This window comes from Falco rusticolus, chromosome 4 (assembly GCF_015220075.1).
Source record: "Falco rusticolus isolate bFalRus1 chromosome 4, bFalRus1.pri, whole genome shotgun sequence".
Taxonomy (NCBI): Eukaryota; Metazoa; Chordata; class Aves; order Falconiformes; family Falconidae; genus Falco; species Falco rusticolus.
Genome location: NC_051190.1, coordinates 103,289,959 through 103,578,316, shown reverse-complemented (window position 1 = coordinate 103,578,316; position 288,358 = coordinate 103,289,959). Strand labels below are relative to the sequence as shown.

General features: G+C 38.4%; 2 protein-coding genes across 11 annotated transcripts; both read right to left on the bottom strand.

Moving 5' to 3' along the window:
• Positions 1 to 72,745: 72,745 nt before the first annotated feature.
• Positions 72,746 to 188,604, bottom strand: NEK10 (NIMA related kinase 10). Of its 6 annotated transcripts, XM_037383056.1 has the most exons (36): positions 188,491 to 188,604; positions 182,758 to 182,869; positions 182,371 to 182,431; positions 181,148 to 181,278; positions 180,540 to 180,638; positions 177,706 to 177,790; positions 176,898 to 176,939; positions 174,714 to 174,792; positions 174,299 to 174,366; positions 172,298 to 172,377; positions 171,049 to 171,135; positions 169,338 to 169,562; positions 168,749 to 168,888; positions 167,058 to 167,119; positions 164,849 to 164,926; positions 161,878 to 161,942; positions 160,373 to 160,475; positions 160,138 to 160,266; positions 159,458 to 159,595; positions 158,062 to 158,107; positions 157,310 to 157,431; positions 157,016 to 157,118; positions 147,602 to 147,677; positions 126,114 to 126,243; positions 125,439 to 125,509; positions 119,905 to 120,118; positions 109,585 to 109,768; positions 109,410 to 109,496; positions 101,933 to 101,981; positions 99,324 to 99,361; positions 93,986 to 94,086; positions 90,850 to 90,960; positions 88,228 to 88,330; positions 86,775 to 86,827; positions 86,635 to 86,690; positions 72,746 to 74,770 (listed from the first exon to the last, which is right to left on the bottom strand). In XM_037383056.1, exons 2-36 carry the CDS (start codon positions 182,829 to 182,831, stop codon positions 74,713 to 74,715), a joined length of 3,348 nt encoding a protein of 1,115 aa, XP_037238953.1. In that variant the 5' UTR covers positions 182,832 to 182,869; positions 188,491 to 188,604; the 3' UTR covers positions 72,746 to 74,712. The 6 variants fall into 6 exon arrangements, 5 of the variants coding, with proteins under 5 accessions (XP_037238953.1, XP_037238951.1, XP_037238952.1 ...); XM_037383052.1 differs by lacking the exons at positions 99,324 to 99,361; positions 101,933 to 101,981 and having other exon boundaries at positions 72,748 to 74,770; XM_037383054.1 differs by lacking the exons at positions 90,850 to 90,960; positions 99,324 to 99,361; positions 101,933 to 101,981 and having other exon boundaries at positions 72,747 to 74,770.
• Positions 188,605 to 188,755: 151 nt separating this feature from the next.
• Positions 188,756 to 286,393, bottom strand: SLC4A7 (solute carrier family 4 member 7). 5 transcript variants are annotated; one of them, XM_037383047.1, is made up of 26 exons: positions 286,214 to 286,393; positions 250,667 to 250,748; positions 236,609 to 236,752; positions 234,242 to 234,377; positions 233,081 to 233,241; positions 230,760 to 230,948; positions 222,023 to 222,138; positions 221,168 to 221,227; positions 220,417 to 220,574; positions 218,618 to 218,705; positions 216,950 to 217,096; positions 215,580 to 215,683; positions 213,862 to 214,036; positions 211,386 to 211,519; positions 210,585 to 210,830; positions 206,566 to 206,671; positions 204,504 to 204,665; positions 203,493 to 203,606; positions 202,860 to 203,021; positions 202,357 to 202,608; positions 200,115 to 200,183; positions 199,512 to 199,685; positions 199,031 to 199,162; positions 198,183 to 198,280; positions 196,294 to 196,401; positions 188,756 to 193,219 (listed from the first exon to the last, which is right to left on the bottom strand). In XM_037383047.1, the coding sequence occupies exons 1-26, from the start codon at positions 286,259 to 286,261 to the stop codon at positions 193,138 to 193,140; spliced, it is 3,447 nt and encodes a 1,148-aa protein (XP_037238944.1). In that variant the 5' UTR covers positions 286,262 to 286,393; the 3' UTR covers positions 188,756 to 193,137. The 5 variants fall into 5 exon arrangements, with proteins under 5 accessions (XP_037238944.1, XP_037238948.1, XP_037238945.1 ...); XM_037383051.1 differs by lacking the exons at positions 221,168 to 221,227; positions 286,214 to 286,393 and adding exons at positions 227,576 to 227,944; positions 260,080 to 260,283; XM_037383048.1 differs by lacking the exon at positions 286,214 to 286,393 and adding an exon at positions 260,080 to 260,281.
• Between the last annotated feature and the right edge of the window lie 1,965 nt (positions 286,394 to 288,358).

Genomic DNA, 288,358 nt, shown 5'->3' with positions numbered 1-288,358 from the left:
TATTAAATATTTTTTAATGCCATATTTTCTGAAGAGGCAGGAGTCCTATTGTCACACCTGACTCTCACAGGTGCTAAGACAATCAGCACCAGAGGGCTGTGTGTCAGGGCAGGAACCTGCTGGCTGGAAGCCAGTGAACCACTGATGTCATGTTCCAGGTGTTTTAAAGTGGCAGAGTAGGAAGTTCAGGCCTCTGGAGAATTGGTACAACCAACGGCCCTGATGTGCAGTAAATCAGGGAAAATAGCTTGCAATTAACCAGGACTGTTGCAGGGCTTGTCAATATATTCTATTTTACTGCTTATCCGAAAGGCCCAAAACATCTGGGCCAGATTCAGATGTAAGTCCTAATCAATTTAAGTTAGAGTTTTAAAGTTACAGAATTGAGTAAAAAATAAATCCTATTACAAAGGGAAAAACAATCACAAAACCTGACCAAAAGGGACAAATCCTCCTTTACCTCTCCTGACTGCCAGCTTCACAGCCAGAAAACCCCCATCCAGTGAAACAGTCATTGATTAGACAGTAATCTGCTCTACTGTCTTGCATCCATCATTTTCACCAGATAAATAAATAAAATCTTTTACCTTTATGTCATCACATCCAAGAACTGGGACCTCATCTAAAACCCCCTGAAGTCAGTACAGACTGTCATTGACTTTAGCTGGCATTTGAACAGACTCAGAATGTAAATCTACAGCCTGCTAGCAAACTAAATAAAGATCTGGGCTCGGTTCAAGTTGGACATAGATAAATTTAACAGTATTGACATCAGTAAAGTTATACAAGTCTGCAAGCAGACTAGCCTTCATTCTGTTTGTTGCTGTTCAGCCGACTTCAGTAATTCACTGCATGAGGTAACACAACAAAATGGCACTTGATAATGATGTTAAGTACCAGTGGAGGAACGAGGCAGAAGATTAAATAGAAATAAAGGTTTCCAAGGGCTAACAATACTGTTTTACAAATGGGAAAGACTGCTTTGCACTGTTTATGCCATATGCAGGGTTTCAAAAATCAATCACTCTCTCAAGACAGCATGAAAACTAGCCATATTTAAAAAATGGTGCATTTATTAGGATTTCAAGAAAAAGTGTTCTTGCTATTATCTCTGGGATGAGATAGATCGTGCAAGAATGACATAAAAATATTCTTGCCTCCAGAGTTTCATTGGCATAATCTTTCTGCAACACCTACAGAATATGATACTGTGTTGCAGAAATGTGGAATCAGTCTTTTTTAGCAGGAAATATTTAGAACATCTTGAAATATGTCATTGTCATATATGTGTCTGTGCAGATGATAGAAAATAAATTGTGCTGCTGGTCTCTTGAGATAAATTTTCTTGCACATAGAAATACTAATTACAGTCTTCATCATAGCATAGACACATAGCCTACTGTGGTCTCTGGACTATGGAGAAGCCGAGTAAAAGTTAAACAGAAAGAAAAAAAGATATCTTGTAAGTATTTTTGTCATCTGAATAATTGTTGTGAAAAGAAGAAACCAGGACCTGCTGACAAGTTTCTGTTCAAATCTTTTCCATTGCTATAGAACAAGGGCCACAAATTCACACAATTTACCAATGCATTATGCCAAGTCACTCCCATTCTGGATGAATAGTCCTCTTGGCCAGATATTGCTGACACAAGCACTGTCAGATGAAGAACCCCCCCTTAAAGAACCCTCCCTTAGAGGGGGCACAGAGCTGAGGTCAGTTAGATAAAGGGAGAGGAGAGAGGAAGTCAACAGCTGAGGTGTAAGAATAGAGAAGTACTGGGATGTGGAGCCAGGCGAGAGAAGGAGCAAAAGCAGGTGAGGGTGAGGGGCAAGAGTTCACAGGACTCTTTGGTGCCTGAGGAAGGGAGGGCTGATGGAGACTCAGAAGCTAAGGGATGGTGGGGTTGAATGGAGAGGGGAGAAGCACCGACAGCTGCACTGTCAGAGGAATGCCACCACAGCAGAACAGCCCCTATAGGGCAGCCACAGTGTCACAGTTTAACCCTGGCCAGGAACTCAGCCCCACACAGCCACTCGCTCGCTCCCTCTCCCAGTGGGATGGGGGAGGGAATACAAAGAGTAACGGTGAGAAAACTTGTGGGCTGGCAAAGCAAAAAGCTGCATGCACAAGCAAAGCAAAACAAGGAATTCATTCACCGCTTCCCATGGGCAGGCAGGTGTTCAGCCATCTCCAGGAAAGCCGGGCTCCATCATGCATAACATACTTGGGAAGAGCAACACCATCAATCCGAACATCCCCTGCTTCCTTCTTATTCCCCCACTTTATATGCTGAGCGTGATGCTCTATGGTATGGAATATCCCCTTGGCTAGTTGGGTCAGCTGTCCTGGCTCTGCTCCCTCCCAGCTTCTTGCACACCTGCTTACTGGCAGAGCACGGGAAACTGGAAAAGTCCTTGATTTCGAGTATGCACTGCTTAGCAACAACTGAAACATCACTGTGGTATCAACATTATTTTCATATCAAATCCAAAACACAGCATTGCACCAGCTACTGAGAAGAAAACTAACGCTATCCCAGCCAAAAGCAGGACACAAGCATTCTTGCAAGAGCATCTTCTACTGGATCAAGCTAGGATACTACAGTCTGTTCTGATGATTTCTTACAGTCCAGCTGGTCTGTGGTCCTACACGATCACTACAGTAAAGGAATGATCCATTCCTATTTATTATCTTAAACTATGCACAAAATATCTTCTAGCTTTCACACTATGTACAAAGAGTGTCCTACCTACAACCACAGAATTAGAGAATAATTCAGGTTGGAAGGGACCTATGAAGGTCATCTAATCCAACCTGCTGCTTCCCTCCCTCTTAATTAGCTCAGGTGGCTTAGATAGTTGCCTAGTTAAATCTTGAACACCTCCAAAGACATTTCTGCATCTGCATTCTGCAGACTATTTAAAACTATCCACATACAGTTTTGGCTGGTTCCCTCACCTACTGCAGGAACTGGGGGTATCACTGCGACTGCTCAGGATTCCTCTGCCCTGCGAGTAGGGTACTACCAACACACTGAAGCATACAAATAGCGCCTATCAAGTGGTCTAGGCACAACAGGCAGTTGTCTGAAATTCCCACCTGGATAGCTGTAGCAATCAGTCAGTTGCTCTGCTGTGAAGCAGCGAAGAGATCAGTCTATCACCTTGTCTCAAGTCAGTCTGTTGCTACATCTACACAGAGGCCATCTGGGGACTTCCAGGATCACCCAGGGAGCTGAAGACAAAATGCATTGGGTATGTGCACAGATACAGTGCCAGTACCCATCTACATCACAGACCTGGATTTAATCATTTTATCACAGTTACAGTTTAAATTAAAGCTTGCCACAAGTGCTTCATTCTTGGGTTTAGCCAGGCCTACCGCTTCACTGAATGTAATACGAACACACACATAATTATTGGCTAAGAGAAATTTTTCCCACTTCAGCACTTCCATGCATTCAACCATGTGATACTCCCATATTTATGAAACATGATTCTATTTATACGTTCAAGCACCTGTCATGGCAGCCTCAGCATCAAATAGCTGCTCTGCTGGTGTGAGCAGATAGCTGCTAATGGGAAATATTACAGAGCTCTTGTGAATGGAAATGGCCAAACCTCATGCTATGCAATATTGCTGCTTACTGTAGGAGTAAAATTAGAACAATTTTGCATCTTTAAAAATATGACCCTACAGAAAATGGGTGGTTTTAGCTCAGGGTGGTGCCACCAGGGAATTATCTGTATACGTGTGCTTCAGCGAGCCATTTTAGAGAAATCATTAGGAACAGATGCCCGTCTTGGACATGCAGCTACCTCACGGTTTTAACTCTGGGTTAAACTAACTAACGTAACAGTTCTGACAGAGCACAAGCATCATCTTCTGGTTCACCCCAAGACATACTGGCAACTACTTCATTAACAAAGAAAATGAAATGTGAGACTGCTAAATCACATAAACTAATCAAGAATGGATGTGTCTCCCCCATATTTCCATTTACATGTAAGCCTCACATACCAACACAGCAATTCTTGGTACTCCAAAAATCCCATCATCATTTCCACCAGTTTTGTGTTACTGAGCAGAATACAGTGATAAGAAACTGTGCTTAGGCATTCCTCCTACACACCTCAGAGGAGGGACCATTTTATGGATTTCACAGGATGTGTTTTTTCTTTATTGTTTTATGTAACATGATGACTTTTCAAAAGAATGTAGTTTCATTCCTGCTAGTGATATTTTATTGAAAACTACTGCCTGCCACAATCTTATAATTGATTCAGGACAGAACAGTGTTTTGAACACTTATTCTTTTCAATGGGAAAAGTTTGTTATCTTAAGGCAAGCAGACCTGCCCTGTCCCATGCATAGTCCACAACTGCAATAATAATAAAATAATCCTTTAATATCCAAGATATTAACAAGGTTCAAACCAAATCTGTGAGGTTACAAGTTCATCTGCAATAGAAATTCCAGTTATTTCCCTTGACTGAGGGAAGAGTTTCTGCAGCTGCCCAGGCAGGACAGCCCAAGGAAAAGAGAGGTGAGCATGGCGGCAGTCCAAGTGGAAAAGCACCAGTTAATAGCTTAGACCGGTATACCATTTTCCTAGGAGATCTGGGTGCACAGAAAACTGAGGGACGTTTCATACACATGTACCTGCCTCAGATCTGCTCTCTGCTCCTTACAGATCCTGTCATCCAGTCTCCTCCTCTGTGCCCACAGCAATATGTATATATTGTCCAGAAGTGACTCTGTCATCTGTAGCTCTGCCAAGCTTCATCCACCTGTGGAGGTGCCTGAAAGCATATTTGATATACACACAAAAGTACCTGTTATTATCTGTGGAGCTCAGACATACTACGTGTCTTCACACTTCAGTTGAGAGAAGCAAAATGAGCAGCTACAGGTCTAGTAAAGGAAATGTACTGTTAGTCAATGTTTTCAGAAGAGCCCAGTCAAGTAGATTTGAGTCTTCAGGTAGCCATGAAATCACATTCCGAACTTTACGGAGTTCCTTGCTGAGAGTGAAGCACTGGCTGGATGTGCCGTGGGAGCCTTGGCACTGAGGATATGCCAAGCAGTGGTCTATATTACTAGGATTTACTTGCCAAAGGGTCACATTGCCACTGGAGAAGTGATGAACTACAGATAGGTCAACATTCATCAGGAAGGGATGGAGACTTCGGGGTAAATGGAGATGTTATAAAACATTATTAATGAATGATGCCACATAAGATCTTACCTCCAACAAGGGATTGCCATGCTGGCCAGTTTAGTGCAGATGCTCACCAGTATTATCCGTGTCTGTTCTAGCATCCTTTTGGCTCCTTGGGCCTTCTTCACAGGCTGATCTTATGCAGGCTTTAGGACACCATCATGACCCTGTACCACCTCTGCGTATTGCTGGCTCATGGTCTATATTGTCTCACCAATTTAAAGCGTGGCCCATTGCTACCTCTGAAGACAGAGAAATCATTGAATATTCTAAAAAAAGTCTAAGGACGGAGGGTTAATTTCCTCTTGCAACTCACTGGGCAGCTCCTACCCATAACAGCTTTCATGGAATCATAGAATCATTTAGGTTGGAAAAGACTATTAAGCTCATCAAGTCCAACCACTAACCCAAGAATGCTAAGTCTACCACTAAACCATGTCCCTAAGCACAACATCTATGCTTTTTAAACAATTCCAGGGATGGTGATTCCACTGCCTCCCTGGGCAGCCTGTTTCAGTGCTTGAGCACCCTTTCAGTGAAGAATTTTTTCTAATATCCAATCTAAACCTCCCCTGGCACAACTCGAGACCATTTCCTCTTGTCCTGTCACTTGTTATATCTGGGAGAAGAAACCTACCCCCACCTGCCTACAGCCTCCTGTCAGCTAGCTGTAGACAGCAATAAGGTTCCCCCTGAGCCTCCTTTTCTTCAGGCTAAACAACACCAGTTCCCCCAGCTGCTTCTCTTAAGACTTCACCAGCTTTGTTGCCCTTCTTTGGACACCCTCCAGTACCTCAATGTCTTTCTTGTAGAAAGCTGTCATGGCTATAGCACATTCTAGCATCCCTGAGTGAGACAGCAGCATCTCACGGTGACACAGATAAGATACAAACAGGGCCTGTAAGGAAAGATCGCTCTGTACCCAATAATACCAGGAGATCATCTACCAGTGCTGCAACACAGCTTTATATCCTGGCTGGAGCCCAGGCTTTGCTACAATTAGCATATTAGCTTCAATTATGTGAGCCTGCAGCTAGCCTTTAGCTAGTTTCTCTGTAACTTATGTCGAGAAGTAGTTTGATCTTGGCTTTCTTGCTCCTTGTGTAGCTTGATTCAGTGAATTTTATGCAGAATATTCCTTCTCTGGCTGACACACTGCCTGTACCTAGCAGCTCTGGAGTCAAGATCCTCTTTCGTGTCTCAGGAAATCTGTGATGGGCTCCCCTGCATGCACAGCTTGGGTGTTGGCTGTTCAGATATGTCCAAAATATCCTGAAAAAGCCTTAAGTTTACATCTCACTCCAAGGTAAGTTTTATAAGGGACCCAGCATAAAAGGGTCAACCCCCAGCCTTTCAGTATGCATACCCTCCTTAGGAAAAAGCAGAGCCCCACCAGGCAAACACTGGGAAAGCTGGGAGAAAGGTGTCATGTTAAAATACTGGCTGGTGACTCAAGACTTGAACCAACTTCTCTGTTTCTTTGTGTACATGAACTTTCTGTGCATGATCTGGGCAAATTTAATTAATATTTCTCTAGGTTTTTACAGGGAGGCAGGGTTAAAAACAATTACTTATGAAGCTGACTGTAGCCCAGTAAGAATAATTCCACGGACAGTTGTGAGCCATTTAGACACTGCAGTGAAAAAGGCCATGAAAGTGCCTGGCCAAAACCATCAGTTCTTTGCTTTATGTTAATATATTAACCTTCCCTCAGCAGGATAGATTCCTAGAGGGCATCTCTTATTCTCAAAAAAATTCCTTCTCTTGCCTCAAAACAGCCTAGACATAGCTGAAGCAACTGAGGAACAAAAAGGCTAAAGACTGCTGGAAAGCTGAGAACTGCTTAAGCTAAAAAGGAAATGGTTATGAAGGATCAGAAGGAAATGTAGCCCTCCTGGGCCTTCAGCTTAGCAGAGCAAACCATGACCAGCTCTTGTGGTGATCCTGAAAGAGACGTTAGGAGAGCAACAGCTCTAGGATTTTCGTTCTTACACTCAGCAAGATAAAGAACATCACATTAACTCACGGCAATGTGGGAAAACAGAAGAGCAAATATTGATTGACTGCTTTTCTGAAGTGATATATGAAATGAAACACATATCACCAGAACAATCTCTGATAGATGAGATCAGAGAAAAGGAGAGGTGCCCCAGCTACAGAGTATTCATGGGAGTTTGTGGATAACGCACACTACTCTTTTCACAGAGCTATTATCTGATATCTCATTTTTCCACCACATTGTGGTTTTGGCAGGATTCTTTTTTATTATCTCGCATAAGAGCCAAATTGTTTTGTAGCTTTAGGATGACAAACTCAAACTCTTCTTCATGATAATACTAAAAAATGAAGAGATAGAAAGAGACTTCAGTGATGCACAGCCCTTATGTGTTGTTTTGTTACAAGACGTGTATCATCATCTTCCCACACATTTTTTATGCAGGAGATCTACGGGATGCTCAGCTTGGTGCTTCACAGCATGCCACCACCACCAAACAAATAACAGGAAACTGGCAGCATGATGTGGATTAGCTTTCTGCAGCTGAATGGAAAACACTGCTTGGTATGACCTCCTGCCCTTCCTCCTCCACCCACTCCTGCCATGTCTTCAGGTTTCCAAAGCAGCTCTCAAACTGAAGAAAGCCTCGGTCCTTTATATGCTCAGTGGAAGTTTTGCCAATGTTCAACAAAACCTAGCCACTCCTGAAGTATCACTTGGGAGTCATACAGCCCCTCCTCCTCTCCCTAAACAACACTCCACAGAATATTATTTTTTTCATAAAGAAGAAAGCTGGAAGACAAAATACTTCATTGGGAATTTCAAGAAGAATTAGGGTGGGTGGGATGTGATCACTCCATCTGTGTTTTTGTTACAATTTCATCTGGAAACTAAACACTCCATTGCACACGCCACTAGAAACGACAGCCTGTGCCCCAGGCTGTTCACCCCATAGACGATTAATAATTACGGTTAACAGCACCAGTGCTCTCAAGTGGCCAACTCTGAGCCACACCTAATTCTTCTAGTGTAACTCCAGCCATACACTTTATACCTTTAAATATTCCACAGGCTACTAACAAGACATTTGCAAGTGTAGTTTTGGAAGGCCTTGAATTGTGTGTCTTTCTTGCTTTAAAATCAAGACTAATTCAAGTCAAGAAGCGTGTTGCCAGTGCTGTATCATCATCCTACCCCTTTGTCTCCAGGTTTAACCTTACCTGCATGAAAGCTGAAGGCAGCTGGCTGACAAACGGCACCAGAGCATAGCCTGCACCCATTTAAGTCAAAGCCATTGGGCACATTGTCTCACTGCACCTACAGAGCTGCAAGGAACTCCAAAGTCAAAAGTTTGTCATAGTGTTTTTAGTGAACTTAGGCTGAACTGATTTCTTTGTGGCTCAAGCTTACAAATACACAGCATGACTACAGATGTAAGCAATGATCCTTTGCCTTCGCTCTCTTGTATTATTTGCTGGACTACATCTGCACAGTCACAAACAGTGGCCCTAGGCTGAACAAGCATCTCGTCCACATTATTTACCTGACAAAGCAAAGCATCCCCAATGGGGTGTTCATATTTCTCAATAGAGAATTCAGTCTTTTCTTCCGGTCTTGGGGACCTTCCAGGTTGATTCTCCCTGCTGCTGGGTTGGGCCTGGCACTAAGCTCTGTGATAGTGTGGATACTTACCCCCATATGTCTGTGGTTTAAGGCAGAATTGATAAGGCAATTTCATTCCCCGCAGTACCTTTTCCTGCTGCAAATGCAGGTATGATTATTAGGCTGCCAATCACAACCAACCCAGGATGAATTTCAGCTGCATAGAAGAAATCAAAGAATCATAGAATGGTTGGGGTTGGAAGGGACCTCTGGAGGTCATCTAGTGCAACAACCCTGATCAAGCAGGACCACCTAGAGCTGGTTGACCAGGACCATGTCCAGAGAGCTTCCTGAATAGCTCCAAGAATGGGGAGTCTACAACCTCTCAGAACAACCTGTTGCATTGCTACACCACTTACATAGTAAAAAAAGTGATTCCTGATGTTCAAACAGAACCTCCTCTGTTTTTGTCTGTACTCATTGCCTCTAGACCTGTCACTGGGCACCACTGGAAAAAAAAAAAAAAGTCTGCCTCTTCTTTACACTGTCCCTTCAGGTATTTATACACCTTGATAAGATTCCCCTTGATCGCCCCTGAGTCTTCTCTTCTCCAGGCTAAACAGTCCCAGCTCTCTCAGCCTCATAGTAGAGATGCTCCAGTTCCTTAACCCTCTTTGTGGCCCTTTGTTGGACTCTCTCCAGTATGTCCATGTCTCTCTTGTATTGAGGAGCCCAGAACTGGACACAGTACTCCAGGTGAAGCCTCACTAGTTCTGAGCAGAGGGGAAGGATCAGCTCCCTCACCCTGTTGTCAGCACTCCCTCTGATGCAGCCCAGGATACCGTTTGCCTTCTATGACACAAGGGCATATTGCTGGCTCATGTTCAGCTTCGTGTCAACCAGAAACCCGAGGTCCTTTTCTGTAAAACCGCACCCATTTCTCCAACCTGTTGAGGTCCCTCTGGGTTGGAGCACAACCCTCTGGTGTATAAGCCAGTCCAGTCTTGTGTCATCAGCAAACTTGTGGAAGGTACACTCTGTCCCATCATCCAGATCATGAATGAAGATGTTAAAAAGGCTTGGACCCAGTACTGACTCCTGGGATACACTGCTAGTTACTGGCATCCAACTAGACTTCATGCTACTGATCACCACACTCTAGGCCAGGCCATTCAGCCAGCTTTCAATCCCTCACTGTCTGTTCATCTAGTCTATATTCCATCAGCTTCTCCATGAGGATGTTATGGGAGACAATGTTGAAAGCCTTACTGATATTAAGGTAGACAGCATCCACTGCTCTCCATCTAACAAGCCACTCATTTAATCATATGACTCATTTAATCAAGTATGACTTCTCCTTTGTGCTGATGACTATTGATGAGTTTCCCATCCTTCACGTGCCTGCAAACGGTTTCCAGGATTGGCTGCTTCATCACCTTCCCAGGGATCAAGGTGAGGCTGACCAGTCCGTAGTTCCCTGGATTCTCCTTCTTGCCCTTTTTGAAGACAGGAGTGGCATTTGCTTTCATCCAGTCCTCAGGCACCTCTCCCGGCCTCCATGATCATTGAGACTGGCCTCACAATGACATCAACAGTCTTCCTCAGCACTCAATGTACCTCATCAGGGCTCTTGGACTTAAGTACGCCCGGTTTGCTTAAGTTTTCTCTAACCTGTTCCTCTTCCACCAAGAGTAAATCTTCCCCCCCCCGTCTCCAAGTTCTTAGATTTCTGAAGGTTGCTCTTACTAGTAAAGACTGAGGTGAAGAAAATATTCAGTACCTCATCCTGTTTCCCAGCCTTTTCTCACAAGGGTCCCCAACTCATTCAGCAGCAGAACCATATTTTCCTTAGTTCTCCTTTTTCCAGTTATATATTTATATATGCCATTCTTTTAGCCTTTGACATCCTTCAGCACGTTCAATTCCAGTACCTGGCACGTGGGGATCCAGTACTTAGGATGCCCAATGCTTGGGGATGCCAAAGTTGGAAACAAACATAGACTGCATATAGTCCTGTTCAGGGGTACAGCATGGGCATGGGCTTTGCAGATTCTCCTTGAAATGCACTGCAGAAGCATAAATAAGTGTATACTTCACATACATTGGGCTTCAACTTGGATAAAAGCTCCCTAAACAAAATGGGGTGTTTCTCAAACAAGGTCTTACAGGAGAAATGCCACTTCAAACCTGAGCCAAATTCAGCAGTGTCTTCCTGTGGGTTATCCAGTCTGGGACCAGACTTAGACCCAAGCATTTGCGTATGTGCATTGTTCTCCCTCACAGGACGTTCTTGGCAGGAAGGCATGTAATTTCCAGCAGAGCTAACTGGGAAAGAAAGTACAATTAAGCCTGCAAAAGCCAGGCAATATCTAACCCTTATAGCAAAGAGCGGCTCCAAACAATCATAGTTATTACACTGGATAAAGCTCACCAACATGTACGAGAAGAAGCTTGAGGAAGGACAGATGTGCGGCCTGGATTTTAAGGCAAATGCAGATGGGGCAAATTTTATCCCTACCAGGTGGCCCTGTGATTGCAAAACATTTCAGCACAGTGCTGGAGTTTCAGATCTTCTGTCTATAGCCTCACAAGAAGTAGCTTTAGATGAGTTTCAACAGAGTAAATATGCACCATTGACTTTTATTCAGTTTTATTTAATGGGCTCTTGCAATATACTTTTTAAAATGTACTTCCACTTTACGACTCTTACTTTCTCATACTCTCCTTAATATCTTTCCTCCTAGATCTTTAACTGTGCAGAATAACCACTGTGATGTATTTAACTTTCATATAATTTCCCTGTTTGGCAATAATATCCCCAATTAACTACTGTTCTCATTAACCAATTTACTCATTTGTAATCAAGGGCAATGGCTTTAACAGTTCTAATAATATGCCTTGTTAATAATGTCTTAATGAGGATTATCCTTATACTGCTCTCAGAAGGTTCTCTTTCTCCCTAAAATGAGAAAAGGCATATTAATGCAAAATAACCTTCTACCTCCTGGCTGTTTTGTTGGAATAAAAAGAAAATATGGAAAAGTACTGTAAATTTTTAACCTCCATAGACTACCATTTAGAATTTCAGTGACTTGCAGTAGGTGGAATACATGATGCACTAATCCATAAATGGGTTCTGGCCTCAGCCCTCTTTTCTTACTTGTCATAATTAGACACCAAGAGGGTCCTTTATATTCTCAGTTGCATTGGGGTGTAGGCATGTCTATCAGTTTCACTGGATGTAGCAAACAGAATACTGTTAATTAACTTAGGAAAATAAGTAAAATCAAAATGAAAATATCTAGGCAAGCTTTTACCAAATTAACCTAAAAGGTCAAATCTAAGAGAATCTTCTGTAAAATTATCTAAGGAAACACAATAAAACTGCAACGACTCAACATATGTTCTGCTACCAGTAGCATTGAAAATTTAACATCCAGAATAGGCAGCTAATCAGGTAGGTTTACTAACGATCAACAAAAAGAATCTGGCATGGTCATGCTGGAAATAGAAGCTCACACGTATACAGGTAAAATAGAGAAGCTGTGAAAGAAAGCTTGCATTTAAAATAAAAGGGGACAGAAGCATAAGTCAATGCATGGTCAGGCAACTTCTGGAAGTTTAAATGTTGGAGGAAGAAGCACTTGGTGAAAGATAGCTCTGTGATGCATCTGAACTGATAGAGAACTGAATGCAGCTCTCATTTTTGGGTTCTGTCAAAACAGAGAGCACCCACAGATGGGTCTGACAGTCTCTGGGGAATAGAAATCTACTCACTATCACCTGTTCAATGCACATTTTGCTATGCTGCCTTCTGCACACATAAAGACACACGGACCTCTGATGCTCCCTATATTTTAAAACAAAGTAAGTCATTTAAGCCCTTCATCTTCTACATGTTACTCAGATGTCCCTGTATTCCTCATTTCAGCACTGTTAAGGTTTGAATCTTGCCTTCGGTGATCAATTAAGATTTTAAGGCATACTTAGGTGAGGAAAATAGTTGAATCTCATTAGTTTTAAGCACTGGAGACATGGCACTTGATACGATAAGCATCTGCGATGAGATGGGGAGAAATTTGTCTTCAGAAGTCAATATTATTTACCAACATCTGGAAATGTTGCTTTGCCATAATCAGTCCTTCTCTGTCCTATATTTTGCTTTTAATTAGTGGAAATTAAAAAGATAAAAAGAGCAACATCCCAACAGTGACTCTGTTTCAGATAAGCCATTGCAGCTACAGCTACAGAGTGTCCAAATAAATTCAGTTCAGGATTTAGCCTATTGTAAAACTGCTAAATGTCACACTTTTTCAATGTTACACAGAGATGTCAGACCAAGGCCTCTTCATCCTACACATCTGACCACACCTGTAATTTATGTTTCTGATCAAGCACAAAAGTTGGAAGTAGCTTTAGCATTAACTTGAACAAAAAGACAATTCTCTGACACACAAATAAAATGTTTCCACTATTCCTCAGAAGTTTCCCTTGGTATCAACAAATACCCAGGAATGAAAACTTGGCAGCACTAAAATGATCAAGCATTTTCCTATTGATTTCATTGGAGGCACTATTTAACCTGATGTCTTAGGAGTAAGATTTTACTCTCTCCTGAGGAGTCACTGTCTTTACTGCTTTGAAACAATGTAAAACATCTGATTTGGTACTGAATTTAACAATGAGGACCTTGCCCTTGACTGGGTACAAGCTGCTTCTAAATCACTGGCATGCCAGTTCAATTCCATCACTTACTTACTTTTTTTGGCTGAAAGATTTTAAAGCCAAATTTAATTAAGCTACTCACATTGTGAGAGGGTATACAGGAAACAGTTTAAAAGATGAGCCTTGTGTGACTTGGCTCTTGGTATCAATCCTATTTTGAATTCCTAAGTTATCACTGTTTAAAAGCGTGTCTTAAAGGCTGTAGGTTTTTCTGTGGTTGGTGTTTGTCATTTTGCACAGATCTATGCCTTCCTTTACACTGAAAGACATTCATTTTCCTATAGAATATGTTATATGCACTCAGCTGGCTCTTGATTACAATTTGGTTCTTCCTGGTTGGAAGTACCTGGGGTGTATCGCGTTCAGACACAGACAGCTTCACTTTTTATTGTGAAAAGCAAGCTGGAGCTAGAGGGGAAGATTTGGGGATGGAGCTGAGCAGCGCCTAGTCTGACATTTTTTTACTGCTTACCTCACTGTTAAAGGACTTTGATACTTTAACTCCTGTGTTTGCAGAACTGGCTTGCCTATGACACAAATAGAGAAAAGAGAGGCCACAGAGAACGACAGATGGAAAGAAGCACAGCTGAATGATGGGGATTAATATACCAGGCTTATGACACGTTGGTAAAAATATGCACAAAATATGACAGACGGTCATAAAACAGGACACTGACCATGTAGAAACCATGACCTCCTCAGTTCAAAGTCTTCCTGTAAACCAATACACAGCTTTAGGTCACCAGCAGACTTCGCCAGCTTTGGAAAACGGAGCCAGTAGTACATTTTTTCATATCTTCTAGCAGAAATCTTGGCCCTGTTAGACTTCAGTGGGTTACAAATCACTGGGATCTCAGTGCTAATGAAATCTTCACTCCAATAATTTCACTTCTTTAAAAGCTTACGATTCAGCCAAAATTAGAATTAGTTTTTTCATTGATATGGTGATACCTGTTCATTCACTGAGATGTGCAGAGTAGATTTGCCATTTGACTATGCCCTCCACACTAAACACACTGAACTAATAAATAAAGATCAATACAACCGGCAGAGGAGGGCAAAAGTTTCAAAACTGGTCGTACTGCCACATTAAATCTTTAGTTGGAAAATCAAAAATAACTGTGTTCTGTTCAAAGCATATGAACAGCATATGAATGAGAAAAATGTTCCCTTATACAATCCAGACCGGTTTTATTCAAGAAACAGCCAACCAGCTGGCCAACTTGCAAGATGGATTACTTCTTCCCATACCACAATCAAAGTCTATACAGATCTCTGCCATTTCATGGTACATAATTATTTCAGACTTCAGTTTATAATCATTAGCTTTTTAGACACAGTTACTGTAACCCATTTAGCATCAGACTGGACATACTACCTGAATAACTTCATCTCCTTGTTCTGAAGGGCAGTGGCAGAGACAGGAACTTATTCTTCCTCTAATCATTGCTGTTAAAGAAAACACTCCTTATCTCTGGTCTATGCTAAACACTGACGCTCTCAGCTTCAAGGTCCAACTTCATCTGTTGAGGTAGTACCCCTGCTCTGGTCTCCTGGGTCAGTTATTACTCCTTCCAACTTGTGATTGAAAACTGATAAACCATAGCAGAAGCTAAAAGGCCACTATTCAGACCCCCTCTAGAAAAAAGGTTAAAACCTGAGGCACAGATCTAGGAAATATTACACAAATTAAAGATTAAAAGAAAGGACTGGCCTGGTGACATGTCATGGATGCTCAATATCTGTTGGGATCTGGCTCTGTGGTTTTGCTTATGAAAGACAAGCCCAAGGTCCTCCCTCCCTTGAGTCAGCAATAATGCAAAAGTAATTGAACATCCTGCAAGGAGAGGTCTGTCATGTTCTTGTATTTCACTGGTTCAATAACCTAATGTTATTAAAATTTCTTCCAACCTTCTTGCTGTTAGGCAGTGCGTTATTTGATCAGTTACGAAAGATGGAGTGGGCTATTATCTTGTAAAGTTTCCTTCTGATACAGAATTATATGGTAGACTGATTCAACCTGCGTGCGAAAGCAAAAATAAGACTTTCTTTGGCTCCTTTCTCATATTTCTATGTTGATTTCATCATATTCTTTACGAAAGAATGTCATAGACTAGTAACGTCCCATGACTCCATTTCACACTTACTTAGCAATGGTATTTATGACTTACTCTGGTAGCAATCTGCCTATGCAAAGGTATGCAATACATCTCATGCTCAGACAAAACCTTTTTCCTCCTTTTACAGGATATCCTTGTAAAGTTTTAGCTAACTGCATTACCTATTTTTTCCACTACTATTCTTCTGTAGCTTTTTCCGCTTTCACTTCTAGAGATAGGAGACAAATATCAAGATGAATGTCTGCTTTTACAATGCATTCCGGGGGTGGGGGGTGGGGGGTGGGGGGAGGGGAGCAGGAAGCATAAGAATCTGCTTTGACATACACATGCTTATAATTGTCTGGAGTATTCTCAAGACACATCAGTGTATTATCATTTTTAATTCCCTTTTAATCATCTACAGCAATAACCTCCCTCTTTACACAACTCTCTAAAGAGCTAGTGCTGAATGTCTCCCTGGTATCCTTGGATGTTAAGATGCTCAATGCGTATTCCATAGAAGGAACATAATCATGCCCAGACTCAACCCTAGAATGTAGCATTTTTAGATCAATACATGGATACATTTGAATTACAGGAATCTCATGTCTGTTTTTAATGGTGGTTGTGATGTTTCCCCAGCTGATGGCATGGAAATGAGCTGGGCATGATAAGAAGAAAAAGAAAGCTCACCACCCTGCTAGAATCTAGATTTACATCACACCAGACATTTTCATTACATTTTATACTACGTCATAAACATAGAACTATGTGTTTCTTTATGCTTTCCATAAAATCCTGTGAGAACCCAGTGTGGGGCAGAGAATGGTCTCACCAAACAAACTTCCATAGCAAAGAATAGCCAACTCATTTGCAGAAAAAAGAGGTTTCAGGAGGCATGGCTGCAAGACAGATAAGACATGTCTTATTGCTCTTGACTGCATTATCCTTAGTTTTCTTAAGCGGAGTCCCTTTTTACCTGTCTTTGCCTCTGTTGATGCAGAGTTTGCTTGCTTTGGCAAACAAATCAATTCTGGTAACAACCAGAATCAAGCAACAAATTTAGAGGCTTATTTACCAGTAAGATTTCACTCTCTCAGCAAAAACAATTAGAGCTGTTGCCATAAATCCATTGCTGGCAGATACTACTGCTGTGAAGATATCCATCAGCCATTTCAGTCCCATTTATTCTTTGCTGGACAAGGTCCTCAGCGGACCCTCTGTCACACATGAACAAACTCTCTTTCTGCTGTGCCAGCAAGCAGGGTTGACTGGCAATGTAGGAGCCTGGACACACTAGCTGCATCCTGAGCTTGCCACTGGGTCTGCCAAGTCCTCTCTCCTGATGCTTGCTAGTGCTTCATGCTCTATTTCACATCTTTGGTGGGTAGCATTCACCTTACCTAAAGCAATTGTAGCTGCCTAGATATTAGGTTTAGACTAAACTCATCAACTATGTTGACTCTGTAGGTCATGGAGAGAAATAGGTCTCTACCAAATACCGATGCTTTCCAGCTGTCTCAAGCTGGAAAGACTGCTTTCTTCATGGGCTTCACTCTTTTCTGTTGAGCAGAGAAATGTCATGAACCGACTGGGCAAGAATTTTAAAATACTGATGTAGGCTGTGATAGGCAATATTATCCCACTATATTTATGGCTTTTTAGTATTCTATGCAAGCAAACAGGAATTAGAAATACCATATGTGTAACAGTGATGTCCAGTTTATGTGACATTGTGACAGAATGTTAGAGCCGCTGTATGGAAAGCCAATATGTATGGCTGAGGTACCACAAATACGCATCCAAGTCCATCCATACAACATGGACGCAGCTAATTTTGCTTATTGTTACGATTTAGCTGATTATCTAGAGACAACTCCACCAGCCTTTACTGGGCACTTCCTTCCCTTTCTCCAAATATGGCTGCTTAAACTGGGACTAAAAAACCATCAAGGGCTCCCTGTACCAGGGAATATGCTGAAATGATAAGCCTAGGAACTACATTTTCCTGTTCTTGACATTCTTCCACTAATTCATTCTTTTCCCAGTTCTCCAATTCCGCACCGGTTTTCTGAGTCTTTATGTTCTTCCCTCCCCCTTACTCCCTTTAGATTACCTGTCAGTGTAAAATTGTAACAGCACGGTAACCACTTCTCAGCTTTTAATGACAGCTCATAATTGCTGACAAGAAAGAGGAGCAAATCATGTGAAAATGTGTATGCATAAAATTGTCATAATGTCATACACAATGCTGAGATCAGTAATGAGAAGGTTGGCCCTTAGTTCAGATATCTCTAGACAGCAAATACATACCAGGAAGAAGAGGCAGAGTAGAAAAATGAAATAAAATAGTGGTTGGGGAAAGTTAAATTAATGTAATAAGGAAGCTATGTTACAATCAGACAGAAAAAAGCAGTTCCCTTTGCGTGGCACAGATTGCAAATAACTTTGGGAACTGGCAATAAATGACATTTGTAGCATCCACTATTACTCTGCAGGAGAGGTAGGGACTGCCCAGAAAGACCCTGCCTTCCTTGCTCTAATCACTGCCTCCTGAAAACAGCAAATGTTGGACTGCTTCTATGAACACAACCACAAAACTCCTTCACAAACCAGGTTCCTGAGACCATGGGTCACGCAAACTCATGAATGTGTTGGTTCGCCAATGACAATTCTTATTTGTGCATTTCTGCTTCTCAGCCCATGCTATTTAACTGAGGCAACAGACCAAACATTTCAGAGGCCTCTCCTTACTTGGAGGAGAAGGTACAAAATTCTGCCAAGGATCCTGGTGAATGCAGCAACAAGGGATTTTATGAGAAAGAGAGTTGGAGGTGTTTCATGGTTTGTTTGTTTCTGGAGCAATGTCTGCAGCTCCTGCCTCCAATGGTACCTTCTAGCAACACAGCAGTGTTCACTGCTTAGACAGAACCATCACCAAAACAGTGCTGTAATACAGTTCCTTACTGGGTTTATGGGTGAATGGGTGGAATCACAGTCCATCTCAGCCATAACAAGCCCCTTTAAGAAGGCCAGCTTTGCTAAGGACTTGGCAGTCAGTTCATTAAGACAGTACCCTTCCTTATCAACCACTCCCAATAATTTCGATTAAAGATGGCAAATATGAAACAGTGAAGTTGAGAAGAATTCACCTTTTTATATTCCTGTGAGAAAAAACTTGGCTGCACTAACAGTATATTTAGGTTTAAGCCATGACGGTCCAACTCAAAAAAGGCCCAGCGTGCAACGCTCACTTACCTCAAATCATCTGCTGTTGAGATCTTGATCGTGTCTCCTGAGGTTTTCAGCTGAGTGGTTCCAATAACTGGAGTTGCACTTGGCCAGCTGCCATTTAAGCCTGGCTCCCCCAGTTCCAGAGACCTGCCTGTGTCCCCCAAGGCAGTTGCCTCGTTAGGACATCCACGTTCAATTCTGCAGACCCCGCCAGACTTTTTGTTTTCAAGGTTACCTAGCGCATGTGCTGCTCAGAAACACCAAGTGATTCCTGTGACAACATAAATATTAGTTAGAATGTATTCACTTTGATTAGAATAACTGGGGGTGGGGGGAGGGCAGGCAAGGGGAGACAGAACGAAACCGATAATCTGCTTGTGACCTATTCTACATACATCAGAGAGTGAGGTTCGGGGGCTTTTTCTGTTAGATCTCTTCTTTTTTTTTTTTTTTTTTTTTTTTTTTTTTCCCGTTTCAAGGAAGGATGAGCACTGTGAGAAGGGAGAGAGGCGAACTGCCCAGGTGTGTTTTGGAATTCAGAGGAGACAAGGAGGTGCCATATCCAAAATCTACTATGCCTTTTGCACAGTAGAGGAGCATGCACATCTACTGCAGTTGTCTGTGGGCACGTGCAGGACAGATCCCAGATTTCCACAATCCCTTTCAGTCTACCTTTTCAAATGGTTTGCAGACAGCAGCGAGACTTCATAGGCAAACGACCTCCATTCACAGGCATATGTGTGTCTTGGCTGATTTGCTCTTTTAGTAATTCTGTAATGTGAAAACACATAAAATACCAGTCTTGCATTTCCCTTCTTTTTGACCTGATTCTGATCTCAGTAAATTAAGTTAGTAGCTGATTAGTCCTGGGCTTCCCTCTGGAACACAAACCAGTTCTTATAATGCAATGCTTCCCTTATTATATTATCATTTCAGGTACTGGGTAGGAGAAAGCCATTTTCCTTCTGGGATCTGAATGAGGTGGCCACAGCTGTAAGGCTGCATAACAGATGGGTCAATGGGACAGCTGGGTCAAGAACATCTTTGTTGAACAACCCAAGTGTTCAGGACAAGGAAATGACTGAGTTTCACAACTCCCTCTGCAGAGCTGTGCATCTCACCAGCTTCCCATTACAGAATGCTCTGGCTGGTGCCTGAGGTACTTAGATGACTTTCAAACGTGTTTCTTTGCTCCAGCATTTTCCATACTTAATATCTATTCTCAGAAATATCCCATTAACATTCCTTTTGCTGTGAGTGCCTCTAGTGACTTGACATTTGGGAATAAGCAGCTTATGTGGCCTAAGGTGTCAGCTAATTTTTGCAGTGGCAAGGCTAGCGATGGCAGTACTCCCCCCACAAAAATATGGGTGGCATACTCATAAATCCAAATGTTAATGGTTTGGGAAGACCAACAGCTTCTCCCCCTGTTTCATGGAAAAGAAAAAGGTAATTTCAATATGAAAAAAGTCATCTACATACATTTGCTATGCGAGACCACTGGCATGCATCCCTGCCAACACTGCCAGCTCTATTAGTATCTTGGTCAAATACTCAAAACTGGCACATTTTACTGCTGCATGCCCTTTGTCTTCAAATACTGTTGCTATGTCTGGAGTGCACTGCCAAGGCAAAAACAACCCACTGCACATTTCAGAGCACTGCCTTCAGTGTAGTCTGGATTGTGTCAAGCAGAATTTCACCTAGGGGAGAAAAGGAGGAAAAAAGTAACCCCTTGTATTCCTGAGTTTCTAGCTTACTGGCACTGGATTGATCTTGCAACAAACTACTTACAGGCACAATCCCCACAGAGAGCTGGGGGTCTGGAGGAAGTACCCACAGTGAGGGTCAGTGAGGGAGAGCTATACCCACATACACCTCTCACACCTGAACCAGAGCTGCACATGGTAAATCATAAGCAGTCATCATGATGGTCCTGGGGGCCTGCAGCATGCACAGCCTCCTTCCCGAGCCCATGACAGGGTGGGCACGATACACCCTGCTGGAGGGTACTACTGCGAAGGGGGAAAGAGAAGAGGAAACCCTTTACCCTCCCTCAGGTCACTCTGTGCTTGAGTATCTCCAGAAAAGGTGTAGTTTACTGAATCCTGGCACTGAAGAAGCCTGGTTTCTACAGGTTGATGTCTTGAGGCTCGTTGATACTGCTTTATGGAAAGGTGCATGTTTTGGCTGAAATTCTGCCTGGAGCTCACACAGGTGTAAGGCCAAGAGGCTTTCCACTGTGGGTTCCCACTACACTCACCACCAAGGCGTTTGCAACAAGGTTCCTGGTCTTCCTCCCTTCTTGTCTTCCAGACCCTTGTCTCTCATTGAAGTTTGGGTGATATCACACACCTGGTTCAAAAAAATTACTGTGGGGAAAGATAAACAAGTGCATATGCCCATAAGCACAATTTTTATAGAACACCCTGTGCTGGCACCAGCTGGATAATTATTCCAATAGAAAATCTGTAAACTTCAAATGGAGAAGTCTGAACAAAATAAGAAACGTCCTGCCTGAAAGTGGCATTTTTGTTATTCCAAATCTCTCTGGCAAACCTGGGAGCAGGTCACACTTGTATCATTTCTCAGTGCAGCCCTGACCTCCTTGTCCCTGCACCAGACAAGTATTCCCAGAGCTGGTTCAACCATTCAGTCTGCCTTAGCAAACTCCAAATTGTGAGCAGCACTCTTCCACTGTTAGCATAAATCCTTTTTCAGCTTTGCAAGTGCCACAAAGCAGAGGTCAGGTCTGGAAAGAAAAGCCATCTAGAGCCACCTTGTTGGTGGTGTTATCTATAATGCTTTCAGTTCAAAGACCATTTGAAGGGAAGCTGAGGACACTTGAGGGTGTTTTACTTTATCCCATAACACAGAGAATTGTGCAAATCCGGGCATATAGGGAGAAGACAGGCTAAGCATGTTCTTTCAAGCTAACTTGCTAGCCCCATTGCTGCATTTTCAGAGTGGGATGCTCCTGCTGACTTCACTGGTGCATTGGCTGAAACAGGTTAGCTCTTGTCAATGTTTCGGGGTTCACTGGAATCCAGGAATTCTCAGTGAACCTAGGTATTTCAGAACTAGAAAAAGAAAAGGCTGACATTATGTTTTACACTGTTGGAGTGAGACGCTGGTTTCATAAGAAGTTCAGAACATAGTAAGTGGCAGTATTAAAGTATATATTTTTGTAGGTCTCCCTTAAGATCACCCATTGTTGAGCAAAGCTCTCATTAAAGCAAGGCACAAAAGTACAAACTCTGGCCAGAGTGATAGCTTTAGAAGTGGATTTTTCAGCTTTTGTTAAATTTCACTGCATTTTTAAGCTGTCTATACTGCTTGATAACCAGGGCCTGCTTTGCACTGGGGGCAGAGGATGGAGGAAGCTATGGTGTACTTTTTTTGTGGACTTCTCTACATTTCAATCATTGGTGATTAAAATGAAAAAGTCTTATTTTCCTGAAGAATTTCAATAGCAAAAGCAGTAAATGAGATTTTTATCCTCCACCCTGATGTTTCTTCTCTTTTTTGAGATATCAGAGGTTATTTCTGGTGCCTGGAAGAACCTAGGACACTGCCATTCTTGAGATAAATCAAGCTTTGATTCATTACAGCCATATCCTCCACATACTATGGCACAGACTGAAAGGATCAGCCTTCGGAGGAAAAACAGTCCTATAATCCTAGGTGCTGGGTGCCCAAGTTCAGCTCTGATTTAAAAGTTCCGTTTAAAATCATAAACTTCAAAGTATTCAGGAGATATAAAACCAGACCTCTTAGAGGACTAACCATCAGAAATGCAAAGAAATGCCTTAATATATTCATATGAGCATCCCCTTATTTGCTATTGTGCCTTTCAGGGCTCTGTCCAGTTGAAGTGCAGGCCATGCCACAATGTATGGTGCATAATGAAATAAAGACTAAAAGGATTAGGCATGAGCCTCAGCCTCCAGTGGGGGAGACTTGCCAAAGGGAAATTCACAGATTTGTTTCTTTGCATTTTGCCGTGTTTTAGCTGGGTTTTGCAGTGTCTTCCTTACATCCTGATCCTAATTCTGACTCCCTTCTCTCTCTTCTAGCTACATTGTTTTCTTTATAGCTTTATTACCTGTCCCCTGGGTGACAGCTTTCACTAGTGAGGACTGGCTTGTTGTGATAGAACCCTTTAATTTCTCTTCTCCCGACCCCACCCCACCACCCCATAAAATAACAAGGACTTCTTTAAAATCTATTTTCCCAGTTACTACTGGTTAACTAATCTATCTGATCTGCAATATGATTCCTAGAGCAATTCCTTCTGATCACAGAGTATCACCATCATAGCTGAAAACATATCAGCCTTGACCTGAAGAGAAATTTTGGGGAACCACAACTGACCTCCTTCCTTTCCACTTACATAGCCACACAGATCTCTGACAGTTACTCTAAAACTCCCAAATATTCCATCAGATTTGGAAGTGATGAGCCAAAAATATGGAGACCAGCTCTCCTTATGGTTTCTGAGTTTAGCTTAAACTCGAAGTGATACAATAGGGTTGCAGGTGAAACAGTTTCCCTTTATTCCATGTATGGTCCAGCCTATAGACAAGAATCCCCTGTATGCATCGAATAGAGGGGAAATCACATGATCATTTGACCCTTGAGACTTGGTATAAAGTTACCAGAGCAGAATATCAGGGTTCTGAGTGATTGCCATTATGGTGCACCATTGCCAGCTGTGGAGGAATGTAATGGCATGCACAGACTCGAAAGCCTGGCAGGCTTTACTGCTGGATTTGATTTTGAAGATTTCTCAAAGCTTCTACTTATAAACAAGAGACACACTGTATGCTTTGAAATAAAATATCTCTGTCAGAATGGCAATCCAATGACATCCCAAGTACCTTTCTCTCACCTTTTCACCCTGCTAGATTAGTTGCCTCTTCTTGTGGTACTAGGAGTCATCTCACTGTTGTTCCTGCACACAAATCCTACAGTGACATCTGTGACTTTGCAAAACCAAGGAATGGAACAAACAATTAATTTCTTCATGCCTCCAACAAGAGCTGTGAATAGCTGAACATAAGCTCCTTCTCATATACTGCATTTGAATGTTCTTTCAGTTCCCTGCAATGTGAAAATAATGAAAAAAAATCCTCATTTTATAAATTATTTGCCTACCCAATTCCACTGGTTTACTTACGTCTTTAACTGTGTACTTGAAAATTCATCAGCATGTTGCTTTCTTTTTCTAAGATTTATACAAGCAAGACAACTCATAGATTGGACAAGGGAAGCAACATCCATCACAATCAGCATTAAATTGTCGCTGCTCAGTGCTGAATTCGGGCTTCTTCTCATTATAACCTATTGGAAGGAAAAGAAAAGCAAGAGAATAAATATCAAAGGACAATTTTTCCAGTAGAACTTCAAAGGGTCATAAATAGTAGATGCTACTGTGTACAACTACATGACAGTAGACGTATATTTGCATATACAAAATATGTTGTTAGTGACACAGTCCTCTGTGAACAAGAAATGTCCCATTGCCTGTACAAAACACAAATACTCGCAGATACCCTTAACATATTTTTGCAGAATGACTCATGGTTGCCTCGAAAAGGTAAATGGAATTAGCAAGATAGCACTGATATTTCTAACTACTGAAATTTTTCCAAGCACAGAACATTTACCTGTGCTCCTTAGGGATGAAACACAGCAAGTCTGAAGTTGTAGGTGTTAGTCATTTCTTAATGATCAAAGGATCACTGTAAAAGAAGAGACTCGAACTCTTATGGGTTACTCTAGGTTTGCATGTTTTAATCAGTCCAGCAGCATTGGGTCACCTCCGCAGAGAGTGACAAGGTTACAGGATTTTTAGCTCTACATTTATAGTCTCTACAAAGCATTACCTAATCTATTGGTTTCAAACAAGTCTTTTATTAGTCATTATCTTGACAGTCGGTTTCACAAGTTGTTCTATATCTTGACCACTTCGCCATTTTACTTTTTCTTTCAAGGATGATTGCTTCAGGTTCTGCACGTCTCAGTTCTGAGTAATCACAATAGACAACCTCCACCGTCTCAGCCTCCTAGAGGTTAGGGTCTTCTGTTCTTAGAAACTTCTTTGAACTGTCAGGTACAGTCTTACTAATATTAAACTTTCATTGTCTAGCATCGATTTACTGACTGCACTTGTGGTCCTGGTCTGGGGCTATACAGAGGACAAAGCTGAGGTGTACAGCCTACAGTAGCACTGATCTGGCATTTTCCTCCAACAATCACGTTTTGTAACAAAATTATTACTTTTCCATTTTTTTTAATGTACTTGTCTCACCAGTGCCAAAGAGCATTGTAAAAATTTTAAAAAACAAATTAGTTCTGGGAGGAGAACAAGCATAAGTAATTTCAGCCCAAAGGGTACTTTTGCTAGGAAGTTTTATGCAGCTGAATGGAAGGTTTTTGCATGAGAGTGTTTTCTCAGTCATAACTATAATGCATGTTATAATGAATGTTAGAAGTCAATCCTTTATTACCTAGCAAAACCCAGAAGTGAAATAGAAACCCAGTAGGTGATTTGGATTTAAGACACAGTGACGATATATTTCTATCAGTCCAATTTAGTTTTCTTTTACTATCAGGTCATTACGTTCTGAATGCAAATCTGGAGAATGTCTCCACAGCCGCTCTTTGGGGATATTTGGAAGTGCATTAGCAGACATCTAGCTGTTTCTATCTGTTACAGTAAAGAGCATTAATCGCTAATCCTTATATGGAAGCATCTCATGGTGGCGTACTTAGAGTCTTTCTTCTAAGAGAGGATAGGAGGAAAATGCCTGTCGCGCTCTTAGGAATATTCAGAGACCCACAAAGGTCTTTTTATAATTCATAACTACATAATGGAAGGCAGCAAGTGAAGAAAAACAAAGTATTTTATTTATCACCTAGAAAGAGCATTACTTTCCAGAAAGCCATTTTAATTTTCTTCATTACCACGGAGAAGCTTATGTTCCTCTGCTGTTTATTTCCTATAGGCTGGTCTGTGCTGTTTAGTCAATTTTTGCAGACTACTTTATATACACAAAGGACACAACCAAATAATGCTTTTTAAACTTGATCTTATGAGGAGAAACACTCTCCTTTAGAAGTGATGTGGAAAGGGGAATAAGGGAGCCATTACCTCATTAACGTTGTCCCATGTTGGATACTCTGTCAGGGTAATGGCCAGGTCAATGAGAAGCCTCCCACTGCCAAATTCTTGGATCCAACCAGCCTCATGGGAATGGGAAGTATCCAGAAACCACAGGAGAACTGCCCTGGCAGGTCTCACAGACAAAACTTGTCCTTACAGAAGACTGCCTATGTGCTCGCTAGTTGCTACTCCCCTATACACCTGGAAGAAATCACCAAATTTTAACACCATTGAGAAAGACTTGTGTTGTGACACAGAGTTTGAAAGTAGAGAAAAAACTGTAAAATACTGCAAGAAAAAACATTATTTCCAAACTGCCTAACTAATTTCTTAATATAGTAATTCATTCAAACCCCAACATTCTTATGAGAAATTAATAAGTGTACCTTAAACTCTGTTTTTCATGACAAAGATGATCAGGGTAAACATCAGGGAATCTAATAGACTACAACATTGAAACCTCGAAGCTACTTTCTGTTTTCAAGCAGAAGTGCAGGCTTCATTTGTTAAAATATACACAAAACTATGTCTTAATGGACTGACTTAATAAGAGAGATGAGCAATTCTGGAAAACAAATAGGAATTTTTACGCAATAGTACATGTAATATTAACTATGCAATCGTATGTGACTGCAGGCATATATCTTTCTAGGCTGAAGAGTTAAAACTAATCTCTGAACTGCTGAGTGAGCCTTTTCAGTTACTAAATAGCCCTTTTTTTCAAAGCCATTTTCCATCTGAGTGATTTTAGAAAATCAGATCAATGTTTTGTAGTAAAGAGTGGGCTCTGAGTTGAAATAAGGCAATTCTTAAGAGTTAGAAGTGCACTTGATACTAACCCAAAACATGAACCAATATTAAAACTGCATTTGATGGACAGTGTTGAAATATGACAAAGACACTTAAGGTAAACCCAGATTTTTATTAAATCTTCTAAACTGACCTGTACCTCGCAAAACTGTAGCTTGAAATACAGATTTTAGCAAGTTTTAAGTATCATTTACAAGCACAGACAAGTCAGCTACTTTTCAATAGAAACTGGCCAACTATATATAGAAACATATAGTTTCTGTATGTACACTATATGTTCTATATATAGAAATGCCTAGTTTATAGCAAACCCTATTCTTCAGTCCATGGCCTCATATGTTTTCAATGGGTTTACAATGCCGCATCTGTGATTTACAATACAGCATTCAGAGTAAGCCTTGCAGATAAGTGGGGCCAACCTATGGTGGGACTTATGCACTGTCTGTATCTACTCTGGGTGTTCAACCAATTATTTCAAAATTAGCTATTTGGAAAGGTAGGATGGGAACCAATGACATCTGAAAAACATTGACTTCTGAGCCAAAAGCCAATATTTGTCTGTGAATTCAACCATAAAGTTTGTATAGCTCCATTTTCTATACGGAAATAACTTCTGGGAGATACTATATTCATGAACGATTGTCCAAAAATTATTGTTGTGGGGAACAGAAGGAAATACATGCAAATAGGGCAAAAATATGGCTGTAAGCAAGGGAAAAAAAGTTTATATCACCCTTTTCATTGCATCTACAAAAATTAGGGGTTTTCTATTCTCCAGTTTCCCTGCACCATTTTCTTCACCTGTTGCTTTGGCCCCATTCAGCTTTTTCCTTCTGTACAAGTCTAGGAGGTGCGTTAGCTAAGAGGCAGTGGGAAGGGACCTCAGAAATTTAGGTGCAGGAGGTGGGGAAAGGATAAGAAAAGGAGGGGTGGGAGACCTGTATTTCCACCTCTTTTCACTGCAGGCCCACGACCTACAGACTACGCACCTGCCTCTTGGGCATCAGGGAGGTTTTGCTGTTTAAAAAAAAGAGGGATGAACTTAGAGCATACCAACTTTTCCAAGTTCAGTCTGCTGGGGGAGCAAGGAAGGACTCAAAAGCTGCTAGACAATCTGAGAGCCGCAGTTGGGAACAGGAAGAGCTTGGAAGTACTTACTATAGATCATTAAGTCCACTCCCAGTACAAAGTCTCCTAAGAAAACCCAGAGTGTGTGCTAAACTGGTGCCATGTTATAGTTTGTCAAAAGATCAGGACAAATAAACAGTAAAATAAAGAAATCTTTGAGATCCAAATCCAAGGAATTCTATCAAGGGATTGCAAATTACACTACAAGATTAACTTGCATTAGTTGGTTTAATTAATGTGGTGATCAGAGCTTTAAAAAAAACTATATAGAAAATTCTAAAGCATTTCTACATTTTTCTATAGCATTTCCCAAGCATTAATTCATTAATTCTTGCAACACACCCACAACTCAGGTATCATTGTTTTATATATTGAAGAAAAGTGAGACTCTGAAATTAAAGCAAAAAAGACAGGGTTTGGAGTCACAAAAGCATCCAGCTCACCAGCTAGAATGCAGGAATCCACACACGCAATTGCTGACTTTTTGGCAAGCGTCCCCCTGGCCATCCCAAGACATCAACGTTGGATTCAGGGAAAAATCCAAATATATAGTAATATAGCTTTGCAAAATCTTCATAGAGGATAACCTCAGGAAATTACAAGAGGAAAAAACGTAGCTTCAAGTCAGTGCCATGTCACACACATACTGCCACATAGGGAACTGCACGGCTGCTGCTTTAAAAACTAAGCCCTAAAAGCCATGCTCAAGACTAGATTAGGTCTGGAGTTCATCTCTGCTAACTTTCGCTACCCAAGCTGGTCGCCTAGCCTTCCTCCACAGTCCACCTGGAACATAAACACCTCCAGCAGAGCAGTTCATTCTGTCTTGAGATGGGAGTTGAAGACACATTTTTCCATGGACCAGAACGCCAGAGCATTTTAGTCTGTGCATCCACCTCTCAGGTGGCTGAAGGCAGGGAGATGGGTCTGACTCTTAGACAAACTTACTGTCATTTCTCATCGTGATTTTCCCAGTTTTCTGAAATCTCTTCATTTCTCTCTCTGCCTTTAAGTCTAGGATAAAACTTCCCACAATTTCTTGCTGTTTTTCACCACTCCTTCCACTATTAACTATTTACAGGACAGGGTTGGTTTTTTTTAAGATAATGCTACATTCAAAACAGATTTTTCTTTTAAATCATATGGAGTTGCCACAGTGCAAACACATTTCAGTACAGTCCAGAGCACAGTCCACTGTTAAACAGCTCTCACTAAGACATGAAACTAGATGTGGGTTGCTGAGATTCATGGACCATCGGGACATCAGTTCAATGTAATGTGCTACTAAAGAAAAAAAACAACCCTGTTATTAAGCCTTATCTTAACTGTTACATTTTAGCTCAATGATGAAAACTCAGTTAAGCAAGTCATCTACCAGTAGCCACTATATTGCTTGACCAGAAAAGTCTTATCTCACACTACTCTGCTCTTGGCTGGAGAGAGCAGATGCTCTCTCAGGACTCAACTTGATAAATTACAGAAATAGCCTCATGTAAATTACTAAGTAATGTCTGCAAGTGTCTTTCTGGGATTTGTTTTGATGCTTTTAGTGCCTTCTGCCTATGCAACTTACAGAGCTAGAAGCAGCACGGCGCTGAAAGCTGACAGGAAAAGATCTATAAACTTTTCACTGTCGAGACAGTAAAATAAAGAAGCTTGAAGGAACAGTGTGAACTGATCCAAGTGTTCTTGTTTCTTAAAAAGCAAAGAGGTGGGAATTCTTTGTAAGGCCTGGAAGTCATGAAAATTGGCTTTGCTGACCCAGGGAGAAATCAGCTGGCAAGCGGAGATGCTTTGCAGCCTTTCTCTCAGGCCATGCCAACCTCCTGGGAAGCACCAGCGGCCCTCACTGCACCCCAGCAGCCCCGCTCTGCAGCCCCCTCTCACCCCCTGGGTCAGAGGCAAAAGGAGACAGAGAAGCACCTGGTGCAGACACAGAACCAAACTGGTGCCGGTACACAAATTCAACGCCCTGCATGGGCCAAATGCAACACCCCCTGCTTCAGTGCAAGGACTCAGCCTAAACTAAGACCAGCATAAGGTAAAATAACATTATACCTGCCTTAAAGACTTGCTGGTTTCCAGGGACTTCTAAGCATGAGGAAAACCATTTGTAATCACTTTTATGAATGCCCTGCCATTCCGCGCAGCCCTCTTCCTCTGTGCTTTGCTGTTAGCTGCAAGCTCTCTGTAGTTAGGCTGTTACAAGAAAAGATTTTGCCCAGCTGTGCTCCTTGGGCCCCACCTCCACACAGCATGTAACTCCTGCCTCATAACCCCACTCCTGCAATGCTCACAAACGTCTCTACTTCCAGGGAATAACTGTGGTTTTGTAGCAAGACACCAGATGCCAGTGGGGATAACTGGGTGGGCTACCTCAGTGCCAGTACTCCTGACTGCATGGCACTTTGTCCCATGAACAATGCAGCCAGTGTTCAAAGCACAGCCACCTCTGACAACTGATGATGACAAATAACCATCTCCGTACTATGCTATTACTTTCCTCTTCACAGCATTGTCTTTACGCATTCAATTACCGGCTAACAGAGGCAATACAACCAAAGCATAGCCCAGCCCAAACCAAATGTCAGCAGCAAGATCTGTGCTTTCAGAAGAGCATTAGTCACTCAACTGCTCTACGTCCTGGCCTACTCAAGAGTAAAGAGAGACTCTTGAGTTAGTTCAGGTCATAAAAGATACCCCAAGTGACTACAGAAGGAGTTTGGGAACAAACGATATAAAAAACAGTAACACGTTGCCAAGACCAGATGGTAATCACTCAAGAGTTTTGAAGCAATTCAAGGATGAAATAGCTGAATTGCTGGGAGACTTGTGTACTCTTTCATTGAAAACAGTCTGGGTACTTAGGACTGGAGGACAACATATGTGATGCAGAGGTCCCGGTGGAGAATTACAGGAACATCAGACTGATTTCCATATTGGACAAACTAACAGAAACTATAAAGAGTCAGCAGACAACTGCATAAGCATTGTAGCATAAATAATCTGTACAGATATAGCTGGTGAAGCTTTATATAACAGGCCATAATCCTGCTTTTTTTGTGAAGGTGTCAACAAGCTTGTGGGGCAGGGTTATCTGCCCAATAGTCTATTTGTAATTCCAGAAGTCTTTGACAACAGCCCTCACCAAAAGCAGCTCTTTGAGGGAAGGTCTTGCATGATTGTAAGATAGGAAACAGAACAAACAGTCAGTTCTTTCAATGGAGGGAGGAATCAAGAGGAATTTTTCAGGAATCTGTGCTGGGACCTCTACTGTTAAACATTCATTAAAAAAAACTGGAAATGGTTGAATAGGGAAATAAGAAAGCTTGCTGGCCACACTACATTTATCAGTCTAGCAAGAGTGCAGGCTGACTGTATGAAGTCTTAGAGCAAGACTGAGAAACAGAATAAAATGTGTAATAAAATGACAGATTATGTTTGGTACAGTTAAATGCAAATTGATGGGCATGGGAAAAATCCTAACCACACACAAAATGATGGGCTTTAAACTGGTCTTCACCACTCAGGAGGTCCTGAAGCTCTCATAGGTGGCTCCATTGAAATAACAGTTTCATTGAAACAGCAGCCAACAGAGCAACTCAAATGTTTGGCATTATTAGAAAATTCATATGGAACAAAATGTAACACTGTTCTGTGACTGTATGAATCCATGGTTTGTCCACCATTTGAAAACAGTGTGTATTTCTCGTCCCCTCACCTCAGAAGATACTACAGATTTTGAGAAGGTTGACAGAAAGGCAACAAGGATAGATGACCAAGAGCATGAAAGGCTTGTCATGTTAAGGATAAATGAACTGGCTAAGCACTGCAGTCTGAAAAAGAGATAACTGGGGATGACGTGGTATGCATTTACAAATTAAGTGTATTGTGGTTGGATAGGAATTTATGTTCAGTGTCTTTTAGTACAGGAACTGGAGAGCATCAAATAAAGATAACATGAGCCAGGTCCAATACAAACAAAATATTTTGATTATTCACACAGCAAATAGTAGACTGTGGAACATGTTGCTAAATTACTTCAGCATGCTAAAAACTGACATGGGTTCAAAGTGAGACTGCACATGTGCATGAAAGTGAAATACAGTGACAATTGCACATACACTGAAAAAACAGATCCAAGCCAGGAAGCCCCTGAAGTGGAAACAGTTGGGGCCTGAGAGAGATTTAGGTGGAAGTGTCACAAGTGCTTGCCATTTGTTATTCTTCCTTAGATGTCTGTTCATAGGTACTTTTGGTAGCGGGATAATTGGGTTAGATGCATAGGTGTTCTGACCCAGCAAGTCGTACAACAGGTCTTAAAATATTCATATCCCCTTCTGACCCATGGAGTAAGCAGATGAATTCTTTCAGTGAATGAAGCTCCTCTGAAATACACTGTCCCAAATGGGCACTTGCTGTTCAGTTTGGCTCTCCAGGGAATAAGACATCCATTGCAACAATAGCTTTCCTTTAATCTAAGTACCATTGAGAAAGATTTTAAACTTCTTTGAACATGAGCCTTCAATGCTGAAGGATCAGGTTTTCTTGTGGAAATCAACTGTATGTCTCTGGGTGTTGTGTCAGGCTATAGGTGTCTTAGTCCTGCCTCAATAGAATTGATTTCTGGTAGCACAGTAGAGAGCAGGGCACCTCAAATAACAATTATAGTAAATGGCTCAGGTAGAGAGGAAATTTTTTGAGATATTCCAGAGTGATTCAGCTCTCCCTGAATGTCTTGATACCAGATAGACAGAGTCTCTTCAACATCTCATCATTACCTTGGAAAGGAAAAGGAGTTGGGGCAAGGAGGCAAAACCAGAGAATACTAAATCTGCAGAGTAGAGCAGCATGAGAAACATGCAGAACAACAGAGATATGCAGCACGGTAGCCAGTAGAAAATGATCAGTGATAACACAGAAAAGGACTGTGGAAGCCTAATCCATTTTCTACGGCTTTCAATCAAGATTCTCATCTTGATGCAGACACAGATTCCAATACTTTCACTCGTGTTTAATAGCATCTGTTCTGTCAGATTCTATTTAGAAGATGTCTCCCAGAAATCACTGAAGCCACCTGAGCTGAGATGCCATTATCATGATTTGGAGATATGGCTCTCACCAAATTAACACACCCCAGAAGCAATGTGTTGAAGCCAATCTCTGAGAACTGAAAACTATTTATAAGAGCTCATTCTTCTGAAAAAAAATCGGGGGGGGTCAGGTAAACTCCTTGTTTAAATATCATGTCTCATTTCTTCAAAGAGCTTACAGACTTCCAAATTCAGAATAAGGAAAACCCTTATTTTTTTAAGGGTAATTCAAGGTAACGGCAATGGGTGGGTGTGGGGGTGCAGGGAGGGGCGGGTGTGTGCATGTGTATGCATGTGTGTGTCTGCTTTAGGATGACAGCTCAGAGAAAATGAATCTGATTAAACCTACAGAACTTCCATGACTTGAATGAAAAGTCAAATTTTGCTGAAGGAATCCTGCTCCCAGTCTACAGTCAGCTCTATTAGTGTTCCTAGCATACCAGCAGTGGTGTGCTGAGGCTTCTGAGCACCAGTCTCTCAGCTACTGAACTTTGATCCTTTTCTTCTACAGATATCTAGAATGTTTTTTCTTAGGAAAATGCTCTAATAACATTACAGCAAATACAGTGGTGATGGGACTGGGATTCCTGGGTAATGCAATGCATTTCCAAGATCTCTGACAGATGTGCAGCAGTACATTAAAATTCAGTATCTGAAATTGTTTCTGTTTTCAGTGTTCTGCCCTGCCCTTCCCATGGAGGTTGCCAACTTTATAGTAGCAGCCTCATCCATGAAACAACTCCTGCACCACTATGTTTTCAGTCCACCTAACTTAAGACTGGAGGGGTTTTACCTATTATCTCCCTCCTTTTACACTCATCTGGTGTTTTCTTCAACTATTATCTTCCTTTGCACTGAAATAATTCTCTGTTAATAACTTCTGGTGAATTTACATCTATTCCGTGCTGCAAGAAATCTGAATTCTAAATACAATACTTTCTATCTGCAACTGCAAGATTATACTATCTTGAAATCTGCCAAAGGGATCCTTTGCATTATGATTGAGAGTTGGCTGTAGCTTTTGAAGGTGAGGTTAGTGGTATGAGTGCATAAAATGCCCAATGAAACAATACTTCTCACTGATATCTGAGTTTATCCTTACCTCATTATGAGAATCTTCTGTAACGCTACTGCTGTTTGCCTTCAACATTTGCTTTTCTAAGTCCTCAGATGGTGCTAATCCATGATGAGACCTAAACAGAATGTCAGAGAAAGCACAGGTTGCTGCTGAAACAGGTTACCATGTGACCTGATAAGGTCCTGAAGTCAACAGAATTGCACTGACTTATTTGCCTGAAAGGCCCCGTTGGTCTACCACATCAAACATGTATCAGGACATATAACTGTCTAATTACAACTATAATTTCATACCATAACCATGCCTTGAAGGAATTTCATGTAGATACACATTCTTGGATTTCCTCTGTGAATCTGGGACACTCAAGGAAATGTGGAACACCTAACAGCAACTTCATAAAGTACGTTACTTCTGTGAATCCCAAGTGAATGATGCAATTCTTCCTATTAACCTCTGAACTTCACTGGCTAGTATCCTTTATACAACAGTTGCTTCAGTATATTAATCACTGGCATTTCTATTTTATATTAGGAGGTCCACTGAAAGCGCACAAAAACTGCTCAGTTTATCCTGTTTGCGGAGTCAACCTAAGTACTTTTCCTCCTTAGCACTGAATATAATTGAGGATGCAGTGGACAACTGAGGCACGCAGCCTCTGCTTGGGCTCAAGCCATCTGTGCAAGAATGATACTAATTTTTAATGATAAAGGCAACCATGAAAAGAAAAGCCTGACCATATGCTGTTTAATATGAATGCATCACACATGGCAATCTCTGCCCCAGGTGTACCCGAGCTGTTAGAGCAAATAGTTTGTTTCTGATTAACAGCTCATTTTTCTCTCTTAATTACAACCATGTACTTTTTGGAAAAAATTATTTCAGAGAGCATTTTAGGAAAGACAGGCAAGACTGAGAAAGTCAACACTGGTTACCCACCCACATAACATTTCTTCTATATCCTTTCTTTTGGAAACATGGATATTTGAGGTATTGCTTGCAAAAATAATGCTACAGCAACAGAGCTGACTTGTTTGGATAAAGCTCCGAAAAAACGTACTTGTGCTACCTGTGGAAGGCAGCACTTCTAGGAAAGGAAATATGCTGCACCAGCTTCTGAAAAGCAATAAGGGCCGAGCCTCTTGGACAGTTTATCACAATTTTTTTCTTAGCCAAAATACAGACAAAAAAGGCAGCCAGCATGGATGGAAGGGCAGCCAGAAAGCTCAGTCAACTAATCCATCAGATAGGCTTTAAAATCTGCCCAGAGATCACCGTCTCCTTCTGTTACAGCCCCATTTCTTAAGCAGGCACTTTGTGCTGAGGCTGTGCTGGGGCTCTGTGTATGAGGCTCTGTCCTCCTCATACACCCAGTAAAAGCTTCTGAAGAAGGCATGCACAAGCCCTCCTTAGGGGAGGGGGGCAGATGCCATCCAGCATGCAACTACAACAGGGCCTGATTCTCTCACAAAGATGTGACAAGGCATGAAAGTCCCTCCCTAGCTTCACACAGTGAAGTACTGCAGGGAAGCTGGAAGGAGAGGGATGTTTCCCATGAGGAAAAGCTTTGACATTTGGCATAGAATTAATGCTAACACCTTTCTCTTTGCAGTGTGCAGAAAATGTGAGCTATGATAATTCAGGGAGAGGGAGAAAAGATCTCAAGGGTTTGCTTTAGAGGAATACCCATACTTACATGTATGCATCTGTGTGTGCATTATACAGCCAGACACTCACGCTAATCTCAGCACACTCCTACACACAAAGCCTGTGGTACCCCGATCAGTGTATCATTGTTTGAACTTACCGTTCTGCACGTTTTGTCACAAGTAAGGTGACCAAAGAGGAATTACACAGTCAAATATAACAAAGCCTATCTGAGGCCAAACACACACAGGATGTCTTCTCTCTTAAGCTTTGTGTTGGACAGTCTTGTGAACAATCACAGAGGGAAAGAAGGACAAAGGGAAGAAGAAAAAAGACAGCATGGTAGCTCCTATCTCCCTGCTGGGTTTTGTTTATAGCAATACTTAAATTTGAAATCTCTCCAAGATGGATTGTTACTGGGGCCTGTGTAGGGTTTAAAGAGAGAACTACGTAGACAGTATATAGACCCTACAGAATGTTTCTTGGCTGTCTTCTTCAATGTCTTGGCTGGCATTGCCAAGTGGAAGGAGGTGGTGAACCTTGCCAGCACAGCCCTTTCTGTGTAAGGCAGGCAGTGCTGCACCTCACTCACATGCCTAGAACTAAGCCACTAAGTCTGGGCTAGGATGAGGAGCTGGGTGACCAGGACAAGCCAAACAGCAGAATAAGAAACAGCATAGTGGTGAGGGCAAACCAGGAGCTACACACTGGCACGGCAAGAGTATCAGCAGGTTATCAGCCTCAAGGAAGCTGCAGGGGAATCCACCCAGGTGACCCTTCACACCTCTGCAAGGACTGTGATGAACAGAAGTACAAGCATTATAGGCTTCATAACCCTGAACAGAGGCTGACTGACCTAAAGACTATGGCCCAGAATAGCTTCCAGGTGGTCATTTAGCTTCTTCACCATGTATTATTGATAGTCTCTGTATTTTTCATGATCTATGTTCAGTTCTTTTTTCATTTCTTTCATATAGTCTTAATGTACATGCAGATTTTGAGCTTCCAAGCTTTCTGGGCAGTTGCCTGAGGTGGCACTTGCCAGGGGAATGCTTCTACCTGTGCAACAGGAGCAGTCCACACTGGGGAAATGGTTCACAAAACATTTCTCCCCATGTGCATTTCTCAACAACTCACACAGTCTAACATCCTGTCCAAATATCTGTGTCTCTGGCCATCCCCTAGATTATCTCCATGGCTTTGTTTGAGATCTGTCACCTTCAGTGAGAGCCGTCCCTCCCCCTTCTTGCCTGTTATCACCTCTGAGGCTGCCAAAGGGGCCCCTGTGCTAGTGTAGCTTTTTTTCCTTGCTAGAGAAACTGATCCTCATCTCTACAACTGAGCAAACTGCGACAGAATTGAATGGCTGAAATGTAAGATAAGTTTGGCAGCCTGCATCCTCATCAACTGGTTTTGGGTAAAGTGGAAGGGAGGCATTGCTGGGACAGTGTTTAATCCCCTGAAGGGATTTCAGCGTGCCTGAGCCATATGGATGCTCTTGTGTGAGGCAAGGGCTTTCAGGAGAAAGCACAGTCAGAGTGTCTGTTTCTTGTGCTGGCGCTGAGTAATTTGCTTTCAGAGATTCTGTGTGCCCAGCACAGGATAGCGTTAGATTGCAAGGTCAGGAGTTAGGCCATACATAAGGTTGTATATATCTGCAACATAACTGTTTATGTTTATGAGTATTTTGAGTGTTCTTTGATTTCTTTGAAATGGTTTTCACAACCTTCCTTTTTAATACCTCAAGGTATAAAAGCCAATACAATGCATACAAAAGAAAAATGCAATAAAACGCTTATCATATAGTGTTTTCACCTTTTGTCCGAGTCTATTCCTCCTCCCCTGCAAGAGGAAAAATGCATTTTAAAACAAAATGGTATATGACTGTTTTTACAGTAATTACTTCTTGTTGCATGCTTGCAAGAAACCCATTGTGCTTTAAAACCCCTCTAGAAACAATTCCTCTTCCATTCCTTATAGAAGAAGAATGCTGGTGCCAGCACTAATGTGCTGGTCTGCAGTCAAAGGGAACGCAAGTTCAGACTGGTCCAGGAGTGTAAAATTACACTTGGTTTTGGCTCAAGCTCCATGAGGTAGCTCCAACAGAGCTGGAAAAGCTCTACATTTTCCCTGAGCAAACTCTTGCCTCAGAACAGCCCAAGGCTTTCTCTTCTCTAGATAAGTGATCACTCTTTAAGATCAAAAAAAGAGGATAAAATCGACTTATAAGGTCATACAGATAGGATAATCTTTCTGAATATTCACCTAATTCTGCTTCTGACCTCTTTAACCTGGAGAACTGACTTCAGCTCTGTTGCCCTGAGGTGGAGCTCTCTGAAATCAAGACAAAGATTTCCATCAATTTCTGCAGACTTAAAAACCTCCTTCCCCAATTTTCCACAATACGTTGGCTGAAGGGCACCAGGGTGACAAGCAGAACATTTGTTTGAGTCTCAGAGGCCCCAGAGATCTTAAATGTCAGCAGGACAAGGGCAGTGATTGTCCCCCTGGACTTGGCACTGGTGAGGCTGCACCTCGAATAAAGTGTTCAGTTTTGGGCCTCTCACTGCAAGAGGGACATAGAGGCGCTGGAACGTGTCCAGAGATGGGCAACGAGGCTGGTGAAGGGTCTGGAGAACAAGTCTTTAGAGGAGTGGCTGAGGGAACTGGGGTCGTTTAGCCTGGAGGAGGCTCTGGGGGGACCTTATCACTCTCACAACTACCTGACAGGAGGCTGTAGGCAGGTGGGGGTCGGTCTCTTCTCCCAAGTAACAAGCGACAGGACAACAGGAAATGGCTTCAAGTTGCACCAGGGGAGGTTTAGACTGGATATTGGGAAAAAAAATTCTCCATTGAAAGGGTGGTGAAGCATTGGAACAGGCTGTCCAGGGAGGTGGCTGAATCACCATCCCTGGAGGTGTTTAAATTCATATAGATGTGGTGCTTAGGGACATGATTTAGTGATGGACCTGGCAGTCTTGGATTAAATGTTGGACCTGATGATCTTAAAGGTCTTTCCAACCTAAATGATTCTATGATTCTATATTTTGGATGCATTCTCTGGCATAACAGAATTAAAGGTAAGAGGCACAGTATGCCACAGCTTATCGTTGTCCTGGGATCATGAAAGGGTCTGCGTAGAAGCATCTTTGTCCCCAAGTAATTCTGTCTTTTCCATTGTAGTTTCTGTCCAGAGATATAGATGTTCAAGGGTTTTATGTTCTCCAGAACCCACAGCCATCTCACTACTACTCTGTGCATCCTCCTTACCTGTTAGCAGCATCCTTCAGCAGCCTCTGGGCCTACATGCAAACCACGAGCTCTTTGGGGCAGGAGCTGTCTCTCTTATGAAGCACTTCTTTTATGAAGCGAACAAAAAAAAAGCCGTTTCTGGTCTACATTCAGGTCACATCTATGCAAAAGGCTAAAGCCGAAACACCTGTAAGATACAAATGAAGCCTTGATTTATTATGCAAAAGAATTCAGAGTTGTCATTTCAGAAAAATGAGGTCTGAGAGTGTCTGTAAAAATGGAGAAATAAATGTAATTGTTGTACTGCATGCCCCAGAAGGATACTTTAATGCCCACTGCACTATGGACATACGTAGATAGTTCTTGTAATTCCACGTTTACATTTAAAGAAGCAGTTAGACATGTAGTAGGGCCTTGGTACCATAGCAAATTCAATACTCAGATTCAATTTCCATGGTTTATCAGATTGCTTTGGCTCACAGAATGCACTGTAAGTGATTGTAGGCATGATTAAGGAGAAAGAAAAAAGTTAGTCATAAAGAATGAGAAGTTAATCCTGTAAAATTATATTTAAAGCAGCTGACTCAGCTTTAGCTACTGCAATAACACAAACAAAACATCATTCTTTTATTGTGAATGCTAAGTCATCAAAGGCACATAAACCTGTAGAGTGGAAGCAAATGTGAACCAAAGTAATTGATCCCAGATTTAAAGAGGTAGAAATAACCAGAGACCTGGACAGGTCTGACTTAAACACAAGCCAATGCTCAGGCCCAAATTGGATCAGCAAATTCTAACACATCTGGCAATTTAATTACACAGATCTCTGCTGTGTTCACTTAGCTGTGTTGGGGTTTTGCCATTTCTTTTCTCACTAGGATTTTCAGAGCCTTCAAATTTCCATTTTCTGCATATCACTTATTTTTTCCCAAAGAATTCCTGCAATTTTTCATGTTCCATTTTAAATGCAAGTCCCACCTACAGCACATTTTGGTATTTCTGAGCTGTCACTTCTACCTATGATTCATTTTTGTGTGTTTTGTGATGCCTAATTTTGCAGCTTCTAGAAGTGGTTGAGGAAGATGGCAGGTGAAAGAAAGATCTTCAGGAGAGAAGGAAGAAAACATCTTGTATTTCCTAGTGAGCTAAACCGCAGGCTGTGACATTTTCAACAGTCCACATGGAGGTGATCAAACCACCTTCAAAGGACAGCTAATGTTTCCCCACAGAGACTATATTATGCATAAGGCACTTCAATCACCAACTTCTATCACCTGGCATTTCTCCTTAAGTTGTTTCCCCTATGTCTTGGGGATTTTTCAGTCCTTCAAGGCAGAGCAGGATCACTGTGCTGATGGAAGTGGCATATTCCCCATGCTGAAAATGCCAGTTACAGTGCAATGCTGAATATTTTTTTTATTGCTGTTGTACAGCTTTGAAGAAAGATCAGTTCATAGAAACAGACTATCCAGATTTTGGATTAATGTCCTCTTGGCTAGAACAATTGACCAAGTAGTTACTAAAAATAATTTCTGAATTGAAATCAGATAAGAAAACTCAGATCCCCAAGATCCAGAGAACTAGAACATGAAAACATGATACTTCAGGCACTATGAATCATCTGGAAAACTTGCAGTAACTCTACCTTACTGGGATAACTCTGAGGAGATGTTGTATGTATTTGAGTCATCTTCTTTCCTTCTTTTTTTAAACTGAGGGGTCTCTAATCAAGGTCTCATCTGTTTGCACTGCCATACTGAAATGTAAACTATTGCCATTCTTCCATCTGCAGATTTAAACAGCACAGCGAGGATCCAGTCAAGCCAGGCATTTGTTCAAATTTATGAGTCTAAACTCATTAGCTAGTCTCACAGTAGTCTTATTTTGCTTTTTAGAGGCAGGCTTTAATGACAACTGCTTAAATTCCACATTGCTTTCTTCACTGTCAGTTACTATATACCTCCTCTTTCTGACACGTCTTGGACTGTTTCAATATGAAGTGTAGGCAGGGTTGTCATTAGCAATTTGACATATATACACAAGCTACTTCTGCTGCATCCTAGTCTGTACTATCCCAGCATAACTAATCAAACTTGGCATGTCTCTGCGATAAGGAACACATAGGGACTGCTAGCATCCAGAAGACACTAGTCAACACCAGCTTCTTTTCAAGACTATTCCCGTTGAAGTTAATACGAACGATTCGTTGTCAGCATTTCTGAAAGTCAACCTGCTCATGTCCTTCCTTAACATGAAGCCTTAGAAGCAGAAGCAGGTAGGAGATACGAACCCCATGAACACTGTGACATACACATCTGCCCATAGGTTCTCCCTTAGGCCCTACATCCAGTGCTGTGACATGTGGAGCACTACCACCTGTCCGCACAAAATGCTGCCTGGAAGTGCTTGAGAGAAGTCCACCTCCAGGATTAGAAAAGGAAGCAGAAGATCAAAGCTCTTCTGCTCCTATACTACAAAGAGCTGCTCGAGATGTGGTTTATTAGCCCAAGTGCTGTGACATGCCGACACGACTATATCAAGTTCTCAACACTTGACCTGGATTTTCTGCACAGTGCTCCTCTGTGAGAATGTGGTATTTCTAGGGTCTTGTATGCACTTAGACATGTTTGTGTGTGTTTCGTTTGTCAGACACTTCCCCTGGAAAGCAGGTCTTCACAGACAGATGCAGAAGCAGGAGATAACAGCTAAATTGGTAATGCTGCCAAGCTATTCCTGAGTTAGAAACCAGACCCCCAGCCATGGTCAAATGCTAGTGTTTTTCATCCAAAGCTGCCACTCAGAGCTGGAATGAATAAAGCAGAAATAAATAAATCTTGCACACAGTCATGGAATGTTTGAAAACTAGATATTGAAAAACAATCTGAGTGCTGGTTCTGAGGTGAATTATTCAGCCTGAGACCTCCTACAAAACCGAAGCAGGTGAACTTTTTTCCCTGCATGTCAGCACACTGTAATAGAACAAACTTCTTATTTCCCATTCCAAACCCATTAAGGTAAAGGCCTGCCTCCTACAATGGCAGACAGTTGTTAAACACATTTGGGTCCCAAGGACTGAAATGGATTGAGGTGAATAAGCTTAAAAAAAAAAAAAAAGAAAAAAACAACCAACCAAACCACAAAACCACACGTGCAGAACTTCAGAAAAAGCTCACAGTTTCTAGAGAAGTAACACAGTCATTAAAGAATCACAGCTCTTACTGTAGAAATACATACCTTAAAACTTTTAGAAAGTTGAGTCAAAGCCCTTTGCTACTTGTATACAAAAGCTGCTTCCGTACATTAATCCAAGGATGCTGATTTTAGCTGTAAAGTTAAAAGCAAAAGACTTTATTTTACTGATTGTCACAGTGCCTAGTTATTACATTAAGGGTTGCTTCATTCTCAAGCTACAGCAACTTCATAATGGGATCTTTTAACTATAATGGGTCAGGTTTTTTCCTGGAAATGCCACTCAGCAAGTGAAACCAGCTCAACCATACCCACTTCTATCCTTGCGATTCGTTTTCATGGCTGGGCTTTTATATTGAGCTTAATGCCTCGGCCAAGAATAAATAAACCTGCATAACCCATCATACTTAGTGTTTACACCCAAAAAGCCAGTAACGTAACACACAGAGAATGAACATGGGCTATGGGTTCAGGACCAAACATGCTTTTGCTTGGTTCACAAATCCATCCTTTATCAGCAGAACTCTTGTGAAATTAACAACACAGTTCTAATGGAGAGCTAGTGAAACAGAGGAGCAATGAGAGCAGAATGGGCACTCCTTTCCCCCCCTCCCCTCCCCTGTTTATAGACTTCATATAAGCTCAGTTCATTTTGTTGCAGAATAACAGTTACTGGAGATAATTCTTTTTTTCCTAGATAATATGCAGATTACTTCCCAGGAAAACCTCATTCAGTGCTGTTGAGGGACTGCAGAAATTATTCCTGGGGAAAAAAGTCTGGTTTGTCTCATCTTGCAGACTGTATCAACAGACATGCACATGATTCAGAAACACCGTTTGGAATGAAAAAAAAGCAAAATTCAACTTCATTTTTCCAAGGCTTTGTTGTGGAGCATCCTGAGAGCAGAATAGTAGAGACTCAAATATCTTTGCCTTTTCTGTGTCACTGAAATGCTAACTTAGGGCATGAAGCACCTGTCAGAAACCTCTGGAGAGTTACCTATGTAAAGATGGTATTTGAAACACAGTTTCTCTAGCAGTCAGTCTATCCTCGTCAGCAACAGCCATTTCTCTTTATTTCCACTTTTTAATGTAGCTGCCAGCCTCACAGGTGCCTTTGCATTTCCGCTCCTTTCTTCCCATCTGCCCTGTGCTGGCAGCTTTTTAAATAACCACGACTGTTATTTGGTGACTTTTAGCAGAGAGCTGAGCATAATTGGGAATATATTTTCCAGTTAATTCATTAGGCAAAAGGAATATATTTTTTCTATTACATCAGCCCTTACGCACAGGACCATCATTTCATTTTGCATTTTAAATTTACTTCAAAACTTTCCATATCATATTACATTAGACTCTGTCGTTCTGTGCTACTTACAAATGGCAGGAGGAAATTGTGAGTAGCAGGCTAATGGCCTAATTTATAGACATGGCAGGGCAGCTGGAAATCAGGTTTCTGCCATGACCATTGTCTGGGAGCATTTTCTATTATTAGATCAAATCCTGAGGCAACTTTCTGGAACTTCAGCGACAGAAGGACGCTTTCAGCCACTGCAGCAGCAGACACTGCCAACCTCTCCAAAACCCGTTTCCTGGGATGCTGTGTTTAACATCTTGTAAAGTTCTCTTCTAGCACCTGGAATTACTCTTCCTTTCTCCTCAGTGTCCTCTCAGTAAATCCTTGATCTTCTTGCTTGCTCAGTGGGGTGTTACAGGTAGATGATGAACACATCTGCCCCCACTTTCAAGACACTGGGGACAGCAACACTGCAGCCTGCAAACACATACCAGCAATAATGAATTCCTCTTAAAACAGCCCATGCACAAGAGTGAGAAATAATCTCATTCTCTTTATACTACATCAGATGCTGAAGTCAGCAAAGGAAGGCATTAGGGAAGGCAGAACCAAGCCCTCTCACCTGTCCTAGCAGCTGCTAGCTCTGCTCAGTTGTATGGTATTACCTCCACTTTCACCCACATGAACTAGAGAGAAGTCATCTCCTGCCATTGCTCTGCACAGGCACACCACTGCCAGAGCAGTGGCATGGGTGTCTGTGAGGCGGTGATACAACAGAGAGTTTCACATTTCTCAGAGAAGGGACTTGGGTGCACTCTCTGCTGACTTGCTGCATGCTGGAGAGCTTTCTCAGCTATAAGCCCTCCCTGGGTGACACTTCTCCCAGCCCTGACGTTTCCAATGACAGCCCTTCAGCAGGCTCACTCGGTTCTGTGCCGACCCGCCCTAGCTGCTAGCAGGTACCTGACCCTGGAGCGATGTGTAAGGGAGCTGGGTGTTTCTTCAGGCACCTCAGAACTTTGCCTTTAAGATTCACTGCATCTGTGGGTGAGAAATGTCATGTGTCAATCAACTACCTTCAAATCACCTTCAGATCAAAGCAGGTTAAAGTGAAATGCATGGAGAAGTATTAATTTCCAAACTACAAAATAAACAACCCAGTTTGAAATACATATAAAAACAAAGGTGAAGGAATGAAAGAAAAGCCTCTGCTATTCAGATCACATCTGAAAGGCTCACTTTTTGCACTCCTGACTAATTTCAAATAATCTTCCTGTTGAAGCAGGCTAACCTTAACAGGTTTTTCAGCCAATCTCTCTTTTGAAGCACTCCAGCTCCATCAATATTCCAACCCTCCTTCTAGGTGCCCATCAGATTTTTTTACTTCTGTCTTATTCAACAGATAACAAGAAATGGATTAAAACTAAGGAAAGAAAAGGAACTGTTACATTAAGGGACCAGTCACTGTTTGCCATGCTTGACTGGCCTGCTAGCAACTTCTTGATTGATTGAGAGGTAGCACTCCTCTCTGTCCCACAGTGTCATGTCGCTATGCATACATTTTAGTGTGACACATCTTCATGCATTGAACCTTGTCATGGTTCGGAAATTAATAAACACAGCTGCTACAAACATTCACATGTGTGTAGCTCTTACTCTGGCCAGGTACTGAAGCAGTCAAATATTTTGGGGAAATAGTAGATGCGAGCTGACTGAATCCCATACAAAGAATCATGGAATCAGAGAATGGTTTGGGTTGGAAGGGACCTTAAAGATCACCTAGTTCCAACCCCCCTGCCATGGACAGGGACACCTTCCATACCTGGCTTTGGAGGGAACCACAAAATCCATTGACAGCACAGGTCCTCCATGTTCCACACTTCCACATTCCCTGTATCTTAGCCTGTGTATGGATGCTCTGCATGCAGAGCTCAAACTGTCAGTGTTTCCTTCTGTCCCAAGAGCTTTCATCTCTCACAGCGTTCTGTGCACTGACTGCTTCCTTTCCACTATTACTGTTTTTAAGGGCCAGGCCAACCTGTCTCTCCAGCAGCACTGTCGGATGAACAGCCCTTCCCCCGTGGGGCTGCCCTATTGCATCCCCGTGCTGCTGACACCCCTGTTAGCAAGGCCTGTCAGAGAACTAGGGTAGGGAAAGGATCCAGCCTAGAACCGTTTTTCAGACAGCAATCAGCTGTGCTGGCACAACAGGGCGAGCAGCACAGGACTGTAAGTGAACGTCAGGGACTCTTTAAGCAGCCCAGCCACCAGATACCTGTGTGGCAGTTGAGTTGTCATCACATCAGCCACCAAGCTCTGTTCTGTGTCAGGCAGAGCCTCTCCACCACAAAGCACATATGTCAGCTATTCGCCAACAGGATTCCGGAGTGGACTGGGTCAGGGAAGCGTTGAGTTCCTGCCATTGTGAAGGAATGACAAAGGGCAGTAATTGTGGAGCAAGATACATCCAGAGTTCGAGCAGAAACCAGGAGTTTTGTGGTATACAAAATATTTCTGGTTTTAGTTTTTAAGAAAAGTTTATTTAAAATTGTGAAGAGCGAGGTGAGGGCAAGGCTGTCCACCGCAGAAAGGCGGAGATAGTCTTCATGTCCATTTCAGTGTTGTCTCTGCTCTAGCTACTGAGCATCTCTACTCCTGCACAAACTCCCAATGAGACTGGCCAACACATAGCACCAAAGGAAGCTGTTGCTCAGACTGATCACAGACCAGTACTCAAGAAGCAGCACGCTTTCAGAAAATAATACTTCAAAACTTACCTATTCTTCAAACAAAAAAAAAACCCAGAACCATTTTTGTTCCAGTATGGAAAATACCTGCAACAGCTTGATGAAGAATAGCAAAAGAATAAGGTTGAGTTATTTGGAGATAAACCTGGGCCTGTGTGATCTTTGAAAACTTACCTTACTCAGGAATTCCTTTTCACTTCTGTCTGCCATAACCTGAGGGCTCTTTCGCAGCCTCACTGCAAGCTTTCTGCCTCTGATCGTGCAATAACCTCTCTGCTCTTTGCTTATTTACAGCTGTTCAAACATCCTCTACAGTACAACAAAGTTTGTGTGCATCTTCCTATTGAGTCTCCTTCTTCCTTCCTGATCTATTGCCTCTGTCTGCCTTGGGAAATGAAACCTAGCAGCACAGGCAATTTTTCTTCCTGCTTCCATCTGTTGCTGAATACTTGTGCTGCAAGTTAAGGAGCTATGAATGATGGAGTGTACGTAAATTTAACTTAATGACAGCTGGATAAAGAGTGATGGGTTAGAAAGGAGAGCACAAAGGCCTTTGAGTAGAGTATGTAAATGAAATCAGAGTTTGTATGTGAAGGACTATGTATTAGGAGAGAAAGAACTTGAGGAATAGGGGAAGATTTAAAGGGTGGGAGTAGGATCAAGAGACCTTTGGAAGTCTGTAGGGAGGCAAAATAATTTCTCTGGTGAATCACATACAGACTTTTAACCCATTGATCTGTACATCCTATAGTTTAGGTGAGATCCCTAAAGAGCAGAATAACCACGAGCACGTTTCACGCTTCTCTAATTGGGACACCATCTCAGGTCATGGCTGTATCATGCTCTGAGATGAGACGGTGCCTCAGAAAAGACTAAAAGCATGTTTTTCTGATCAGATACCCACTGCTTATTTGGATTCAGAATACTGTATGTGAATTCATTAAGTTGTCTGTTCAAGTGGAAAAGATCACTAAGAATGCCATTACTAGTCATGACCCGTAAACACCTTTGTTCACAGACTAGACAAAAATTACCTTCAGACAGATTGGCATCCCTCCAGTTACAATATTTCTTCTTGATTTATTCATGGCTCCCAACTTAGAAACATTAATCAGAAACCAATGAAATGGATTCTAAAAGAGACAGGGGAAAAAACAACAAAACAAACATATTTCAACTACTCATTATTTATAGTGAAAAGTATCTAGAAGATTTTCCACATTATTTCCCATAATCGGTGGGTTTCAATGCCTTACCATACAATGACATCATCATCCCAAAGGAAGACGAGAGACACTGTTAAAGACAAATCATGCTGCGTGCCTAGTCATTTCTGTCATAATGAAGTCTCCAAACTTTTAACTTCACAGTTTCTTGCAATAATTATAATGTAACACATCAGTGTTTGGCATGTGACACTAAATAATTGAGCTGCCAGTACTTAGGGACACAAGGAGTCACAACCTGTTCCTGATGCTGGCACTTCCTTTAGCTCCCATGTCCTGGCAATGGATTTTACAACCTTAATACAATTCTGATTGCACTAAGAGGTTTTAAATGGACAAGTGCTGATCCATGTTGAATTCAATGGAAATCGTGCTCATACTGCTAACATGCATAATTAAGAACAAGATTTAGCTATCTTCTGGGAAATACAGCTCATAAGCAGACAGGTTCTGAGGTTTGTTATACCGTCCTGCCTGAGGACAGAAGCACAGCCTAACAGGGGTAAGCCAAAGGACTGTCCAGCCCAGTAACCTCTCTCAAACAATAGACTAGACTGGATGCTTAGAGGTAAATTTTCCATGGGGCACTTCCTAACATCTGCACTGGAGAATTTTCTCTGCCACAGGTATCATCCAGACCATCAAGACTGAAAGCCAGCTCTTGCTCCTGCCCCACGACCCAGCTCTTTTAAAGCCTTCTTTAATTCTCACCACTGTTACATTCCTGCTCATACATTTACCTGCTTTAGGTGAAACTGCTTTAGCAGGGGGGTGGACTAGATGATCTCCAGAGGTGCCTTCCAACCCTGACTGTTGTGATTCTGTGACTCCTGTGGCAATAACAGCCACAACTTCACTAGAAGAATAAATATCTCCCTTTTTTTTTTTTCCTTTCTTTGAGGGCAGAGGGGAAGGTGGGGAGGAAGCAATTCAGCACATGGCCCCAGCGCTTCCCTTTATGAACAGCCATAAGTAATTGTTTCCAACTCACCAACTCCACAGCAGAAATTATTAACCTTTACGTACCTCTTTCCACCATCATTTTTCCAGGCTAGCAAGTCCTAGCCCATTCAGGCCCACTCTGCAGGAAAGCCATTCAACAGATAGTTGCTCTCAACTGATTTTTTTTTATCTTTTGTGTCCAACAGTGGCTGAAACATGTGCGACCAGCACTGATGCTGTATGCCTCTCTGCTCTGCCACTGGAGGAAGAGGATGAAGAAGCTGTTGCTCTGTTCAGCACCATCATGCTTAGAAAGCTTTTGGTTGGCTTCTTGACAATGACCCACAGCTAGAAATACAGAAGCTAAAAAGAAATAGAGGAAGGTGTTAAGTCTCCCCTTTTTTCCCCTTCAAGTCCTCCAGACTCTAATTCCATATTTTCCCTTTCTGAAATAGACTCATCAGACATGTATTTAGTGCAGCTGATATGGCCGTCTAGGAGCAGTTTCTATTCATTCTCTATACGCTTCACAGGAACCCAGGAACATGGAATTGATATTTTATGAAAAATGCCAACAGTTGATACCAAGATCCACTTCCAACAGGGAATAGCTCATTTATAGCCCCATCTTGCATGGGTATGGTGATGGCTACTTGTTTTCTTTAGGTACTTTCACCAGAGTCTAAAGAACCTAGGAGTTCAGGCATTTAGCAGGGCTCCCAGTTGAAAAGTTACCATGTGTAGAGACATCCTCAGCAGCTAAGGAGTCTCAGTAGCCAGCTAAACAGTTGGTAAGGTTGGATCTTTATTTATCCTTGAGGAAAAGAAGAAACCATTCCTAAGTTGCCAGATTTCATCATGAAAGCACATCTATACTTAGTTTTTAGTGACAACGCCAAAGGTTAAAAAAATATGAGTTACCCTCACACAAAAAATATCACTGACATCGAAATAGCAAGATGTTTTTGTACGGGATTTTAAAATTTTTCTTTGATAAGTGGCACAGCTGACTCCACATATTGATTGGTAGGATCACAGAATGGTTGATGTTGGAAGGGACCACCTACAGACAAAATCTAGGTCAAGCCCATGCACAAAGCACAGTCAAATAGAACAGGTTGCACAGGATGTTATCTGGGTGAGTTTTGACTGTCTCCAAGGATGGAGACTACATAGTGTCTCCGGGCAACCCCTTCCAGTCTTCAGAGAACCATAAAGATGTTTTTTCCCCTTAGGTTAAAGTGGAATTTCCTGGATTTTAATTTGTGCCTGTTTTCTCTTGTGTCTTTTTCCTGTCACCACTGAGAAAAGTCTGACTCCATCTTTCTTACTCCCCTGCTCTCCTTCCTTCCCTCCAGCCCGGTATTTCTGCATATAGAAAAAGTCCCCATGAGCCTTCTCTTCTCCAGGCTGAACAGTCCCCAGCTCTCTCAGCTTTTCCTCATAGTAAAGATGCTCCAGTCCCTTAATAATCTTTGCGGCCCTTTGCTGGACTTGCCCCAGTATGCGCATGTCTCTCTTGTACTGGGGAGCCCAGGACTGGACCCATCACTGCAGAAGTGTCTCACCAGGTGCTGAGTATAGGGGAAGAACCACCTCCCTCAATCTGCTGGCAAAACTCCTCCTAACACAGTCCAGGCTACTGTTTGCCTCCTTTGCTGCAAGGGCACATGGCTGGCTCATGTTCAACTTGGTGTCCACCAGGAGCCCAGGTCCTTTTCTGCAAAGTTGCTTTTCAGGTGGTCGGCTCCCAACATTACTGGTGCATGGGGTTATTGATCCCCAGATACAGAACTTGTAGAACTTCATGAGGCTCCTGCCAGTTCGTTTCTCCATCCTGTTGAAATTCTGAATAGCAACACATCCATCTGGTCTATCATCTGCATTTGCTGAGGGTGTACTTTGTCGTCATCCTTCAGCTCATTAATGAAGGTTTAAACAGAACTGGACCCAGTATTAACCCTTAGGATACTCCACTAGTGGGCAGCCTCCAGCTGGACTTTGTGCCACAGATGCTCTCTGACCCCACTGGTTCAGCCAGTTTTCAGCGCACCTCACTGTCCATTTAGCTAGGCCATACTTCATTGGTTTGTGTTCAGGATGTTAGGGGAGATGGTGTCAAAAGCTTTGCTAAAGTCAGGATAAACAACATCATTGCCTTCCCCTCATCCACCAAGCCAGTCCTCTCATCACAGAAGCTTGTCAGGTTGGGTCAGGCACAACTTCCCCTTCATAATTCCCCCTCCACGCTTACTTCTCTCAATCATCTTGCTGTCTTTCAAATGTCTGGAAACGGTCTCCAGGATTATTCATTCTCTCACTCCCAGGGATCAAGGTGATGTTGACCAGCCTGTAGTTCTCCAGATTCTTTTTCTTAAAGATAGGAGTTATATTTGCTTACTTCCAGCCTTTTTTAGAGAGCCTTGTTCCCTTTCCAAGCAAAAAGAGCCTGCACATTACTACTGTTCCCCAGTTTCATACCTTCAGTTCCTACTTTGTTTTCCTTACTCTGCTCCTGGTGGAGCTGTGGTCCTCCTTTTCAAGACAGCATTGTAAAAAGGGACAGACCAGCCATCCTATTACAAGGTGACATGAGGCAGGAGAGGCATAACAGAGAAGAGCTGCTGGGATTTTTATGCACATTCTCACCTTTCCTGCTAGGGAAGGAAGTAAGGATTGTGTCCACTTTGCCTGCCTGCTGTTCTCCAGAAGGCAGACAAGGAGAGCAGACATCTGAACAAAACCCCAAAGACAGGGCTGATAATTCATCAGAGACCGAAGTTTCTCAGCTCCCTGGAAACTGGCTCTTAGCGCAGCAGAATCATCATTACCTTTGGCCTCTTCCCAAGCGAAACACAAAGCTTGCAGACTATTGACAGAAGCAGCTTCCAGCTTACTCTGAGCAGCAGTTATATAACAGGGACAGAAACGTTAGTGAAATGCAAATCAAAGCAGGAAGAATATACATTACCAAAACAAGAAATAAAGCAACACAGGGAAAACAATTTTTCTGACAAGATGATTCCCTGTATTCTCTCAAAGAGATGACCAGTCTTTCTCCTCTTTCAAGTATGCGTCAAACCCTTCATATCTTTAAAAAACAGCCACAAGTTTTGAACATAAAAGTGTCTCAGACCCAAAGACTGACTTTCTCAGCCAGCTTGGAAATATTATCTCTTCTGCCTTCCCTGCTTCCACGGCCACAGACCTAACTTTATTCCAAGAACTCCATGCCAGCCCCGCCTTCTTCTGTTTGCATGATATAAACCTGGAACCAGAGGCCACATGCAGCTAAAAATCCAGCCTGGCCGTCTCTGTATTAGAGCTAAAGAAAATTTCAAATACAGTTTTCAAGTCATGCATCCGAACCAACATTCAGTTTGACACTCCTGAAGCATGCAAAAATGATAGATCAAGACCTTCAGTAATGTTGCAGACTTTTACTTAAAAGTATTTTTAATGAAAAATAAATACTAGCTTTTCTAATTTATCCTTCTGCTTCCTGGCACATTTGCTTCACATTTGCAGGCTTTGTTCCACAACGAGGTCTAGATGGACAAAGAAAGCAAGCAAGGTAAGACCTACAGTAAACTGAAATTGGGCAATTCTATACATTCTAGACCAGTGACTGACTTATCTGAGACAGTGACTAAACTCTGACTTTCGTAGATGAGCCCATCAGACTGCTGGGGATCAGATCATGCAAAAATCCACCCTCTCATACTTTCTAAAGAGCCCAAAAGAGAGGTGAGAGAAATACTGATTTCTTAGTTTTAGAATTTAAGTGCAGAAGAGAACAAACATTGGGAAACTACCCAACATCTCAAAGGTCCTAGCTGTGCAAATTCGCCCACATGCCTGTACTTACAGTATGTTTCTGCTGGCAGACAAAGGCATTAGGTAAGAAGAGAATGTTGTTTCATGTCTTAAACAAAATTCTGATTTCTTTGAAAGAACATTTTAGGAAAGAAGAATTAAAAGCAGAGTTTGTGCTTCTGATCCATGTCCAGCAGTCTTCTACAACTGAAGTCTGTAACAGGAAAATAGGAGATAGCTGGGTTACACCGGGCACTCTTTCTGTTATGCTGTATGAAATACAGCACACAGAAGACTACACACAGATATAGAAGACCGGTAGGTCTTCTAGGTAACTGCGGGATTTCAGAAATTCTTCCCACCACAAAACAAGCAGTTGACACGTTCCTCTGTCCAGCGTGGCTATTTTCCAACCCTTGCAGATTTATTTTTTTTCCCTAGTTTTGCCTCTGTTGTGCACAGATACACAAGCATACACATACTGAAAATCCACACAATAAGTCACTCTTTTTTTCCATTCATATCCTAAACAGACATCCATGAAGGACATTATGTAACCATGTGCATAACATTCTTCCACTTCTTTGGGAAGAAAATATTAAAATATCCTTAACAATCCATTTGATAAGAACAATTAGCTTTAAGAAATGTCAAAGCATGGGTACTGGCTAGTGTTTTCCTCTCTTGGAAGCTGTGCTAAAGCATTAACAAGCTTCTCTTTTTCAGACAAAGAGAGAGCATCTCTTTCTCACTGGCTTAGGTACAAGATTAATGCAAAGCAGTAATCATTCCATACTCATCAAAACTCTTGAATCATTCACATCTCAGAAACAAAGCATAATTTGTCTGCTTTCCTTCAACAAATATCCAGCCTGCAGCTTCAGTCGGGATACTGGTCATGCAAATAACTAGACATTAGTTCTTCAGCTGTCTTTGTTCCATATATTAAACATCCTAGTGCGTCTGATCACTGCCTTAAATGGCATCTCCCTCTCAAAGCCTGGGGAATCTTTTCATCGTTGCCTCCAAAAAAGCAAGATGTAAATATATATATGAAATAAAACAACATATAATACATATAGTATATATATAGTATAGATATATATAGTATTTTATATCTATGCATATATAAAAATGATATAAAAGCAAAGAAAAAAATCAGACATATTTTCTACACAAACTGTATTCGCATTTTTTCCTTACAAAAATATATACTCCGTTCTCAGGATGAAAAAAAGTATGAAAGCAGGAAAAACTCACTCCTGTCTGAGACTATTCACACATGTTAATATGTTGCTGGAAGTTATTTAGGTACTATGGTGACAGCTGAAGTAACAATACCTGTAGAATTCAAAATAGTAAAAAGAATACATTTGCTGTCAAGAATCTTATTTTTCACTCCTTTGCTATCTTTGTACATACTATTTTTGGTTATTTCTCAAACTGGTGGAATGTCTACAGAAGTTTTTAAACTGATACCCCAGAGAAGCTCCTTTCACCCACAGAAGAACTGCAAAAATTTCCAAGTTCCCATCTCCCCAGTGCTCTACAAACTCTGATCAGCAGCGAATATGACACATCTTTGCAACCACTCTTAGCCCTCTGGAGCTAATTTGAAGGTGGCATGTCTACAATCACAGGCTAATCTATGGACCCTGCAAGTGTTTCAAAACTGAGGTTCAGCATTCCAGTTGTTCCACTACACAGCCCTGGGTGCACCATCCCACCTTATGTCCCAGTTTCCATGCAAGATTTTCATGCCAGTTTCTAAAGATGAATAATGAAGATTTTGTGGAGTAAACTGCAGAATGTATCCACTCCAGATATTGCCGGAGATTCAATTCACAGAAATCACCTAACTAATCTGTAAGCAAAAATGACTTTCAGATTGGGGCTTAAAGATTCTGTATTCCTGTTAACAATGCCTCAATCTATCCTCTTATTACATCTAATTAATATTGAATTATATCAATTTTAAAAAGCTACGTTGCGATTAATTTCACTAGTAGCTATTCACATTTCTAAAATGAAAAATAATTAGCAGTTGCTATAAAAGCTTACTTGTGGGTCTTGACAAGTTGATGCCAAGGACACATGAAATGTTAACCATATTAATGATGTGCTTTATGTTAACAGTAATAATGAAAGAACTGAGAAACAAACGAAACTCAAGCGTTTTGAGTCCTAAGGCAGTACGAAGAGTGCTTCTCACTTTCAGGGTTTTGCTTGTGCAGGCGGAAAAATCCCTTACACCCTGCAGAGCTCCTCAACCCTGCCAGAGCCACAGCTATTACAGTACATGGTTGTCACAGCTCATCCGAGCACTCTGATCACTCATGGCCTGCTAGGCTCGACATTTCCCCAATGCATAGGCGACAGATATCTGTCTATGTTACCAGTTTCACAAGCACAGATCTCTTGGCAGCAGCAGAAGTTCAACAACTAGCTCACAACAAAACATTCAGAAGCAACGCATCAGAGGCATTGACAAACGGCAGCAATGTTCTGACAGTGGTCGACAAGGTCACACATGCAAGTGAAGCTTTGCTGTGAGCAAACTGCTCACAAGCCTGTTACAGTCAGGGGCTCGCAGAAGAAAAACCAGGCAAATGAACCATCGACCCTTACTTCTCCTGAAGAAACGTAAATATCTCCAGCTATTGTGGGGGTCAATGCATGTAAAATAGAGATAGGTTCAAGCTTCCAGACTGAGATGCAATCTGGATTACAATTTAGAATCATCCCTTTTTTCCTGCTGAACAAATTGCCTTTTCAGGCTTGTTCAGGAGTGCAGGGCTGGGCTTATCTCTATTGCACAGGCCTCACAATGCAAGAAAACGCTATCTGAAGCACACTGTAAAAAACACAAACCATGTGTCAGAGAAATTTCAACTGACCATGCATTGATTGCCTCCTGGCAAACAAAACTTGCAGGTTCAGAGGTTGTGTTTTCAGGGAGCTGGTTATGAGTGTTTTTACTGTACAGAGGCCTTCTGAAGCAGCACTGCAAGTAAAATTCAATACATGCAACAAGGTACTGATATCCTGAATGTTCTTCCTGGGTGTGCAAAAGACGAGATACTTTCCCCTTCTTTCTTGTACACACAAGTGAAAAACATCCACTCCCCGCCTCGAGCACTGACTCAGTTGTTGCATAAGGCTTATTCGTTCCAATTGCAGTTAAATCTCTTCAACACAGACTTTGGGCTGTTGCCAAGGCTTTAATGGAAGCTTCACTAAAGCAGCCATAAAAAATATGTATTTCATTTGTGCCAAGATGCACCCTGAACCTGAGCATGCCTACCTGGCTTGACTCTGTACCAGCTGACTCTTGGGTGTCAGACCTCAATTGCTACAATCTTCCAGTGCTTTCCCACACTCCCCCAAAGATTTTCTGGTCTTCCCATCTATTTACTTTCTATATGTTTCCATCTTCCTGGTGAACTACGTTCACTTAGTTGGCAACTGACCTAGAAGAGAACAAACGTGTAATCAAGGAATTATTATGGGAGTAATAAATACAATCAAGTTAAGGGATGATACCTCTATTATTGGCTCCCATCCCAAGTTGGGCAGCCAGCAAAATATCCCTGCTGGGTGAAACTCATAGGTGGAAAACACACAGCTACAAGCTTTTCGACCCATGTATATTATGTTAAGATCATACAGGCACAGGCTAAAAGTAAGGCAGCCAATGTGGGAATGCCAGTCAGGGGAAAGGACAATAAAATTCTAACTCCTTGGGCCATGGGAAGGAACCAGAGTGCAGTGAGAAGGAAGGGGGTGGGAAAGAGTTGCTGAAGACAAAAACAGAGCTACTATGAGGCAGTTCAAGGCTTAGATCTCTGTGACAGCATTTTTCTGAAGTGCTTATTGTACCTAGACTAGGACCAGACGGAGAGGTCCTGTTGAGTTATCTCAAGGCATAGTTCAGAAAACAATAATGGACAGAGTGGGTTTGTTATGACTTGGGAAAGCTTGGGATAGATGGAGCCTACAAAGAAATGCCTCTGTATAACACAAGAGAAATGATCTGTTCACTTTGAAAATAAAAACAATAAAGTTTTAAAGTTAAGACTTCAAAAAGTCAACAGGTGTGAAGAACAACATGGCTTAACAGATATTTGAGGGATTAAGTCATTAAACTAGAGATCATATTTTCAAATAAAGTTTAAGATAAGAGTTGAAAAAATTCTAACAGGAAATAGTGAATTAGTTTGAAACAAATAAAACTTGTTATGGTAGGTCAGTCAAACCAGGTGCTCAGCTCAAGATCACCCTTTCAAATACTTTGCAAGAACCTAAAAATAAGATGGTGGACTGAAATGCTTGGCTGCATGTGATAATGATATCTCGAAAATTCAGTGAAAGGTATGATCTGTGGTGCATGATAAACCTGAGGGTGAACTAATTATATAGGAATGACATAGTTGGGACATCTTTGAAGGAGTATTTACATGTTAAAGAAAGCTGAGAGTCAAGCAGAACACAAATATTTACAATGTCAGTAAGAAGCACTGAATCCATACAGACTGAATTTTCCATGCCCAAATTGAAAAGGAATAATATTATTGCACATCCAGAGGAGTGGCTGAGAAAAAGAGTGCAAGTACAGAAGACTAATAAGGAAGGGGTTCTATCTCCCTACATACTGGGGTAAACGTCACAATGGAGTATAAGAAACAATTTTACACCATTCAAACTACATTTTCTTGGGACAACTAAATTCCAGAAGAGAAGAAGCAATACTTGACTGTTTCCCGAGTACACTACTGGGTTTGGACCAAAATGATACTGATATAGTGACCTTGATTATTTAAAAAAAGACAACCTCAAAAAAAAAAAAAAAGCAAGTCACATCCATGCCAAAACCCAGCACTTAGTCTTGGCATGTCAGAAGTATATAACATGACAGAACTGCAGCAACCTGCTACTGGCTAATAACATCTTTCTCAAAGGCATGAGAAGCAGGGAGCTTCTGGGTCATGGGCTCTGCGGGGCTGATGGATGATGGTGGCTGTAACAGAGCACGCTTGTAGGGATACAGATGAACAAACTCTGTACTGGTGTTGGTTACAGAGGAGCTTAGTTAGGTTTTTTCACTCACACAGTGATTTGCAGGGACAGTTAGGAGGAGTTGTCTCAAACTGAAGAGCCAGTAGAAGCAGTAGTGAAAAACGTTCAAAACCAGTTATCCCTGAAGAGTTCTAAAGGAATTCAAATACAGAGTAGCTGAGCTATTAACTGGGAGATGTAAACCCGCACTTAAATCAGTGTATTATTTGAAGAATGGAGGACAGGAAATCTGCTGACAATTTCTTGAAGGATTTCCAGGACCAAGACCAATAAATCTAACTTCCTTCCAAGGAATCAGCAAGAACTATAATAGAAACAGATCCCTTCAAATCACATGTAATCTAGTCCTCTGAGGCTTGAGTTGTGGCACTTTGAAGATGTAAAAGGACAGGACCCACATTACTTCATATTCTGCAGTATGAAGTCTTGCATATTCTAACATAAGCAAACAATTTTATGCTCAGTCAGTGTGGTCTAGATCACCAAAACCAACCAAACAAAAAAATCCACCAAAAAAACAACCTTCTTAGACTTAACTGATGAAGTACAGTAAATAGTAAAACCAACTGACAACCTATGTATTTACATTGATTATGTAATGCCAAGGAACATACATTGATGATATATGATTAGCTTCCTCAGTTTACAATCCCATGCCATGTTTCATGTTGTTGCTTTTTGCTACATTCCCATTTACTCTGGCTTAGTTTGTTCTTCTCCTTCCTCTGACTGATTTTTCTATTCTCATCTATCATTTATCTCAAGCTCCTGTGCTGACAACCTGTTCTCTGGCCTAGGCCATTCCCTGTAACATCTAATGGTTTTCCCATTCTTGCTGCTCAGGTAGTTTTCAGTATGTTTTCTCTACTAAATACAAAGGTTTTCATATATTTTAGCTATACCTTTGATCAACTTCTTGTCTCATCAGTGTTTAAGTGTGTGGAGTACTCCCTGTATTAACCATAGCTCTAGTCGAACCTTGTGACAGCAAGATATTTTCCCATGACTATTCAAAACTGATTTTGTCTGATGAATTCTACCTCTGACCTTATTATTTCATCAATAATCATTTGGCATAAGAGTTCTCAAATATTTAACATGGCACATTGCATTTCATCTTGCTTTTCATATGCCTTTAGTTTCCTGAGCTTTGATCTTCATTCAGATTCCTGGGTTGCAGAGAGCACTGATCATATGTTAAAGCGCTTTTTCTTGAAATGACCACGCAATTTAAAGATGATTTGTACCCAACAGTCCATCAGTTCAATAGGTTCTATAGCTGCACGAGCTGCCTGAGAACTATGTACCAGTTTACTACAAAACAAAACCAGCACTGAACACATTATTTGATGTTAAAAACTATCCTGTGTTAGAATTCATGTACAAAATTGTTAAACAATTTTTACCTTAATGAAAGTTATTTAGGAGTTTCTAGAATCATTATTACAGGTTGTGAGCAACTCAACCATGCCAGAACAAGAAGTGCAAGGCCAACATATTGCTGTAGCTACTGTAATTACAACACAGCTGCTTTACCTAAAGTCACAGACTTACTCGTGCTGAAACGATGCTTGTGAAACTGTGTCAGGCTAGCTGGGAAGAGGCAATCTGCAAAGGACAGGAGACGAGTGCACCAGTTAGATACAACACAGTGTGTATGGTTGACTCACCATGTCATTGCAGCAGATTACAACCCTGAAAGCAAAATCTAGCCTGTAAGGTGAGTGAAATAGGCAAAGATTATTTTAGAAGTTGAAGATTATTGGCCACTAACTTTCTCTTGATTTTTAACTACATACCAGATACTTAGGTCTCTATCTCATACATGACAATCTCTATATGAACATGTAAGAAGAGAGGGCTTTTTTTTAAGCAACTGTTTAATGTTAAAATCAATTTCAAGTGCTCATTAATATCCAAAATATAACAATTTGGCAGTGAGGTTCCATACTTTTTTCCAGAAAAATCAGTGGCAAAACTGCTATTGAAAGGAAGGCTTTAAATGCGTTAATATTCTCAGACAGTGGGTTCTAATAAAAAAATTGAGGCAAATTTCTCAGCCTAAAGATGACTGAGAAGAACACAGAAATATATTTCAAGAATATAAAAAGTTTTTGCAAAGAGAAAAATAACAATATTCAACGAGAAAAAGATAACAAATAAGGAATTTAAACTGGACTTTAAAGTGAGAAAGCTCAGCTTAGACAACAAGAATAACTTCCTAATATTAACAGTTGTGAAACAGCGGGCTAGGGCACCCGGAGAGATTTCAAAGTCTTAAAATATGAGCATTTCTCAGTAGCATGACCTCCTCAGGGGTTTTGACAGAGTCCAGCATAATAGCAAATATTGTACAGCAACAGTCTGCAGCATCTTAGTAACCCCCAACAGCAGCAGCCTCAGTCTTCCTAACTTCTGAGTGAGCACAGAGCATAACTGCTGGCTGTCAAGTACATTACCAGCACCATTAGTCAGTGAACTACCAACAGCAGTTGGTAGAACTAGAGCAAGAGAGTGAATACAAATTATCAGTTTTCTAAAATGTTGGGAGAACACCAGCTGCCGAGATCAAGAATGGATCCTTCAGAACTTTATGTTTAAACTCCTTTATTTTGTTCCAGGTTTTCAAGAGTCTGCTTTTTTGTTACCACATTCAAAAACTTACCTGGATAATAATCATGGCCATTTGCCATCACTACTTTCAGAAAATTCTCTTAATTTTAGGAAGCTCTTTACTGGACTCCAACACTCTCAGTCTGATTGCCTCAGTAATGTTCAGTTCTCCTGCATTCCCTGAACTGATGCCTTCCTAAGGTGAAATAAATATTACAAACACCTCCTCCTGCACTTATGATCTATGTGCTTAGATAAAGATTGTCATGTAGTTCCTGCAATTAGCATTTCCTCTTGAGTTTGCTGTCTCTCTGTAACTCCTCCCAGCATTTTTGCAATGCATCTAGAGTTTAAAAGTATGTGGTCATGCAAATGTCCATTCCAGTAATTGCCTATGGGCCTTAAGGCTGAATTGAATTCCATTCATAAAGCAAGCTGTAAGTCATTAATGTTAAGAGCACGACTGCCAAATCTGTGTCATTTCTGAGAACAGAAACAAATGAAACTCCAAATTAGTTTTCTAGCTATGCTCAGCAGCAGTTTTAATATTTTGAGCCATTTAAAACACTTCCTTTAAGAATGTTTCCTTAGTATCTAATTCTTTTTTTCTCTCAGATCACTCTAGTTTAATCAACAGTCACCCAATTTACTGCAAGAATTAGCTTCACATATGGATATTAACATAGATGAACCTGAAAGGGCTACAAAGCCTTAAAGTAATTCAAGGAACATTTTTTTTCTGTAGGGATACTGGTCCTTCCAGCATACTAGAATGGACTACTGGATGATAACTGAAGCCCAGGATTGGAGTCTGAATGTGACTGTGACTGGAGGCAGAAGTGGCCTCAGAAAAACACATCATTCAGGTCTGCTGCTCTGGCCTCTGATTCTCCCAGGTAGCTCCTACTGTAGCAGCTAAAAGCAAATATAATGCTCTTTGTCCACCACCCTGGAGGATGGGAATTCTTTCTTTTTTCATGGTGTCTGAACAGCAGAAAATCCTTCTTTTGTCACCTCCAAATCAAGCATTCAGCTTCCATGTACCACTGACATTTCTGCTCTGGTCTCAGCGTGTGTACAGCATAATGGTGCTTTCTCAGTAAATCAGACAGGCTCCCATTCGGATAAGTTGCCATGATTTCTATGTAAGCTTTAAAAATAGAGTCGATAAATAAATTGAATAGCATGAAACTAGGGTGGGAATCTTAAACAAAGCCCAAAGGTAAAACATAGCAGAACATCTAGAGAAAACACTCTGACACTGAAATAACACTGTGACACTTCCTCTCCTGTCCCCACCTATCAGTGTGCAAGACTACTGTCAGGCAAGTGGTAGTACAATTGGCAACTGGTGATCTAATTGCCCTCATATTAGGGCAAGAAAGTAAAATAAAGTCAGTGTGGAGGTATGCATATTTTGGGCCAAAAGACCCTGGCTGATTCTTTAGTTTAATGTAAACGTATAAAACCGGCTTTAAAATTGTCGTTATCAAACAAGGGGAAAGTTCCTTGGAAATGCTTGAGTCCATCAATATCACCCGACTTGGAAACAGCCCTACCCCTTAGTCCTTAAGGTGAGAAAGAGCTGGTTTGTGAGAAGGCTCTACAGAGCATGTGGCTTTCACAAGAGATCTGAGCAGCCAGTCCGCTTTTGGTGAAAATTATTACAAGCTCACTAAAACAGATAGTGTTAGAGGGCAACAGAAACAAAATATAAAATAGACAGGGGAAACAGAGTAAAAGGCACCTAGGAGCCACTGCAGAAAGGAAGAAAAGATGTTACATGATCACAAGCAGGATTCAAACATATAAACAGTAAATTATAGTGTCTGAATTGCCTGGATAGTAAACTCAGGAAGTTTAGCTGTATGCCAAAAAAACCCAAAGCCTAAAGGCACTTGTGACTTGCAGAGCTAGAAATGAAACAGCTGTTGAGCTTGTGATGATCATCTAGCTAGATGATTGGTCCATAGCTTTTCAATGACCTATGATCTGTTAATGATTAGATATGTCCAGCTTCCATGAAGCAATTGCTTTTGAGTTCAAAGAAATTGCTCCTCACTGATAGATATCGTATCAAAATCTACCATCAGAACTGATGCAAAGCTGCCCTTCTTGGTAGTTGCATCAGACAAACCAAGGACTGAACATAAATAAAATTCTACTTGTGCAAAAGATTAAATGCCCACTGCATCTGCCTGCTCCTTGTCACTTTTTAGGCCTATTGTCCAATGCAGACTGACAACCTTCCATTTCAAGTTTCACCCCTTCTTAGCAGAAACATTTTTAAAAATTCTTTATCAACATGGAATTAGGTCCTGGGTTTGCTGTTTTTCTTAAGTGCTTGGGGAAGATGACAGCATTTCACACAGGGGTCAGAGAAAGATCTGGGAATATTAGATTCCTTCACTTAACAGAAATCTCAAAAAAGACAATCAGAAACCCTGGGAAACCATAAACTGCAAATGATTCTCCCTTCTGATTTTCAGCCGCACTCAAGCTCCAGCTACGAAAAGCACTTTCTTCTTGATGCTACACTGAGTTTAAATCTATTCTTACCTAAGTGACCAGCTGAAGCCAATGTAGTCTCAGCAGGTAGAGATTGAAAACTAGCCAATTCTCTTGGTTTTCTGAGGCCCCACATGGGACAGGAGTCCCTCCATCAGTTCATATAGATAACAGCCTTGGATGCAGAACTCTTTATCAGACCATGTTTTGCAAACATTACCTTCACTTAAGTCGCATTTGTATCTGGTATTCCTGTAGCAATTATCCTTCTGGCTGTACTTTAAAATACTTAATTCAATTAGACAGCTGAAGACATCAGGTTGTATAAATGCATGCTGCAAAAGAAGTGTGCTAGAGGACCTCTGCATCTTTGGATATGGTTTTGGCAGATGTCCTGATTGCAAACACAATCTCTTTAATGTTCAAATTATGTTCTCTTAATGGTGTTTGCCCTCAGTACATTGGCTGTAATTTACAAGATGTAAAGCTACAAATCCGGTTTGTGCCTGCTACTGCAGGTATTATTGCTCTATTAATACCTATTAAGTCTCTGAAATACATTAAAATTCACATTCAACACATTTTTCATGGAATGTTTTGGGCTAATGCATATTAAATAAAAAGTCTAACAGTCAGGAAGCAAATGACACTGTCCAGAATCAAAAAGGAAAAACAAAAATCTAAATGTGTTTAAAAGACATTATTATATTTGCACCTGAGGCACAGGCTAACAAGCTAACAGGAATTTGTAGAAAACCAATACTTAAAAAGACATTGTTGTCAGTATTAGTGAGTAAAATAAAATCCAAAACAATTGGAGGGCAAGCATTTGTATACTTTACATTTCTAGAAGGCATAAATAAAATTTCATGCCTCATTGAGTGCTAAAAAAACATAGTTATGTCCCTAAATTCTGTGAATAAAAACTCTGACATTTTCATGAGTATCGCTGCCAGCAGTTCTTTTGAGTCCATCTGATGGCACTTTGGAACACCTGCAGCTTTCCAGCTAACAGAAAACAAAATAAGCAGCTTTTGAATCACCACCTTATCTACTATAAGTAAAGAAATTAACAAATAAACAACATCCCAAACATTTACAAAGAAGAATTACATGGAAAGATTTTTACTACACAGATCCGAAATTAATAATTGTATAAGGAGCTTGAATGGACAAAGTACAGCCAAATGAGGAGGGAAAGGCGTGTGTGAGAAAGGCAGCACACTGCAGTAGTTCTGAATTTCCAAGAGATGGAAACACAGAGATCAGATTTTACTTGTCTGTTTCATGCATCATGTAAAATACATGGTTTCACTGAATAATAACAAAAGAATACCTGACATGACTTGTGATCTCAAGTTTACATGGAGACTGATCAAATACCATACAATTCATCAAGAAAGGAGTCATGGAGTGCTGCGTACCAATGGATGATACTTTCCAAGCAGCTCGGTTGGAACACGGGAAGCCTGTACTCTGTGTGCATTCCAGCACTCACTGCAGGGAGCACATTTCTACAGGATCACTAGAGCTGAATGTTCCTAAATACCCCTAATGCCATCTCTGAGATTCTAAGAAATATACCAAAAAAAGAAGAAAAACAGTGAAGTCATGAAAGCATTACAAAAGGAAGCAACATAAATACAAAAGCTGTTATTAATACATTGAAATTTTTTTATTCAACACAGAGATACAGCTTGCTTTGTCATACTGCCACTATCAAATAAAGTTGAGTAGGAGAAAAGCATTCATATTGTGGTCATTGCTTTAGCAGGTTATGGGCAATCTTTCCCTCTCAGCTCTCTGAAATGCTACCAGTTCCATGCCCCCTTATTTGTGGGTTATTTTCCGTTTCATGAAAATACATTACCAGCAATAAAAGAACAAATTGTGCCGGAATTCTATATTTTATCTTTTGTAGGTTGGTGCTGGGTTTTTTTTCCTCACAATCCTAACATCATTTGCAGAAAGGTTTTTTAGGATATAACAAGCTAAGGAAAAAAGACAGATTTAATGACTATTGTAAGGCAGTGTTATTTAAATAGCACATTTCATGATTCATATAAATTTTATCTGTTTGTTTCAATGGTGCATTGTACCATTTCCCCTTTACCACAAAGTAACTAAAAAAGAAAGTCATTCCGTGTCTAGTCAGTAACCATCTAGAAAAGACTATCACACAGGAGCAGTTAGAATTCTCACAATCAAAAAAATTGCCATAATATCAGCCTGCAGGGTTGGCTCACATTCATTCCTGACTGTTGTATATAGAACACTTTGTGACTGTAACTGGAAATGCTGACATCCACAGCAGCGATTAAAAACTGAGTTTTGCAGACCAGTTCTAAAACTCTGGGTTTTTCAGATCAGCTATAAGCTCATAGAAGAAGTTCACAGAACCACAGAATAGTTGGGGTTTGAAGGGACTCTGGACTCATCCAGTCCAACAACCCTGATGAAGCAGGACCACCTAGAGCTGTTGACCAGGACCTGTGTCTAAAGAGCTTCTGAATAGCTCCAAGCACGGAAAGACCACAATCTCCATCACTCTCACAGTACAAAAAAGTGATTCCTGATTTTTAGAGAGAACCTCCTGTGTTTCAGTTTGTGCCTGTTACCTCTTGTTCTGTCACTGGGCACCACTGAAGAGAACCTGGCTCCATCTTCCCTGCACCCTCCCTTCAGGTATGTACAAACATCGATGAGATCCCCATCATCCTTTGGTACTCCAGACTGCACAGTCCCAGCTCTCTCAGCCATTCCTTGTGGTAGAGACGCTCCTGTCCTTTCATCATCTTCGTGGCAGTTTGTTGGACTCTCTCCAGAATGTTGATGTCTCTCTTGTACTGAGGAGCTCAGAACTGGACACAGTAGTCCAGGTGAGACCTCACCGGCGCTGAGCAGAGAGGAAGGATCACCTTCCTCGACCTGCTGGCAAAACTCATAATGCAGCCCAGGATGCCATTTGCCTCCTTTGCTGCAAGGGCACATTGCTGGCTTATGTGCAACTTGCTGCCCACCAGGACCCCCAGGCCCTTTTCTGCAAACCTGCATCTGCCCACCACCATCCATCACTCTAGTTTTTTGTCCTTTTTTCTTTTTCCAGTTTGCTAGTGGCAGTACTAGGACATCTGTGCAATCAGCTGCATCAACAACAGCTAGGAACGATGGCAAAACACAGCTTTCTATCACTACTACATTTCTGCTTATGGATTTTATTTTTTAAATAAATGATTATCTGTGGCATGAGTAACAGGACTGGAAAGTATGTCAAGCTTATAGAAACTAAATTTTATCTCCTCTTCAGGAACACATAGAAAAGCTTCTTTTTTCAAACAAGCAAAACAGTATAAGAATAATCTTAGGTGCAAGATTGCCATTTTGAGAGAAGAAAGAGGGTGTAATTGCTAAAGTACAACTCAAAGAATCGAGTCTTTGAACTTACAGCTTGAAGTGAAATAGGTCCACAACAAATTATCAAGAACTTGCTGTTCTTATCCATGATATGAGACGTTTCACTCAACAAAAACTTCCACCAGAGTTCTGGTCCGTGGGTGAAAGAGCTAGGCTATTGCAGGCCCCTCTGTCTCTTTGTACAGCTTTTTCATCTGCAAGATGAGGATCTTGCTATTTACCTTGCTTGGGTGCTAAGAGATTTAGTTCATTAATGTTTGTAAAACACTACAGAGCCTTAGATGGAAAGTTCTACGGGAATGCAAACTACTATTAATTTCTCCCATATTCATCACTCCTAGTCTTCTTCCCTCTTCCCCCATCTACTTCAACCCAGCAACACACAGTAATAATCTTCACCTGCCTCTAAAACCAAATCAAAAAAATTGCAAAAATCTTCCTCAAATATGAAAGAATAATATTAAGACAGTCAACAAATCTGAAGGCTTTTTACAAACATACAAATAAATCAAAATTACAGGATGTTAGTCCCTACCATTAAGGATATTTAAGCCTTAATATTTTACTTGGTAATGAAGCAAACATGTAGGATAATTACTGTCAAGCAATTAACGCATTTTAGTGAAGAGGAAATATATCATTTGCTTTAGAAAACAAAAGCAGTATGTGCTACAGTGATGACTACAGAAATTCAGTCCAAAATCCACCGTGTTTTCTTTTACAGACTATGGTGAAACATGTTTTAGGATACCCTTCAATATTTTTTTTAAGTTTGTTTGAATGCAATGCATTGGGCTTGTCTCTTTGAAGCAGTAAGCAGCGAACACTTGCAACGTGCAGTCTTGATAAATAGGAATGAGACCAGACAGGGGAAACAAGTACACATTCAAAAAAAATGGGTAACCTCTTTTCATTAAACCAAAGATCCAGCTTGTTACCAAGGATGTCTGGCTGAAAAACTAAGGATATCCTCTAGATCTGTCTGAGGTGTACAAAAGAACAGTGCAGCTACAGAGGAATACACAAAATCAAAGAAAAAATCTTGGAAAATAGCCTGAGGAAATTAATCTCTCGCCTACAAATAGGTATGCTATCTTCTCTTCATAGGCTGACAAAACCAAGCCAGGAATACATGAAGCAATTGAAACAGAAGGTGACAGAAGGTTAGGTTAAGAATTGATTTAAAATTAAAGCTTGGATACAAAAATGGTTGGGAATAGTTTGGGTTTATATGGACATTACCTGCTTCCACTACTAATAACTAAGAAAACTCCTTTTAATTGGAAGCTAGACATACTTTCCAAGCATCCTGCAAAGGGGACACAGTCAGCTTCCAAAATGCCTTTATGGTGGCAACTTCAATAAAGTCAGTCTCCCCCCGCACTCATCAGGATAGCCTCATTGTGCTGGGTGTTTGCTCGCTGCTCTAGCTCCATATTGCAGCCATATTACATGTTTTACTATGTTACACTGGTAAGAAAAAGCTACAAGAATTCCTCCCTTGTAGGAATTCTTCGATCTCCAGATTCCAGAGCAATGTACCCTGATCATCTGTGTGTGAGCTCAGTGCCAGATGAACCAATGCAAAGGTCACAAGGCTCAGAAAATGCATGTAGACTAATGGAGTATCATTCTTGGAAATACTTACAGTAAGAATTTAGTGAGCATGGGAAGTCTCATGTCTCAACAAATGAAACTGTAGAGAAGTAGACTGATCAGATATTTAAAATGTTCCACAATATACAGTGATTTCAGCAGAACAATGCTCAGTTATTACTGTTGAGTTTTGCATTTGCTGGACCTTTTCAGCAGTTTTCCCACAATTCTGCTGTCAAGCAGATTCAGTTTTACCTAGTGAAATCCAAATACAAAGTGAGTTTTCCTACTGGTAAAAAAGGTTTGCGCCCACCAATTTCCATTAGCATTTCTCACAGCAGTAACCTCTAACTGAGAACAGGCCTATGAGAAACAAGTTCGTTGTTGATTAACCTGTTCAGGAACACTGTATTTTTCACTGTTCATTACTCCTTCATGGCAGAAACATCTATTTCCATCCATTCTACATTTTTCAATTTTAAAAAAATCGCTATTAGTGCACCATTATTTAATAATAAACTCTAAGGAAAAACTCTGAGAGACAGCAGGCAGGTCACTCAAGGCAAAGCTCTAATTGACTGCCAGGTTTCCTTATTCAGGGAGGGTGTTCAAACTATATGTAAAGGAGCTTGGGAAATGTCTGTCTCAAAGGGAAGATGACAAATAGGTCAACATTAATATAGACCTCACTGAAGACATCTTTAAAAATAGCTGTCTGCAGTTACAGAGTGCTACACCTCCCTCGTTTATTTAATGCCTACTCTCCACAATATAAACCTAATTGCAGAGATGATCCGTTCAGCACAACATAATTTAAGACTAACAGATTGCATTGTAGAACTTTACAAAAGTCTCTGGGGTTTACTGTGCCGCTGCTGGCTCCTACAGGTCTTCAGAGGAAGACCGTTTGTACCAACACTACAAACGAGTGAAAAATTGGTCAGTCCTGCTTCTGCTGGGCACACTGATGCCTCCAGTTTATTTTCATTGGCTGCATTTAGACTACAAACAAATCACAAACAGATACTAGATACATAACCCCTCAGGCATATGCCATGTCATCAGCTGTGGGCCACAGCATCAGACCCACTACACCAACCTGAGATGTTCTGCCAACATTCATCATTTTGTGTAATTCCATTGTATCACAACCTGTCTGAGAAAAGGTAAGGATTGTCATAATCAAGCTAAAGAAAAGTAACCTTTCGATTCCAGATACTCCCAATTAAAACAAATTTTTTTAAAACCCTTCTAAATGAAGTCAATAAACATGACTATATTTATTGTTTCAATTGTTTCATGTCTGTATTTGTAGAACATATATATATATATATATTACACTGCAGAGGAAACTCAGGAAGGTAGTCTATGGGACAATTCCATCCCTATGTTGCCTGAGGACTTGGTAGAAAAGATGAGAAAACCCTAAGTAGGCTCAGAGTGCATACAGGTATCTGACCTACCACTAGGAGTATCTCATAGTCAACATGATCTTTTCAATAGCTAGAATCAGTAACACTCGAACCATTACCAGAGGGCCGGCACACCTTTCCGGTTGGGGTCGTTCAGCCTGCAGAAGAGAAGGCTCTGGGGACACCTTAGAGCAGCCTTCCAGTGCTTAAAGGGGACTTGAAAGATGTGGACAGACTTTTTAGCGGGGTCTGTTGTGATAGGACAAGGGGTAATGGTTTTAATTAAACTAAAAGAGGAAATTTAGATTAGATATTAGGAAGAAACTCTTTATTGTGAGGGTGATGAGACACTGGAGCAGGTTTCCCAGAGAAGGTGTGGATGCCCCATCCCTGGAAGTGTTCCAGGCCAGGCTGGATGGGGCTTTGAGCAACCTGGTCTAGTGGAAGGTGTCCCTGCCCATGGCAGGGGGGCTGGAACTGGGTGATCTTTAAGGTCCCTTCCAGCTCAAACCATTGTATGATTCTGTTCCTCATGGAGCCCTGCTATCAAGGATCCACTGCACGGTGGAAATGAGCATGTTCTGCTCATTTCACAAAGCCAGCGCTCTCTTCCCATCCATCAGCACTGCACATGTTGCACCAGCTGTGCAGGCAGTGAGCCCCAAGTATTCAGACCACATCTTTAGCAAGGAGACTCGTTTTCTGTCTTGTGCAGTGGCTCTCCTGTTTTCATCTTTTCCTTTTTATCCTACTGTGGCACTGTTTGCTGCTTTGAAAGACACTTATCTGACCACTTCTTCAGCCATGTGATCACAGACTCAGCAACTGCAATTCACCATTTTGGCAAGCTCTGAAACACTCTCTTTTCAAATGTATATTGGTGATCACACATCAGCCAGACCGTAGTGACCACACTTCAGCAACAAGGTTTTCCTTCTTTACAGACACATGGGAAAATTGCCGATGTCTTAATAACTGGTACATTTTTGAGTGCGTTAAGAGCAGCACACAGGCTACAGGAGCAAGATACAGTGCATTTTTAAAGTTCTGAAAGCGGTAGTCATGTAGCTCTGCAATACAGCAGTACTATTGCTAGCAACTGGCCATAAGCTTCGCACTGAATTTGCAAGGCTTCAGGCCTGAGGCTTGTCAGCTGTGCTCTGTCTGAATATGTCTTTGTTTTATTAGGTGTAGCTGCATTTATGATTCTTCTAACTGAGCAGTTGTGTAACTTTAAATTGGTTTACTTTTGTTTATCTTTGTACAACCATAGTTTTATATAGATAGCAGTAAAAAGCCATTACTATGTGTAGAATAAGATACTTACAACTCTGTCATAACAATGTAGTATGAAGAGAGGGAGGCCTGGTCCAATAGCAGAGGCTTTAAGAAGTGGAGACACAGGATGCAGTATAGAGGAGTATAAATATGGGATGAGGTACAAACTTATATGTGACTATAAACAACTCAATCATGATCAGTAACAAAATGTAGACAGGGACAAAACTGGGTTTAGAGGTAGGTAAGAGAACAAAACGCAGTGTTCCATACACATAAAATTCACCACACATCATAAATCCAGACGTAACATGGAGCTGCAGACCAATAATGAAATGGCAAAGCTGTAACAGTGTGTTAGCAAATGTGTGAAAATGATCCCAAGAGGTGTATCCTAGAGTGAGGAAGAGGGAACCATTGACATGAACATCTTACTCCTCTCGGCACAGGACTCTAGCTGCTGGTAATTCTTGTTAACATCCCCACCAGAACAAAACCACTGATCTTGGGATGCAGAGGAGCAGTGAAAGGGTGAGCATAACCCCCTAAAATAGGGAGAATCTAAGTGTTTGTAAAGCATTTTTAACTGCATTATTATTCTTTCTTTTTCTGCAACAGACCTAGAGACTAATAATGATTCTTGAATTAGGCTGCTAAGATTTCAATTATACTAACAAAAATATCATGGAGATATATATTTTTATATATATATACACACACACACATACATATATAAAAAGGTGTTCTTGCTCTTTGTAAACAGGATTTTGCATGTAGCAGACTACTGATTCCATTGCTGAAGCTAACTCCCAGCACTATCTATATTTGCTTACATTGGACCACAGAGATGGAGGCAGACAAAAGACAGTAGTGAAGCTATGGTAAGTCTACATTTTGAGCAAAACTGAGTAAATCTAGTTACAGTTTAAGTCAGGGAACATGTCCCGATTGGTGGAAATTACAAACATAGGTCACAATACAACAGTGGACAATTACTTCAATTATGGAAGCAAAGCCTTAACAGATGTATGTTTTTAGTTTGGTAGGAAATTTAAGGACTCAGATGTAAAATATTTTAAAATTACTAGTTTTCTTGTTATCATTCTCACCATCTCCAGTTCAGAACAGTTGAACACAGGGCATTCATACAAGTCAGCTTCCTGCAAGTCAAGCAACAAAATTAATTAGAAAACCTTTCTTTCCAATTGCTGTTGTCTATCTAACCAAATTGAACAATTAAACTTTCAGCTGAGAAGTTTTTAAATTCAAATGCATGGTGAATTCATACATTCAAAACCAAATATTCTCAAATGGTTCCCTCTTTTCAAATCTCCTGAAATGCACTCATTCAGAATTGCCAGTTCTTCCTAAAAGCTGGAGAGAATTCATACACACTAAAATTGTGTGCATTATTCAGTTCGGGGAAGTCAGTGCTAGAACCATTCTTGGTTTTTAGCCAGAAATGTTGTTGGCCTCTCTTCTTTAATTAGCATAATTCTATAAGTTCATGAACTAGCTGTCAAATGTCTTGATATGAAATACCAATAATCAGGCAATAATCCTACATGTTACAATGACTGTAAGAAATAGTCTTTAAATATTCTGTGACTGTAAACGGGAATTCCCTTATGGAATAAAACTAATGATTTGATCCACTGTCAACATCTGGTTGTTCAGGGATATGACAGGAGACTGGGAAATTATTCAGACAGAGGAAAATATGTGTAAATCAGGCTAGAGAATATACACACAATGCATTCTCCTGAGAAATTACTTGTAATCAGATGACTGTAGAAAGTAGGTGCAGGTATGAGTAACAGGAGGCAGTACACTACACAATCTTGGGTACTTCACCGCAGACAAGTAAACTGAAGGAAAGGCCTACATCAGTCACAGTTCAGGTTAACTCACAATTAATCAAAAGTTAGCTGTAGCTCAGTCAATGTTTCAACTTTTTTAGTACCACACTTTGCAGAATCTTTTTCAATTTGCTAAATAATAAGTAGAGCTATGCCTGTTTCTCTGATTTTTGCACAAGTTACATTAAAATTACAAGCCTACAAGAAACAAAAAAAATGATACGCACCTTGAAGGACATCAGTTATGCACTGGACTGGAATTCAGGAGATGTAGGTCCCATTCTCAAGTTTGCTGATGATTTCTTGAATGATATTGGGCAACTTGTTTTTGGTTTCTGTGTTTCCCTAAATATGCTTTCTGCCTATTGTCTATACAGAGTTTAACCATATAGAAATTATTCATGGCAGAACTGGCTCTTGTTACCTTTCATACAACGGGAAACACAATGGACACTAATCTCAGTGGAGAGCATCTATGTACTAATGCCATAGTACTTCAATAATGAATCTTCTATGGCAGTTAATTGCTTCACATGTAAAATGGATCAACTCTTTCCTAGATTGACAGTCAGTATGTCAGTTCAGTTGCAGCCAGGCAGGGGGGAAAAAAGAGAAATTCTAGTGAACATTAGGAAAGAAACAGAAGACCACTGATTTCCTGCTTTGATTTGCCTTGGGGGTTGCAGCTGTAAGTGCCACCAATCCACCTCTTATCTCCTAGCTACGGGAGAGAAGTCTCTGGCCACCAGCCAATATTTCACTTTTCACAGTCACAAAAACAAGCGCAAAATTTGCTTCAAAGTTAACAGCACAAAAATACATTAAGAGAAACACAGTAGGAGTAATTAATTATACTCTATTTCTCAACAAAAATGCCATCAAGTATTAACAAACACCACACAAATCCATACAAAATATAAACAATAATTCAAAACACACTTGAAATAAAGTCCAAATTATTTCTAAGGCATTCAATGCAAGTTGTAAGGCATTTCTGCAAAAAGATATTAAAATAAGTTACTTTAAGTGTAGATTGGTTTTACACTATTTTAATGGAAAATGATTATGAGAATTCATATGCAATTTGAGTAGAGCAACCATGTCAAGGTTGAACATAAACTAAGTCTTTTTGGATAAAATATCAATGTAATCAGTTCCATTGGCAGCCATATATAGCATACATTTACTTTATATTCCATCAGATTTAACTGTAATGCATTCCCTTCCTCCATTCTAGCAAAGCAATACTAACACTCTGAACTAGAATAGGAATTTATTTTTAGTGGTAACATTGCAGGAAATGCATCACCTATGGTGATTCATGGCAGAAACTGCAGCTACCTGCTGGTGGTACTTTAAGAACCATACGTCTTTACCCTTAACAGACCTTTGCTGTCACTACTGTACCATTGTATAGATGCAAAGCTAGCACCTAACGACTTTCTACATTGCATACACATGAAAAGAGGATAGATATTTATTTATTTATTACCCTGCTTATTGAGCCCTTTTTCACTGCTTCACGATTCAGGATGTTGAAGTCACACATTATAGGTGAAACATTACACTTAAATTGTTAGAAAACGAATGCCAGTTAGTTATTTACAGTTACAAACCACTGGGAGAAAGAAAAAAACCAAACCTTTGCCAGCCTATGAAGAGTATACAACATACATCTGTATCAAATTACTTATGAGTGATGTGATGGCCATAATGTTAAAAATTTTCAACAGAGACAGTAAAGCTGTATCGCCAAGTGCATTCTGGTTATTTTCAATAGTTATGATTGCCACAGTATCAAGTGTAGAGAAAAGCCTTTGTAATTAATAAGTATTCCTTACTAAACTGTGGACCAAAAATAGCTTCTCTGCTACTGCAGTAAGACATTTTTATCTATGTTTAATACAGAGTAAATAAATATTGAAATTCTGAAAGTGCTACAGTTATGAGTAGTAGCAAAACATGTATTTAATTTAATGTTAAACAGTAAATGAACGTGTATAGAAAATGTGTATAAAAGTCTGACACATTTTATATACACAGATCTATAAAATTTGTGCTTAAAGATAGACATATACAGACATTTTGAAATAGCAGTAAAACCAGCTGGTTTTAAAATAATCATTTCAGAAGCTATGCCAGTTGCAAATAATCACTACTAAAATTCATACCTACATTAACATTTGCTACTATCCAAACATAAGTATCTAAATATTAAAATCATACTGATAGTGTTTAATCCATTTCTAATTCTGGTAGTGAACCTACATATATTTTCTGTCTGGTCATATTACAAAGATCATTTTCTTCCCATAGAAGACATACATGGACACAAATAAGGTTACAGGCTTTGAATTATCAATCCAGAAAACATGACTAAGCAACAATTCTTTAAAAAGAAATGATAAAAATAGAAGATATGTACTGTTGGGAATGGTGTTTTCCTCCTACTGCATAAACCTGGAAGCATCTTTCCCGATGTTCCTTGTAAAGTGCTCATGCTGTAAACAAAGCTAAAGTTAACAGCATCATCCTGAAATATCACACGAGGTCTCTTGAAGCTGTCCCACATTGGTATTCCACCTGGATGCTATTTAATGAGCAAAGCTTGCCCCTTTGGTAATCAGACAGCCTCGGCTGAAGGCAGATTGACCTCATTAGGAACAATTCTGAAGTGTTTGTTCAGAATTACAAGTTCTCTTCTTTTGCTGGATGGTTCTTTGTTCCCCTCAGACAGTAGAGATACCTGGAGGGTGGGGAAAAATGGTAGTTAGTATGTGTTGGAAGTAAGAATCCTCTGCTATTCAGTCACCAGGTATGGGATCAGTCTTTGTGCTATCATCAGGAAGCTAATGTACGTGCATGATGTAGAAGCCAAGGAACCTCAGAAGTCTGTCAAAAGAGATGTTTTAGTCCAGGGTTTACAAGAGAGTTTGATGCAAAAATCACTGGGTGAAATTCTATCATTTATGCTACACACAGGGAATTAGTTCATTTAATGATCCTCTGACTTAAAATTTATGAACTAGTCTACACTGCACACAAATAGAATTAAAGCAGCGTGATGCAAAGGTCTCCCACAGCTAATCAATGAGGCCTGAATGTAACGTAATATATTTGTGGGCCAGTTTTAACTTATGTTGCTGATGCAACATCTCCAGAGACTTCAGCACTACGGAGAACTAATTGAAAGAAAGTCTTTAACTTCACCTCTTTCTCCTTTTCTAATTCCTCTTTAGCCTGCTGCATAGAAAATTAGCCCAGAAAGTGATGGAGCTGCTTTTGACAGCTTTACATAAGTGATAATTGCCTCATAATCAAGTTGCATTACATTGTTACAATTATTCTATGAAAATATGATGGAAAGACTACTTTTCATAATCAGTGCTGTGAGAAAGTAAAGCAGGTATCTCTTTTTTGTCTCAAAACTCCTCCAGTCTCCATTCCAAGAGTAAGACCTCTTCTGATATTTCCCCTGACTACTTGTATAAAATATGTATAACCCAGGTATCCAAAGCCCTTTCATACATTAGTCTATACAATGATCCCTCAGGAAGCAGAGTGTTATTCTGATTACTGAAGTGCTGAAAGATATGGAAGTATTCCAGTAATAAGGAAAGATATGAAAAATAATTTATGGTTTTGCATACACACTTCAACACATGTAGATAGAAATCCCTAAGCTGAATGATCGTTATTAAAGTTTTAAAGTCAAGTGCAGTGCACAAAAGAAAAAAAAAAAACAACAATGGACAGACAGAAGGCTGACAGCAAATTTTAATTCAGCCCCCTATGTGGATAACAAAAACCTTACTGGGGCACTGTATCTGTGCAAAAAATAGAATCATAGGATGGTTTGGGTTGGAAGGGACCTTAAAGATCAGCTAATTCCAATCCCCTGCCATGGGCAGGGACACCTTCCACTAGACCAGGTTGCTCCAAGCCCCATCCAGCCTGGCCTGGAACACTTCCAGGGATGGGGCATCCACAGCTTCTCTGGGCAACCTGTTCCAGTGCCTTACAAACCTCATTAAAAAAAAATCTTCTTCCTTATGTTCAGCCTAAATCTACCCTCTTTAAGTTTAGAGCCATTGCCCCTTGTGCTGCCAGTACAGGCCATGGTAAAAAAAAAAAAGAAAAAAGTCTCGATCTTTCTTGTAAGCCCCCTTCAAGTATTGAAAGGCTGCAATACCGTCTCCCCAGCGCCTTTTCTTCAGGTTGAACAACCCCAGCTCCCTCAGCCTTTCTTCGTAACAGAGATGTTTCAGGCCTCTGATCACTTTTTGTGGCCCTCCTCCAGACCCCCACTCTAACAGGTCCATGTCTTTCTTGTAGTTTCTGGGACCTCAAAGCTGGATGCAGTACTCCAGCTGTGGTCCCATGAGAGTGGAGCACTGGGGGAGAATCACCTTCCTTGACCTACCAGCCATGCTGCTTCTTTCTGCAGCCCCGGGTACAATTGGCTTTCTAGGCTGCAAGCGCTGGCCTAGACACTGGACATTGTTGGCTCATGCCAATTTTTCATCCACCAGTATCACCTAGTCCTTCTCGGCTGGGCTGCCCTCAATCCCTTCATCTCCCAGTCTGTATTGATATTGGCAATTGCCCTGACCCAGGTGCAGGACCTTACACTTGGCCTTGTTGAACTTGCATTGGCCCAGTCCTCAAGCCTGTCAAGGTCCCTCTGGATGGCATCCCTTCCCTCAAGCGAATCAACTGCATCACTCAGCTTGGTGTCAGCTGCATACTTGCTGAGGGTGCACTCAATCCCACTCTCTATGTCACAGATGAAGGTATTAAATAGTGTTATTCCCAGTATGGACCCATGAGTGATACCACTTGTTACTGGTTTCCACTTGGACATTGAGCCATTGACTATAACTCTTTGGATGTGGCCACCCACCCAACTTCTCATTCTAACAGTCTATCCATCAAAACCATCTCTCTCCAATTTAGAGGTAAGAATGTTGTCAGGACTGTATCAAAGGCTTTACAGAAGTCCAGGTAGATGGCATCCATAGTACTTCCTTTGTCCACTGATGCAGTCACTCAATCATAGAAGGCTGCTAGATTAGTCAGGCGTGATTTGTCCTTGGTGAAGCCATGCTGGCTGTAGTCACACAACTGAAATATTTACCTTGATTCATATTAAGAGTATTTCCTATGCCTTTCTTGAATCACAACCTTTGCAATATAGTTAAGAATAGTTAATGTAAAGCTTTGTGTATGTTATTCCTAATTTTTACATCATAAACTCATAAAATCTCAAGGAATTGCATTATGTGATATCACCAACTCAGTTTATTGAAACCATTATCTGCACTGTACAGATGCTGCTATATAAGTTAATAAATAGCTTGTAGCAGATATGAGTAGCTATCCTGTGAAGACCAGCACCAGATGATTATGACATACACATTTTTCTCACAATATAAAAAAGAATAGCGTGCTCTCAAGTGCTCCAGATGTCAAAAGATCCCCTTCTGTCTGAGCTTTTGAGTTTGATTCCCATTCTGTGCGCCTACCCTTCCTACCATCTGCTCTTACCACACACCATTCCCTTCACCTGGTCAGTCCCAGCTACAGGGGGTTCTTCCTTCTCCTCCTACCAGCCTCCTTTCCAGGATTCCTACATTCTGCCTCCTGCTGTCCTTGAGTCTGCGTTAGATGTATGTATCTACTGATCGCTTGCTAGCCTCTACCTCATCAGTTGCTATTTATCATTTCTTTGCCCAGGCATTACCTTAAGGTGATCAGACAAACTCACTTTCTGTTCTGATGTCTAGACATGATCTGACAATATTTCAGTGCTCTATTAAAGCTACTGTTAAGCATATACCTACTATGATTTTTAAAAATTATAACTTGGTTACATTGGCGCAAATTGCTAAGAGAACGGTGAAAGTCATATCTGTGACACAAAAAAAAAAAAAAAAAAAAAAAAGAGTACTTTCTTGGCCAAATTTGAAATCCTTGCTCAACACACAAGTTAATAAAGAAAACATCACTAGAATTTTTTTACTATAGGCAAACAACATAGGGCAAAGCTTCATATTTTCAACACCTTCATCCAGTGCTGTCAAGGCTAAAATCTTTCAGCTCCTTCCATGGCAGTTTTCTAGAGCTACAGGACTCCATGGAAGCATGGAAAACTCAGGTGATCAAGGCGTTTTATAGATAAAAAAGTCCCAGTAAGACAGTTACTCCTTCTTTTTACATAATTCAGACAATTTGTCTTAAGTAAAAGGTTTCAAATTAACTTTCAAAACTAAGGCTGGTACTTTGATGAGGCCTAAGAGTTATCTTTATGGAGTACCATGTCAGAAACATGAAGATCTGACTTGCCCTTACTGGCAAGCAGAAGTTCTGCTAGTAAAAAGGCAGTCTTCAAGGGATAAGGGACACAACTACATTATCTAGAGGAACACTGTGCCTATTAGTACTATACTGACATCCTAGAATAGCTTTCGTTGTATCTTACACTGCTATATCAAAACAACTACCTATGTAACAACGTGCAATTCCACCTCTAACCTCAGTCATGAAGAATATCTCAAGATAGTTAAAAAGAATTTATCCTCGTATGGCTCTGATTTCTGAACATTGAGGCCAATCTTGCCTTTCATTTCTTCGAAAATTCTCAGATTGTCTTCACTTACTTCAAGAGTTCCCAAAACTCCTTTCAACAGCATCTTGCTGTGACATGGAAAGGTATTACATTCTTCTCAGCTAAACTGCCCTAGCTGGACCAAGCCATTAAAGCCTCAAACAAAAAGAAAAATTCCTCTTTACTTTAACTCAAAGTGTTTAGTTCAGAGCAGTTGTGTAAGATACAGGTCTGCTAGCACAAGAATGACTCCAGACTACAGTGAGCTTTCTGAACCACCTTGAGTAGGAAGGTGCCTTCTTATTTGACAGACTTTATCTATGCTCTGTACAAGAACTCTGCCAAGCAGACACCTCAGACACACAGAAGTCAGTCTCAAAGTAAATCTTTTCCTCAAACTGGTAGAAAGACAAGCTTCAGAATTGCAAGAGCAAACCCATTTTATCTCAGCCAAACAAGTCTGTGACAACAGATGCTTCTACTCAAAGATGGGAAGCTCATATAGAATGTCTGAGAGCTCAGGGCATGTGATCTCTGCAAGGGATCAGAGCCATTTGCCTAGTGTTGAAAACAGTCATTCCCACAGTCCAAATGCTGACAGACAGCTTCATAAACATGCACTTCTTCTACAAATAGTATGGACTTCAGACACCTCCCCTGTCAGAAGACCACTTCATTTTGTGTATTCATCACTGAACTGTATCAATGACTTGGTACCTACCAGTCAGCCAAAATTCAGGCCAGACGCTCCTTCATTTTTTTCCAACAAGAGGCAAAATGCAGCTTTCCACACATCTCATTGCTAACAAGAATCTTCAGCTGAGTGAGGGGAGAGGTTCTGTGTCAATGACAGTCCTACCACATGATCAGATTATTTTGGTACTTGCACCAGATGGATTCCTGGATTACTTCTTTATTCTGCACAATGCAATGTCATGAATTACAGCCGGGTTCTACCTCTAAGTCTTTTATACCTAGCAGCCCTGATACTAGCCAAATCCAGTGGTCTTGTTGCTGACTAACTGCTAGAGCAATAAACAGTTTCTGCTACAGTCCCTATCATTCTGATTCACGGCAGGGGGAGGGGATGCCTAAAATAGACTGACTTACTAACCAAAGTGGGGAAAGTATTTTGTTGTGGTATTGTAATATCAGAAATATGCTAATCTCTTTTACCGTGTCATTAGATTACTGGCCATCCCAGAACTGACCAGAACTTTCCTGCAGTTCTCTAAAAATCCAGTTATCAGTAAGTTTTTCACACCTGGCCATCTGATTTTAACATGCACAGCTGCTAATACCCATTTAGAATCCAAGGCATACATTTTTCCTAGTTTATAAGTCATTATTTCTCTAAAGCTCCACTGTACTACAAACAGTAAGTCTGGCACACATATCTTCTGAGTACAGCCAATATCGGGGCAGCTGTAACAACTTGGTAAAAATTATGTCTCTAGCAAGCATGAAAAGGTACAGTGTGACTATCTCCACGTGCAGGGGTGAACCCTATCCATCAAGTGTCTTTTAACCCATCTCTTGGCCAAATGTTTCATTGTCATTGGAACACTCTATACTCATCAATGCGACAAGGATTACTCACTGCCTTACCCTAGGAGTTGGATGAAATTGAAGCTAGGATCAATTGCTACTTCATGTTTTCATGTTGCTTCTCGTTTTTCTGATTTCTGTAGAATCTGTGACTCGGGAAAGGTAGGCCAGGCCAATACTGCCTCGTAGGGGAAGGAGAGCTGACTCAAAAGATGTAGCGAATGCTGGTCTGTGGGAATAGGATGGCATACTTACAGTGCCACACAGACCTTCAGCTGATAGCCGTCATAACTGCAGGTGGGTAGATCAAAGACTCTTGCAGCCATGGATGTTTAGAAGAAAAAAAAAGAAGAAAAAAAAAAAAGGGGGGGGGGGGTTCAGGGAGGGGAGGCGAAAACACTGCTAAGCTTTGGCAGACTTTTTTACCTCCCTGGGAAGTACAAATCAACAGAAAGTTGGTATGACTCTAATAAGGACTGGTGGCCAAAACAATCTTTTGTATGTGTGAGACATAAGAAGCAAGAATCAACTTGGACAACCATTTGAAAGAAGTAAACAATTAACAGAAAATCCCGGGTAACATTAGTTAGCAGGAAGTGGTGCTTTCTGAATGGAGTAAAAGTAGCAGAGTGTCTTAAATCACCTAGATAACACTAAGTTTAAAAATCCACTTTAGATTCCAGAAGCCTTGGAGCTGTGTACTTTCATCTACTGTCTAGTTTGGTATATTCTAGAACATTCAAAAACATTAACTAAGCTAAATACAAATTTGAATCCGTTAGTCATGTAACACAATAAAAGAGGTACATTAATGCTGAAGAATACATAGATAACATGGTCAGAATTTGCAGACTGAAAAAGCTCCGTTAATGCATTTCTATTTTTGAATGATGTACCCATGGACCATAGACCCAATACAAATGAGGGCTCCCTCAAACAGGCAAAATTCAGAATTTCTGTCATTCTTGAGCTATATTATCCTCCTGTGAATAATACCTTGAGCTATTCTTTGAGTAGTTAAAAATGTATAGCTATCATTAGAGCCAGACTAGACAGTTTTCCTTTTCATGAAATAGCTCTAACTATGTTAGTGGTTGCTTCTCTAATTCTAAAATTTCAATAATGATGGGAAAAATTGCACTGAACAGAGTTACGAAAATTGTAAGTAACAACAAATCAGTATATGCATTTGATTATGAAGCCTGTTTCCTTCTATTCCTACTTGTATGGCAACATTTATTTTTTTTTCCTACAAAACAAATGTTGAGACAACATTTCTCTCAGACAGACCTGTGGTCACATGAGCTTGTGCTGGTTTTGGCTGGGATAGAGTTAACTTTCTTCATAGTTTGGATTTGTGATGAATACACTGTTGATAACACACTAGTGTTTTAGTTATTGCTGAGAACAATGCTTATACAGCACCAAGGCCTTTTTTGGGGTCTTGCACTCCCCCACCAGCGAGTAGGCTGGAGGCATGCAAGAAGCTGGGAGGGGACACAGCTGGGACAGCTGACCCCAACTGACCAAAGGAATATTCAATACCATACGACATCATGCTCAGCATATAAAGCTGGGGGAAAGAAAGAAGGGTGGCGGGGGAGATGTTCAGAATTATAGCACTTGCCTTCCCAAATAACCATTAGGTGTGATGAAGGTCTGCTTTCCTGGAAGTGGCTAAGCATCTGCCTGCTGATGAGAAGTAGCAAATGTATTCCTCACTTTGCTTTGCTTGCACACACAGATTTTGCTTTACCTATTAAACTGTTTTTTACTCAAGCCATGAGCTTTCTGACCCTTCCAATTCTCTCCCCCATCCCACTACAGGGGAGTGAGCGAGCGGCTGTGTGGCGCTGAGCTGCCTGCTGGGGTTAAACTGTGACAGAGCTACAGTGCTCAGCTGAACACAGCTCCTGTCTCTGACCATTGCCTATTTTTGTTTGTTTTTAATGAATCCTTTTTAATATCAGTGAGTTCTTGCTTGGATTAAGCCTCTTAATGCAATTTATTAAAAATAGATTTCTGCATCAATTTGGGTATTACATGTCTACTTCAATAGGAAAAAAGCATGATGAAACCAGTATTCACTGTCCTATTCATAAACAGGCTCACGAACCAGGAACTTGCCTCTCGTGTAGTATAATATTAAATCAAAAGGAGAAAAAAAGAAAGTGGTACAATGGATGTGAATAGAATAATTTTGAAATATACAGGGAGCTATTTATGCATGTTTACCAAATTTCTGTATATGTAAGTAATACAACTGGAGTGCTGAGTAATTTCAGGAGATTAGTGATAAATGGGTGCAAGTTGATTATTCAAGATAAAGCTGAGGGTCATTATCCTCAGCTGGTCATTAATCCCCATGAAATGACTGGTATTGAGATAGTAATTACTATTATAATGAAAATGGGAAAAAAAACCATGACATTTTTCTTATGAAGCTGTCTCAGCCTCTAAAGAATTCATGTTTCTCTCATCACCCAATCAAGCTGCTTGAATCATTTTTAACCCTTTATACAGTTTATTAATCCTACTATAAGTTTCGCGTCATTGACTCACTTAAGCTTTGGTTTCCCATCATATATTCCTGGAATTTTACAGGGCCCAGCAAGGGGCAACAGTAATGGGAAAGACAGACAATGCATAGAAATCCCCCAAAACCATAAAATAAATGAAAATATATTTTCAGAATGTTTTCTTTATGAAGTGTGCTCCACAATGAGGTAGAAGACTGCATTATTATGCTATGTGCTATCTAGCTGTTTATTTTGCATTTAATAGTGCTTTTAGCAATAGCACACATGTTCCATGTCATTGCATAGCAGCTGTAAATTCTTTTTTCCAAAACAGAATTTACTTTGCAGCCTTACAACACATGGAACTGATACTGTCAAGTCAACTCGGTCAGAAAGCATGAAGAAATTTGGCCCTAAAATGAAAAAAAAAAAAACCTCTTCAAGAATTTGCAACTTCAAAAATTAAGTTTGTGGTGTTCTGATATGACTTCAGAGGACTTTTGAGCCTTGGAGTTCTTCCCCCAGCCCAACCCCCCCACACACACACACACACACATTTCTATTAGAAAAACTAGAAACTTACTATGGGCAGAAGGGAAAGCAATTCGTTTCCTGCTAGAAACACCATCATTCTGTTTCCACTGTGAAAGACCCACACATGCTGCAGTATTACAACTTCACATCTTAGAAACTGAAAAACTCAAATGAAACTAAAAGCTTTTACAATAAGCTAAGGAAGTTAAAAAATAGGTGTATTGTTGTAATAAATTTGTTGTTAAAGCAAACCAAATACAGATATTTAATTGCTCCTAGTACTTTTTCCGAAAGCTTTTCTGTGAACACTTTTCTAAGCAGGGGATGCCAGGAAAGATACCAGATGTACCGAGTTTCTGCTGGAAAATTTGCAGTTGCTTCTGAAATGTTTCACTGTGTATAAAAGAGATGAAGTAGAGCAAGGCTCAAAATATTCTTAGGCAAGAATGGCTGACAGAAAGTTGCTCTGAGGGCTGCAAAGCAAATTCTGCGTGGTGGAATAAACAAAATAGTGACAGACAATGATAAGCGACTCACAATGCAGTCTGGGAGACTGATTTGTCTTTCTAGCTTGCTTAAGCTGTTTGGAGAATTTCAGGCAAAACCTAATGATGCATGTCTGCTAACCAAATGAATCATTCAATACTGGACAGCTATTGAAACTGGACTGTTTGGCTATTTGAGGAGAGTGTGAGAAGAAATAAAAATTGTTTCAGTTCTGAATGGCATTGTGCACAGCATACTTTAGAAAACATTTGAAACAGAGACATGTTTTTGACAGCCAAGGCCAAAGCATGGTTTGTCAATTTTCTGGGAGAGAAGGAAAAATAGTAAATTACTTGGGAGTAGAACCCTGTCTGGAAAAGAAGTATCATAACAGTGACACAGGAACCAAACATAATTATGTATCACAGCAGGTAATAAGATTCAAAAGCATAGTGAAAAATCAAGTTGCTGGTGACAGGCCAACAACCGGGTTGCAGTATGGCTATTTTGTACCTGGCCAGCTAAAGCCAGGACATGCTCCAGTGACACATGCAGTAGAGTGGGTCAAAGTCTACAACAGCTGTTACGTGCACACATTAACAATTTTCAGCAAGAAGAAAAAAAAAATCAAATCTAAACAACATACATTTAAATTTCTAAGGAGATTCATATCTATAACGAGATTTCACTCCAGCACTCCAGTTCTTTCAGCCACTCTAAAACCAGTTTTGTCGTTGCTACAAGTCCCAAGAGCAAAGCACAAATCAGCACTGACTGTGGATAACATCAGTGCTGCTGAAGAAGCTTCATGACTCAGGGGAAACACAATGTGACTTCCAATTTCCCTGTGCTCCTGGGAAAATCAAATACATACCACATCCACCAATGTGAAGAAGGATGCTGAGCATCCACTAGCCTTCTCCAGACTTTATGTGTGGAAATGCACTGCTTGCACTTCCCCTGTTTCCTTCTGCAGGATAAACATAGCACAGAGAAGAACACTTTATACTACACTGTCATCCCGTGTGGCTCTGAAGAATATTCCCTTATCTCTCCTTTAAAATAGAATTTAAAAAAATGTAGAAAAATAGCTTCAGAGTCTATAGAACTACTCTAGGGAATTCCAGAACAGCAGAAAAATAAGTAGTCCTGAATAAATCAGGAAAACCAGAATGTTAATTACTTTATCGTTGTTAAGTCTCATGTATTTCTGTGACATTCCTATATTACTCATTGAAAGTACTAGCCTATCTGCCTGCAAACCTTAAATATCCTTTACATTACAGCAATTATATTTACAGCAATAGGACACAAGGAAATGGAATGAAACTGCACTAGGGGAAGTTCAGACTGGACATTAGGAAAAGGCTCTTCACTGAGAGAGTGGTCAGTCACTGGAACAGACCCCCCAGGGAAGTGGTCACAGCATCAGGCTTGTCAGAGTTCAAGGGGCATCTGGACAATGCTCTTAGTCACATAGTTTAGTTTTAAGTAGTCCTGTGAGGAGCAGGGAATTGGACTCGATGATCCTCATGGGTCCCTTCAACTTGAGGTATTCTATGACTCTATGATTTCCATTAATAGAGACCTTATTTTTATAGCAGTTTGTGTACCCAGGTCCATATTCAGCACACACCTGCTTCGCTACAGTTAGTTGCAGTAAGATGCTTTTTGCCAGTCTTTTTGTGAGATAAATGCCTATACATTTCTAATAAGCCTTGCTAGATCTTGATGTTGAAAATGAAAGCTTTTTTTCTTTTTCTTATTTTTTTCATAAATTGTGTGGTGATGTACAAAAAATATAAAATCTTGGGAGCTTGTGATTAGGACAAAAATTAAAATACTTAAACCCACTTATAAACAAATTTGTTAGACCTCATGGTTGCACAAGGGATCTATAAACATGATTCAAGTAGACCCTGAAGGCTTAAAGAGTGAATTCTTATTTTACTTTGGGAGTGCTGAATCATGATTTTTCGATACTTACAGCTGGCAGCTGCAAGACATTTGTAAGCTGGAATTCCATTTTAATGAGTAGCCTATAAAAATATTCAGACTAACATTTGAAATGTTTCAAGCTAGAGTCAAGCCATATCAAAAGGTCTGCACAGCTAATAAATAACTGAAAAATACTACTGAGGCACCAGGAACTATAAATTCTGAAAACCTCTTAGTATCTTTATTAGGGGGAGTCAGGGTGGGTGTATGTTTCTTCATTTGGTTTAGAAAACCTAACTGCAGTCTCCTAGGCTTTTAAATGTTGATTAATGCAAAGACAAGGAACAGACTTAGTTGATGGAAGTAGTGAACTTTTTTTGCACTTTAGAATATCTGAGATGATAAATAACAGGCTAGCAGGTAAAAAGAATGAGAAATGTTAAGCTTATATTTTTCATGTATTTTCTTTCTTGTGTTCCTCAAAGGTTTCCTGCAGGAATGATATACTACCTCCAGTACAAGGCATTTGCCTAGTTTCAAAGACCATTAATTTTTTTTTTCATCCCCTGCACTTCTGGGCTAGCAACCATTTATTCTGCTTGTTGTGTAGTACTCAAAATATTTTAATAAATACGTCAGTTTCATCCTTTCAACCCTGTAATGGTAGAGCATTATATTAAAATACACTTCTATTTAACAGAAACTTCTGTTCAGCTGTGGTTTTATATGGGAAAAAAGTGAGGATATTGCTGCCAAACTTGTACCACTCTTATCGTCTGAGTGAATAGATGTGGTCAAAAAAATCTGATTAGATTATATGTCCCACGTACATTTCTTCCAGTCCATGCAACCACGTATTATAATAAACCATGTATTGCACTAAGTTTAAAGTGAAATTGCAATCATATAAACAGGCAGATGATACATTTGGTTTTAGCACATCATAATTAACTTTTTCTTTTTAAATTGAAGACTCACCCGTTAGACAAGAAATTGTAATAACCACTTTCCTCCAGAACGTCTTCAATTAGAGTCTACAAGATACAAGAAATTCATTTCAGCAAATTATCTTTATTAAAAGTAATAAATTAATACATATAGGTATATTTACAGCTTACCTGCAACTGTTCATACGTCATCCCTTCTGCTATGTCAGAAGTGCCAACAATACCTGAAAGTAAAGGCAAGCAATGTTATCCTACTGGATTTTAGGTTTATGCTTATCAGTTTCTTAGTAATTCCACTACATATATAATGACAAGATAGATGCTTGATTATCAGCAGCTTATTCCATTGACCACAATGACCACCTGCAAAGGTGAGGGGGCATCTTATGGCATGCTGTGATGTTATCACGTTATGGAAGAGATCTACCTGATGGAAAATATTTTAAATACTTAATGTAACAGAACACAGCAATGCAACTTTCTTATTCTTCGCCACTTTCCACTATAAATTGTAAGGACACACAGCCAGCAGCAATCTGTGAGGACAAACGTATTCTTTGCAGGTGAAGAGATGCAAAAATTGCAGATATTTAGCATACAAAAAAATTGCATTGTTGACTCCAGGACCAAAATAAAGCTCATATTTAAATTATTTGTTAGGGACTCATTTCCTACTCAAATCACACTTGACACCTAGTGTTATTTTTGGGTTTTGCAATAAGCTGTGGAACTGATACGCTAGTTTCAGCAAAAAGGCCAGCAAAACCAAAGTCTCTCACCCTACTTTCTGCCACCACAGTTTTTAATGTAACTATGTCTTCTAGTCCATGGATTGTGACATAGCTTTTCTTGTATTTTGAAGAATGGAAATGGCATAAATGCCAAAATACAGGCTGTACACTTCCCTTAAGTCCATTGCACAGAGGGGCACACGATGAAATAAGTCTCTGAACGAGGAATTTGGTTCCTCACCCTGGATGATGCCAGTGATGGTAGCTTTGATTAAAGATGGAGTTCATTATTTGTCATACTGAGTGTATCACTAGTCCAAAGTACATGTGACACTATCTATTCTCTGAAGTATTTATATATTTACATCACTAGATGTGGTATAGCACAGAGCATTTCTCTCCTCAGGTTTGTAGGACTTGATCTAGCCAGGTAATTAAATCATCCCAGTATAACTGTTTCAAATATGACAGAAGAACAACATAGGGTTTAAATAGAGTTTGCTTAAAAAATCACATTGAAGGACAGGTAAATCCTAAATTTGACATTTTCAGTTACAAACACTTCTATTGATTTGCATGGATGAACCCATGTGTTATTTACATCTCTGATATTTCTTTATAATGCCAAAGTATACTCTCTTAAATTAGCAGAATGTTCCATCAGCAGAAAACTGCTTATCTTACCCAGAATTAAACAAAAAGAAACAAACCAGCAAAAAAAAAAACCCTGATAATGAAAATCAGTATAGTCAACATTACTGTCTTTAAAGACAGATTTTAGAGCAGCAATTCCTTCTGCTTTGTTAACATTAGAAATATATATAGACATATATATAGAAATAACATTATTAGAAATATATATGCCACTACAGAGTTTTTGTTGCTTTCTTTACCTTTTCTGTCATCCGGAAGCAACATATTTCCACCTGAAGAGAGAAGTGGCCAATCTGCTGTGAAGAAGGTGGGCTCAATCAATTCAGGAGAACCTTGCAGCAGCTGGAGAAGAACAGAAATAAAGGGCAGGGGGTGTGGGGAGCAAAGGACACCTGAAACCTCCATCCTTCCCATATTCCAAAAATTCAGACTTCCGTGAGGCATTTTACCCTTTCCTATGTTTCCCAGAACAATCAGAAGTCAGAGGATATTTCAATACTTTTTAGATTAATGAAAATGTGAACACAATTATGAATGTCCTACCTTCTTCTCTCTAGAAACACTGTCTGAACATTGAAAGCTGTCAATCTGCACTTAGTATAAAGCAATGAGTTCTTTAGATTATCTGAATAAAACATCATAAACTATACATTTGTGTGAAGATAAACAGGGAAGTGTATTCCCTTGAACATAGGACAGAAACAGCTGCTGACTCCGGTTTTCAAAACTGGGGCTTCAAGTGAAATTGTTAGTCCATATTCAAGTGATATAATTCACATTAGAGGGATCTCAGCACTTCTGAAACCTGAAATAAGTTCAGCTACTTGATTATGTGAACAAGGATACTAACATAAAACTTAAAAACACATAGTTTTGGAAGTATCTACTGGTAACAACTCTGACATGAAAATTTCTTTATGGGTAGGAGAGAAATTCCAATTATGCATTCCTGCAGCATGTTAACACTTTTAAAGTCACAGAAACTGAAGAATATCTGTTCTTGGAAGACCTTTACCCCCATCACTGAGCAGTGGAGGAATCTTTCTGCCTGTTATTCTAATTAGCTTTTCTAATTCAGGGTAGTTAAAAACCCATGATTTTTAAACTTCGCAGAAATTGCACAACCTTATACCAACACTTGCTGGAAGAATTGCTGTAGAACATAATTCTTTTCTCTGTTTAGGTATTTCCTATTACCTCCATATGATATCCATGTTTACCCAGCATACTTATGGTGATGATTTTGGTAAAATATGTACCATTTATTCACTGATGCTTATCAATTTTCCATTCTTTATAACTGCACTTTTTGTTGTTGCTTTCTTTTAATAGTTTCTATAACCATTTCCTTCAAGGTAGAAATGCCCAGAATTCCATTCAGCATTTCAAACATCTTCAATTTACTACCATTTACTTTTTAAATACTGTATTTATTCCATCTTCTTTGGGTTTAAATACAATAGTTTTGAAGCTAACTGAATTTTACAGTTGATAACTTATATAAATTTATAAATAAATATGTTACTTTATTTCTGGGCATTTGAAAATTAGGTTAATTTTATAACAAACACTGCCTTTTTCTTAGCATAGTTTTGGGCATCCTTTTCTGAAAACATCAGCTTAATACACAATTAGCAAATATTTCCTTAGATTTAATGTTATAGCTGAAATACAGGAATTGTTTAATGTAAATGCCAGCTTGATTTATAGGACAGCAAACTGATAAGAAACCAATGGCTCAGAGAGATGCATCTTTAACTATCTTTCAAATCTACTACCACTGTAAACACTAAGTAGCCACCTTCCATAGACCTCAAGCATCTCAGACTATTACAGAAGTACAGGAAGGATTTAGTATTTGGGGTCAGTTCATTCCATAGCAAACAATGGCTTAGAAGATTCCACAATCCGTGCAAGCAGGTGACAATCGAATTAGGTTACACATGAATTTGTATGATAATCATCTTTGATTATGATTCATATATGATAAGAATCATATATCAATGATTCTTAATGATAAGAAATCATCTTTGTCATCAGATTTTAGATACAGTAACATACCTAGTAAGTGCTTTGTCGTCAATTCAAAAATTAAATATCTTAGCTTCACAGTCTCCCACAGTACACAGATGCTGGGGATATAATTTTCAGATCCTCTGCTGACTACAGTTTTCTCAGGAGATTTTGAAGGAACTTTTAGAAATTCTGACATTAGTTGTTAGCTCTTTGTTGGAGACTATCCAGCATGTAATTGGAAAACATGCAGGCATGGTTCTTTAGTCATGTCATTCTTGCAAATCTGCAGTATTTTTAAACTGGTGACACTAAACTGTTGCTGACATACTATGCAACAACAGGACAAGGTATGCTATATTCAAGACACTCTGGGACAGTGCTTTCTTAAAATTCATAGTTTCAGTAGGAATACATTCCAAAACATAAATAATATTGGGAAACTAATAACAAATTAAGAAGTACTTACATAAATTAGGAGCTTACATAACATCTATGAGCCTTTGCCACAAAAAAGTTACATTTTCCTTCCTCTTCTGTTTTTGAGCTATGATAACATGAAGTCTGGTTTTGCATATTAGCAGCTAGCAGGTCCTTTCTATTTACAAAAAAACATTCTAATAATCTGACACCAACTTGACACCAATCTGTAGAAAATGCTTACTCAAGAAGCCTCCATATTTTTGAAGGAAAGAATAGCTAGACAATAGCTAAATTCTATTTTAGCTATATTCTAAATATTTCCTTTTAAGAATGGAATCTTACAGCCATATTTGTGTTATATTACTATAGCTTAGTTCAAATAGAAGAAGAGACAAAGTCGACCACAGGTAATTGGAGTACTAAACCTTTTTCATTTCTGATTTCAGATTACAAGGGTTGCTCTGCTGACCAAAAAGTGACTTCTTGAATCTCTCAATGATTCTCCTTTTCAAGTTGCACTGCAAAGCTGGAGGAAGCTACATGAAACAAAGAAACAGACATTTTCACCACTCAGTTACACTGCCATAAAGATGACCTAATCAACAGTACTGTTACTGAAAAAAGTAGCTACGCTGCAAAAAGAAACAATTGTATTTAACCGCATGGTGACAAACAATGGTACTTGATTTAATGATGTATTATATGCTCCTTAGTTTGCCTGTTCTGTTAGGCTTGGCATATCATATAACTCAGTCCCTCTAGCCTTGAAGGTTAAAGGTCATTATAAGAAGCCTAATACAGGGAATAGTGCATTTGCCTCCCTGATCAAAGTGCCGGTACTTGGGACATTTTTCTACAGATTAAACCCATAGAACATGAGACTAGATTTCATGTCAGCTATCATGAGTCATACCAGCTGAAATTAATAGAACTTCAAGAAGCTTAGACCTTCATACAATATGTGTGTAACAGCTTCAACAGGCTCTTTCAGGGTCCTTATATACATCATCAATACAATTCAGAATGTCTCTTCTGCTAGCAGCTTCCTGTGGGAGGTAATTTACATTTCACTTCCCTAAAAGCAAACCAGATTTTGTATACTTTTTCTCCTGTATTTTTTTGGTTGAAAAAATACATATCTTTCCAGTATATTTACAAAAGAAAAGCACAAATCATACTTTATTGTGTTTTAAATTTTTCAGTAGAGGGTTCAAAGGAAGTCTCTTCCTTTGCTCTTTTAAGATTTTAAAATCATTACCGGTAAATGTAAAACTTCAGCTGTTGGTCACAGCAATGACACCAACCCAGTCTGATGACAATTCTATGGTATGTACTACACTTTTGGATCTCCTATGCTGTTTCTGTACAGTAGCTTATACTCTCAGACAGTGTTGTAAAACTATGATTTTCTACCATTTAGTATACACTTCTAATTGCATCTTTGATGTAAATTCACAGTGCTGCTCCACTGAACTCAGGAAGCTTTTTGACTACTCGAGGAAGGTTTGCCCACTAATGATTCACATTCAAACACTGTCACAGAACACATTACAAAGACTTTTTTCCCACAGGAACAAATTCCTGCTCTTAGACAGCTATATGTCTGGAACAACTATACTGGTCTCACAGGAGTCCTGATTTGCTCTGACAAACCAGGGATCAAGGTTACATCCTAAGCATAAAAGACTTTATCAGACAGCTGCTTGCATGCAGGTTTTTGTTAGATAGATATCACTCCCTTTTCATGCAGACATTTTCATGTCAGATGTTGAATGTTCCTTAGCCTGTAAGTAAGTAAAAAAATGATGCCTTAGGAAAGGCCTGAAAGATATTCTATAGACTACACGTCACTGCAATGGACTCGGTGCAGTTAAAGTACCATGGGCATACTGGGATATTCTGAAGCAAAAGTGGTAAAGAGCAAGTCCACTGCTTGAGAAACTCAGAGTAGCCCTCAGGCCCTAGTGTTCAATTTTAGCTTTTGTTTTAATGAAATTGGATGTTGGATCAGGGTAAAAAAAAAAAAAAAAAAAAAGCCCAAGGATTTACATAATGCTTTTTTAAACGCTTTCTCTTACATTGTTTTCCAGAGATTGCTCTGCTTTTGTTCCCATGGAAACTGGATTGGGAACAGCTGGCAGCCAAGAACTAACAGTCAAGAACTCTCCCATGTAAACCTCAGTTTAGAATTGTCAGCTGAAATATGTAACAGAGTTTTAGAAAACAGCTATGTAATACAAAAAATATTCTACCTTAGATTTGTAAGAACTAAACAAGCACAGGAGAAGCCCATAGCACACAGTGAACAAGTACAGGTGTGGATCCTGATTTCTCTGCCTTCCCATTCTGAAACCAACTGACACCAACAGCCATCAAAGCTGTTACTACTGCTTCAGTGGTCAGTTCTGACCAAGTCTTTCAGTTGCTGTTAGTTCTTAGTTATTGGGCATCCACGTGATGATAACTTGCATAAATTATTAGGCCACCTGAGAAAACCTTCAACACAGAGGACAGGTTCACTGTTCATCTTGGACATACTCCTAACACAGAACATAAAGATTGAACTGCCTCATTTCTGCTAGCAGGGGAAGGAGATAATTTCCAATTATTTTAAATAGCAATTATTTACTTTGTCTCTGATAATTTATTTCCTGTATTACCTGTTTGCAGAAGCTTGACAGTTAAAAAAACAAACAAACAACAACAAAAAAACATGTAAAGACATGTAAAACACACCCACATCCAGTTATACCATTCTGTTCTAAACAAAACCAAGTAAATTTGGTTCAGCAATCTCAAATCCCCTAAAGGTGATAAGACATCATTTTTCAAATATAAACACTTCATTTTGGAAAATAAAAATATGTTTATTTAATAATAACAAATTTTGCAAGTAACTGAATGGCAGCCATCTTTCTGGAGAATAAGTTTTCTGTCACATTTTTAGTTGAGAGTTCAATGCAGATTTATATGAGCTCCATTTTTGCTTTGGAAGCAGCATGAAATATCTTCAACTCTCTCTCACTATGAAACATTTGAACTTCATTGTAAAATACGTCTTAAGTTTGAAAAAGACCTGACATTTCAAAATATTTAACATATTCAGGATTTGAACTATTGCACTAGAAATCCCAAGAAATTATTACTATTTATTGATAATAAAAAATACTACTTAGACATTATTTAGAAATTATTGCTATAGAGGAAAGCATTTTATGTACTCTCAATGTCAGTGTACCATATTAAGTCACTTGAAATATTCATATTGCTGGCATGACAGAATGCTGTAAAAATAATTTACTGTACAATCCATTTGTCTGAGGTGAGTCAATGAATTTTTTTTCACATGACTCAATTATTGCCATCCTCCACATACTAATATTCAAGGTTAGTCTTTATTTAAATGATATATTTTTAAAGAATCCTGCCATCTGCAAAAATGTCAAGTTCTGTTGTTTTTAAAGAACAGTGACTAAATTAGCAGCACTTTGCAGTACCATCATTTTGACAACAGCAAATAACTAAAGAGTATAGAATGTCAGAAGCAACAGTAATGCATACTTGAGTGATGAAGATAATTTTGTGCAGCTGAATAAGAATCTGCTGAACAGGGTCACTGATCTGACGCACCTTCCTTTGTGATACAGCAATTCCTGCCGATGCTGTAGATGACAAAAATAAAACCAAAAGGACAGTTCATTTGTTACCTTAATATATTAACAGCATAGACTGTTTAAAACCTGTAATTGTAATTATTAAGTTTTAATGACTTGTTTTTTCCAACAGTGTTGGGAACAAGAAAAAGATAATCTAAAAACTTAGAAGATCAGACAATGTAATTGATAACAGGTTTCAAAAGAAAATCCTTTCTCTGACTCACTTCTAAGTTATCCTAAGGGAAAAGAAGTATTAAAGTACCTCACTAATTGTAAAAGTTTTCCCACATTCATTCAAAAGGAAATTTAAAGATAAGCTAAACAAAATTTGCTTATTTTAACTGATTTTTTTTTTACATAGACTAACACTCATTATATTTATTTTTAATATATTTTGATGTTATGAAATTAATTTTCATCTTAGGTTAAGAATCACAACAAAATAGCTGATGTGGACCATTTGGAGAACAGATTTATTAAAATATATTGTCGTGTTGCCTTATAGTGATGTGTGGTGCTTTATCACAGCTACTTTTTGTTTCCAACATTTAGCAAGAGCATGTTCTCAGAGAAATCTCAAGAAAATGTGCAAGAAGCTATGTATCTCTTGGGTCTTCTTTACTTTGCATCAGAAAATTAATGGTTTCTGTTCTCTGTCATAAATTCCTCCTCACCAGAGATCACCCTATCTAAAGGATGTATTGATAGAGACTGTGGAAAGGAGCTTTCACTGGCATTCTCCATGATTGAAACTGACACCATCATAAAGTGTGTAAATGGCATTTTTCATTTTTGGAATAAAAGAACATCAATGCTAAACAAATAATAATGCTGTAAAAAAATTCTCTCTCCAAAAAGGAAAGAATACAGACAATTGCTCTGTATTACAGACTGTATATTGCTTTTGCTTGTAAATTCCATAAAAACAGTAGTGTTGACCTGTGAACATAAGGGAAAAGTGGGGGTTTAAAACTTTTAAACACAAAGCTAATTAAATATTGATAGAAAAACACATGAGGTTAAGCAAACTACAAAATGAGTTTGTGCCAACCGGAAAATACTAAAACAGATACAGTTCCCATGTACTAGCATGTAACGATGAGCTACGCCCATACAGGAGTATATATACACTATATATAATGAAAATTTCACCTCCCTCACCCCTGCCATATTATACGGGATATAAAGTTGGCCTGTCTGAAGAAAAAGAAAACACTAAACAAATTTAGGAATTAAATATTTTATCAATTTTGAAAAGCATTGTGTCTCTTAATGTATCTCCACATTGTTTCTATAAGCATTAACATTTCAAGTAGACTTGTACACTAGATAGAAGACAAAATGTTCACTGACAAATTACTAAGAGATGATGAAGTTGGAGATTCACAGGAAGAAAATATTGACGCTTTGAGAAAATAATGTTGCTATAAGTTGTTTCTAATATTTTCTTCTAAAACAGATATTCAAAACCCCTTTTTTTTAAAAAAAAAAAACACTATATTTCACCATTTCCTTTAGCTATTACCTAACAACAGGCACAACAGATATGCACACCCAAATCCACAAACAGTGCACACAGTTTTATATTTTAGTGCCAACTATTTTATTTGGTATCCAAATGTGATCTTTGCTAAAAAGCAACCATCATGCCCGATGAGAATGACACTACATTTTGTAGCACAAACTCTGAAGTAAAGAGCAGAGTCAGTTTGGAATTAAAAGGAAAAACATTACTTTAGAATTAAGAATATTGTAGTACTTCAAACACTTAGGGTTCCTCATACAATTTTTGTTGATTTTATTTAGATAAGTGTGAATTAATTACCATGACGAGGAGCAAGAAAGCTGAGGTTTTCTTATCTTATGAAAATAGTGACTAATTGTAAACCTGTTTCTCTTCCTCTAAAGCAAATCCATGTACATAACATACTTTTCATAGACAAAAGTACTGGAAAGGAAGTCATGCATGAATAGAAGCTGGGCTTTTCTGGCAGCAAAATAAACTTCACACAATAATTTTAACCTGTTCATTTACTTCTATGTGTAAAAATCAGATTTTAAAAAAAATAATCTCAGTGATGTGAAAGTGTTTAGTTCTTGGGATCAAGAATTGAAAACAAAAGCTGAAAGTGGAAGTTTATTTCCCCCACTGAACTACTGTTTGGGACTTAACTACAAACAGCCAATAAATCAGATATGGTCTTGGTAATCCAGAATTTGAAATAGATATACTTGTCCGCTGAGGTACATTTTTTTCTTGTAGTACAAGTAGCTTGGTGATTAAAAGACTGTCCTCTTTTCCTGAAGCAAAACTGCCCTAATTTACCAGCTAGTAATATCAAATATCTATGTGATTTGTTTCCTGCCATACTCAATGAGATACTTGAAAAACACTAGCCAAAGACAGCATGATAAAAAACAAAACCTAATTCACTTTACCTAAATGTTACTCATTACTTAATATTTACAAAGCACAGTAAACTCAGTACTAATTTGTGGACATCATACCTAAAACATTGACCATATTTTGTTGACTAAAAAGCATTATGAACTTAGCTATTGAACTAAAATAAAACACAATAGGTTTCTGGGGTTCCATGGAATAATTTTAATTCTAGCCATAAGAAACAATAAAGAAATAACTGCTGATCAAGCTTTAGGTAATTCAATAGAATTAAAACATAGCAGTAAATGTCATGTATTCTACAAACTTTGCGGATTTACAAAATATAATTCAGATCTTAAACATAACAATTAAACAGAACAGCTTGATTCTGATTTACCTAGTGCTTCTCTATCATGCTTTGCCTGCTGAGGAAGAGTATAGAGCCAAAACTAAAGCAGATTCTTGAATTTTTAGTCCTTAGTTATGATTTTTAAACTCTTCATCTAATTTAAGTCATACACACGGTCAGACTCAGAGATTAAATAAAAGTTTATCAGCAGACCACACTATAAAACACTTAAGTGTATCACTAAAGAACATAAGTTAACAAAATTAGCTTTCCAAGTTGAGTATTAGATCTGGAAGCTAAGCAAAGAGCACAGGTCCAAGTACTGAACTTTAGCCAGCAGTCCTGTATCTCTCAAATACAAATATTTCTAAACTACACTTCAGAAGCTAATTTAGATCCACATTCTAAAACTTCCTCATTCAAAAACACCTTGAGGATCATAACATCATATGTACATATTTACATCCACCTAAACTTTTTTTTTTCCCCCCAAAGCGATCTGGTATCAAGAATGAAAATTCTACCAAGAGGGAAGTGTAATCCAAATATCAAAATTAATTAACTGACAACTTAACTTTTTTTTTTTTTTCTTGTTGAATTTCTCTGACGGCTACTTTAACAAAAAGTAGAAGAGACATTCACAAACTGAAGTGCCTAGGGACCAACCAGATCTGGGCTGCACTCTCACAGAAAATGTCATTCTCTATCACAGAGACACAAATTGCTAATAGGATCAGGAAGATAATGACATCAATGCTGTTGTCAGATTTTTTTGTGACAATGCCTTTTGGCAGATGGGTTGAGAGGCAAGTGAAATTCAGTTCAACAGTTTTTCCCTAAGTCTCCTCTAAATAATCTATAAGAGGAAAAGAACTCTGGCATTTTCCCTGCGCCATTTAAGGAAGAATTTAGGTTGGTCTTTCTGCTCAAGTGGAAGCAACACTGCAGTAATCTAAAATATCATACACCACGAGAACAATGTTGATTTTGTCTCATTTTCACCTCTCCAACTGTTTCAACACTGCTATATTCAATCCCAAAACAAATAGTGTGGTCTTGCCATTACAACCTAGGAATCTTCAGGTTTTGCTAGGATGCTGATAAAAACTTTACGTCCTTGACATGTTACCTTTCTCACTGCTCCCTGTTCTGTGGTATTTGACCTCTCCTTTGCTGTCAGTGGCTTGTATTATAACACAAAGGCAAAAAATGAGTGCCTTTTCTTTTGTAGGTCTTCTCAGAATATATTTTTTTCTTAATAAAAATATGCTTAAAATAATATCAGCAAACAGAAAGGACTGAGTAGGACATAGCATGGACTCCCCTGTTATTCAGTGTGTAAAGCTTTTTCTCTTTTCTAGTGTGACAGCAACAATATGACTTAGTAGTCTTGGAGGACCAGATGTAATGTCAGCTTGTAGTGTCTATGTGCTTCAAAGGCAGCTAGACACCCAATATCCAGCCAGGAACTTTAGGAGTTCCCATAAAATCCACATACTCCAAACCACTCCACAATTACATTTTTTTTTAATACAGAAGTATAGCATTTTGAGGGGGATGAGGGCACGTGTGTGTGAATAGGCTGCTGAGGACTTGATCAAAACTTGTAAGAGTTTTACCCAAAAGGAAAACATTGCTGACAAAAGATACTGGATTTGCTCTAATTACCCACAGGAGTGAAAATATTGACGAAGGCTAAAGTGTTTGTCTGAAGATCACTATAGCTCTGACACATTATGGCTGGATAGTGGGTTTGAACTATTGGTATTAAGTGGACAGCAAATTTTGATTTGTATGCATAAGTAAAATTCCTAATACAATTTTTATATCAAAAAACTGTGAAACAGACATTTGTATAGATAAAACGTACTTTTTTTATGAAGATCAATATTTCAACAGCTCAAAATAATTTTCCTTTGAATATTATTTAATTCAGACAATATGCATTCTGAAATCACAGCAGATTACAGTATGTGAAGCTTCTCCGTAAGAAAGAAAAGTATCTCAAATAGAAAAATGTTTCATCAACGATACATTGGTATGTTCTTTTCATAGGAGAAATTGCCTTCAGCCACTGCATTCAGCAGAAGTTTAGACAGGATAATGACCATTAAAATGAGGTATTACCGATTTACTATTGGAATTTGTATTTTTAAAAAATTCCTTAAGGATATTTCAGATAACATATTTGCACCTGAAATGTAATTATCTTCTTTTATAACATTTAAAAATATAATTACTAGATAATACCAGGATTTTTCATATTGCAAAGAGCTACAGCTGGAAAACTATAAAACTGCCACCCTGTCATGAACGAATCCTCTGTTTTCTTAGTGTGGGTCCTGTGCATGAGTGGAGGCACTCTCAAGAGGATATCAACAGGCAGTAAAGCTGGAGAAATGTAAAAGGACGCACTCTATATGCATAAGGAGAATAAGTTTTACAAACTTGGAAATCATTAGGTTTAAGTGAAGTTAAAGTTTGATTTTGTTGCAAGCTCAATATTACCTGGTCGCAGTCTTGATCCTGGACCTTCAATATAATCTCTATTATTATTAAAAAACAAAACAGGTAGTTTTAATTGCATTTGGCATCAATAACTGTAGAGAAAATATCAGTACCACCTGACTCCTTCTTATGTTTCCTCTAAAGGAAATCTGTCCACAATTGCTAGTTTTTAACTGTGCATTTATAAGGCACATAAAGGCCTTACTCTATGTGTCCAAAATAGCATGACTTCTACTAAATAAAAGTTAGACTTCATTCCTTTCCCTGATCAGTTTTTAGCCTGGAAAGTACAAATACAGTAAACAGGATTTTAATATTTAAAATGCAATAATCCACTAGATTATATATTGGTTTGCATTTGTATATGTTTAAGGACATTTCAATTAACCCATTCTATGGATGGAACACATAAAAAAATTAAGTAATTATTGTCTAGTGCATAAAAAGAGGAGTAATAATGTATACAGTACTAGTAAAGTGGGGGAAAAAAATAATATTACATCACCAGGACAGGGATACCTCAATGTCAGAAATACAGATCCAGATGTTTCAATGCTAGCTTGTGCTCTAAACTCTATAGAAACACTGTCCCAGCCTGCAGATCCCACTAGCTGAGATAAGCAACAGCAAATGGATACAGACAGATGGGGAACTGAAGGAACCAATATGAAGTCCTGATGGCTGGCAGCCTCAACAGCCCTAGCATGGCAAGAACTTGCATAGATTTTTTAGGCAGTGGGGAAAACTACAGCTTCAAGGACTAGTTATAAAGAAAGATAAGGAAACAGTTTTACTAATTTTTATGTGAGGGACAGAGACAAACGAAAAAAAAGCATGCTTGCTTCAACCCTCAAGCTTCAGGAGGCTGCCATTACTGGCTGTAGCAGGAGAAAGCCAGTGAGTGACAAGTGACAGACTGGATGGTGATACGAAAGCAAAAATAAAGTCTTGTGTTTGAAGTGATAGAGAAAGTACAACCAGTAAAGAGACACACAGGGAAGGTGGCAACGTTGAAGGTAGGGCTGTAGAAATGTTCCTTGCAGCAGTGTTCTGAACAGGCGTTTGAATGACTAGAATGCATGTACCAAAACAGAAAGGATGTTGCTCGCATAATAGCTTTATGAACCCAAGCAAGAGTTTTAGCAGCATACATTGATATGAAAGTTTATATATTAGAGGTGTCAGACAGAACACTAAAACTTATTCTGAATGCAAGGACTTTGAGAGATATGCAAGTTAAAGTGGATGCTCAGATGTCATTGGTGAGGATGGATGTTATTTCTGAGAATGATCAAAACCTGACTGAATGGATAGGACTTCAGGTACAGGCAAATTATGACATTCCTTTTAGTTATGTAGTACTCAACTGTATAGCCACATGGCCATGAAAAGATCTTACAGAGATGAGCAAAGATTTAGCATAGACAGAAGGAAATACATCTGGTGTATACAGCTAAATTCATGAATTGAAGCATGATTTTGCAGGTAGATGAGTAAGTAGACATTTGCACATGCAAAGACAAGATGCGGAAGAAAAGACAAGAGAATCAGTTATAAAACCGTGTGTAACATTCACAGTGAATCAAATAGATAAACTAGTATCCTCAACGATCTTTAAGAATAGTTTCAAAAGATAGGGAGAGAATTAGAAAAGCATAGAGTCAGAAGAGTCAGAAAAGCATCATTTGAAGAAGGCAAATATATCACCAATGGTAAATAGCAGATCAAGAAAATAAAGGAACTGTAACTTGGAAGAGGTCATTAAACAGCTTAGTTAAGAGTTGTTACAGCAATATTCCTTAAGTGAAAGTTGGATCAAACAGGGTCTGTAGAGAAACAAGGGACAGGAATCAATGCCATTATTATAAATACTTACCTAGTTAACTTAAAGGTAAGAGGATAAAATTGTTCAGGAGGCAGATAAAGCCAAGCGTGATTTTGAGGTTTTTGTCAGATGTGAAAGAAAAGCCGAAATGAAGAAACATAGAACAGAGTCTATGAATAAGAGTGGTGCCAAGGAGATCAGAAAAAATAATGGTTGGTCAAGAATGTGTTTAATGTATTTCTGAATAAATAACAAAAGAAAAAGCGAAGACCTTTAGAAGGAAAATGAGGATGGCCATGCCATATTCTGTTTCGGCTTGTTCCCTTTTTGAAAGAAATGAGGACTCCAGAATTCCAAAAATCTGTATCTACATTTATACAGAAGGTCTAGAAGAGTTCAAAGGGACAAGATATTACTCTACACCATCAAATGCACAAACACTTTTTTCTATGGAAAAAACAGCTGCTTAAACATGCAAACCAGAATTTGGCTAACCAACTAATGTCACTTTAAGCTAATGTAGCAAAAGTCCACTTTTAAAACTACCAGTTTAATGACAGCCCTTAAATTACTTACATAAAGCTTCTGCATGCAAACACCCTTTAACGATACCCTCAAGCAGACTGAGTGTCACAGGCAGAGATAAAATGAAGTTGCAATGATAAGTAAAGAAATGGTTCATGAGGGCAATCGTGCAACTGTTGCACTGTGAAATGACCAACTGGAATTGATCATAACAATGATCAATTATGTAATCTATATTAAAATCATAAACCATACCTACCTATTACAAGGTTGTCTTTCAGAAGGACTAAAACTTTGTTTAATTTTACCTGAAACAAATGTATAATTATTCTCTCTGCATTAAAAGAACTATATACATACTTGTTAATATTTTCTATTTTCCAGACATGATGTCAAAATAACTTTTAAAAAGCAGTGTTAAACATACTCCTAACCTCCATTTGACTATGGACTTGCTGTTTGATGTATCAAAGATTTGCTTGTGTCAGAACTAAAATCTCAGCCCTGCATAGTATTTTAATAAATACTTTCAGAATTTCACAGAAAATAAAAACGCATGCTGACTAGATGTCCACAGAGGATGTATCTGGATTTGTATTAAATTACTACAGTTAACTGCTACCACTGTGGCCACAACATTGTGTCTAGTCTGGATAAAAAACTAGAATATTTACCCATTTTCTCAGAGGTCCTTTGATGGGTTGTCTAAACCTTGTTCTAACAGAGTTTTATTGCTGCTATTCTATTAGATAACTATTCAAACTACTGTACATGTAATACCTTACTCCTTAAATAATCCCACTGATTTTGAGACCTTGAGTATGACCAGTTATTGGTCAAACATCCAATTAGCACTAAAACTGAACCCAAACATTTATGCCATTTATTGCATAGTGCCAAAAAACATGAAGAGAGAGGGGTAATGCTTGATGATATTGATTAATGCACTTGGAAAGCATTGTCTTAAAGCAAGTATTTGTCATAAGCACCTGCCTTAAAACATTCCTGTAAATCATTCCCTGATGATAATTTTGACATGAGACCACTCTCTCCTACAAATGGTATTTCATTTTGAATGGGGAATAAGCGTATTTTTAAATCAAAAGATATTTCAGCTAACTGAAGGTCTGATTGGAAAGATTAGGAAATTCTACAACAATTTTCCTGTACAATTAATGCATTTTAATATAACACCCTGCCTTTGTCTACAGGAGATGGGTTTTCCACACCAGTAACATCACAAGCATTACCATAAAACAAGAGCAGTGGAGTGTAATCGCTCAAACAGTAATTAAGAAAAAAATAAAATATTTTATGCCAAACTTACATTAGTTTTCCCATTGTTGGTCCTGTTACAGCAGTTATATTAGTTCTAGAGCAACAGTAGGGGGCTTTCAGAGAGCAAACATATTTCTGAGAGTCTTAAATATTTTGTATTCAAACATATTTTCTGTCACGCTCTGAAATACAGCACCTCTGTTTTTCCTGCTTCTTTGAGACCCTCTAAATTAAAAAAAAATCCTGAAGGAGGCTTACATCTGTCACACAGAATTCACTTTAAAACCTAAAGAAATGATACATCCTTTGGACAAATCTGTCTCCCTAAACAGAAGGCACACAGACTGAGAAAGAATTAAAGAAAAGGAAACAGGTTTTTATTCCTTGCTAATGCTTTGCTTAAGGAAACAGGTATTAAAACTCTGCAGTAGTTAGGCCAAAAGAATGTTTGGTAGGAGCTGTTGACTTCTGTAATAGCAAATAAACTAGGCTCTTATAGAAGCAAAGATACACTAAGACAGGAAAACAGATAGGAAAATGCAGCGTCCGCTGCCTAGAAAGTAAAGGCGGCCTTTGGAATTGAAAAAAATATGATTGTTCCTATTCAAGGAACAGGTATTTTACCTGCATGATTGTTCCTATTCAAGGAACTGGTATTTTACCTGCAGCCACAATAATACAAATATAAAAGCAGGAGCTCTGACTGAACCTGAATCATGTTGCTTGGGGTAAGGACAACCTCATACACTCCATTATAACAAAGACTATAATATATTATGGGAATATATTCGAGAAAATCTGTAACAGAAACTACTCGGCTAGAAAGCTAAGTTTGAAGACAGCTGTTTGCTAGAATTTTAAAAACAGCACCCCTTCCAAAGTATTTATATACAAAATTGGATTTGAAATCCTATACATTTTGGCTGTTTCAAATAAACAGTCTCTTTATCAGTAAAGAGCTCATATTCAAATTTGCTTTATCAGTTTGATGACTCACCATATTTGACTTGCTAATCTGACAGCTTATAAGTGTATTTACAAGTGCATGATATTTCACACCAGAGTCTGTCTCACCACTCACTGTATATGGCAGAAATGCAGTATTTTCTAATCCATATGCTAAATTTAGGAAAATACTTATTAATGCTAAAAAAAAAAACCCTAACCAGAAATCATGATGCAGAAAAATCACTAAACAATGGCCAACACCTTCAGCCCCATTTTTATTGCTTATTATGTTAGAGACTCACTGAGCAGCTACAACTGAGAGGAGTCTCTTTATGTTACACACTATGAAAACATATTGGAATAATTTCTTCAATAACTAAGCAAAAGGAGACTCAGACCATCTAAAAATCATCGTAACAAACATGTTCACATGTGTATACACACACTCATTGAATATTAATTACTTCAGTGATAATCCTTAGTCCTTTGTGTAAGAGTTATGGTAATCATACAAAGCCAAGCAGGGAGTAAGAAACAACACAGATGTGTAGGAAAGAGTTAACTAACCTAAGTCATGATGTGCATAGTGCATTCTGATGTCCAGCCCAAGGTGTTAGCTCAACCATATTTCCTGTGTTAACTCAACCATATTTCCTTTAATCATGGTTACTCCTTTGACATGGATGGGAAGAGCAAGGCAACATGTTTTGTTCAAATGCCTTGCAAGAGGCAATTTCTCAGTTCAAGATTATCTCAAGCAAAATGAAATATAAATCCTCTATCTCATTCCTGGTTTGTGCCCACCCTTATTGGAATGCAGAAGACACACAAAATCCAAAGCTTTTGATTCTTATCAGCCTCCCTATTCCGAATAGTTCTATGAAGATTCCTTGAGGACATTAAATTTTGTAAAAAAATTTATATCAAATGAGGCATCAAGAATTTTTCTGATTGCTACTTTGGTCTTAAATAGTTGATGTAATTAAAAGCAATTTCTAAGGCTTTAACTTCATAACATGCATTGACATCAGTGCAAATCATACAAATACATTCTAATATGCAGTTTACTGTTTTTCTCTTGCAGGTACCTAACCACATAATTACAAGAAGAGCACTCATAACATGATACAAGATCAAAAAAAACTGGGAGGACAGTAACTTTTTCTTTGGATTTCACTTTCACTTCACTGATATCTAAAAAAACCCCTCTGAAAATCCTTTCAAGTTTGATCAGACTGATAGGAAAATTGAATTAAGATTTGATATTAGCACAAAACTTCAATACATCTCCTTGAATGAAATGGAAGCAATGGAAGTGGTTTTTTGAATGATTGCTTAATGATCTTTTCAGGAGAAAGGTCAAATTGCCTTTATTCATACAAAATATTCTTAGGAAGCTGCCCTTTAAATCACTGTACACTGAAACGGATGTTCTCAACCATGTTAATTAGCTGTTTTGCAGAGCAAAGAGAATTAAATTTTTTGCTCATTAGCAGTGACCACACGTACAGCAACAGAAGTTGCCATAATCATACTTAAAGCTTAACTCAAGCATCACACAGGAAAACTAGGTCTTGGCAGAACTTGTTCTAGCCGATGTCTTCAACAAAGTCCCATGAACCTGAGGTCTCAAGAGAAATCTGAACCTTAGACAAAGTCAAATGGGAAAAACAAGCCTACAAAACACTGTAAGATCTCAAAAATTCTTCAGAGACAGCCAATTGTGCAAATTAGTTTTCTTGATGCAATAATCGTTGTCAACAAAATTCCCAAGTTTTCCTCTCACAATTTAAAGAATCATATATAGCAGATGTGAGATGATCTTACCCCGAAGAACTTCCAAGCTATCTAAATGTCTTATGTAAAGAAAAAATATCTTCTCAAATCCTCACATCTTCCAAAAAATACAAGTGGTCTAAATTTAAAAAAAGAAAAAAAGAAAAAAAAAAAAGGCAGTTCTATGACCACAAAACTTGCAAGATACAAGGTAGCTGCTGCCTTCAATTAAGCCCAAATTTTGAAAGACATTACTAGCTACAGACAGCAAGTGGCATTTAAGTAATCGATATTTATTTCCTGCTGTGTTTGCTGTTATTCTTAGAAACAGTTAAATTTGAATCTAAGTGATGACCTAAACCCAGAGACCAATCATTTGCTACATACAACGTGCAGAGTTCCTACTTTGAGAGTATCCTAGTTCTTGAAATCCTGTTATTCAGCTGGATACTTTTGACTGCTTTGAGCATTACCTGCACAAGGCTCAAGTCCTGCCAACTGTGTAAACAAGTTATTTTTCTAAAAGTTCAAAGAAGGATACAGGAGACCCTTCCAGAGCTACATCACTAGAATATTCTTCTGGCAGATCTGTGGTCTCTTCATTACATGATAACTCTGCATACTATTGCATTGTAGAACTTTTGGCAAGGAAAGGAGTCCTGAATCAAAGCATCTTTGCTTCTTGGTCACAAGTTAGGTAAGTTCAGAGTTTCTTCCAAATACTGGAAACATATATTAAATTATGAGGTAACAGAAAAACTCCTAAGTAAGATACAGCACAACAACAGGACTGTGCATTGAGCCTTCTGAGTCTCATGGAAAGCTAGTAGCTGAGCAATCCTAAAAGGGACCTATTACATGCTTTTTATTGTGAGGAAGGTCAGAAGGCAAGTACATAAAACCCTAGGGACCAGGGTTTTCTAATAGCACCCTCTACATAGAACTCGTCTTTCAATGTGGTTAGGACATTGTCCTGATTACAGTGTAAACAAACATGATTAAAGGAAACAAAAAAAATATTGTCCAAAAACTGTTCCCAGTCACAGAGTAAACTTTTAAACTCCCTCTCACCCAACTGAAATACTAGCTCTACTAGACTACTATGCATTACGAGATACCACATATTTTCCTGCTATTTGGTATTACCAGCAGAAATCAGGTACAGTAAATCAAAACCAAGTAAAAATCCCTTAAATATGACTAAGCTAAGGTAAAGTTGGGAAGTTCCTTAATTTTAAAATAAGAAAAAATGCAACTAAAATGCTGTTATCATCCCATCACTCTTCATTGCTTTTTGACTCAATAAGTCCCTATGCTCTGTCAATCTTTGTAACTTCCAATTATAAGGACTTCAGGGGAAAAAAATACATCTCTCACTACTGCCTCTACGCTTCTGAAATGTGCAGAATCTTGCTCCTGTAGGATTAATCATTTTAAGTACCATGAACTATCCCAGAATCTACATACCCTCCATTTGGCAATCTTAGGAGTTGTTAAAGGAGCTGGTCCTGTAAAACTACATTGTCTAAACTAAAAACAATAATCCTTTCTTAAAGCATAATTGAAAAGCACAGGTTATGCAAAGTTATTAAAAATATTTTGACAATTGGTGGACTATAAAAAAGCTAACCACTATTACACTGTCTCTCACACACATACCAGCTTCTGTGCCACTGAACAACTCCGCATATCACACCTTTTTACAAAATACCACCACAGTTTTAAATTAGGGCAACATTTTTCTACATTTGCAGATCATGTTTTCTCTGAAAGTGATGTGATGGCAGCACGATAAGACAAACCCTTTCAAGACCCTGATCAATATACCTGTAACTGAAACATTTTCAGGTTAGTGGTTTCCAAGTTAGGTAGATGAAAGTTGGCCACATTTTCCCCTGTAATGCTGACATGCCTGTCAAAACCATGGCTAATAATTCAAATGCTGTTAGCCACTTAATAGCAAGGAAATATGCTTGGAACATAACCCAACCAATACCCAAGTATGCTGAATGTAATAATTTTTTTTAAAGCTGTATTTTCTTTTTTCCTGAAAACATGAAAAATTTGCCAGCATTAATTACAACTTATCTACAATGCTAACTTCAATATTAAGTAGAAACTACAGGTGATCTGAAAACATACGACTGCAGAATTATTTTTCTGAAAAAGCAGTCCTGAAGTATCTATATAACAATTAAATATTCTGGGAGGAAAATGGACAATGACTTCTAGAAATGCTGATTCAAGTCACTGGAATTAATAGGAACTGACTGATTCTTTCCACCCAAAGTAAGTCAATGAAACCAATTTAAATATTATAAAAAGTTGATGTTTTGTTAATGTCCAAATCTTAACAAAATAAAATTAACAAGAAGATCTTTATCCATAATGCTTTGGGTGTGGAAAATTATAAACTACACAAAGATTTCAAATGTCTGTGTACAATGCTGAACTAGCCAACAAACAATTACACTTCTGGGAGACACACAACGTGTTATTCTTCAGTATAAACAACAAAATAGAATATTGTCTCCACAGGCTGCTTTTCCTCAAGGGTTTCCTTCCATGCAGCCCCCTCCCACAGTCAGATTAGACTTCCCTGTACCCTGTAACCTCCTCTTTACTCCCTTAGCATAGGGAAGTAACACAGAAAAAGAGTTTTTCTGTAATTATTATTTTTTAAAAAAAACTTTGATAATAAACTCAGAGCTGGCTAGCCACTGGTCCTCCAGCCTTTAGAATGGCAGACTATCTGGTTACCATTACCAAATCATATTAATGGATTTAAAGTAGAATTATCAGATCATTTATTAACGGTTAGATGTTTCAGTTAAAAGCAGTTACATTTCTTCAATACCTGGGCCAAAATTTGAAGGAAATCCGGCTAGCAAATAGGACTACAAACATAAAGTAGTATAATTCCACATTTTTTGAAGGCTGGGACCTTGCAACAATAACATTTGTTAATCTTCAAACAACTACTATCAATCTTTTTCTTCTAGTATAAAATGCTCTTTGATTTTCCCTGACCAGAACTCCATCCTATTTAATAGGTAGATCATGGTAGCTCATAATTTAGCAAGTAGCTCACAGCGGTTACATGTCTTTTTTTTTTTTCCTCTTTTTTTCAGATTTAGAATATAATCCAAAAACTATTACTTAAGATAACACCCAACACAGCTAGTGCTTTCCTATCTGATTACCATAAATAACTACAGGCAGAAATAACAGTTTTGTCACACAACCCCTTCCTAATTCAAGTCTAGTCATTAAGCATTCCTTCAATTCCATTCAGTCAAATCATGCAGACAGCTAAAGCTTACCTCTTTCAACATTCTTTTTTACACCCTCCAACAGGGCACTCCATTTCTTCATATGCATAGCATTATTATTACTGAGACAAAAGTTTTCATACTCTCTTCCATTTGTTTCTTACCAACACTACTTATCTTATGCTTCAAATATAGAAAAAGCCTTTGTCAAGTTGCCCAATAATATTCCAGTTTTCGTAGCCATTACTGCAAATATGGAGACAAGCTACACAAAGACTACGTGATGCAAAATGTATTATACTGGAATCAGCTGCCACAGGCACAATTATTTTATTTTTCTTTACTTAGGAACCACAACAGACAGTGAACTTGCAATAAACCATGAAATAGCGCAGTATTTTGGAATAGACAACTATTTTTCTGTTAGAAAGTAGCGCACACCTCATCCTTAAGGAATCTTACCAATAGCAGACTCTTTCAAGTGACTTGAACTGGAGCTGCTGGAGTTGTCCAGTATGTCCAGCTCATCATCAAATTCAGAGAACATATCTGCACATAAAAATGAAAGCAAAGTAGCTTTTTACCTACCTCTGACCAGCATAATAATACTCCTGATGCTTCTTTTTCTAATGACTACCTTTCTCAGAGTTGTGTAAAGTGCCATGATCCTCTATAAGGATTTCTTCATATTTTTTTTCCTCATCTCTTCCACATGCAGATTGACAGCTTCCAGATAGAAGGCCAGTATTTTCTGAAAACTCCCTTTTGCAGCTGGCTGCTTCACTGCTGCTGCTATGAAGACTCAATTTCTTGTAATTTTTCTGACAACAAAGAACAAAAAGGTGTTGACTGTCCTTATCCAGCACTCATCAGAAAATCTGCAAACGAAAAAGTGTCACTTGTGTATAGACACACATAAAAATAGTCCAGAACTATGTGAAACCTGGTTCAGTCACTGTTTCTAAATCTAGAGCAAAACTTTTAAAAATCTAATCAAATTATTTCTAGCCTTTACATAAAAGGCATCTTTGTTCTTGATGAAGGTCTTTTCACAACAAGCACCAAAAGTGAAAAAACTAAAACAAATACTAGTTCAGAAAGAAACACTGAACAACACAAAAAAACAAAAGACTGGACAAAGATAGCGGGTTCTCAGATACAAGCAATGGGAGATTTACTCTCTTCCAGCTTAGATAATACACAGCAGACCAGTTCTGGACAACGCAAAACCTGCACAATAGTCAAGATGGTAGCAAAATATGAAGTGAACTTGGTATGGTGTGATGCCAGAGAGACTCCCCAAGGCTGAACAGACCAAATGCTGAATGGCATTAACAAAGAAAATCAAAACATGGAATATAAATCATTTGCCTGTACCATTTCAGTACTGAATCTTGTCTGTAGCATGGGGTTCTTTAATGAGTATAAAATTCTGCCTTTGCTGCTGTCAATGTTTATAGCTTTTCTGGAAAGAACAGAGATCCCTGATCCCTGTTGTTGATTCTATTTTAATGCAACATATTTTGAAGGCAGACTAGGGTTTTGATCTCATTATATATTGTTCCAAGTCTTCTCATATTATTTCTGTTGTGAGTGAATGATTTCATGCTTATTTTCACTCTATCTTGTCGGAGCAAAGTGCAATAAAGGAGAACAGGAGATATATAAATACATCCAATTTAACAAATCAGTGTCTTTAATGTTAAAGTAGTATCAGGAGATAATACATTCTTCACTACTTATATTCTTACCAAGTGTGTCCAAGACAATTTGGCCTGTATCTAAGACTGTTCTTCCAATTTTTTTCCCATGAAGTATTTTGATCTTATTGGGACACAGCAGAATGGGTGCACTAGAAACCTTTCCTCCTTCAGAAACCTAGCTGCACCCTGAGCACTGACTATACCACTGCCCGTGCAATGGTCTGCTTCAATCACCTCCCCATCTTTTGTTCCATTTCCAAAACTCTAACTTAACTTGTACAAGATGGTTTTTCAAGCTTTTCTCTTTAGATTTGGCTGGGAAAAGATCATTTTATACTTAAGTATTGGACTGAGCTTATGCCCAAGATGCCACGATAGCAGTGACTTCAGTGTAGCACAGCACGGCAACCACTAGCAATGACTCTCAAGCTCACTTACAGAGAGCAGCCTAGTCATGGCATATATATGCATGCTCACTGTGCCCTTGAAAAGAACCAATTCACCTGTTCCACATAAAAGAAAACAAAGTAAAGAGACAGAAGGGTCAAACCGCATGGAGATTTCAAACTTAAATCTCCTTTCGACATCGCCAGTACTGAGCCTTACACTCAAATGACCAATTGTTAACAATAACTTGTAAATCAGGTGGAGCTAAGGGGGAAGAAGATCAGAAAGTCACGCTGTTAGCAATTGGTGTCAGATCTAACTGCCACATCAAAAAAGGAAACCTGTTTGAAATGCATGAACTGAATTCTGTAGCTCTCATGACAAAAATAGTCATCAGACCTGCTACAGAAACTGTTCAGAGATCAGTGAAACATATCCTAAAGCCTTAAAGCAGTTCTATAAATTGTAAAGCTATAACCTGTCTATAAAATAAAATCTGGTTCATTTACATAATACCTGAACATACAGAACTACAGTATTTCATCACTGATCTGAGAGTAACAAATAAATTTCCTGTGATATATTTTGCCCTACCTAGACAACAGCTAATGATTTTCAAAAGTGAGATAATATACTGTTGTTTCTTTTTTGAGTAGGCCACCTGACTAATTTAGGAGGACAAAAGTATCCCAACTGGAGGAGCCTGGCATGTGAGTTCAATGCTACTTCTGCTCAGCATTGGAGTGGGACAGTAAGGACCTACATAAAGATATAAGGAGATAAAGAACATAATTTTGTGAGAAAAGCATGGAGAAAGTTTTCTCCAACACCTTGAAACAACCATTTCTATGCCTCAGAGTCTTGGAGAGACTTCGTTCAGATAAGCAGAAAGACAGATACTTAGCTTTTTAAGAAACCTGTGAAACAAGGGGATATTCAAAACATCACAAACACTCAAACATGAGTTAGGTTGATACACATTCATTTGAACTGTGCTCATACGTACACACTTGATTTTCGAGTCCAGTATTTTACAAATCTTTCTGGAGGCTTCATCAGTTGATCCATTATATTATTACATTTTCGTAATAAAATACTGCCTCAGTTTCCCCATGATCAGATTGTTTGCCACCTTCGTCGACAGAAAATCTGCCTTTAGTATAAACAAACACATTTCAAAAAGAAATCTAAGGGGAAAAGAGTTCCTGTGCAAAATATATTCAAATCCTGAACCAATTAAATTTTCTTCCAGGATTCATCTTCTTCTGTGACTGAGCAAAAGCGTCTCTAGAAACACTTGAAATCTGTGTCCCAGCCATAAAGAAAAACCTTTGTCTACAAGCTGAGACACTTCATCCACATCTGTATACTTGCACTATTCTCTCTCTTCACTGGTCAGCACTACCACTATAAAATCAGATACACTTCATTTTTGGAGAAGTGAAATTTAAACTTGTCTTTTTGAGCTCAAACAGGAATCTAATCTTTTATAAACAGGAATTAACACTGTCAAAATTAAAAAAAAAAAAAAAAAAAAGATTTAGCTACTCTTAAAAATAATATTGCTCTTTTGTTTAGCTCCATTTTGCCATATTGCTATCCTGAAGAATCAGCTTTTCTGCCTTCAAGAAATATAGAGCTCCTTAGTGGCATTTGCAAACAGTGTTTAATCTTCTTTATTAGAGACAAGTAATTACAGAATTATACTAGTCAATTTAATTTTTATTTCAGAAAAAAAATAGAACTACTTCCACTATAAAATTATTTGTAAAAACTACAAGATAGCAATAAAATGAGTAACAGGTAACATGAAATTGTCAGGAAGAAAAAAAATACTAAACCAACATATTTATTTCTGTAACAAAGTAACAGCTTTTGTGCATTAGGAACAAGAAGGAACTGTCATTTATAATTGTTTTAGTAAGGCTTTTGACAATGTTTCTTATGATATCTTACAAGAAAGCTAGGGAAGTGTAACCTAGACAAAAATCACAATCAGTTGGCTGTATAATTGACCATAAAACTTGTTCTCAACTTGGTAACTACTTCGAGTGCTTTTTAAATTGAGACTGGGTAACAAGCATAGTTTTTCAGAATGGCTTCTCACCTTGCTCCAAAGTCATTCAATGTTTTCACTGAATTATAATGATAATCTGCATAATGGGATAGATAGAATGCCTATTAAATGTGCCTAGAGTGTGATACATTCACATCATCTATCATATTACAGCATATACATCATACACAGAGTTGTGTCAATGCAAGTGACGATAGGTGTCAAAGAAAGTTTTGAGAAACTGGAGAAACTTAAAGAACTGATGAAGTTTAAATATGGAGAATGCAAAGTTCTACGAGCAGAGAAAAACAACTGTACAAATGCACAGACTGGGGAAGGACTGGTCAGACGGCAGCTCTGCAGGAAAAGATATGCGGGTTTTGGTGGCTTAGAAACAGAATATGACTCAATGATACCATGTTGTTAGGAAAAGGTAAACATCATAGTAGGATGTATACAGAAGGCAATCATCCCTAAGAGCACCGTAGCCTTTCTACTTGGTACCAATATGGTTCTCGGCTGGAGTAAATGAGTCCAGTTTTGAACACTATCCTTAAAAACGTAGAGAGGCAGGCAAGGGGAGAAATAAGAAAAATTAGAGGTCTACAAAACATGACTTACAATGTAAGACTGCTGAAATTTGATCATTCAGCCCAAAGGAAAAAATAATACAAAGGGGAGATACAATATATAAGATAAAAGAAATAACTCCTACCTATTTCAGCTGTGGGGAGGACAAAAAGTAAGCAGCACAAGCTGTAGCAAGTAAAATTCAGGTTAAATGTTAAGACCACCTAACAGTAATTAAGTGTCCAACTATTGCATCGATCTGGGATCGTGCAGAGAAATATAAGTGTTCATACGCTATGTACCAGGTTTGCATGTGCTCAGTAAATGCAGCATTCTGGAGATATTTTGGACTTAGTGCTCTCAGAGCACTTATATGACATCTAAGAGTGGGTCTGAAAATTTCAAGTGTCATTTACATCCCGTATGTGCACATGCATTTGTTCATCTAATATCTCCTGGAAACAAGACATATATAACACATCTACTCTGTCAGGCATACAAAGCATGACCAACATCTTCTGAAAGCATCAGACTAACTGCAGATACAGTATATAGCATCATGTATACGTGCTATGGGTATGCTCAGGATTTCCAATTATCTTCTGACAGTGCTTCAGGCATCCTCATGGTTTTCCAGATGTTATCTTCAGATGGAAAAAAACCAAGACTCATGCATACATGCAATTCTGACTGTAAAGACAGTTTTTGCATTTCTGCTGGTTCCAAACTGTTCCCTAATTTGGCATAGTTTGCCTGGGGAGAGACTTTCTATCACTTGACATTTTTATGACTGACTGGTCAAACACAAGGAGTGTCAGGAGTGACAGGTAGCTCTAAGGCTTGGAGGTGGACAAGATAATCTCTGACAACTCTTCCTGCCTTATATTCTCTAATTCTATTGAAGTACTATGATGTGCTAACAAATTGAAGCTGAATTCAATACATTATGGATTTGTCATTAATAGTTTGATCACCCATTTTCACAGGTATTAACTTGGCTGTGACTATTTCCTAATTCAGCAACTCTCAAAAATATTTTACCTGCAAAAGTTTTTGCATATTCTTTTATTCTCCAAGCATAAATAGTATCAATCTAAAAAGGTTAGTTCCTTCTTATCACACTAACATTTCTAACCCCTAAACTGTAATTCCAGTACCTGCTATATAAACACTGAAACAGAATGGCGTCAGAAGAAAATGAATGGAGTGAAGGGCAGAAGAAAGAAATTTGTGGAATGCTCAGCTTTCATGACATTCTGAGTCCTCACTCTTTTCCAAAGCAATGGGAATGGATTACAGCACTGTACAGACAGGCACTATCACCCAATTTTCAATAACATTTTTTAAAACTTTTTTAATAATAATTTTAATAAAAATAGGAATTTAATATTCTAACCTAATGTAAATTGCAATATTAATAACCTGTTGCATTCTAAGTGTTTTAGAACCAAACATACTCTTTGCTTCAACCAATACAAAAGCAATTCCTGCATTCACAGTTGTTTTAAGAAAAAAAAAGTTAGGCATTTATTGGCTGAATTGACCAAAACATATAGCTAAACAGAAAGAAGAAAATAAATTAAAATTAATATTAATCCAATCTTTATGTCTTGTTCTGAGTTAACAAAAAAAAATATATTAATTCCAATTGAATAGCTAATTAAGCAGTACTTTGTAATGCATGTGGTGATGCTCAGAAACTAACTGATTATACTGAGACAACTGCCAATAGTGCAGAACTGACCTTGGGTATGGGGGAAATGACTCAGTGAAAACACAGTTAAATCATTTTGTGGGGTTTTTGCCTTTCAGATAGCTGTGACCCTGTCCTCATTTCTTCTAAAAACTTGGGTAAATTGATGGTAGCTTTTAATTACAAGAGTTGCTAGTAGCCTGCAGGGTGGTTACAAAAGTAAGGTTTCTTAAACCATAACGTTTAATCCTTCCCTTCTTGGCCACGCATCCCAGCGGATGAAGAAGATTGGGATAAAGAAAATCCATTCTTGTGGATAACGAAGAGTGGCAGCTGTATCATGCTCTGTATTTACAGGTATTCCTACAAAATGCTTCACAGTTATTTACGTTAGGGACTTAGTGATAGAAGGGACATATAAAGACATCCCAGTGTTTCTCAAGACTTTAAATACAACATTAATGTTTCCAAACCAATTTAGAAAAGACATAATACAATCTACTTTTAATTATCTACAGGTAGATTATGAAGGTTTATGCCGCAGATGGAAGACAGGAAACTGCATCAGCTATTTCAGGTCTGGCCAGGCTCTTTAGCCCTGTCTGAAAACAGCTATACTGCTTCTTTCACTACTCTTAGCCAATAAATACTTGAACTGCTTCTGCAAGAGAGAGGCAGGCAAGTTTCTTAGCACAGGCTGTAACCAAGCTGCCTGTAAGCAGAATATGAATCAGAATATGTCTCCTAGCAGTAGCATCTTAGTCCACCAGAAGTGTAATACCTTGATACCTGCAGATCTAGGTCTGGGAGGGCCAGTATTGACCTGCAGCTAAAAGTCCTATCAAGATGGTCTCTATGCCATGCTCTTCAGCCTGCTGGGTTAGGAGAAGACTTACCAGTTCAAATGCAAAAACAGGAAGATGCAGAGAGCAACCTTGCTAATGAGCATTCTCATGCATTTGGACATTTAGGACAAAGCACGCAGCTAATGGTGACCTAAATGTACCAGCTGAGACCAAGCTGTGACTTGCTCAGACAGTTCAGACTGTTAATGACTTCTGACACCCTATTAGCCCTGAAAAACAGTGGATGTGGAGCCACTCCATAGAATTGCACTACACTCAGAAGCATAAGTTGAACCTACTTTTCCATTACCTAAGCATCTTAGTCTCACATTACTCTGCATAATTGGGAACTACATTTGAATACATGGATTTGCATATATGGATTTCAAAATAAAATGTGTATTCTAGGGACATTATTAATACAAAAATTAAAATAAGCTTAAATTCACAAACACATTATTACAAAAACCTGGTGTAGAGAAAGAATGTGACAGAACACGTGCCATATGCACAGATCAGAACTTCAGGAATTGAGAAAAGGAAGTTATTCTGATCAGCCAGGTAGTCTTTCACATCTGCCCATTTTTAATACATTCTCTGAGAGCAGCAGGAGGTGCAAATGGCTCATATTTTCTTATATATTTTTAGCTGACAGACTCTGATTATAAAGCTCACAGTTTTCTCTCCCACATTCAAAATATAGACAGATCTCAATATTCATCATTCTATATTGTTTCAGGTATGGTGATATTTTACATTTAAAAATCTGGCAAGGAGAAAAACATTGTTCTATTTATATTTCAAACAGTATGTGAACATGCTGGCTTATCAAGGGCTTCAAAGCATTATTTCTGAGTTAAAATATATGCAGTAAATGAAACAATGGATGATGCCCACGTAATCAAACTTATGTTTCCTAAGTAATAGAAGTTACTTATTTTCAGCTTTTTGCAAACAGCCAAAATAATATCTAATTTTTTTCAAATCTATATACCTCAAAAAAGTAATCAAATTACTATTTGACTACTCATCTCTTTAAAGGAAAATATTCATTAAATAAACTACTGTTTTGACACTCGGATTTGGCTTGGAACACAAAAAACTCAGCCTTACCACTGGTCTGTTTGGTGACTTTACACAAACTACCTTCTTCCTCTCCACTTTTTCCTACCCAAAGCATGAAAATATAATGTTGACCACCTTGAAATGAAAGGTACTATGTGGGAGATACTTACCACTGTTGTTATTACTTGTTTGGGTCCTCTGTACCCTGTGTTACATCAGCAACCTTAACCTTTCAGAACTGAGCACACTAACTCTTATTAGAGACCTTTCATCTCTACATCTGCTTCTGTTCTTACATCAACAATTTCTATGCAAAACAAGGAAAGACAAAAATTTATGTGGGGAGCTGATAATGATTTTCTTTACTAACATTATTTTAAAGTATGGATTTTATGCTATACTTGCCAGGCCAGGCAACTACACTTCTACATCATCTACAGACCTGCCTTTCAATTGCCTACTTATCAGCTTCCATACCGGTCAAACTACTTACAAAACAGATGCCACTCTGGCTCCAAAAAATCTCTGTGCTTAGTTCCATAAACCAGGACAGAAAGTACGTTCTTTATTTCAGAAACGTTCACAATACGACACAACCGGGATGAAAAAGAAGGCCATAAGTATATTTTAGCAGAGAGAAAACAAAGCATAAGATAGCTGGCTTCAACAAAACACTGAACTACGTGGCAGAAACACTGAATTCTCTGACACCATGAAAAAATGACAAATTACTTGGCTGTGGAATTGATGGGGCCTTGACTGAGATGAATTAGGTTGTCCATACCTCACATAGTTTTTATTTCATGAACAGCTGCTTGAAATTCTTCCCAGTACTTTTAGTCAGAATATTTCCTTTTTCTCAAAAGTCACACTTTTCAGGAATAATTATTCTCCTTATTAGAAATCTTCCAACTTCCTAAAATTTTCCTTCATTACCTCAACAAGCCATGTTATTGCTCCTTCTCTTTCTAAGCCTTGTAGCACTCCTCTGAAATTTGAAAGATCCTAGCCTGATTTGTTCTATCTTTTGTACAGCATGGACACACAATTAGGTCTTCCACATATCACTACCGAGCCATACTCCCCTCGGCTTCTGCAGTGTTCTGGATCTTTGTCAGATCCTCCTGTTGTTCTTTTAATATACATAATAAAATATCCATTGGAGTGGAACTAGAATTACAGTATTCCTTCCTTGAGAAGACCAGCCCTTATCCCCCCAAATACAGAGGAATTTTCCTTCTCGTTTGTTATGTAGGTGTATTTTCCAAGTATTTATACAAAACAGAAGTACTCTAACTTCAGTGTAAAACTATTAGTTCTATCATACCTTACAAATGCCTGAATAGGTCACTTTTCTCTCAAAGATAGGATAACTGCATTGAAATCCCAAATCAAGCAGCTTTCCATCCGTAGTACATTTTTTTGCAAATTTCATCACAGTTATGCACTGTAACTATAGCTCTTAAGAACAACTATAGCAAGATACGAAAAAATAACAACATACAACAAGCTTCCAAATGTGTAGGGTAAGAAAACTCAAAAAACATGAAAAATAATTGCTCTTACTGTTTTAAGTTATAAATCCTATTCTGTATCTTTCCTTCATCTCAGTAGTGTTTACATTTCAAATTACAGCGGTTTGTTAAGGTTTATCTTGAAGGTTTTGGCATCCTTTTTATTGAAAAAAAATTGTATAATACAGATAATGATCTTGGACTGATAGGTAAAAAAACTACTAAAAAAAATTATAAACAATTTCTACAAGTCATGTTTGGGCAGGAAGGTGATGAAGACAAACATATTTAAAAAAAAAAAAAAAAAATCCCTGAGCGTGGGACCAGGTGTTCCTGAAAATCTTTTTCCTACACAGAGGTTCTCCAGTGCAAACTCCTGAGCCCTGACAAAAAGAATCTAAGAGAGATACAATAGCCGTGCAAATTATAACTGCTTCATAATTACCATAAAAATAATTTTCACAGAGAGCTTTTACTACACAAAAACATTGTCCTTGTATTTTTTTAAAATTCTCTGAGAGCATACACAAGTTTGGTTCATTATTTAAAATACCAATGTTCTTCATAAAGAGTGCTTAAAATACAGCCTGAAGCAAATGGAAGAATTTTAAGAAGTATTTCTGCAGAACTTTATCAGGCAGCAAGAAAGCATGAGCAAATACTTTAACAGCATCACTGTTCTTTATTTAGCAATCTATAATTAAAAATTATACCTGTGTAGGTTCCATTTTCTAGGTGTCATTGTTTGTGAAGCATACAGAAGATTATCCATTTGTTCCACCCTAGCCAAGTGTATATTCTCCTATTCACAAACGACTCACTAGAGTGCAGTAATAATTAAACATTATCAGGATACTATCAAAACTGCAAGCACCTCCATAACAATGCCATTTTCCAACACAGAATGATATTGGCTTTTAAGATACTGTTATTTTTCCTGCATAAGCATGTCCACAAAAAATGAATTAATACCTTGTTAAAAATAAATTAAAGAGCCTGCATGGAAAAATGTCCTAAGAGGATGAGTCTTTTCATCTTTATTTATTTTCTGCTTTGTTGTACCTTATTTTCTTGGAAATGGCAAACAATGATAAGAAAAAATAAAGCCTAATACATATACTTACTTGTGATAAAACGGAAAGCTGATGGTGATAAGTTACTGCATTTCGATTAGCCTCCATGAAGTACCTCTGGGTTCGTCTCCTCTCCCGATCCAGTTTCTTCTCCAACATGAGATGGGAGGTGGATAAAGCATCCAGGTATTTCATCATCACATCAGACAGCAGCGAGCTGACCTCCACTATGTCTGGACGTGCTTCTGCATCAGGAGTCAAGCATCTACAGAAAGACCATTCTCTAATGAAAGCTAATTACTTCTTTCTAAAAAACTGTTTACTACCACTGCATTCCTCTGCTGGTATCTGGTATTTACCAAGTCATGGTGACCAGCCCTCTGCTCAGGCCTGCATGGGACAGTTTGACACTGTGCAGCCTTGGTGTTGCCACACCACAGAGCACAGTCTCTGGCATCAGCCGGAACAATTATCCTCAGCACTGACCCAGACAGAACTGCAGTGGGGGGCTGCTGCCTGACACACTAGGAAGTGCCTGGTGCCTCTTCCTGGGGTTGTAGGAGACATTGGTCTCCGTTGTGGGGACTGTGCTCTGTCATGGTGCTGCACCGCTGGACAAAGCAGCTGTGAAGGCGATGAGTGTACTGTCAGGAGGATTTGCAGGAGAGTGACAAGATCTTTGCAGAGATGAGACCCCCAAACAATACAAAGGGGGGAAATCTAGAGATTACCCTCAAAGGAGCAGTGGATGGAGGCTACTAAGAGGAGGTAATCTGGAGACTTGTGACTTCTGCCAGTGGAAGGAAGGTTTTTCCTCTGACTACTGATAAACAATTACAGAACAGATATAGTAGCCTAGGAACCGGTGAGAAAGAACAAGACTAAGAGAGGACACATCAGAGCCAGGTGAATCGGATTCAAGTATTCACATCACAAATAAGAAGCAGCAGATGACAAGTCATTTGAGACTGAGGGAACAAGGCAACCACCTGATTTGGTGATTGTGAACCCTATTGCTTGTGAGGTGCTTGGATTCAGGACATTGTGGAGACACTACCAAGACTCACCTGGCCATTGGGCTATTATGCCTTACTGCTGATTCATACGGGTATGAGTGACTCTACCTGAACACACTGAAAGTGACTACAGAGCACTGGTCAAATGTGAAGGGCAGAGGGCTGAGGTGGTGTTCTCAATTCATCCAGTGCAGGGGAAAGGCTCAAGTCAGGGTGGATGCAACCTGCAGTCCAGCACCTGGCTGCGTGTAGTCAAGAGCTTAGGGGTAAAGATCATAGGAACACACCAACATGGTGACACTGTGGTACACGCCTGCTGCAAACCACTCAAAAACAAATAGGAAGTCAATGAAGCTTTTGTGGGACAGATGGAGGAAGCTTCATGATTGCACACACTCATACTCATGGCACCTATTAACCGCCCTGATATCTGCTGATGGAGTATACAGCTGAGTGCAGCAATCAGATTTCTGGAATCTGTTGATGACAATTCCTTGGTGCAGCTGATTCAGAAGCTAACAAGCAAAGGTGATCTGCCAGACCTGTTCCTCACAAACAAGGATATGAAGGGATGTGAAGATCAAGAGCAGCCTCATCTACAGCAACCATCAAACTGGAGTTCAAAATCCTGAGAGAAGTGAGAAAGACAGATTGGATAGTTACAACACAGGACTTCAGAAGAGCAGAATTCACTCTGTTCAGGGATCTTCCTGGTAGAATCTCATGGAAGGCTGCCCTGGAAGGCAAAGGGAAAGCTTGGGAGAGCCTAACTAATCTTCAGGGACAACTCAAAGCACAAGAACTGCTGCATATAGGAAGCAGGGATGGAGTCAGGAAAGCCAAAGCTCAGCTGGAGCTGAAACCAGCAATGGATGTGGAAGGAAGAAGCAAGACCTTCTGACAACAAAAGAAAGGCTAAGGAAAATGTGGACCCACTATGCAACCTAGTAACAAAGTACATGGAAAAGGCTGGTGCACTCAATGCCTTTTTTGGTTCCGTTTCCACTGGGAAACTTTGGCCTTAGGTGTTTCAGATCTCTGTGCCTACCTGTAGAATCCATGAGAATGAAGCATTACCACACAGCAGAAAAAAATACAATGAAAGCATTTAAGCCAATTGGACATACACAAGCCCATGGGAGCAGATGAGATGAGCCTGAGGGTGCTGATGCAACTGGTCAATGCCACTATCCGTCATGTCTGAAAGGATCAGAGGGAGGTTCCCCAAGACTGGAAAAAGTTGAATATCACATGCATATCCAAGAAGAGCAAGAGGGAGAATCTAGGAAGGCACTAGCCAGTCAGCTTCACCTCAGTCCCTGGGAAAATAATAGAGCAAATTCCCCTGGAAGTAATTTCTAAGCACACAAAGGACAAGAAGGCAACTGGGAACAGCCAGGATGATTTACCAAACAGCAGTCATACCTGGCTAGCCTGATTGTTCTGTAAGAGATTACTGGCTCTGTGGACAAGAGGAGAGCAGTATATGCTGTGAGTAGCGTTATGTTAGCAATCCCTTTGACACAGTGTCTCCCAGTACCCACAGGCCTAAAAGGCAGGAGATAATTGGCTCAACTTCCTGTCTCAAAGAGATGTCATCAGCAGTACAAAGTCTAGCTGGTGGCTGAAAGTAGCACCTTCCAATGACTGATACTGTGCCAGTACTGTTTAATGTCTTTATTAATGACCTAGTTGATTGGATGACATGCATTCTCAAAAGGTTTGTGAACACCAGATTACAGGGATCAGCTGATATGTGGGGTAGGGCTGGTGTTAGGACCTGGGCCACCTACACAGAGATCTGACTGTTATCTACATAATGTGAGGGTACAGAAAAGATGGAACCAGATCCTTCTCAGAGGTGCACAGCGACAGGGCAAGAGGCAATAGACACAAGTTAGAACACAGGAAAGTCTGATTAAATATAAGGATTATTACTATTATTACTATTCCTGCTACTACTACTTTTAATCACAAGGGCAGACTAGCACTAAAGAGGGCCCAGAGAAGTTGTTGGATTTCTGTCTTCAAGACCAGAACTCTGTTAGACAAGACCCTGAGCAGTGAGCAATAAGATGTAATTGTATCTGTTTTGAGCAGATGGACTAGCTGACCTCCAGGGATGCCTTCCAACCTAAATTACTTTACAGTTCTATGGTTCTTCTTTCAGGCACCCTAGGTAGCTCTTTAGTAACAGTAATAATATACTGTCACATCTATTTTTAAGTCCTCAGAATATTTTGTACATAATGTAGGACATAAAAGCTGATAGGGACAGTTCTGCATGTCCCATAAACTGTCTTAAATCTGTTAAGTCCAGTGAACCTGATCATTTACTTTGCCCTGCAGAGTACTATTGACCAGCTGAAGATTAACCCAACGCTCTTCTTTAAAGAAAATGTCACAGAATGGTTTTATTATTTCTAAAACTGCAGCTTTCTAAATAAACATAACTGCATGTAAAGTAGCAGTTTTGAAAATATTTTATATTACTTGAACTTCTTGATTTTAATCTTTTTTGTTTAAATTTGCTCAAATCCTTTTATTTCTCCCATTAATTTTTATAACTTTGTTAATCTGTTTTATTCACAATTATATATTTCCTGTAAACACATGTAAGTTTTTCACCCTTAAGAAATGTTTTTTGCTTTTTAAGTTCTTATTTTAATCCACTGAAATTGGTCAAAAATTTCCAAGAACAATGCGAGCTATAAAAGATTTCTGATAAGTCCTAAATCAATTTCCCATGCATCTAGAAATAAACGATTTATGACTAAACAACTCTTTGATGATTAAGATTCTAGATCTTTCTTTTATAGCTTAAGCCATTTTATTAAAATCCATGTATTTTAGTAATAACAATACTGAATAATGATAATACTAATGCAAATTTACAGTTGCAAAATGAAGCTTTTAACGTTTTCTCTAATCATTATCAATAAATATTTTTTGTGTTTATCACATTCATCTTTGAATATGTGTTATACTTCAGTCACTTGGAAATAACTTCTTCAATTCTGTTAATGTTTCCTCATCTATATTATAAGTAAAATCTCATTATTACTGTTTTTCTTTAATGTTCTTTTTTCTTTCTAAGTATCTCACAAAGCATAAGCAAAAACCCAAAAGTAGTGTTTCATCTAAGGATTAACCCATAGTAAAAGAATGATTTTTAAAAAAACAATTTATGCTTCCAACTGCTATTAAAATAAGGAGAAATTTTCTTATGTGATAGAAAAACTGGAAAACTTAATATTTTCATGCAAATACCTATTTAATGATCTAATCAAACCATTTAGCCTCCATAGCAGCCAGTCTCATGATAATATGGGACTTGCAATGAACCTGTTTAATTCAGCCACAAAACCTACACAACCACAAGTAACCCAATAGCTAGCCTTAGAAAAACCCTCAAAAACTTCCTATTACAGTTTCTCATCATTATCAGGAAGGAAAAGGACAAGACAGAGGGCCAGTGACCCAGATAACTTTAACAAAATCACCGAAAAAAATGTGTTTACAATTTAAAGAGAATGTAGTACATATCAACAGTGATCTGATGTGACTGGAAGATATTTTCTGGATGCATTTATTTGAGATTATTATTCTTAAATAGCATGCAATTAATTAATAAAGCCAGTTATTCTAACTACAAATATATGTAAGTATTTAACATATTAAATTCATTTCAGGACCTCTTAAATGTTAATTTTATTAGCTTTTATCCTCTCCATTGCTGTCCTTCATCTTGAAGGTCTTTAAATAACATAAACCTTTTTGTACAATAAAACACAGTATAACGAAGTTACAGTCTTTGTACAGTAAAGTGCTTTTTAGATGGAATTCAACAGCTGAGTGAGAAAGAAAAGGGGGGTTTGTGCTAAGTGGAGTTTTTCTAAAATGGAAAAATCAAGGGAGCTAAATCTCATAGAAGTGCACCAATTTACTCTCTATAATTTGTCTTACACATTATCACCGGGAAGATGTAACCATAGCTAAGAGAAATATGTGATGAGTGAGTGGAACAAATAGAGGCTCATCTTTTCCTCCATTACTGTATTATCTCTGCTATCCTGTTAACATGATTAGAAGGTAGTGGGAAACATATTTCTATCAGTCAAATAAACACATAAAACTATGAATGGGATCACACAGTGATCTACAAATAATATGTTGCAAAATGGTTACTTCCTTGACCATAAACTGCACTTGAAAATTACTCAAAATGCTGTATTTTCATGAGGGGGAAAATTTACGTGTAGGCAATTAACTACAGCACTGCTATTCTTAAACTTCAGTACTGATTATAAAGCCTATAATGGCTTGGACAAATGTGCTGAGTATAGTGGCATAAGTTTTCCAGTTGCATGTATACAACTATATTGCATATATGATTAGCAGGGTAAAGAGATACCTCTGTTTTATTTTAAATCAGAACATACTTAATATTCAGGGACAAATACTGGCAGTTGCTAAAGTCAGCAAACTGTCAGATTACTACTGCTGGAAACATATAAAAACCCCCATCTTTTCAGCAGCTTGTCGAAATAAAACCAGATGAGTGATTACCTCTTAATAGTAAATGATACTTTTTCAGAGTACAGTCCTTCTGGCACAGGTTCATACGCAGCCCCTACTATCTGCAAAATAAATAATCTACAGTTAGCTGAAGAAAAATATTCCATTATTCATTTGAAGATCCCCTAGGATAAGTATTGTTCCTTGAAACAACCTGATGGGTATTACATCATCAGTTTTTAAGTTGCAAAACAACTTAGAACACATCTTCTAATGCAGAATATCACTTCTAATCAGGGATCTACATTAACGTACATAATCACTGTAGATCAAAGGGCTACAATACCTGGGTAAGGGAAACATTAAAAAACCCAACATCCAAACAATTATTTAGTTTTATTTATGATCACATCCTAAGGTGTAATACGCTATGCTATAAAAAAATCCAATATTATAGTACACCAAGAAATTTTGTATATCTAAAGGTCCTAACAACAAATAAAATGATAAAAATGTATTAGTCTGAGAGGTAATAATATATTAACACTTAGAAGCAATTTTTGTAATTACAGTGGCAAGGCAGCAATCCATACAACGATAAATGTGCTTATTCACACATCAGACCAGAGAGCACATTATGTTTCTATAACCTTAAAGAGAAATTCTCATGGATCTAGTGAACACATGCAGAAATAATTGGTAGGTTGATTTGGCAAATTCAGATACCTTAGCTGCCAAGGAGAGCATATTGGTGCTGTAAAACGGTGGGTTCAGAGTTGCCATCTGATAAAGGATGCATCCTGCAGCCCAGACATCAGCCTTCTCTCCATACGGCTCACTCTTTACAACTTCAGGGCTAAGTAAAAAGCAATGCAACCCACAAGTGTTTAATTAATCCACCTAGAAGTAGGCTTGCTTTTTTTTTTGTTAAACCACCCAATATTTAGTTAGTCACTACAACGTATTTTCAGAGCACACACAATTACATTCAAAAGGTTGCAATTACTTCCTTTACCACACAAATTCTTAAGTGGAAATACAATTAATAGCTTTTCCACTTCTACCACAGTTCTTCTCACAACACTGGAGGTTTATTTGTTCTTGTCCTTTCCACTAATTTCATGTTGTAATGTCTTTGGACTTAATGGATACAAATTAACTACAGCGTTCAGAACTTGTTTACAATAATGGCATTTCAATAAAATCAACTAGAGAACAGATTATTTTATCACACCCTCTAGTAACTCAGATACCAGAAAGAATTTAATAAGATTCCTATATTTAGAATGCTAATTGGTATGATTTTGCTATTAATGTGAGTAATCAAACTTTACTTATTGTATCATTTTCATCCTCTGAAAACTACTGTAATACATTCCCTATGAAGATGCCACATGGATACTCAACAGCCAGCCAATGACAATAAAAAAAAAAAAATCCATTGTAAAGATCCATTTAAAGCAAATGGAAGAAGGCAGTAATTTCAGTTTTGACTCAGCACAAAGCAGACTCCACTTCCTTCTGTTAATTTCCTCAGCACTTTTCATAAACCGGGATGATAATAATTTACTTTAATAGGGATATTCTGATGCTGGAGTTCAAGTCTTAGCAGTAAGTAAAGGTCATATCACATAATGTAGTTTTTTTTCACTTAGCATCTTCTCTCTGTAATTATTCAGAGATATAAAAAATACTTGACTCATCCATAAAATCAACTTGAAAACCCACCTGTTTTCCTTTCAGCTTAGAATTTGGAACCACTGTATGAACTTCATGATTATACTACAGATACCTTTGGTAAAATACCTTATTTTGGAACTGAGAGGCGCTGTATAAATTCAATTAATGATATAGTCTGGGTAAAGTATAGTGATAGAAAGTGTGCTGCTGATATGCACAAAGTGCAGAAAACAGATTTTTAAAATAAATGGGATGAGGTCCCTTAGACAAATTATTATGCTGAAGAGAAATTAAGTGATCTTAACAGAACAGAAAGTTAGAACAGATGTCACTGTGGGGAAGTGAGAGACACAGACAGGTCACACATTTCTGGTAAAATTAATCAAGCAAGATACAGATTCCTAGGTGAAAACTAATGAGCAATTTTCCTTGAGTTTTGCTGCTGCCAGTACATGCAACCATAGAGGGGAATACAGGATGTTGAATGTCATGTTAGAACAAAACACTATTTCTGTAATTAGACTGCCTTTATTACTCACTGTGACACTAACTCATCAGTGGACTTCGTGGAAATTTCATTATTATGTATTAAATGTTAGAGCAAACACCAGTATTACAAATTACCATATAGATGGTGAGCTCAATAAGGCAAAGCCCCTGTCTTAGTATAAGTTCTAAGCATGCTCCTATTCAGAAAAACGAATCTGACTTGAATTTTACAATCTTTCATTCCAGTGATAAATTTCATGCATAAAGAGACATAAAGTTTTACAATATTATTTTGAAATAACTAAAGAATATTCAAATCCCATACTAAGATTATGCAAGCCAAAATCTGTATAAGTATGCAAAAAGTTGCATAGCAGTCACAGAAAGAATTAGCTGAATACAATCAGGAGAAAAGCAGAAGCAACCATGATCTGGCCTGCAGAATCTTGTATTCATGAATAGCAGGGAAGAACCTAACTTGATGTCCAGAGCAAACAGCAGCCCATTAGGCTGATGAATAGGAAAAAATTATTTGTTACTACTATGATTTGGGAATCACAGGAAGAATACAGTGCTGACAGGATTGTAGTTTTAGCATGGTTTCACACAAATGCATAATAGCTGGAAGTTGATGAAAGACTTCATGTTCTAAACGCATACCTAATCCTTTAGTCAGAAGTGTCCAATATTTAGATCATTAGGATGCACAATACCTTCAATACTGTCTCATGCTTAAGAAGTACTGCAAACTACTGAAGTTACACTTATCTAAGATGACCATGAAAGTTTTATATAAAATCCTATACTTATTCGATGCTATGCTTGCATGGCTAATTAATTCTGTAATTTAGATTTTAAAATAGAATTTTCAAATATTATTTATTTACTTTTCAGAGATGTAGTAAAATCCCTCACCATGTTCTACAGGCTTGCCTCACCATCTGCTAGTTAGAAATGTGGGTGGGGTACAGTACTTGTTGACTAGCAAAACAGTTCTGCAGCCGAGTTGCATCTTTTGGATCCACACTGTTGAGGGATGCCAAGCAGAGAAAGTACCCAGTTCTGCTCCTGTACACTGGCACCCACAAACAGGAGGGTGGTGGGAGTACATATGGTTTGTCTAAGTGAGTTGACAACTGTGTATAAACTGTCACTGTCTGGTCAAGACCAGAAAGAATTACTAGAACCAGACTCTGCATTTTATTCCATAAAACCCCTATAAAATAAGTCTTAGCCACAAACACTGAAAATAAATTTTAAAACGTAGCATTGGTATCACCTTTTTCTGGTATATTCGTAAAGGCAGGATTCTTCCTTTCTTAGATTAAGAGATCTCAATTGACTAAAATAGGACGGTGGCACTAATTGAATTTTTAGCAAACAGATGTCCACATCATAAAATGCATCCAGTGTCAAAATAAAATACATAAAGGGAGAAACTCTAAGAGCTGATAAATTGCATTTCCATTGCTCCAAGGGCTGATCATACTGCAGCGAAGCAGCAGTACTGATGCTATACTCTACGATATCCAGAGTCTTCGATATTAAAAGAGGCAGCAGATACTTATACAATTAGTCACTTAATTCTTGCAGCTAACATATTCAAGATAATCACCACAGTATTCCTCTAGGTCTACAAATCACTGCTTATTTCCAAATTACATATTCAAGCTGAAAAAGCTTACTTCAGCAGCATTATGTTTACTATAGGAAAGTCCTTCACTAAACAAACATCCATAGCAAAAGCAAGGCTAAATTCTTCTAAATGGAAGACACATAAATGTATCCACAGAATAATACTCCAAATTCTCAGCATCCTCAAACAGTCAGTTTTATAAGTATTTCTCAGAAAGGTCACTCTTGCTCAACATATCAGTGTTGCCTTTATATTTAATAAGTCTTCCATGCCAACAGCCTTAACATGAGTCTTGAATTTAAGCCATTGCTTAATCCCAAGAGTTATCTGGGGTTTTTTCCTTCTGAACTACTTCTACAAAATTAATCAGGTATTTTAAATAAAGATAGCTTTCCATGCTATCCCACATGTTTAATTAGGAATTTAAAAAGAGAAAAAAAGAAAAAAAAATCAGATTTTGTCAATATCTGTGCTACTTGTAAAACACTGAACACATTTCACCAAATCATCTCTACATGGTCTTGGAGATATTTTTGCAATCAAGCGTTCATTTATAATTTTGCTCATTTATGTTATTTTGTCATGTCACTTATGAATACTTTTTACAGAAATTTACTGTCTCAGTCTGAATCTGCTAGCACATACTTATATGAAAGATTACTATCCTCGCTGGATTAGCTCATGTTCACAATAGTTATTAGTGGCTAGAAGTTCCAAAATGAAGGAAGAAGTCCTGAATTTGGAGGGGGAGGAAGGGAGGAGCTGAAAGAAAGCCATTTTTCAAAACAGCGTTAATTTTCTAGATCTTCTAAAGCTTCTAAGAAGTATTGTCAATACTATCAGGCTGAATTTACATGGGATTTCCCAAGCTGCACAGAACTTCGGTAAATCACTCGTGAGTTGTCTTAGTACAGTGTTATCTGGTTTATCCACATGCTTCTGACAGGTCTAAGAACAAGGTTGTATATGTCACCTTACAGTATGAGGAGTATTGTCAAATGAGACATGAATTCAACTAGACAGTTATGTATTAATTAAAATAAGAGTGATTCTTCAAGACTAACTCCCAGAAGAGGTGATGGTTATAAACAAATAGTAAAATAATAAGAAGCATAAACTACTGCGGAAGATTTTAACTATAACAGAGTTATTGCTTTTAGTCTTTATCATTCCTCCAACTAATTATTTAAAGTTTGATGGAGATTCCTGCAGTTGGTGGTGGTTATACAAACACTCACGCCTAGAAACCATACCTAGTTCAGGACGCAACCCAAGCTGGAAATATTTGTAGGCTAGCAAAGTATCTAATATGCTTATCCCACTCTTCCTTCCCTTCGATATTGATTTCTTGCCACTGTTGGAGACAGGACAGTAGGAAAGTTTGCTATATACTGATAAACTTTTTTTATTATTATTTTTTGTGCCAAATACTAAAAGACTCTGTGCAGCTTCTATTAGCTTCAGGCATCTTTGTGAAGATACCTATAAAATAATACTTGCTGGCAATGGATAGCCTTTTTAGTTGCTGGCAGAACTTACACACACCAGAGGATGGGATTTACATCATCTCTCCACTGATGCCACTATATAGATACCACTGTATATACATTTATGTCAAACTATTCTCTTAAGAGAAGGTTGCTGGCTCATCAAAAGACTTTAACCTTTTGATATGTTCAGGATTATGCTGAAAGACTTCTGCTATATAAGGAACAAAATGTCTAAACTCCCAAATTACCAAACCCTGCTTTAGTGTTTAGCTCTGTGTTAAACAAATCTCTGCACAAAGTTTAGGTCAAGCTGACTCTCATGTCATCAGAACTGATGAATGAAAGGACTTCTAATCAAGGGAACCAACCTTGGGAAACAAAGAGCAGATAATTATATGAACACCATTATCTAAATTATGCAGAAAAAAGCCTCCAAATGAGAAAGTTCTGGCCGCAAGAGGAGGCAAGCTGATAAGGTGTTGCAACCCACAGAAAATTGGTTGAAAGTAGGACAAAGGTAATTGTGGCAGTGGGAGATTGTGACCTCTGACGCAAATAGCACCCACCACCACCTTCCTGATAGAGGGCAAACCCATGCTTGGGGGGTATGCATACTTAATAAAAACTTCAGTAGTGCTATCTGAGGGTGCACACTTGTTTGCATTAGAAGTGAGAAAGTTGTAACCAATCCTGTACGTGAATGAAAATGTATATGTAATACACTACGAATGTGCAAGTATTCTGCTGTATATAATGTGTACCCTCGAGTAACTTGGTGAGCACACTTGGAGGAAACATTCCCCCATGCTCCCAGTGCTGTAATAAAGAATGCCTACCTTCTAAAACTTCAAATCGAGTCTTAGAGGGTTTTTCTCTGTGACCGATTTTATGGTATCATTTTCCAGCAACCCAAGTGGGACACTGCTATTGAGCATCAGTGGATCTGTGGGATCGCAGGAATTCCAGCCAGCACAGAGGGATTCTCAGGGTAAGACCTCCAATCCCCAGACTGAAGGCTCCAAAGCAAAGTTCCCCTGGAAAGATGTAAGGCATTCTTCCTGGTCTGGGATACCTGCCCAGAAGTCAAGGTCAAAGTTGTGCTGGGTTGGGTTATTGAGGGCTCTCCTGAAAACAATCTGTTTGGTAAAATTTCTGCCTGACATACTAGAGTAGATATGTATATTTCTGTCTGGTATAGCGTACTCTGAACATCTGAATATATTTATATACATGTATATTGTTATAAAATTCTAAGCATGCTAAAAGAAAATTGGCATTAGTCAGTCTAAAGCAGGTATTTTAAAGAAAACAAATAGGGGGTGATTCTGGGGAAAATGTAACTAAAAGCATCCTAATTAAATACTGTAATCAGTGGTGGCCATTGTATAAACTGGATGACAGGGGGAAATGGCCAATGAACGGCACTTTGAATTATGTTACAGCTGATGTTGTTTTTAAGACAAGAAAAGAAATGGGATGAAGTTTTACATGCTGATATGTTTTTCACTTTAAAGAACCATTCTGAATGGCAAAAAGAGTGTGATATTAATTTACCTCCCAGTGATTCTTCAGGTCTTGGCTTTGGAAAAGGATAAGAACAGGCCTTTGAAAAGGTGCTGCTCTGCTTGTAGTATAGGACAGAGATGTTTAAAATTATGTGAACAAAAGGAGGAGGAGGATATTGAATCAGTGACTGCTCCTGAGAGACATTTGAGACCTAGAGACAATGGGCCTGGGGAAGCAGGGGAAGCAGTAATGGGTAATCATCAGGAGAGCGGACTAGGACTGGGAGCAGAAGTTTTTAGCCCAACAGCAGGTTGATGCAGGCCAAACAAGGGGAAGTTGTACATGCTCCCCTCCACCAGGTTGTGGGAAATGAAGAACGCATTACAGCGAGGGTCCTGTTTTCAATAACAGACTTGAATAATTGGAAAGCAACCACTGGAAATTACAGGGATAATCCCAAGAAGGTCGGTAGTGCTTTTGAAATTATGGTTAAAACACAGGATCCAGACTGGAAAGATACAGAGGCAATAATGCAGGTTTTGTCTGACAGTACTGAGGAGGAGATGACTTGTCAAGCAGCTAGAATACATGTGGAAGCTCAGGTTAACGCAGGAACTTTACGAGGAACTGTGGAGCATCATTTCCCCTCCGTTGGTCTGAACTGGGACACGAATATTAACAGACCCAAGCAACTTTTGACTCAGTATCAGGAATGGATTTTGTTAGGAATTAGAAATGCTATGCCTTAAAGCAATAAACATGTCTAAATTGTATGAGGTTAGGCAAGACAGAAAAGAGTCCTCCACAGATTTCCCGAACAGAATGAAGGAGGCAGCCTGCAAATATACAAATATTGATCCTTAATCAGAAGAGGGGCAAAATCAATTAGCTCCTCTATTTGTGGGGCAGTCCTCAGATTATATTAAAATAAAATTACAAAAATTACAAGGAAATGATGCTCGAGATTGGGGAAAGTTGTTGGATGTTCCTGGGATTGCAGATAGAAATAGAGATAGTCAAAAGGAAAGAGTAAATAGTACATTGGTGGTGGTATTAGAGGAAAATACTAGGATCAGGGGAAGAGGCCAAGGATGGGGCGGACCCCTCAAGAGGGGGTCCCTGGCCCAGGCCTTGGTTAGGCAATAATCAATGTGCATACTGCAAAAGGGATCGACACCGCAAACCAGTGTCCACTTAAGAACCAGACCTCCTCTGCACCCTTATCTGTTCCCGATAAGCAAGGAGTGAGGGCAGACCAGAGGAGCCTCTCCATGCAGAACCTCTGCTTAAGGAGCAGCTGGGGAAAGAATTGCCACAATTCACTATAAAAATGAGACTGCTGTTCTCTGACCAGGGATTTATCCAGCAGTGTCTTGAAAACCTTCAGAAGTAAAGACTGCACAGCCTCTCTGGGCAGCCTGTTCTACATTTGACTGTTACAGTGGCGAAAAAAAAAATTGCCTTATTTCAAGTTAGAATCTCTCTTGTTTCAATTACTGTCTATATTCTCAGAAAAGGGCCAAGACCACCAATTTCAGTTCAAAGAATGAGAAAATCAAGGGTACGCTTCTGTTTGGACACCATTTCTAGGTTTCTATGAACCAGGTTGCCTCTTTTCCTTTTACTAAACTACTGCAGGGTAATCTGTGAGTGTTTGGAGACCAGTATGAAAAAACACAGATCTACTCTATCATCAGTCCTCTGAATCACAGAAAAAAGGAAGAAAAAAGATAAGGCCGGGGGGAGAAGAAGCTGCTCACCATCAGCGTCATCCCAAAGGAGTGAAAAAGAAAAACAGGAAAGCAGTTGCTCCTTGTCACAATTTTTCTCTGCATAGTTTGCTGTAAGCTACAGATACACATTCGGTATTATAGCTTTATAATTACCACTAAAGGCAAAGGAAGAAGAAACAGGAGCCACAAAACTGACAGTTTGAATAAAGATATTCTGTGAACATTGCTGAAAGCTATTTGCATTTCTCAACTACAAGAAGAATTCAACATGAGCCTTTTGGGGATATTCTGTCTATCCCTTGAGTGATGAAGCTGGAAGAGGATTTTCAATCACTAGTTAAAAAATTTGCCTTCACAGTTTTCCATTTTGAAGTGTATTGCCAAGTAATTCTAAAATAATTTATTACATTGTCTTTTAACTTGTATACATTTTTCTCATTACAAATTATGTTAAATATTTTTGTAAAATACTATATATATAATTTCTTCTTCACAAAAGACACCTTTTTAGGCATCCTAAACCTCTGCTGATGCCTACAGAAAAATTCATCATCTCCACCATTTTTTAAAATGTATGGGAGTAGAGAAGAAATTTACTACCTTCAGTTTGCAGTTTTACAGTGTAATAAATCCTCTTGCCACCAGGTGGGGAACGTAATTTTAAAATGGGTGAAGTCAGCTAAGAGAGGTAACTTTCACATGTATAATTGCTCTCTCAGCAGTGTAATCTCAACAGTTTCATTTTCTAGTTCAAGCATTGCCTGTCTCTGCCCAGAAAAATCCCTCTCATATAATTTAGTCTATAGCGAGGCAAAACCAATATGAGATCAGTGACAGGCCACTAATAATTGTGGGATACAGCAAACTACATGATAATACCTCCCTTCGGTTTTTATTAAAATTAAAAAAAAAAATGCTGGTTTGATGTGGAAGGACACCTTTCACTGCAAACAGTAAGGTTGTGTAGTCTGTCTCTATCTGATCTGAAATATTAATGCACACTGAGAAATGTGTACAAACAAGATCCCAGTAATAGACCGCTGTAGCTCTCAGCTACATTGTACATTGCTGTTGATTATCAATTTAGAGAAATCACTGACTTTCTGCTTTCTTTCAGCACATATGCAGTGTGTCTCTGGCTAAAACAGAAGCAGATGTTTTATACTCCACCTTTCGGGGTTTTTATTTTACAGTTTTGAAAATAAAGATATAGGCATTCAGTTAGCATTCAACAACTGATCTGTACTTCTTTGAATTTACAAACCTTTAAGTTTTTATGTGTGATAGCATTATACATTATTGCTTAGAGACAGCAAATGTATTAACTTTGAAAAATAATTTATGGCCTCTAGCAGTGTAATAAGTGTTCTAGAACACAAGAAAAACTGCCAGCAACTCACTTCTAATTCACCCATGTCACATATTAATACAAAACAAATGACATTTTTTTTAGTTTACTCTATTGTTCTGTACTCCTATTGCTTTGTTAAACAAAACCAAACAAACTAGTATCTTCTTCATACTTAAATCATTAAATATCCAAGGCAGAAGCATGTTCAGAGCACAAAGTCCTCTTCCCAAATCTATATGTGCAAGGAGTCACTCATACCTACTTTTTTCCCCAGCAAAACTTAGAGCACATATGAAACTGTGAAGACCAAAACAGCCTCACATGTGGTAAAGTGTTTAGGCTGTATATTTGAAAAATATTGTAAGTCAAGATGTTGTTTTGCTCCTGCTCCTCCCAGTCACTCTTTACCACTGTCTGCTCTGCTATGCCAGCACAAGTAACTCTACAGCTGCATTATGCATCAAACTAAAGATCTGATAACACCTGAAAAATAACCTAAATAATTTTTCAGCCAGGTCAGTTCTCTAATCTAGCTCATCATCGTATGTTTAAGTAAATGCTTGTGCTGTCCCGGGAGTGGTATGGCTGTTTGGGGAGGGTTTTTTCACAGTTGGGTATTTTTTCCTTCAATCATTTGGAGTTTATATCACACTCCTAAAACCAACTGGTACTGGCAGAAATTTGGGAGGCTTTTTCTAGGGAAGAGAGATACCAAATGCAACTGCTAAGAGGCCAGCTTTAGAAATATAAAAGCAGCTTCCACTGAAACACAACTTTCAGTTTTACTCTTAGTTCACAACGCTCAACTAAAACTTTTTTTTTTACCTTTGCTAAGTGAAAAAAAAATTAGTCACTCAAAATATAACTAAACCAGGAAAATGTGTAACAAACTTCAGCACATTTCAGTTCCTCTTTTTGAGCATAAAACCTATATAAAAAGCTGCTGAAAAGAGCAGAAGAATTTTATTGTGAGGACTTTTGCGTTCATACTCAGAAGCAGAAGACCAGCGAGGTACATTCAAGTACTACATGTTCTCCCATCTTTAAACTGCACTTTTTCTGTAAGAGTGTATATCTCTGGCATCATATATTTATGTGACAGAATTTTCTCTTTTTTTGTGGCATTTTCACTGCTTTTACATGTATGAATCTTTAGTGCTAGTGAAAACAAGTTCGTTCTGAATGTCATGGAGCAGTAGCAAAAAAGCACGTCATTGCATAAGAGTCTAGCTTTACACCTGAGGGATGTATTTCACAGATGTTCACCACATATGCTGCCCAAGAGACATCCATATCTAAATGTTCTCATCTTCAATACACTGAAAACAATGTCCTCCAAAAATTCCCAGATATGGCAATTGCCTACTTGCTGGGGCACCACTGGGCAATTTCAGTGTCTTCTGCTTAAGTATCAGTGGCAGCAAGCAGAACAGAAAAGCTGCCAAGAATTCTTGTAATGTAAGAGGGTCCTATGTACTTGAAAGCATGGAAGAAATCAATACAACTTTGTTCAAATATAGTTATGCTAGAAACAGTGTTCCTAGCTGGATAAACCAATATATGCTTGATTTGACATTGTGGAACAATGAATTACATGGGGAAACAAAAGTATGACAAGTACCTGCCTTATGCTATATAAACTGAACTAACTTCTCTACAAGTATGAACATTCTCACTGATTTTTACATATGTATGTGGTCCATGTCTATGCATGCCCATATATATATGTGCATACATATATACACACTACTACTCAAAGATACATTTTGGGTCTCTAGAATTTTCCAGCCAGATCAGTACTCTGAACATTTCATTTCAGAAATTCAGCAGTTTTGGAGCACTTACAGTGTACAGTACTATTAACTTATGTTGGCAACAAAAACTGGGAGAACGTTCAACATAATGCAAGGGCCAAGGTTATCAATATTTAAGTATCTTTTAGAAGCAGACCATAAGTATTGGAGTTTCATGGCCTTCTGTCTGCATTTATCCCAAACTGAAGGTTTTCTATAAATTTTTTTAGAAGTATCTATTTGCAATGTTTTTTCCCCTCATCAGATACAATGTGTAGGCATATTAGAAAAATATCCCATAAAGATCCAATTTAGTTTGAATTTGGCCTTCTTGTCTATATGCTGTATCTGTTGATCTGGAAAAAACTTGCTGGGAGTCAGTGTGTAAAACTACTACATGTTTCTAGGCCTCCACATTTTTAAAAACTTGCTTCCAGGACAATTTTAAAAGCCTTGCAGGCTCTATTAGAAAGGTGATGTTTCTAGCAAGCTGCTTCTTCCTTCAGTTTCTTATTATTACTGAAGAATGTAATGAAGTGTCACTTCACACTGTAATGAAAATAAACTCAAAATGTGCATATCCATTTCAACCTTCTTATGCTTCTGAATTTTCAAGATTATCGTATGCATCTCTGAGTAAATTATAAGGACAAATCAAAGTATCATTAATATGTAGTTTAGTGTTCCATACATACAGAGCCCCTGGGAGGCTTAAAACAGAAAAACACATCAAAGTTCTCATTTACACCTATTATTCCTTCAGACACATCAAGGAACAAAGTCTAAAACAACAGGAGGAAGTGTAAGCCAGATTCTGAAATTTACAAAGTAAGAATTCCCTTCAATGTGATTTTTTATTTATACTATTAAAGGCAAGCATCACTGCATGGTCTACACATCTGATGTTCTTATTCATAGAAAAATATCTAGCAGATTGTCAAGTTGTCAGTTTTAAACAGAAATGCTGTAGATAAATTGTATCTGTAAGTTGTGGCAAAGTGCTATCCACATACGTAAAAGCTGCAACACTCATAACACTCACATTCTAAAAGGCACTCATAACATGCATCTGACAGATACTTCTAAGAATTGATTCCTTCCAAACAGGAATGTTTTCAAGTGAATTATAACGGCAATTTCTTATGAAATGCTTTGAAGAATTGCCTTAAGTCTGTAACTGTACAAATAGCTCAAGAAAACAAAAAGCTTTCTTCCTTTTATCTATGGAACAGAAATCTGAACACTTAAAAAATGGTAGAGATTTTGCTTATTGAGCTATTTGCCTTTCAGAGTGAACTTCATTCAGTGTCTTTGTCCAAGTATTCAAGCTTATCAATAAACTGCATGAATAATTAAAATTGAAAGGGAGACATGGAAAAATAAGTGTCTGCAAGAAGATGACCACAAGCAGTAGCAAATCCAATTCTACAACAACTTTAAAATAAACCTAAATCTTCAATAATTGATTTCATATAAGGTGTTAATTTCACTTAATTTTTTATGTTAGATTTATGCTAACATAGTGCTCCAGATCCCTCTGTAGCAAATGGAGAGAGACAGGCACATCAAGTGGTTGATTCATTTCATCCTAAAATAGCTGTTTAAGACAGACAGGATGAAATTCATTATTGAAGTGCCTATTTTTTTCCATGGTTTTCAACAACCATCTAGCTGCTTGACTTGAATAAGATGCCTAGTTTTTGAATGACTACATATAAGCAAGTTGAATCCCAGCCACACAAAGACTTGTTTCTGACAGTAACTTGTTTTCCACAGTTAGGTATGAATTAGATGACTTCACAAGTATTTGGATTTTCTGGAATCTACTATACAACATAATTAACTAACTACTTTTCTGTCTAGCAATCACATTCAGTATGGATTAAATGGTTAAAAAAAAACCCAAAACCCTACACACAACAAAAAGAAAGCAGGCAGCTGCAGATTTTACCTGAATAAGATGGTGGTTTCATTGTCTTATTTTACACAGAATTTAAAATTCCCAAATCTAAATAAAGTCTGTTGATCCAGATGCCTGCAAAAGCCCTCATGAAAGTCAGTAGATGAAATATGCACACAGGGTCTCTGTAGATGAAATATGCACACAGGGTTGTAACATAATAATCTAGGCAAAACTTCTTACATACTTTAATATTAAACAAAGAATTCATTGCTTGATGGCTCACAAACACCAGCTGAAAAAATAAGGCTACATGGGAAACTAAGCAAAGACTAAAGAGAAAGAAGAGGTTCAAGATAGCACCTCATTCTGACCAGCTCACTCATTAACCACAATAATGGGCACCCTTGAGAAACAGACCAGAAGCAAAATACAAGTAACGTAAACTGAACAGTCACACGATCCTGTGATGAGAATAACATTTATTTTCACAGTTTTCTTCCCTAAATTGTCTTTAAAATAACTTTTAGGAATAAAATAAAGCCTTTAACAACTCTTCCTGAGATAGCAAGTACAAAGTGAATACCGTACATGTTAATTTGTAAAGAGCAATCAACAAAATCTGCCAACAAATTACATTTACAACACATTGCTGAATCTCCCAATTTAATAATTGGGCACTTTGATCTCTATAAAATACATAGTCTACTACTGCAGTTGGGATCATATAGGCAATTCACCGCTTCATCCCTGAATAACACTGTACTACCTCTTCAGTCATAAAATCACTGACCTTTGCTTGTGCAGCCCAAATTGTGGAGAGCCTAGACATTAAACAGTAACCGAGGAGAAAAGCTTGCTTCAGCTGAATAAACAGCAAATATAGATGTATACGTTTGTCTGAAATCATGGGGTATTTAAACTCAACACCCTTATGACATTCCTGTTAACAATGGCCATCCATAACCAAGAAGTCTGAGAACTCTAGCTGCGAAGATGTCAGTTGCCAATGTGAGTAACGTAATTAAAGACAGTTTGACTCCAAATTATTAAACCCACAAAAGCTATTCAAGTATCAGCAAATATTTTTTTTTCCTCTCCCCTCCTTCATTCAAAACAGAATCTTCCCTCACGCCTAGTTAAACAAGACCCTGATAAGTCTAGGGACGCACCTCAAGCAGAAAATATGGTCACTTAGGGTAAGAGAGGAAATGGAAGGAAAGACTACAGGCTGTTCTACATGCAGATGATTCAAACATTTAGAAGGCATTAATGCCCCTTTTTAGTATTTCTTAACCAGATGTCTACCCTATTACTGATTCAAATTATTTTCTTTATTTCAATTGTTCTAGAAGAGTATTAAAAACATCCAGCCTCCTACTTGTTTGTCAGTTCTTGACATGGCTGCTCTTTCAGTCAGATGCCTAGCATACCTCATGCTGCCTTCAGTAATTCTTAGGCCACTGCTGGCCTGCCATTCTTTGAAGTAGACAGTGAAACTACTACTGCAAAAAACAGGAAAGAGAAAAAAAAAAAAAAAAAAAAAAAGGAGAACAGACCCATAAATCCAGTATTAACATTTCTCTGATGAGAGATGACCACTTAGTGCTCTGGTGCTTACTCTAACAATGTCTTGGTATAGTCCAAGAACTCTATTCTGTTACAGCGGCATGTGCTTTCTCTTACTCTTTCTCTTAATACTTTTAAGCGATTAAAGTTATCATAACAACAGAAATCATCATTCTGTGCAAAAAATCAGCTGTGAAAAAAGATCCAAGAAATAACATAAAAGAGATGGAACAAACCGAGGAAAAACTAAGGCAGTTTGAACAATCCTTCACAGAGCTTTCATATCTGGCTACTATGAAAAAGCAAGCAGCTGAACAAAAGCCACACCAGAAACCAAAGGCCAAGACCCAAGTGAAAACAGGAAATAGCTTTAACTGACCACCAAATACATGGTAAAACAGCAAACACACTATTAAGTAAACATTAAAGACAGCAAGATGACATATAATGTCAGTAGAAATTGAAACAGCACACCATATACTGAGCACCAAAGCAAAGCAGGACAAGTAATAGCAAAGATTTAGAAATCGTAAGGATCTGCCAAGATACCAATACAGTTGACATCTAAGATAGAAGAGAATGGGAAAAAAACAGAAGCAAACCTACCAAAAGTATTCTAAATTCTGCAGTTTAGATGTCATAGTAACATAATTTATCTAAATGTACCTCATTTGATATTACTTAAAAGAAAAGTTAAAAAATAATAATTACAGCAAACAAATACCAATAACATTGGACTAAAAGATATTTACAAGCTTATAAATCAGTTTGATGAAATAACTAATCTTATTCTAATAAAGTGCTCATTCATTATTATTATCTCTTCCAAAGGGATTATAACGTAACATTTAATATATATTAAAGTAATTGTTATACAAGTTTTACAGAAAGGATTCTTTCCCAAAAGTACTTTGTTGATTTATAACCTGCTATGTTGGTAAAATAGTGCTTTTTTTTTTTTTTTAAGATAGCAGTTTAAATTCATCATGGAGTCTATAAAATTATTACATACTATCTTTTTTTTCCCCCCAAGCATTAAAACAACCCTTTAGAAGCTAGACTGGCATCACTCACTTGTTAGAAAACAACAGAAACTAACCTCTATGTTTTCACACTGCCTTTCATCAAGAAAACCTCTGCTATAACTTTAAGCTACTTCTAAGCCTTTGTGAGTGAAAGAACTCTTCTTAGGATAGAAAAAAACATCTGTATGAATTAGTCCATGTCACTTCCAAAGTGGCCTGCTTTCTTTTAATCCAAGATTTTTTTGCATTCTCTCCTGTCTAATACTACATTATGTCTTACGGTGAGGACTTTTTTTGTAAAAAGTGGTGGGGACTATTATTTCCATTGAAACATTTTTCCAGAAATAAATACAGATATCTTCATGTCTTCTTACTTTGTTTCACATCATTTCCAGCCGTACTCGCACATATAACACTATGTAATACTGGATGTGGTATTAAGTACATTTCAAATGTGAAGTGACAGTTATCTAGACAAACTTGTTACTTTATTTAACTTTATATAGTTTGTATTATTTGGCCATCTTTTTATAAGGCAATCCCTGTCAGCTACTTAGAATGTTCTTCCTTGAAGTTTACCCAGCTTATCTTTTTAGTCATGGTATGCCCATAATGAAACATAATGTTCTATGCAGAGTTGCACTGTGGTATAGAGACAGTATCAACTGCCTATCCTCAGCTATACTGTCCCTGTGGATTCGACCTCCAATTGCACAGGACTTTTTGCTGACACACATCACCATAAACCTATGCCTAAACTACAGCCACGCTATCACAATTAAATTTCATTGCTATGTTTCATTCCCAGAGTGAATACTTGTATTAATCACCTTTCAGAAGGTTCTCTGATAAAATGCGGTATTAATATACTGAAAGGATTATTTAACTTCTGTTACCTTTCTATTTAAACCAACGAATCCTCTCCAGGAGTCAGCTGTTCCACAAATGGCAAAACTAGTGCAAAACTAGTTTTTCACTAGTTTTCTACCTTCCCTCATTGCACAGTACCTGAAGTTTCCTGTGCGCTTGGTTATCTAAACACAACAAACTACTGTCACATGACAACATGTACTGCAGCTTATTTGGAAGGTGAACTTAAAAAACTTCTCTTGCCAAAAAATTAAATTGTGTCTCTGCTTGCTATCCATCACCAAATTTTCACAAACATTAGAAGAATCTAAATACTCAGACTTGGTTGAAATTGGTGAAATGGTTCAGAGGCTATTTTTGGAGGAAGAAAAAACTGCTAGGAAAACTAGTTATCAGTTTGATCATATAGCACCATAAAGCAGGCTAAAAATTAAGTACATATGAAAGTACACACTCCCTCATCTTAAATTATCCTTCCCAACACAAAAATGCTTTAAGTGAAAATATTATCATGTCACCAGAATAAGCAATGAGAAAAAACAGCTACTGCAGATCTCTGCATGAAATTATATCACAATATTGATTTATGCAGTGCTGTCACAAGATACGGTTATAAATAGAAGCAGTGACCAGTACTAGAAAAAAAATGTGGTTAATGTAACACAGTATGCAGACTGATCGTGTAGTCCATGAACAGAAACTAAGATCAAGGAATCATTTTCTCCTCCACAGCAGAGGTGAGGTACACAAGTAAAATAGTACCCCTAATTACCGCTGAAATGAGTTTCCTCAAAATGCCACAAAAAGGAAACACCCCAACTTTAGCACAAAAAGTCAAATCTTACATAATGTTGTTGGAAAACTGATACAAAGAATATTTTAAAACAATTATGTTTCAGAAAGATCAAGTTAGTTTGCCAGCTAACGGGTAACATTCTCACTTACTTCTTAATGATACCTGATGGGCTGCTCTTCTTCAGTTTCCCAACAGCTTTTCAAGATCAACCAAGATCTCAAGGAATTATGATGGGATTCTCTATTCCATAGCAATCTCAAAATTTACTTCATTTCCCAGAGCTTTTGGGGTGGGTGTGTGTGTGGGAGGGGGGGTGCACACGCGCGCGCGTGTGTGTGTGTGTGTGTGTGTGTCATAACCATGACTTGGCTAGTTTTGCTTATATCTCTTGCTCTGTTGTCAATACATCCCCTCCATAAGTTAAAATCCATTTTGTGAAACAAAGAAATGGTAGATATACATGAAAGGAAACATCATTCTCTATAACCATGTACAATTTGCTGTGTCTCTTGTGGGGTGGCCTTCAAATAAAAGCTCTGTCACCACTAACTTGGAGCAGATTGTTTCTGGTGACTTATGAGTTGGAAAAAGACTTCAGAATTCATTACCAATTCCTTAAAGCAGTCTTTTCCTCAATTTTTAATGTATTAAGTGTAAACACATCCATTTAATATATTTGGTATTCTAAACATAACACATTGCTGGATTTTTTAATTCAAGAATATAACCAAATAAAAGGAATTTAATTAGTATGCTAGTAGAGTAAAACCTAGTATGAAGTAGAATTAAAAACCATCACAATCACAAAGCACAATTATATAAGGCCCCACTCTAAACATAAAACATTGTCTGCTTTTATTTTATGATGACACAGTTTTTTAAAAATTGCACTAGTAAATTGATTCAGTCAATCTCAAATACAAATATATTTGGTATACACAGTGATAAATTTTTATCTGAACCACTCTGCATAATGCTGCATAGCCTGATTTAAAACAATAAGCATCAGATGCTACTTTTGATGTTTATTATTTTGTTTCGGTACTATATCGTCTGCTCCAAGAAGGGTGGGTCGCATCTCAAACTACCCAGAACTATTACTCTGTCAATTCCGAAGAAAGCAATTTCTGCCACTCTGAAATGACACTGATGTCTCTCAGCTCTTTCTCTTCCTCCTTTCCGTTTTGGTTTTTTTTTTGTGCAGGAACTAATATTGCTGCTTTTGGTAGATAGGCATTCCAAATGTTTTGATTATTTTATCCCCCTTCAAATCTACTTAAATTATACAAAACAAACAAAATCTAGTCCAAGCACTAAGTCTACACGCTCTGACTTCTGTTTCATGACTTGTGTTAAAATAGTCAGTTCACCTCATTCTTTGTGAACAGGTTTCCATATCAAAAAGCCCAGTCACACACAGTACTAGCCAAGTACCTCGAAGGTGGCATCCAGTGCTCTCAGCTGTTTGCAAAGCCTTTTTAACATTCTTAAATTATTATGACATTGGAAAGATTGTAATGCTTTAGCCTATAATTTTAAATATTACTCAAGCATACATCACAACTGTATCCTTGTTCTTTTTTCTGACTACAGACAGGCAAGGATCATGGCTTCCATGATTTTGCCTGTGGAGCAGAACTGACGAGTCATGTCCCAAAAGACCACTTACTGAGAGACTGCAACACATAAGTAACATTTTATCCTCACACCTACATACAAATAACTGGACAAAGAGGTAGAGAAAGAACTGCCAAAGTCCTAGCTCTGATGTGAACTTCTATGTACAAAGACAGGGTATGAAATAATCATAAATGTGGTATAAGCAAACATTTTTTTTAAAAAAAAAAAGGTATTTAAATCTACAGAACACTACTTTTAAATAAAAAATTCCTAGAAAATGTGAAAAGACTCAAAGACATCAGTGACAGAATCTAACCGGGGCGGGGGGGGGGGGGGGGGGGGGGGCGTGAAGGTCAACATAGATAGGATAAGAAAATTACAACTCAGTGACTCTCTGAGGGCCACTGGGGCATGGTTTGGAACCTGACATTTCTAAAGACTGATCTAACTTGCAGGCACTTTACCCGTAACTGTTGTTTAAAAGAGCACAGTAACTTCCCATCAGCAGGTTCTCTGCCTAGTTATAACTGAACAAAACAAATTACTTCAGAGAAGCTGAAAAAGAAGGCACATAACTAGTTCATAACTAGTTACACCTAACTCTTACTCACTCAACTACCCAAACCATCACTCACAGATTGTGCTATGCTTCAGGACTATTTGGAGAACCAATTAAGGCAGCCTTGCAATTACTTTACCTTTTTCCCCTAAGAAGCAGCACAAGCATTCGTCTTCAAGGTATGGGACTTGAATATTTAACACATTACAAGGACTCACTCTTGAAGCCATTTTAGGATTTAGCGATTTCTAGGGATTAAGTGTCAATCGTCATTCTGGTACTAGGAAATCACAAGTAACAATTTCAAAACTAGCAACATGAATTATATTTAACTGCCAAATGCCTGAGTTCTTGACTCTCCCTCTTAATTCAGAAGAGCCACCAGTAACTCCCTGAACAGCTTAGAACCTTTAATTACTTATTACAAGCACACAAACTGAGTATTCTCACAGGTATATGGCCATCACATGTGGTCACCAGAGCAGAAAAGAAGATTGAAGAAGACTGACATCAAAGATGCCTGTAAACTTCTGAGAAATATACTGTCAGTGTCCCAACCAGTGCAGTGGTCTTAGAAGAAATTTAGGATGAAACCACTTCCAGTTTTACTTAGGATATATGTTCTGTCAGGTTTTTCTCCTTTTTGGTGGGTATTTTGTAAATTAAAAGTTCTGATGAAAACAGAAAACACTATTAGTGTACACACTGTATGCTATGCAGCATATTTGCTTTGTTTGTGTGTCATTCATTGTAGTTCTCTTTTTCTATTCCCTATGCCAAATAAACTTCACTTTATTTACAGGAACTAGATTTGGCAATTTATAGTAGTGGGAACAAGAGCACCAGAAATCCCTAAAAGAAGAAAACCAACTTCTGACCTTAGAAAGCTGGACACAATAGAAGCAACAGAGTGATTCTGAAGAGAGGGAACAGCAACTGTATGTAAGAAGGTGTTGCAAAGAAGCTGGAACGAGCCCATGATGGAATAAGGAATATTTGGATCTGCAAGGCTACAGCTGAACATCTTGTAAACATATTTCCTTAATAAAGCAGTAGTTAGGGTAGGCAAAGTTTAACCAATAATTTTGCAAATGAAGAGAGAGATCCAGAACAGTGGCACAGATTAACAATTCCTTAATTGATTTCTGATGTTAGCATTTCAATCAACAGAAATTCTCATCTTAAGTGGCAGGTGCAGAAGGCATCAACTGCTACTAGATGAATACTGTGCTTGTGCTTCCCACAATTGAGATTTTTACCCAGATTACATTTGCTCCCTTTTGTTCCCGATACACTAACCTCAATTAACAGGCATGTTTGTTATTTATACATCGTGCAACACAAAAATCAATACTCTGTCCTGCCCACAATTACTTTTGTTTGAGAGAATCTGACATGCATATAATACTCTCGGTTACATACACGGTTTACATATTGAGGGTAACCTTTTGGAGAGGAAATGCTTTCTATTCCATGCTCTTAAGAAAACAAATCACAAGTCAGTAGTAATCTAGGAACTTGGCTATATTGGTACTGCAATTTAATACAATATGGCTCCTCACTTTGGCTTCCTCACAAATGAGATGCCATAGGAAACTGCAGCTCATTCAGCAGACTGAATAATATATTGTCTAAGGCAAAATTTTAGAGCAGTTATCTATGTGTTTATTAAGCTTAAATTGCCAACAATATGGGTCATGCTTTTCCATGACTGAAAATTTCAAACATCAGAAAATACCTTTTCAGTTCAATTACTAAAACCAAATGCCTACTTATCAAAACAAATCCACTAGCACCAATTTAAAATATTTTTCAGAAGGTAAGTTGTCCGCACTTACCACGTAACTGCACATTGAAGCCACAATTACATCAAAAGCCATTAAAATTTATTTATGTTGTTAACATATATCTTTTTAAAACTTGAAAACACATTTCTTTATCTATAAGTATATAAGTAGATGAATAAATTACTACACAACCACAATTACTTCATTTTACACCAACTTAACCCACAGGAACCACCATATGCAAGAATAGGCAACAGCAAAATAGGCAGGCAACCAACTACTGCAGAGTAGCAGTGGGTCGGTAACTTGCACTTTGTTCCTTACTCCATTGTAACTTGCCTGTCTACTCCAAAAAAGTAACCATGAAGATGGAACTCGCTGGACTGAATGTCATATGCAGGAGTACTTACCATGAGTACAGAATGGTTCCCACTACTGATGCAAGTTTGCTGTTTTCTTGCTTTTGCTTTGCAAGTCCAAAGTCAGCTACAATAAAAAAAAAAATAAAAGATTCACATGTCAGCAACCACCTTCTTTGCATGACAATCAGTGCTAGATCACAACAGCTGAAATGTTAGGTGACAGTGGAAGGGAAATTTGGGTTGGTTTTTTTTAAAATTGTTTACATTTTACAGTACTGGACCATACAATCTTCCTATTTCCACATTAATCAACAACTTATGCTTAAATCAAGCCTATCAGCTTTAAAAATATTATAAACACACCTCTGATACTTTCAATCCAATTCATAACCAGTTTCAGGCTTCAATTAATATATTCCACTAAACTGCATGACAACTGTAAGTATCTAATAAACAGTGATCTAATGCCCAAATTAATGGAAAAAATAATGTAATGAAGTTAGTAATTATTTCACTTCCCTTTAAATTATGATAGCTGGAAAGGGCTGACTTTCTCAGAAATTTAATTTCCAAGGAGTACAGGGGGGTCTAATCTCTGAATAGTTCATGTTCAAAGATTGCATTTGGTAAGAAATAACAGTGAATCTTAGCCTTACCTTGGGACAAAAGCTGTAAATTTAGATGACCATGCTGTTATGTTAATATGAGTGCCTTTTGTGTAATTAGCAGGTAGTTTTTTTACAAAATTGTCACACAGTCTTTAGAGATTATATTTTTAATCTAAGTTCCATGCAAACAGTTCCAAGTTCATTTTTTTTTCAGTTCAGTACTCTACTGCTGCCTCAACACAACAATGCAGCTAAGATACATTGCACTTTATTAAATCCAAGCACAGAGAGCAAGAGAAAATTACCGTACTTGTTAAAGTCTGTTGATAAATTTTTTATTGTAATACTACTTCAGAAGTGGGAGGATTTTATGGTAAATAATATTCTTTAAAATATTTTAAGGCTTCTGTTCTACTTGGACAGAGCCCATAACATTCCTATTCCAATTGTTTTTACAGTGAGATAGTTCATAAAAATTTTAGTTATCATTTTTCTACTCATCAAAAAAAGCCACAGACCAGAAGAAATACAGGTAAGAAAAATTAGTTTCTGCTGGCTCTTGTTCAGTGTGAGACTTGAATGTCTGAAAAGGAATAGTTCTCTTATTCAGAAGGCCTTTGATAAGAAAGCCAAACCTAGGTACGCAGGCCACAGATCATTTTTCTTTGAACAAAATGTTCAAAGAAGGACTAGCTCTGTAGTGCTTGGAAAGTGTAAGTAGAAAGAATGCTAAATTAACAGGATCACTGAGAAGCCTCCCTTTTGCCCTTGAGTTAAGACAGTCCTCAGACAGTTCACTCCAGGGAATATTAATCCCAAAAGAACCAGAGATTTTTGCAGTGTCGACAGTTCCCTGAATTAATTGGGGTGAATCATTCTAAATTCCCTCCTTTGGAATCCTTCACATAATATTCAATGAAGAAAGAGTATTAAGACATTACATCAATCAATAAATTCAGTTCTTGGTGGTTGAAAGATTTAGGAAAGGGAAGAGGAGAGCTGGACATCTCAGTTCTAAAAGTAGTCTATTTTAATATAACATTAGTGATTATCTGGAAAAAAGGAATCAAGGGGAAAATTCAGCCAGATGGAGTAAATATATTATTTGCCTTTTAGACCCAGGTCCTCAGAAATGGAGGGAAAAAACCTGTTTGATGGTCAATAACTTTTTCCAGATTCGACTAAACTACCTTGACACCAGTCAGAGCTCCTAAATACAGCTGGTGCTGCCAAAGCCAAGGAATGTAAAGCACAGGACAATCAGCTTTACATTAAACGTAAATGTTTTTTCTTAACTTTTTCAGGCCCATAATACAGAATTGAATGAAAATAAACTGGCAAATATTGAACTGCATCGAATTAGTGAAATTGCTTCTTTTAATTTATTTAGGCATCTGTCTGAAGCTTATAAATCAGTCTACAACTTTTAATACTCTAGGATCCTTTATTTGCTATTTGATGCCAAAAATTGCTACAATAACTAACAAACAAACGAAGTAATTTCTGAGAACTGAGAGAGGCCTGCCTCCTATACCGTTAAATGAAAATATGACCAAATATAAAGATGACCCCTATTAACTGCTATGCACTGTTTCAGTTGTGAACTGAGACTTGATTAACGGGGACCCATTGTGACAATTCATATTTCGCAATTTCCTGAAACAGCTTCACACCATAGCAGTATGTCTTTTAGAAGCTGGAATGGAATTGTGAGAGAAAGATAACTCAATACTTGATCAGCTTTTTACGAATTTTACCCAAGTGTCAGCTTTTAGCACAGAGACGCACATAAATCTTTGACCTGATCTAGTGACTTTTATGTTATGATCTCATTGGTCACTTCTGAAATCAAAAATCCTGCTTACTAAAGAAAATATCCTTCCTGAACCATCTCAATTTAATTCATCCGGTGGTACACCAAGCATTAAGACATATCTCTTAAGTACAGGAATGGGCCCTTCCTCAGAAGCTAGACCTAACGTATTCACACACATCTGTGAATGCAGATGCATCTGATCACAAATCTCACCAAGTTCAGAATGAAATACGTAACTTAGCTTCCAAATATTTTCCTACAGTTCCATTCTCAGTTTCACAAAAAAGCAACCTACCAATTAACAAAAGTGTTGTGTGCACTTGCTGAAAGGAATTTTATCAATGCTGACAGGTATCATGACAAATATCACTAGAATAAAGGTGGCCAGAGAACAATAGAAAAGAAAAGCCCTTAGAGAATCATACTCAGAAGGCCACTGAAAGCTTTGTAAACCAACAAATTAGATGAACCAAAAGAAAGGCTGGTAAGAGCTAAGGCAAAGAGAGAGCACAAAACAGGAGGAAGGGAAAGGGCAGGCAGGCCAGCCAGCCAACAACATCAGGATGCAGAAGTGTATGCTGCATCAGTCCAACCAAAGGGGAAACTATAAACCCACCTTAGTGATTCAGAGCAAGACTCTAAGAGAAAGATGAGCTAGTAATCAAGCCAGTCCTGCCCCTCTCTTGCACTCTCTGGAAACCAGCTTATTTGGCACTTACATCTTGATGAGTTTAGCTCACCCTTTTTCTAGGCTAGTTTCATGCTGCTTTAATCTAGTCACAGACCTGATACTGCAGTCCTGAAATCATTGAATTGTCTACCACACCGTCTTGCAATGCAGAAATAAAATTGGCATTAGAGAGGCAACTCCTTCATCTCAAAAAAGTTACAAACCCCCTTATTTCAACTGTTAGATTGTCCCAACTTCCTGAAAAGTAAAAACTACTCCTTTTGGACCAAAAATAAAACAAACAATGGTTATTTTGTAGTACAGCTGAAGAAAACCAAAAATGCTAGTGGATGACACATCTCCATGAGGAAGCAGTCTTGGAGCTTTAATGGCACCAGTGGAAAGATCCACCTACCTGCCCAAAGGTTTTCTGTTGCTGAAAAATAATGGTTGTTTTCACCTGAACATGTAATTTTGGAAAAATGATACTTTTTCCAGTTTTAAGCATCACTAATTTTTTCAGGTTCATGTGAATTGCATGCATATCACCACTACAACTTTTTGTACCATCCTAATACATGAGAGTTTGTAAACTGAGGGGAAGGGTAGGTACACCAACCTAGCAAACAAGTCTTCTAAAATAAAATTTCCATGGTAATAGTTTTTGGTGCTTTGTCTACTGTGCAACCTCAACTGATGTAATTTCTTTGCAGCTAATTTCTCTAAAGGTTGGAAGCTTGGCAAACTTCATTGAAGATGAAGATTTTTTTAAAGTCTGTTCAAAGACAATAAAAAACTATCAAACTTTCACCATTAGATGGAACTTTATAAACTATGACAAGACACACAATTTCACCAACAATTCATTACCAATAGTCATATCTCTCCATGGTGTTATCATACTTGACCAGACTTTGTACTATGATTGTAAACATTAAGCTTCAGGAATCTAGAAATTTATTTTTTTTCTTAATTCATTAAAAAATAGTCAAACAAAAGACAGTCCTCAAATAGGAAGAAAATTAACACAGAATGATGCAGTCATAATCATTTAGATTGTAAAACACCCTTCTTCACTTGTTTACATTGTGTTTAGGGTAGCAGAGTAAGTGATAATGAAGTAAGATTGTTTCAGAAAGCATTAACATGATGGGGCAGAGGGCATAAAAAGAAGAAAGAACTATGAAAAAATGAGTAGGCTGACTTGACTAGTATCTTAACCTCCTACAGAATGATCTCTCCACTTTTGTAATAGCCGAATTATAAAAACTTTCTAAATGTTAGAAGTCTCTTTAAATGAGCATTTTAGGTATCTGCAATGTTTTTTTCTCCTTTTATTGACAGAATCTGGTTTTTCATTTGCCATCTTATTTCCCAAAGATTTCATCTAGTAGACTGATCTTCTACAGTAACAAGAAGAAAATTTCCCAAATACTGCATCTTAACAACACTGATCTCATATTTGCATATTTGTTGCCTTAATTTTTATTTGAACCCTATTTGAAAATGCCATTAATTTTTCCTAAAATCAAATATGCACACAAAGACCAAGAGCAAAGCAAAACACACAGATGAATGGAGTATCAAATTCACCACACAAGTGAACTTCAGAGCTGCTCAGGTCAGATTTTCACTGTGTCCCCATTGAACAGCTTCTTCTACCCTGAAAGACTCAGGATGAGACAAATTAAATTTGTTTCTCTTCAGCATGTTTGAAACTGTAATCAAGAAAGTTCGTCAGCAACTTACTAAGTTACAGTGGTCTGGAAGATAAAAATAGAACTTTAATTTTATTTTCCATAAATTCATATCCTAAAATCAAGATCATTTGAAATGTAATCAATGGTAGTACATACTTACTCTACTCTTTTTCATCAATAGAATAGGAATAGAATTATTTTTTATAATTCCTGAATGCATCTTCTAGCTATTCTATCATTCTCCTTTCTGTGTGCTAATATCAATGCTTTGTAAACTCAGTCTACCACCTGTCAGTTTTGTAAAGCTTGTAACTTCTCCGCTAAGAACATTAGCGTTGATCCACATCTAGAACTAAGATTTGTAAAGAGAGATACAATTACTAATCCACTAATAGCATCCAGAATGTTCGATTTACAGTGTAAACATAAACGAGTCGAAAATTCTGCTCAGCCAATTATTATGGAAAATTTGAAAATTAAGTACTACAAGCATGTCCTTGAATCTTAGTATGAAGAGTAGCAATTCTGATAATGAAGACTGGTTAAATGAGCCATATAATCCGCAAAAAAATTTAGCACTGATTCAAGTGACTCCGAAAAGTAGTGACTAGTTATACCTGCTTTACACCTCATGGCCCCTGCTTCTCTGGGCATGGCACAGAATCACAAGTATTCTGAATTACAAAATTAACAGGTAGCTTTCTTCCAGCATCCAAACTATTTAAACTTTTCAAGTCTCATTCACCTCACTGTTCTGACACTTCATGGCTGCCTGCTGTGGTTAGAAGTACATCAGACAGATGAGTTGTCTCAAAACTAGTATTCTGCTGCTATGTAATCCTACGTTTCAGCTCCATACAGATCGTTTCTGCTGCTATTGTATCATGTGTATTAAACATTAAACAGAGTATGCCACCCAAAAGAGAATATGGAATCCTTCACAATTCTTGATAGCAGACCTGAAATCACCTGTCAAAGTGATTCCACACAGACTTCTGACCATGAAGATATAAAGCCTTCTGCACCTAGATGACACTGAGGAAAAGCAATGATCTACAGAGTCCTACGTTTTGTCCTACAAACAGATGCAGCTATAGAGCTCTCGACAGAAATATGCTGCGCTAGAAACAAAATACAGCTGCAGTAAAATACAGTTGCAATAAAAGCAGATACGCATTTTCAATTCAGAAAACCGTAACTTCTCAATGTCTTATATAAAAAGGGTGTGAAGATTAAACCAAGAGACACTGATAATATTGGTTCAATGAATCTCTAAAATGCTATACAAAACAACTGTCATTCAGGCTGTGCCTAAAATTCTACTTTTTTTTTTTGGTGTGTGTCAGAAATACTAAATTCAGAAATACATTCAACCTGACCAGAGATGTACAGTTTCAGTAACATTTTTCTATCAATTTAGAATGAGATTTTTATGAAATTGCAGCTTAGCATGATTTAATATTTACATTTTTGTAGCATTTGTAGCTCAACCAATTATGATTAAATGCTGTACCAACATTAAGAGATGGTAGTCATGGCCCCTTTCCCATCAAATTTGTGTCATAGATGAAACAGTACAAATAAGTAAGGTGGGCAGTTCTGGAGACTATATAACAACAGCAAGCTTAAAGTCCTCTCAGAAACAGAGATCTTATACTGCCACTAGCCTGGCTAGGATCAAATTGTAAATGTCTATTTCCATTTGCAACAACACATGACTTAAAAGAGCCTGAAAAAGACTGGGATAATTCAGATTTAATTGGCATGTGTAAAAGATGTCATGGGAAATACAAAGGAAGTCATACAACCTTCACATTAGAATGAAGCACCTGCTGGGCTTAGGACTTTCATATCTTGCATAAGTTTAAAAATAAAACAACACACAAAGATCTGGATAAGGATAGTGTCTAATCACACCTGATATTTAAGAAAAAAAAATACAGTGTGACTATACAGTTTCAAAAATCCTTCTATTATTACCTCAGGTATTCTTTTTTCAGTAAAACCTATAAAGATGATATTCAGAGACCACCTCAAGAAAAGGCCCTTCGTAGCTCAACCTTACATTGTGCCAGACTGGTTGCAGAGTCCTCTGCCTGTATGAATTCTAGTTTTCAGCCACCTTTCACCATAGGTCCCTGCCTAGCCAGTTCTGCTGGAATTGTGCTACAAGGGCCACCTGTAGAACATTTCTCTACAAATTCAGGACAAGCAAGCATAATTCTTTAGCAGGTTTACTTTTTCTGTAATGACAGCAAGGAGGGAATGTCTCCCACACTATGCACTCCTTTCATTTTCAATCAACGTAGAAACTGTATGAGAGGTCTTCATGGGATTTGAAATGTGAGTGGCTCAGTTCTCACATACATGGTGAGAAACGTATGCCTGTGGGTCCCAGAACTTTCTTAAAGCAGTTCATTGTTGGGGCTGCTGCATAGCCATACACAGTACAGAATGAAAGCCTTAGCCTATAGAAACACTTTTGAGTGCTTCATTGAGCAACAATGTATCACTCACTTTATTCTTTTTCTTTTTTTAATCAAAATTACCATGACGGCCTGGAACTAAGGCACCTCTCTAAAGACAACATATTTGGTGAACATTAGTTACAGGAGGAGGAGTTACGTTAGAGGAATAAACTGCCTTTGTTATATTGTAATCCAGCAGATTCTCATAACAAGAGATTAACAGAAGTCACTGTTTCCAGAAGGACTGGCTAAGGAAAAGAAAAAAGAACAGATGTACAAGATATACAAGGTTCTTTTATGAAGCAAAACAATTTGAACCACCAGAGGCCATAACTTAATTACATAGTCACACAACACTGCTTTACAGGTAGTCCACAGCAATATTACTCTAGTTAGATCAAGACACATTTTGGACAGTTTTGAGATTTGAAAGACTCCAGAAAGCTGGACTCTCTCTCTTTAGGATGACTGTGCAGCTTGTAGATCTTAGAGCAGACCTCCTCATTTTATAAAAGCTGACAGATTAAATTCATTGTAGAGGCAGATTTAAGTTTTCTCAATATTTGAGCATACCCTTCCACCTTCACCCGACTTTTTGTATTAACTTTCATCTAGAACCACTTGAAATTCTCAAATGAATAGTATACTTATCCACAAATACTGTGAGATATAACTATCAAGAGCACAAATGCTCCCGTCTTTGGCATACATAGACTGTATGAGTTAGGTGTAATACCACTGCAAGCACCAATACAGTACATATTTACTATCATCAGAAAGAAAGTAAATTATTCTTAATTTCATTAAGGTTGTAAAAGAACAAGGTGCAGTAAAATTCAGAAGTAATAGATAAAAGGTCTTCAGCTCCCTCCAAAAATGCTATGTATACTGGTAATAAAGTATTAAACGAAGTGTTTGCTTAAATATTGCAACAGTTTTGAACGAATCCCTGTAGAAATGGTCAAAATAAGTTTCAGTTCTTCCAATTTACCTCAGCTCTTATAAATCTTTGACAGAAATATAAACGCTTTTCAAGGGCAATTTTGACCTTACATTTAAAAGTACATTTACACCGTATCTAGATTGGACTAGAGATAAGGCAAAGGTATTAAATCAAGACAAGAGTGCCCCTCAGTGGCAGGATGTTGATACAAAATACAATTTTATGATACTTTAAAATAATATTCTGAATATTTTTTTCATCACTCAGGGACAAATGCTCTATTAAATCACCCTTTTTCAAAACTGTATCATTACTAAGAATCAGGGGGGTTAGCACATACAATTTAATAATGAATAAATGTAAGTATGCACATCATCAGGCATAAATATTTACTATAAAACAACAGTTACTGAATATATTTGCCTATTATAGCTGAGTTTTGTGGTTGGGTGCATCCATACATCTGTACTTCCCTGTTATTTTAAAGAAGAGAGACTGATTTTGCTTGAAGACTTCTTATAACAATTCTGCAGTATTCAAATTGTTTATCTAGTTCTATGTCATGAGCAGTAAGAAAGCTCACAGTAGTTCTTTGAGAGTTTTAGAATCTACAGTATCTGAATTGCTTGTAAGGCTTGCTGTACATACTGGGTTGTGATAATTCACTCAAAGAGTAAAACTTCTTACTGTTCACACATACATGTCTTTCAAAGCCTGTCTTGAAACCTGCCTAAGCACCTTCCTCCACACTGTGAAGATTACAGAAGCATACATCAAGAATATTCAGTACTACAGGCTTAGACAAATTGCACCTCACAGCAGCTGATCACTGGGAACAACTGATGGATACTAAACAATTGTATGGGAGAACTGGAATAGAACAGATGGCTGTTATACCTTATGTTCATTAGCACTTGTTATCTAATCTGGTTCTCTCTATATTATTGCCAATTTAAAGAAAAACAGGCCTTGAAGAATAACTAATTTAATTTTTCTAGGGCTAAACCATCTCCTCCATGTTATCTGACATACATAGCTTCAAAAAATATAGTCATGGATGATGACACCTGGTGGCAATGATCACAAAACTTGCATTAGCAATTATTTTACACAAAAGCATAATAATGCCGTAATTTACTAGCTTATAAGTATGGTGACCAATGTCTAGGAATCTGAAACCTTCTGAGAGTTTCAGTAAAGAATTTCTACTCGCATACATCATGGGAAATTCTCTTCAAGTAAAGTAGTTCTACTTACTAATTGTAACTTTGTCTTTATCCCCCAGCATGACATTGTTGGGAGTGAGATCTCGGTGAACAATCCTTTTCTCTTTATGCAAATAACGAAGAGCTAGACAAAGCTTAAAAACAAACAAAAAGAGCTTTACAAAGATTCTTAATTACAACCTAAATAAAAGCACATAAAATTAAATTAATATCTGATATTAGTGCCTGATATAATAAGCATTACTTTGTCATTTATTAGCCTGACAAACATAAATGCTGCTACATGCAGGAAAGTTCTGGAAACAAAAAGAATGGAGGCCCTTACCTGGATAAATATTCGCCATATTCTCTCTTCTGTAAACTGTTGCTGCTTTTCTTTCAAAGAGTGGAAGTGTTCTCCCAGTGGCACTCCCTCTATGAGCTCCATGACTATGTACAATCTATCATCTGCATAAAAGAAAATGAATGAACAGAAGATTACATTTATACAGAAGGCATTTGAAAATAGAGTATTTGAGATTAAAATATATTTTAAAAGCTGTTAATTTTTTTACTTCTTAAAAATGTGTTTGTACAGACAAATACATTTTAATCAGTTCTACTCCTTGTTATTCCATTTTTTCCTCAATTTATATCACAGCAGCTATAAGGAATTCACTGCCTGATAATCATTCAGCAGGCTGGTGTATGTAGCTAACTCTTTATAAAAAAGAAAATTAAGACAATATGGCTGAGCAATCTATATCATGCATTCTACTAGTCACTGTAGTTTTTCTCCGTTTAGCATTCCAGTTATAAATTTTGGATCTTTAATTCTATAGGATGAGAATGATGCTGTCTACATGTTTATATTACATCTAGTTTTACTACTAGATGAACGAAGATAAGCATTATTTCTCACCATTTCTTCAATTTTGAAGTAACACAAGCCTGTCTGAACTGTAGCAGTCCTTGAAGAAAATCTTAACCATTTATTGCTCAAATTTGACACACTGCTTCCAAGCTGTAAGTGGTTTTATTGTACATTTCTATTTCTGCATTATGTAAAATGTGGTAATTCTCTGTGTTTATACTTACTTTCCAAGAAGGTTCTATGATATCGTACAACATTTGGATGATAAAGCTACAATGAGGAAAGAAATGTAGATGTTTAGAATAGTTAAACTGATGGCACAGCATTTATAATGTTTAGCTGCACACTGAAAGGAAGGATTCCACAAGAATTCCACAAACTTATGAAGTGCAGTGCAGTACACCTTCACTGCTACAGCAAACACAGAGAAATGTTGCACATTACTAGAGCAACCAGGAGGAATATACAATGTGATTCCTATCCCCTCTCCCTTTAATAACTGAAAGAGAGTAAATGAAGTTTGAAGGGCTTTCTCAGCCTAAGAACACTACTGATCAGTCAGGTTTTTAATTTTCAGTTACAAAAAAGGTTTTCTTCTCACTGTATTTTAAACCCAAGTATGCATTAAATGACACAAAGACTCATCAGTTTTCTATTAAAATCTTAATTTACAGAATCCCTGAAAAAAAGTTCAAATACTGCCAACACAGAAAGAATCTTTAGTAACAAGCATTCGCACTGCTGCTAACACTACAGTAAGAACAGTTTCAATATTGGCAACATTCAGGTAAAAGGGGTCAATATTGTACAGATCAGAGAAAAATAATAACAGCAGCTGGAAGCCCTGCTACCTAGAATCATAGAATCATTTAGGCTGGAAAAGACCTTTAAGATCATCGAGCCCAACCATAAACCTGCCACTGCCAAGTCCTACTATAACATGTCCCTAAGTGTCACATCTGCACATCTTTCAAACACCTCCAGTTATGGTGACTCAATCACTCCCCTGGGCAGCCTCTTCCAGGGCTTGACAACCCTGTCAGTGAAGAAATGTTTCCTACTACCAGATCTAAACCTACCCTGGCACAACTTGAAGCTGATTCCTCTCATCCTATCACTCGTTATCTGGGAAAAGAGACTTGACACCCACCTCACCTACAGCCTCCTTTCGGGTAGTTGTAGAGCACAATAAGGTCTCCCCTCAGCCTCCTTTTCTCCAGGCTAAACAATCCCAGTTCCCTCAGCCAATCCTCACAAGACGTGTTCTCTAGACCCTTCACCAGCTTCGTTGCTGTTCTTTGGACATGCTCCAGAACCTCAGTGTCTTTCTTGTAGTGAGAGGCCCACAACCGAACGCAGTATTTGAGATGCAGCCTCACCAGTGCTGAGTACAGGGGGACAATTTCTTCCCTTGTCCTGCTGGCCACACTATTTCTGATACTAGCCAGGGTGCTGTTGGCCTTCTTGGCCACTTGGGCACACTGCTGGCTCGTGTTCAGAGGGCTGCTGACCAGTGCCCCCAGGCCCTTTTCTGCAAGGTAGATTTCCACATGAGAACTCACAGTTAATAATGCTAACAGCAGAACGCGCACACATGAAACTGGAGTCCATGAGACACACCTGCTCTTTGATGATGGTTAATTCAGAGACAATATTCTTTACACTGCTGTCTCTGTCTTTTTTGTCCTTTCCAAATGCTGGATTGTGTAAATTGACTTCTTTCATTGCCAGGAGATTTTGTCCATTATGCTTTCTAACCTATGAAAAAGACAAAACACTTTATATAGGATGGGGATAGAAAGGATATTATTATGGCTACCAGATTAGTAATCAGAGTCCAAACCTGTCTTGCAGAAGTTACAATAATAGCTTTTTCTGTGTATGATGTGATAAAAAACTGGAGCCCCACAATACACCTTAGCAGTACACTGCTGAACTTGCCAGTCTTTGAAGTAACATTATCTGTGCCCAGTGTTGATTTTCAGATAAAGCATACTTGATTTCTGGTTTTACACAGATTCATTAACATTTGCAATAGACAGAAATGATGTTTGTGGAAAAGAATTCAAATAAAGTAAAAGTAGGAAACCTGAGGGATACACTGTTCTATCTGATAAACACAACAGGGGACAAACAAAGTCACAGCAAATACTAACAACAAGCCCAGATCCATAAAGGCCTTTTCACACCTGCATTCCCCTACTGAAAGTCAAAGAACAGTAGTGCCTACAAGAGGTATTAGACATCCTTCATGAATCTTCCCCTCAAACCTGTAAAATAATACCAAAAGTGAAGTTTACCTTATATACGCTTCCAAAAGCTCCACTGCCAAGGTGCTCTAAAATTGCGTAATTGCCTATATGTTTTGTAGGTGCCTTATTCTGATTCATGCTTTCAATACTTTCAGCAATTTGTTTCAATTCATCCTCCTGGTTATAAATTAAATGCCAAATAAATAAACATATTTCATGCCTTTCTTATGCTAAGAATTTGAAAACAATACAGCTTCTCAAAGCTATGAAGATTTTCACTTACCTTTAATAAATTTAGCTTTGACACCAGCTTTTCATAAGCACTGATATCACGCACATAATGTCCAATATCAATGAAGATTTCAAATAAATCAGTAGGGAAAAGTCTACAAAGGTTTAAGTTTTGGTATATTTTAGAAACAGTGCGCACAATAGCTACTAATCCACAGCAGAGACTTTTCAATATTTATTACTACAACTTACTTTAGAACCTTCCAAATAATACATTGATTCTTTACAATCTATTCAGATATTAACCTTCTAACATTACATACATAAGAGTTAAAAAACATTTGAAAAGTCAGACTTCAGCTTCCATTAGTTGGGTATTAATGCCATATAAATGCCAGTTCTCCAAACATGTATAAGCCTCTTTAAAGTCAACACCTCCTGAGTTTCCAGATTTTCCTATATTTTTCTTATAATACTTTATATTGTGCCTGTTATCACTTTATCTGAGCTCCTTCTCATAACGCATTAAGTGATAGGGTTAGTATTTGTCTGCATTTAAAGAATCATGACACAGGTCTTAGAATTTTTGACCACAAAGTCTAGTCTAAAAGATAAAAAGGACTGAGAAAAGCAAAAGCTAACACACAGTAGGCAATATTTGATTAGTGACATGCCTAATTGAAGCTTTGTTTCTTTTTAAAGTTCTGGCAGAAGTAGAAATACAGAAAATTAAGGCATCTAGAAAAATACGAAAGGCAGCACATTAGTTCAGATTTAGCACTTACTTTAAAAACTTGACACCAACCATGAACATTCATTACAGACTAGGGCCCTTTTAGTACAAAATCCACTTTTTAAAAGTAAAATAGCACTAAAGTTATATTTAGAATTCTAGTAATTTGATACAGAATAAAATCATACAGAAACAGTACTGACAGGCAGACCTCCTAGGCAGCACGATTACTATCCTAATCCCACAAATCAAACTGCTAGGTTTCACACCTTTATAGCTAACCTGGTGAAACTGTCACCTTACTAGAAAAAAAATCGATAATTGATGAAAGACATTATCTCCTTATTGATTCAAACCTTTCAGCAACACTCCTAAGTAAACCAGCTTGATGCAAAGTCATTCCCATGTGAAGGAGTGGAGGGCTCAGAGAAAAAATTTACTGCTCCCAGTTACTTGCTACTATCCGGGGCTGTAACTTGCATCTGCTAATCCTCAGGATAAAAGTATGGTTTATCTCCAACAGTATTAAATTTGTCCCTAACAATTTAAAACATTGATTCATGGGGGAGGAAGAAGCCCCTACAGAACTAGTTTCTCTGGTATGCATACAACAGAAGTCCCCACACTGAATGTCTAAATCTTGTAGGCTGCCACTGATGCAATGCAGGAATGGCTATCTGTAGCTGTGGGAGAGGACAGAAATTGCTCATTACTATTTCTTCTTGTTGAAAATAAATGACATTTAAACACATGACTTTCTGATTGGAGTGACAACTTCTGCAAGCTGTCCCAAAGGCGTTTCACAAAACATTTTGTTAACATACCTTTTAAAGATATGGCGATTTCTTTCCATACTGAAGAGAAATCTCAGGGCTCTGAAAGCATAGCACTACAGCAGGAAAAAAACCTTAATGAGACATTTATTTATACACAAATGGAAAAGCCACTGATAAACATCAAGTATTCCTCTTGACTTTACACATTGGTCAACTTTGTACTTAAATGACTAGACAGATTATGTTATTAACCTGATAATGAAGACAGTAAAAACATGTTAATTTCCTTTTGTATTTTAAAAGTTGACAGGGCCATCTGAGGGGGAAAAAAAAGTAAGAAAAAAAAGGTGCGTGACTATAGCTATAGCACACTGAGGAACATCTGAGTTTTAATCTCCTTTTTTTTTTTTTTTTTTTTTTTTTTTTTTTGGCAGATAGCTTAAGGCTTGAGACCTGTTCTCTTCTCCAATGGTGAAAAAGGTAAATGTAATCAGTGGTTTTGTAATGATGCCATATTTTGCAACTTCTTGTAAAAAATGTCATGTGAAACACCATAAGTTCTAACAGAAGACCAAAAAAAAAATGAAAAAGAGAGAACGGTCAACATTATTTTTTTTTAATGCTAGGTTCATTATATTTACAGAGATCTTTATGTACCTCAGTTTCTATCTTTATGTACCTCAATTTCTATCTGATCTCTACTGAAGAAAGCTTATTTTTACAACAGCTACTCTCAGGTAGCAGGCATGTATGCTTTTATGCAGCTCATATTTAATTCTGTTTATCAAGAGCCAACAATATGGCACATATACGGCTGACAAAAGATGACTGTATAAAGTAAGCCAAGGGGAAATAAGGCACTGATATCTGAAACAATGCAAATAGTAAATGCTGTTTACATAATTAATAATTACTTTCTTGCATCAGTGACTAAACCACTACTACAGTCCAGTATGGTACTTCCTACTTGGACAACAACAAAGGTGTTTTAGTGATAACTGCATGTTATCCCCATGTTACAAAAAAAAAAATATTTATTTCAATATAAAGAAAATTAATTAAATGAAGGAAATAAAGGCCAAATGCTACTTTTGAGAGAAGCAGGATACTTGAAATTTTAGTGAAAAGGAACATATGTTAATGCTAAGAAGTGGTCTCTTTTACAATGTTTCTTTTTAGTCCAAAGTAAACTCTCCATCACAGAAGGATGGTGTGTTACCTTGTCTAACATTCCACTGAGAATCAGTTACAACTTAGCTGTATAAAATAACCCAGATGAGCTGAGCCATAGCTGCTACCTTGAAAGTTTTTCATTTTACAGACTATACATGTATTTTGCTGTAGAAAGTCCATCAATGAAGAGACATGACAATAAATTAGTAATGAGATAATAGATATTTTAAATTGAAATAATACTTGTCTTTCTGACATTAGCGTTGTGAGATTAATATTTAACATTTGTGATATGCTTCAGTTAAGGCATGACGATTTTTATGTATGGTACGTATGCAGAATAAATGATTGATATCACTGCCACCCTTGAAGTAATGGTGTAAGATCACTAAGGTAGTATGGTAGAATGAAGGTGAAAATTTATTTATTGAAAACACAGTCAATGAAGCAGTAAAGAAATCAGATCAGCATTGCAGGAATTCTAAGAAAAATGCCTATGAAATTCAAAAAGGGTATTCCAGTGGCTGCAACTGTATTGCATAGCAGTAACAATGATAAAAGCAATACAGATAGCAGTGTGAGAATCTGAACAAGGGTTCATAAAAAATATGCTTCTTATTGTTTGCCTCAAACAGATTTAGTTTTCATATGTGATCATTAAGTCCATTATTAATTCATATGGCTTCGTGTTTAACCCAACTACAGTTGCCTAGTATCTCCTGTGAGTTATTTCCAATGCATTCTGCTGGAATCTAAAATCTTGGTGGGCATAAATTAAGCTTCTTGCAGTTGTATGAGGCAACTGTACTGAGCATATGCTCCAGGTTTATCAGGCTCCATGTTAGTTTCATATACTTCCAGGAAGATTTTTATTTCTCTCATCCTTAAGCTGATTTTAACTGAAGCACACTTTAAAACCTTGCTGCTGAAAAAAGGTACCTAATGCACTGAATCTGCACTCCAACCTTAATCTAGAAGAACTGCAATGAGAAAGATGATATTACAATAAATTATTTCTTGTTTTATGGAAATGCCTTCTCTCACTATCCAGGCATGTCTACCTGATTTGATAATCGAATAGCTATGTAGCCATTTTAGTGCAGGGTTATACCAGAACAAAGACCAGGTGAGGGGCAGGATCCTGACTGCATTCACCTGTGCTAAGGACCTCCTCACACTTGCCCACATAAGTAACCTGCGCAGCAGCAGCAGGTTCATCCCTGAACCCCAAAGCACTACTCTCCTACAGCTTAGAGACGTCAACACTATTTCATAGATTCTAGAGAACAGCTACCAGATAATTGCTCTGATAACTTTTAGCCTAAGTTGACTGAAACCAGTATATTTATGGGGGTATTAACATGCAAAACCAAGAGTCATTCTACGCTTATTAGCTCTACATTTATCCTACATTTAGATTTGCTCTACTTCATGTGATGTTTTCCTGTATTTTAACAGCCACAGTAAGATGCTCCAGAAAAAAGCAGATATTAGTACAGTCTCAAATCTATAGTGAATTTCAATGAAGACCAAGGCACTAAAAGAAGATGTGATGCTGGGCAGCCTGAAAAAGTGGAGGAAAGATTATCACAAGAAAAATATTCACTTTCCTTTACACTGTATGAGGTGCCAGAAACAAAGTAGACCAGAACAGAATACCAGAAATAGAGTCATTATTTAACTTTTAGTTCCTGAGCCGTTTGTTATTCCTCATTTTGTTCTGGTGGGGTTTTTTCCCCCTTATAAGTAATATTTTTTTACTGCATTTTCAAATAAACTTCAAAATCATAAAAAAATCTTAAGACTGTTTGGGCTTTCTATGCACAACGATAATAAAGGGACTTACCTGTAATAAATTAGCTTTTTCATCATTCCTTTCATTGTTTGGTAAAATCAGCTTGGCTATTGTATATATTCCATTTGCCTGGAAACAAAGAAAGATTAGCACTCCTTTGCACAGAAACCACAAATAAAATCCATTGTTCAGATAAATCAGAAGCTAATACCAACTGACAAGTTCTTAACATCCTACTGCACACCTAAATTATAAGCTCAAATGACTTAAATGTACATATGAATTAAATCATTGTTATATTTAAACTGATACCACAAAGAGCTTGCAAACAGATACTAAAGCAATGCTTCAATCTCTAAAGGTGAAATGGCAGCAACAGATCCCCTGTCACCATGTGGCTATTATAAATTGTCAGGAATCAAAAATCCAATCGCAATAAATATAAACTAGAGCAACACCAGAAGTGATAGCCTGAGAAGTATATCTGTGCCATCAGCAGTATTTTGTGAAAATCATACTGTGTTTCAGTTTCCATTTTTATGTAACCTAATGTATCCATCATATTGGTTTGATAGATGGACTCTGGTAGATTTAGTTCCACTACTGCTCCCAGTTACTTGACATGCTTCCTGTTGGAGACTACTCTCCAGCAGAGTTGCAGGGAGTATGTGCCAGTTCTGCAGAGGCTCTGCTGCAGTTCCTGACATGTTTTCTTAAACTGTTCATGAAGGTAGGGTTGAGATAAAGTCTTAGTCATAAACACATTCTGGCCTGCTAGCAGACTGGCTGCAGACTGCTACTGTTGAGACAAGGACACAGGATGGACAGGTAGAGGGCAGCTACAGCAGAATCAAATGGTTCTCAGCTGCCTGAACCAAGACTTTTACCACTGAATGAGATAAACCTTTAGAGGTCACTTAGATTGACTTTCTCAGCACATAACTGAAAGAGCTGCAAATCTTCTTCTGTCTGTTTTAAACCTGAGTTCCTTCATCTTGTTCACCAAGCAAATCTCAAAACTGTATCAGCACAGAGGAAGTAGGATTTAAAATGAAAGAGGCTGTTGTAGGGCAAAACTCCAGCTGAAATGAACATGCTTAAAGCTGTGTCCTGATCTGAAAGGGGAACATTAGCTGGTGTTTTAACAAAGGGAGAGGTCATGGTCCTTTAACAGGATGAGTGGGGGAAGAAGTCTGAAACACCTTTTCCCAGCCTACACATCATCCCATCAATTTTTAAGCAACTTACTGATAACCACAGTTATCATGCACTGCTAAAGTACTGCAGTACATTAGAACCATCCTATCATTTCCCAGGTCCTCCAAAAGTTACACTGTTTTCAAAATATATCTAATTTAAATATGCGGTATTTTATTTTGATGAAACCAGACTCAGCCTAAAATGTCTGCAGTTACATTGTTTGGATAAAAAGTTGTCTAAATCAGCATTGCTTATTGACCATTTTAGTGCTTAAGATGCATAAAAAGTAACTTCTTCTAGACTTACTTCCATTCCTTTCCTCTTAACCAATAGTTTTGAAACACACACAATTCTTTCCCAGTAAAATTTAACACTCTCTGTTCTCTCAGTCCCTCTAGAAATACCTCTGATTGGGCTTTAAGCTAACTTGAAGGCTTTGATGACTGACTTAACATTCAAAGTATAAGAGCTGGCTACAGCTTTTAGCTGGTATTAATATCCTAAACATTTGTGTAGCTGACTGTGTCTGGAATTTTAAGAATGGTTTTCAGAAACATTGATTCTAGCTGATTTAAATATTACATTTAAAAATGCATTTTAGAAACACAATCCTGGGGATGGGATGCCAGGAAGTTATCTTAGAAATAACGAACTCTGAGGAAAAGAGAAAATTGTTTGTGAAACAACAGCATGCCAGTATTAAGGTGTACAGTTTGTTTTAATAAACTTCATGAAATTCAGGTTCTGTATTTCTAAGTTAATTTCATGATTACTCTTATTTACTATCCTATTTTGAATATGGCAAGAGATGCCAACCAAAATGAAGCTTGTCTGAATAAAGCAGTTTACACTCCCAGACAACTAGATATGTATGCTGATATTTTTGTGTCAATGTCTCTGTGTGTAAATGTATAAAGAAACAAACATGCTGAAATAATAGAAACACATATTTTCCAATCTCTTTCAAATGCATTTTGTTTTTTTAATTAAATGATGGTGACAAACAGGAACAATAAAGTAAAATTAGAACGCCTTATGTAACTAAATAAAGTCTTCCTACCTGTACAACTTGGTAAGCATTAGTCTCATTGAGCACCAGTTCAGTAATTGCAGCACAACAAGCTAGAATCAAAATTCAGATGCAAACATTCAGGGTCAGATCCATAAATATATTCAGATAGCGTGGTGGGTTAACCTTAGCTAAGGGCCATCCAGCTGCTCATTCACTTCCCCTCCCTAACAGGACAGAGGGAGAAAATAGGATGGAAAAACTCATAGGTCAGGACAGGGAGATTGCTCACCAACAGACTTGACTTTGGAAAAATTAATCTAATTTATTGCCAATTTAAATAAATTTGATAACAAAAATCCAAAGGGAAACAATTAAAACACACCTTCTCCCCACCTCAACCATTTTTTCACCCCAGACTCATCTTCACTCATTCCCTCCCAACTCCTCTGCCTGGATCTGGTAGATGAGGGTTACAGTCAGTACATAAGAGTTCCACTCCGCTGCTCCTTTCCCCTCACACTTTTCCCCTGCTCCGGTGTGGGTCCTCTACACATGCTGCAGCATGAATACCTGCTCCACTGAGGTCTCTCTCACAGGCTGCAAGGGAATCTCTGCTCTGGTGCCTAAAGCACATTCTCCCTCTCCTTCTTCTCTGACCTTGCTGTTTGCACTGCTGTTTCTTACCCTGTGTTGTGGGGCTTTTTTCCCCTCTCCTCTGTTCAACTCAGCAGTTTTGCCTTTTTTTAACTGTGTTTTCACAGATGCACCACTGACTTTGCTGATGGGCATAGCTTTGGCCAGCACTGGATCTCTGTTGTGGAGCCAGCTGGAACCAGCTGTGTGCAGCACTGAGCAATCCCTTACACAGAGGCCACCCCTGCAGGCCCCCTGCTAAAAAACCACTGCCACCTACACCCGATACAGAAGGCTAGAAATACAAACAAGTATTCAGTCAGAACTAAAAAAGACCTCTGTAAGTTCTTTGCTTACTCTTTTGCAGGAGTCCTTAGGGAGGGCAGAAGTAACACAGAAATAAGCTCCATGCTGGCAATGCTTTTGGTACTGCAATTGATTTCACATTACCAGCTCTTCAGAGGTAACATTCATGATGAAGTATTCAAGAACACATATGTATTATGATACAGCTTTCAGGAAGATACTGTAAAGGGTCATGTAATCCTAGTAAGGATATTTTGCATTGTCCTTCTATAGTCACTGGAAAAAAAGACATGATCCTCCAGAAGGAGGATCAGAATGGATAGTCGATGTGTTACTGAGAAATCTCTAAAAGGGATTCTCTCCATAACTACTGAGGAATCCTTACCTGACTGGTAGTCTTTAAAATAGCACTTTGAAAGAGTTCCATCATAATCAATTCATGATTGATCTACCATAGTAAATTTGAATAGAGGGGAAAATATGATCAAAGAAAAATAATCTCAGGCTAAAAGCAAAATTTAAAAAAAATACATGTATGTTTGAGAAATTTTTACATGTGGAAGAAATATGTATGATTCCCATGTACTTAATACTTTATCCTTTGCTTCTTTCTGAAAAAAAGTGTGCTTTTTGAAAATATGTGCTGGTATTGCACATTTAGAAATAAACACAGTTGATTCGGTATTCCTACTCCCTAAAGCAGGTATAAAAATTCACAACTTCAGTCTGGAAATATTTTGAATCCTTTTAACGCAAGTGTAAGTAAACACATAACAGAGGATTAGGTCTTATTAACCTACCTGCTTGAAGTGAAAAAGTGTTTTCTTGCATCTCATCAGGACTCAAACCATCTGACAAATGAAGACAATGGATTCTCCCTGCTGCATTTGCACTAGATAAACTTCCAACTGAAGACCGATCAGAAACAAGAATTCTTTCCCTGGGGGCAGGGGGGAGTTGGAATTGCAGTGTAAAAAAATAGTTTAACATATCTTTGTTAACCATTTCTGAAATTTTGAAAAAGCAAACAAGCCTTTAAACAGAAAATTCCTTTCCTGTGTTCATCAATTATATTCACAATTCTAGCTCACTGAATATGTGTCTGATTAACAGGGAAACTAAGCAGACAGTAATGACGTATTTATTCATTATTTAGTTTATACACTGAAAAAATGAAAACCACCTTAAGATAAAAAATGAAATATGCATTGCTGGAAAAAAAAAATACTTATTCATTATGTTCTAAATAGCCTTTCAATTTCTGCAGACATCACATACAGCTGAACAAAACCAAAGATGCTATTTAATAAAACAGGGCTTGGTCAAATACATTTTAAAATATGAAACAGTCTCATATAATTGCCACAATCTTGAGGACCAAAAACCTACCCTTGTAATATATGAAGAAGCTGCTTGATTCCACCCCAAATCCGGATTTCCACACTAGTGTCAGGATCTTCACAAACCTGTACCAGAATCCAAACTATACTCCATAGAAGTTTGATATGATCAGAATGGAGCAAACTGAGCAAGACTGGAACTCCTTCATACATTTTTACTTGCTCTTTAACTTGTGACTCCGCACAGAGGAGACGTAGCAACTCTGCTGTGACCCTAAAAAAAAAATTCAGCAAGAAATTTTAATAATAACTCCATCATTACTTTCTATTGTCAGTCAGCAAAGGGGAAAAAACACAGCAAACATTTAAGAACAAGCAGAGATGTCCTATAAAAAAAAGAAGTTAAAGGAAATTGCTTAAAGTCACTGTAAACTGGTTAAAGTCATCATTTAAAAAAAGGAAAAAAAAAAAAAAAGGAAAAGAAGGAGGAGATGCACATTCTTACAAGGGATGAAATTATAACTACATTGAGTTTCACTGCCAGTATAGGCAGCCAAGCATTCGCAGCCAGGATGGAGGTGGCCATAGGGACTGCAGTCATCTGTGGTACCACTTTCTTTTTAATGGCATTAGTACTACAAGTAGCACTGACTGCACGAACTGGTAAATCCCATCTGTGGAATTAGAGTAATTCCACAAATAATAGTGATTCTTCTCTAGTATTGTTTGAATATTATGTTTAAAATTAGTTTGGATATATCATTTAAAAGGTTTATACAAGATATTCAATAACTTCACCCCAATTAAGGTGGACTTTCCATAGAAAATACAACTAGGGATTTCCATTTCTACTTGAAGAAAAAAAGCTGCACATGTTTCATGAAACATATGAATTCAGACTCATACCTGAATTTAATACTATTCTTAACTAGCACTGATCTTCATCAGCTTCCTGTCTACATTCAAATTCCAGTTTTTATAACAAACTTTGGTTTACGGATAATCAAAATAATTTTAAATCCAGAAACTAAACACAAATTTTTAGTATATTCAATTTCTTTATCTTTAGTTATACATAAAATAATTTACATGTGTGAAATAATTAAACATGACATTTTTAAAAAAATCTCTTCAGTATTTAAAATGCAATAGGAAAAGTGACATAATATCAAATTTAAGAATCTTTTGGTTTCTTACTGAAATGCAGATATACTATGCTTATGTAGGAGTTTTAGCTGAGATGAAAGGACATTTAAAGAACTGAAGGAACCTTTACGATTTTCTTATTGAAGGGATGTGGGGTCTGACCCAGCCTCTGGCATAAACTACAACAGTTGTATATCTTGCAGTTTTTTACTAGTTTATTTTGGGCATCCCAGGAACCGCCACAGTTCAGTGTGCTCTCCATCTAACCACTCAAGTCTGCCAGGAACAAAGAGGAGATGCACCAAGAAAAGCAATTGCTATCACTTTCATACGATCCAATTGCAATGTTACCGTAACAGATACCACTGTTACGTAACATTGCAATTTATTTGCATTGCACTATAGGCCATCAGTGAAGATAGAAGAATAGCTTACAACAAAACTAGTAGAAAAGATTTTGCTCTGTCAGTATCTGACTGAAAATACATAGGTGTCAGAACTTTACTTCAAGTATATAAAGTGGTACATTATCTATTTCCTCTAAATAAAACACATCCCTAAATGAAAAAGTCAAAATATATTTTAACACAATAGATCTACAAGCAAAGTCTCACCTTTTAGAAAGCAAATCGTATTCATGTAATATCACCAGCAAGTTCTCAACAATGGTGAGTTCACTTATCTTCTCCCTACATTCTGGACTACAAATTGATTATTCCTGGCATTTATATCAAGTTAAATTATATGAAAAAACCACATTGCTCTTTAGCCTCCCTCCTTACACATTTGACCAATTATTTTCTTCTCAAATCTTAAGTAATAATATCATGTTGTGCACACAAATATTTAAAGCCACAAAAATATGCTGGGTCAAGAGTGACAGTGCAACAATTTCCAATTTTCCCATTACAAAACAAAAGTAAACATGAATACATAAAAGTAAATACACAAATGTATTTAATTTGTTTCTTACTAGAAATTAAGCAAATTAGGTACATTTTTAGAATCAACCACAATTTCCATATTTGTAACATACTCCACTTTCTTGCCCAGTCCAAATGTAAGACACTTAATTCTGTGAAAAAAGTTAAATGGAAGTTGAAAATATATGTATAACATCATTTAAATTAATACTGATATTAAAAAAAAAAAAACCAAACTGAAATAGAATGAAAGAAATTTGGGAAAAGTGAAAATTCAGAAAAATCTTAGTAAATAAATCTCTACTGATCTCAAGGAATCATATCTATTCTCTTCAGTTTTGTAATTTTCCTTATAATTTTTCATTTAATTGTTATACAAGTCTGGAAGTCAGCAACAATAATGTAGAAGCAGTAGCTTTTCTTCTATAAAACTATCAAGGATGAAAAATATTGTCTTTTCCTTTTTTTCCCCCTCCACACCAGGGAAAAAATCTTGTTTTTATTTAAAACTGTCATTAGCGAAGAGAAGATACATATGAATGGATTTGAGTGTATGCATTCACTATTTACTACACTGAACGATATTCTTACTGGTTATTGTGAGGCACTGTCACATTAAGCTCAGCACAAAAGGCTTTTATATGCAGGAAGCCAGTAAGAATTCCAGAAGCCTGAACTGCACAGGGATTGCAAAGAGACGTTCTATGACTCTAGTCCTGCAAAGTTCTTCACATGAGCAAGAACTCTGCTGCAAGGACTAAAGTTTCTACTTAGTTTCTACTGCTTCAACATAAAATTAAGCACACTTCATAGACTTCCACAGAACAAGGCCTCATTTTGAAAAAAAGAAGGCTTCCTCATAAACGGCAGTTTTAATATTGTGTCAAGAGGTGACATTAAAACACTTATTGTGAACTACAGCACATTAAGTCGAACTTACCTTTCTGCTAGGCTAGTCAGAGCAAGGAGGGCACCCAAAAGCACATTGCTGTCTCTGGCAGATAACAAATTTACTAAGGTCTGGAAAATGAAACAAAAAACAAGATAAATAAATATAAATTATATGATTTTCTTTTGCAACTCAAACATACATAGAGTTATTTATTGAAAAGTCAAAATTAAGATACCAAACCCTTACACTAAGTCTTAGGTACATCTAAAGTACACATAAATATACACTTAAAGTCTTAGACTACACCCAGTCTTAGGACAAGCAAGGATGTTTCTTCTCAAACTGCAACTGGCATCTCTCCTGACTGCTAAAGCATCTGGTCCAACAATATATCACTGTAAAAATCTGTTCCATGTAAAATGCTTCAGAACTCTAAGTCAAGGCTTACTAAAGCAAAAAGTTAATTTTCAGCTTATATTTAAACAACACGGTATGTAACTCTAAGGCCCTGCATATATTCTGTCAGTGAATCATAGAACCGTTTAGGTTGGAAAAGACCTTTAGAGTCCAGCCATTAACCCAGCAACTGATGTAAATTTCCTATATGTCTAGATTCTCTAAAATAATGTTGTCTGATACTATCCAATATAATTGCCACTGTTTTACTACAGCACAACAGAACCACAAAGCACTACCTATACTGGTCATGATCTCTACTGTTTCTCAGTTTGGCCGCAAATCAGCGATGGTTTAGATCCTTAGACTGACAGTAATGTATAGCAAGGATGTCTCGGTTGTCACTGTCTAAGTTGATACTGTTTTGTTTAGACACAGAATACTTTATAAGTGAAAAATCATAGCAGAAATTTATTTTTAAAAAACAAATATATATTTATATTAACAAATTATATGAAACAGTTCATATCATAGTAACATGTAGCTCAGGACAGTGTACACATGAGTAATAATTTTTATATGAATTAATTTATTCCAAACATGTAAGACCTATTTATCTCAAACAACCAATAACCATGCAGCAGGCCAATTAACTTACATGCAAGAAATAATTTTTATGATACTACTAATACATCGGTAAAACACTGTGGCAGTGTGCTCCCCCCCCCCCCAGACTTGTTCTTTATTTCCATAACATGCTGAAGTGAATACCACCAGTGGCAGTCCTAACCGATGCAGATGCATCTGAGTCTGATCGTCACGGCTGTATCCAACTCAAAGTGGATTTGGGGGAGACAGATAACAACATGCTAGCCGAGGTCTAATTTGAACAATGCATCCACCTAACAGTGCTAGTCAAGGTCCGACTCAAGCCAAGTTTGAAAGAAGCTAATTTCTGTAGTCGGTATGCAAATATGACGAGTCAATTATCTTACTCCATAAATAGCGGACAGCCCAGAGCCCATTGAACTCTCCTGCACGGCGGTAGGCTGCATGCCAGGATGTCCCCTTGAGTAGAGACACCTCTCAAGGTTGCTACTCAAGACTGAGAGATTCCTTGCCGCAACAGATTCTTGGTAAGTGATTAACAGCATGATAAACTTTGAAATCTTAGCTAAGTGGTATAAAGGATTGATTGTACACATATAATCCTTTAGATACAAACCATTGTCCAAGTTTGAGAATAAGTCTGGACCTAGCCATGCCTGAAGTCCCCTCTGAGGAGTTTAGAACTCAAGGGGGTCCTTTCTGAACCTCATGACTCAATGGGAGGGTCTCTGACAGTTTTGCCTAACCCTGTCCTCTGTCCTCAAATGTGCCTTACCATCGAATCTTGTTAAACCACTGTCACATTCACTATCAAACTCTGTTAAATTGCTGTTTTATACCAACGAACACATTGCTGCTCTTCTCTTAGGAGTGGTGCGTCACTCCACCCACAAAAAACACAGAACTGAGATTGTCTTAGATGATCTTATTTTACAAGCTTGACAAGGTAAGGAATTTACTCCCACCTAGATGAAATCTGAAAAGCAGAAGTCATTTAGTTAAGTAGCTAATTGGTTATAATTAGCAATTTTATAAAGCACTTACTTTATGTGCTCCACTTGCTGTAACCCATTCTCTTTGATCTTTAATACCAGCAAGCTTTTGGAAAATGTCTATGGAACAAAGGAAGTCACACAAATTGAAGCTTTATAACTTAATATTTTTCATTTTACTATAATAAAGCAAAACACTGGATAAGTTCTTTCAGCCATGACTAGCTCATTTCAATACTCTGATTTCAAGTGCATAGAGGTATTAATTTCTTAAAGAAATATTACTTATGTACAAAACCAAGATGTACTTTTCCACAGCAATTTCAGTATTTACCTGTGTGATAATGCCTGCAAGGAATCTAGCAATATCTTACTTATTGACCATCTGAAGTATTTTAAACATTTCAAGCCCCACATAAAAAAATTTAAGTGCCCTTATAATTTATGTTATTAGCTCTAACACTTACATGTCATGTTGACCAACTTGTCCACATTATAGTGCTCTTCTCCATAATCAAGATAGCCGTTTGCTACTGTTTCCATATGCTACAAGTTGGGGGGGGGGGGGGGGAATAAAGGACACCGTTAAAAAAAAAGTTTTTAATTCATAAACCTAGAGTGTTATGCACAGAAATAGCCTGCAGGTGGCGCGTCTGCTTCACGAAAAAGGTATGCAACATCCCGCATACATCTGCTATAAAACTTGTCAGGGAACAGAACTTGGAAGTGTAAGAATTCAAAAAGTAAGTGTAAAATTCCACAAGAAGATGATCAGCTGAAGACTATCAAATACAACGACCCTACTTCCAGGGCCAAAACTCCCTTCTTTGCAAGCTGCTAGAGACTGATAAGACTTTCCTGGGAAATGACCACAAAACATGTTTTCTACTGTCAAACTTTTCCCTCCGTATCCATCCGCTATAGGCCACCATTTGGAACAGCCAGATGGATCTTCAGTCCACACAGCTGACAGGCTCAGAGTCTACAAAACCTACACAACTCCAGGGGGGATTTTGGCTTAGGGTTTTGTTTGGGTTTTTTTTGGACATAGCCAACTGGTGGGAAATGCTGGTTAACCTTTTTAAATAAACCTGCTAACCTCCTGGTCAAACATATTTTTCCAGGAAATGAGAATTATCACAAGGATGTAATGTTTCTTAGTACACACGAATCATTATATGATTCTTGGCATTACTTATATATATGTTTTAACATATGGTGGCATTTTGAAATTTCCAGAACACTGTTCAGGGAAACTATAGCAGTTTCAAGCAGATGATACAGGAAGTCCAGAACTACAGGAGCAATGCATAATTTAGAAAGAAAAGTCACATGAGGAGGATACTACTATGCAAAGTAATACTGGTAATAACAATTTTATTAGCGTTTTCTACTAAAACACCCTAAAACACTTTAAAATGAGAACTGTTTTTTATCTGAAACTGCCCCAAAAAATGAAAAATATGTTTTTAATGATGTATAAAATGATCTAATGGAGGACTTTAGACTTGTGATTTGGCAAGAAGATTTGGATGCACAATTAATCTTGGAATTACCACCACCTCCGAATTTCTGAGGGATTTTTGAAAACCTCAGCTATAACTTTTTTCAAACTGCATCTCAGAGTGCTGGAAACGCATTTAACACATTTTATGTTGCTTCAAAGGACACAAAATATTAAGTTCCCCAGAAGTTCAGAAATCATAAAAATTGCATCTCATGACTTTTAAAACTCTCTATGCTAGCAACACACGCATAGTAAAAATGATTATCAATTATACAAATTGGATTCCTGCCACTGAGGACTTCACTTGCAGATGTTGCCAGCATCTCAGCAGCCCATTGCACTTTGCAAGCTCCACAAAAAAGTTGGCTAACATGAGGCACTGGAAAACACCAAGCAGTTCCTGTGGGAACTATATCGATTAGAAACTAATAATCTTTAACTCCTGCAACTTTAGGGACATTTCAAACGGGTGACTGTCTGACCAAAGCGCTCATAGCACACTATTGGTTCTTTGAAATACAGGTGGTCCATAAATATTAACAAATTATGACTGCATTCTAGAAAGGTACGTTTGTTATAAAAAAAATGGGTTTTTTTCTAGAAAGAAAACTTGCAACAATTTCAAAGATATTCAAGATATGTCATATCTCACTGATAACTTGGCACTGATAAACAAGTATTAAAAACCCAGGACTAAAGCAGTATTAACACAGAGCAATAACACAGCAGTCAGTTATCAATAATGTTTTATAATGCAAAAGTACTGTAGTCCCCACATTTAAACCTGTTCAACATTTTATCACTATTGCTTTCACCTTTAAAAAGTCAAGGTGACTTTACTCATCTTCCTCCAAAGTCTACAGTTACTTTTGACTGAACCAATTGTGCTGACTTTTCTCCCACTTCAGGAAGCATTTGTTAAGCTTCCTAAAACTCCTGAGTTAATGCCGCTAGATTATAAGGACAGTTGCTTTGCACACTAGTGAAAAAAAAACACACCAACTGCTTATGTGGAAACAGGAACAGTCTCGCTTCTTTCCATAAACCAATAATATATGTATAGTGCTTTTTACAGTGTATTTCATTCTAATCATAATTAACTGACATACAACATAATGGACAAAGCTACTGTGAGGAACTCTACCTGAGCTAGGTTTTCAACCCCACCCAAGCTGTGGAGCATTTCCTAAAAGAAAATTTAAAAAAAATGAGTCAAAATACAGAAAACATTAGAATGAGAGAACACTAGAATATAAACGCTTGGTTTGTCATGCATGTTGAGAAACCTTAACTCCAGCGGTTGAAGTCAATGGATTCTGGAGATGCTTAGCACCTTCAGAGTTCAGAATTACTTATAATAAGTAAACCAACAAAAACACAGAAGTGAAATATTAGAGGTTTTAAAACTGGAAAAATGGTATAAACTTTGGTACACAGAAAAGAAATACACAAAACCAAGTATCTTACCAGATGCCTGAGGCTTAGTGCTATGAATAACAACTATACAAGCAGAATAAAATTAAAAGCTAGCTGTTTCTAGTTCAGAGCATTGGGCTGCTAGGAGGAATAGGCAGCTTTCAGTTTTCTTCACTTATTACATTATGGGGATTTTACATATCTATAGGGTAAAGTCAAGTACGGAGTCTAAGGCTCAAAGCAAAGCCATCTGTTACAGAGCTTTAAAAGTTCTTCATTAAGATTAGCAGCAGATGCTACATAGGAAATAGCAGAAATAGAGCAAGTTGTGCAGTAACAGTGCAAAGTCACTCTTGGAATCTGGTTCTTTGCAAATCACATCTTCACATACAGAAATATAGGTCCATACATACATATATTAAGTATGCATCCATAAGAACGCTCGTTTTTATACACATGCACTAATATATCTCATAAGCATGATGCTTATATGCATTCTTTCATCCAAGCAATAAACAGTATTTTGACATACTGACCTGATAGCATGGATCCCTTATTAATAATCTCAGGCAGATTAACACTCTGAGAAAATGGATGGAAGAAGCTTGATTAACCCACTCCCTGTAAAAGAAATATGCAAATCATAAATCAAATACAGAAAAAAAAAAAGTGTTAAAACACTTGGATTCAGTAATCAATCGACTAGAGGATTAGTGACCTACAACAGCTGTACAGCATACTATACTATAGGACTTCTAACACCATTTATATTCAAACACAGTAACAGTTTTAAATTAATTTATTTAATTATATGAATATTGCCAGTCATCACTTAGTATGACCAAATTGATCCAGGAAAATACATGCTATCTCTAAGCATAAACTGATCATGCTTTGATATAAACTTATTTTAAATGTTTCGATCAAGGCCCAAAGGGGCAAAATCACTCAGAAACCACATATCAAACTTCAGGGCACAAAATACACTTACATAAAAATATGGGTGCTACAGAAGTAAAAATAACTAAACCTAAAAGAAATTTTTGAATTACCATACTCTATTTTGGCTTTTAAAAACTGTAATACTGTTAGTCCTTGGAATAATTTGTTATTTAGTTTAAATGTTGTTGATATTGGATTATAATTCCAAACAGAACTGCCTCTTAGGTATTTCTCCCCACAATTCCCCAGCACAAGGCTTGGTAGAAAACACGACTCAGATTTGCACAAAGCATTCAGGGACAGTAATCCAGCATAAAATACCAGTAATGGAATCACTATTTCCTTTGTCTGTTGAAGGTGTATATACACACACCCATTTTCCTATTTAAATTAAATCTAAAATTGGACATTTTTATGGTGGTTTTGTTGTTATTTAACTGAGAGGACAGAATCTGCAATATCTGGGCAAGTTTCCAAGGAATGGAAGTAGTCCATGGGACGTGGCAGTTCTCTTCCCTTTTTATCATTTGCAGTTGGGAAAGACGCCAGTAGCTAAAAATGTTTTGATAAAAATAAGTGTTTTACAAATAGATACTAACAAAATCTCAGCCCTTCTGTGCCAATATTCTGCCCAAAGTAATACTGTTTTTCATTATGATTCCATAATTGGCCACTTCAGAATGGCACAACACTTTCATGGAAAGAAAACAGCAACCATATACCTGTATGCAAAATCTGTAGGTCAGATTTTACGGTAGTCTGAAGATCATTACCACAGTAGTTCAACAATGTTATTCTTTCAAAAAGCTTTGATTCTTGACAGAAGTTAGTTTCTTTAATGGAGCAATGTATTTGTAACATTTCCAAGCTGGAACAGTAATTCTCTGAGGCTGGTTAACATCTGAGAGCCTATTCTACTTTAGTTACATTTACAATACACATTACTAGATACCCTAGTGTATATCTAGCATATGCCAGCAGGATTTTTACTGCCTGCCTGGCTATACTCCTTATCCAAACTACTTAAGCTAAGCTGACCACAGCTTTCTTGTCAACGGAACTACATCCAGTCAGGACTTCTGCTGACACAGTGACACCGGTAAATGAGTGTGATTTTCTTCTTGCATCCCAATCAACATAGTTATGCCAGCAGAAGTTTGTAATGCAAATATAGGTGACAGTTTCTAAGCCCCTGACACAATGGCCATAGTTCCAAAGAGAGGACATCATCGCAGTCATAGTGAAATATTTACAAAGGGCAACTAAATCACATTTGTAACCGTATTTACCTTATGGGATTTACGTACCTACTAAAATATGCTTGTTTCATTAACCTTACCTGGGTGCTATAATTTTTCATAGAAGAGGATAGTTTTGCTATATTGTCATCAACAATGACAACAAGTACCAAAGAAAACAAAACCCACAATATAATCTAGGTACACCACAATGTATGAATAGAACTTGGGAAGACACAATGTTAACTATTCTTAGATTTTTGGCAAATGAAGCTGAGCCACTGACATCCCACTGGTGGGTACTGAAAAGATAAAAGTTCATCTGCAAAAAAGAGGTACCAGATTTAGAAATCGCTTAAATGATCTGTCTTGAATTCACTGTTATTTAATCCAAGATGAGATCCCTAGTTCCCTAATTAGTTCTGAAAAAGGGTCTAAGCAAACCCTTAAAAATGTGATTTTTTTTAAGTTCTTCTGTAAATTCTAGCAGTTACACATTAATACCTTTAAATGATCTGGAATTCTTTCTTTAAGCTTCTGTACCACTTAAGATTTTTATAGAAAACGTACTTGGGCTTTAAAAAGGAAAAATACAACACGCTGCAGTGATATATAGTAAAAGAAATTCTGAAAAAGTGTTATTTTTTTCAGAAAATATTTCTCTGACTCCCCTGTTTTTTTAAGGTCTTGGACTTCTCCCTTGCTCAAATAAGAAAGGGTTTTCCCTTTCTAATCCTGTTATACACATAAATACAAATACATATGAACAGTATCATAAATTCCTCTGAATGTTATGAAAGTCACTGACATTTCTATACAAAAGTGACAGTCCATAAAACACAAATAAAATCAGTAAAATAAAAATGAGATTAGAAAAGTGAACCATAGATTACAGATACGGACAAATGATCAAGGACACATAGCAGCTATTAGAATTTTGGTCATCCAGTTTTCATCACATACCCAGTCTTTCCTTCTTCCATCCCACTAACCTGAGCATTCAGTCTTCAAAGCCAATACAGAAGTGATTGTTTGAAATTGAGATTATGCAGAGATGTGAAACTACTGGTTTCCACACAGAGGTCTATTGTTGAAATAATATGAAATACTATCCATGCATCCTAGTTCTTTGCTTAAGGCAAGAAAGAGTGACCCTCCTTCTTGGATATGAATATGTTCAACATACTGACCTGCAGGTAAGTCTCTTCTTAACTAAAGCTGTAAAGATCTCTTGAAACAGCTTATGTTTGGGATGTTTGCTAAAATTTCTCTCATTCTTGTAGGTCACACTAATGAGGGGGGGAAGAAGAAAAATGTTGAATTGCTGATTATCTTGCCACAAGATAATTTTGGATTGCCAATACTTAACATTAGCAAGAAAAATTAAAAAATGTCATATTAGCAATTACTATGGAATAACACAATTCAGATTTCCAGACATTTATCAGTATGAAAGAACGATCTGTCTCATATATAATTTGAGACTACTATAATGGTCTAATATAAGCTTTCCAAATAAAGAAAACATTACTTTATTTAAATTTACTATATTAATTCTCAAGAGTGCACTCCGCAGAGTGGGAGCCTGCATGTGAAACTTACAAAAGCAGGAACATTCACAGATTTAGAAAGTTAATAATATATAATTCATATCTCAGATAGTGCATTAACACAAAAGCACACGTAACAGATATAAGCACAAACATAAATGCCTTCAACACCTCAGCATGTTTTAGATATATAAAGACGTTCAGAGATACAACACAGTGTCATCATACTAGCTTCTTTCTTTTTTTACCTAAAGTTTTCAAGCTCAGCAGCTTCTACTGATTCTTGCCATTGACCATGGGCATTTTGTTCACTGCTTTTGACATTTTGCCAAGCTCTTGTCACACTGGTTTGACCACTTCCAAAATGTATAGCTGGAAGCTGCATAGGAAGGGGATAGTATTAATAAGGCAAGCACTGCATTTTACGTTATCAAGCAAGAGTACCTTTTCTCAAGTTCTGACTTGAACTTTGGACCTATAACTTGCCATTATAAAATACACACACCCCACATAAAACAAAACTGATGCAAAGCACAGCTGGAAGACAAGTACATGGAGATGTATAAAATGTGAAGAACAGCACCTTTTTAAAATTTGTGATAGTAAAGCTCAATAGAATCTGCAACACTCATTATCTATGCTCCTTACCTCTCCTACTTCTAAAATTAGAGACTTCATATTCTTTTTAGGTTGTAGAACTCAGATGTTTCATCTTTCTGCTCAGAAGCAATTCCATGCCTCTATCCCAGAAGGGAGTGCATAACTCCTACCTCACATGCATGAATCCCTAAGTCATTCTGTCATACCTTTTTACAGAACAGAAAGGGAGAAAATCTTCTGGCATTCCAAAGACTCACACCCATCATCATGTGTTGGTTTTCTTTGCTTCAAATGGCAAATACAAGATTCACTAAGTGAGTAGTTGAGGTGAAGATTTTACCGTGTCCTGTAACTTTAATTTAATGCATTGATATGTATGCCTTGAAAGTTTTTAGCCGAACTGTTATTCTCCAAACACAAATTGTTATGGTTAAAACACTGATCATCTTTTATATTCTTTACCACTCTTCATCATGTTGTAACTAATACATCTCTAAGCCTACCTTCTCGTGACATTGTGGAAGGGCATGAAAGAAAAACAAATCTGTTAGGCTACTTGACTATATGCAACAATAGCTGGATGCTCAAGATATAAAACAAACAAATTTTTTTCCTGTTAAAATAAAAATTACAGCAGAGTAGTATGGAAAGTTGGTCTGTTTCATTCTTTCACCCTTTCTAAATGGGATTTGTCCCACAAGGTGGCAGATTGCCAGGAGAAAAAAATAAAAAGATATCCACTACACAAGATTTTGCTAACATTTAATCATAATAGAACACAATATCCTAAGCATCTGCCACAAACCATACTCACTATTACTTACAATTATACAATTCTACAGTGTGTTAAATAACAGTTGTTGAAAAATACCTGTCGGTTCCTTGACTGAACATTTAAGAGAGACTGAAGTCTTTTAAGATCAGAATAATCCCTAGGATAAAACACAATAGCATAAATGTGTGTGTTAATAGTTACATAAAAGTACTTCTACAAGATTAAAAAAGGTCAACAAGAAACAATGCCACTGACAGAAAATAAAGTTTTCTAGTGTTGCCTAATGTCCCCATTTTGCATACAGAAGAATTTATAGCTTCCCCAGAATGCTTTAAATCAACAAAGGTGTAAATAAACTTTGTGACCAGAGTAACAGTTGTCATGTTTATATTGCATTTCAAATTAAAGCACTCCGCTTTGGCAGTCAGTGCAAATTCCACATGGGTCCTGCTGAAGTTCAAAGAAAGATGTCAGATACTATACCTCATAGACATCCCATGAGGTTTTTTGTCTGTTGCTTTTTCTGTGCTCTTCAATTTTTTGTCCTGATCAGGCATTGCGTATCACTATTATCACATAGCTAAAAACTCATTTCCTTAAAAATAAAGTAGATAGAGTTAAATCATTGCAGCAAAAGCAACACATGTTTACTTACAGAACCAACTGATACAACTGTTAGGAAAAAAAAGAGCAGCTTTACCATTTTCTCAACATGAACCCTTGGGCATTATATGAGGATATCCTTCAGAATTCCAGATATTAACAAGAAAGTAATTAACCTAACATACAGAAACCTTGATTTCCCAAGACATGAGTAGGTAACATTGGCACTTGCTATCACACATATTTTTTTATTAGGATATTTCTTCTTCTTGCTTCTTATTACCATTATTTCTCACTGTGGATTGGCTATTTATGTTACAGCAGTGCAGAAGCTGACATCAAGATTGTATCCTACAATCTGTTGTCTAGACAACAGAGAATATAATAGTTTTATCATCTACATAAACAAGACAGATGAAGGGTTAGAAAAAGGATGTATCTGACAAATAAATGAGACGCATACATCATTCAGTCTATCAAAGAATCACAGTAATCTTCAGTAGTTTGGAATGTGGGTCTTCTGAATTTCCTTATATAAGGAATATATATATATATATATATATATATATATATAAGGCCGAATGCCTTATATCAATAGTGCCCAGCTTTTCAGGCAGTAGGACACACAGCTTATTTCCACAGATGAGCAGAGCTGTATGGCCCAGCCTCATCAGGGCCATTACCACGTATTAGATCCACTGCAGACAAATATCCAGCCTGTAGGTCTGACTTCCCACAAAAGCCCACAGCTTGTTGCTTGCATAGTATACAACATTTGTTCACTGAAAAATCTTACAAAGCCCTGGAAAGAGACAGAAATACATAGAAAAAGGATAGCCAAGAGAAATCTCTTGCTGCCACAAAAGCAATTACATTGATGCAGATCTTGCTGAGTGAAAAAAAGGATAGTCAGGAACAGGCTGGGGCTGAAGAATTATCCCCGAGAACTGCATACACCTGCAGCATATTGGTAGAGCACCTCTGATTTAAAAAATGAGGATATAATACCACTGTCTGATCCTTTTTGCCCATTTTACTATTTACTAAATATGGACCATTAATAGGATTTTCCATATGAAATACGATAACCCCTTTTTTCTGTGCAGTGTAGAATTTCTCTGCTACTGATTTTTATTCCTCTTCCTTGTAAAGGAAAAGAAGAAAAACTGGCAGGAAACAAAAGCATTGTGAACTACCAGAAGCTGCTGCTTCCCAACTGAAAAGCAGTTGTTTTCCCAAATACGCATTCTCCAATCAGACACAGAACTACCCAAAATGCAGCTGTTAACAGGATGAACTCCTGCACTGTATTAACTCACTCTGGTACGCGGCCTGTAAGCCCAGTTCATCTATTTCTATTCTTTGGAACATGTCTCTATCTTACCACCAGTCCCGCCCCAGAGAGTGACTGATCTGGATCCCCAAAAAATTCCTCCTCTCTTCTCCATGCATCCACTCAACAGGGTTATTAAAAAACACCTCAGAACACTTCTGTTTACCTGTTATTACCAGGGAATTAATATAAACAGGATCTGTTCTACCAGTCAGCAGGCAAAATTCCCGAATTTAGAATAAACCAAATTAAGTTAGTTCAACTGAACTTTAACTTCAAAAGCAGTAAAAGTTAAGAGAAGCTATGTGCATTGCTAAACATCTTTAAGAATCCTCATGATCAAGAATTTCCATGTAGCTTTAGTGATATTTGTATTCATATCTTCTCCCCAGTATCCCAATCCATTTGGCAGATTACTGAGGTATGACACAACGCAATCACTACCTCACATTTGCACAGTAAGAAAAACTGTGAAACTTACAAATTATCAACCTGCTCACAAGTACGTGTTTACAAAGAACAGATATCAACTGCCTACAGAATCACCAAACAAACGACACACACAACAACTGGTCCCTGAGCAAATACCATTAAATTTTAAAATTTTCAGCATCCCATTTAAAAAAAGTAATCCTTCAGTTAAACCTCTAAAACCATAAACAGGAGGGTTCCTAGTATGGCTAGGATTTCATCTGAAATTATTAGGTCTTTGGGATTATTTACAAAATCTTACAATTGTAGACCAACTTTGCTTTCTGGCTGCCAGTCCAATGCTTTTGCTGTTTGTGGTACCTTAGTAAAGATGAAACAGAGTAACAGGTGACTAACATTTTAGCAGTTCATTACCATTACAGATCCAAATGTCCCTGTACAAAACTGAACCTGACAAACATCAACCCAAATTCCCTTCACAGCCGTCTGAGAATGGAGGGATGGAGGGATGTAGCTCACCCAAGGATGCAGCCCCAAAGAAATTCTTTACTGTGAGGGTGGTGGAGCACTGGAACAGGTTGCCCAGGGAAGCTGTGGATGCCCCATCCCTGGAAGTGTTCCAGGCCAGGCTGGATGGGGCTTTGAGCAACCTGGTCTGGTGGAAGGGGTCCCTGCCCATGGCAGGGGGGTTGGAACTGGGTGATCTTTAAGGTCTCTTCCAAAACACAAACCGGTTCTGTGACTCGCCCTGAGGTTACCTCCCGGTTCCCTAGAGGCCACTAAACCAGCACAAGTCAGCAAGCACTTCAACAGAAAGAGGCCAGCCCAGCCCACAAATTGACCCGTGCACAACCTCTTTGGTCTGTCAGCACAGCATCACCACAGACACACAGCTCACTGGATTGGGAAACCTGATACAGGTTACAAATAATCTCCCCTGCTTTAACCCTGATTACCTTATAGCTTGTCCCCAAGTACTTCTGCTGTACAAGGGCAGGGACAATATGCAGAAAGGTGCATTTATCCATGCAGCTTAAAGTGTTGTGCACTTCAGCTTTACTACACAGATAAACCGATTAATTAAGAGCCAGCTGCCAGTGAAAATGGCAAATCCTTCCCTTCCCAACCTAAGCCGCTCCCCTCCACTTCTCGGCTGATCTGACCCAAACCCGAGCCAGTTTAGAGAGTTAAAAAGGCAGAAAACAGTTTGTCTCCCTTCGTATATTTAGTTTTCAACCAGTTTAGCTCACTGTTACAGTGTCCTGATGATTATCTCTGCTGACAAGGCAGGGGGCCGGAATGCCCAGCTGTAAACAGAGGGAGAAGAGCAGAAAACCCTTTCATCAGTAGCCAGTCGTTAGATCAGGTAGGTGTGTTAGCACCACAGCCCAAGTGAGGGGTAGACAAAAGGAAAACACCCCCTGCTTTCCTTATATAGCCTGAGAGAAGCCTGACATGAAATATTTTCTTACCTATTCTCACAGTTATTTGACTTTCTTGAAATCACTGAGTAAGTTCCCGCCTCTGTGTTTCTTCTTTACTCATGCCAGCAGAAATTTCCATGGAGCCAGGCTATTAACTGTCCTCATAACTATCCCCCAGCTATTAAGCCAGCCATGAGTAATGTATAAGAAACAAACCAAACACCACTCACATTTCACTTAGGCTGTGCCAGGAGAAGATTGAGATCAGACAACTCTTTAAAAGAACAGAAACACATTCAAAGGAAAATATCTTTACAGCATAGAGGCTTATACAATTCCATTTAAGAAAAAGAAATAAGAGCAATAGTAACCAATTAATTTTAACTGGGGATAATTAAATTTAATTAGTTAATTACGTAGGAAGAGAGGTGCATTCTGATAGTGCTGTTGAGCAGAATAAGACAAGAAATGCTCCAAGAACCCTGTCAGAAATTAAGGAATTCACATGATGAGAAACGGAAGAAAAAGGAATTGCCACGACTTGATCTGTGGCCCAGGCTATGTCTCAGATAACACAAGCACACAAAACTTCAGGTGGAAACAAACTCCAAAATAAAAACACAAAGACATGTTGGAGAAGAAATCTACCTCCACAAACTACAGTGTATTGGTTAGAAATTCTCTTAAACAAAAGTATGTCTTACATTCTTTACAATCTTTATTAGCAATTACTACTGGACACGGGTCACTTGTAAGCCTGATTTACCCTTGAACTCCTTTCTTAATCCAGTGGCTGAGTTCCACTATCTAATTATACACAGAATGTTAACTGGCTTAAGGTGGATAAAAAAGCAGCAGATATGCTATATCTTGGCTTTAATAAGAATTCTGATGCTGGTGATAGATAGGAATGTATCTAATACCAGCATCACAATTCTCATTAAGCCAGGTATGGGGTCAGATGAAAATTCACTCCTTAAAAGAGAAATTATCAATATATTATTGTCAAAATAGATACGCATTTCAAATACAGTCAAAATGATGGCAAAGGAAGCATCAAAGATGATGAGAAGTTCCCAAAAGGTACTTTTCCTTCTCCAGTCTGATGAAACCAAAGGAACCCTGGACTGCTTCCCCTCTTGTTCTCAGAGAGCACGGCAGTCACAAGGATGGATGGGTCATCACCGGTAACAGCCCGTGTCTAAGAAATTGTACCGATGAATGCCTACAATGTTTGAAAAATATTTCTCACACATTTTATTGACTGAATCAATATGAAAATCTACATGCTTTCTATACAGAAAAAAATCCACATGCATGTATTTTTCTCAATTTTTACTTTGTTTAATAACTTCTTTAAAGGTTCTGTAGAGATAAACTGGGATCCAATATAAGGTTCCTGTTTTCCTAACAAATCAAAATACTCAGTCCACTGCTGGTTTGGGGTTGTTTTTTATTTGTTTGTTTTTACTCACTACTCCAGTTCTAGTGGAGCCATAAATGGCCAGGCCTATTCTCAGATTCCTGAATCCATGCAACACGAGTTGCTGGGCTATTTTCCAGATCCTAACTTTTATCTGTAAGAGTCTGCCTAAAAAAAAAAAAAAAAAAAAAAAAATTCTGAGGAGTAGTGAGCAGCTCTGTATCATCTCAAGAATAATACGTAGCTCCATGAAATTCACCCTCTCTGCCCTTGCTACCAGGCAGGCCTTTTTAGGGAATTGTAGTGCTGGACTTGGAACCTCTGGGCACCGTGATTGCTTCATGCCTTCTGAATGCCTGGAGCTGGTATAGGTGCGGGGCTGGGGAAGATGTCATTAGGAGGCATGGGGGGGTGATGGGGACAAAGTAACCCTTGTTTTAGCGTCATGGCTTCTGGTTTGTCAGGTGAGATCGTGGCCGAGGCGCCGTGGGGCTGGCAGGCAGCACGCCGCCCCAGCCGGGCTTCGCTTCATAAGCACACATACTCCTTGGAGCTTTCACGTCATATTCATGACCACGCACAGACCTGCCTCAGCACTTGGTTATTTTTTTCAAGTTTTATACCAAGATGCACGTTTACATACATCCCTAAACAGTAAACGCTCTCTTTAGACTTTTTCAGCATCAGCTTGGAGGGAAAGGTTTCAAAGTGCCTTAATTACACCACGGCTGGAGTACGCGATCCTCCAGTAACTCCGTGACAGAACCGTGACGCGACCAGAAGGCAGCAGCCTAATTCGGTTCCCTCCTTCGTCCCCTCCCCACGGCCGCCCTCGATCCCGCCGCAGCGGGTGAACCAGCCGCCGTGGGGGGCAGCGAGCCCTTCCCAGGGCTGGGCGCGGGGGAGCGCAGCGGGCTGGGCCGGGCTGGGCTGGCGGCGCTCCCGCCCCGCCGCCCCCTCAGAGCTGCGCCCACCGGGCCCCACGCGTGCCGCCTACTCACGCCGCGGCGCGAGCTCTCCTCCGCTCCCGCGTCCGCCTCCGGCGATGCTCCGCTCCGCTCCGCCGGGAACGGAACCCCTTCCCCGCGGCCAATCGCGTCCCACCTTCTTCAAAGGAGCCGTGCTCGCCAGCCAATGGCAAGCCGCCGTGCTCCGCACTGCCTCAGCAGCCTAGCGACCGCCGCCGCCGGGGACCGTTGCCATGGGCACGGGGACGCCGGCGCCGAGCCCGCCCCCACCGCGGCATAAAACCAGAAAAAGCCTTAGCATAGTTCAGTAGATTTTTTTATTGCTTTTACCAACTTTCTGAAACGTTACAAAAGATAATTTTATTCTAGCAGTAATTAAAACAACAAAGGCTGGATCTTTCACGTTATAGACAAGTCTGAGGGTTGTGTGTTTTCTGTATAAACTGAATATTGATTCTACATTTGGAATAATGTTTCACTGGCTTTGGATTTTGTTATAAAGTAAGAAAAACATCATTGTAATTAGAAAAGCAGTCATAAAAAATTCGAACCGTAGAGCATGTAATCACATTTCAAATAATCAGTATTAAAATCAAAACTGCAGTTCAGCTACAGACACTGAACCCTGGAAGACACCTTTGCACAGGAGTATCAGCAACAATAGAAAGAAAATGATTATAAATTATGTGTCTTGCCAATAAAATCGTTTAGAAAAGTACTGACTTTCAAATTAATTTTTCCAAATAAATGTTAACAGATACTAAATTCAATATGAAAGTGTCTTCAGATTAACTTCAATGCCAACTACGAAGTCTTGTAAGTTTTCAATAAAAACGTTACAAAATAAAAGACTTAAAATTATTAAGCAATTTGCTTTATTCATAGCACTACTTTTATGCTGACTCAAAGCTGTGCATCTCTAGTCTTAAAATCTGCCATAAAATAAATTACTGTTGGTACAAACAAAGTACTTCACACATTTGTACTGTACTCAATAATTAATTTGACCTAGATGAGTAATTAAAACATTACTAATTATATAAAGCAACAAGAAAACCAAGATCATTGCGGTGCTCATCTAACAGACTACATCTGTGAACTGAAAATCATGAACCGTTTCTTTTATGATTTACAGAACGTATGTAACAAGACAACCCTTTAAACCCGCGCAGGCGCTGCAACATCCCACCCATGTTACAAATAAATTTTACAGCCTGTCGAACCTGCCTTTGCAAAGGGCACAAATTAGGGAAGCTATCATGTAAAGACAGAGATGTAGGTGAAGCAAATGGTAACTTACGTGAGAACTTTCATTAAATGTAGAAAATAAATGGCCAAGACATTTGGTTGAAAATCCCCTACCAGGGCACCGAATTCTACCCCAACAGGTTTTATGATGACAAACTTGGCAATTTGGAACAATTCACTGAACAATCACATGAGATATTACATTATAGCTGCAAGATTAATCTAGGAAGGATTTATTACTTGGGCATGTGTAAACAGAATTAAAAGTGTGTCATTGTAATACATATGAAAATACTAAGAATGAGTTTTGTAGAATATAATTTAAACACGAAACTGCATTAAGTGAAATATTTTAGATGATAATTTAAATGGAGTGGTCAAAATTAAGACCTACACTTTATGTAAACATTCATATTTATAAATAAATTAGAAAAAGAAAAAAAAGGGGGGCAGGGAAGAAGAATAAAAAAAAACAAAGGAGAAAAAAAATAAATGAGGGGACTTCCTGAGGTGGCTCTGCAGCCAGATACACAGTAGCACTAAGCTCCATTCCGGGAAACTAAGGCATCTAAAAAGTGCAGGGCCGTTTATTTTCCTCTAACTGTTGGAATGGAAATACATTGGCGTAGTTTTTACAGGGTTTAACCCCTACGAAAAAAAAAATGAGTGCACAGCAATTATCACTGCTCTTTTGCATCCATTAAGGCAAATCGTGTATCTACATACAGTAAACTACATCCTTAGCCGTTTTACTTTAATACTCTGTGTGATTTTTAAAGCAGAGAAGGTGTAAAATGAGCAGCAGATCACTTAACTATAGATTATCAATGGGCTTTTATGTACTTAATACCAGACCTTCACCTATTCATATGGGGAAAAAGTGCAAGCCTAACATGCTACTGACCACGAACACTGGAACTAAAGGTCACTGTAAACTGCTTTGCAAGTCATGGTATTTATGGCATCAATTAGAATACCTACACAATTACAATTGAATAAATACTGTGATTAGATTTGTGGGGCTTCGGTTTTGTTTCCTTTCAGCTTTACTAGAAAAAATATCCACTTCCTGTAGTATCAACCAAAAGGTAACCCTTCCAAAGCAGAAGCCAGATACAAGGTGTGCAGCACTAGGGAACCCTGATTTCAAGCATTAAAGGGTTTAAAATCTAAGAGGCATAAAGTAATTTGGGGGGGTTTTGGAAACTGTGGCAGGACTGTGAACATAAGCATAAAATACTACTGGGAAGACTAGTACAGAAGTAGTGTGTTGCGGATAACACTATGTAAACTGCCCAAAATATCTTCCCTCTGATTCAGCAAGAGCTATTTAGTAGTCAACAACTGACCTGCAGATGCATACTTACTCTTTTTTTTTTTTTTTTTTTTTCTTCCTTTAAGTAATGCAGAAAGCTTTGGGAAAACATCTGCTATCATTTCATTGTATCTCAGTTTGACTGGAGGGAAAACACAGGTATTTTCTGAAAGAGCACGTTCTCAAGCTAAGGCACAAGCTACACTATTACCCAAGAATAAAGGAACATCTCCGCAGGTCACTACACAGTACTGGTCACACTGACAATGCAGACCTCACCAACTGTGCCACTGACCCGAGCCTTTTTATGACAGCTTGGATACCATTATTTGTATTGCTATACACTATGCTTTACTTTCTTTAAATTGACTTTTCAGAATTCAGCCAAATGAGAAAGGGGCAGAAAAAAACAAAAGCCACGTTATTTAATTACACTACATTTAAAGGGAACAGTAACAGTCTAGGTAATTTGAATGCTATTTTAAAATGTTTCTAATTTATTACCACTGATTGCTTTGTTTTTGTAATACACAATTACCTTCTCACCAAGTGACACTTGGCTGAAGAGCACCAAAATTCCACCTTAAGGGGTATTTTCAGATGAACTCTGCCCTCCTCCAGAATCAGCTCCTTTTGCAGTCCCAACTCTGCTAAAAGCAGAATTAGGCAAAGAGCATCTTCTAATTTTAAATGAGAAGATTCTAATTAAAGCCATTTTAGTATATCCAGAAAGGGCTAGTGGCAATTCAGAACGTAAAGAGACCATTTCAGAAATTAAAGCCAAAAACCAAGGCATAAGGCAAAAAGACATTAATAATGGAAATTGCGCTGGTAAGTGATCAATTGATCAAGATTTTAATTTATAGATAAAATTCTCATTATTTCAAATATTATAATGCTAAACACTAGAAGTTGAAAATGTAACTACAATAAATGCACTGACTTTACTTTAATAAATGAATATTTACTTTTTTAATCATCTTAAATGATAAAAATTTATGCTAATCAAAATAAATAAAATGTTTAAAAATAAGTTGGTGTGCTATCATATATGCCCTTTACAATGGAGAGGATCAGAACTGTACACACAAATACCACAAGCAATTTGTAATCCATAAAATAATACTGATCATAAACCTATTACAGAAATAAACTACAGCTAATTTAATCAAATACGCAGTACATCTAAAAAATAATTAAGCAAGGAATACAGTTGATGAGGGCATGAAATACTCTGAAGTTTCAGTCTTAGAGCTGAGTAAATCAGACTCTGCAAGTCAATAGAAAAGTGTAAGTAAAAAACAGGAACAGAAAGAATTCCAGAGTACTAGTGTGGCAAGTGTGTTTCACTTCCTAGAGACCGGCTGTCTGTAAATCCAATGCATATTGTGTAAACATGAAAGTGTCCAGAATGGCAAATACTGATTTGGGACTATAACTACAATTACTGCACTCATATTGCTACTGAACAATAATGAAAAATCAAGAGTGAATTTGGGAAAAAAAAAAAAAATATAAAAAGGTAGCAGAACCAGGTATTCGTATGTATTTTAAGGATGAACTCACCACCTGACTTATGGCTCTAGGCCACTTCTTTAAAATAGGAGAGACAGAATCCAGGAAACACTAGCATGTAGTGGAGACATAAAACACAGTAGTTCTTGTCAACAGCACATCGATATTTGTTCTATGAAATCACAAAAAAGTATACCCTGCAAAAACAAGCAGTAATTGCCTGCATGGAAAACAAACTTCTGTAGCGCACATTATAAACAGAGGTATTGTAAAATTTTAAGCAATGTGGACCAGTAATCATCAGCAAAAGCTGATTGAACTTTTATGCACATATTGATTATTGAAAATATGTATTCATTGCAAACTTCCTATTTAAAAATGAAAATAAATTTTAGAATAAAATAAATAGCTGAAGTGTGATTACCACTCATCTTATCTGTAGGAAAATCTCTCATTATGCAAGCATATCTACAGTGCCCTAAACAATGGCAGAATTAAATACATGTCGCTCCTTAAACTGGAAATCACACTTCCATGGTATAATATCCTACAGTGATATATATATACACACACAAATAAACATAACTGCCCTTGGTTCAGTTCTATAAAGATGTTTCAGCATCCACGTATTTCACAACAGGTGACTCTTCCACATTTATTTTCACACTTTCTGGTTTTTCAGGGCTGTTTGAAAGCAAAGAGGAACATATAAGGTTTGATTCACTTTAGTAAAGGTTAACTAAAAGATTTCATACTTCACAGTACGTAATACTAATAAACAGTATTCACAGGAATGGTTCATGCTTAAGGGAGAAAACACCAATACCTCATCTATAAACACCACCTTCCAGTCCCACTGCTTTTATTGATTCTATTGATTTTAAATTGTTCTGCAAAACATCATTTGGAAGAAAAAAGAAAACATAACAAAACCAAAAACCACAAAATGTCTCATTAAAAATACTCAAAATTACATAATAAACAATATTACTAATACTGCTTAACTATTGGGCAGGGAAACAATTTTGTTCACAATACAAGACTGCGAAAATATTTCAGTCTTTTCATAACGGGAACCACAACTGTAACAACAGTAGAGGACAATCAGATATCTGTGTGTAAGTGTCCATTCAACCTAAAGACAATGAATGGGCTGGCTGCACCTGAACAGCTGACACTCTCAGGGACAGACACTGAACAGTGGCTTATCCAAGGACAGAAAGGAATGTCCCAAGATTACAGGGCACTTGTACGTGTAAGAGGGAGGATTCCCTAGGCATGAATTTTAGAAGAGAGAACACATCTGTGGAAGTTGCTCTTTAAAGGGAAAAAAAAAAACGTATTAGAAATTCATGAAAATATCTGGAATTCCTTAGAAAAATGAAAGTCTGTCTGGACTCCACAGAGTCTGTAAAATATGATAGATGGAGGAGGAACAAAGAAAAAGCAGTCTGGATCAGTTCAGGAAGGATTAAAAAAAAAATCTAAAAAGTAATTTTTTTAAAAAGGCAAGAATTTTAGGAAATAATGCCAACCCACACAACCATGTTGTCTGGAATTCCAGAAGACATTACTTGCTTCAGTCTGCACCCTATTTGAAACCTACTATCAGATGAAGACTGTTACACAGAAAAACTTAACAGAACTGACATGAAAAATTTACTGAGAATCACTTTTGACTGAGTAGTGGCGACATCTCTAGATGTCTCCAGCACCTACTATACAAGAAAGGGTAACACATACCTCAAAACAGCTACTAATTGAGCTCAGGCTCAAGGAAGTCCTGCCTTCTAACATTTCCAGATGCATGCAGTATCAGATTGCCTCTTGAAAGAGCTAGTTTCTGACACCAGTGTTTTTTATTTTCAATTTGCAGTTTTAGCAAGTTCCCTTCCAAGACGCAATTTTTACCATACCAATCTCAAGCAGGGCAGGTTATGGAATCAAAGGGAAATGTCTTATAGCAAAATACAGAAGACAGGTAGTACCCAGTATTCCATCTAAGTAGATCAAAAAACACTGCAAACAGATCAGAAGCATCATTTGCTAGTGCTGCATATAATTCTATACTAACTAAACCTACCCAGGAAACAGGAAAGTGCAAGATGGGAGTTGTACTAGCTACCCAAAAACCAGATCTAGTGATTTTAATTCTTCTGGAAAAAGAAACAGAGCTCTGTATCTTTTCAAGCCTTACACACCCAATGACTATCAGATAGTATAGTAGAAACATCCACGAATTCTGTAACAGGTTTTTGAGAACTTAGCATGAAAGAGCACGATTAAAATACGAGGGTATACTAACACACATATTCTGTTATCTAATGCCTCTATTATCTATCTCCCTGAGAATCTACTTTATACTAAACATTTTTAAAAACTTGAGTACATCTAAAACATGTATTTGAACATTTTAAACTCTTGTAACAATACAGGCTGAAAATTCACTGAAAACTGTGCCTGCACTAATAAGTCTCTTCAGCCTTTCCTATTACAATACCTTCATGTTCTCCTCTTGTCTCCTTCATCACCCTTGGCTGACCTACTGTCTGGGTGAAACAAAGCCCATGCCTAGCTTGGAGCAATGCACATGCTGACTAAACAGATGGTACACAAGTGCTCCGTGGCCAGTAACTACTGCTGTTTCCATGATGCAAGCTCAACAGTACTCAGCAGCTTGCACAATTACATATGAACACTCCCTTCACTGCCAACTCTTCCACCAAGATGTATTTTATACAAAACCTGGCAATTTCGTATCTCCAGAACCTGTCTTTGACAGATTTGGCTGAAAGGGATCAACCAAGTGAAGATGCATGGGCAGGCAGCAGGATTGCATAAACTCAGTTTTCCCGAATCAACCACACTCGGTCTCCCCTCTCTCCTACAAAAAAACTACTAAGCAATTGTGATGGAACAGTCCACAGGTACCAGTTCCTATAAATTACAAGCCTTTCAGGAAGTTGGGGATACTCCATGTAAATATTCCAAATTTGGTTTGTTCCCCTTCACAGATGACAGACAGGGAAGAAACTAGGACAAAAAAGCAGAATGATTCCCTCCACAGAGTTCCTTGGTTGATGGGAAGCTCACTGAACATGAGGCTCCCAGCCATCAGAGAAGATACGTGTCAGCTTACAGGAAAAGCTCACAGCACTGAGGACTCCTAATCTGTCTCGTACTTCATTTCAAGTATATTTCATATCCAGTAAAGGTAGCATTTGAGTCAGGTTTAATTTTTAAAGATTAAAAATGAGTCAGGGATAAACAAACCAACCAACCCACCCACCCACAAAAAGAGGGTGCAGGTCCTAAGGCAGCATAAAGCAACAATGAAAGTGTTGGACTCGCCTCTTATTCCCACTGGCATTTGTTATGTTCAGGATCAAACAATTCCCATGCTCATATACACTCTAGTAAAACTTTTTAGAAACCCTAAGCCCATCAGAATAGCATATAATAGCTAATATATTAGCACATATTGCTAATAATGCAAATAAGCAAATAAAGAGTAACTTTAAAATTGTAATAATACATTTAATAAAATAATTGGAATTCATTATAGAAATTGTTTAACTTCAGAGTAAAAAGCAAAAATTAAGTTCAAATTCAAGTTCCTTAGAAGTGAAAAGTCAAAGCAGATTTACAAACCACATATGCTCATTTTTTCAATATACATTTCAAGAAATAAAAGTACAGTATTAGCTGCTAAACACAAAACCATAGTTAGAAAACACGTGAGTAATTATTATAACTACCTCAGGTTAGCTCTGGTTACTTTGGCATTCTCAGTACTCATGGCAAGAGCCTTCCACTGTGCAGTTTTGGCCATTTCGTCTGATATGTTTACAATTGAGGGATCAATGCTAAAGAACAAACATACTTTCTGGTTAGTATTCAACAGCTTGCAACAGCATTATACTTACTGTCACTCATCATTTACATCAGTTGTGCCTTCTTTCAATATTTACGCAGCCACAAGTTAAGTTCATCTCTTACAAATGTAATTCAACAAAAAGTTGAAAATTTAAGTCACTAGCGCTGCCTTAATCACATAGCATCATAAACCAGTTTTTCACATAGATACCACCAAGACATAGAGAATATTTGAGAGCTATGCCATTTCTAATTACCTGTAATCTCATAAAATTATTTTGCATGCTCAGAAATAATGAACTTAATCACACTGTCCTGCTAAGGCTTTCATTAATCAGAATTATTTTAAGTTGCTTCCAGGAAATACTCATGGGCAAAAGAGCAGATATTAATAAAATTCTGAAATTGGTAAATCAGTTGATATTTAAACCTAGTAAAAACCTCGAAGTCCCAATTATCTAGACAGATTTCAAGTTATTTTTTTTTCCTGCAGAGTCTTACTAGACGTTTTTCAAGACTTTTTTTTTTTTTGCCACCACCTCCCCAAGACCTGCAAAAGAGACAGTCACCCTCACAGATTATAAGCTTTTAAAAGCTATTTCCCCTTTGCTCTCCCCATGTTTATACGTATAGCAGATTTAGGTGTTGTCTGCAGACACACTTTCTGTTCTGTTCCATACTTAAGCTTCATAATGTACTGCAGGTTATCTGTAAGAGTTCTTCACATTTCATAGACTCTTTCAAAGCCGTTTTTCCTCAGCAATCTCCACAAGATGCAAGACAGTGAAATAAAAACCACACACACACACACAATGAAATCATAACTCTACTGTGAAAGCAAATATTAATTCAAATGTGTTTTTTAAAAAAGCTTTAGCATTTTGCACTTTCATTTAAGTTGCTAAAGCCTGATTAAGCCTGCTCTTGGAGCAGGCGAGCAGTTAGCAGGAATATATGTCTAATCCAAAATCTGCCTGTTCCCAACTCTGATCAGGGTAAACCAAATACTACTCTAGATCCATAGCAAAGCAAATTTTTGACCTAGGAACTCTTAGTATTAGAGGGGCAAAAAAAAAGCTAGCAAGCTATTTATCTGTAACATTTTTATTGGTGTGTTGAATAGTTGTACAATACCTGACAATTAAACTGAATGCATCCCCAGTAAGGAAGATGCATACTGAGAAAAAACGCCTTTCCATCAATGAAATTCCAGCACTTCCTTTTGCGGAAGGGAACTGGTTATTCTGTCCTCACATCTACTTTCAGAAAATGACGTTTTAAAGTAAAAATGGCTGCCCATAAAAAAATTTTTTTTTATCACAGAAATTATAGATTTTAGCCCTCACTTAAACCAAAGAACTGCACACTTAAGACTTTTTCTGAAAAATCCAAGCGGCTGGTAAACACAGGGCTCAACTGATGCTATTAGTTGCTCAATACTCAGCATTTCATGCATGGTAACACACAAGTATTCCATGAAAACTGACCAAGGAAGCTTCTTCACCTTGAGTACAGCTGGTCGAAATTGAGTCATCTGATCTGTTCAAGATGGTCATGTAAATTTATAATTAAGATGCAGTTTTAAAGAACAACGCAACACAAAAATGCTACTAAAGCACTGCAAGATATACCTTCATACTTTCTAATCATGGCCGAGTTACAAGCTTGGGAGAAAAAAAAATTTAATTCAACTCATACGCTATCAGCTTAACTCAAAGCAAACTGCAGCATGTGATAAAAGAACTCCTCAGAGACCAACACTTTATTATACCTGTATTTCAGGGTTTTTACAGGAAAATCCAAATTTGCTTCTCCATATGCAAGGTGTACACTTTCACTGTCCCCTGTCTGAAGCATTCTCTCTGCTTCCTGTAAATTCCAAGTAAAAAGTTTGTAAGACTATTCATGCAGTAGAAATAAAAGAAGCATCTCATGCTGACAATTTCCACAGGGGGAAGGGGCATTTCCCTGTAGGCACTGGAGTTGAATGCAGGACATAATAGTTTAAGAACTTTTTTCTTTAGAAGCGTTTTATCCAGGTAGGGAGGACAGGGGAGTAGAGAAGGAGGGTGTGACAAGTTTTGCAAGGAATTCAGCCAGATGGTGTACAGTTAGGTAAGGCTTTTATGGAGGAGTTATATGAGCATGGTAAAGTGATGGACTTGGCAGTCCTGGGTTAACAGTTGGACTTGACGATCTTAAAGGTCTTCCCAACCTAAACGATCCTATGATTCTAAGCTGTATTACTATATTATCAGCAATTAGCAGTATGTTTTAATTACAGCACTGCAAACACAAACAAGCAAAATGTCCCTGATACAATGAACAGTTTTGTGATAAATTTAAGCAGGGTGAAGATCCCCACTTCACTGCTTTTCTCTCCCTCTCCCTTTTCTCTCCTAACCTGGTGAAAGACAAAGAAAACAGCATTTTGTGATAAAACCTGCTTCTTTCCACTTTGCTTGCTGATTTTAATCACAAAGAGTCATCATAGTTCCTAACAGCATCACTGCAACAGTGACTTTTCCTTATCTTAATTGCCATAATAGTCTCTCTAAGTATCATTGAGTGTTCTTTAGCAATTTATGACATGCTTAGTTTGATTGTTTTCACACTTACTGCTTTCTCTTTTTTCTTTTTGTCATCTTCTTTCTTCTTTTTGCTTTCTGGCATAAGATCATCAAGCCAGCTAAGCTCTCTTTTGGTGAAACATAAATCCATGAGCTTGCGAATGAACACCAACGCTAGAACCTTAAGGGAACCATAAATGGAATCATTTATATTAAGCTACTTAAATGAACAAAAATGCACACATGCTTTCAGTACATTCAGAATCTTTAACTGAAGCCCTTTTTTGTAGTACTAGTTTTATCTTACCACGAAGTTAAATAATTTCCACTTTCAATAGCTATTCACAACTGAATTGCTTATTTTCAGGAAATGAAAAGTCCTTTTGTGTTTCAAAAGTGAACATGTACTATGGGTTCTTTTGTTTCTTCCCCACACCCTTCTTTCTTAAGGCAGCAAATACATTCTGAAGAGGTTCTGGATGATGCACATACTCTTGGACAATTATTAGTTTGTAAAGGAGAACACTTACCATCATAGGGAAAACAACAGCAGCTGCAGAGGCTTTAATCACCCACAACAGAACTAGACAAGTGAGCTGAACAACTGTAAAGATATGGACCTTCCAGAGCGGCACGTAACGTAGATAAATCAGGTCAGGTTGATGTTTGGCAGGCATTCCAAACAATTTTATACGGTCAAAAAACTGCATTGAAAAATAAAATCATCCTTCAGTTAGTTATTTTCTTTCCCTCCAGAAGGCAATAAACATTTTTAGTGGACTCCAGAAACAATATAAACCCAAATAAAGTATTAATGAAGGACACTGAACATGCAGTGGGGTAGGGCTGGGGGCATTTTCTTTTGTTGGGTCATCCCAGCCCCCCCAGTCCCCCATTACTACTACAAAATTTCACAGTATTTCAGGTAATTCGTTGCTCAGCTATACTACTGAAAGAACAAATGCGAAGTGAAAAGTGAAGGTACAGCACAGTCTGAACATGACACTCAGGAAATTATCGTAAATACTATTCAGTCAATATGGGCTAACGTTATTGTTGCTCTCAAAGTGTTATAACTTCCTTTTCATTTAGTGTAAAACAGAAGCGAACTGCTCATTAAAATCAGACTTTACCTGAATGCCTTTTAATGAAGATACTCCCATGTAAAGAAAGACACCATACAAAACTGGCATTGGAATAAACTGGAGAGGAAAAAACCATCCACAGTTAGTTGTAGAATCGGCGTGGCTAACAGCAGTCCATATTGGCAAAAGACATGGACCCAGGTTTTCTTTGCATTATATTTTACTGAAGTGAAATCTGTGAAAGCTGCGGTTCTTTTATTTATAAAGAAAATACACACATCACTGAGCAGCAAAAAAATCTAGAGCTAACAAGGCCATCATCAGGATTTAAAAAGTAGTTCCACCTCTGACCGCCTATTAATTCAATTTTCTAGGTTGCAACCATGATTACTATTAATGCTAAGTATGCTGCTTTATGTTGCTATCTGACAGGAACTGTATTGAGACTATTAGCTTCATGAAATTGCCAAACGAAGTTTTGCTTTTGATCACTATCTTGCATTTCTGGAGCAGATTAAATAAAACACTGAGCTATTAAAATATCCTGATTTCTCAGAGCTAAATTTTGCTGTAATAAGATCAATTTAAACCTTACCAAGATAATGAAGCTGTCCACTGATTTCAGTGGCATTTGCATGAAACCTCTGCAGCCTACACAAAGCAAGCAAAGTCTTCTTTGCTCCTGAATTCATGACACTTCTGAGTAAAGGACAGCCAAGATACTATTTGAAATCTTAATAAAAACAGCTACCATCAAGCCTGAACAAAAGCCTTTACTGAAACTTAAATAGTGTGGATTAAAACTACACCTTAGGGATTTGTTACTGCATAGACAGATACATACATGCGCGCGTGTGTGTGTATATAAAAGCTAATGTCTTCACTGTAAGCTCTAATTTGACATGCTAATAACTTCATTTATGTTAACTTTTACTGCATTAACTCAGTATAAAACCATACATGAAACAAAGCCACAGCAACCTACAGATGCAAGGCTTTGTTCTCCTTCTTTCTTTTGAACAGTAAGGGCCATTCGCATTGAAAAGGAAAAACATTTCATAAAGAGCAAAACAGTAGTAACACCATTCCCATTACCCTTGGTTTCAGAAAAAAAGTATTAGTTTCTAAGAAACAGCCGTTAAAACATGGGCTAAACCTCTAGCTTCAGCAATTGGCACCTTTATCGTTCGCTTTTTAGCAACAATAAATTTCAGTATTTCTGCTTTTGATCCTGATCATTTGTATTATACAGCTGAGCTCTTGGCAGCTTTTCAACCAGGGATTGTCAAATCTGAATAGTCGTTCTTAATAACTGCCATTACCTTACTCTTTTCAGACCTTTACATTTTTTAACATTTACAAGTGATCAACTATTAAGAATTTATAATACGTACCTCTAATTACTAAACTACAGCTGTGTGTTCATAGGTTTGTTTCTTCCCATTATCTAAACTTAAACAGCCATTAGAAGCCACCTTTTTGTGAAATTACTTGTGATCTGTCTTTGCACAGACTTTTACAAAGTTCTTTAAAGGTATTCAAAATTATGCAATTTATGCAATGTCTGCTATTTCTGCAACAAAAAGACAGTTTTTTAATTTCTCCTTTTAACTACTGGATCTGAAACAGCAAAGGAGGAGTTGAATGAATTTTACTCAAATCTGAGCAAAAAGCCAACCGAATGATTGTTTTTTTTTCTGGAAGTCTTCGAAAGGGCACTATGGACATAAATTAAGAAACAGTGTAAACTGAGGCCACAATACGGCCCGCAAAATCTCTATTACACAGTGATGATGCCTAAGATAATCTTGATGCTTCAAAGATCGAAGCAAGTTTAAAAAGCTGAAGATAACGAAAAGTGAACAATGTAATTTCTGATGATCACTTTTTCTGTTTATTCTGCTGTATTATAATACTTCCACTCAACTTGATGTGTTTATTTATCACACTCCTTTTCTCTCTCTATTTATGACTCACATAAAAATACATAATTATGTTAGGGAACACAGACTCAAGAAACTAAAAAACAGCTGGCAAGAAAAATCAAGGAACATGGACAAAGGTTGTTTTCTTCACTACTCACTACATTGCTAGTTTGCTCAGATTTCATTTACTTGTATCTCCCCCCATCATTTCTATACAACTAACACCTCTTAAAGAATTTGAGAATGAGTCCAGGCATATTTTACTTAACAGAATTAAACTTCCTCACATTATGAAATGCTAAATCACAGTATCAAAATCAAAGCACAAAGAAAATACAAATATTTTGGAAAAAACTGTCTTTCACCTTTAACACAGAGGTCATGAACACTGACAGCCCCATCAGGACAAAAATCATCAATCCTGTCACTCGCTGCTCCCGGATTCCCAAAAACTTTGGTTGCTCTCCTGGTGCTGAGCATTCAGATTCAACTTTCAGGCTGTTAACATGACTTATAGACAGGACAGTTGCAGCAACAAACCACGGTAAGCCCATGATAGAACATATCCCCAACATAACACCAACCATGAGCAGATCAAGATGATAACCACAGCCTTTCTGTAAAATTAAACAAACAATTTGATAAACTTTATTTTTATATGATACCATATTTATAACTTAGCTGGTAAATAACAGAAAACTACAGAAGTTAGATACTTTGGAAGTGTCCACAAAATTGTATTTGTTCTTTATTAGTTAATATACACGTTTATTTAGTAGCTGTTGCAGTATTTCACAGACTCGCAGAATGAATCTGGTTTAAAAACTTGACTTGCACAAAACTTGAGTTTTGTGAAAATGACTTTTACCTTCAGCTTATGTTCCTTCCTGTTTATAATAACCGCTGTTATTTGCTGATCCATGAAAATGAGAATGGTACAGAGTAAAGCAGGAACAGCAGCTATCAAGAGTGTCCACCAAGGATTACTTCCAAGAGGATCTATGAACCATCCTCGGTCTTTTCGAGTGGGCTGAAAAAACAAATTATCAACGATATAAATTAAATTACTAAAATATAAAGCATATTTTATTGCTACAAATTGCAACAAATAGATCAAGTCTCTTATATATGTGTTTAGATTTTTTTCTAATGGCTTTGACCAAAAGCCGGATTTAGCTCTTAAATGTGAACATGACATTTATATGGAAAAAATTAAAACAAATCCATTCCATTCCTTCATTTTTGCACATCTGCACAAAAGAATGCTTCCTTTTCAGTGATATTGTAATATAATGCATAGTCTCTTCTGTCAGACGAGACATACATACAGAACAGAAGACAGAGTACTTCAACTACATTGTAAGTAAAAAAAATAAAATTTCTGTTTCTATACAATTCCACTGTTCTACTGTCTATGAAACTGCAAGCGTTTAAAACATTTTGGGGTCGTTTTTTTAAGTTTTACTTTTTTATCTTTTTTTTTAAAGGTTTTATTTCTTACTTCAAATTTCTCTGGAACATGAAGCTTAGGAGAAGGTACTCCTACAAGGTAGTCAATCACAACCATGATTACTATAGTCAGAAATACTGCAAAATCACTGATGGTAGAACGAACCTACAAAGAAAAGACTTGTGTTAACTCTTGCTTCGTCTATTTGTATTGTATTACACTACAGAACATTATATAGTTTTTAAAATAAAAAGGGAAAATGTAAGCTGCCTGCCCACATAGCATGAAGTTGCAGAAGGTAAGTATTCTGTACAACGGTTCATCTGATTATCTCATTTAAATGTGATCTACTGCAAGAAGCAAATTACTTAAAATAACTCCTTCGTAAGTTTCCTGTCCCCTCAACCCTACTAGGAGGCTGGGCCATAACAGCTAGTCTTTTTGTAGCTTAATTCAAAAATATCAGTGAACTGTTCTGAAATCAATACCCATACAATTGATGTTTTAATAGATAAGAGCAGGATAATTTGCAATCTATTCAGGTTATCAGATGACTTTAACAAACATTAGGAACACACCGTAGGATGAGCTGAGGTTTGTATTTTGGCTAGGAGAAGCTGTATAAATCAGCCCAAGGATATTAGCCTCTATTAGAAATAGTAAACCCCTGAGAAACCTCTCAGAACCCTTCATACATCAGCAGTCTGGGGAAAGCAATCAATTGTTCTGTATGGCTAGGTGAGGAAAGCAGTAGCAGTATTATCTCTCCAAATGATACCCAACAATAACTATTAATATGGGGAGACAGACTGCTTAGGTCTTCTAATGTTTGGAATATCTTGTAACTACAGGAAGGTAGAGTAAGCACTGAAATTTCTGCAAACACTTTCTTTCCTCTACTGCCTTCATTTTTTGAATTTTTAGCTGATTCTCTATTTTCATTTCTTTTTCTGCCTTAAAAGAAATCCCTCAATACAAAGTTCTGAAGCAAAATAGAAAATTCAACTGTTAAGTTATACTAATGTATTTATCACAAGATAAAAATAGTCTAAACAGAATTACCTTAGTGGGGAAATAGCGTTTGGTCTTGAATTGCTTAAGGAAAGAGGAGAGGAAAAATGTTGTAAAGAATAATATGACAGACCAGAAGAGAACATCTGGAATGTATGGTCCATGACGGCCACAAGCTGATCCACGAAACACACCATGAAATTCTAAACATTCCTGCAAAGAGAAGAACTCCTTAAATTTCTACGTTTTATTCATTGAGTACATTCAACCTAACCTGCAGCTCCACAACATAAAACATATTTGAGAACTTTCACAATCCCAAAAAGGGGATTCTCCTTCCTTCATCACCACCTCATCTTGAAATGCAAAAAAATCCGCGTTGTCTGTTCCAGAAGAGCCACAGTAGCCATCACTGATGATTTTTGGATGACAAAATGCTGGGAGATGCGCAAGAATAAAAACTTCTTTACATTCACCTCATTTCTATTCTATTTCTCAAAGCATCACAAGATTGAATGTATAAATAAAGATTGAGGACTAAGCGCAGGAAATGCAGACTATCCAAAACCAACTTTCAAGCTAATGAACATAAACAGGCATCTCCTCAGTTTCTCCCACCTCTTTATTCTTGACTTTGTTTTGCCTCGATACAGATAAGAAACAAAGACTCTTACAAAATGAGATTAACCCAACTGTTAAGAAAAGAAATAGTTTCTAGTAAAGCAGAAAAAGCATCGCAAATAATGGATTTGAATAAAAAAGAAAACAAAGTCAGATGATCCCTATCCAAAAGGCTCACTGAAATGCAAAGTGAAGAATTAAAGTAGACACATGGAGTACAAGGAAACAAGAAGTCAATAAATCAAATAGTTGGAAGCAGCATTGCCGCAACCTAGTCTTTAAACAGGTTAATTTATTGAAAAATTTAACTTATGACAAAAATTCACCCCATTAACAATCTACTTTGATTATAAGCCCCACCACATCCTGGATCAGTTCTGTCTCTCTGCGAAGACTGAAGATGCTTAAGGGAATGAAAAGGTATATAAAATAAAAAATAAATATAGAATAAATATAAAAACTAAGTTCAAGAGAAACTGCCATCCTAAGTGATTACGGCAGACCAGGAGCCATCGGTGGTACATAGCAAACACTACAGCTAAAACTCAAGTAAAGCACTGAGGTTTTCCATAGCACTTTTGCTGTGCAAAATACCTACTTTGATTGTGAACATCTAAGGCCCAGACACAAGGAGAACCCCTACACAGGTAACTACTGCCATTTTAGATTGCCTCAGATGGCCAAAGTAGGCACACACAGCTAGCAAACGCAACACAAAATCTATAGTAGATCCAAATCATTCAAGATGTAGGTGGAAACCAGATGCCAGGGTATGCAAAGTGGCCATGGACAGATGTGTTCAGGCAACTGATTCCCACCCAAGGAACTGTTATTAAGCAAAAATGTTTCTTCCTAAAAACCTTCAGTATCACTTCCACATAGTAACTTTCCTCCTCTTCATCTACCCAAAAAATTAGATATTGGTATAAAATATCAAGTTCAGAAGGTAATGCTTTCAAGCCTACTCCTTCAAATAGCTCTTCCCCTTTTCTTTTAATGTTCAATTTTCCAAATAGTTTTTTTCTTCCCATCGGTATTTAGATAATTTATTTGATTCTGTTATAGTTTTATACCAATGTCTAACAAACAGATTAACACGTTTACTACCACATTTTAACTGCAGATTCCACCTTCACGTTATCTTAAAATTATTTGTTCACCCTTTCCGGGAGATTGAAGGAAGCAATCTCCTGTTTATCCAGCTCATCATATTCATCTGCACTTCAGAAAGAAGGCTGTGCTGCTTACCAGGATGAAAGTGGCTACCTCAAGTAAACATTTATGATATTAGCGTTTACACTGCCACGGACTCATTCATTCAAACCACTACAATGACTGTTTAAAGCATTATGGGAAGAATAAAAGAGTTCAGAATACAGTTCAAATCAAGACAGAAACTAGATGAGAAATATTATATCAAGACTGGTGCTCTGTGGGCATTTATTTTTCATACATACATACACATGCACATATACAGCTTTTAGATACTCACAGAAACTGTAAGGTTACTCCATGCTATATTTTCCATAGACTTATTCATACTCCTCCACACCTTCAAAGTTTCATTGCTGGGTCTCTCAGGTTCAGAACACACACATCTGAAGGGAAGAAAAAAATAATGTACATGCTTTTAAACCATATGTGTCAAAATTTCAGTAGTTTCAAAAAACCTGAAGAATTTAAACCAGAGTTTATCCCCACCTTCTACAAAAGCAGCAGAGAACATGGCTCCTCCCCTAAATGACATGAACTAGGATTATTGGGAGGTGGGTAGGAATGAAGAATGAAAGAGGCAGCTGCTCAGGAGGTTTAACAGACTGAACAAGAAAAACAGACTATGTATTTTAAACAGTTAGAAGCAGGCCAGATATTGACTTAACTATTTGAATGATCTACCAGTTTTCAAATAGATAGTGTATGACACCACTTTCCAGCAACCCAGTGTATAACACAAAATATACTAACATACATTGTGTTATCCTCAAGGTTTCTACATAATTTGACTAACTTGGAACAAAGTTTTCTATGACTGTGTACAAATTAAGGTTTTCGGATTTCTATACAGCATAGCATCCCACAATGAGTCAAACTTCAATTAGTCCTATTGTACACCAACGTAAGAGAAAACAGAAAGATTGAAACCATTTCATTTTAAGAAATTGTTATATATGACTGTTCCAGCAGTTCCTTTTCAAACCAGACATGCCAATGGCCTCTAGAAGTTTAAGTCTTTTCTGAAATTTGGTAGTTAGCCATTTATCTTGCATTTGACATGCCCTCTGACCACACCATGGCCAAAACTGGTCACACTGAAGTAGGACACCATTTTTGAGCATGTAGTTAGTGGGCTAATTGAAGATATAAATGCATAAACTGCTCAGATTTAGAGCAACTGCATGCATGCATTTTTAATACAAGTAAAAGTGTCCCTCCCTACTGCAGTGGTTTGCAGACTTGGACTGCAGAACCCTTTCTATCAGACAGGTTGACAGAAGTACAGATCAGTAAAAAAAAGTAACATTTGATATTGATTTAATGTGATGTTTTTAAATAAGGCTATTCAAGTACACCAAACCATAAGCTTAACATGTAAACATTTATGTAGAAGAGAAACATAAAATAAGCAAGAAAAGTCTCCTTTTTTTATGAGATTCATCAAAATACTGAAAAACAACCATGGAACGGCATACTTGCACTCTGATAGTATGACAGTAAAGAAGGAAAAAGCACTAAACGTGCGTGGGCAAAAAGAACCTATATTTGCAAAGCATAATGTTTAAGGAACCTTAAAAAAATTATACGTATGTCCACCTTCTTTTGGTAACTGAATCATGAAGTAACAGCAAAAGGAAATAGGAGAAGACTGGAAAGCAGCAATTCCTACAAGGTAGTTCCAAACTGAGTAACTCGAGAACCATCAGAAGAGAAAGGAATTGCAACAGTAAGTATAAGATGAAAAGAAAGCATGTTTAGTTGTTTGTCAAGGCAGTAACACAAACAAGCATGCCGGAAGAAAGACTGATGGACAAATTTCTCAACAAATGCAATTAAGATAAGGAACGCCAGCAAGTAACTAAGTGGAAATCCAGGAAGAGAAAGAAAAAACAGAAAATGTAAGAGTATTAGAGACCGCCTTCTGGCTCACTTTGCTGAAGATACTTGTTTTGCACCCTCTTCCCCATTGGGGGTACAGAAGGGGGAAAAAAGCAAGCGTAAAAGGCTGGATCTCCTACAGCTTTGTGGTAGGGGAAAAAAAAAAAAAAAAAAAAAAAAAAGACAAACCAAAGTTGAACTCTGTGGCATGTCCTGAAAGAAAAGCCACACGTTCCTCTTCCCACTCTCATATGAGGCCTGCCTCTGCTAGCATAGCAAAACACAATCGGGTGGCAAGGGTCAGCAGACCTACAGATTTGCAGAACAGTTTCTGCCAGACTACTGAATTGAACGCACTCACACAGGAGGCCAGTGAGGCCCCAGAGCCTCTGCAACAGAAGGATGAGCAGCCAGAAGAAAGGGAGAAATTAGGAAGTGAGCATACTCCCACGGCCCACTCCTGGCACCATGGCCTGGTCTCAACTGCTGGTAAGGCAGGAAAGTGAGTGTGAATGTCATGTGTGACTGGAATACAAGCAGCTGTCCAAGAAGGTGTTTGCCCAAAACTAATCCCATTGAACAGGAAAATTACGACCATCAGCTGGATTAAATAGTAACACAGGAACTACAAAAAGGCTTTTGGAAAGGAAAAAAAGAAAGAAAAAACAGAGAACCAAAAGGGAATTCTCCTGAAAGGAAGTACCAAAGCAGCATGAATGTTTGTAAAAGCAAGGAGAGATCTTAGAAGTGGAAACACAACAGCCAAAACTTGGTTTGACACTGCCAGAAGTCACCCTGCGATCAGTGATCCGTGCCCTGGCCAGGCAGAGCAGCCGCCCAGCAGAAGGTGGGCAGCCTGCCCTTTGAGAACTGCCTGCAGGGCGCAACAAGGAGGAACTGCTGGTAGATGTGACCTCCCAGGGGGCTGCCTCACTAGCAGAGAACCACACAGGTACAAATAAAGCTAGAGGACACACATTTCCAGCAGGAAGGGACCCACTAGCAGAGAAATCCATGCTCCTTAAGCATGGTGTGTGACTAACCCACGTGTCTGGGGCTGGAGGGTAAATATTGGTGGGGGTGCAATAAGAACTTCTGGGGATTAGTAACAGGAGACAGTTTAAAAACGTGTAGGTTCTTACTAGTATTCCTTAAGTATCTCACTTGAGTTTATCTGCTGTATCACTGATCCGGAACATATGGATTGCTGATTGACAGCTAACTGCATGTTGTTGATGAATCACAGAACAGCTTTGCTTTTGATTGGTTTAAACTATGCAAAATGAGCAGTTTCAGTAACAGTCAGCAGGACTTCCTCCTTCTGACAGGTGTGAGCTGTAACCCAATTCATCATGTTTAGTGGAACTATACCATAAGCTTGTAAATTTCACACTGAGCAGCAAAAGATAAAGCAGCATTTAAGTGTATCACCATAAACTAAAAAATATGAGTATCAAGACATGGTATAAGTAGTACTCAATGCTCATTTTACTGTATAAGTGAACTCTTAATGCAGAAGTGGTACAGGTGCACACTAAAAGTTAGCGTACTGGGTTTGCATGGTAAGGTTTTGGTAGCTGGGGGGCTACAGGGGTGGTTTCTGTGAGACGATGCCAGAAGCTTTTCCCACATTCAACAGAGCAAATGCCACTCAGCTCCAAGATGCACCCACCACTGGCCAAGGCTGAGCCCATCAGCAACAGCGGCAGCACCTCTAGGGTAACACATTTAACAAGGGAAGTAAGTTACTGCATGACAGCAGCCAGGAGAGAGGAGTGAGAATACATGAGGGCAACAACTCTGCAGACACCCAGGTCAGTGCAGAAGGAGGACAGGAGGTGCTCCAGGTGCCAGAGCAGAGACCTGTTTTGTACTGACAGTTTTACTGCTAGTTACTGTGATTAACAGAATGGCTGTATTGTATTTTGTATTACTTTTCTCTCTCAAAAATAGTTTGGTTTTTTTAAGAAGTCAGGTATTCCCCATAACAGTAGAAAGCAACACTGTTTGAAGATGTTAACTCCCTATTCACATCATGTAAAAGTTGCAGAAGCTCTCCAAGTCTCAGCTACCTGGAAATAATCCTCACCCAGGTGGAGTAAACTATCATGATTTCTAGAGGTGGCAAGGCAAAACTCCAGTTCTGACCTTTGATCTCCAGGTTGACCTCGAGTAAAGCTCCAATTAAAGCAGGCATTGTCACAGCCCCTCATCCCTTCCAACCACCGACAGCTAACAGAAAATTCAATTCTACAGCATCCTGAATAGAATTTTTCTGAGGTTTCTCATGCCCGTACCACCCCCAGCATTCCTGCTACCCTCCCCAGGACAGGCACACATCACAGCTTAGTAGACTGTATGTCTCTATACTGTATTTCCCCTGTGTATTTTACTGACAGATAGAAACTTGGTACTTACGAATATAAAGTCAGTTTATCCAAATCATTGTGCATATTGAAGGCATAAACTTCTCCCAAATGAAAAAGCTTTTCCAATGCCTCATAAATAAATATGATGCATATAAGCGCTGCAAAAGCTTCCTCAGTAAATCGAGTGATGTAACACACAAGACTGCTGGCATCTGTGGCTACAAGCACTATGCATAAAAACGCAGTCCACAGACCAATGCTAGTTCGCAGGGAGAGGTAGGAAAGACCATAATCCCTGTGTGAAGAAAGAAACAGAAGTATTAACTGAGCTAAAAGTCACCTGTATTATATTCTATTTGAAAACAGATACCAAAGCCAAGCTCTATAGGTATTCACCACTTCTCTCATCCTTGATGTTGTTAGTTTTGAAGGAAGCAGAAACTTTTCTGTCTCATCTTCCACCAAAGCAAAGCAACACTATAAGGTGCCTCTAGGATTAAGGGTGTAACTACCTAGCTTGGGAAGCATCACAGGGATGACCTTTCAAGAACTACCTAGATGCTTTTCTCTTAGAGGGCAGATCAATCCCTGTTTACCACTGCAGAACCAAAGCCAACATCTTCAGTCAGAACATAACTTTTATTTAAGTCCTAGCCACTTTTTATTACTGATTTTCTCGTTAAGGCTCACTAGTGCCTCACAGCTTTGCCAAACCACACCCATCTCTCAGTCTCTTGCCGCTATATTTACATCTTCATAGACACACACTTTTAACACACAATTCAATTACAGCTACTCTAACAGGCTAGAAAGTTAGAAAGTGCATCAAGCTAATACAAACATCACTTACCTGCAAAATTTAAATAGTATTTTTTCAAATACTAGAACTGGTCCGGTGCTCCCCAGAATAGTAAGAGGTTGCCCAGCAAAGAGAGAATAGGCAATCCCAGTTAATGAGGCTCCAAAGAGAGACTCTATTGCACTCTGTTTGGGGGAAAAGAAACTGCTGTAACTAAGCTGCCTTTCAGGTCAGCGTTTAGCATCACATCTACATAAATACAGTTTTAAGATGCATTAACTTAGAAACAAGACAATGTAAAAACAATGCAATTAATATAGATGTTTGCAACAAGAATAACTTAACACAGTTTTGCAATAACAATACCATGGACAAAAAATTTTGATAACTTCACTCCTGAGAAACATAAAGCCATCCAAGACCATGAGAACAAGTTAGTAGTCCTGCTAGCTATGGAGGAAAAACATACCAACAATTACTACAAATTAAATATATTAAAAAAAAAGTGTTACTCAACATGTAGCTTAGAGAAAGAATTATCTGTCTCTGTAAAGAAAAAAAAAAAAAAAATATATATCTTGCAACATACCTGTACCAAAACATGATACGGTGTGCTGTATCAAACCTGCATCAGTCAACCAAGTATTACAAAAGAAAAAACTGACAGGTGGAGGTGCAGGGGAAATTACATGACACCAAAAATAGATGAGCAGTAAACTAATGTCCCACCTGGTAATGCATTTCTTTTCCAGTTCTCAAATTAAATGTTTTACTGTAATATTTTCTGCTTTAAAAAAGTTGCAATGCACCTCAGAAGAGAGGGGCAAGACGTTTTAAATACTAAAATGATATTAAAGTTACATGAAAATAGTTAACTATCCCATTTACAACTATGAGAAGTCACGGATTACAGATTAAAAAATTCCCCCAGGAAGCCTTAAGTGTTTGTTATTTTGCAATTATGCGAGCCTAAGAAAACAGTATTTATGCAAACTTAAAGCTCCAATTCAGGAAAGCATCTAAAACGGGACAAAATGGTTTGCTGAACTGGGGCTATTAAAAATGAAAACATGAGTCCTTTGTTCATTACATCAGGAAAAAAAAAATATATAATCCCAGTCCCTTGTTCTATTACCTTTGAATTAGTGCTTTTGGTTAGTCAATGCATTAACCTTGGGGCTCTCAATCAGGGTGGCAGGGACAGAAGTACTGCGGAGGTGATGACCTCTGGGAATGTGAGGAAAGGTTTCAAAACACAAACTGTGTACCTTACAATGTCAGCTACTGTGCTTGAACAAGTGTGTGCAGTAACTAAATTTTATATTCAATGATGCACACCAAGTATCTGAAGGCAGGAACAAACCCGCAAACAATTCCAGATAGCTAAAAGAAAGAAGGTGTTTAAGAATCAAGCTTTAAAAAGAGCATATTTTCATTACACATGATGTGCATTCAAAAATTATACCAACATTTTGCTAACCATTCCTACATTTCAGCACACAGAAAAGACAGCAAATACAGAAAAAAAATTATCAGCTTGAAGTGCTATATCAATAAACAAAAATCTGACTCAACAGCGTTACTTGAAAGAGATAAAGTAGTGAACTAAATTTTAATACAGTACAAGCTTAAAAACTTGATCAAAGTATCAAGAAGATATTTATAGCATCATAAGCTTTACCAAAATCTTTGAATTTGTAAAGGATATGTCTATGTCTAAATACATCCTTCCCCCCCCCCAGGACAGAGCCTTGTTTCTTCATTATAGATTTAAAAACAGAAAATACACTTCAAACTAGTTTACTTACAAGCCAATTGACACAAACACCAAGTTATTAACATTGCTGATGTACAGTATTCCTTCCTTGCTCCAAAAACCAAAGTGCAATGATGTTTTGGTTTGAAAGGTGCTAGTGTTATCTCCTGCCCAACTTAACACTACCAAAATTTTGTACATATATGGTTTATATTCAAGTCTTTTACAATGAAGAGTATTTTCTGCTCCTAAACCTTAACCAGTTTTAAGGTTAACAACATACATTAGTGAAAGCATATACATATCCCATTCATTACTGGCCCAATATGCAACTGACCACTACCATACACCGCAGGCATTATCATCCTTGTAGGCCTACTACTCAAGGCCAGTACACGTTCTTGGCTATCCACCTTGAGCCTCTGACTTTGCCTAAAGTAGGCCTAGTGGGATGGTGCACCTTTACTGCTATTCATCATTTTCAAGTAGCCAAAAAGAAGGTAATGCAAGCCTTTTCTCAATTCATGAAGCCATTCATCCAATAAGGCAGGATAAACATTTTTTACCTCCACTGTGCATCTTCTCCTGTTCACATGGGTTCCCCACATTTTCCACAGCAATTACCTTTTGGGGAAGATCTGCTTTGGGGCAGGCTAATCAAGTGCTGTGGGTAAATTCTTCAAATACAAGTATAAATAAATGAGACAAATGCACACAGTGACTTGCCTCTGAAGGTCTAAAAGCCTGGCCACTACCATTCTTTGTACTCACTATTCTGCCTTGTGTAGCTTCTCCCAGGAGCCCTCCAAAAGTGATTACAGGAGACATACAGGCACAGTATAGGAAAAGAATCGAGGCCAGGCACTGCAGGCTTAATGCATCCTTGAAGTCACTCAAGAAAAAAGGTGCTTTCCTTTTGATGTCAAGTATCAAACCACCAAAAAGCCTAAATAGGTGAGATGAAACTCGTCAAACTGTACACTAAAGGATTCTAGCTAGTTCAAAACTATGGGCTACACATGACTGCCAGTGCCTATTGCCAGCACAAATTAGCTATTTCATAATCCAGATTAAAGCATAACAGTTTAAAATCTAAATGAGAATCTTATTTATTCCATTTCAGTAGTATTCCAAATATAATCAAACAGGTTATCTACATTTTTAAAAGCTGGCTAGGTGTTTTTGTATATGGGCTAGATACTGAAAAAATATCTTTGCAAACAATTCCACCTAAATTATGTTTTAAGTCAAATCTGTCTTGTAATATTCAAAACAAGGAACAGGAAAAATATGCTAAAACCTCAACCAAAACTGCTGCATTGATACATATCAGTATCACTATTCCAGTAAGTAGTTTAGGTTTTTTATTTTAATTCTCTACATACATACAGTTAGGTCCACAAATAAATTTAGGTCTATCATTTTTAACATTGTTTTCATCTGGAGTATAAAGATGTTCTACAAATGGAAGTACAAAACCAAATATATATGTCAGTTAAATTGAATAATTTATTAGGAAGAAATTAAAAGGCTTTTGGCAGTTTCCCAAAAATTTCAAGACTCCAAAATACTAGGTATAATTTCCACCTACAAATAAAAAAATTATGTTGAGTTATTAAAAAAAATTCATTCCCAAGAAAAGCAACAGTCTCATCTAGGGATAATTCTGTGGGCAGAAATGAACTTCTCTGCTCCACATACTGCCTGAAAAAAAGGCAAAAAGTAAGCATACCAAAGCCAAAATGGTAAAAATCAATACGAATGTTGTAAAGTCCTTCTTGCAAGGATATGAGAAAGATGCATTTCATTTGGAACTTTATTATTTTGGGCACAACAACACTGTAAATCTTTTCCAGAATCTTTCAGCTGATTTAATCTCTACTCTCACATGAGGTATTACGGTTTAATCTTAACCAGGTATTTCCAGTGTTGGGGTCTTTATTTGGTAAGTATTTCATAATTAACAGAGAACAACAATGCAACTCAACTGAAAAAAATTCCTTCAATTTGATTTTAGATCTAAAAGAAACCTAACCAAAATAAAACCTAACCAATTCTGAAGTATTTTTTGCCACTTTATATTCCTTGTTGTTCCATGTCATACATGTTTAATAAAACAGATTTGCATTAACATAAATTTTTAGTACCTAGCCCAATACTGAAAATTGTATACTCCTGCTATAATTACGTTAATTGCATGCTCTTGAAAGTTATAAATTAAAACCCAATTCTTAAAAGTCAGTTAGTTAAATTAGGCAGCATCTTATATGAAATCCTTCGCAAATGTGTTGTGAAACATTGCCACAGGCTTGAAAATACTTTAAGCAGATTGGCATTTATAGGCAAGAATCCAACACTTGAAAAGGAAAAAGGATGCGCTCTGACACTTATACCATGGTATTTTATGTTCAAATGTCATCATTAAAAACTGTGAAGATTTAACACATTTATTTCTTTACAGTAGCTAGAATTTAGGGAAGTGAACACACCTTCCAGTTCTCTCAAGTTCAGGTCCAGCATGATGGCCTTCTTCTTTGAGAGTGTCTCCTGTAGGAGTAGATCCATTTGGAAATTTAGGTACCTTCCTTTTCTCCTAAAGAAAGGAAGGAAAAGAAGAAAAAAGAAGAAAAAAACCCATACTTTAAGACTGCATTTACACTAAAACCTGTAATTCAAAGACAGCGTGCAGACACTCCATGCCTTCCAAACATTCTTCATTGTCCCAGCTTATCAGCAGTCCTCCATTTGCTATATTCATCTTTCGAGTACAGATGGCGAGAACTGTACAATACTCCCCAAAAGACCCTACTAGTACCTTGCACAACAGTACTGATCTTCCTTCTTTCTGTAAGAAAGACATCCATGAGACATGGGGAAGCAAAGCCTACCTTTTCAAGACACAGCAGAGGCTCAACCATGATGCCTAGAAATCTTCAGATTTTTTTTCCTCAATCATTTCCAGGGCAGAAGAGCCTCTGGTTTCTAAAAGAAACTGACCTCGCTTTATGACAGGCAGAGAATTTAGATGAAGTATAAATGAGAAGTCATTCCCCTACTGAGCAAGCTGCTCACCAGCTCCTTATAAATCTCTCAGCTGAGCTTGCCTCCCAAAACCCCCGAAGCCCTGCTTATTTTGGAAACAAGTGGTAGTCTCCGGCCATTAATGAATAAACCACACTGCTGTCACTCTTCCCGCTCCCTCAAACCACCGCTGGGTTCAACACCAATGTCACCCTTCTGAGGCTCTCCCCCACTTTCGACCCCGGCAGCAGGAACTCCCCTCAGCTGTAAAGCAGGAGGAAGGAAAGAAATCGATGTCCCTCTAAGGTCCAGCTCCCCAGCTCTCATTCGAAGCTTGTATCACAACTGAGCAATATGATCCATTTTTATCTACTTCATAAACATTCCGTGAACATTATCTGTTAGCCAATATACATTAAAACATTTCAATCGACACTGTATGCAAATAGAAGTTTTACATAAAAGAATTACAGTATTCTTGCTGATCACTGTTAGATTAAAAATGAAATTTATAATATGATCTCAGGTAGAATTTCAGACCAGTTCTCCTAGATCCCACATGAACTCACTTCAGTGTTACAAAAGGAAATAATAGTAAATACACTTACAAACATTGCAGAAGTTTGATTAACACTTCTTTTACCACTTAAATGGACAATCCACTTTTTCTTCCAAATCAATGTCACTGCCTTCCTCAAGTACACAATACACAATTTACTCGCATTGGGAAATGGCACTTGCAAAATAAAAATCACAGAAGCTTTCTATTGGACTTTTTTTCTCCCCTTTTTTTCTCCCCCCCCCCCCCCTTTTTTTTTTCCCCTTTTTCGCCTTTTACCTGGGAAGGAACACTTTTTGGTGGCTCAATTCGTATAGACGGATCCCATTCTCCTGGAGGCAGGACTGTCACTTGGTCTAGAAATTCATCAATTCCTGACAACAAATCATTTCTGTCTTTTGCTTTATAGGCAACGTCATGGAAAACCTGCAAAATAGTACCAACATTCATGGGGGGTTTTTTGTTGTTGTTTTGTGTTTTTTTTTTTGAAAGAGGAACTGATCACAAGGAAAGTTTCATTATTTTTAAAAAAGCATGGAAAATTTTTTAAAGGTCCTCAAAATTTAGGCTTTTACTTTACTTGCATACTTTTGCATTAAAAACTATCTGTTTGCACATCCCTATGGAACATAAAATAAGGAAGTTGTATCTTCAAACCCAAAAGGAATACTGAGTTCATTTCTAAATTTCGTTAAAAAGGTGATCTTCAATAGTCAGTAAATCAAGTTCACGTACTACTGCCCGAGTAATCCTGTCCCACAGCCACTGTGCCACCATGCTGTGCTGTATCAGGAAAAAAGGACCTCCAAACTAAAACACAAGTTTTTATAAGAATTTGTATACCTCAAGCTTAATTAAAAGATTTCTTAAAAAGCACACAAAAGCAATCCTCCGACTACTCAAAAAACCTCTATGCTGTTTTACAGACTACAACAACACAAACTCTGATTTGACAAACTCGTACTATTTGAGGGAAACAACAAAACAATTCCTGAATCCCAAAATGCTTTTTATACACACAGAGAAAGAAATGCTAGTGTTGCTATAAAAAAAAACCTTTGCAGAAGATTATCCTGAACATTTGAAGCCTGAACTGTTTGTCTCCAAAGACATGACTGTTAAGTCTTCTAATTGCAAATTACATCTTTTAAGTCTATTTAGGTCTTTTTAGACCACTGACTAATTTATATTTTTCTATTTCAATGATCCACAGTATTGCTAAAAATCAGCCCACCTAAAAAATTAGAAGCTGCCACTAAAGCTTTTAATACTCAGTTCTCACACTGAACAAATACTGTATTCACCAACTGGTTGCCCAACTGTAAAATGACCATTCATCTGGTTCACATTTCCAAACTTTAAATTGTTCTACAGTAAACAAAAATTAAAATTTCCGTTAGATAACCCTAATAATTATCAGCAGTTCAGCAGGTGGCGCTCAATGCGAAGTCAGAAATAAAACATCCTATTTAAAACCATCCACCAGCGCTCTAAGCACATGACTTCAAATGCCTAGTAAAATTCTAATTTTAATGACTTGACCTCGCCTTGATTTAAAAAAAATCTCTGATGACTCAATCGCAGACATTCTTAAACCTTCTGTCCTGAACACTGGCAGTTTCCTTTGTCCTCTTCGACATAACAGTGATTCATACCAGACACAGCTCTATTCAATAGTTCTATTTCCCAATTCCACACAAAAATGAAATGTATACACCAAAGCTGAAGTGTTTTTTCAGAAATACATTTAAGATTTCTTCAAGGAAAACAAGGGGAAAAGTTAATTTACCATTATCTAGTTCACTAACACAAGAAATAATTAGGTTTACAGTTCTTCATTTAACCAGTTTGGAGCTTTTTAGTTTAACTTGTCACTCCAGAATATATTTACTGAAAACAGTCGGTAAAAACATTATTCTAGACTACTAACTAAAAAACATCACTCACATCATCTGTCATAAGTGTTGCTATAGACCTTCCAATTTCATGGTACTGTGGAGCTTTTCCTGCTGGTCCCAGCAACAAAAACAAAAACCTGTGGAAAAAGCAACTGAGATGAACACAGCTGACTCATTTCAATATACTCAGAGGGTCCTTTCAAACTAACGTTTAAAGAAAATTTAGTAGTGAAGTAAAAATATCCTCTTCACCATTTCAGATCTTAAAGATTGCTGCAAGGCTAAGAAAAGACTTGCCTCAAAGTCATTACTGGAAGGAACTTGAATCCTGAACCAACATGACTTTGAAATCTTCTTAATTAAGCCTAATGTTTCAACCTTCTAAAGCCTTAAATGTAGTAGAAATCCACAGGCTAGAGCAGAATGAGTATTTCCTCCAGATTATGAGTTTCTGACATTCTGGCAAAGACCCCTCAGTGAGGGGTGACTGGGTACTTCACACAGCGGGTGCAGAGATATACTTCGAGCTACTGGCCATACTCATATCCTCGAAAGGAAGGGAACCTGTAGCTTGAACATCTATGAAGGTAAAAGTGACATTTTGGGCATCTGGGGGTGGGTCACAGCACACATTAACAGACAGTCTCCATTTCCAATCACAGTAAACAGGTATCACACTTTTTTTAAAAAAATACCAAACTTAAACAGGACTAGTACCTCTTAAGTTGAAATGATACAAACCTCAGTAATTCTTTTCATTACTTTCTTCCCATACTCCATGAAAATGAAGCTCCTAAGTACAACACATTTGAAAAAGGTATGGGGTTTCTTTCACCTCACAGTACAGAAAGCTCAATGTTATTTTTCCAAGTTGACTACCCTAACTGAAACTTAGATTGCATCTTCAGAATCAAGTATGCTATTCCAAATCTGCAACTCTACACCATTCTGAAAAATTTAGGACAGGACAGTTTTAGCTACATTAACACAATAATCTGTATGCAGAAATTTTGGAATTTCCCAAGAAACATTATGAGCACTAATATCAACTACCCTCTGAAAATTCTCACATTTATAAGAACACTGCCAAGATTATTTTTGCCTTTCATTAGAGTGTATAAACTGAAAATTACAAAGATAAACAAGTACTATGGTAATTTTAAAGCACTAAAAAGCCAAAACCACCAAAAAACATAAATGCACAGATTTATGTCAAACACCACAGAACAGCCCAATACATCAACATGCACAGAAAACAAAGTGGCCTCCATGATGTCTGATGAAATGACCTGCTATCTTCATCACGGGACCTGCATTTTGACATTTCGATTATCTGTGGTAGGTATACCCACAGTATGCTGGTGAGGCCCATGATTCTGTGGGGGTGAGGATGGGTGCACCAGGCTGGATGGCACGGAAAAGCTAAGTTTTTCCACCACCTACAGAATATTTGTGTGTACCAAGAGCAAAGCTTCAGAATAGACAGACTTTCAGACTTGGTGGATGGACTCTTCCCCACCATCACCTTGTGTTGCACCTAAAGAAACTGTATCAGTCTTCATATCCTTCTTTAAAATGGCAACACAAGCTTGAAAGACTCCAGGTCAGCTATCAGTTTCAACTTCTGCGCTTGTTTAAGACAGCATCATTACATGTATTTATAGCATTCAGCGAATTTATGTCTGATCTCATTCCTTTGAGTTTTACAGTAAATAACTGGCATTATGTTAAACAAAAGTCTGCATTTCTTCAGCTTAATAGAGTATGTATAAAAACTTACAACTATTTCAGATTGTAAATATTATCTTACTGTATAAGTAAAGCCAGACTTTCCAGGCATTTATTTACCGTGTAGGAACCGGAACCTCTGTGAGACCTGAGAGAAGCACAGCAGGGGAGAGCCTCACAAAAGCAATAATAGGTCTTTCTAAAAAATCTACTTCTCCCACTAACACATTTGATGCTTCTGCTCCTGAAGGAATTTTCCTCATGAAGTTCATATCAACCTATTCATACAAAGATGAAACAAGTGTTTATTCCCTTACATTTGTTAGCAGATATTCTATAACATAATTACAAACTTATCAGTATTTACTAGACATTTATGCTACAAAGAAAAATAAAAAAGCAAATTAAATATCCCACAGTACACAGAAGACAAACATATGTAGAAAATGTCAGCCAGCCAGCCAACTAATAATAAATTATTTTCTAGGAGTTAGAATTACTACCACCTACTGTATTCTAGAAGACTCCAAACTGCATAACCACCTTTCTAATATTACTTATCATGACAAACATTCTGTGAAAGGACGTAACAACAACTACACACTATTAACTAAGGAGAGTTCATGTAATTACACATGGTTTCCAGAATGCAGTTAGTTATTTCAGTGGCACATTTCAAGTATGTCCTAATTTTGAAAAATAATTTGTATGTTTATGTCTTCTTCCATAAGGAATATGACAGCTGCAAATCTTAACATTCATTTCTGTACATAATTACAGAAAGGCATTAGAAAATGGTACAGCACATGAACTCTGTGTTCACATATACACACACACAAGCACCAGTTACATTGCTATCTACATAACTTACAGATGGCCTCTTGAGTCCCACACCAAGTGTGCCACAACTACAGTGCCAGGAGGCTGACTCCTGCCCAACAGGAGACAAGGCAGGTGTACAGAAGGACAGGCCAAGCAAAAACGTAAAAACTGTGACAGAGGAGCAGGAATATATGGCACCTGCCATGATTAGATGAGAACTACAGTGTAAGTCAGCTTTCCTTAAACACAATTATTTCACTTGGCAAACCAATTTTCTTACAGTGTTTCACAGTATAGATGACACTACAGACTGAGTTTTATAGTAAAAGCCATAATGGAACTTGCCCAGCAAATTTAACTTATGAAAGAAATACACAGGATTCACAGTATTACACAAGATTTCCTTTAAGTGGTATTACATGCTCCCAATGATTAAGAGGTACAATAACTCTTGTACAGCAGATTCATAAAACATATAATACAAATCCCCTTTAAAAGCCCTCTATACAAAAATACCCAAAAAGTCAGTCCTAGAAAAACTGTTACAACACCATCTACAAAATATCTTTCGTAAGAGTCTTTATAGCAGATCTGAAAATACCTCCCTCTGCATGAGAAAGTACAGCTGCTGCACTCCTGAAGTTACCAAAATACTGAAAAGATTATCAAACAAAACAAAGTTGAGTCCCACTGGGAAAAGTTTCAAAATGTATGACACACTTAGCCTACGCCACATTCTGACACTCATACATACAAGTTACGTCTTAGTATGTATGTCTTATGAACACTTGTACACATGTGCATGTATGTGTCTCAGTTGTAACTAAAAGGGAAGTTACAACCAGGGCATTTTTTGTTACATACTTATTTTGTGCTAAGCATTAAGGTATTTAACGTTATTTACCTTACTAAAATCAACTGTGCTGTTTTCTCTGCTTCCTCCTGTCCCAGTACCTTTAACGTCTCCACTTTTCCCAGTGTCTAAATTTCCAGGTGCTGACTGTGGAGAAGCTAACAGCCCTAAATTAAAACAAAAGAGGTAAGTTCAAAATGATGTATGAAGTGAACCAAGTATGCGACACTACCAAAACTCAATGTGGCAGCTTGCTTAAAGCAAATGTGCAAGTTATTCAGTGCCCCACATTAGTATCATAAATGCAACATTAACAAGTCATTGTGTTGTCAAAATAAAGACATAATTTTAAAAAAAATTAAGTATTGCCCAAATGATGGCCATTTGCAGAACAGTCACCAGAAAACAAAAGCTACTTTAATCACAGAAAAAATAACAACTGTTGACATTAATCATAACTGCTCTAGTAGTTAGTAGACACCATCTTCACTACATTTAGAAGTCCTCAAACACAAAAAGCAAACATCTCTGCAACCCAGACTGCTGTGTAGCAGTTATTTGAGTTGTAAAAAGCCTCAGCAAGCCTCAGGCTACAACTACAGGGAATGATACCCCGGTAGTCAACTAACCTGTACAAGTAAATAGTGTACTAATAGTGTACTACATGAAGGATAAACAGCTTGCAAGCCATAATTTCAATCAACAAACCAAAGCTCCAACTGCTGATCTGACCAGATGTTACTACATTAAATGGTCTAACACACTAGCTGAAGAGGCACATACAATTGTTTAAGTTAAATGTACAGGTGCCCTCTAACACCTGCACCAAGGCAAGACGGTTTTATGTAGCTTGCTACACTACTATTAACAGAGGTTCAGTGAAGGGCCCAAAAGGCAAGTAACCCAGGTGTTCATACACAGTGAATTCCACATTGCACCACAGTTATCCCTACCCAACTACCAAAAGCTGGTCTAGGCATGCATAACCAAGCCCAAATCCCATCTTTTGTATTACAGAGCTTTTACTTGTTCAGTATAACATGTGCTAGAAGTGCATTTGGCCTTGCTTGTCTACACTAGACCTTTCAGATGTGGTGATAAAACATGCTTTAACATGCTTTCAAAACCACATCTATACAAAGACTAAAGTCTAAACACTATTAGATGCAGAAACTTTGTATTTAGGTCAAGTGTCACTAGTCAAGATAAAACTGAAGTCCTCATTGGCTACCTTTTCGCTATTGTTCTGTCATAACTACTGTTGCACAACTACTTGCATCCCTCCATGTTTATAATTTAGCAATTTGACACTTTTAACCATTTCAAATGACAACTGAACTAACTTTACTTGATCTCCAAATTTCTTTCCAAAAAACTCTTTCAAAAGAGCCATCATATTAATGGAAAACATGCAGGTCCAAGCCTTTACCACTGATTTTCATTCTAAGCAGTTCACAGGGATGTAAGTGGTGCTGGTAGTTTTTCCTGAAGCAAAACTCAAATGAAGTTAATCAACTGTAATTTCCTTTGTGAATCCTAACATGCACAAGTAATTAGCTAACACTATAAATACTACACTCATCTAGAGAGGGGAGGGGGGGGGGGGAAATCATTCTACCCTTTCACTCCAAGATGTATGCATTATTCACAAGAATAACAGCAATCCAATCAAACGCCTGTGAAATCAGCTGTTCAAAGTACTTAACTGCGTAAGAGTTAATATTAAGATGTGTTTGTAGGACTGGAAATAGAAAGGAAATATTAAACAGTTGTTGCAGAAGAAGAGCATAATATTTAAGTTTATACATACAGATTTTTCACTCCCCCCCCCCCACACGTAGCAATAGAAGTAACTGAAGATGTATGACTGATGAAAGATGACTAATAATGTATCATTTTTCAATTTTCACAAATGCCTTGTGAGCAAGAGCAAGCACAGACTAGAAATAAAAGTGGAGAGATAATCAAGGAGGAGGATACAGAATAAGGATTCCACACATTAGCATAAACTAATTTATTATTTCAGTACTAAAGTGATACTGGTTCATCCAAAAGGCTTGCCTTCAAAATTTCTACAGCCAGTCACACTTACGGTTCACAAGTTTTGGCACTGATACAGGAACATTTGCCTGATCCTAAACCACATGTAAATAGTTTTCCTTTCTGTTGGTCTTAACAGTCAGCCAGACTGCTGGTGCTCACATGAGAATACTGCTTACAGGTTTTCAGACTTGAGCAAGCATTTCCATATGATACTGCATTTCATTATGCATATCATTCAATCTGATATTTGCAGGGCAACTCAGAATTTAAAAAATCATCATCTCTAATAGCATAACACCATTACTCAAATTTCACACCAATAAAAGAACAAATTTCCTTCTCTTTTCCAGTTCAGTAGATACAGACTGAGAGGCTACTGCTAAAAGAAAGACTGCTTAGTAATTTTTCCAGACTGTGAGACTGAGAAATTAATCTAGCCGTACCAAGATACTAAGGTGATCGTCACAAATACACAGTACTCTTACTGATGTTAGTTAGGGCAAATATACCACCTGCCCCGCCTTCAAAAGACAGCAGTGGATCGAGTCTTGAGTAAATTTGGATTAAAACCTCATAAAATCACTCAAAGTACTTAAAACTACACCTTCACTAAAGATCATGTGCATTTTCTTTGTAGCTGCACTTAGTTTAATGTCGTCATCACAAAAATCTAATGAACATTGTCTTCTGGAAGAAGAAAGCAAGAATACAGATATTTGCCTCATCTCTGTTTCAGTAAAAAAAAGAAAGGTTGGGGAAGTAAGAGAGGTTCAACACCTAAGCACAACTATTCCAATATAATTATGTTTATATAGGCTGCAATGCAAAATTTTTAAATATGAAGTCACACCATTTTGTATCTGAGGAAATAAAAACTTGTTTTAAAAAATAAATTCCAATGCAGCCTTAGTGTGAAAAAAGTAATTAAAATTACTTCTAGAAGGCAAATATGCAAACCTTTCTGAACTCCTATTTTCAGTAAGTAATTATCCTAAGAGCAAAACTGTTCTAAATGTTATTTTACTCAATTTTAAAGTACGTTTATGGGCGAACCAAAAGACCCCTTAAAACAGGCTGCTTTGCTGTTATTTGGAGACATTAGGAAATCTTAATGATGCTGGTGAATTAACAGTGTTCATCTTGATCTGTGACACATCTCTCTTCCTAGCTCTGCCTATGGAATTCATTATTCAACAGTTTCAAAGATGGAAAAACAAAAGCTGTTCTTCAACTGGTGACAAAAGAAAAAAAAGATGTTAAACAGAACCATTTGCTTGGTTGACTTACTGTGAACTGATGACTGGCTGATAAAAATTAAGTGGTAGACTGAAAGTGTCCCTCTTCCCTCCTTTTACAGTAAAATTCACATTAAGTTCAGTAACCTAGCATTTATAAAGACTGAAAACTAAAGTCTGAATAACAGAAAGCCAAGGATAGATGAATGCTAAACAGAAGAAAGCCACCTACTAGAAAATTAACACATTTCTTAATGCTCATAGGAAACAAACCCAACTCAAAGTCATACTGACGTGGAAGAAGTATTCAGATTGCAATGTTCTGAATTACTAGAGAGGCAATACAGACCATAACCTATAGTGGAATGGACCCAGAAGACTATTTTATTTTTTTTTTAAACTTAATACAAGGAAGATTACTTCCTCTTCAGGGCTCCCTTCTGAGTCTGTCTTCCAAGACAGAGATCAGCCCAGTTCAGCCCTGAAGTCACAGTCTGAGAATGTCTTCAAAGGCATCTCTAAGGAAAATGCGTCTTCCTGTGGTCAGATGATTTCTTGAATTAAAAAAGGTGGAAAAAAACCCAGAAAACAAAAATGTCTTCCATCATTATTGGTGTTCATCTTTCTCTGGAAAGACTTATTTATGAATTAACTGGGAAACCATCCCTTTCAGATTTGACCTTTATGAGAAACATTCCCTCGAGGCACAAAGGCAATCTGAACTTGACTTGGAGGAGATTCTGGTGGAAAGTTTTATTACTGATAATAATAGCATCAAGTATTTGATCTTCATTTGTTTGCCTTCTCTTGGGTTCTAAAGATCTTGGGTCTGGCACGCTGTCATTTCTGCCAGATGAGAAGAAAAATGAGAACTGGAAAACCAATTATAGCCATTATTTTACTTCTGGGTTTTAATTACCTTTGAAAGATCACCCATGACAGAGAACAATCTTCAAGGGAATTCTCTTAACTTCCCATATGGAAGTTGGAGAAAGAGATTTCTGCTTTTCTGAGATTAAGTATGGCAGGGGCCTGTGCTCCAGCTCAAGATGCCAGCCTACAGCACAGTACGTTCTTTCCTTTTCAGTGACTTGGCTGCAAGATGTGAAAAGGCAGATAACCACAGCCTTTTCTCTGTCAGCATAGTTTCACTGCTATATGTAAAAACATGCCCTTACTTATTAAACAAGTGAGGAAGGAAACCAAGAAAAGCCCCCCTGACAAAAGAATTGAGCACGATCAGTTTCCCCAACCCCCCATCCCATGCACATAAGGAGAAAGGAGAGAAACCTACAGTCTAGATTTTGGCAAGGTACAAGAAAAAAATAAAGAAAAAAAAGACAGGAGGAGCCTGAAGGTTAAAAAGAAAGGTGATCTGCTTGAAAATATCATCTATCTAGAAGAATACTGAAGTCTCTAAATAAGTGGTAATTTTGCAAACGTAAAGCAAGTGTAACAGTATGCATGCAGAATGCATGAGTTAAGAAACATTTACTAAAAACAATTAAAGAAACTGTCAGAACTTTCCATCCTTTCTTTCAACTTATCTATACAACTACATGCATTTTTACATGTGAAGAACAATAGCTTTGCAAGACAACAAATTAATAAATTGCTGAGCTCTGACCTATAATTATAAACTCTTAACTATCTTATCCTATTTTACATATCAAACACACAAAACAGTAACCAAGTGCCTGATGCTGAAGCAGTGCACTAATGGAAAGCTATCTGGAAACGGCTGTCGGGGAACTGAACCTGCCAGCTCCACCAAACCACCACTGATTTTAATGGCCCTAGTTTTTAAAAGCACAGCAGCAAAAATGAAACTGCTTAAAGACTCCACGATAAAACTACGCTGTGAACACCACTGATGACTGCATCCTTTCTAATTCTTTTCATATTCATCGCTAATACTTCACCACATCTTCAGCTGTAGCCATCTCAGAATATCAACCACTGGTTTAAAATAACTCAACTGACAAAAACAACAAATCAAAACCTGACACGGACTGCAGGTGAGTGAAAGTAAAAGGCCACCATTTTTGACATTTTGCTTATGTATTGTATTTTAACACTATATTCCTTTTTAATTACACAAATCAAGGTTAATTAAAGAATTTTTTTGCTGGCTTTAGTTAAAAGCTAAAAAGTTAAAAATGCTGAACAAGAAAACAGTCACAACTGAGAAAAAACAAAACATGCAGGCAGAGGTAACAGTTATCATAATTCCCTTGTGCCCAAGTTATGTGCCAAAAACATTGCAATGCAAGTGATCCAGATGCAGTGTGCATCACACATGGACAGCTTAAATTTCAATAGTTGCCTGGTGTTTTGTCAATATTTTCCTCTGTCTTCTTTTCCTGGCTTTCCTGCACTTCTAAGTCCTCCTCAGGTGGGTGGATTATTACTGAAGGAATAGCATCACTGGCAGGTGACACCAGCAATTCCTTGCCCTGAAGTGGACTTGGCTGGGCACTTGTGGTTGGCGGGTGGCTGCAGGTAGGACTGGAGGGTGGTGTGTTTTGTGGGGTAGTTACGGGGGTTGTACACCTTGAGGCTGCCGGGGTTCCAGCTCTTGAAGAAGGAAGAAGGTAATTGAGAAGAACTGACAAACGGTTTTCTCCTCTCAGGGAAATATTTGAGGCAGAGAGACCTGTTCGCAAAGAGTGGCGGGAGGCTGAAAGGCCTTCCCCTGAGATAAAACAAATTAAACACCATGAGGCTTACAACAGGGATATACTAAAAAAAAACCACAGACACAAGTAAGTATTAACAATCTACATAGTAAATTGCAAGCTTTACAGGCCAAGGTGTCATACTCATGCAAGTAATATAAAAGATAAGAGCAAATCTTATTCCAGATATTAGAGAAGTCAGAATTTCTGATGAGTACTAATTAGAGCACCAAAGATATGTGGGAGAAGATATTATCTTCAAGTCAGTAAGATTTGTTAATAGGGGCGAAAAAAAAAGTTTCTTGAAACTGACTCTTAAATTTTCGTAGAATTTCTTATTCCTAATTACACAGCAGCTACCTTTAATGCCATCCAAAAAATACATTAATAGCAGCACACAAAACATTATAGGACTTCAGTTAACTGCAACCATTATATAGAATTATCGATTTTTTAAATTAAAATATTCCAAAATTAACATGAGCAAACATACCTAGTCGTGTTAAATGCAACTGTCTTCCATTAAGTCTTACTAAAACAAGAAGTTTCCTAGCCAGCTGTAGTCTCTGTATTTTTAAGATAGTCACTTCTCCATTTCTTCTTGCTGTGACTTACCAAATATGTTCATCTGCCCAAAATTAAACACGTCTCGCCAAAATGCATTGTTACATTTTTTCCCTATCCAGTTTCCGTATCTCACTAACTTTATCTAAAGAGAACATAAGTCTTGCCACAGTTCCCACAAATTTAAGTTTGTAATAGATTTCAGTTCTTCCTTAAGCAGGCAGAGAGACTGTCTGTCCTCATATCAGTACCTCCTTTATAAGGTTTAGCAATAACATTCCTCCCTTTTACCACACTTTTCCTGGGATGGCAGTCTCCTTGACAAGAGCATTGATTACTTCTCCTACAATCCCTGAAATCAAAAATGTGCTGTTTTCACATACCATGCCACCAAGCAGGGGAACAGCAAACTGGACACATTCAGTTTCACATTTATGCCAGGCACTACAGAGACCAATACATTGAACAATCCTACAAAAACTTACACAAGAAAGGAGGCGCAGAAAGTATGCCTAGGTAAAGGTCGCATGCATTTTCCGCCCATGTCATCATCCAGCCCCGTCCTGCCCACCCATGTCGCTCCCCTGTCCTGTCCTGCCCCACTCCCCGTCCCTGTCGTCGTCCCCCCAAAATGGAAGAGTGGATCCTACAGATACAAGCTTGATTTAAATTAAGAATTAAAGATCAGCTATTAAAACAGCAGTGCAGTAAGGAGGACCAACAGAGCAAACTGGATGATTTTTGTCTACATTAATCACTACAGTAATAACTGGACTTCTGTCAGTGTATCTGTGAAGAATCAGGAACATGAGATGTCCCAACACACAAAGGTATAAAAAGGAGCCTAACAAGTATTATGCACATATGCATATTTGGTTTACTGGTTTATTAGAGGGCGATCATTGGATTATAAAGAAAAAGTAAATCAGTATATGCTGGCAAAGAATTCACCATGTTATATTGGCTTCTTTTTTCAGCATATATCCCATATTCTGCTGTAGGAATAATGCCAAGAATAAAATGCACTGGAAAGTATAAGTGATACATGAAAAGCAAGTGACAAGCAAGAGACCTCAAATACAAAAATTCTCAGTATTGCCACTGGGGATACAGGTGTTCAAGGATGGGTAAAACCAAGTTTGTATGTGAAATATTCACGTTGGCTGAATGAAACAGGAAGGTCAGAAGTTATACAAGAAGTTATGCTCTTATATAAATTAGTTGTACTTTCATTGTAGAAAAAATAATTCTGAAACTGTCAGAGAAATATTTAGGTGTGCATCATATATTCACTAGCTAACAAAAAGTATCAACAAGCTTAGATATTTGCTGGGGCATACTCCAAAGTCTGTTTCAAACTGAGAGCTCCCAACAAGCACTTCATTACGTGGAACATGTTTTAAGCAATAATGCATCTTTCAAGGCAGGAAAGGAACTTCACTTCAAGGAGCGATTCCTGAAATCGGTACTAAGTTTTTACTAGACTAAATAATTTCAGTTTAATTTGTATGTGTCTTAGTTAATGTAAGGTAAAAGAATATATGAAGAACAGCTATGGAAATAAGAGGCTCTAAGGCAAGTAAGAATAAAAGCATGCTGCTCTGCAGCATATATTGCTATTTGGACCTCGATATCTAAAGTAAATGTATTGATATTCCAGAATATTTTCAATAAATCATGTGGTACAGCCTACAAAAGCACTGTAAATACCCTTCTTGGGTTTAGTTGTGGGTTTTTTCCCCCATTACATCCTCCTCTACAAAACAAGGTAAAAATAAAGCATCCTAGTTAAAAATAATTTCTTCACTATTCGCATACTGAACTTTTTCTAGTCATATTAGCATAATATTGGATTAAAACACAGTAATTGTCAGCATCACTGAACTCACGACAAGTAAATCTCTAGTATAAAGACTGAATAAGCAAGTAGGATCCATCTGACAAACATATACAGCTATGCCCAGTGCTGAGATTCCTCAAACATTACGCATTTTATTCAAGCATATCCTAAGAAACATTTCTACATTTCTACACTTCAAAACAATAACGCATGCTATGTATTACAGGCAGGAGTAGAATGTTTGAGTAAATTCAAAAATATACAGAAACATCATCCACAGCTACACATAGCACACACCGTTATCATTAGTTCTTTGCTTATCAAGAAGGAAACACTTATCTGCTCACATCAGCTGAATTTTCCTTCATCTCCCAGTGAGAACATTATTTAACAGGTTAGAACAAACTGGATGCTACAACTTATCTCACCATTTCGTTCAAGCAAGTGAGGGTCAGAATGTTTCTTGCCTATATCTGCAAAAGACCGAACCAGGGGAATCCGATTGCTGAACTTTTTCTCATTCTGATGATGGTGCCTTTTTAGAAGAGCCTCTCTCACATTCTCTCTTATGGATTCATCCAGCTGTCCAGAGGCAATCATGTTGTCCAAAACCATATCTACACAGTAACAACGACAAAAAAAGAAGACTATAAATACAGCTGTCAGTCTTCCTTTCACCACACTCAAGCACTGTAGCTGCACCAAATAATGATTAAAAAACCAACTTTTTTTAAAAAAAAAGTCTTTTCTTTAGCAAAGTCATCTTCAAGAATCCACAGGAAATATTCAAAGATCTCACTAAACACACAAATGTGAGAATAAGCAAAGCACAACATGCAGATCCAAGGGACAATATTTATTAGTAGCATCATTTTAAGAAATAAGTTACTTAGTATTTTATGATTTGTGGTCATTTACTTCAACTTTCAGTGGTGACTCCCTTCCAAAAAAAAGTATATACGTATTCAACAACTCCCCACTAGAAGTGAACACACAAACAAATGGAGAACAGACTTATGACAGTCTTAACCTGGTGTTCCCTATTTTGAAAGTATACAGAATGAGATTAATTCCCTAACTCCTCTGTCATCACCTTAAGAGGCCCTAAATTCCTAAGGCTCTCTACTGAACTTCAAGAAATTCATGTGCTTTATAAGAGGAAGCATGAAACAAAAGCTACTTATGTCCTAATGAGCTGTCAAACAACATGAAGTTTCGAAAGGACATCCCATTCGTGTGCTCACATCAGGAAAGAAAGCCTTCATGTCTGCAAAAATACCTGCTGTGATTTCTTAGCTGCCTTTTTTATTATTATTATTAAAAAACAAACTTGGTTTTTGTTTTTTGCACAACTCAACATGAACCTATTTGACAATTTTTTATTATAGTTTGCCAGTCTTAGCTGAAGTCTTGAGAACCCAACTGTATTGGTAAACTACAATTACATAGACCTTCTCACAGTGAAAAAGGTTATGGCTCAGAATACCTTATAAACAAAACTGTATGCAGCAAAGTCTTTGTCAGTACAATGCACCTTCCTTCTATTACTGGCAATACAGCCTTTTGTTATAGCTTCTCAAAAGGAAACCTACCACCCTCTCCCTCCTCTGTTTTGCGTAAGAACCAAGAACACCTGCTAGGTATTCCTGGCTCATGGAAATAAGACAGTACATTTGTATGCCAAGGTGTGTTACCATACATGCTTCGTAATGGCACCTACAATTAACTTGAAACAAAGTCATGCAATCTCTTAAGACATCGTAGTTCCAACTAAAATACCTGCTACTAAAAAAGTTTAAACAGAATTAAGCAATGCCTGTTTTTCTTATGTACTAAGATTATTGCTAATTATTAAAAATAAATTATAAACCAAAACATTACTTTTACAAACCATGTATTGAACACTCTTGCTCAGTAAGTCAGGAAAACAGGAAAGGAATACCAATTTCCCGAGTGAATTTTGCAGATTTCAAATCAAAACAAGAAAAAGATTTCAAGCACTGCCAAAGTTTTTAATGCCAAAACACCTTGTCTTTCACATACATGTTGGTCAGCCCTAAGCCTAGCATGATTCCTGAGAAGGCATTCCACTGTGTGGTACCTGTAGCAAGAGATACCAGAAAATTATGTAAAACTAGTTCAAAGGCATTCAGGCTAAGCAGATTATATATATAGATAGATATATACAGGTATATGTATCTATATATGAAAAAGTCTTCAAAGCTGGTTTTATAGTATCCAAAATGACCATGTGATTAGTGAGGACACTCAACATAGGTCAAACAACATGTACAAAACTTATTTCTGCTCACCTCTTATAAAGGTGAAAAAAATATCAGATGTGCAACAATCAACTGCACTAATGGCATCAAGTTAACATCAGGCAAGTTATGATTAATAATTATGGTACTAAAGTGCACAAATAAGTCCTAAAATGTTCTGGCAGATATTTACATTTCATCTGTAGAAACAAAGACAAAGAACACATTCGGGGATTAGAACATAAAGGTAAATTCTGGGCCTCATCCTAAAATATGTAATAAAGGAGGTCCTACTCATCCAGTTGTAGCTCCTTGGGAGTGAAGTATGCAGGATCAGCTCTTTACAACCAGATGAAGAAAACTGCAGTAAACATGCACATACCTGTTTCTTCAATACATATTTTCAAGAACATAAAAAGACACCATCAAAAACATCAAGTTATAGATTAAAATTTAGGAGTATTTAAAAAATAAAGTTTTGCTGCAACCTGCTATCTCATCTAGTGTGTTTGCTCTCATGTCCAACATGACCGTCCCATTAAGAATACAGCTTCGCAGTTCAAAGAGACTGTGCAGAGACAGAGTTGCTACATAAGGCTTGCTCCACCGATCACCACCATCTTCAACATCTTCTTCAAATTTCAGCCACCTGAAATGTATGCACATATTTGTATTTCTCCTGGAAGACCAACAACATGGCAAGCAATCCCATTCTTCCCTGTGGCTTCTGTATGACATGAAACTGGAAACCCCATCAGCTCATACCAGCTTTCATTTTCTCACACAACCCAACCATTGACAGTCACAACATTTTTGTCAGGCCTGTTAACCACACTCACTTGTTTTAGTTTTCACCCATTTTCTTTCTTTTGGTTTGAACAATGCCTGTCTACTCACAAGTTCTTGTGAACAAGTGTGGGATTGTGCCTTTTTATGCGATTTGCATATCTCTATCTCATCAGTATGTCAGGATTTGAAAACTGTCTGAAACCATATTCATACCATGTTCAAGTCTCATAGGGTGCTAAGTCAGACACAAGAGCTAGGTAATACTAGTATGTGTAACTACAAGTTGATCTTGATTCTGACTTACAGGCATTATGTAAATTGAACTTCTGCAAAAGCTAGCGTGCAATAAGGTAATTAGAAGTACTGAATGCAGAAGAATTTAGTACAACACCTATGCAGAAGGAAGCAACTTAACCAACATGAGCCAAAAATAATCATGGCATCCTGTAATGTTCATGCATGCAATTTGCAAAATACTAATGGAATACTACCTGAGAAGAACATATGTAAATATCCAATGTTCTTCATGACAATTAATATATCAGCAATAATACAGCAAAGTGATTTCTGAGATTGCAGATACTGTGCTCCAGGGCTGAACACTTGTACATATAACTAAGCACCTTTTACAACATTTGGCATGACCAGTCAACACAGCATCAGTAAGACTGAGGGTCTCTTGAGAACCATATCGATTCTTCCAGAGCTGGACAGCCAGAACAAACATTTTGATTTTCTGAGCATGAATTGAGTGAACAACTCCTCCAGTTCAGGAAAATTCTAACCTAGACCTGGTTTGCAGTTCTTCTGAAATAAAACCACTAGAAGATAAGAGCTTGAACAGTCTACTTTTAGCATACCTAGCAGTTTCTTTCCATTCATATTCTTCTCCATCCCTGAAGCACAGCTCATCCATTTCAGTGAAGAGATCATGGGGAATGTGTTCATCATCATCTTCAGTACCCAAGATAAATTGCACTCGTTGGGATGGTGTGTCTTGAAGAAAAGCAGAAATTGAACAATTAAAAGAATTCATACTTCTGTTATGCAAGAAGCACCACATAACAGTTAAACCTCCTGCTTTCAGTTAGAAATATGCAGCACAATGTCTTCAAGAGAAGAGGAACAAAAGAAACATGGACGTTTCTTTAGAAGGAGCCTCCCTTTTAAAATTTTTCTTTGCTTCTGAAAACAAAACACCTAGAAATTTTAAGTTTACAAAATGCAAAAGTAACATTAGTTCTTCTATATGTTAACAACATGAAAATAAACATCAACAGCAAAATTATTTAAAAAAGTAAAAACTAATATACCAGAGAGCTAGAAACCTTGTTTTCGCTCTGAAAACAAAATGATACCATCATGACACAGACACTAATTAAAAGGAGGGGCGCAGGGGGGAAACAAACAAAAACTCACAGGTTGTCAGAAACAAGCAGCCTGACATATGTTGGTTGCCCTAGTAACAGTTCAAGATGCTAAATAGCCGAGTTGTCTTGCCTTCCCCCTCCGCCACACACAGCGGGTACCCAGGCACTCATATTATTAGAGCAGCAGATTTTTCAGTGGCCTGGTGCTACTTACATAGGAGGGAAAACACTATTAACTTTCTCATTGCACGGTTGGAGCACTGTACATAAATAAGCATCAGAAAGTAGAAACTACACACCTGAAATGTTGAGGAAATATTTTAACTTCTCAGAGCATAATGCCTAGTGGAACAGGCTCAGTAATAACTCATAACAAAATTTAACTATCTTTACTGATTAAATATTAAGTAGTGGACTCCACTGCTATTAGCAAAGCTTAAAAAAAACACACCAATAAAAACACATGGGTTTAGAGGTATTTTTAACACTATACACAGATCTTGTTTCAACTTAAGGGAGAGCTTTCAGATTACAAGGGTTCAGTAACAGCAATCACGTTAACTCAAGGAAGATTAGAGATGGAAAATCCAGGGTAAAACTCAATTTTTAAAATTTTACTTTGCTCACTGAAACATCACTCTCACAGCTGCTAAACCTGAACATACAACTGCATGCTTCCACTGCACAAGGAAGATCACCTTTAAGTTTAGGCATAATATCTGAATTACTAATAAACTTCCTTCAGACCTGAATTTTGCACTTTTTTTTTTTTGCCAATTATTGTTGTGGCATACATCGTAATCCAATAACATAATTCTGAAATGAGATCCTGAATACAAAAAGCATTTATTATCAGTTAAGATCTACAGCAGCTTATCTCTTTTCGAAAACCAGCATATCATAAGAATCCTGCCATACCCTGCATATTCGGGATAGAGAAGTAACCAGAAGACAGAACTGATTTTCTACCTATTTAACATTACTTGCTGCTTCAGAACCTGTACGGTAAGACACTACATCCATAAGACCAAATGATAATCATTTGTATTTGGGAGGGCAAGTTTTGAAAATGGATGAAACTAAGAACTGTAGGAGAATGGTGAAAGGAGACTTGTCAAAGCATTCCAATTTGAAAACACTTCCCTCCCTCCCTCCCCGCCCCCCCCCCCCCCCCCCAGGAAACTGGCCAGTGAACAGCATAGTGCCCATGCCTGAAGTGGAACATCGCACCGTAACTTTCCCGTTCATTACCGTCTAGAAGTATATTAGAGGTCTCAAAGAAAAACTGCTAAGAGTACTGCCAAATAATTTCATTTCAAAGAATGGTAAGACAAAGTTGTCGTCATCTCTTGATGACAAAGGGCAGGCCAGGGGAGTGCTGCCTGATCCAAAACTAAAACTTAGAAGGCAGTACAATTCCTTTAGTAACAGACAGCAAGAAGGCTGAAGTAAATATTTTAATAAGTCAGTGATCAAATTACCATGGCAAATGCTGCTTCACAGCTACATTCATACTTTCAAGAATCCTGAGTGACAGAGAAAGCATAATACAAGGCTACACAATCTGGAAAAAGGTGTCTAATTTAAATAAGAGATTTTTATGCTACAGGCGAGTATTACGAAGCTCTATTCTAACCTATTCAGTGCAGGCTGCTGAACACTCACGCAGACAGCTGGATGAGGTCCAACAACTTATGATTTAGATAAAACACGACCACAAAATCCTCACCCGATTGTACACAGAAAGACATTATTTACACTGAGAGTAAAAGAACAGCAGAAAAACCATTTAAGCACAGAGTAACTACTACAAGTTTATTTTCAAGACAAACAGAACTAGCACAACAGATTTCTTACCATATGATGGAGACTCTCGGCCATCCTCTCTGTCAGTTTCTTTTTCTTTTTTTCTTCTGTGATGCCTGTGCCCACGATGTCTGTGTCGCCGACGGCCTTGCTTTCCAAAAGGGACGTGAACTCCAATATACACCGCTCTGTGGCCTTTTTAAGAAAGTTAAAAAGGAAACAATTTTTAAAAAGTTACCTCCTGCCCAAATCTAGTGTCGGTGTCAAAAAGGCAGAGTTCGACAAAAACACACAAAAGCACTCTGCAAAACTACCTTTAGTGAACAAATACCACATTTCTTTTCTGTCCTTCCCTGATGTCAAGGAACTAGCGCTACACTCATTTCCCTGTTAAATTGGGCCATGTTCTCACTCATTTTATGAACTCTGTTGTGAAACAAGTGACATAGAAACACAAGCTTGACCTGCAACACTGGAAGAAGCTACTTGATAAACACCAACACAAGGCAGAGAAATCACACGATGCTCCTCTTTTTTGAAGGGAATCGTATCAGGATAGCTGTTAAAATGGCAAGATGTAATCTCATAGTTCAGTTCAGAAATTAACCATCAGTTATCAAGCCTGCAAGGAGCCTTCTCTGCTCAAATGAACTGCCAATATTTCTTCAAGTAGCATGTAACACATCTAGGCGAACACAATACTCCACTACACCATTAACATAAGCTTCAGTTTAGGAGCATAAAAGGAACTTGTTTTTGGAAACATGCCAAAATGTCAAATAACTTAAAGAGAAGGTTGGGATTTTTTTCCTATTCTAGAATTTTTAAATAAATTCAGGTAGCGCATCCTCAAATTAATATATACTCCACTCCTCTAAAATATGTACGTCAAACATTTTTTTTCTTTGTCCTTTCACATTACGGCAATACTAGCATCAACAACTTGGCAAAAGAAATCCATCAACAGACTGTCACGAACACATTACTACCATGTCTCCTGTAATGGAGACAGCATGTACAATAATATTTTCAATTTCTTTTTCAACAGAGTCAGGAAGAAACACCTTAACTATAAGCCTGGAGGTTAACACTAAATACTCTTCTACCGTATGAAACTGTTATTACAGAAGACTGACATTAACAAAAGGAAAAGGAAGTGGTTTTCCAGCTCTGAGAGATGCAAATTTACAGAAGACAAACAAGCCCTAGGACTTGTGACTGTACACATACATGCATGTATATGAGTGTACAGCATGTGCACACACACACACACTCAACATTACAGACATAAAAAAATTCTGGTGATTACAGAGTTTTAAAGAAAATGTGGTAGAATGTCAAATTTGAAGAATTTGTAAGCCCAAAACTTTCATAAAGCAGTACTTTTTACAGTGCTACATAAGCAAAAAGACCAAGCGAAAATCAGTGATAATGCATTAATAAGTTCAACATTTAATGAATTTGGTCACGATTCCTTTCCAAGTTACAAGACCTGATTCTTGACATACTAGTTTTAATTAGAATCAACTATGACCAGATCTGAAATTTAGTATATTAAAAGCTATTTGCTTCCATGTAAGAGTGGAAAACAGATTAATTTGCTGAAGCATTCGTCAGTCCCATTTATAGAGAAAGATGCGCTTTTTTGTGAGCTTCTTCCAACAAGAACACACTCAGCCCTTGCCAGGCAGCCTGGCCTCCACAACTACTATGCACTATGAAATTCCCAGAGAAATTAATGCAAATGTGGCACCTAAACATAAATTAATGCATTTGATATATGAGTAGGTGGCCCCTAACATTATTGATACCTTTGCAATACAAGTGTCTTACGTATAGGGGAAGCAAAAGTACTCAGTTGAAAAATAGTTGCATTACTCACCAAACCCCACTCAAAGCTGCCTAGTGCAACCAACTGACCCACCACTCACTGTCATCAGCCCTGTTAGGATTTTTTGTATTATTTTATATATTCAATTAGCAAGTATTAAACTATACTTATATATAAACAGTTCTATTTGTTGTCAGCGATTGATTTTATGAAGGAACTATTTTTTCCTCAAAGAAACTCAAACATATTTCTAGCAGAAGTGCATTTTGTTTAGTATCAGTAAGACTGTTTTAAGCACGTGCTTTAATCATTGCACAAAAAAAACTTGCAGGTGACTACTTTCTAGAAAATTTCAGGAATCTGAAATTGCTCAAGATTTTACTTCCTGAAAAATAAGGATGACTTCCACATTTTGATCTCTTACTTTTCCCATAAATGAAGACAAAAAAAGCCACATAGTTTTCTATACCAAAGAACAAACCAAAATCCCATACAATTTTTTTGAAGAGCCTCAATCTTAAAACAATTCATCCTGCTATTGCAAAAATTAGCATTTGTAACAGTGTGGTTTCTATAGCCAAAGACCACATTGCTGCATGGTGGAACAAGGAAACAAGAAGTCCACCTCCTTTTACAAAACTGCAGTCTGAAAATTTTTCAGTAGAAAAGTTTGGAGGAGAGCAGGTATGTTGCAGAGGGGCAGCTAAAAGCTAGGGAAAACCTAGCTGAAGTAAGCAACAAACAGAAGGTGTTTTTAAACACCCTGTAACCACAGCAAATCACTTTTCCTACCCAAAATGCACTGAACTCTCAGCTATCGCTACATCCAGGTGCCTCAGATGTTTCAAGGCACACCAAGCAGACACTCGCTGCTCAACTGAGTCCTCCACCTGGACAGCCAGCCCACAACCTACATTTAGCATTACTTTCTACTCCAGAAGGAAACTTTAAAGTGCCTTCTCACTACCCCAGCAGATTGGGCTATCACAAAGCCGTGGGAACAGGCAGCAGTGGGTTACCCTGCCCTTCAGCCCACGCTGCCCAGAAGTGGCTGCTGTGTGAAAGGAGACTTCCTCACATGGGGGCGAATGTGAAACAAGAACACCTTCCCCCAGTCACTCCTCTGTATGCCAAGAGATCAGACTGCTACACCTGCAGCTCTATTTTTGGGCAAATGCGAAACACTTAAGAGCAAGATGATTTTCAGTGATTATTAAGTAACATGTGTTGCAATCCAATGTCATTCTATCAGATTAATTTCAAGAAAAAAACCTTGATGTTGAAAAACAGCCTCAATAATTTTTGTTTTCCCAGAGCAAACATGGGGGTGGCAGTACAACAAACTAACCAAGGAAAGTTCAGCTATTGCAAACACCACCTTATGAGTGCACCAGCCTGTTCCTTGAAAAAGGAGAGGGGTTTTTTGGTTGGTTGGTTGGTTGGTTGGGGGGGGGGGGGGGGGGGGGGGGTGGTATCACAGACATTCATAAACAAAGACATCTCCTCTACTACCTAGGAAATCCAAAACTACTATTGTTGTGTACACTGTCATGATTACCCAAAAGCATGTTGCAGGTATATTGAACTCCAAAAGGCAGGGCAAAACTGCATAACAACAGCTGGACAAGCTTAACTTTAGTTCTAACTCCACAAAGCAGAGCACTTGGAAGTCCTCTAAATACAAGGACAGCTGTATTGAGTAGGTCTGTGCTCCCTTAAGTTTAACTACTCTTGTCTGAATAATGAATGGTTGCAGATAAAGATTTACTTACAAACACAAAAAGGAAAAAAATGAAACAAAAGCACAGGGGTATTTTTTCTTTATTCCCAATGAACAGGGCAAAACAACTTGCAGTTGCTTCACCTTGGCCAAAAACAAAGCCAGAAAGGCAAGGAGTATAATAGCAATGGAGAAAAAGTTAACTCTAAAAAGGCTGGAATTAATATTATTAGCATCAGTATCATTTTGAAAGTGACCACAACCTTTTACTTGAATATTGTTTTTAAAAGATTGAAAGGTACAATTATGTGACCTTCAAAGCTGTATCCAAACAAACATCTGTACCACACTTGAGCAAAGCTTGTTACAGAATTACTTTAAACCAATGATCAATAGAATTAGTAGACTGCTGGACCCTAAATTTAGTAACACAAAGCTCAAGAGATAATTGTTCATTTTAATCTAACATGACTTTATCCAAGCTTAGCTGTTCAAATCCATCAAGAGTATTTATCACACAAGGTCCTTATCAGTACAAAACAAATTTAAACATCAGGAGCTTGCTACATGTCTCCATCACATGGTTGGTCTTATTTGAAAAGCCAGTTTATATCAAGTCCTATAAAACCGACAATATAGAAAATGCTCTTTTTAAGTTCCCTGATTTCTACCCAAAGCTCCTACACGACGACTTCTAAAGTCTGAAAGAGATCAAAAACATGTATACAAAAATGCTCTCATGTGGCAACCCTGTTAAGTCCAATTCCACACAGAACTTTTTTTTTCTACTCATCATTTTGTTACTTAGATGTCTTTCAAGATTCATACAAAGAAGGACATTCTTCCCCGTGTTAACAAGAGAAAGCAAAGAAAGCCATGTTAATATCTATGAATTCTCAAATCCTGTTGCTTTGAAATCTGAACTGCAGAGATCATACATTAATTACAGTTCTAAAGGACATCTGGAGGTGGACTATCTGGTCCGATCTTCCTCAAAGGATAGCCAACTTCAAAGCTGAAGCCATCTTTCTGATCAGGTTGGTCAGGATGTCACCCAGCCAAGCTCTGAGTATCTGTAAGGACAGATAATCTACAGCTCTCCAGGCAACCTACTCCAACATATAATATGCTGCATGAAAAAGATTTCCGGATATCCAATCAGCACTTCCAATACCGCATCTTGCATGTGGTCCCCCCTCGCCCTTTCACTATGCACCCAACAAACGTCTGACTCCACCTTCTTGGCAAGTTCCCCCAACATTCTACTGAAGGCACAGACTCCATGACAATTACTACTTTTCCAAAAATCTTCACATAATCATCTGAGGACACATCACTTTTTACACACATACATTTTATTTATACACTAAAGCCTTTATTTAATCAAATAATGTCATAATCAATCTTGTCCCAGCATGGAAAAAATGGAGGATCTACAGGAGAGATTCTAATCTGTTCCTTCAGACCATAAAATCTGAAAAGCAGCAGCTGCTTGATGTCTTTAACTCACATCACCAAAACCACACTACCCTAATAGGAAGCATTTGAAATCTATCTTTATCTGATGCCTTGACATTAGTTCCCCTTACATCACAGGAAGTACTTACATGCACAAAAATAAGCTCAATGCAATTTATTAGTACACCTTGTAACTCTTCTGCCACAGCCCTGCTCCAAAGGTAGAAGCACACAAATGGGAAAAATAATCTTAGGTGGATGGAAGAAGTGAAGAGTGAGAACAAGAAGTGTCTTTTCACGCCCAAAAAAAAACTTACAGCCCAAAGGTCTTCTCCAAATATTCTCTGTTCTGGTGAAGCTTAGGGAACAAGTAGAATTCCTAGTTTACACACACATCCCCCATTTGTGTAAAGTTGATTTATTTATAATAAAAATTCTGAAAATCCGCTCAAGTCAGTAGTACACTGAAAATACTGCTACTATGTCAATTCTTTGATGTTCTGATTACAAGTAATGCCACATTTCTGAAGTATGCAAATAAATGTACAATTTAGTATTGATAGCTAAGTCCTCAGTGTGAGACAGAAACCAAGTATTTCAAAATAAACTGCATTATTTTAGCTTTTTTTATAAACTTGTCATATGAAACATTCCCAAGAAAGCGTCAAAATATTTTCTAAAGAATTAATGAAGTAAAATTGAATATAAAGTATTTTAATATAATCTTGGTCTCCCATGCATGACCAGACCATAAAAAAAACCCTATTACCACCAAGGATTTTTTTTTCTGTGCTTTGTCAAAATAATTATTTGACAAAAATTACCTCTTGCTTTCAGAATAAAGCATTTGAAATAAGATTTTCTAACCAAATCTGTACAAAGGAGTAAAGAAAATTCATTCACAGGACAGTTACATGCCATAGCTGGAGCCCAAAGAGTCTCCACAGTACAGCATATTTTAGAATCTGTTAAAACTCCTGCACTGCAGTCTGAAATCTCCTGTTGCTCCTGGTAATTAAGCATATCTGAGAATATGCTCTTTATACTAAAATACTTGGACAGATAAAATTGAGAAGCGTAATCCAAAGATCTAGTATGTAGAGCATATGGTAAAGCAGCTCAGTAGGAGTGTTTCCTCACTACACAATGAAAGCATCATATTTTGTTGACTGGTAGAAGCAGTAAATGCCAGATTTCTCATTACACACAAGTGATTTTTTTTCTGGTTTAAAGCCAAATAGGACTTGGTAGTGGCGGTCAAAAAAAAAATGCACTGAATACTCCCATCTGACAATCAACAACATTCAAGAAGGCGTTATCAGTAATGACATTAGACGTGCAGGTAGTGACACCGATAGGAAAAGCTCAGTGCCAGCTGCCAGAGCTGCACAGGGATCCTGGCACAGCAGGTCCACCCCAGGTCTCTGTGGCCCACCGCCAGCATCCACCGCCCTTGGCAGGCAGAGGAGCCAGCACCGGTACCTGCGGGAGCGGTGGCTGGCTCCTGCCCTTGCACTGCACAGCCGAGTCAGACCAACTCGCTCGAGGTTCTTGGTCCCACCCGCCTCCGCAGCAGAGCTCAGAAAAAGACACACACATACCTACGGTAGTTTCACAGTTGTTTCTGTTGGAGGGGAGAAAACCTAGAAACACGCAAATCAAGCAAAAGTCCCATTATGATCAAAGACTGGCCCTTCACCCATTATAAAGAAAGTGATGCTCTCAGCCCTTAGTGGATGCCATACCCTGTAAGGACACAAGGCCTCCGCATTCGTAACACTGCCCTTGTGAAGTATTTCAAAAGAAACATTTGCAAAGATTTTCCCACTTCATCCATGGGCCACAAAAACATTCTCATTACACGTTTGACTACACTGCTTTCAGGTGCAACTGCTGCACACAGCCTTAAAGGGATCAGCTTGCCCCCAAACGCGTCTATTTCCTGATATTTTAAGATATGAAGAATATTACAGAGAGAATCTTGCCTCCTGTAGGAGTTACCCTTTCTAAGCAAAAAGCTCAAACTTTCTTTATAAAATCACAAATAAAAAAAAGTCTCATACTTTAAAAGCTTTAATGGCTGTGAAACATTAGCTTTCAGTGAACTGCAAATGGAGAAGTCATCCACTCAGACTTCCAACATCCATCAAGTCACAGGTTTAGCCAATTTTGGAACAACTGATTTTAAAGGGATTAAAAATAGTAAGATAAATATTATGAAAAGCTGTCAAGAAACAACAGGCTGCAGAATCAAGTACAGTCTCCTATTTCTTCTGCCTAATCAAAAATTTTAAAATTTGAGCAATCTGAGGCCAGCAAGTTCACTGAAAGTTTTATGTTTCAATTGATGCTGTTTGGCAAAACTTTCATTTTATGGCTGTGCTACTTGAATAACAATTTTACGTATGTTTGAGATTACAAACTGCAGCTAGTTACCTTTCTGTAACGTTTCTGATGCAGCCAGAACAGAAACATTACATAATGTTCTGAGATAAAAGAGGTGTAAAAAATTTAAAAACTGTTAGGATGCAGTTTGTGTCAAACTTATTAAAAAGCATTGCTTCCATCTTAGTCTATTTTACAATAAATATTTATTTTACATGTTTACATAAAAGGCATTTGTTTTGAATGGCATCCATTTTAAAAACAACTCTGTTTTAAGAAGAAGTGCTAAAATTAGCATGGACATTTCCAAAAATGAATTTTAAACAAGTATAAGCAAAGTTATTGTCTGCTGCAGATGTTCTCATGAACTGATTCAAGTTTAAACGCTGATGCACACCAAAAAAAACATTGCTACATGATAGTCAATGTGATAGAACAATTTTGTCTGTTTTGAAGGTGACTATTAGATAATCTAGCCCTACTTGTTAGAAACTGCAACAACTCAAGGGTATTCATATACACCACTGTCTTCTACCTCCACAGAAAACGTACCATATTGAAAAACCTTACACTTTGCTGCACTACATTCTTCAAAGATTATTTTCACATAAGCTTCAGTATTTATATAAAGATCTTCTACTTTAAACTGGCTACATAAGAAAGGAAGCATAGCTAAAATTAATTTTATTTTTCCCTACACATTTATCCCAGTTCCTGTGAAGGAATCACTGAAATTACTGAAGTCTAAATCTCCCATAAAGCAACACTTAGTCATAATACAGATCTAAGTTATTACAAAAGCTGTCTTCTCTGAGAATGTTTTCCTTAAAGTAGAATAGAGTATCATACAGATTTATACATCATACATACACCACATTTTTTAAACAAAAATAAAATCAAAATAGTAATACTGTTTTTATTCTAATGAATTACTTACGATGTATGTAAAAATGCTGACTTAGTTTCAATATGAATACCACCACTCAGTCCCAACTGAGTCAGGAAGATTGTAAAAGTTGGGTAACATCATCTTTAGCAAGACGAAACATCCTGTCAGCAGCTATTCGTAAACGGAAGGGTTGATGGGTGCTCAGATGGGTTCCTTAGCTGGTGAGACCATTCAACAAATAAAAAATTAACAACTGTCTCAAGGACACTCATTAGGAAGATGTATTGTAGAGTAATGAGTCATTTCCCTCAAAGGTGAGGACAACAGTGATATCAAAACTGCTAAAAAAAAAAATTTTTTTTTTTCATTTATACAATTGTTATCTAGCTAAAGAATATGAATTTTGGGGTGGACTAGTCTATGCTTCTTTTTACACTCAGCTCTGGTTAGGTCACCATCAAGAAATCTCATAATGTAAAAAAAAAGAAAGTCAGTCTCTTGTCTCAACTTAGTACTAAGCTCCACTTGCCAGGAGCTTACAGTATGTCTTTCCAGAAATTTGCATGTAACTTAACATGCAAGTAAAAATTTCAGAATTTATAGTAACATGCATACTTAATATATTTGTATACTCAGTATACTTCATAGACTTACTATATTTGTATAGCAATTTTTAATATTGTAATACTGTGTTTGGAAGAATCAGAAACAACTCCCAAAAATAAGGTAGAAATCAGCAATACCCCCCTGCCTCCAAAAGCAACAACACATCAACACTGAAAATCGTGTCTAGTCTCTTCAGGTGCCCTATTGAGTTTTACATCTACACAACCAGGTTGCCAACTTTCCCTCTCAAAAGGCAGTCTAAAACAGTTTTGATAGTGTTTGTTAAGGATTTACCTTCGTGATGGACACCACAAATAATAAAATAAGCCGAGGGCAATTATTCTTTCTACATAGGAATCTGAATATTGCATAAATGAACAGAACAAGGGGTCTTGAGGAACTTGCGTGCGGACTCTAATACAGGATTCCCATAGTAACAGATATTGTAACTAAATTTTCAAGATGTGTGACAAAGCTGTAGCAATACAGCCTAATTCCAAAATTCACTTCATCAAGATTGCGTTAAAAAAAAAAAAAAATCTTACTAGGAAAACACCTCAGTTTTTGTGACTTCGAGAAGCACTGATGACAGCTAACATTTATTTCTAAATTATAAGGACAAAATATCCTGCACTAACAAAAGTGGTGCAAGTGAACATTTTCTTGATGTTGCATATGATTCAGAGTACGTTTCATATACCTGACCAGCTGCACTGTGTCTGAAGAGACATGGTTTTGCTTCCTCTCAGTTCAACTCAAACTAAGGAGCAGGAACAATCTTTCCAGTTCAGGGGTATCACTACAGGATGGATGAAAGTTGCTCTGCAAGCATCATTAATGAGCATCCTAAATTATTTTTTGTTTCAGCCGCAGTTACATATCCCATTTTTCTACTTTTTGACCACATAAAAAGATAGAGCTTAGCATGATAAACAGCATTCAAAATTATTTTCTGTTAAACACACTTTTTTTTCTAGACCATTAAGGGGTCTCTTCAAGGTTCAAGCATGCATGCTGTAGCTTCAGAAGGGCAAGAAACTTGTTCGGTACTGCCTAAATTAGCATAGCCATTCACAGAACATGAAAATGTAAATACTAAGCACAATCTTAAAATGCCAGCAACTATGAAGTCCTGTTCCATTACCTGTATTTACCTGCTCCTGTACAATTTTTTTATTTTACAGAACTATTCATGGGTTTTGATCAGCTGCAATTTGGATGCATCTAAAAAGGCAGAATAATAGTAAACCTGTCACCTGAAAAAAACCTTAGCAGGACACTCTACTACAAGTTCCCATATAAGTTCTCTTAGTTTCCCAAATCCCTTTCATAATACTGAAACAATTTCTAACTACTCATAACACGATGAACTGCAAAACACTCGTACAGCAAGTTTTCTACTTTGATATAGAATATTCACTTCTAGAGGTGGAAAAACTGCACAACTGTTTAATGACCTGTCCTTATCAACTAAGATTAACTGAAAAGCACAGCTGTTTTCTTAAAGGGAAAATAAGGCTCTAAACCATCAAGGTAGCAGAGATAATAGGGTCACTTGAAATGTAAACACTACTTACACCTGGCCACATGACAGTGTGAGAGTACAGTAACTATTAAATCTTGAAAGCTGCTTCTTGGATTTAAGCCACGGAAAACTTGTCTACTGAGACACACACTCTTGACCTCAGATTGTTTCTGGAACAAGACTTCTGTTATGTGTAAACTCCTTATCTCTGCTACACCTGCAACTGCTAAGAGTAACAGAATAGATCCTTTTTCCCTTAAGCTGTACCTAGTAAATGTATCCCCGAATCAAGGTGAAAATTAACTACACATTTAAAAAGGTAGGTCCTGGTAATATCAAGCCAAACATACAAACTCAGGTTTAAGAAAGCTTTCCTTTAACATGGTTCTTAGCAGAAATCACCTTTTACAAGACAGCATGAAATACCTCTGCCACTACCATTCCTGCCTTACTTCCACCTCCTGCCTTACTTTGTTACTACTCTTACTCATTGCAGCTCAGAGAGTCTGACATCAAGTTAAGAACATCGGGTACTCTTAAACAGGTTATTTTAAGGTGTTAATCCCCGTTCTAGCTCTTCTGTAAACTGGCATTTGTTATTTCAAAGCAAGGTCTTACAGCTTCAGTAAGAAAGCAGCACCTTTATTTAGTACACACACTGTCTGCCCACAATTGCAGTTTACCATCTCTACCCATTTCTCATTTACAGGAATAGAGTTACGAAACAAGTAGCCTGTGCCTAACCTTTCTAACCTAAACACTGTCACTCCAGATACATACCACACTTTCCCTGCCACCACAAACAGAATGCAGAGCTTGAGAAGCCCTAACTCTTAAGAACTGTTTTCCACTTCAGCATCTCACCCTGTTTTCATTAATATTTCATCACAACATTTCCAGAAAATGGAAGTATGCAATACTGACGATACCAACAAAACTTTGCTTTAGTATTAGTAACAAAATCATGCCTTCTACAGCATCAAATCCATCAACTTTGGTTTGTACAGGCTTTAAAGCAGTTAAGTGTCACCTGTCCATGCTGGTTTTTAAAGGTTTGGTGTTTCACATCATAACTGAACTGCATTAACTGCTTGCTGCCTCTCCTCAAAAATGAGTCAACACATACTTCTGGAAAAGTTCCAAGTTCCTAGAACTCTTTTCCAAGTCACCACAAAAACAAGCTGGAAGACTGGACTGAAACAGTTTTCAGGTCTTAAAACACTTAAAATACCCAATGCTTAACTATAGGTCTTCCTAAGCCACAAGAAAACATTCGTAAGTCAGTAATGAAAAATAATACTATCCAGAGGTTTTTTACTGCTTGCAGCCAACAATTCCATTTCTCCCCTTGCATGACTTTAATACCAGAATTAAAAACAAAACCCCAAAATCCCACATACCTACTTTAATCATAGTAGCCTAAAAATAATGCTCTCATAAACAGAGCTGTAAGTTCAAATAAACTTATCCTCTAAGACATTCCATATCTAAAGGATCTCTTCTGTGAATCTCAGATTAGCTAACTATGAGTCATACACAACTGTACTTACATACCTTTCTCTTTTGTACAGGAAAGTAAAAACTTCTCTTCCTTTCTTTGGACCAGTTTCCACTGATAAAAGTTAAAAATACATGCCATCCCTCCCTTTCCCCATTCTATCATTTGAGGGAGGGAAAGCACCAATTGTCTTACACATATGTAAGATACTACAAAATATAGGTAATCATCAAAAATAATTCCTACTTGAATATGAAAACCTGTGCCTATATGAAGCTTCAGAAATGTGATAATCATACTGGAATACATCTTTCATGTCAGATACTTCTTAGTTATTTGTTTAACCTCTGTATAGCCAGCCCTCTTTCACACTGAGACACTTAACACTGGATCACTCCAAAGCGTGTGAAAGGCAGCCAAAGGAGAAGTAAGGTGCATGGCTAAGAGCAAGGTGAGGACAGTGAGATCTCCTCCTTCCAACAGCTGTTATTTGACTCAATTGCTCATGAAACTAAAAGTCTGTTTCACCTTCATTTAGTCCTCTGGGCACGGGTAAGGCTGGGATATCTTCCACCATCAGCAATGCAAGTGCTTGAATTGCCTCAAGCAGCCTGAACCCCCTCCCAGCATCTTGTGTAAGCAGTGGTGGACTGGCTGAAGCACTCTGAAAAACGTGCTATGAAAGAGACTGGGGAAGTGAAATCGCTGCATGTTCCCATGTCATTCTTCTCATGTCATTCTCCGTGGTTGAGGCATTACAGCTGTTCACAACCCCAGCTGCACTGCACACCACTCCAGCTGAATGCCTGCTTCCCCTTAACCCCCTGCCTCCCTGCAAAACACACACATGCATTTTCTGGGTCATCTCTCAGAGGAAAGCAAGAGAAGAAAATGGAAGAGGAGATAGCTTAAATCTGCACTGAAGATTTAACTGCAGAAACAGACACGACTAGTTTCACCACAGCTCAACCTTATCTAAACTGGGCTGTTGCAGCCTCCACTGCTGCACCTCTCAGCCTCATATTCACACTTCCCTTCCCCGGTCAGCACTGGCACACATCCATCTGCATGGCAAACTGGTTTGGGGCGCTCAGCCGCTGAGAATTTTTTTTATTATTTTCCTTTGGCAGGACTGTTACATTTTCTGCTGGTTAACGTACCTAAGCATGCTTATGGTACAGTCAGACAAACTGTCAGTACAAGATGGAAAATAGTAACAGACTGAAAGGAACAGAGCAAGAGTATGACTACAACAGCAACAAACAACTTTAACCACTTTAATCTGTCTCGTTAGGCCACAGTATAAGAAAATGTGACAACAACCTAAAAATCAACATTTCTCAGCTAGAAACTGCTGCTATAATGGCTCTCTGATGTTCTGAACCAGTAACACTCAGTACTGTCAGGAAACATTGCTTGGTGAATCTATGGATATTTTTCTAGCATTTTGCAAATGTTAATTAAGCTTCAGAGCATTCTATGTGAAAGGTGAATAAATAAGATTTTAACACTGAATCTCCCTAGCTTTTCCCTCTCGCTTTGCTAAATAGCATCCAAGAATCTTCATCCTTATCTACTTCGTTTTTTGAGTCACTAAGAAATTGTTTCTTCGATGAAGTATCCAATTTTGCATTTTGCTACATGAAAATGCCATTTTTCTTGCTAAATGCAGGATCCTGAAACAAATAATGAAGACTAACAGAATTCCATAATGCTTAACTGACTGCAGAATGTACAGTTTACCATGGAACGAGAACCACTGTTACCTGTTCAGACTCTCAGTATTTAAAATGCACGGACGCACTCACAAGGATAATGAACTTTCCCGCGTTTTGATTCTGTAGAACTTTACATCACGTGTGCTTGGAAATTTCTTACTGACAGCAATCAGTTTGTAAAACATACAATCTCAGAAGCAAGCTTTCCTTGGAAATCTTCATAATTTTTATTTTTTGAGGGTTTTTAATATATTTTTTTTTTTCTGTAACAGATTTGAGTAACAGTGGGTATTAGCATGCAGAGAGACAAAAAACTGGGCAGGTCATCTGCTGTTCACTGGGCTTATTCCTAGAATTTCATGATGGTCATGAAATTCTGATTCCTTTTAGTGATACTGGTTGCATTTGAAAGAAAATGGATCTTTTATCCCAAGGCAAAAAAATGCATGTTAAGCAACAGAAAGCCACCACAAACTTACTCTCTAGTTCTTCCTTCTCAAAGTTTGTATTGATAGTAGAGCTGATTTTGCCCATATCCACAACAGCTTCTTCATCATGACCCTGAAGAAACAAGATGCCAGTTAATTAAAACTAAATAAACTGATTTTTTCTAAATTCCTAAATATATTCTACAGTTATGAAGTTGTTTCTCAAAGTTTTCTAAAACACCACACTTACACCTCTTAGAAACTGAGAAAGAAAATGTCACTGAAAATCTACCCACGCAATTCTTAAGAAAACATTACCCTGTATTGAAGGAAAACCAGAGTAAACAGATAAGCTAAATAACATGCAATTTCCTTTTGTGATGTTTTTAATTTCATCATATCAAAGATCAGGACATATTTCAGCAGTGCAATATTCTTTTTGTTTTACATTCAATAGCAATTAATGAACTTCAATAAAATAACTGGCAAATATTAAAAAAGTTACATGAGGTAACACTCAGGTTCTCAAACCCATTTGCTCAGGGGACAAACCCTGTGTGACAATTTCCAGCGCAGGTAAGCAGCTTTTGTGAACCAAATGTTACACAAAAGGAGTGGCAAAAGAGTTAAGTTACACAGCTTGGGGGTCCCTCCTAGACTAACAGTCAAAATAATGGTTTCACTCAGCTTTCAACAGGCAGCTTGTTAACCTCATCCCTATCTAATTAACATTAGGAAACAGCAGTTGCAAGACTATCTTTTCAGATCCCATTACTACTGAAACCATGCCACTCGTAACACAAAAGCATGGTATTTGAAATAGATGCAGGCTCAAGATTGAGGCTTATCTTTGAATGTGTCCCCTAATCACATTTGTCACATCACTAAAGCAGACCTTTAAACACTGCCTTTTGCTCCATCTTGACTAAAATAAACCTTAAAATAACTGTGCAGTAGGAAACTCGGAATCTCATCTCAGACTTCACACCGAACCAACATTAAAGTTGCCTTTCTCCAAGTGTTTGCTTTCCTTAAAATACAGTCCACTTATAACAGCTCACAAATGACGGCCTCCTGGCAGAACTCTTCTCCAAAAGAACTGCTGCCTACCATAGGAGTAAGGCTTTGCTTTACATCTAACTATGTATCATGGCAAGCTAACGGCTGAATACTGTCCCTGCTCTTTCTGCTCCCTTGGGCACACACTTTTTTCCTTGTCAGATCTATCAATCGTGAAGTCAAATACAAAGAGCTGAAGCAGTGCATTTTATGTTTTTAACATCTTAGCCTTCCACTGGATCAGTTCACCAACATGACTTTTCTCGTGGCTGTACGACAGCCAGATATACCACAAATACCTGTTTGATCAACGTAAATGCACCAGTGGGCTGCTGCCAGAAGTGATCACCGTGGGATCTGTGATAATGGTTTCATAAAGAGAAAACAGAAGCCTGAACCAGGAATCTTATAGCGACTGGATACCCTAACAGTGTTGACATTCACCTAACTTTGATCTTAGAATTAATCAATAGTGCAATGCTTCTATATATAGAACAGATTTGTCATCTCATGGAGAAGCAACAAGGATGAAAAACAACAAACCTGTGTAACAGCTACAAGCTAAAACACTGTTGGCAACCCCTACCAAATAAAAAAATTTTTTGGAACACATAGCTCCTTAGTCTTAATAAAAGATCTCTCATAGTATATTGTGTGCTTGTACACACACACACAAAAAAAAAAGTCCAGATCTTTGTTAACTATTGAGGGAAGTAGATTAAAGAATATGAAGATGGCAAACGGCACATATAGGAAAAAAGGGCTTTTTTCAGATTAGGTTTAAAAAAAGTTAACAGTTAGTTATAAAAAATAAAAAGCAGCTGGCACTGTGTAAATAAATAAGCAAGATACAAAAAAAGACTGGCACATAGTTTTCAGAGGTTTATGCTGCTAAGTAATGATTGATTCTGAGCTGTGTCCCCAAGAATGGAGTTTTCAAGGCAGGCTTACACAGTAACATAACTTTGTTGCCACTACTGCATTACAAAAGCAGAGTTTTGCAGGCATGGTAGAAAAACCACAATTCCTGCACACTCCAGACAGCCACAATTTAAAAATTCAGGTGGTTAAACTGCAGTTGTGCCTGATGGCAGATCTGTGAAAATGTTACAAGGACCTATTAAAAAAGAAGAATCAAGAAATGTAGACAGCATCGTGGTAATAAGATGGGACACACACACACACCCCCCAACGGGACAGGGGGAAATAGTACATTCCTGTCTCCTACACACCAAAATGAAATTATAGAGCTGTCTAGAAGATGCCTTCATCATGTAATCGACCTCTGTCATCTCACTGATAACCGTTCTGGAGGCAGGGGGGGAAATAACAGTTGCAAAGTGAGTCTTGGCTCTTACCTTTCGTGAAGATAGATCTTCCAACACAACTTGGGGGAAAAAAAAACATTGAACGTGCATCAACCCAGTATCAAAAAGAGGCCTCTAAGCAGCAGCATTAAAAAGCTTTTAAGTTAACAATCTTTTGAGGCACCAAATAAGTACAGCAAAACATTTAACTGCATTGGTAAGGCTGTAACACTAGCAAGGCCTCAAGCATACCTACCTTCCAATTCATCTCAGGGACACAATCAAAATGATAGGACTGTAGTGCACTCCAGCTCACAGAAACAGACACACACACAAATCCTTCATGTCACTAGAAAACTCAAAATAGACGGAAACAGAAAATCCTCTAAATTATCCTGAGTGTCTTATAATATGAAAGAGAAAAAACCCTAATACTAGGAAGAGTGCTATCAAAACCTCTTCCACAATAAGCTTCATTGTTACAGCCACAGACTGCTCAAGTGCCCTGCACCTAACTCTCCCTGCCCCCTAAAGTTCTTCTAGGACACTTGGAAGCTTCCCAGACAACACAGGTTTTGAACAACAAGGGAAGACAACATTTTTCTCCAGATTATACAAACTACTGTGTACTGGTAGAAAATTACATACACACTGTGGAAAATACACATGCGAGAAAAGATTTTTATCTCCCAATAACAATTTGAACTTGCTGTATGCCTCATACTGTGTTATTAATATTTATCACCCTTTGCTGTAGCAACAGAGACACTTTGCCAACCTTATACATACAGAAGCAGCTTTCAAAACCACATCAGGTGAAAGTAACATGTTTTTTGAGATTAGATTACAGAGAGGCATGCATGCCCTTGCAAACCATTCTATCCCTATCTCAAACTACTCGACATATGCAAAGACTCTTCCAAGAATAAACCATTAGCAACCACAAATATCATACATGAAGAAAGCATATCCTTTACAGCCTTTGTTTAGAAAAAACACAAAGCATCAGTCTAACATAACCCTTTGTGATGCCAACAGCAAATCCCACGATGAAATAATTTTGCCTTAAGTCAGGCAATATTCAAATCACTACAAAACTAATTCCAAGTTACAACCTTTGCCTTGCTAAAAATAAAGTCTGTAGGGCATACATTTCCAGTAAATACAGAAAATCTACCATGTCAGTTTAAAGGCACAAAAGTGAGAGCAAACTGTTCTAGTTGCCGAATCAAACACATTCCCATTCTCACTATCTCTTCCACTTTCTGAACTTTTTACTTAAAGAGAGGTGGGTTGTTTAAGACTCATCAACTTCCCTCTCGTAGGCACAGAGAAAGACTTCATCTTAGAGCAAGCATTCCTCTGCAATCTACTACTCATTTAATGTGAAACTACACACAATAATCCCACAGATGCCCAAAACACAGCTGATAAAGCCGAGCCAAAGTAAAATTCAAGACTAACTTGGAATGTATGTAACTTTTCTTTTCAGTCAAGAGACAGAACAATTGGGGGGGGGGGGGAACACCAGAAGCAACGAAAGTACCCTAGGAAGAGATTAAGCATTCACCTTTTCACAAGGATATAGTCATTTATAAACACAGAACAAGTCCAAAGTACATCAAGGAAGGGAAGAAAGAAAAAAAAAATCCTAGTACACTGAATTAAAATACACTAAGTACACTTTTTTTAACACCAAATCTGTGAATACTCACAAGCATACTGTAGGAACAGCCTTCCAGTAAAACTCATATTTAGCCAAAGGTGCCTGCATGTACTACAACATATCTTCCTGGCCTTCCAACTTTCCCCAGCATGAAAATGAAACCCCTTTTCAACTGCTGCAGACCAGACAAGACTTCCAAATACTCTTTGCTCTAGCAGAATCCCAGTAGGATTCCTCTTGCCACCTCTGATTTTCAAATATCTTTTCTCAGTCCAGGAGAAAAGAGTAATTCCCCTTTTATTGCAGACAAGTATCCAGAAATTGCTTACACTATATTTACCTTCTCAAACATTTGTCTTCATTTAGTACAGTACACTTCTTCTATCTAAAATTTTAAAGCTGCATGAAAAGTTGAACTTCTAAAGTCAATCCTAAATTGCACAAATCACTAAGGAAAGTGTTCAAGTTTGCAAGAATTTGTTGTCGACCTCCAGCAGCACGTGTTAGTTACCATCTAGTGGACTGGCACAAATATGACGCACAGAATATTAAATTTAAAGGATACTTTCCACTGTCATCTGTACAAGCTTTTCTCACCATGCAACTCATCTAACCTTATGCAGTCACATACACATGACAGGCTTCAGATGGGCACACTGCCTAAGTGCATTACTGAGCCACCACTTCCAAGAGATACAACTTGCTAGCAACACATTTTTGAGGTCCTTGGAATGTAGCTCGTTCTGGTAACAGACAGTGATCATACAAATGGCTGACAAAGTTAACCTTAAACCTTGAAATCTAGAAGTAATACAGTAATTGCGTTAAAAAGAATTTGAGCTCAACATCTAAAACCATTACTCAGCTAAGACAATGTTCACATGCTCCATTTACATCCCCTCTGTCCAAAGTTCTTCCCAACAGAGCTGGGGAACTACCTGCAGCACCAGAAGAGATAGCACTAGTGTTCATGGGAATAAGTAGGGCACAGGAAAGGACACAACCCAAAAAAAAAGAGAAGTTAAAAAAAATTACATTATCACTTTCATGCTACAAAGAACCTTCATTGCCGCATTTGTTCAAGCAGATGCAAATGCAAACCACCATCACTCCCCCAAAAACTAAACAAACTACTAACCAACCCCGAACACCAGGGGCTGTGGGGGGTAGAGAGGGTCATATCTATTTTTTTTACCTTATTCATCTGTCCCTGGCCAAAAGTTTGAAACTTCTGATTTTGACACTATTCTACTACATCTGCCTACACCATGCCAGTGAACCTGCTTATCGCTTTATGACTGTAATTACATCCCATCCTTTCTGGCTTGAACAGAAGGCAAATACTACCTGTTCCTTCCCACAAGAACCCATGGGTACATCTCTGCCTTTGTGGAGTTACCAGATCTGGCAGATGGGATTTAGCTCTTAGGCTGGAATGTGGCACCAACAAGCCATTCCTCTCTAAACACAAGCACACACTGCTTACAGACCCAACTGGTAAACCCCGGCAGCATGCTACCGTAGGCTTACATACTGAGCATAGGAGAATTTTTGCACAGTGCAAAAGAAAGACTCTTCAGTCTTTCATCATCAGTACGTAGGAGCAGTTAAGCTGGATCAAACCATCCATCCCACCCAGCGTGCTGCCTTCAAGAGCATGGAACAGTAGAGGCCTTTAGCAACTTCCCAATTAACTTACAAATCAGTACAAACAGAAGTCAAAATGGTGGCTTGACCTAGACCTTGGAAGCATAGTCCAAGCAGGACTTTTGTTCTGTCACCAGCCCTCACTTTGTTGGATCTGCATTCAGAAGACAGATATGATAACCATCAAGGTTTCAGTTTTTTAAAAAATGAAATTAAATAAAGAAAAATTACCAGTATTGCTCTGCTAAAAGAAATTTAAACCTTCATTTTGACCACAAATTTCAAAGATAACAAAAGAGGAACTACAAAACCTAATTTTGCAACTGTTTTCCAGATACATGTATGTACATATATGAAACATTTAAAAACTGGACTTTTTTAAAGACAGATATACACACAAACTCCTTTGTCACACAGCTACTGAAATATATTGTTCAGAATAATTAAGAACCAGGAGGGTAATTCATGATTCATTTTCACAGCACTTCCCAAGTGGTCTGTTTCAGAAGCATTTCTGTTCTAAGCACACATAATACTCCATGTAGTCATGAAATAAAATACATCTCTGATTTACAGAATGCACATGCAGCCTCTTTTCTATCCACTGAATCTCCCAGAACTGCAAGCTAATAAGTGCTAACTTTTTTTTTTTTTTTTTTTTTTTTGGGGGGGGGGGGGGCGGGGGGGCGGTGCACGCGTAGCTCAGGTAAGACCAGTGTTCTCTCCTAATTTTGTAGGACTACAAGTTACCGGTGACAACAACCCTGCAAGAGGTAAAGAAACCAGAATATTAGTATATTCGTTAATGCCATCTGTGACTACTGTATGCAGAGTTCAATGACAATCATTCTACCCCTGGCAAGCATCAGCAACAGGTCTATGCTACGGCTCTCCCGCTGCTACCTAGAGAGCACCAAGCAGCCTTACTTAAGAGTGAGTAAATTAGGAAGGGCTTTTCAACATGGTTCACCTGCAGCAACAAGTAACAGCATCACTTGGTAAGTTCTAAATATATTGGTTTACTTCTCTGTCAGATAGAGTCTGATTTTAAACCAGAGGTAAGATGAGCCAACGGTGGGCAGGAGTGCAGACATCTCCGGTTGCTGCCTCCATGAAGGACAGCCAGGATATGAAAAAAAAAAAAAAAAAAATCACAAGTCCTTTCTAAACAGTAGTAAGTGAAGGTATTATTCAGCCTACTAAACAGTCTTTAGGTGAACTGCACAAGCGGCCCTATAAAGGCATTTGAAATTTGTTCTTTGGGCACAGTATCGGTCTACACAGCAATACTGTATCTACAGGAGTTGCCAAAGGGATGAAACATTACCACCAGTGCTAAATCAAGCACACAAACCTAACAGCCAAGGGAAAGTGCACTAAATATAAATGGGCTCCATCTCATTTTGTCAGCATACAATTTTTAGCTGGCCTTGCCCTCTAAATATATACGGATGAGAGTAAAATTAATAATAATTCACAAACAGCACACTTGCCAGATTTAAAACAGGAAGCACACCGTATTGACGGGTTTCCCCTTGGTTGTATTTGCTACGGTCTCACTTGCACAGAACAGCTGCTTTCCAGTTTTAGGAGGTTTTTTCCCCCCCTACTATCACCGCGGTGGGTATTGCTCAAACACCACAGGAAAGACTCCAGTACAGCTCAAGGATTTTAGCGTCGCAGCCACCCCCCACCTCCCCACCCTTTACTTGTGAATTTTAGCTGTGGTTATACAAGTACTATTTTACACAACTATTTCGCATGTAAATGAAGATCCCTCCTAATCAAAGCAATACTCGGAGCCTCACAGGAAGGTCTGAGGCTTAGATTTCAGTAAGACCATAGCTATAACAAAAGGGGTTAGGAATACTTAAGAGAAGCTTTTCTGGCCTACTAATCCTCTAATTAACTGCTCAGCTTACCCTACTAAATAGGTCTGGCCAGTCTGCTTCTAGAAGACTTACAAAAAAACACAGCAGCAATACAAACCTTGTTTACACAAGCACATCCAACAGACAACAACAGACTTCAGTAAGACTCTCCAGAAGTTGCATTTTACTTTTACATTTCCAGAACTGTATGAGGGAGGACAGTAGACATGTATGTGCACTACTAAAATAAGAGCATAAAAACAAAACCACACCATGACCACACAAACAAAAAAACCCAAACAGCACTTTTGGGAAAAAGCAGTTCTAAATATTTTAATGTTTTGCTTCCTCAACAGCTGAACACCTAATGTTTATAAATAATTTTATTTCAGTGGTTCTAGCAGACATTACACTGGCCACTGCCACGCTGAGGGCCACAACATGCAAGACAAGCCATGTCCCTGACAAATCAGACACTAGCCTTTGGACAGTAAACACAAAATTAAATTGAGAGAAAGTCAGGAAAAAAGGAAGCATAAACACTGACAAGTGACTGGTCACAGCAGTGACTGGCTGTCAACTACAGCACACCACAGCAATTTATAAAATTAAAAAAAAATTTTTAGAACACACACAAAGGATGGCTTGATTAATATTAAGGCATAACTAAAATGCAAGCGAATACTCCATCAAAATTAGAAGCCTGTTTGAATTCAACCTGAGTGTTCTGCAGGCCAGAAAATTTAGCACCATGCATAAAGATAGCAAAATAATGTCACCAATCCAACACAAGATACCAAGTAGCATATCTCATATTATAGTAGTCATTTTACAAAGTTGCATTTTATCACTGCCTCATAGCACTAAATTTCATTCACAAAATTAATAGCTCCATTCACTTCAATTTCTAAAGTCACAGCTAGGAAAAGTGGAAGTAGTAGAATCTTTATAACTAAGTCACCTCAAATCTTTGCCTAGTCTTCTAGGCATATGCATGCCTGAGAGTTCTGCATGCAGAGCTGATGGTAACACCACAATAAAAATCAAAAACCAGTAGTACAGAGACACTAACAAACAAGACCACTGCAATCAGATGCATTTTAACATGTCTAAATGAAACTCTTACTTCTTATGCTTACAAAAGGAAATAGAAAGTTTAGCGGTCATCTTCTAAAATTTATATAAAACAATTCAGGGGTCTTTAAAGCTTTACAGCTTAGGAAAATTCCATCCCATAGATTTTAGTTTGCAGGGAACCCTAAAGCAGTAATCCTGTTATACAGTGCGTTGCCGTTAAACAGCAGTGACAAAGACTACTCATACAGGAGCTAAGCAATAGCTTGTAACACCAATACAAGTGAGCTCACTGCTTCATTGTAGAAATCCCCACAAATGGAGATTTGTGGCTATGCCACTGAAGCCTGAAGAAAATACTTCCTCCAAGCACATTTTACTTCAGTTACACCACTCATCAAGTTCACTTTTTTTTTTGTCAAAAGGAACAATCAGTAATTACTCAAAGTCATAGCTGATAACCTTCAAATCAAGAAAAACTGACTCTAAATTATGCAAAATAAGCAAAACAACAATAAATACCCCAACAACAACCACAAAAACCCCACTCCAACCACTCTCAAAATATGGTAGTATACTCTCATGATTGTAAAAGCACATTTTCTTTCCGAATCAAGCATGTTACTATGATTAAGCAATTCTAACGACCCAGAAAATATCTTCCCCAGTACAGAATTCTCTACTTCAAGTATTATTTCTATCAGCAGATCATTCAAAAATTTCTCCCACAACTAGCAAATCTACGGTAGCACACCAATCTGAGACACAGTCACTAAAATATCACTTGCATCAAAGCATGTTTGAACGATTATTAAGTTGATGCAGCTGCTATTTACATACAGGTTGCATTTTCTTCCCTGGACGAGCTTCTTCCATGCTGATGTGCAGGAGCGGAGAGTGCCCTTGTACCAGACCCTGTAATGAACCTCCCCAGAGATCAGAGGCTGCGCAGACATGACCGCTTTAGCTGGCTGTGCCGGACACAGCCGTACTCCGGGAAGGCCAATCGCTCCCTCGCAAGCCTCTGTCTCCCCGGCCACTGATTACAGCTACTACAGGGTCGCACAAAAGCGGAATGGGCAAGACAGCATGCCTTTAATTCCAGCTCAGAGAATACCAAAAAAGGAACTGAAACAGAGTTCCAGACCTAACATTTTCTGCACCAACAGCAGCTAAGAACAGCTCCAAGGCTGTATTTTTGCTCTGATCCAAGACTTTGTTAGCACTGCAAAATGAAAGCACATTTGTACCTTGGGCCCCAGAACAGAACAACCCAGAAGTCAAACATCTGCTATGTGTGTTTACAGCTGTATTATCAACTTTTCACTCAATACTCATTCCAAAGCACATGGGTTTGGTTTTTTTTTTTTACATAAGCCATATAATCTTGTTCGGCAAAATAAACTAGGGCTAATTTATTTGGGGTAAAAAAAAAAAATCCTTGTTTATTTCTTTTTCCCCACTGAAGAGGTAAAAAAGCCATGCTGTTAGCAGCAATCAATTCCATGTATCCTTCCAAAGTAAGATGGCTTTCTGTTTCAGGTAAGAGTAGTTACACTTTTCCTTGCTTAAGCCAACCTTAGAAAAACATAACTTCCACTCCAGCAGATCAAATTCAGAGTCTCATTTCACTCTGTTCCTCTTCACCACCGACATACCTTCCTTTCCTTGTCCCATCAGGTAACATGTAGGAAAACTGGTTCTTTAAGGCACTACCCATAACTTAACCTTCATGACATGACACTGCCTTCCTTGTTCTTTTTTTCTTCTTCCATTCCTACTTCTCGGATGAGGAGAACTCTAGTAATGAAGCTGGACTGGTGCCATCCCAACCAATGAACAACTTGAACAAAACAAAACAAGTAACACACTGTTCATAAACCTGGGGCAAATACCACCAGCCAAAGCAGCGTACTGTGCAACTGGGAAGATGGTATTCACCACCTAGCAGTTCAGAAATCTGAAGACCACGTTCAGTTCCACTCACTGCCTTTCTCATTCCAGAAAATTCTCTAACCATAGACTAATAAAAGTATTCTCAGACAGTGCTGAGAGGAGTGTTTAAAACTAGCTTGTTTCCACTCTGTATAGATGGTTACTGTAACACTTGTGAATCTTCACGTCCAAGGTACTGGAAGGCCTTGCTGTTGTTGTATGTAAATGACCATAAACTAAATGATTCACACAGGAAGAACAAACAAACAAAAATATCAGATACCCTAACTCTGTGCTCTCAGCTGAGCATCCTAAACCAAACCTATTTTTCTTCTAGTACAGAGCACAGATTCATACAGCTCTTCAGCTACTCAGACGAATACTGAAACAGCTATGCCAAACTGCGTTCTGGTGGCTCTCCCACACTTTAATGCAGTTTTCCTTAGAATAAGTCTATACTCTAAGTTCTTCAATTTCTAAAAGTACAAAACCTGGTTTGTTCAGGGTGGTTTGACTTTTTTTTTTTTTAAAGGTTTTGGAAAGAATACTTGATTTGGAAACTTAAAAAAACCACCAAGACTCTGAAGCAGTTTATTGGAATATCTTTCTCCTTCTGCTCTGTAGTCAACCAGTTTCTAGTTCATAGTCACTTAATCTTGGAACAACAAAAAAAAAAAAAAACACCCACACTCAGAAGCTTTATCCATTTAAAAACGAAGAAAATAGAAAGCAAAGAACACGCACATGTAAAGCCAAGCTGAAAAACTCAACATTCTAAAATGTAAACAAGGTCGTTTTTTTCAAACAGATGAAAATTTGTTTCTTTTAAGTCTCATACCAACATACTTCATGGATAGATGTCTGATCTTACCCAAGAATAAACACAAGGGAAAAGCTTCACATTAGATGGAGAACACACCAACTTCAAACTGCAACTGTCTCAACATGCTTAACTACAGAGGTATTCTGAAAAAAACTGTAGACAAATATACACAAAATTATCATATCCTTGAATGTGTTCGGTGACAACACTGTGAGAACTCAGAGCAAAACTGTGAGTGCTCGGTGCAAAACTATTTGCACTGCACCAATATTTCAACCGTATGCTTGATACTGCAGAAGGTTATGAACAGTATGAAGCCTTTTTTTAAAAAAAAAAAAAGAAACATACTTAGCTATCATGAAACATACACTTTTTTTCATCAATCATTCACTTTTCACTTTTATACCACTTCAAGTTTCACGTATTTAAGCTTTTCACCAGCTATAAAAGCACTTTTTTGGAAAGACAGGTCAAAAAAAAAAAAGTATCTATTCTCCAGACAGAAAACAGTTCATTTGAGCTCTTAGCACTCTGCAAAACTTTCAGTCTTTTCACAAGCAATATATAGTCCACGATTTCTTGTATGCAGTACAGGCTTCCATTAAAAATTCCCTGCAAATCAACTAATTTGGACTAATTCCCAAAACATTTGTTAACTATGGGGTGGAATGCAGAAATGTTTACAACAGATTAGAAAAAGTAATTTTCACGTCACTTGTTGTGAGCCAGTTTCTGGATCAATCTGTAAAAATAGCCCCTATCACACCTTACAGCAACACTCGCATTAACACACCAGCAAGCTGCGTGTATTAGTAGAACCACAAGCTCTTCTCTCCTTCCTCCAAATTTCGCTCTTAAAATGACAGAGCAATAGTGACCACAGTCTATTGTGGAGTGGCAGTAAACTGCTTTACTGCGGAGGTCTGCCGAGTCTCTAGCAAGCAGAACTGTGCTTAAACTGCCATTCTGAGATGGCAGGACATGAGCACATACTTGTTTGAGGTAGCTGCAGTGAGCAGGACTGTGCTCTCAGCAGGACTCACAACATGAGCTTCAGCCCAGCGCTATCAGACCTGGCCAGATAGGAGCACGAGGAAACCTGAGTGCTCTCTCGCCTGCAAAAAGGCCATACCGACATACCCACACATGTAGCTGTGTAAACTGGTACATCTGGTATGAGGTATCTATATTGAAGTATTTAAAAACCTATTTCAGGCAGTGAGGGAATAGAGCATTAACAGTTGCATCCATAATCCAAACTCAACCCTTCCTTATATGGACAAATCGATCAAAATGAACATGATAATCTTTTCTAACATTGCAGATCAAAAAAACAACCCAGTTCTCTGCCACCTTTCTTCATGTATCTGAAAGGATAGCCTCTATCACACTCAAAGCACCTCCCTTTAGAAAAGAATATAAAAGCAAGAAATACTAGGAGACAATATTAAATGAGTATTTTGGACTGGGGGGGTGGGGGTGGCCTGGGTCATAAGGGAGTCAGGAGAGGGGGCAAGGTGCTAGGGGATTATGGTGATGCACGAGCAAGCTGCATGACAGTGTCTCATGTTAGCATGTTAGTATCTGACTACTGCAAATGGTTTTGTTCAGCTTCTCACTAAACAGGAACCTACTAACTCATTAAACAAAAACAGCTTCCTCCAAGTTTTCTATTACACATAAATTAAATAGAAGCTACTTTTCTAAGGAGACATTATTCCCTTAGCAAGGGAACATGGAAACCTTCATAGGCAGTGGATCATCATTTCATGAATTAAAACGACCCACCGAAACCAAGAGTTTGACTGCCTACAAGTATTTTTCAGACTACAGTTTCCACGTGACAGCTAGTTCCCAAGAAGTACATTTGCATAGCATGCTTCAGCGTGCCTCAGTTTGTATCAGCACGTACACATGGAACCAAGTTTCTAAAAAAGGATGGGGAGGGTGGGGGGACTGGGGGGTGGAGGAAAAAAAGGATAGATGTATTTTGTGCAGATACTCTCTAGTGTACTGCCCCAGTAGTGGACTCTTGGGTTTCTCAGTGCATTGCTGCACAGCTGTCACAAGCCGCCAGGACACAGAGAGCAAGCATGAGGCAGATGGCTAGTTTGAGCCCTCCTGACTTTATGAATTTCGGTAGTATCCTCTCTAGAGAATAAGTACGCAGCTCTCACAATGATGTGTAGTTTTGTAACGTGAATCAACAGCGAGATAACTGTGCACTCTGTTGTACAGACTACTTCATTATCAGCCTGCAGTCCTGGTCTGGATACACTGATGAAACAGAAAAACAAAAGATGTATGTAAAGTATTAGAGCACTTATTTCCAGACTCAAAGACATCCCTCAGTAGAGGACAGATGGCAGAAATTCACCATGTTCAAACACAACACTACCAGGAATTCCACTTCAAACATGTATGAGCATGTGGTCACCATGCAAATGGCACTGACACAGCTGGGAGGGGTTGGGTGATGTGATGTGCTGGGTGGTTTTGTTGCGGAGGGGGGGCCCCACAGCTCTGGGGTTTTTTTGGCAAAAGAATGAGGATGCTTTCTAAATTCATAGCTTCTCACTTCACAAATAGAACATGTCCCTCATCGCTTGCCTTTACCTAAACTCATCTCCAGGCACGTTGGCAGCATTTTTGAGATATATTCTGATTTTTCCTTGTTGTAAAGAAGTCTTAGATCGTTATGCAAGTTCACAAGGACTATAAACCTGGGCTGTTTCAACACTACAGCCACCTAACCAAGGCCGTATCTTTAAATGCTCTACTATCACTTGTAGAAATAGTAAACACTCATCTCCTAGAATCATAGATGGCATAGAAATGAACAGCTGATGAGTCCAGGTACAAAGCAGCACAATAAGGGGAAGATAAAACTGTGTTTTGTACTGACATTATTTGAAGTACAGGCACATGAAAGCCCTTCCCTGACAGCAGATCCTGGGGAGAAAGAGGGGACTCAAATTACCCAGTTTACACACAAGCAAATCAAGCTATACCCACACTGAACAGTTCCTTGACAAGAACACCAACATTAATAAATAAAATTATTCCTTCAATGAATGCTGTAATTTTTGAGTGATTATTCACATACACATCTTTCTCTTCATAGAAAAGTGAAAGATCACGAATCTCACCGATTCACAATAATTCAAGGCTTAACTGTTCACCTTCAGCTTTCCCTGTCTCAAATTCTACTCTATTCATATAATTGCACTCCAGTAAAATCAAATATCTGTGTAATAATTTACTGACAACGTATTTACAGTAATCAAAAATTACTAGCTACAAATCAAACTGAGCAAACTAACAAGAAGGTAACGCAACACTTGCAGTAGCAGGACTGACAGTAGGAGGTATCAGCACTCCACCAGCCCACAACATTTCTTCTTAAGAACAAGGCAGGCAGCATGGAAGGAAGACTCCAGGACCACTCATGACCATGACTACAGTCTGAACAAGGGCTGAATTTCATCATTTATTTTTAACTTTCCAAGTGGTGCAACATACAGGATTCAGATGGTGTTGTCTGCCGATTTTTTTAATACAAAATGCATTCCACAAATCACATCTCCCAAGTTAGCCTGAGATCTGATGCTTTCCTGATCACATAGTAAACATATAACTCAAGTTAACAACCATTTCAGAAAACTAACCTTGACAACTTCTGTTTTGGTTCTCTGGGTGTTGATTTTGAGTTTTTTGTTCGTTTTTTGGCCAGCTTCACAAGTGGAACCAGCTTATAGGAAAGCAGACAGGACAAAGGGGGAATGACACACAACCCCCAGAGACCACAAACTAATTAGTCCAGCTCAGCCTTAGCATGAGGCCTATCTTAAGACATGTACTTTCTTGCCGAAATTTCTTCCATTTTCCTCCTGCAATTCTAAAGCACATTAAGATATTTAAGAGTATCTTATAAAGGTTTTTTTCAGACTTTTAAAGGAAGATGTTGCTAGACAAAAAACTGCCAGAACTTTAAACTTCAAGAAGCCAGCCCAAGATCCTTCAGAAGGATCACTTAAGGGACATTTAAGAAGGGATCAACTTCTCTTTCTTTATTTGCCTTTTCTAACATAATTTAAAGCTATACAGCTGAGCTCCCTTTGTTTGGTTAAAGAGAGAAAGCAGCAGATTTTCTGATGTACTAAGAAACACAGCGTTTTTGCTGTGTCTGACTAGGAGGTTCTGGGAGAAGTCTGTTAAAAAGCTGCCGATTCTGACAGACCATACTCATACATGCTGCCATCATACATGGCACGTATTTTACAGGACAGTTCAATTGACAAAATGCAAGGGGAAACTGACACAGAGATCCAAAAATCAGCCAAAAAAGAAAACCTACCTTTTTTGCAGCTACTGTATCCTTTGTCTCAAGAACAACTACTGAAAGATTTATCTTTTAGAACTTTATTACAGCTTTTCCTTTTGTGAATAACAACGTAAAAGACTATCTGTAACATACTACTCCTAAGAAACATGCACGCATTTCTATTCTGTAGAAGAAAAACCAATGCTGTAGGACTCTTACTGTAAACTTATGACTTGAAGGGCTATTTAGTAAAAGAAAGTTGAATGCATCCAACACAGGGCAGGCAAATTACTCTTGATTTGTTAAACAAACACTTCAAATTCTCTACTTTAAAGAGCACCAACGTTTGAGTTTGCACGGGAGTTCTAACCAGCCAACAACTACTAGAAAGGGAGCTCTCTGAAAAGGTTACCCAAACAATATAGAGGCATTTTTAATGATTTTGGAATAAGCACCAGAAGTTATCCGTATTCCTAATACAGTGCAGTTAGACCACAGTTCCACACAGCTTGATTTGCACACTGCCACGCAGCAGCACAAATACAAGCTGAAGGGAAGACTGATTTCAAGTGAAATTAGAGCATGCACAAGGAATTCAGATAGGCTTTTGGCTTTCACATTGACTTCTGGAAGACAGACAATTATCTAGCACTACGTAAAAGTCTACCCATAAAAATTCTACTGCCAGGATTTTCTTGCAAGGCAAATGTGAACTTGGAGAGTAAGGTTATATCAGATTCATGCTCCTTAAGATGCAACCATGGCAACTGTGACCAGCCCTAGGAACTCTAAAGCTGGCTTCAATATATCAAGTCATGCCCCTACATACAAACTCTCCTCCAGCATTCTCTGCCTGAACTTGACAGAGATTCAACAGCTTTAAGATGTCTTTAGGAACATAATTGATCCCATTAAGAGACACAATACCAAGTCAAATACACAGTAAACCAAACACATAAAATACATCATCCAGACTGGAGACCTAAGCAAAAGATCTTCCAGCAATATAAATCAAATATGCTATACCCCAAGGCTACAAGAACTTTATCTTAAGATTTGTAATTCTGCATTTCACAGCTACTACAGAATTTTTAAATGCTAAAAAAATGTAAGACTATCTAGACAATGCCAACTGCATCTGGCAGCCAAACGAATTTTCTACAAATATCAGATAAGGGAAAACAGAGAAAGAAGGAAAAAGAAAAAAAAAACCCTGCATGATGATTGTACTGATGTAGAAGGCAAGTCTCCAGAATGTCTTTCTGATACTATCAAATCTGTAGAGAAGACATTTACACAGAATCCAACACTTGCTTCTACTGTAACATATAAAACAGAAGCAACTACAGCTTACAGCCCTGGGGATGTGTTACTATATCAAACAAATTTCTGCAATCAGATATCCTAATTACATAAACATTTCAAGTTGTATTAATGCTTAACTGTTTTTTTCCAAGAGGGAAATCAGCCAAAATTGATTTTCTGGGAGGAAAAACATCTTCACTAGGCAGCTTTTAGCAACCAAACCAAGCTTTCATCATTCCATGATTCCAAAACACTGTTTTCCACCTCAAACTGATACAGGAGAGAATCTGAAAAATAAGGGATATCTGGAAAACAACAGTTAAGAGCAGTAATACTGAAACCTTCCCACCTACAGCCAAAAGAGATGTGTAAAGAAACATTCAAATAGGAAAAATTTGTATATACTTGTATTTTAGGCAACTTCCCATGTTTCCAATGATTAAGTTTTCATTTGCCTAGACCATATGCGTATCCATTCCTTTTTTCCAGCATTATTTCGCTGAAGTCAAGGCACACACAAATAAATTAACCTATCCACCAAATTATTTGCTATTATTCTCACATTTCTTCACAGGACTGACTTTACGGGGGGGGGGGGGGGGGGGGGGGGGCGGGGGGAACTGCCTGTGAACCAGGCTGGAAAAGTGTCACCAAACAGCATGCTGTACAAATCAAATCTCCTATGTAAAGAAGAAAGTGAATCAAACTGGCTTATAGTGCACCCTAACCTTAATCAGGTGAGATCATATCTGAATGGTGATAAGGCACTCTTTCAGTAGACAATGGTACCCTTTTATTGAAGTCTGAATAAAGTCTGATATTTGGGGCAACATGATGTCAGGCTTTTAGTTATCTTAACAACAATTTCAGAGCTTTTGACCAAGATGTAATTAACTTAAATAGAAGCAAGAGTTTTTTACATGATTTTAATAACCTTTTACAGACTTCCTCAAAAACTGAGGTTTCCAGTTTAACAGTCTTTAAAATCTGTATCAGTTTTCATTGTTGATTATCAAAAGAAGCGTTACTTTAAAAAAAGTATATAAAGCAAAATCATTCAAGTCTAATGAGACAAATGGATATTTTGAAGTATTAATAATCAGGTCAACTGTCTACTAAAAGCTGTTCATGTTGTCTGAGGTCGCTGTGCATTGACAGAGGTTGAAAGAATGGGTAAGGCACCATTTTCTCACTGGGACAGAACGACTGTGCCAGAAGGAAGCTCTTCCGTTGAAAAGGCTGAACTGTAGTTCAGTTCAGAATCACAACATTCACACCAGACACTAGGTGGAATCTGAGAGCAGTCCACTTCAAAAACCAGTTGTATATGCTGTCGCCAATATTAACTCCAAATTTTCACTCACAGCCATGTTATTTAGATATATGAAGGAAGATTACTTCATTCAGACCACTGAGGTCGTAAGGTTTAAATACTTGAAATTTAGCCGTACAGACCATGTAATTGGGAAAAACCATGAAAATCTGATAACCTCAGAAGGAAAGCTATTATATAGGAGTACAAAGCACAATCGCCATGCTCTCCACTTTTATGGTCCTTCCAGACTTTTTAATTGAAGAAAATTATCAAGCTGCATACTCAAATACCAATCTGTTAAAGTTGTCTTTCAATTGCTTTTACTTTAACAGACTGCAATGCATATTTACACTTACTGTTTAGGAAACGAAATAATGAAAGCCTGTATAGAAGTTTATTCTATGTATTTGAAGCTTGTTTCTATTTTTGACTAATTTCATCACGTAACTGGATTTTTGGTAACACATAATGGTTATTAGCAACTTACATTCATAAACCTACTTGCTTTCCTAGGCAGTATCATCACAAACACATTGCACAACAGAGGAACTATACCACAGTTCAGACTTTGGGAACCACTGTGTCAGCAGGCTTCACTTCTACTCTGGGTCTTAATTTGAATTTGCAAGATAACCCCACATTTCTAAAAGCTCTAAAAGAGTTAGAGTAGCATTAGGAGACAAACATGCATGCAGGTTTGAAAGACATTATTAGCAGCATTCACAGCCTAACCGTTTATAAGAAGGATGGAGGAAGGGGGTGGTAGAAGAGAGTTCACCAATGGTTTCCTGAAACTCACCCCTTCTTTAAATAATAATTTTCTTATTTTAATAGCTCTGTGTACTTATTGACACTTTAAAGCAATGCTATATTCCATAGCTAAGTTTTCTTAAAAAAAAAAAAACCACACAACTTTCAGACAACTATTATTTATTTTCTAGGTACTGCAAACTAACTTGTCTTTTTTACTAGTGTTATCGATGTAACTGTGAAATAATACATATTAATAAAAAGCACAAACATTTACAGCTGGACTCGATTTTAAAGGTCTTTTCCAACTTAAATGATTCTATTGTTTCCACCAATTATAATGAAGGCACTTCAGTGCTTACTCTGCTGAAGTGGAACATCTTTAACATTCTAGATTAATTTGAAGCATCAACTCAAATACAATTATTCAAACACTATCCTCTTCAAGATTTGATGAGCAAAAAGCAATAAAGACACAAGAAAAAAAAAACTCTGCTTAAGTTGCTTTTATTGTAAATTTATGAAACTACAGAGGAAAATTCTATCTATTCTAAATGAGGAAGCCACTGAAGGAACTAGCATTCGTAACAGGATAATGCTGACACATGGCCTTGGAAGCCATGAACATGAAACTCTCCCACACTATACTTCTTCACAAACAGATCACGAGCAGACCTTGAATTGCAGGTGCGCTCTATTACAGTCACAGAGACTCAAAACAAACAAACAAAAAAAGCAGTATTTAAAACCAGAAGCCTCCCTCAGCTGCAAGGAAAGACAGATTGCCCCGTGCTCAGTCCTAGCCTTCTCTGCTGTGCTGCAGCTGTATGCTGGGTGGCACTGCCTATGCTGAGAAGACAACTTGGTTGTTGCTCAAGTGGGCTCTTAGAAAACCCCGACAGGACCACATCCAAGCATTCAAAGTAAGTAATTCTGGCTGTTTCACAGCATCTAGTCTCTGATTAACTTTGGTATCAACCATTACTCCCATTGATACTTCTGTCAAACTACTTGCTGGAAGTGAGTTTAACACATTAACTTACACAATCAGCTGAGGACACCTGAAGACCAGCTTTCTCATCTACAAAGAGTTCCATTATCAACCCCACCAAGAGCTTTGTACCTTTAACACTACGTGAGCAGCTCATTCAGAATTCTTTTTGTTTCACTTCAAAGGGACAGTTTTAGAGTTGGGATCTTCTATGACTTGGATTGATACAGGATTATTGACCTATCAGAATATAAAGCATGTAACCTCTTTTGAAATGTCTGTCCACATTGGTGATGAGAAAAAAAAAGGAAAGAAAAAAAAAAAAAGGACATCAATGCTGATGACTGTCTCAAAGCATGATCACTGTGTATACCAAAGGAAAAACAGGATTACTTTCATAAATTCTTCAGTTCCTGGTGCTTTTAACAGAGCTGCTTTCTTGGGACCTAAGGGCTTTAGCAGCACTTTCTTCAGTAATACAAATCGTAAGGCAGGGAGAACCAAACTTCAAAAAAATTACAGCCACATCCAGGACATCATTTACCATTCAGTTTTCATTACTACCTGCCTAGAATTAATACACCGAAAAGCTGCTGTAGGTCTCTGTCTAGTTATTGAAAAGAAGCCATGCTTTAAAATTACATTCACCAAAAGGAAGCAGGAACACACTTCACTTCAAGCTTAGCAATTTGTGCCAAAGTTGAAAGACACTTACAGTAACAGGAAAGGTGACAGTATACTACTCACAGGAATTCAGTGTTTAGTTATATATGATATACAAAGCAGTATATGAAACACAGAAGTATTGTAGTGTTGCAAATGCTCTCTTTCTCACTTTAACAGAGGGACAGTTTTCTACAGCCACCAAGGTAAACTTCCACCCAGTGCTGCAGCGTGTGGAGAAAACACACCAACTTTTCAGAGTCACAAAACTGGGGTTTTTTATAGGAAACATCCCATGGGAATCCTTCCACATCACAGACTATAGACTCACTGCTCATACAGAACAGGGCATTCTGTGACAATCCAGTTCCTTTGAGGCTACCTGTAAGCAGATGAGGTTAAGGATAAAAGTCAGGCAAAACTCCTTCTAACAAAAAAACCCACTGGATACTTTATGATAAAGTTGAAAACCAGAATAAAAGGGGAAAGGGGAAAACAGCAGTCTTGTCAAGACATACCCAAAATTCACCTCTGTTGCTTGCACATTAATTTCCCATGGAGTTCTGAGAATTAACCTTGGCCACAGAGCCTATAGAAGGACACCATCAAGCTCCTCTTCGCCCCGTATCACTCTTCCTAACAAGCCACTTTCTTGGTCATTACCTTATCTTAATGATTCCTATGTAAGCAATACTAAGTTGAAAGCAGCTCCCAGACAATTCTCTTCCATCCCATACCTTACTAACACTAGTGGACCTGAAACATGTTTATCAATGATCTGTTGCACAACACAAAATTATTTTGATATACAGCTCTATAGGAGACCAGTTCTCAAAACTAAGATCATGTCCCTTCCTTACTTTTCTATAACAACAGGTATCTTCTTCCCATCAAATTTAGTACATCTTAAACACATACACATGAACAATCCATTCACCAATAAAGAGCCATTCAGATCCCACTAAGTAGTACGGCACATTGTATCCATTCACGGCATTTGGATTTACCTTTTTTTTACTAACCCTCAGGGCAGGAAGGGAAATTTTCTTCTGTCTTTATCCAAGATCTGTTTTATACCATGAGGCAACTGAAGCAAGAACCTGGTTCTCCATATAACATGGCCATCATATATTAAACTGTTTAGTCTTGGTGATGTATTACCACAAACTTTAAACTGATCCTCTGAGCTTGACAAGAAACAGCAGTGATGCAAGTCACAACACAGAAGCCAACATGCTATCTTGGAGGTATGTACTCTTTACTCTGAAGTAGAAACTCATGCATGTTGTACACTTGCATTTCCAGAAATGCATACATACAAGCATGCATATAAACACAGATATCCTTCCTGTCACTTCCACAAGAACTTGGCTTCATTGCCTTGACCAGCCACAGCCTCCTTGGGCTCGTAACAGCTTCCACAGCACCATTCTCAGCCCTGACACCCATACTGCCATTGTCTGGGCTTCTCCCCAGCTCTTGCCACCTCTGCAGCCTCTAAAACAAACTTAAGCCTCTGGAGGTACTGCCACCATTCTCTAGAAGCTGTTTCTGAAAGCAGTTACATATTTTCCTGGTTCCCTGGTGCCTTCGCTGCCACCAAGTTCACCTCGGGGCTATGACTCCTAGTACCTGGAAGTGGACACTTGTGACTTTACTCAAAATACACACCAGTGGTAATTTCAACTCAAAGCATTCTGCAGCAACCTCTTATGGCAACAGACTACAGACTACAGCTTTAGCCGCTTGAAACTCAAGTTGCTTGACCAGTGGTCATCAAGCCCTACAGATTTCTTCCAAGGATAGCCGAAGAAAAATAAGCCTTTTGTCAAGAAGCTGAAGTTAATTGTTTGTGAATTCATTAATCCACAATTTAGCTTTTGAAGTGTAGACCTACTCCTCCGCCCCTTCCCCAAAGAAACAGGGCTACAGAGCTGATATATATGGAGTGGCAGGTAACTGCACACCCGTTGTACACACTGAAGCATATCATCCAGAAAAATACAGGTCTCTGGTTTGAGACCTACTGTTTTAACATGCAAATTCTCACCTTTACATTGCCTTCAGGATCCGGAAGTTTATCACTGTCAGACACTAGCCTGGGCTACCATAAATGCAAACACAGTAAATATCCAGTCATGCAACAAACCACTGAACATGACAGAGAGAAATTAGTCACTTTATTTAACAAAGCAGCATATTCCAAGTTATTTGCTTTATTAGGATTAGCTAAAATCCCATATAATTGAATGGGTTACAGTACTTCAGCCCCATCACTGATGAGAAAAGCACACTGAACTTTCTCGTTTGCCTGTTTTTCCAAAAGGTTCTGTCCATTCTGTCCATACTTACACGAAACGTAAGTAGCTGGTATATTCTTTGGCCTTGAGCGTATCAAATTTCTTCAGTTCCCTATTTATATTTTGCCCTTCATTTCCACTTTTTTATAGCAAAGACAACTGACTCACGCCCAAGAATTACAAGCCTCAGACTAACACTGTTTGTCTTCACTCAATAGAACATGACCATCTTCTTCCTTAACCATAAGCCAACAGGCTACCTATGAAGCACACTTGCACTGTACAGAAGTTATAAACAGTTGTAATTTATGTCTATAAATGGACCATAATTTAAGTACATTTAATCATGTCAAACCATGTTTTGGCAAAGTTTATTAATAATGTCAAACAAAAGCACCTGGTGAACAGCTGTTCCATTAAAAAAAAATTAAGATATTATCCTACCCCTAATTAATTTGTTCTCATTCTTGGGGATCAGGCATTTAATCTTTTTCAGGTCCCCTGTTCCGAATACTTGAATCTATAGTTTTACTGTGAATGAACGTTTATTTTCAAAATACTGACTTTAAGGAAAAATACTCTCAACTTCTCAATAAACTAACCTTTCTCAGCTGAAGCTCTACCTAGAGCATCTGGGCATAAAACAAGACCCAAGCATATTTATACTTACCCTACACAGAATCACATACAGTTACCTATTTCAGTAAAAGTAAGCAAAGTACAATACAAAATATACTGAAAACAAGCTCTGGTTACAAAAACACTGCAAGCATTTTATACAGCATCAGCAGAATCAAGGCAGGTAATGGGTGGCAACACTAATGCCAAAACCAGGACACCCACCACCACCACAAAAAAAAAAAAAAAAAAAAACACAAACAAACAAACAAACAAACCACACAGCACCAAAAACTGGTTGATGTTCTTCCTTTTTTAATTGGCATACATCAGCAGTTTTAAAAATTCCAGAATTTCCACAAAAATCAGTCAGAAAATGTTTAATGAACTTGCCTGTATTTAGAATCTAAAATTAAAACTGTCCAATAACTGGTTCGATACCCTTAATTTATAACCTGAAACATATGTCTCCAACCTATCATTACCTAACTATCTGCAATTCAACCAAATATTAACTACAAGAGTATCTGGCTCCTTTATTTCCTTTTTGATATCTCTCAATGGCAGGCAAGCACAGCAATGCTAATAAAAAAATCAAGCTAAAAAAGGAAAGGATCTCTGCTACTCCTAAGTTTTATCACTTCCTTAAATGAGTCATAATAATAATAATAGTAGTAATAATCAGATGCTATCTGTTTGTTTTTATATAAACAGTTTTAAAATACATGGCTGGTAGGGTGTAGTCATTTGACAAACAAAATGAATTTACCACCAACAGTAACACCAACTGTGGCTATTCACCAAGAAGCATCTCATTTCCTTTTTCATACACAAAGCCTGTCTGGAAATACGCTCGACATGTAAAAGAAATGCATGAGCTTACATAATAGTGTATCTCCACAACAGTACTGTACAAGCCAAAGGAAAAAAAAAAAATGCAAAAAATCACTAGCCTAAAACGAGCGGTTGTTTAAACATGATCTTCCCAATAGCTTTTCTTTCAAATAGAAAGAAGCAATAAATCCAGCAGTAGTCTAAATAATCCTACCTTATTGTTTAGAATGCTTATTAAAGAGCTTGCAGTCAGTCCTTTGACTTCAACAAATTAAATCAGAGAACCCAGAGAAGGATTTCTTCTTTTAAGTGTTCTTTCTGGGGAGCAACTGGAAAAGAAGATACTCCAGTTTTAGCTAGCACTAGTATGCACCGGTAGCATCATTCAGTTCAAATCCCTCTATAAAAGAGACAGAGGTGAAGAAAGTAATTCCTAGCACACAGACCAAAGCTGCAGTGTTTTCACCCGCAACAAATTATGTTCACAGATACCACAGAGAAAATTTAGTCTTTTCAATTGAAGCATCTCCAGTATGGCAGAACTGTCCCCTCTTTACATAACAGCATTTAATAAATACCTCATTAAGTATTTCAAGGTAAGGGAAAGAGATGTCTATTACTACAGGGCACATGACCTGGCAAAACATGAACATGAAAATCTGTTGTTTGGTCCCTCCAAGCTGAGAAGCCAAGAAGTTACACAACATCATCAGCCAACACAATGGCACCCACCAACTAAAACCATTAATGATTATTATTAATTAATAGCTGCCTTACACAAATAGCAGTCACTACAAGCAAGCTTACAATAATGGAGTTGTTTAACATAATATTGACATGATGTGTCTATCAGAAGCCAATTGCAAGCAGAACAAAACATTCATGTAAGCACATGTGCTTTAAATCTATATGGTGAACAGAACTAAATGGTAAAGTTTAATAGTTGAACATGAACATGGGCACAACTCCTCCCAGGGCTCAGCCATGCGAGCCAGCCAACAGATGTGACAGCAGTTTACAGGACAAAGCTACAAAGAGCCCTGAAACACCATCCAAGGTTGTGCGACATGTTACAGGGTGAAGTCTCCACCACCAGCTGCACCAGCTGTCCCTCATCACACATCAGATCCCAGCTCCAAGAACTGCACAGGGAAGATGTCACCATCCAGGTGCTGGGCTGCAGGGAGCATCTGCTGCTCCTCCCTGGTGCTGTTGATAGAGTAGTATGCTATCTCTGAGGTGCGAGTGGCCAGGTGAGAGAGCTGCAAGAGGGGATGAACACACTGCACAAGAAGGGAGATAAGGATGAGGTCCTAGAAGGTCTGCTGCTCGCCGAGTAACATTTTGGAAAGGCCGAGGCTCATCTAGCCCTCAAACTTTCCTGCTTATCTGTATGAGCACCAGTGACACTTCCAAAAAGCTATCACTGAGCAAATCAAAAGTGGCTACTGAGCACCGAGGGCAAGGGTGAAGAGGCCCAGGTGGCCTTTCTCAGTCTCTCCAGTGAGAATCAAAAGGCTCAGGGCAGAGCAGATACATGCAGAGGGTCAATACGTGGTTATTGGCAGTGCTTTTACCGCTAAGACCACAGGAACCTCTTTCAGGAACAAGGGTCCATCGGACAAAGCGTGGCAGGAGTATCTTTGCCACAAAGTGCATTAAGCTTGTGAATAAGACTTTAAACTGGGCACAGTGGAGAAAGGCTGTCACACTTCAGAGAAGCAAAGTCACAGGGAACACATGGCAAAAGGCTCTTGCGCTTCCCTTGTGAAAGAGGCACACCTGGGGCACCCTGTCCCACGTGCTTCCACGCTGGCACACACGGCATGGGAAGTAACAGGAGGACTTGGTCCGTGCACCATTGCAGAGCTATAACCTCCAGGAATTAGTGACAGCGGGGTGGCTCACGGCTGGAGTACTGCAACGGATGGATACAAGCACTTGAGAAAAGCCAGAATGTAAAGTCGGGGAACATGGGGTTCAATCTATGCAAAGGGCTGGCTACAACAAACACTCCTTGGCTCTGAACAAGTGACAAGACAGTCAAAGACCTTATTTGTAAGGATCAGAGAACAGTCCAACATGGGTGATGCTATGCTAGGTGCCTGCTACAGACCTCCTTTTGAAGGAGGGGAAGTAGAAGATGCCTTCATTCAAAAGCTGGTGGAAGTGTCACAATTGCAGGTACACACTGGGGTATGCTGGAAGTGTGTGGCCAAGCACAAGCACTCCAGGGTATTTCTTGAGTGTGTTAAAAATCATTCTTGGTGCAAGTGATCAATGACTAGTGAAGATGGTCTGCTGGACCCGTTGCTCACAAACATGGCAGTACCAGAAACGTGGAAGTCAAGAGCAGCCTTGCCCTAAGCAACCATGAAATTGTGGAGCTTAAGGTCCTGAGAAAGGCGAGAAAGACAAACAGTACAGTGTACAGTGCAAGACCCAGTGCATACAGTTACAATATGACAAGTCAGGAAAGCAGATTCCAGCTTGTTCAGGGATCTTCTTGGTAGAATCTCACGGAAGACTACCATGAAGGGTGACTGGAAAGCCTGTGAGACCTGCCTGATCTTCAACGATAGACTCCTGAAAGCACAAGCAGGACGATTCCTGCATGCTGGAATTCAAGCAGGCCTGACAATGGACCAGCATGGAAAAAAAAAAAAAAAAAAATGGAACCTGTAACTGAGCTCAAATGCAAAACATGGAAGGTGAAAGCAGGACTGGAGGAATACACAGACATTATCTAATCACGCAGGGGTGGAGTTAGATAAGCCAAAGCTCTGACAGAGTTGAAACTAACAATGGATGTGGAGGGCAGAATGAAGGGAAGAAATCACATTTTTATTTTTTTCCTCCAAAACAAATTATACAACCGGAACAGAAAGTAGATCTGCATACAACAAGGTGTTACACACTAACATCTGCTATATATCCTTTTCTTACAGATCTAATGAATCGGGGCTTCTAAACGTGAACTTGACATCTGATCAGTTAGTAATAAATATGATTTACTATCTTATTCATAACCCTGACTAAAAGGAAGAAAACACACATGCTTCCACTTAGCATGACTTTTGAGATTCAGAACACAACAGCCTGAATCTCTTAATATGGCAACAGATTGCTTCCATGAGAAGCAATCACATTCCAGAGATGTACACCAAACGAGATTTTATTACAACACCTCTATGAACACAGGTTTGCTCAAACCTCCTTTTGTTCTTTGGTGAAACAGACAAACAAGACAGCCTGATTAGAGATTCTCTAGCCTTCTGGTTACACACTGCTACTGAAACAGTCATGGTTTTCAGGAGTGACATTCGTCGTTGAAGCAAATTCTTAGCTTCTTCTAGCAAGGAATAATTGGTTGGAAAGAAAAAGGTTGATTATCCTTGCCATAAGCTAGGTATTCACAATCACTTAGCTGTCTTTTTCTTCATCCCAGAATAGATCCCAGTCAAGACACAGCCAGCATATATTTAGTAGACATTAGTCATGGAAAAACTAGAGGAATAGTCAGCGCAACAATGGGGGCTGGGGAGCAGAATTTTGACTTTACATTTTAGGGAAGTGTAGTTTTTCAAGACATGCTGTTCACATACACACTCAATACACACATGCCCCCATACTGAAAAGACAACTGAAAAAAGTCAAGTTTTCACGAGTCCTCAGTTCCCCCCCAGCTAACAGCAGCCCTCAGCTAACAGACCGTGGGTAGTACAGCTGTACCGTAGAAGGAACAGTGGCAGAGGCCAGAGCAGAAGGTCAATCAGCAGAATTCCAACATACATCAGTGGGGGGGGGTGGGCGGGGGATGCTGCTCTGTAACTAATTCCCCCTTCATCTCTGCAGCCTCTGCCCACATGCCTCATTCACAGGAAGCTCCCGTTCGTTTGAAAGCAGACTCCTGAAATTCTGTTAAACTGACACACCACTTTGACAACAGGTGCCCAGTCAGGAAACTTCTACTGAAGACTCTCTCTCAGTTAAAAAAACTTCCAAGTCTGTTTTTAATTTTAAAAATATTTTGATATTTCAGGATACTGTCTCAGCCATACTGCCAACAAGACAAGTCTAGATGCCTTCCAGCACAGCTACGTCTCATGAAAAGTATCAGCATTCATTCTGTAACATTTGTAGAAAATTTAAACTTCCAATGAGATTGAGTAAATAGACCAAAAAAAAAAAAAAAAAATCAACAAAAACCGAGTCACAAAAATCTCAAAATCTCTCACAGCAGGTATCTGGGGAAGAAGATGACACACCTATATCTCACAAAATACCATAGATTAAGAGAGTTCAAAATGAAGATGTGAATACGGTTCTACTCTTCAAGTTAATACTGTGTTCACCAAAAACAGTCTTCAGTGACGAAGACCTGAAAGAGTGGGGGAAAGGGAAGGTCTATCAGGTACATTACTAAGTACAAATACAGGGTAAAGAGTCAAACTCTTAAGAAACACCATAAATATACCTTTTAGAAAAGCACATGCTGAAGGAGTATACAAGATGATACAACAAGTACAGCACTGCGAATACTTCTACTAAAATGGGACTTGCTAAAATTAATAAGCCTGGGGTGTTTCAAGGTTATGAAGCACTCCAGCATTGCTGAAAAGACAACTTGTGCCAGTACACCCGAATAGGACAACCATTCCATTACATAGCTTTGAGTCAATTTAGTTTAAAGCACTAGAGAGCGGGTGGGAAATCTCAGTTTGTGCTAAAAGCCTTTCCAGGGTGGAAGTCACAAGAGCATCCACACTGTCGGATACAACACTGCGGATCAATATTCCGAAACGTTACTTCAGGCAATACAAGATGCACATGGCTACTCACATGACACTGGACAATTTACAGAAATAACTGTAATTCCCATACAGCACAAACATTCACTCTTTTTTGCACATTTATGAAAATGGAATAACCTTGCTGCTGTACAATCCTGGCACTGTTATTGGAAGAATAAAACATTTAGTCTTCTCTGTAGACAAAGTAATGATAGATAACTATGAGCCATACTCTAAAGACAAAATGACCGACAAGACACTTCAGAAACAAAGTTTGGAAAACCTCAGGTAAATAGGCATAACGATATGTAACTAAAACGGCTCCATCTACTGGTTAAAATACACATTTCTTTTGTCATGCCATGCCCGCTCTACTGCTGCAAATTTAGCTCCCAGTGAAACGAGGAACTCGAGGGTGCCAAGCACAAACACAGACAATCCCTTCTAATAACCACTGACATATGCTGGCAAGGTAAATAATGCATGCTTGCATAATTGATGTATATTCTCAGTAACACAAAAAAAAAAGCTTCTAAAGGTGTCAGGACTGACTTTTTAAATTCAAACGTTGCACTTTTTTTAAAGTAATGTAATATTTTCACCTACTGCTAGTTGTGCAAATGTAAGTTTACTAATACTTATTAAATAACATTGTAAGATCATCTGTAGAAGAATCACTAGTCTCTTTTTTGCATTCAGACATACTGACCTAGAGGGTTAAGAAGAAGTTTGTGGTGCTCTTCTCCATCTGCTTATTTACCTCATTTGAATCCCACTATTCATATCACTATTTCAAAACATTAGCTAGATAGCTATCTTAATTTTAGCAAAAAATTTGAAATGTCCCTAAACTTTATTATTCCAGAATACACTATACCAAAAGCATGACAGTATTCTTTGGAGACCTCTATCTAAGTTTTTGTATATTCAAGCTATACTCTGTATTTTATCAATCACTAGTTATAGAGCAGTTCTAGTTACTAGGTACTACTTCAGGGCCACTAAAGATCTCATGTAACAGATATCCTCGTGTAAAGGATATCAATATTCAAAAGCCAACAACAATCACGGTGACACGTCAAGTCACCTATAGAAACATATCAATCCCGTGGAAATAGGCAACAACTACTCAACTTAGTACACCCTACAGCTTATTTCGGACAGCAAACAGAACTACTGCAATGAAGCCTGAAGAAAGTTCCTAGGTGATACACCAAGTTTTTGACAGCCACGGTAACTTTTTTTAAGAACTCAAAAAGACTGCCAGCACAGACACTTACTTTAACCCAGAGGTGGTCAGAGACATCACTTACAGCCCACTGCGCGCACAGGTCAAGTTGCACCCTGCTCAAACAGCACAATACAGAAAAGCAGCTTGTCTCTTAAAAGTCATAGATCCAAGACTACAAGTTTGTCAAGCTAGTGAAATTTTCTCTTATCAGAGGTATTTAGCTAGGGCACTGCCACAGCAGTCAGTAGAACTGTACTGCTTTAACTTGTGGAGAGCACGTGTTCAGCCAGATGCCACAAACTTGTGGGGGAGGAAAGTTTCCTGCACAGTCCTCAATTATGCAGTACAAACATACCCTCAGTTACCCCTGTCCAGCCACGAAGGGACAACACCAGTTCAAATACCAAGTTAACATGAAAAATATTTATATATACCAGCATAATATTCTCATGATATTCTTCAGAGACCTGTCATTTGACTTACCATCACAATAGTGACATGTCAAATAAGAAAGCCAATATTCACACAAAAGAATGCTTTCCACTATTTAATTTCTACACCAGTAAGTCATCAAAGATAGTGGAAAGATGTGAATTACGTAGTCAATTCTGTAAAACTTTTGTTTTACCGTACTGATGCTACTTATATTCTTACATACAAAGTACCAGCAAGGTAAATCAAGACTTAGAACATATTTTAATAGGAATTGTTTCAATAATCACCTAAGAGAAGTACTACATAGCTAGGCAAAGTTACCAAGCTACCCTGAAACGCATTAACTGGGCCAAAGCTTAGTTTGGCAACCATGTATTCCAGTCTAGCTGCCCCCAAATACCTGGCTCACCCTTGCAATCCATTCATGGAAATGAAGTTATATTTAAGATTTTTCTTGCAGAGAAAAAGCACTTTGTATTTTTTATTATTAAACTGTTGAAGTTATAACTGCCACCGGATTCTAACAGTTAGGATACTTCTCACCAATTTCTGCATTTTTTTTTATTTCAAGTGGCTCTGATATCTGTTACCCTATACTCCTATAAGCCTTCACGGTTTTTTTTATGAAGTACCAGACACTGTTGCATTAAAAAGATGCATCAATATAAAGGAATGGACAGACCCCACTGAGGCAATGATAGTGTTGGTGAAGTGGGCTGAACCTGAAAAAGTCTTCAAATGAAGCCTGAAGTGAAAGCCCAAAGCTGTCACCGAAACACAACCACTGTTGAACAGGGAAGTCTAAACCCCACCCGATAATGTGCATGCACAGCCGTTAAAAAATAGAAGAGGTAGCGAACCACATAGCCACTTCAGAAAAAGCACAGGGACACTAATGCCCTCTTCAGTTAGATATGGCAGACCACATTACTTCGATGCTTTGATTAGGAAAACCAAAAGGAAAAGCCTGGAAATATGCCCTTCTCCAACAAGAGCCACTTTCATTTCTATCATCACCTACAGCAGATTAGCAATAAAAACAGATTTGTTTCATTGAAAGAAAGACTATACAAAGAAACAAACTCATTATTCAGCCATACTGCATGGTCTATGAACTTGTGAACATTTTATGATATACATGAAGTAGTATCAAATACTAAAGAAAAGTTTCCATATACTTTTTTTTTTTTTAAGATAAAGTGTTTTGAAAAATCTTACCTGCAAAATACCTAGAGACAAAACTACAATATACATTGTTTTAAATGCTACTTACAGGTATTGCAAAGAAACCCACTGAACTATCCGGTAATGAACACCATACTGATAAAAGTTTGAACAAAGATCACTGGCACACAGTATTAAGCATTTTAATACCACCACTGTAACTGTCAAACTCAGCACTGTGTAGAAAGCAATATACTAACACGCTCCACTCCTATTTAAACAAACCAAAAAAAAGAATGACCCTAACTAAGTAGCTGTTGAAGGAAGAACAAAAACAAGACAAGCATTCAACAGCTGCTTACACTCACAACTTCCAGCTATTTTCAACTCAGACTTCCTCAAGCTGTTGCTCATCCATTTACTCATCTCAATGCATCCATCTTCCTCTGCTTGCCCAACCTCCCCTTAAATCCACAACAGCTTCTTGCGTGCACATCATATAGCAAGTGTAACTGTGAATTCCTTACACTGAGTGAAGAACCAGCTCCTTTTGTTTGCCCTGAACCTAGCACCTAACTGATTTGACTGTGTGCCTCCTCTTCCATCTTCACCTGCTCTCTTCACATAAGCTTTATAGAGCCTTACGATATCATTGTCCCATCATCTCTAACAGGCTGGCAAGTCCTGGCCTGTTCAATCATTTCTCATCTAAGAACTAATACGTATCTGGTTGCCCTTCAGTGAACCAGCAAACCGTTTCCAATAATAATGCATCTTGTCTAAGATGAGGGGCAGAACAGCTTATAGTACACACGGCATTAAAGAACCAGGGATTTACACAGTGATTTTTTTTCCTATTGTATTCTCTACTCGTCCCAGATGTTCCGATCATTGGTGGCTCTCTAGTTGTAACCACAGAATCACAGAATACCAGGTTGGAAGGGACCTCAAGGATCATCTGGTCCAATCTTTCTGGACAAAAGCACGGTCTAGACAAGATGGCCCAGCACCCTGTCCAGCCAATCTTCAGAATAACCACAGCAGGCATTTTGTGTCACCTCCCCCTTCTGACTTACACATACACACTGCCACCAAGCAGACTCCTCAAAATACCAATATCCTAAAGACTCGATGATTCTCCTCTTTTAGACCAGACCTAAAATACAAAACAAGGTTAAAGGGTGTATTTTATACTTTAGATGAAAGATATCCAGGGGGGCCCTGACTGACAGAGATGCTCCTCCACACAAAAAGCACCAGAGCTTACTTATTACACTGATTTACCGACACCGGAGGAAGGAAGAAAAGGAAGTGTTTGGGAGTTCTTTGATTATGTTTCTGTATTTAAGACCTCAGCACTTAACTTCTCAGACTTGATTCACACTTTCTACAAAGCCCTTTCATCTTAAAGAGACATTTATTTCTGAAAAAAATTATGCACATGTAAGCAGTTTCAGCAAGCTCTGCCAGCAGGAAGGTGGCCTGTACTACCAGAAGCACAGGATTAGAAAAATCAAGTTGAGCTGTATTGTCAAAAATGCTTGTATTTTGGACTAACTTTGGATTAGTTTTCATGTATATAAAATTATCTCTCTTGCATACAAATACCACAGCAAATCCAACACTGCTATACTAGGTAACTGCCCAAAGATCAGCATGTCCTCTCTTTTAAGCCCTTTGCTTCATGTGTCCTCCTTAGAAATTCCTTTTTTCTAGTTCCTACCCATCCTCTGCGCTCTCTCTAACAATTTCAGTTTTGTCTCAGCTGCAGTTACCTCCTGAATACACTTCAGCGCCAAGGTCAGGCTCCTGACCAGGCATCACTGTTGTGAGGAAACCAACTTGGACCACTCCACCAAGCACCACTTCACCACACCTACATCAGGAACGACTGTGCAGTGGTACAGTAGCTTATGCCTCTGTCCCAAAAGCCTCTAGTTAATTTCTGGTACTACAGAACCTAAACAACTCCTGCCAAGCCCAAGCCCAACAAATGTGCTCAGGACAGGCCGACTTTCACGAAACCCACACTCCTTTTCTCATTTGGATTCACCTGAGGGTAGCCATTAGCATCTTCCACTTTAACCTCATGCTTTTGCAACTTGCTTCATACAGCGTGGCATCTCTTTAATAGATGGGAGTTTTCTCCTGCCAGCTAAGAGATAGCTTTTACAGAGAAGCAAGGTAGTTTTAATACAAATTAAATATATTGAACAGTCTGCCCTTACCAAAATTTATCCTGGAACAAACTAACATGAATTGGGAGATGTCTTTTTGGGGTCGAGTCAAGAAGGTGGAGAAGCGATCTCTAACAGATCTATGAAACATTTAAAGGTGAGCACATACATTAATTTCTGAAGCCAACATACAAAGACTGTAATAATCTGAGGAATCTGCAAAGTTCACGGACCTCTGAACCACTAAGTTGCCAACGCTCCCGTTATAACAAAGGAAAGACACACTAAACGCACTGATGTCACAGGAAACGAGTGCTTCATTACTATTGCCAATTTTATCAAATGTGACTCAAGCCTCTCCTTGGAGGGTAGCAGAAAGATGATGAAAACTCACGTGTTTTCAGCGTTATTTCTCCGCCCGCCACAGCGTTCTTTGTGTCACAAACCAGACATCCCTCCTCTCCGGGCACGGAAAACAAGTTGCCGTGCGACACCTTTTCAGTAAGGGCCTTGGAGGAGAACATCGGAGCGAGGGCTCAGAGCCTCATTAACAAAATCCAGACCTTGAGTCATCCGAAGGGAGGGGAAATTACAACTGTGGAGCCACATGTATTCCTCAGTAGCACAGGAAGTCAGGCAGCACATGCCTGCCGCACCGTGCCGCCGGCCGGGAAGGGAACGAGCCCACGCTCCCCGGTTCTGTCCGCCCGCCGCCAGGAGCACCGCCCGCCCTCCCGCCCCGAAAGACGAGCAGCCCCCAGGGGCCCCGCACCCGCCACCTGCCCCGGCGCCGCGGGCAGCTCGCCGCCGGCCATGTGTGCGCACTTCGCCCTCGCCCAGGAACTCGTCAGCGAGCGGGGCCGGGGACAGGCAGAAAGGCGAGGCCAGGGGCGGCCGCGCCGCCCACCGCCGGCGGCACCAGCCCCGCGGGGATCCTCACAAAGGAAGGGGGGGGGACGGGGCAGCCGCCCAGCGCGCACCGCCACGGCGCCCGGGGCCGCCTGCGGAACAAAGGCTCCCGCCGCGCCGGTGTTGGGGGGGGGGGCGCACGAGGCCGGCACGCGGGCACACCTGCGCCCTCCCGCCCCGCGGTGAGGGGGGGACCGGGAGCCCGGGGCGCGCAGCTACCTGCGGCGCTGCTTCCGCGTCCCGCCGCCGCCGAAGGGAGGGGAGCGGAGCCGGAGGAGGGCCCCCGCCGCGACCCCTTCCCCGGACAAAAGCGAGGCGGGACGGCCCCGCGCACGACGCGGGCGGCGCTGTCCCGCAGCGGCCCTTTGTGCGCCCCACACACACCCCGCACCCCACCCCCGCGTTACCGTGGTGAGCAACGGTCTCATCTGCTCGCCCGCCCGCTCCTCTTCCATCGCGGCTCCCGCCGATACGGCCCGGGCGCAGGACCGGAACGAGCGGCGAGCGGGGGCCGGGGCTGCGCGGCTGGCTGCCTAGCGGAGGCGGGCGGCGCTGGTGCCCTCGGGACGGGGCGGCCGCGACTGCTCCGCCGCGCCGGGGGCCGAGCCCAGACCGCCTCGGCGCGCCCGCTCCCCCCGCCCCACGCGCGACCGGCAGCGCCGCCAGCCAATGGGAGGGGCGCGGCGCCCGCCCGGCCCCGCCCCGCCCGGCGCTGCCCCCCGGGGGCCGGCGCGGCGCTGCGGCGCGGGCGGGGGCGGGGGGCGGCGGGCGGCGCGGTCACACGCGGTGGCGCGTGGCGGGCCTGGGACCGGCAGCAGCGCGGGGGCTGCGCGGGGGCTGCGCGCTCCCGGCGCCGGCGGACGCGGCGCGGCGGCGCTGCCGGTGACGGCGGGTGCCGGCCGCTGGCCGCGCGCGGCGCCCCTTGGCACTTGCTGGTGCCGTCTGCCAAGCTTCTACCGCGCAAGCCGAAATTTTCCATGCCAGGTGCATGCCCCGGGCTGATTTTTTTTGGAAAAAAGTAACCAAAATAATACAGCCATTTCCAAAAATAATATTATTTGCCCTTGTATAAATATTCCAACAATCCTTTACTCAGAAGGCGGGGGGGGGGGGGGGGGGGCGGGGCGCGTGTCAAGGTTGTGCGTTTGCTGCCTGGGTAAAGCTTCACTCCAGTCAAAAGTTTTTAGGAAGGAACAGCTGCTCACGCTGGCCTGGTAGAGATAACTTCCAGCTCGCCTGCCCCTGCAGAGATTACACCCTCCTTGGGCACATTCAACTCTCAAACGCCTTGCACTGATGGGACAGAACAGAACGTGCGCGGCCTGAACCACCCCTTTGTGCCTCCTATGCTTGATAGCACCGTACATCAACCGCCCTGCGGCTTCTGACCGTGCCCGGGGCTGGGGGGGAGCCGCAGGCTGCGGCCCCTTTTTCCACCCTGAAACCCTGCCTGGCCGGACTGGAAGGCAGCCTTTATTTGCCCAGCACTTCTGCACCAAGTTGCCAGTGAAGCTCTTAACACCCTAAATGCGACCAGCTGACGTGCACCAGCAGGGCAGAGATGCCACGCAGCTCCACAGCATGTGCGGTGCAGCCCACCCCCTGCACCACTTTCGGGATGCTTTGGGCTTCACGCATGTTTGTTGTGTACAGCACGTGAACCCTGAACGGCTCGGAAGTGCTCGGAAAGAAAACACCAGTGACTTCACTGCAGGCCCAGGCCCAGCTTGTCTTCTGAAAGTGACAAAGTCCAGACAGGTCACTTGGAGAGAGGCACAGAGATTTGAGGATCAGGCTGGGATCCCGGGAGATGCAGTGTAAAAGGAAAGGCGGGCTGACTGGCGCAGATGCAACACGGGCAAGGCAGATCAAGGCAAGGGGGTCAGAACTGGACTGGGTCTCGAACAAGCCCTCTCAAATGGAGATGAGAACGCTGCTGGTCTTATCAGTAGGGTTAGGAGCAGCAAGTGAAAGGCATGCGTGCATCAGCAAACACCCGCCAGCCTAAGAACACTATAAAAGGACCGCGGACAAAAACAAAAATGTAGAGGCTCACCAGGCCTCTCCTGCTGCCTACCAGGAGGAGGCTTGGCGCAGCTTGAGGGCCCGGCTTGCTTTGGAGGCTGGCGGCAGGATAGCAAAAGGCTCTGAACCTTTGCCTGAGCATGGGCAAGAAGAGCTGGTTGGTGACCAGTAGTCCCCTCCGTGCTTTTCAGGAAAGGCACGGCAGAGGCAGATCAGTCCACAGATGAAAATAGCTCGCTGCTTCTCTGAACAGAAGCAGATATCCTGGGAGGAACAGCAGGTGCTGGATGGCCCTGGGCACAGATGCAATCCTGGCCATAAGGCCAGAACTCCTGACCTATACAGCTCGGAGGAAGCTTCCATACGAATGACTTAGCACGGGTCTGCACCAGGTCACTATAACCGGTACTTTGAGGAACATACCATTAGTGTAAGCTACACCTGCCTAGTTGTACTGAGGAGATAAGAAAGGCAAGCTGTGTGGAACGGATTGAACAGGGAGCAATCTTAACACACTCTTCAATCAA

What these genes read in the sequence shown, in the direction of transcription:
- NEK10 (XM_037383056.1), bottom strand. Translation starts at nt 182,831, where the DNA reads ATGCCTGATCAGGACAAAAAATTGAAGAGCACAGAAAAAGCAACAGAC. An exon ending in TAAGGGATCCATGCTATCAG is followed by an intron (nt 176,940 to 177,705) that starts GTCAGTATGTCA and finishes ATTTTCTTTTAG; the next exon opens with GAAATGCTCCACAGCTTGGG. An exon ending in TAACCATCATCAAAGAGCAG is followed by an intron (nt 158,108 to 159,457) that starts GTGTGTCTCATG and finishes TCCTCATTGTAG; the next exon opens with CTTTATCATCCAAATGTTGT.
- SLC4A7 (XM_037383051.1), bottom strand. Translation starts at nt 260,115, where the DNA reads ATGGAAGAAGCTCGTCCAGGGAAGAAAATGCAACCT. An exon ending in CAACACTTATGACAGATGAT is followed by an intron (nt 217,097 to 218,617) that starts GTGAGTGATGTT and finishes ACTATTTTGCAG; the next exon opens with GTTTTCCATGACGTTGCCTA. An exon ending in TCATGACCTCTGTGTTAAAG is followed by an intron (nt 200,184 to 202,356) that starts GTGAAAGACAGT and finishes TTTCCTCTCCAG; the next exon opens with TTTATTCCAATGCCAGTTTT.